A 286622-nucleotide genomic window follows, 5' to 3' on the forward strand; every position below is an offset into this window, starting at 1 on the left:
ATCTTTTTAAAAAAGTACTGCTAGACACATTTGTTGTGGACTCAGATGAGTTTAACCAGAGGCAGGTATGACCTTTTAGACTTAATACGAGATCTGAGAGTTTCTTCCTAATCTCTTTGGGAAGAAGGGGATCAGAAAAGATTCCCTGTCTGGATCTAGTCACTACTGTGAGAGATGATGACCTGCTCCCCGGGCTTCCTGACAACTGACCAGTCCTGCCCGGACACAGGAAGGCTATTTTAGCACAAGGGAACCCTGAGGCCGCCGCTACCCTCGTGCTGGCACCCAGCTCAGTGGGGCCTCTGCTCCATGCTCACTTCCGGCCACCTGTCTGACCCGGGGCTGAAGCCCGGAATCTCAACTACAGGACTGTGGTCTCCACAGCCTAGCCTTCATCTGGTAAGCTTCTTTGACTTGCTAGAAAGCAATTTTTATTTAACTTTTCAATTTTTTAAAAAATTTATCTTTTTATGCATACAAGAGCTGGGGTGTAGGCCAGAGGTGTGAGCGGGGGTGGGGGGGTGAGAAGATTCACCAGAGATAGAGTGGGGAACAGAACGGGTAGATCTACTGAAATACACTGCTGAGGGGAGCAGCAGGCAAGACAGGTAGAGGTGCTAGCATTGAGACTTTAACCCTGTGTCACCAGGGAGGCCCCTACATGTAATTTTTGGATGTTACTAAAAAATACCGTAACAAGGAAGTAAAATAAGAAAATGGATACAGGAAACAGTGGATTCAACTCGGGATAAAAGAAGATAAAAGGATTCAACTCAGATAAAAGAAGCCCCAGCATGCCAGGTGTGTCTCAGGTGTGTCCCCAGAACCCAGCCAGACTGTGCACAGTGTGGAGCTTTCCAAGGGGAGCCCCTGAGAAGAAAGGAGACACATTGACTTATGGTGCCACAGAGGGTGTTTTTTGTTTTTTGTTTTTTTAAGATAAGGATAAAGGCGTGGCACAGCGGTTGAGCGCTGGGTTGCGAAGCTGCCCGCAGCTTCTGCAGTGCCGGTTCGATCCCCGGCTGATCCCCAGCTGCTCCCCGGCCACCAGAGGAGGGTCCCACATGGCGCGCAGACCTCTCCTGCCGCCCGCTGCTCCCCTCAGCAGTGTGCTTCGGTCCTTCTGCCTGCTCTGCTCCCCGCTCTGGCTCTGGTGAATTCTCTCACCCTCCCGCGCTTCTGACTGTACCCGGTGCTTGTATAAATAAATAAATAAATAAATAAATCTTTAAAAAAAAATAAAAAAGATAAGGATAAAGGCAAGCAGTTCAGGGTTGGGGTGGGGGTTGGGATAAATGCAATTAGAAATTGCAGGAAAAACAATAGCTAAAAAAAAAAAAGTGCAGTATTGACTTTCCAGTTAATCATACTCTCATCACAGAAAGTGCAGCTCAGGAAATACTGTCTTTCGCTTATGAAATCACCGAGAAGTGGTCATAAGACCACAGGGAGGTAAGAGATGGTGCTGCACCACAGCACAGCAGAAGTCAACAGACACAGGCCCAAACCTGATAAAAATCAAGCAATACCAATAGAATTCACTATTTAGCTCTATGGGAGAATCCCCAGAAGAAGTTAAAGCTGTTTTCCCCTGGCTCTGGGCCAGACTGCAGGGCGCGCTCCCTGACTCTCCTCGCCCACCAGAGACACAAGCTTGGCGAGTTACCTCCTCGCGCCTGATTCACCATCTATACAATGAAGGTAAAGGCTATATTCTAAAGGTGCTGCCTTCAAACAACTCACATGAAACATGCAAAAGGATACCTGGCATATGAGATGGTTAATAAGTATGTTGAGCAAAATGAAAAATAAACTAAAAAATCCCCAAACAGCAAGCAGTGCTATCAAAACCACCTAGAAGGAAAAGATGACAAACCAAAGCTCATCCACACTGTGCCCAAGCACGGAGGCCAGGTGGGTGAGCCCCCCCATCTCACCCCACCCCATGAACCCCTTGACCATGCAGGAGTCTGCCTGTCTCTCCATGTGCCTTCCCCACCATCCCCATGGGGCAGTGATCCCCTCACTGCCAGCTCCGCCAGCTCTTACTATGCGGTGCTAGGAAGGAAGGGGTGCTGCACTGGGGTCATCCTCCTCCAGCTAAGTCTCCATTTTCATGTGAATTCTTTTAACTTAAACTATCTCCCCATCCATTCCAGATGGGCAGCCTCACACTCCTGACCCCATTCCCGCCTGCTGGTACATCTGCCTCCCGCTGTCATTGCCCCTCAGATGCCTGCAGGCGCGCCCCCACTCCCACCCCAGGCCGCTCTTCCATGGCCCACAGAGCACGGCCTGCATTCAGGGGACCGAAATGCCAGGACAAGACTGCTCCTCAACCAGTCTCAGTTCTCAACTGCTTATCTTCTGCCCCTGCGCCCCATGAGGCATTTCCTTTGGGACTGTTCCGGCCAAGCCGTGCTCTGATCAGGATGCTGCCCTGTGGCATTCTCCTGTGTCCCCTGTGATTCCATCCCATCCTCGGAGCCCACCAGCCCTTGCAGACCAAACTACAAAGCCAGCACTGAGCTTCTCTCCCTGTCCCCCAGCACCTGCCATTCAGCCTGTGAGGAGGCAGCTCTCGGGAGGTGCTTGTGGAGCGAGGGAGCATGAGTGAGGACGGAGGCTGCTGGGGCAGGCAGCAAGACCTGCCCCGGCCCTGTTTAGGATGCTGTTCTCACCAGCAGCCATGCCAGCAGGCAACGCCCCCTTGAGCCAGGTCTCTCCCGTTTCCTTGCCGCGTGTGGTTTTGCTCATGCTCACTGCAGGACTTCACACTGCACTCTCCCTAAAAGTGCTTGAAAGGGGGGCAGCAGCCACCCTCACCAGTATGCAAGTGTCTGATGGGAGAGTGTCAGAGCTCAAGGAGCAGGGGGGGCGTGGAACCCCCACTCTCCCACCTTCACGGGACCCTGCACTAGGGTCAGAATGACCCTGACAGGGGCTTCACCAACAGAGAAAGCGCTGGATGCCAGGGCCACCCACACCCACGTGGGACACGGTGGAGCAGCTTACTCCAGGAGCAGGGGCTCCCCATGGGGCCGCTCTCCAAAGTGGAGCCTTCTGTGTGAGCTCCCCATGTTGGAGGAACTTAAAGTCACTTGAGGTAGAGCATTTTAGTAGTAAGTCTTTTGTATTAAGTTAAATTTTGTCTTCCTGTTATGTCCAACTCACCGGTCCTGGAAACCACAAAATAAATGTCACCATTTAAATAGCTGAAAATAGCTATAGGGCTCAGTTTACAGCCCTCTTCCAGGCACAATAAAAGTGGGGCAAGAATCCCAGGTAAGATCACGTAAGGACAGGAAGGACACAACTCAAACTCTACCCGGAGATGATGACGAACTTAAGAATTAAAGAAAATGTCAGGACAACGCTCTGTGCTCTGACGGCATCTGTTATCAAGCTGCCTGGTGCCTCTGGTAAAGGCACCCTGTGGTGGAGGCGCGTGAGGTCTTGCCGAGTAGGTAGCCAGGAAGTGCCCACATGTGGACACAGGAAGGTGCAAGCCCGGGTCTGTGGCCTCCGCTGCACTGTGGACACGGGAAAGCAGTTTCAAAATGTCTCAACGAATATTAGCCTGGGGTCCACCATAAAACCGGAGGTCTTCTGATGGACGTGGGTCAACCGCTGACCTGTATCTTGACTCACCAGATCATCCCCAAGGACTCACCTGTCCTGAGGTGTGTATTGCCAAGTCCCCTGGAAGGCCAAGGAAAAGATAGTGCAGCAGAACTACAGACGTTCCTGCTCCTTCCACGCTGAGCTGCCGGCAGGTGACCCCTGTGTCATCACGGAGACTCCCGCCAGTCCTGCTCACCAGAACAGTGAGTGCTGAACACCTATGCTGGGCATCCTGCCCTTGGTCTGCTCATTGTCTCCATGCCCCTTGCTTTTGGGAAACACAAGCCTTTTTACTCTGGACAACTCTGGACAAGCGTTCCTTTGCCAGCTCTTACTAGGCGGTGCTAGGAAGGAAGGGGTGCTGCTCATAAGGCCCCACATCCTGCAAACCAGGCCAGACTCCTTCCTCAGGACTTTTCAAAATGCAGCTATAGATAACAGAGGAAGAGGAGGAAGGTGGCGGGTAAGGAGGGCCCCCTCTTGAGTTGGAAGGCTGTGGAATTGGACACCTGGGTACTCCTAATGGTGCGAGAGTGAAGCAGAGATTAGATGTCCTGGAGGCCCTCAGGACTGCAGCTCTCTAACTGCCTGAGTATTTACTGTTCAACTTTTCATTTGACTCAGGGACCCACCCCTGAAACCTCTTTTTTAGCTGATGCTAGTGAAAGACGGGCTTCTGGCAGTAAGGCACATCCTGGCAGCCAACACAAGAGCCAGCCTGGAAGGTGTGATTTCAAAGAGGCTGGACTGGCATTTCAGCTCTTTTAACCTTGGTCCAACCAATACCTGCTGAGTACCCGTCACGTGCGTGCCCGGTGTGGTTCCAGATGCTAGAAAATATGCAGATGAAAAAGACATGGTCTTTGGGCCTCCCTGGTGGCGCAGCAGTTGAGCGCTGGGTTGCGAGGCTGCCTGCAGCCTCTGCAGCGCTGGTTCGATCCCCGGCTGCCCCCTGGCCACCAGAGGAGGGTCCCACATGGCGCGCAGACCTCTCCTGCCGCCCGCTGCTCCCCTCAGCAGTGTACTTCAGTCCTTCTGCCTGCTCTGCTCCCCGCTCTGGCTCTGGTGAATTCTCTCACCCTCCCGCGCTTCTGACTGTACCCAGTGCTTGTATAAATAAATAAACAAATAAATCTTAAAGAAAAAAAAAGAAAAAGACATGGTCTTCGATCTCAAAATCTTCAATTTACTATCACCAGCGCCTTAGAGAACAGACTACAACACGCATCCACCAGGAGTGCTGACATGTTAGAACATCCACAGAAGACAAGGTCAAATTTTAAATGGTCTTAGTTGAAAAGAGGTTGTCAAAAGAATCTGAAAACCTGAGATTTTAGGTGCCCAACTAGGCACAAGTACAACAGAAAAAAAGGGAACAGAGAACACCTGTGACACCCTAGCCAAGCTACGTTATAACCATACAGGGGGGCTCCCTGGTGGCGCAGAGGTTAAAGTCTCAGCACTATGAACCTATCACCAGCCACTGCAGCATGAGTTTGATCCCCGGCCAGGGAGCAGACACACATGGTGCAGCAGACCTCTCCTGTCTCACCCGCTGCTCCCCTCAGCAGTGTATTTCAGTAGATCCACCTGTTCTGCTCCCCACTCTGTCTCTGGTTAATCCTTTCACCCTCGCATCTCTGGCCTATACCCCAGCTCTTGTATGCACAAATAAATAAAAATAAATCTAAAGAAACAGCAACAAAAAACCCTGTACAGCAGTGGGGACAGCACCATCATGGTCACTCTAGACCCAAATACAGTCGCTGCTGGTGAGAAGATGAACATGCAGGACCTGGGAGTACAGGGAAACCATCTTAAAATCATCAGGCTCCAGAACACATCACAGACCGAGGAAGCTAGAAGGCGAAGGCAGCGAAGGAGACCGCTGCCCCGCTGGGTGACACAACCTGTCTCCAGGGCAGACGCCGGAAGAGCCGGGTCTCCACTCAACAGCGGGACGGGCCAGGTAACAGCCCCAAGTGTCTGGCACAAGCCACCAGGCCTCCATTTCCATGGCCACAAACAGCAGCCAAAGAGAGAAGGCTTCTGGCTCACGTCTAATCAGAGGACCTGCATAGATGCCCAGGTCCCCAGGAGACCTGGAGGCCTGGGCCGTGGGGTTGGGGGCAGCCGTTTCTGACAGGCAGAGAGCAGCAGTTTGCAGCGGTCGTGTGAGCACTGCCGGGATGAATGGGCCTTTCACCGCCTTCTTCTCTCAAGCCCCTTTTGTAGAGAGATGTTGGTGGCAACAAAGGAGAGATTTATCACCATGAGCCCGTTCAGCAGCTGTTTTCTTGTTGTCCCTTGTTTAACTTCTCTCATGAGAGCAGAGTTATCTACCCAGCTAAGCAGGTGTTTAAGGCAGGTGATTTTGTTTCCATTAATTTTCTTAAGTAACAGTAAACCAGACGAGAGGGTTAGCTCATGCGCTCATGGGGAAACCTTAACCCTGTGCCTGCTAAATTCCCAGGGTTATGCCCGAGCAGGAAGTTCCCTTCTGCTCCTCAGGTCCAACACTTCCAGCTCTCTGATGCTCGTATTAGCAGAGTTGAAGTTGTGGGCTGCCTCCACCCTCAATATCTGGATTGTCTTCTTATGTGTCAGATGCAAAGCGAGGTTGGAGGTTTTCAGATTGTCAGGAAATACGTTAAATAAAGCATTATTCTTGGGCCTCCCCGGTGGCGCAGCGGTTGAGCGCTGGGTTGCAAAGCTGCCCGCGACCTCTGTGGCGCCAGTTCGATCCCCGGCTGCTCCCCGGCCACCAGAGGAGGGTCCCACATGGTGCGCAGACCTCTCCTGCCGCCCGCTGCTCCCCTCAGCAGTGTACTTCGGTCCTTCTGCCTGCTCTGCTCCCTGCTCTGGCTCTGGTGAATTCTCTCACCCTCCCGCACTTCTGACTGTACCCAGTGCTTGTATAAACAAAATAAATAAATAAATAAATAAAAACATGCCTCTATTAAAAAAAAAAAAAAAAGCATTATTCTTCATTTCAAAGCCCAGGTAAACCCTCCCATTTAATGACTACACTCCAAGTTTCATGTTCTAGGCTGCTGTGAGGGGCAGTCAATGGACTTTATTTTGTTCTTTTTGAACTTTAAAGCTCCGAGGCCTCCCAAACCTACACACTTAACCTCTAGCTCTGGCTGCACTCTCCGTCCTCCTCTGTGAGAAACCCACAATGCATGCACCCTGCACCACTGCTGTGTCGTTAGCTCAATAGGGAACGTTTCTGCGCCCCCCACCCGGCCCCCCACACACACTGGTCCTCAGTGATGCAGCTACAGTCACTGTGGGTCTGGGAATAGCCACATACACCCCTGCACGCAGGACAAAATCCTCATACCCTTTATGCCTCAGCCCTCTGTTACCTTCAGTTTTCTTCCCCTACAGAGTCACTGTCATAAGGAGCAAACATTCGGTGACACATTTCCTTCTCTTTATCCATGTAGTCCCTGTAGCAGCTGTAAAGAGAAATAAATATAGATTAGTTAGAGAAGGTCTGTGTTTGTAGCAAGTGACATCTAGTGGCTGGAATTCCCCGTGCAGATCAGGAACAAACATTCCAGGGCCTCCCTGGTGGCGCAAAGGGTTAAGATATAGCCTATGAAGCTATCCGCAGCCATTGCAGCACAAGTTCGATCCCCAGCCAGGGAGCTACCCACATGGCAAGGCAGACCTCTCCTGTCTCGTCCACTGCTCCCCTCAGCAGTGTGTTTCAGTAGATCCACCTGTTCTGTTCCCCACTCTGTCTCTGGTGAATCCTCTCACCCCCAGCATCTCTGACCTGCACCCCAGTTCTTGTATGCATAAACAAATCTTTATTAAAAATTCATTAAAAAAAAAAACTCCAGCAGCCATGAGGGGTGGGAAGCAATGCTGGAGGGGTAGGGGACCCAGGGAGGCTCCCCAGGGTGGTTCTAGAGCCCTTGGTCAAAAAGCCCACAGTCTGTGAAGATGGAAGCCTTGAAGGCTGCGGCCACTGTCGGTGAGGCTGCCAGGCCTGTTCTCACCAAGTGCCCCTTCACACCAACCTATAACTTATCTTGAGATTTTCTTGCCAAAGAATGATCAGATTCCCAAACTCCTACAAACAACCCAACAGGATACTTTTAAATAACAAAAAAATTTTGGAAAGTGCTTCAAGGTCTGAAATAATCAGTTCCAAATATAAGAGGTGCACACATCTCAGACATTTGAATGCCAAGAAAACTTTAAGTAGAACACGAATGAAATGATTAAAGTTAACAGGAGTAAAGCATCGCACCAATACATTAGAACAAGAAAACACCTGAAAAACCCAAACACACCAGTGAGTATATTCCAAGGTGATAGGGTTATGGGTGAGTCCTATTTACATGTGGATATTTTGAAAGTTTTCTACAATGAACATGTAACTTCTCTAACCAGAAAAAGTTCCGTTACTGAAAGATGTACAGATATCACTTGGGCAACAAGAAAGTCACCCCAAGCGTATGAATCAGACTTGAAGGGCCCATTTCAGATCAAACCAGAATCTAGAAAACAGCTTTCTATAGTTAGCTGAGCGCTGAGCATGGTGGTAAATTTCCTGAAGAACAAGACTTTTTTTTAACAAATTATGCTGCTCCACCTTTAAAAATTTTTTCTTAGTTTTAAATTAACTCATTAATTAAATACTCATTAATTAAAAATTTTTAATTAATGAATAAAATTTTTTTTCTTAGGCTTACCTTCTTGTGGGTGCTTATCTGTGGGGGCAGGAGTGAGGGGAAGCAGGGTGATGATAACAGATGATAAATGATCCAGACTTGTAGTTTGCAGCTACTTCCCACCTACCCCAGGGGCTGGTTCAGTGCATCAAGCACTTCGAGCTCTAGGGGGCGCTGCCTCATAACGCAAGCCAGGCATTATTCCCACAGGGCTCTTTACCGGCAGGGTTGCTGGACCAGCGGCTGCATCACACCTCTTTCTCTGCACTCCTGCAAACAGTGTCTCACCTGGCCAGTTTCTTCAGCTCATTATTGATGTCATGATTGAAGGGTTGTTCCTTCTGGGCTCGGACCAGAAAATCTCGGGCCTTCTGATACTCAGTCATGACAATACAGGCCTGCCAAAGGACAAAACTTTAAAAAAAACATACTTCTTTCGGGAAGACGGTATTTTGCAGTGCCCACGTTGAACACCACTGCTACCTTTCCCTGGGCATTCATTTCCAAGTCCTCGTCCTCCAACTCACCTGTCCACACCGGAAGAGCGCCTTGGCGTTCTTCTGGTCAATGAGCAGAGCCTGCTCTCCATAGCGCAGCGCTGCGATGGGGCGCTCCAGCTTCAGGTATGTAAAGGACAGGTTAAGGAGAACGAGAAGCTTGGCAGATGTCACCTGGTGCTGCTCTTCAGTGGGTGCTGATCGCCGACGGAGAAGCAATAATGCCTGTGGAGAGGGGAGACAGGCTCTTATTATAGAAAATCCTGAGAATCCACAAAAACAAAGTTAAGAAAACTCCATTTGTAATGGCATCAAAAAGAATAAGGAGCAATGTAAAGTGCAAGATTTGCAGACTGAGAACCACAAAACACTAAGGAGGGGAACTCACACTTTCTAATTTCAAAATTTATTACAAAGCTACAGTAGCCTAACCAGTGTGGTACTAGCATAAGGACAAACACATAGATGGGACAGAACTGACAATGCATAATATATAAAGAACTTTCACAACGCAACAAGAAGAGATCCTTAAGTTTCTACAGGGGAAAAGAAAACGTCATATAGAAAGGACGGCAGTAAATAGGCTTCTCAATAACAACTCTAAAAGCGAGGCTGTAACAATATTCCTTACAATCTGAGGGCTGGTGGCTGCATCCTAGAATATCACACTGCTACTCCACCTGTTAAGTATGAGGGAAGCATAAAATATATCTTTAGCTATTGGCCCTTTGGCAGTGGGTGTGATGTGTAACATGACTTTGAAGAGGTATAAGCCTGTGTTCTTAAAACACACAGCATTGTAAACCAGCCACCTCAAAATAAATTTAATTTTTAAATTAAAAAAATAAATAAAAATGTTAAACCCCCAGACACTCAGGGATAGACTCAATCAGAACAAGGGGGTAAAATGAGAGACAGGCTCAAGGCCCACATGTTCGGACAAGGGTGTTTTCAGGTTCTAAGCTTACACTTCAAAGCATTCTTACCCGCTTATATCTCACTTTGGCATCATAGAAACGACCCTGGCGGAAAAGGTAGTTGCCAAACTCCCTTTCGGTAGCTGCCACTTTTAGGACCTTCTCAAGTGGAAACTGATCTTGTTGCTCCTGAGACCAAAGACAAGGACACTCAGAGTCACAATGCCAGTGGATTACCAGAATCATTTGTTTTTTCCCTTGAGATTATGAACTTTTATTTATGGCTGTGTATGCCAAGCACCAGGCTAGGTGGCCCTGCACAGGGGTCTGTGAGCCGGCAGGTTGTCACCACTGTGGGAGAGACCAGAGCCCAAAAGTCTACTTCTTTAGTCCTCCCGGATATGGTCCTTAAGGAAGCAGTTTGCCATGACATCAGAAGCTGGTGGAACTTGCCAAGTAGGCATCAGGACTTAAAACCATTTATCGTAAGCGCTACCAAGGCCTTGGCCCGCTGCTGTTCCTTGGCCAAGCTGCTCTGGGTGCACACCAGAGCCACACACAGAACCTTTTTTTTTTTAATTTATATTTTTGAATTGAAGAATGGGGGTATAGGCCAGAGGTATGGGGGAGGGGAGAGGATTCCAGAGACAGAGCAGGGAGCAGAACAGGTAGATTGACTAAATACATGGCTAAGGCGGGCAGTGGGCAAGACAGGAGAGGTCTGCTGTGCCATGTGGGTAGCTCCGTGGCCGGGGATGGAACTCAGGTGGTAGAGGTGATAGCACTGAGACTTAACCCCTAGGCCACCAGGAAGGCCCCACACAGAGCTCTTCTAAAATGATGTCCTGCTTCTCCTCCCAGATGTCAAATCAGTGCACCAGAGGATGACCCAGGCATCTGAAAGAAGCTGTATTGTGGGAAGATGAGAAAAAGGTCAGATTCTCACTTGAGGTGCTGCCAGCTTAACTGGGAAGACACTGCGCAGATGTCAACCTGGACTGGACACCTACGCCCAGCTATGCTGTCAGCATCAGGCAGCACAGCAATGAGGACATGTGGTTGCTGCCACAAGTCTATGGAATGGCGAGGCCACAAGAGAAGGTAATGCTTAAGTTACAGGGACAGAGGCTAGAGGTCCCAGTTATCCTGCTATTCCATGCAGTCAACAGTTCCTTTAGCTCTCAAGTGTCCTGAGTTGGATGATAAATTACAAGGTCACCCTAGTTACAAGCTACCCAGGCTTGACTTGCTGAAAACCAACCTTAATGTTCAGAAGCAAATGTTCACTGCCTTGTGGGGAGAACCAGGCAAAAGGTGACTAAAAAATTAGCTGAAACTGCTGGTCTATGACAAATCCACACCTGATCCTGGCCTAGAATGCGCACCCAAGAGCCATTTCTAAGACAGACAGGTGCGAGGAGGCTCTACCTTCTGCTTCATCATCACACAGAAGCCTCGGGTGCTACCTGGGTAGCTCAAAGGAGCAAAACCACCAAACACACAACCCCACCTCAATCTATAAAGTGCCACCTGCGCCCCAGAACTTACAGCTGAGAGGGCACAAAACTTGTCTGACTCAGCAGAGTCCAGGAAGTCAAGCAGCTCGATCTCAAACAGGACAGTGGTATTTGGGGGGATCAAGGGAGGGCAGCCCAGCGTTCCATAGGCGTACGTCGGTGTGAACAGAAACCTGGCCAGCTCTCCCTTCCGCATGCTCAGGAGGCCCAACTCCATGCCCCAAAGGGTAATATCTGGAAGAAGGGACAAAGAACTTAGTTGAAGCTTGCCCAGGATCCTGTTTTAATGCTATGGATCTCTTGCTCCTTAAGTGCAAACCTCTCCCCAGAATGTTCAAAGTGCCTGCATTGTGGCCCCAACTCACTTTACAGCCTTGTTTACCACCACCACTCCCCCCCCCCAACCCAGATTCCAGCTTCTCTAGGCTCCCAGCATTCTGGCCGCCACATCTTTGTTCATGCTGTCTCTCCTTCCTGCCATGGCCTCCTCCTCACCCCACGCTCGGCTCTCACCCTGACTGAAATCTCATTCAAACTTCAGGGCTCATTTCACATGTCCCCTCTCTTCCATGCAGGCTTTCCCAATTATCCCAGCTGGAATTAATTGTGCCTTCATTAAGTAAATCCGCAACACAGTGAAGACACCCCTCGTCCCCCCCAGGAGCTCATCCAAGTCTGTCAGGTTTGTGGTCTGAACCAGGGTCAATGCCCCCCACCTCACTGACAGAGATTCTTCCTTGTGCAGTGTGGGTAGCAGCAGTCAAAAGAGGTCTACTTGATAAAGGAACTAAGGAAACTGCAGCGACTACGTCAGGGTGCAAAGATTACCCTGCCAGGTAGGCTAGCTCCCCAAAACCTAGGTCTGGGGTGCGGGGATGTGGGAGAGTGCCTTGATGGTTTAGCAAAAGCCAGCCTCAGGAAAACCACCTTGAAGAGCCAGTGCTCTGGACAGTTTTCCAATCCTGGGTCATTCTTCCTCATCGGTTCCCCAGAGGAGTCCTTCATAACCGGCTTCGAAACAGGCACGTACCCTCTCCGAGTTTCATGAGCCGGGGCGTTCTCCTGAAGCAGTTAGAGTCAAACGGCTTGTCCATGTGCTCCAGGTATCCCGAATACTTCACTAGGGCCGAGGCGAGAGACACGTGAAGAAAACAGACCCAACACACTCACCCCTCTCTCTCCAGTCTCTTCAGGCGCACACACAACAACACAAGCGGGCGTTCTTCAGTGGCCCCCACCCTGAAGTCAGACAGGTGGGCCCGGGAGCGCCCCTGGTTCACAGTGGCATCCCCAAAGGGGAGATGGGTCCCTGCTTTCCCTCACAATCCTCAATGGCAACAGTGAGTTCCCCCCTATAAAACGTTAATTTGGGGGAAACCATGGCCTCCCTCCCCCCAAAAGTGAAGCGTGGCGAGACCCTCGCCGCCCCGGGTCATCGCCAGGCCCGGCCGCCCGCGGCGCAGCCCTACCCAGCACGGAGGCGTCGGGGGCCACCAGCTCGCCGGCCCCCTCCCGGATGACGTCCTTCAGCACGCCCCGGTCCCCCGAGATGTCCAGCATCCTGCGACTTAACCTCTGGTACGGAGACTTGTAGGGAAGGAAACACAGGACCTCAGGGTCCTCCGACCGCACCCCGACTCCAGCGGCCTCGTCCCCGGCAGCCCCCCAGCTCCCCGTGCGCCCCCCTGCCCCGGCAGAGCAGCCCGCAGCCCCCGCCTTCGGCCTCGCGGGAGGTTCCAGAAGTCACGGGGGGGGGGAGGGGGGGGCGGGGCGCGTTATACCGTGCCGGCTCCCCGCGGCGGCGTTCCAGGTCGGGGCCACGAGGAGCCTCTCATTGCTTCACCACAACGGGCGCCAAACGGCCGGCCTGGGCCAGGCCGCAGCGGAGCACGTGGGAGGCGGGGCGAGGGGAAGGGGCGGAGCACGGGGCGTGAGGGGGCGGGGGGCGGGGGGGGCGGGGGGGCGGGGGGGCGGGGGGGCGGGGGGGGCGGGGGGCGGGGGGGTGGGGGGTGAGGAGGTGGGGGGTGGGGGGGTGAGGAGGTGGGGGGTGGGGGGGTGAGGAGGTGGGGGGTGGGGGGGTGGGGGGAGAGGAGGGTGCGCATGCGGAAACAGGAGGGGGTGCCTGGGGGTGCGGGGAGCATGTTGGGGCACGTGGTGTGGTGTGCGCTTGCACAAAACATAAGGGAACACATGATGGGCACAGGGGACCATGATGGGGGCACCTTGCAGGGGCCTGAGGGGGGGCACAGGAGGATGCGGGCTGGGAGTGGCAGGGGCTTGTGGGGCGGGTAGTGGGAGTGGGGAAGGTCCAGGGCACACTGTGCCCTGGCGTCGGGAACTGGCCATGGGGCGGCGATGGGCAGTGGGACAGGCCAGGGAAAGGACCCTGTTTTGAAATGGTCAGGCTGGGCACCTGTAGGGTGAGGAAAAATGTCAGGCTTTTCTGCCCTCCTGCCATCAGGATAGATGATGGATCCTTGAGGTCCTGAATGCATGCCTGATGGCGGGCACCTGGAGTAGGGTGTGGGCATAGGTAGATGGGATTCACCTGGGCTGAGGCTGGGCTTTTAAGGGCGGCGTCACGGGGATGCCAGCAGAAGCAGAGAGAGAAGCAAGAGAAGCAGAAGCTGAGAGAAGGCGGGAGAGCCCAGAGTGAAGACCTGCTGGGGGCTGGGAGCCCTGCCAGCCTCTCAGCCCCCCAGCACCCCTGCCTTGCTTGTACCTAGTAATCCCAGTGAAGACCTGCAAAACCCCTGAGGGCTCCAGAATTCCTCCTTTACCCAGTCTGCATGGGATCCTAGAAAACCTGCTCAGTGGCCATTCCTGACCCTACAGCACCAGGGGGTGATTAACTCTTAATTCTCTTTTCTTTCCTCCTTTATGCTGGGAGAAAGTTTGACCCACTTTATTTATTTATTTAAAAATATTTTCTTATTTATGCATACAAGAACTGGGGTACAGGCCAGAGGTGTGGGGGTGTGAGAGGATTCAGCAGAGACAGAGTGAGGAGCAGAACAGGCAGACTAACGAAATACACTGCTGAGGGGAGCAGCAGGTGAGACAGGAGAGGTCTGCTGTGCCATGTGGGTAGCTCCATAACTGGGGATCTAACTCGTGCTGCAGTGGCTGCAAATAGCTTCATAGTTTGCGTCTTAACCCCTTGCGCCACCAGGGAGGCCCCAATTTTGACCCACTTTACAGGCAAACAAGAGGTGATGTCCCTCACTCTCTCATCACCGAATACACAAAATCTGCTGCTCTGTCCCCTTCTGGGCCCAGAGGAAGATGGTCCTGGGTCCTGCCCCTGCCCCTTGGTCCTGGGCCCTTGTTCTTCTGGAGGACTAGATGCCTTTGGTAGCCTCTCCCCAGTGCCAGTCTTACCTTGACTATTGGACCATGTCTTCCAGCTTAGACATATCCTAAAATCTCCCACCTTGAAGCAAGCAAGCTTCCCTCTGTTCCACATCCCTCCTGCTGTAGGTGGCCCGGGCACTATTCTTCACAGAAAAACTCAAGAATGACTCCAATGGCTTTGCAACTCTCTCCACCTCCTTACTCTCCATTTTCTCTTCTACTCCCTTCAGTACCACTTTCCTGGGCTCACAGGCTGGCTGCTTTTGCCACATCCTCAGATACCTTTGTCCTCAGGAGACTGAACGCCAGTCAGCATGTGATGAAGTGGACCTCTCTGACATTTGAAATGCTTTTTTCTTCTGACTTCTTTATTTGTTATCACTATGGTAGGACTAGCACAAACCATCTGTTGAAGCACAACATCAGTCTCATGGGGCTAAAGGCCAGGGGTCAGTCAGCCTGACCGGAGGCTCTGGGAAGAATTCCCTTCCAAGCCCTTTTAGGTGGCAGACCCAGCTCCTTGCAGCTCTAGGCCCCAGTCTCCGGTCGCTGCTGGCTGTCAGCCAGGGACCACCCTTAGCTTTTAGGGGCCCCTCTGCAGTCCTTGCCCTCAGGCCCTCCCCTTCAGAGTCAGCAGCGATGTTCTGAATCACTGTGCTTGGGGTCTTCGTGCCCCCTTTTACCCCACAACTCTTTGACACCAGCCAGAGGAGGCTCTCTGCTTCAAGGACTTGGGTGCTTAGATGGATCCACCCAGATTATTCAAGTCCATGACCTTCAGTACACCTGCAAAATCCCCTTTGCCATGTTAAGCCCCATGTTCACAGATGCAGGTGTCAGGGTTGGATATCTTTGGGGGGGGCATTCTGCTGACCCCAGCTTCTTGGTCACCACACACTCCTGATTTTGCCCCTACCCCACAGGCTGTGCCTTCTCTTCCTCCTCCCCTGCCTAACCTCTAGGCATTAGCAGCCTCAGGGACCTCTGCTTTTCTATAGTCTTACTTACTGAGAGATGCGGAGCCATTCCTGTAGGTTTAACTATGTGATGTGCTTAAACAAGGGCATGTTAGCCTGGGCAGCCTGAAGCCTCCCCGCCTAGTGCCTTTCGTTGTGCTTCTCAAGGTGTGGTCCCCAGACCAGCAGCATCAGTGTTACCTGAAACTTGTTAGAAATGCAGCTTCTTGGGCCCACCCCTATACTCCTGAATCAGAGACTCTGGAGACAGGGCCCAGTCTGTTTTAACAAACTCTCCAAGTAATTCTATCATTTACTAATGTCAGCCGACCCCTGGCTACTCTGCGTCTCCACCTGGGTGTTTTTGGACTCTGGGTTCCCTCTTGAACTTCTTTTCGCCTCCATCCTCTTTCTAGCAGTCATTGGTTTCTACATCTTTCGTCCAGGGATTGAAGCCACAGTGATCGGTTAACTACATAGCAGCCAGAGTGACATTTTATATATATAAATTGGGCAATATTCCCCTGTCTTAAGGCCTTTCAACAGCTCCCACTGCCTTTGAGATTAAATTTGAAATCTTTGCTGTGGCCTAAGGGCCTCCCTATAGCCCCTCCGGCCTTCTGCTGGTCTCTCACGGCTGCCCACGTCTCCTCGGCTCTCCTCTGTGTCTCGCTCACACTGAGTTCTTTCCAGCCTCGTGCTCTTCACCCTTGCTGTCCCACCATGGGTCTTCCCTACTGCAGGTGTCCAGGGGCCTCTGTCTCCTACAGGCCTCAGCATCAAGCCTCCTGTGAGACACTGCCCTGGCCCCCTTTAAAAGGGCACCTCCAGCTCCCATCCCCCACACCATATGGTTTCCTTCCTGCACAGCACTTACTTCACTGCCATGTCACCATCTCACCCCGCTTCTAGCCACCCCCACCCCCACCCCCACCCCCGCCAGTCATGTGTTGCTTAATGATGGCGGTAGGTTCTGAGAAATGTCTCTCTAAGCCAGGTTGTGGGTGTGAATGTCACAGAAAGTACAGGCGGCCCTTAAACAACGTGGGTTTGACCAGCACAGGTCCACTTACGGGTGGGTATTCTGGCAAACAGAGGACGTAACCACCGGCATCAAGAAATACAGTACTAACCAAAACACGTTGTACTGCAAATGTAGTTTTTCTTTATGCTTTTCTTTTTCTTTTTTTTTTAAGATTTATTTATTTGTTTATACAAGCACTGGGCACAGTCAGAAGTGCAGGAGGGTGAGAGAATTCACCAGAGCCAGAGCAGGGAGCAGAGCAGGCAGAAGGACCGAAGTACACTGCTGAGGGGAGCAGCGGGCGGCAGGAGAGGTCTGCGCGCCATGTGGGACCCTCCTCCGGTGGCCGGGGAGCAGCCGGGGATCGAACCGGCGTCGCAGAGGCTGCGGGCAGCTTCGCAACCCAGCGCTCAACCGCTGCGCCACCGGGGAGGCCCCTCTTTATGCTTTTCTTAAGGACGTTTTCTTCGGCTGACTCTGTTATAAGAATTCAGTGAAAAACATACACAAAATATGTGTTGATTGACCTTGTGTTAGCAGCAAGGCTGTCAGTCACCAGCAGGCTGTGAGCAGTCACATTGGGGGACAGTCGTGTTGGACTTGGATCACTGACGCCCCTTTTTCAGGCCAACTGTACTTATGCCAGGCGACACAAAGGGACCACCATTGAATGTGTGGGCTGAAACTACATATGGGGCACTGGGTGTATTTCGAACTCCAAAAGAACAGAAACCTTGACTGTCTTGTTCTTTACTGTGACCCTTATAGACAGCTCAGTGCTTGACATATAACAGGTTCCCAGTAAGTATTTGTTGGTTTAACAACACTACCCGCCCCTGCCAGACCTTGGTCTGATCACTAGAAGACACCTCCGCTGCTGGCAGACACGGGTGTTAGGCCTTTGGGGACTGGGGGCTGCTGTTCTCACCCCTTTGTTTCTCATACTCCTTGAAAGCCTCTCCCACTCCAGTCTTTTCCATCAGTAACCAACACCCCCCCCCACACACACACACAACACGTATAGTAAATTATGGCAGCAAGATTAGCTGTATAAAAATTCTGAAAGCGAGTGTCCTCCCTGGAGGTGCAAGAGGTTAAGTCTCAGCATTATAAAGCTATCTGCAGCCACTGCAGCACGATTTGATCCCCGGCCAGGGAGGTGACCCACATGGTGCAGCAGACCCCTCCTGTCTCCTGCTGCTCCCCTCAGCAGTGTATTTCAGTCACTCCACCTGTTCTGCTCCCCACTCTGTCTCTGGTGAATTATCTCACACACACACACACACCCCCACACCCCCTGCACCTCTGGCCTAACTCCAGGTCTTGTATGCATAAATAAAATAAATCTTTTTAAAAAAATTCTGAAAGGGAGAGAGATTTGGAGAGAATTGTGTCAAAGCACCAGTCTGCTCCTGTTGGGGTCTGAGGTGTGGGTGCTGCCTCCTCCACATTCCCTGCCCCTCCCCCATGAGCGCCAAGGCTAGCACCTGAACGCTGCAGTTATCAGAGCCCGCCTAGTCTCATGATGTGGCCCAGCTTCCACCTGATTCTGGGCGACCTTGAGGACACAGGGGTATTGCTGGGAAAGGGGAGGAGCAGAAGGGGCAGGACCAGGTAGTGGAACAGGTGTCCAGCTGCCATCCCAGGTCTCCATGCCTCCTGTCCCATCCTGGGCAAAAGAAAAGGCCAAGCCGATCAGGTCAGTGGTGCTGGCGGGAGGCTTGGCGGGTGGTGAGAAGCCGGGTAGTCCAGCATGGAGGTTCTCCCTTCCGCCCTGGTGCTTTTGCTCTTCTGCGGCCTGTTTACCCAGGGGGTGGGGGTCAGCTGGGCTAAGGCTCCCCTAGGTCCCAGACACTCTGGAGCAGAGTTGTCCTGAGACTGAGCTCTGCTTTGGAATTACCCAGGGGTGTCTCGTTAACGCAGATTTCTGGAGCTGTGTGGAGGTCTGCCAACACTTTGAACAGTTGCTTTCCAGTTTAACTCATCTCCAAGGTGGCAAGGACCTTCGCTTCCCTTGAGGTGGGGCTAACTTGTTAGTGTGACTCCAAATGACCCCTTTGGGGCTTACCTCCAAAATCCTGAGTACAAAAATGTAGACTCATGTATCTCCTAGTGACCTCCCCCAACCCACTCCCACCCCAACATACACACTTAAGTCCTTTGTCATGAATATGGGAACACAGGCCCAAGGACATAAGGGGTCAGGAATGGAATCCAGGACTGGTGTTCTTACGCCCCTCTAACTTCCTCCAGCTGGCCTTGGGGGCTGCAGTAGAGGCTTGGAGGGGCGCAGACTGGAGGGAAGCAGCCCGAGTTCTAGCCTGCTCGGCGGCGGATGGCGTGGGAGCTGCAGGCCGCGCTTCAGTGCCCCATCTGCCTGGAGGTCTTCAAAGAGCCCCTGATGCTGCAGTGCGGCCACTCCTTCTGCCAGGGCTGCTTGGTGAACCTGTCCTGCCACCTGGACTCGGAGCTGCGCTGCCCCGTGTGCCGGCAGGTGGTGGACGGCAGCAGCTCCCCGCCCAACTTCTCCCTGGTGCGGGTGATCGAAGCCCTGCGGCGCTCCGGGGACCAGGAGCCCAAGGTCTGCGCGCACCACCGCAACCCGCTGAGCCTCTTCTGCGAGAAGGACCAGGAGCTCATCTGCGGGCTCTGCGGTGTCCTGGGCTCCCACAAGTACCACCAGGTCACGCCCGCCTCCACCGTCTACAGCCGCATGAAGGTGGGCAGCGAGGGCAGCTGCGGGGCGCAGGGGGGCGTGGGGGGGCTGTCCCGGGATCTCCCAGCCCCGCGCCTTGCTCCCTGGCGCCATCGCCTGGCACACAGGGTCACAGGCTTGAACTCGCGGGCAGGCGCGCAGGCACTCATCGCGCTCGGAGCCGCTGCTCCCATGCCCAGGAGTGCTGGGGTTTGCAACCCCGCTGGTGATGGGGAGCTCCTTGTGTCACGTGACAGCCCTTCCCCTGCTGTGTTTTTCTCTGTAGCGCTCATTCATTTTTCTAGGGTTCTTCTAACTGGCTCTCAGGCACGTGAGGGCAGGGGCTGTTTTATCCCCTGGGGTACTTCTGTGCCTGGCAACTAGTAAATATTCAGAATGTGTTTGTGGCATCAGTGAAGACTCTGCTTGTTTCTCCGACTCTGGCTGGCTTTACTCTACCTGGCTCCCTTCTGGAAGGCTCTTGAACTAACTTCTAACATGGAACTATCTAAGCCCAAGTCTGTGCACCCCATGCCACAGACTAGCAGGGTTACTGTCAAGGGGTGCAGCCAGATGGTGGCCTGGGAGTCCTGATTGGTACCTCTAAGGCTAGGTCAGATTTGGGCCTGTAGCTCAGGAAAAATAAGTTTTACTTCGCCTGGGAAGGCCCCAAATCCAGGCTGGGCCCAAGGGGAGGATTCTGTCTTCACAGGGAGCAGGGATACAGGAGAACCTGGGCCACCACATGCATCCTTGGCCTCACTTGGCGCCAACTTTTCAGGATGACTCTTGATCACATGCCCACTGGCTCTGGACCTGCTGGTGACTGGAGAGATTACCTGGTGGCCACCCAATGGGCAGCATTCCCAGCACCCCATGTGGGGAGCGTGGACTTCAAACTGGGGATTGCCCCAGCGGGTGTTATGTAGTGACCTCCGCGTGGCTGTAACAGTGCTTAGCATCTCTCTCCACGTCACGGAGAGGGTTAACATGACGCTTCTTCTCTGCCTGGTCAATTAGTGCTATCAGTGTGGACTATTCTTTTTTTTTTTTTTTTACATTTATTTATTTATTTATACAAGCACTGGGTACAGTCAGAAGCGCGGGAGGGTGAGAGACTTCACCAGAGCCAGAGCGGGGAGCAGAGCAGGCAGAAGGACCGAAGTACACTGCTGAGGGGAGCAGCGGGCGGCAGGAGAGGTCTGCGCGCCATGTGGGACCCTCCTCCGGTGGCCGGGGAGCAGCCGGGGATGGAACCGGCACTGCAGAGGCTGCAGGCAGCTTCGCAAGCAACCCAGCACTCAACCGCTGCGCCACCGGGGAGGCCCAGTGTGGACTATTCTTGAACAATTTTACCTCTTTTGGGGTCAAGGGCAGCTCTGGTTACTCCAGTCCCTGCCCTGGTGCCACCTGGAGTGCTGTGGTCTCTGGGTTGCTGCCTGGAAGGGGGAAGCCCAGGGCCACCAGGAGGGGTCCACTGCTCACAGCTGGTGCTGCCCTCAGGAGGAGCTGGCCGTCCTCATCTCTGACCTCAAGCGGGAGCAGGCGAAGGTGGATGAGCACATCGCCAAATTGGTCAACAACAGGACCCGGATTGTTGTGAGTCCCCTTTCCGCGGCCCCCTGCTCTGGGCCTGCCACCTGCTCTTTCCTGCAAGCCCAGTTCTAATTTGTCCTTTACAGAAATCCATGCCTTCCATATAAAGCCAGAACTCAAAGCATTCCAGGGTGGGGCGGGGAATGTGCAAATCCTCCTAGGGAATTCTACTCAGCGCTGTCTCCAAGTTGGCTCGTGTCCGCCATGTCCTTGGAACTGAGATAACCCAGAACCCGAGCCCCAGAGGTAAACAGCCCAAAGAGCCGGCAGGACTCACCCTCCCCTGCCACCTGTGTCTGCTTGACCTTGACAGCTCGTGGTGGTGCCCTCCCCATGCCTTAGTGGGTGGCAAGACCTGAAATGCTATGCTGTGTGCAATTCCTAAGTGAGGCACACGGGGCTGGGCGCGTGTGGAGTCCTGGCCTTGCAGGCAGTCAGGAAGCAGGGCCAGCATATGGGTATCCTGCAGCCACTTTAACCCTCCTCACCCTTGGGAGGGAGGTGACTTGACCCCCATGTGATGACAAAGGTAGAACTCAGGATCACATGGGAGCCCCAGGTTCTTTCACTCCAAAGCCTGCTCTTGTGGGGCCTTTCAGACTTTTTCAGTTGTGGGAACTTTATCCTGTGATAAGGCAAACTCTCAAGTACACACTGGATGAAAAAGGTGAGATTAGAGCCATTGTATTAGAGACCGGAACTGGGACCCAGCTGTCCTTTGCCTCTGTGCCCTGCCCCACGGCCACATCTGGGTCCCCAGGACACATCGCAACACCTGGCTGGACTTAGCCTTGGGACTCAGGTTCCAGGACCAGCCGGATTGGGAAGGCCCAACAAGGCCTGAGCTTCGAGGTTCTGTTGTGTGTGTCTGTGGCTGTGACTGGCCATCTTCCTGTCCCAGAATGAGTCTGACGTCTTCAGTTGGGTGATCCGCCGAGAGTTCCAGGAGCTGCACCATCTGGTGGATGAAGAGAAGGCCCGCTGCCTGGAGGGGGTAGAGGGCCACACCCGCGGCCTGGTGGCCTCTCTGGACATGCAGCTGGAACAGGCTCGGGGCACTCGGGAGCGGCTCGTGCAGGCTGAGTGTGTGCTGGAGCAGTTCAATAACGAGAGTCACCACGAGTTCATCCGGGTGAGTGGCCAAGAGAGTGTCCTCCATGCCAGCCCCCAGGGCCCCAAGAGCACCCCCCTTCCTAACAACCTTCCCTTCTGGTCCCTCTCTTGTTTTCCAGAAGTACCACTCCTTGGCCTCCAGGTAATATGCTCAGGGGACCCTCCAAGAAGGTCTGGCGGCACAAGCACGGCCTCTCATTCCATATTTCCTCCCTGAGTTTTCCCCGTGCCTCAGGAGCAGCTGCCCACATCTGGCTCTGCTGGGCCCAGGGAAATCAGATGCAAGTCCTGGCCCTGCCCTCAGCGGTCTGTGGGCTGGTGGGAGGTGGATGGTGAGCTATAGTCACATCACCGTGAGGACCTTGAATACTTGAAGTTCACACAAACTACAAAAATAACCCAAAGGAAGAGGCGACTGGGGGCTGGGGTGGGTGACAGAGATGGCAGGATAGCTGAGACGAGGCGAGGACAGTTCTGCAGGCAGGCAGAGTCCTGTGACATGGTGAATCGTGTCAGACTCTGAGTCCTGGGGGTTCAGCATAGGGAGGCTGGGAAGTCCCTGCAGGGTGGATGGGGCAGAGGGTTGAGGCCAGAAAGGTGGGGATGGCCAGAGGCCTCAAAACTCCCACCTCAGCTTGTGGGGAGGGGCTGGGGCATTTTCTAGATCAATTGGGTAGGTCCTGAACCTTCCTCAGAACCCGTTTACACAAATGTCCTGTTCCTCACACCTCCTTTAGTCCTGGGGACAATTTGGCTAGAGCACTGGTTTAAATAAATGGGCAGGGAATGTGACTCAATTTGGAGCCGGTGTCCACTCCAGCTGGGGCTAGGATGCCCCCATACAGAGAAGTGATCTTTAAACATCCGTCAGCCGCCTGAAGGGCCGACTGGAACACAGACCTTGGGCCACAACAATCCCTTCTGATTCAGGTGGTCTGGGGTGGGAGCCAAGAAGAGGTGCGTTTCTCACAGGCTCCAGGTGATGCTGTTGGTCCCGACATACTCTCAGCACCACAGGTGTTGAGTGTTTTCTCCTTCCAGGGAGGAGGGAAGTGGCAGGCAGGTCCTCTGGAGTGGAGGGAGGAAATGGCAGGTGCCTTGAGTCAGTTTTCTGAGCTGTGGTTGGCTGGTCGGGCTTTTGAGTGGAACCAGGGTGGGGCACAAGGTACTGTCACTCCATCACTGTGAACTGTCCCCCCAGAGCAGAGCTCCAGCAGGCGCGGCCCTTGGAGGGTGCGTTCAGCCCCATCTCCTTCAAGCCAGGCCTCCATCAGGCCGACATCAAGCTGACTGTGTGGAAAAGACTGTTCCACAAGGTTCTGCCAGGTGAGGTCCCATTCCTCTTTACTGAGGGCTGCACCCAGGGATGGCAGCGGCTGTCGATGGCATCCGAGTCTGAGGTACAGAGAACTGGAGGGGGGCTGGCACGGGGTGGTGATGAGGACACAGCAGGGTCTCCTCCAAACAGCGTGGGCTCCAGGGCAGCCAGGTGACAGAGTTGTATCATTTCTGAGCCTCAGTTTCCACCTGTAAAGAGGGACTATTCCTGTCTACCTTGCTGGGTGGTGGAGTTTAGATATACATATGTGTGTGTGAGCCTGTGTGTCTTCTCTGTGTGTGTGTCAAAAAATAACTCAGACATTTAATCGCTCCTTCACTATTAGCACATAAGGGCAATCAGCTGTAGGTTGACTTCATGCAACAAAGGCAAAAACAGGGTTTACATAAGAGAGAAAGGGGGGAGGGGAGAACAGTCTGCAGTCTGAACAGTGGAACTTGTTTGCACTTTTTTGGTGTAAGCTGATAGCTGGTAACTAGCAAAGAGGTCACTTCTGCTAGTTTGGCCTTGCATTGGCCGCTGGGTATCAGAGAAAAACAGTACCCTTGTCATGGAGTCTCCAGCCTGCTGGAGAGCTTAGCTGCGGGGCATATGCCACAGTCTGTCTTCTAGGCCCTTCCTTAGCCACTTCCACCTCATCATGCAGGTCAAGACCATTTCCCATTCCCCTGACCTTTGTTCCCTAGCTTTCGGCTGTCCGTTACCCCCCACACCCACCCTCCGGCATCATTCAGTCATTCAGCAAACATCCTGTGGGTGCCAACTCTGTGCCAGGTTCCACTAGGCCTGTGATACAGGGAGGAGGCAGACACAGTTCCTCTCCCACGGGGCTCGGGCCTTCATTGCTGCAGGGTGTTCGGCCTTCTGTGTGGCTTGAGGACATGCCTTGTCTGATCTTTCCTAGCCCCTGAGTCCCTCAAGCTGGACCCTGCCACTGCCCATCCCCTCCTGGAGCTGTCCAAGGGCAACACGGTGGTGCAGTGTGGGCTCCTGGCACAGCGGTGTGCCATCCAGCCCGAGCGCTTCGACTACAGTACCTGTGTCCTGGCCAGCCGGGGCTTCTCCTGCGGCCGCCACTACTGGGAAGTGGTGGTGGGCAGCAAGAGTGACTGGCGCCTGGGGGTCATCAAGGGCACAGCCAGTCGCAAGGGCAAGCTGAGCAAGTCCCCAGAGCATGGCGTGTGGCTTGTCGGCTTGAAGGAGGGCCGGGTGTATGAAGCCTTTGGCTGCCCGCGGGTGCCCCTGCCTGTGTCTGGCCACCCCCACCGCATCGGCATCTACTTGCACTATGAGCAGGGAGAGCTCACCTTCTTCGACGCCGACCGCCCTGATGACCTGCGGCCACTCTACACATTCCAGGCTGACTTCCAGGGCAAGCTCTACCCGATCCTGGACACGTGCTGGCACGAAAGGGGCAGCAACTGCCTGCCTATGGTGTTGCCCCCACCTGGCCGGCCCAGCCGCCTCGTCCCACCACAGTCCACCAAGCCATAGGCTGATCATGTGCTGCCGCCCACAGCCCTGCCCTGCAGGACAAAGGAAGGCGAGGCATCCACTGGCTCCAGTGCGCAGAGGCGGCATCTTCACTGGAAGGAGGCCCGTGTGTCCCTTGAAACATTTAGTGATAGGGAGAACATTTCCATAATCTCTTCCCTGTCAGTATGGGCGTGTTTGTTAGCCTTCTGCGGGAGTCAGTGGAGCCAGGCCTTGGTGTCCACAGGTCAAGCCAAGTCTCTCTTGAACCTAAAGATTGGAAGAGAGACAATGCTGGGGGCTGAGTTCACCGAGGACCTGGTGCTATTATGAGAGGCTCCCTGACTTTGTGCTACTGAGGTCTGCACAGCTACCTGAGTCTTTGGTATGGGGCAGCTCTACCCTGGCACCTGGCAAGGATCCACACTGGCCCTCAGGCAAGGCCTCATCCACAGCCTGAGTGACCCTCCAGGAACGAGAGGAGATGGGGCTGTGAGGGGCAACTTCCAGGCCATCCTCCATACAACCTCCGGATGCTCCTCAGCAACAGGCTATGCTGTGACTCACTGCAGTGGCAGGACTTGGTGTGTGCAACAAGGACGCTGTGAGCTGGCACCTTTGTTCGCCCTTTTGCCATCGATGCACGTAATAAACTGTCTGAACGAAAAGGTGCCTGTTTTTTCTTTCCTTAGGCAAGTCTGTCGGGACTTGGCCGTGGTTCCTGTGTGTTTGACAAATTCCAGGCCTGGGTTTTGGGTTTTGTCTTCCTTCAATTCCATGACTAGGCTAAAGTGTTGCTCCTCTGTATGCACCTGCCACCCTTCTCCACCCTGCACCATGTCCTGGGAGGCTGGGCCAGGCTTCCTGTAGGGTCCAGCCTATGGGAGGGTCGGGAAGAAACAGAGGACAGGACTGCGCATTTCAGGTACTTATTTTCCCAGTTTCCTGCCTGCTGGGCTGAGTTGGCAGCTTCTCCCCACTGGCAGGTGGCCCACTCACTCCCTCAAGTCTGGCACTATTGCTAACCCTGCCTACTGCACCTGCCCCTGTAGCTTCCTTAACTGACCATTCTTTTATTAATAATCCCTTCTTTAAACTCCCCTCAACTACTCTTTTGACCCAGTCAGAAAAGGCTAGGAAAGGCCACACCTGATTTCCTTTCGTGGTGGTGTAAAGGGGTCTCCAAGAAAGTCACTGTGGGATAAGGTAAAAGACATATCAGGCTTTTCTGCTCTCCCGCCATTAGGATTGAGGATGGATCCTTGCAGTCCTGAATGCATGCCTGATGGCAGACACCTGGAGTGGGGTGTGGGCATACTTAGATGTCTGGGCTGAGAGACTGGGCTTATAAGGGCAGCGTCATGGCAACGCCAGTAGAAGCCGGGAGCAGAAGAGAACGAAAGAGCCACAGGAGCAGAGAAGCAGAGACCCTCAGAGAATGCCAGAGGGCCCAGAATGAGTAGAGACTTGCTGGGGGCTGGGAGGCCTGCCAGCCTCACGGCCACTGGGCACCCCTGCCTGCCATGTACCTGGTAAAAATCCCAATAAAAGCCTGAAAAGCCACTGAGGGTTCCAGGATTCCTCCTTGACCCGTCTGCTGGAATCATACAGAACCTGCACTGTCCCTTCCCACCACTACAGTCACTAAGGGCAGAAACTATTTGTTAAAAAAAGATTTCAAAACTGAAAACACCGGGCCTCCCCGGAGGCACAAGGGGTTAAGCACAGCATTATGAAGCAGTAGCGGCCTCTGCAGCACAAGTTCGATGCCAGCCAGGGAGCAACCCACATGGCGAGGCAAACCTCTCCTGTCTCGCCCGCTGCTCCCCTCAGCGGTGTACTTCGGTCAATCGGCCTGTTTTGTTCCCCGATCTGTCTCTGGTGAATCCTCTCAACACCCCGCCCCTCATCTCTGGCCTGCACCCCAGTTCTTGTACGCATAAATGAATCTTTTAAAAAAAAACAACTGAAAACACCATGTTGACCAAAACAACCATAAACCCAAAGGGAAACAACTATCAGACAAGAGGCACATGTTCATAAGGCCACTAAGACAAACACAAGCGCGCGCAAACACTTGATCCGCACGCGGGGCTCTGCGCGTGCGCGAACAGGGCCCCCCCCCCTCCCCGAGGGGCTTCCGGGGCGGGACCTGGGTGCCCTTTGAACCGGAAGTCGAGGCGCGCGGCCGGGGCATGGCGGTGTACGCGGCGGCGGCGGCCGTGCTGGCGGGCGTGGAGAGCCGCCAGGGCTCCATCAAGGGGCTGGTGTACGCCAGCCGCTTCCAGGTAGCGGGGCTCAGGGTCCGGGCCTGGCGGGTGGGGGTGGCCGCGCCGGCCCCGGCCTCAGCGCGTGTCCTCTCGGCCGCAGAACGTGAAGCAGCTGTACGCGCTGGTGTGCGAGACGCAGCGCTACGCCGCCGTGCTGGACGCCGTCATCGCCGGCGCCGGCCTCCTCCGCGCCGAGAAGAAGCTGCGGCCGCACCTGGCCAAGGTGGGGCGCGGGCGGGGCGCGGGCGGGGGCCGGGCCTGTGCGAGAACCGCCCGGACCCCGGGACTAGCTAGTTCGCGTCCACGGTGTGACCCGAGCGAGCCGCTCCTTTGAGATGAGTCTGAGCAGCCCTGCGCCGGGTTGCGAATGGAAGGGGCGTGAGAAAGCTTTACTTTGCAGCCTGTGGGCAAAGCCGAACTAAGCAGGAGGGCAAAAGAGCGGCGGTGGGGACTCTTCAGGGAAAACAAAAGGGTGACGTTGTCAGGGAGGTGGGTTGCGATCCAGAGCCCGGCTGGTGAGGACCCCTGAGGAAAGAAAGGGTCCAGGATGGGCAGAAAGACGCGAGATTTAAGTCACGTATTGATCACTGCCTGCGTGATCGTGGGCAAATCACATCACTTTGATCAGTTAATGCCGGGACGGGTGATCTGTGTCACTTCTGCGGTTTCAGCTCTGTGGGGTCCCAAGGTATTAATACTCCGGGTTTTTTCTGTTTCCTGTTCTCAGGTGCTCGTGTATGAGCTGTTGCTGGGAAGAGGCTTCAGAGGGGGTGGGGGCAGATGGAAGCCTGTGCTGGACCGGCACCAGGCAAGACTGAAGGCCGAGTTGGCCCGGCTCAAGGTACAACGAGGTGTGAGCCGGAACGAGGACCTGTTGGAGGAGGGATCCAAGCCTGGCCCGGGTGAGCTGGAAGGAATTGTGGAGGAGGCTGAGCGCCATCCAGTCCTCAAAGGAGCAGGCCATGTTCATGCCCACTCACTGCTGATTGCTTCTTAGCCTCCCAGGTGCCTCGATTTGTGCGGGTGAACGCCCTCAAGACCTGCTCTGATGATGTAATTGATTATTTCAAGAGACAAGGTTTTTCCTACCAAGGTCGGGCTTCCAGGTGAGTTTAGAACGCTGCCTGGCGACTCTCATATGGGGGGGTGTCTGGGAGCACTGGGGAGATAAGGATGCATAGGAAGAAAGGTGTGGGGTGGTGTTGGCTACCTTTGGGTTTTCTTTTCTTCCTACTTTTCCAATAATTTCTTCATCTCCTTCCAAGACTTAGCTTCCTCCATCCTTTTTAAAAAAAGATTTATTTTATTTATTTATACATACAAGAGATGGGGTGTAGGCCAGAGGTGCAGGGGGATGGGCAGGGGTGAGAGGATTCACTAGAGACAGTGGGGAGCAGAACAGGCAGATCTACTGAAATACACTGCTGAGGGGAGCAGCGGGCGAGACAGGAGAGGTCTGCTGTGCCATGTGGGTCAGCTCCCTGGCTGGGGATTGAACTTGCCTGCAGTGGCTGCTGGTAGCTTTATAGGGATGAGCCCTAACCCCTTGCGCCACCAGAGAGGCCCCCTTCCTCCATCCTTTAAACATTAATTCTTCTAGGAATCCCATTCTGTAGTCTCCTAATGTATCCTTCAGTTTCTTCCCTATTTTAACTCCTACTTTTCACCTGATGATAGCTATCTTCCAGTCTAGACTTTCTTGCCTTCCTACTCTCAGGTTCACATCACAGCTTTCCAGACACCACAATTGTAGCATTTCTTGAACTGAATACATCTTCTCTCTGAACTTTGCACCCTTTTTAAAATTGTTAAAACACATTTTCAAAATTCAAGATTTAAGAAAAATGCTCCCAAAACAATATGCTTAAACTTCTCACTGGACTATTCTACAGCATTCCCTTTTTTTTTTTTAAATATTTATTTATTTATTTATACAAGCACTGGGTACAGTCAGAAGCGCGGGAGGGTGGGAGAATTCACCAGAGACAGACAGAGGACCAGAACAGGCAGACCGACGAAGTACACTGCTGAGGGGAGCAGGCGGCGGCAAGAGAGGTCTGCGCGCCATGTGGGACCCTCACCCGGCGGCCGGGGATCGAACCAGTGCTGCAGAGGCTGCAGGCAGCTTCGCAACCCAGTGCTCAACCGCTGCGCCACCGGGGAGGCCCTCCCTTTTTTTTTTTTTTTTTTTTAAAGATTTATTTATTTATGCATACAAGAACTGAGTACAGGACAGAGATGCGGGGGGTGAGAGGATTCACCAGAGACAGATTGACTGGGGAGCAGACTGACTGAAGTACACTGCTGAGGGGAGCAGCAGGCGAATCAGGAGAGGTCTGCTGCGCCATGTGGTTGCTCCCTGGCTGGCCAGGCATCGAACTCATGCTGCAGAGGCTGTGGATTGCTTCATAGTGCGGTGCTTAACCCCTTACACTACCAGGGAGGCCCCAGCATTCCCTTTTTTAAGTTGAGGTGTAATTGACATAGAACCTTACTAGTGTCAGATGCACAGTATAAGGATTCATGCTTTGTATATATTGCAAAATGAACAATACAATAAATCTAGCAGTTTCAAACATTTGTTGCATGAGTGAACAATTAAAGTGGTAATCTGTGAAATGTCCAGCCTGGTGCCTGGCATGGAGGAATTGAGAAAATGTTATTTCCTGGCAGCCTCGAGGACCTGAGGGTACTCAAAGGGAAGTGTTTTCTTCTGGATCCCTTGTTGTCTGAGCTGCTGGTGTTTCCTGCCCAGACAGATTTGCATGAACATCCATTATACCAAGCTGGCCACCTCATCCTACAAGATAAGGTATGTAGCAAGATGGGTCAAAAAGGGCAGGTGTGGGAGAGTGACCAGCCTGGGGTCGCTTCATGCAGCTGCTATGTCCTGCTAGGCCAGCTGTCTCCCAGCCATGCTGCTGGCTCCCCCACCGGGTTCTTATGTCATTGATGCCTGTGCTGCCCCCGGCAATAAGACTAGTCACTTGGCTGCTCTTCTGAAAAACCAAGGGTGAGTGCCATGGTCAGAGGATGGGGATGGGGTCTTACCTGGATTTACTAAGAAATAAGGAACTCTGTTCTGATATGTCTGAAAACTGGGAGGACTGTCCTTTAAATATTTCCTCCTGTGCCTCTCTGGTGGCACAGGGGTTAAGTCTCATGCCAGCCACTGCAGCATGAGTTTGATCCCCGGCCAGGGAGTTGACCCACGTGGCACAGCAGACCTCTCCTGTCTCGCCCACTGCTCCCCTCAGCAGTGTATTTCAGTTCATCTGCCTGTTCTGCTTCCCAATTTCTCCCCAATTTTTATTTTAAAAATAAATCTTTTTAGAAGCAAATGTGTCCTTGACCCAGGGCATTTCATGATGTAGCCCAAGCTAAGCTTCCCATTGGGTTGCAACTTGAGATTTGGATCCCTTAACCTTTTGGGCAAAGTCCCAGGCGAGTTCTCGCTGACCTCATTATTTTCTGGCTCTCAAATTAATGTACCTTATTGTCTGTAAGATACTCTATAAATTCTGCTTAACTCTTCTCTTCTTTAGGAAAATCTTTGCCTTTGACCTGGATGCCAAGAGGCTGTCATCTATGGCTACTCTACTGGCCCGGGCTGGAGTCTCTTGCTGTGAGCTGGCTGAGAAGGACTTCCTGGCAATCTCACCATCAGACCAGCGGTATTGCCAGGTCCAGTACATCTTGCTGGATCCTTCTTGTAGCGGCTCTGGTGAGTTGGAGAAGCAGCATGGGCCCCACGATCCAGAGCGACTTTAGAGTAGAAGGGGTGGAGTACGTCTGGCTGTCACCATTTTGTGGCCCTGGGCAAAACTTCTTTTCCGTGAAGAAAGGACATCAGTACCAAATAGGACAGTCTGCCATTAAAACTTTTCCTTAGGTATGTTGACCAGACAGCTGGAGGAACCTGGGGCAGGTGCACCTAGCAAGGAACGCTTGCAGGCTCTGGCAGGATTCCAGCTGCGAGCTCTCTGCCATGCGCTCACTTTCCCATCCCTGCAGCGCCTTGTCTACTCTACATGTTCCCTTTGCCAAGAGGAGAATGAAGATGTGGTGCGAGACGCCCTGCAGCAATGCCAGGGCACCTTCAGGTAGTGCAGTCCACCAGGCTCTTGGGGGGAGGGGGTGCTGCTCGCTGTTACTTGAAGTCTGTGCTGTTTATTCTCCAACAGAGTTGCTCCTGTTCTACCCTCCTGGCCCCACCGAGGCCTTAGCACTTTTCAGGGTGCCGAACACTGCCTCCGCGCCTCCCCTGAGACCACACTCACTGGTGGCTTCTTCATTGCTGTACTCGAACGGGTAGAGGCACCAAGGTGAGTGAATGGGGGCCTGCTTGGAAGATACTGGAAGATTGCGACACATCTAATTTACTTTTCTCGTAGCTCAGTATTGGCCGAAGCATCGCCACTACCAGAACTTAGTCCTAGCCCCACCCCAAAGAGGAGGAAGAGGCGGCGAAAAGCAGCAGCTGCTCCTAGCACACCGCCTTGCACGTAGCAGGTACTCAGCTGTGATTTGTGGGGTGGGAGAAATGTAGACATCAGCCGCTCCCTACCCCTCCCCGCTTAGCTTGGGCCCTCACACCCAGGCAGCAGTTTTGAAAAGTTCTTTTTATTGCCATAGGACGGGAGCTGGTCGTCTTGTCTCTCCAGCCGGAAAGACAGTGTGGATTGCTTTGCCTCCCTTCCCTGGGCTGTGTTCTCGCTGGTGAGAGAAGTGCTGACCTCAAGAATAAAAGACAACAGGTCTACGATAGATCACAGTTTCTTTATTCTTAATGACATAGCAGGAGAAATCTCACATTCATACTAAAAATTCCAACTAGACTCAACAGGAATTAAGTATTTGTATGGAAAGTCCCAGCCTCCCGTTCCTGTCCAGTGCACATACAGGTACACATACACACTCACACTCAGGCCATGCCAGGACACCCTCTTCAAGGGGGTTCCTGGACCAAGTGTCCTGCCTGTGGAACTGAGGTAAACTAGCTCAGTGTACTAAAACTAAGAGGATCTACCTTACATAAGGTATAGGTAGAAGCTTGATTTCTAGACCCGTGCCCTACCCCCCCACCCCTCCAATCCTACCAGGTATTTGGGACTTGAGGTGCAGGCCCCTCCTCAGCTCCACACACAGTTTGGTAGTAACAGAGCTCTTCTTGGGGACGGGGAGGAGCAGTCCCCGGTCACAACACATTCAACCTCAGTCACAAAGGGGGAGGGGACTAGTTACATCTACATCACATTATTTATAAAATAAGAATTACATTTTATATAATGTGTCCAGAAGGAGCTCTAGTCCCTCAGGAAAGCTGCCTGGGACAGCATTTGAGCCTCCTCTTCACACAGGCATAACTTAACTCTACAGCTAATTCCTAGTCAATAGCATTTATACTTAACCACCTCAATGAACCAAGCTTGAAGGAATTTAAAAGGCAATTTAGCTTAAATACAAAAATAAATTTTTATTTTGTTAAAAAATGTTTAAATATTTTTTTCTTTTAATTTAGACACACGCATTCATACTTCTCCCAAAGAGGATGGGCATGGCAGCAAGGCTCTTGGGCCTGGGCATGAGGTTTTGGAACAAAGGATGGAAAGGGGGAGGGTGGAGGCCGGGGTGGGGGGCGGGGGGCGGGAGGGAAGGGGCGGGAACAGAATAACTAAGAATTTTAAAGTGTGGTTCATTAACATATATATAACTTTCTAATATATACTAGGGGTGATCTGGCCTCCAATTAGGTGAGGAACGAGGTCTCTGCTCCCCCCTCAGCCCTGTCCTCCTGGGCTGCCAGCCCTTAAAGTCAAAACACCATTTGAAAATCCAGGAGTCCGCCCTTGTGGCCGTGAAGTGGTGCTACTTTCCACGTTCAATTAGCTGGGCCCCAGAAACTTGAAACAGTTAAGTCCGGCACTACCAACATGCCGCCACTCATACAATTCAATTCTTCCTCCAAACTCGATTCAAAGAGCAATAGACATGAGCATCAGACAGAGTAACACAGGACAAGGCTTTAAACATACAATCCCGGAGAGGCAGACGAGCCCAGTGAGGAAGGTGGGCGAGGAGGCAGCTGAAAGAAAGCAGCAGCGGGCATCCTGCTTGCTCCAAGAGCTTCCCTCTCCTGGAGCAAGGTGTCACCCCAGGATCTGCCAGGCTAACAGTCTTGAGCCACCAAGCTTTTGGGGGCCAAACTGGCAGAGGCTTGGGGACGAAACTTTGACTCAGACTTGGCAGGAGGGAGGGGACAGCAGGAGCAGCACCCGCTGGGGTCTCCAAGCCAAAGCTAGATTCAAGGTCAGTTGAAAAGGAGTAAATCCTACAGAACCAGTGAGGGGACAAAGCAGCAAGAAATGGGGAAACAGTCCTCTAAGGGGACCAAAGGGGAGAACTTTATAGCCAAGCGAAGCAAGGTAAAGCTTTAGGGCTAATCTATCCCCCCAAACCCATCGAGCGCACACCAGAGGGTCAAGTGAGCAAAGGCTGTACCTGCTACTGTCTAGCGAGGGGGAGGGAGGAGAGGAGGCGGCAGCGAGGGAGGCCACCTGACTAAGCTTTTAGGCTAAATAAGAGTCAGGGGAGTAAGTGGACGCTATGTACAGATGTTTCTTTAGTTTTCTCCAGCCTCACCAATGGAACTGTTCAAGTAAGGTATCAGGCTCTGGCCCTGCCATGTCTTGCCTCCCCCTCCCCTCACGAGGCCTTGAGGCTTCTCCCTAGAGGGGCAGGAAAGGCCCCAATGGCTGCCACCACCTCCCAGGTGGCTGAAGCCAGCGGCCTGGGGTAGGTTGGCCTTACAGAACTAGAAAGGTCAGAGGCTCTTCCTAGCAGGTGCTGAGGTCCAGTTCTGGGGGGGGGGGGGGGGGAGCGGGGCGGGGGGGGGTAGGGGACAAAGGCTATTTCTTGCGAGTGTGCTGCCTTCGGGCCTGCAGTCGCTGTCGAGCCCCTGGGGTCTTGGATCCTGCACCAATGGAAAATGAAGGGGTCGCTGATCCTGCAAAGAGACAAGATCGCATCAAGGCAGCTGCTACCTGGTAACTTCTGTGGGTGCCCTAATCTCTGGAAAGTTAGGCCAATAGAACCCCAAGGCTTCCCTAGCGGCCTAGGGACTACCTGAGATGGCTCCTCTGATCTGACTCCAAGCCTGGGCTGTGCTGACTTCAGCACTCTCTGCTCAACAGAATCTTTCTCATGCGGTAAGCCTGCTCTTTCCCCGAGGGCCTCAGAGAGCCAGGAACTTGCCCCCGCCCCAACCTCTCAGAGCGGTGATGAACGGCCACCCCCCAGCAACAAAAGGATACTGCTTACCGAAAGGCCCAACTCCAACAAAACCTTGGGTGGGTGTTGAGGATGCCCCAAAGGAGAGGTTGCCGCCTGATGTGCCCACCCCAGGAGCAGAGCTGTTCTGACCAAAGGTGGGTGTGGAGGTGCCTATAATAGAGCAGAGGGCATCAGAGCAGAAGGCATCAGGTGTCCCCACATGATACCTGAGCCCTGGACCATTTTTTTCTGAAGGACCCGCCATAAGGAAGCACATGCCTAACACCTGAGGCTCCAGGGGCACCTGCCTGTCTCCCAGCCTGCCACCCACTGTGCTGCAGCAGAAAACAGCCCTTTCCTGCTGTCTTTTGTCCACGTAAGGAGTAGGATCATCCTATTTCCTTGGCCACCAAATCCCAGCAGAGGGGAAACTCGGTGGACCCTGCCTTACAGCTTGGCCAGGTTACCTCTCCCAGCAAGATAACAACACTGCCTCTCTGCCTGCTTACCAGTCTCATCCCCTCTAGAAACCCAAGCCTTCCACAGAACCCCACCACTCCATTCCACCCGGTGAGGTCCCCTACTCTTCCCGTGGGGGCCACTGGAACTGCCTTGCCCCTCCGTGAATCCCGCTCTCCAGTACTGGCGCTGTCCCTACAGTCCCTCTCGAGGAAAGCTGTGATCTCTCGCGCGCACTTGTCTCGCCTGAGGTATGGCAAGTGTCTTTACTGCTCCTTAAGGCCCGACCTTGCCACCCCAAGGCCTTTCTCTACCCCTCCTCTCCACCCCCTCTTCTGGTCACGCCTCGTCATCACCAGGAAGTGCTAGAGCTCCCAAATTCAAGCAAACTGTGCTTTCTTCCAGCTCCTGTTTCTAGTCTGCTCCTCCACCTCCTCAATTGCACAGGGGCCGCCAGTCCACTGCCCCTCCTGCTGCACTTGCTCAAGTTTAGACAAGTTTTTACCAGGTGGCCACTTATCTTAGGTCTACATTATAACACCTCGGTGTTGTCAGGGAAACACACAACAGTGCCGACTGCTCTCACTTTAAATTCACAATCACAGTTTTCCAGCCTTCAAAACATCCAGCAATTCTTAACACCGCCTTCTCTCTCCCCCAAAACAACTGTTTCCAGAGGTACCCTGTACGCGTATCACTTCAGTCCATTTCCCAATCTCTCTCTCATACTTCATGAGAAAAGTAGAAGCTGCCAGGATCAAAACTCCTTATACCTCCTCTTCCACGTGGCAAATGAGATCGTTTCATTCTTACTCTGGAAAGTCTGCAGTGATTTCCCTTCAGACTTAACCTGCAAACATTGAAGCCTGGCCATGATCTTCAGCCTCTGCCCATCTCTCAACTGCATTTTACATCTTTCCCCCCATGTTTAAACTTCTAGTTACACCTCGCTTTTCTCTGTTCACAAACCTACCAAGCTTACCTCAGTCTTCGCACCTCTGCTCAACTACTGGGCCTGCCACGCTCTCACACTTCCCCACCAACTCCTGATCCCCTTATTTCACAAATACAGTCTTGGCTTACAAGTGTTTTCCCTCAGAAAGGTATTCCCGAACGCCTGACAGTCATTAATTACGTTTTATCAAGATATTTGCCACAACATCCTATTTCTATATTTACCGTCTCTCTTCACTACCATAAACAAGCGCCATTACGCATGGAAACTGCTAGCACTTAGGGCAGGGCTGGCAAGCCAACTCTTACCTCCAAACACAGGTTTGCTCTCAGGTGTGCTGGCCACATTGAAGGTAAAGGGTGTGCTCTGGCTGGGGGCACCCAAGGTGCTCTGATTCAAGCCTCCCCCAAATGGGGTGGCGTTGCCAGTGGTCCCACTCTGTCCCGTTCCAAAGCTGAAAGCCCCAGAAGTGGAGCTGGTGCCTGGGGTAGCCACATTGATCCCAAAACCCCCGCCGGCAGCTGGGGCAGTCGAGCCCCCAAACGTGAAGGGTGATGGCGTCGTGCTACCAAATAGTGAGCTAGTACTGGTCCCACTGCTGGTAGTTTGGGTTGTAGCTCCAAAGCCAGAGGTGGTGGCTGCACCAAAGGAGAAAACAGCTGTAGTGCTGCCAAAGGCAGGCTGGGTGTTGGCAGAGGTACCGAAGGCAGAGGCTGTGGGTTTCAAACCACCAAAAGCTGACTGCGTAGTGCTGCCAAAGGTGGGCTGGGCTGGGGCTGGGGCTGGAGCGGCACTTGGGGCCGGGGCTGCAGAGTTTCCAAAAGCAAAAGAGCTGCCAAAACTTGGGGCCAGGGCTGGCTTGGCTGCCCCCTGCTGCTGCTGCCCATCAGTGGCCCCAAATGTGGGCTGGGGGCTGGCTCCCGAATATGATGGGAGGGAGGGCTTAGTGCTGGAGCCAAAGGGAATGTTGAATGCAGGGGTGGTGGTGCTACTGAATGTCAGTGTAGGCTGGCTAGTGGTGACAGGGGCTGAGGTGGTCAGGGTGCTGCCAAAGCCACTGAAGCCTGCAGTGCCGCTGCTGGTGGCTGTCTGAACGGCATTGGGAAGGGACTGACCGAAGGTGGTAACTGTTGTGGAAGCAGGTATGGCAGGCGGCTTGCCGAACTGGAATATGGAGCTTAGGGCGGGGGTAAAGCTGGCACCAGAGACGGGGGGAGTCCCAAAGAGGAAAGGCTGGGAAGTGGAAGTAGTGGTGCTGGTTGCACTGCTCATGGTGTTTGTCACGGTGCTCACGCTAAAGCCAAACACAGGCTTTGGAGCAGAGTCTGCAGCTGTGCTGGCTGTGGTCATGGAAGCCACTGTAGAGGTGGCACTGGCTTGGCCAGAAAAGAGAGGGGCGCTTGTGGTAGTGGCTGGAGTAGTTGTTTGACTGAAGAAGGGAGTTGACAAGGGAGTTGACAAGGGCACAGATGTAGGTGGCCCCATGCTGTCAAAGATGGGCTTGAAAGTGAGGGGTGAGGTGCTGGGAGTCATGGGGAGGGCAGAGTTGGAAGATGCTGCAGCTGTGACCTTGGAAGGGCTAGATGGCAAGGGGCCTTCATTCTCACTTTTAGGGGGAGTCTCAAAAATGGGCTTGAACATGGGAGATGCTGAAGATACATCAGGAGCTGCAGAGGCAGGAGGGTTGGAAGGTGGGGTACTCAGCATTCCAAACAGAATACTTGGCTTGGGGGTGGGGGATGGCGCAGCTGGGGTTTGGGATTTGGCAGGTATCTCAGCCTGAGGGACCAGAGGTGACTTGGTGGTGTCAGTGACTGGTATTGTGGAAGATGCAGGGGTGAGTCCCAAGAAAGTGACTGTAGACTTGGAGTCTGAGGAGGTGCTTGGAAGGGGCCCTGACTGTGAAGAGCCAAGAGGCACTGGGAGGCCAGAAGTCTTAGGAGGTGAATGGGTCTCGGTGGTGGTTGCTGCTCCAGAAGGTTCTGCAAAGAAGAGAGAAAGTGAATGCGGAAAACCTCGAACAAGAGGGTAGTCAATGTTTCAGTTTCTTCCCTGTGCCTAGCACAGTGAGTGCTAGGGCGTCAAGAGCCAGTCCACAAATACAACTCAATCTGTACCACAGGCCTTTAAAGTGTTCATTCCTTAAATTAGGGAAGTGTCTGTTAACTTCTGTTGTGCACAGATCTTAAGAAATAGAGAAGCAGATAAAGCTTGGTCTAAACATGAGGATTAATTTGTGGAAACTAAGAACAACCCATTATCTGAGTTCAAATCTAGTTAGTTGCCTAGATGTACCTTATTCTTCCAAGAAAGATATATCTGTTACCACATGTAAAGTGCAGAACATATGATAACATGAATGACAGCCTTGCCCTTGAGCCCTGGGAGAGGCTGACACCTAGCACATGCTGCTATGCATGATAAAGGGCCACAGGATGTGCACACATGCAGTGTTGTGAAGGCGTGGGAGTGGGACAGGTCTTCTAGGTCTTCAACAGACCTTTGGAAACGTACAAGGAAAAATAATTCATATTATTTTGTGCTGACACTAATATAGGAGTGACAAGACATCTTAACCAAGTAACCACATTTACACTTCAGAGATACCACATGAAGCAAGCATTAGTCTCAATTCATAGATGTTGACAGGAAGGTTCAGAGCAGCTAAGGAACTGGATTTCAAATCAAGAGCCATCTGTCTCCCATAACTAAGCTGCCTTCCCTAGCTGTCCGTGCTCTTTCCCCAAACTTTCCCGATTAGAGAATTCTGATGCTCTTAAGCTCGCAGCAGTTCAGGTCTGGTAAGCCAGAGCAGGGTGAACTTTTCCATCAAGTTCTATCAGATAGAAGCCAATGATGCTTTTAATTCAACCTGGACAAAGGCTGATGTCATTATGTGCTCCAAAGAAAGCTCTCCCACTCACCTGGGAAGGATGGGAGGCTTGGGGAATTGTGCATCTTCTTCAAGCTCTCCAACAGTGGGTTAGTGCTTGGGGCTGGGAGGGTGGCTGGGGAGGAAGCAGTCCCAACAGGAGACAGAGTAAAAGTAAAAGGCTGGGTGGTAGGTGGGTTCTCAGTGACAGTGCTTGAGGCAGCATCTGAGGAAGAAAGAAAAGGCTGAATTGTCCTTTCTTGTTTACGAATTCTTTCCAGATGGTTTATCCTGGAGCACAGGATGCTTAGGGTCTCAGTGTAACTCAGAAGTGCTTCACCTCAATCTCAATGCTCACCGTTCCCCAGATTCTACTGAAGACCCTGGTGGAATTCTCAAATGAGAAAGGGGAATCCAAAGAACACATACCCTCTTCTCTGGAGTGTGAAAATAATTTCTATTTCTTACCAGTTTTCTCCTCCAAGACTTTGTTAAACCATTGCAACGAAGCTTTCTTTTCCAAGTCTAGGTCTTCAGCAGTGATCGAATAACCAAGCTGGGGGGGTGGAGGCTACCCAAGAGAAAAAGAAAGCAGGTCAATCAGAAGAAATCTGTATTTAGTCTTTCTAAGACAGGACAGCTAAGATGGGGTAAGCAGGATGGATAGACTATAGGTCATACCAAGGTCAGCTGGTCTCCTCGCCTGGAGGGCAGCAGCTGGATCTTCCTTTTGCGTTGCCCAGAGCTACCAGGTGTAGTTGGGGAATTCCATGAGTTCTGTTTCTTCCATGTCGTTGTATCTGAAACTAAAGAAAGAGACCCTTTTTTCCTTCTTCCCCTCCTCTAGAAATGGATAAAGGAAAATCTATCTTGTTATTAACATGCAATTTTCCCTAGGTGTCCCTAAGAGATTTTATCTTCCATGGTTTGGGTCCTTGGGTGTTGTTTCTGAGATGACTTCCAATTGAAAAAAGGATATAGAGAGAATTGTTCCAAATGCATGTATACAGCTGCTGAATGGATAGCAATTACCTGGATTGCTCAGAGGCTGTAACCTCAGTTTTATCCCTGTCCTACAGTTACCATGAGTTATATTGCATTTGTCTGTGTCACCTTTCTCCCTTGTTAGACTATCAATCTCTGAAGAAGTAAATTCTATCTCTGTATCTACTACTTCCTACATATAGCTCAATGTGTGTTTTCAAAGAGAGAGTAATCTATACATCCTCCACAAACACTTCTACCTCAAGTCACTCTTGCTCATTCATCAACTTACCTTTTTCTCCCTGGGATTCCTTCTCTGTTACCAATGGAGTTGAAGAATTAGAAGGGTGAGAAAGCTCCTCTTCTCTATAGGAGGAAAAGGCAGAATTAAGTTTATGAGAAACACTGGAACTCTTATACCCTTCTAAAGATCAACTGGTAATAAAGCAGTTCACAGAACTGTGATTTAAAAATCTCAGTATTTATCATTATGTATTTTTTATCAGGACAAAAAAATCATAAAGTCAAAAGAAAAGTCCTATAGCAACAAAGGAAGACAGTTCATGGAAGCCACTGTTTTAAACACTGTCCAAAAACAATAATCGTTAAGACCTTGCTTACAACCTGCCAAGTTCCTTAGAGTTCTAAATGCAGACTTGGTTCCTAAGAGAGTGATGTTCGAATCAACCATAGGTACATAGAACAACAGGGGTAGTCCAGAACATGACTGCCCTGTCTAGTCTATGCGGCCTCCACTTACACTGCAGTCTGAGGAAGAGTCAGCACACAGGAGCTGTATGAGGTGAGAGCAGTGCAGGGGGCATTTCACTCTTTCTAGATGTTAATCTCTTGGATTCTTTAGTCAGAGTTGCAGAAAACCTAGAGCCAAGTAGATTTCCCTGCCTTTTTAACCTCTCCTTAGTCCACAACAAATAATAAATGATTACCTTATTTTCTTTGCTGGTCTCTCTGGTGTCTGGGAGCGGGATGAAGCTGGGCTAGAGAAGGGTGATGAACTGAGACCACTCCTCTTCCAATGCTTAAGTCAAACAAAAAGCAACATGATTGACTCTGGTTGATAATTTAGCATCTGACCTTCAATATGATTTTATGTTTCTTGTCATCAATGCATGCAAAGTCTCTCTTTTTTTTTTTTAAAAAGAGTTTTATTTATTTATTTTTGCATAGAAGAGCTGGGGTGTAGGCCAGAGGTGCAGGGGGTGATTCACCAGAGACAGAGTGGGGAGCAGAGCAGGGCCTGCATTCTTTTTTTTTAATGATTTAGTTATTAATTTATTTATATATACATACATATATACATACATACAAACAAGCACTGGGTACAATCAGAAGCGCGGGAGGGTGAGAGAATTCACCAGAGCCAGAGCAGGGAGCAGAGCAAGCAGAAGGACCGAAGTACACTGCTGAGGGGAGAAGCGGGCAGCAGGAGAGGTCTGCGCGCCATGTGGGACCCTCCTCCGGTGGCCAGGGAGCAGCCAGGAATTGAACTGGCACTGCAGAGGCTTCGGGCAGCTTAGCAACCCAGCACTCAACCACTGCGCCACTGGGGAGGCCCTGCAAAGTCTCTTTTGAAGTGACTAAAAAATACTTCTCTGTGAAGAAAGACTTGTAATAAGAAAGCCAACTGTCAATATTAACTATGGGGAGAAAAAAGTAATGAAATGCTAAGTAATAATGTAGAAGGAATGAATGTACTTTCAGAAGATCTATGATGCATACAAGTCTATATTGTCTATGGAAGTGATAATAATAAAAACTCAGCAAACTAATTTTAGTCTTGCTTTCATTAAATTCTTAGTTTTACTTTTTTTTATTTTTCATTTTTATTTATGCCTACAAGAACTGTGGTGTAGGCCAGAGGTGAGAGGATTCACCAGAGACAGAGTGGGGAACAGAACAGGTAGATTGACGGAAATACACTGCTGCAGGGAGCAGCGAGCCAGACAGGAGAGGACTGCTGCACCATGTGGGTCAGCTCCCTGGTCAGGGATCGAATTCATGCTGTAGTGGCTGCTAATAGCTTGTTAACACTGACTTTAACTCCTGCGCCACCAGGGAGGCCCAATTCTCAGTTTTACTGTATGACATAACAGTACAACAGTAAATGTTATTCTGACATAACATTTATGATTTTTGCAACATGTTATTTATCATTATGTAATAATTATAAGTCTGTCTCTTCTACAAGTTGGAGTCTTGATAAAGTGATCTTTTGTTTTCATCTTTGCATCCTTCAAAGTGGCCTAGCAACAAAGTAACTGACAAAGAGTAAGTACTATGCAAATAATTTCACAAGTCTTTAGTCTAATTACTAGTATACTGAATTATACTACAATTTTCCTGCTGTGCAGTTTCTAGTGATTTCTAGCTAAGAATTGTTAACATATAAACACAAATATACATCAAGTAAACAAAACACATATTACAGTAGTTCAAAACAAGAGATTTAAAATAAAAGGTTGTAAAACAGGGGAATAGTCCATTCACTAACATCCAAAAACCCAAGTCTGAAAATGAGCTTGAGAAAAATGCTCAAATACATAAGATTTTTATGGTATGCTTAGGCAAAGAACAAGAAAGGACAGTCATTTGAAAAAGAAAAACAAGCAAACTTGAGACTTAATACCTTGGGGTGGCGGGGGGTATGGTGTGGTGTGGTGTGGTGTGGTGTGGTGTGGTGTGGTGTGGTGTGTGTGTGTGTTTTCAACAAAGTACCAAAAGGTTGAAGACAAGTAGGTTTTAACAATTGGGGGAACAATGTTTTATCTTCACATCATATACTACATAGACATACAATGCAGAAGTAATATTTACATATATGAAATATAACAGACAAAAGAACTGTAAGAGTTTCTAAATAAGCTGGGATAAGAAGACATTTTATGCCAGAAACAAAGGAAAGAAAACTGACAGAAAGAAAACTGTTACATAAAAATTAAGAACTTGTCTCTATAAAAATACTGACATGTAAAAGACTTTATTGCACACCCTTTGTACCATTTGAATTTCACTCATCGTAATGTTTACATAAAATGGAAATAAAACTGATGTGGGTAGGAAACAAAAACACCCCAAACCAAAAATTATAAACAAAATTTAAGACAGTTTCAATTAATCTGATGAGTTAATTTCTTAATATGTAAGTCTTGCAATTCCATATAAATATAATGAATGTATCAAATAAAAATTGGGCAAAGGAATAACAAGGCAAGTCATAAAAAGAAATCTGGCAGTCAATTTAGTTCTGCTCTGTAATTCAGGTTTTATTTGATGATGTCCTATTTCAAAAAGGTACTACTCCTTTATACCTTTTTAGGAATACAAGTACAAGACTGTTCTCATCAAAAATTTACAATCTGGAAAAGAGACAGGACAAGAAATACAGGGCCACCCTGGTGGCACAAGGGGTTAAGTCTCAGCACTATGAAGCTATCGGCAGCCACTGTAGCACAGGTTCGATCCCCGGCCAGGGAGCTGACCCATGTGACGCAGCAGACCTCTCCTGTCTCGCCAGCTGCTCCCCTCAGTAGCGTATTTCAGTCAATCTGCCTGTTTTGCTTCCCATTCTGTCTCTGGTGAATCCTCTCACTGCGTCCCCCACCCCCTAGCACCTATGGCCTACACCCCAGCTCTTGTATGCACAAATAAATAAAATCTTTAAAAAAATAAGAAATACATTTGTTTCAAGGTTCAGAAGATACAGTGGTACAGAAGATCCATCAGTGAGACATGGTGCAGACGGGAGAGAGAAGAGGAGCCACACACAGACCTACTACTTCCTTCGCAGTGACTGTCAATTTAAAAAATTAAAGCTGCAACTGAAAAGCTGAGAAAAGGTTTAGGGTTTGATAGATTTGGTAGGCAGGGTTGGAAGACAAAAAGTGGAATTCAAGGTTTTCCAAAGCAGAGGGGCCCCACAAACATCTCAGGAGTTTGGCTGGAGTCTCTAAAGCTACATGCTAGGGAATAGGGCAAATCAGAAGTAAAACCACCCTCACAAGAACTGACAACCAATCCAGAATCAAGTCTATTCCAATTGGACAGAAGTAATCTGCCCCTCTCCTAGCTGCTTAAGAGGAGCAAATTAAAATCTCTCTGGAGAAAGATACCATGATTCAGCTACAAGCCATCATTACACACTCCCAACCCCCAATACCTGACAGGGAAACAAAAAAAGCAAGTTCATTAGAAGATAATATTTAACCAATAACCAAGAGGGGGAAAAAAGCAGACATAAGAAACACAAGATTCAATTATTGGCGTTATTAAATAAGACTTAAAAGTAACTGTTTATTACAAGAATTTAAATGAAAACTCAGAGACTCTTGGCAGACCATTGTTAACTATGAAAAATAACACAATAACTAAAATTTAGGATGCAATGGGTGGGTTATTTAAATAAATTCCACAAAGTTAAAGAAAATTAGTAAATTAGAAAACAGTAATTAAGATGGGGGAAGCAAAATGATGGGAAACACAGAGGAAAAGACCTAACATGGAACACAATGAACAGGCCTAACATGTCTGGAGTACTATGGAGAGGCGATGAAAAGGGAAGGAAATGTCTGAAGAGATAATAGCTAAGGAAAGTCATCAAGCTATACAATGAACTCCAAGAAAGCTAAACCACAACTGAGCACTTCATAATAAAATTTCTTTTAGAAATGCAAAAAAGGCCAAGATCCAAGATAATTCTGAAGAGGAATGAAAGAAATGAGAAAGTCAAATGTCTTATTTCAGCAGATAATCAAGACTTAAAAGACTGAGTGGCACAGGGGTAGACAAGCTCTCCAATGGAACACAACAGAACCTAGAAAGGGACCCCCGTATATAAGAACACGTAAAGGATGACAAAGGCTGCCACAGAGCAACAAGGAAACAATGGTCCCGCCAATAAATGTTCTGAGACAAGTAAATATTTTAAAAGAAAAACACTAATTGATCCCTACCTCATACCATACCCAAAAATCAATTTCAGCTGGATTAAAGATCTAAATATAAAAGGTAAAATACAAAAGCTTCTAGAAGGCAGCATAAGAGAGCATCATCACGACCTTAGATAGGCAGAGATATCCCAAACAGTATACAAACTACAGTAGCCATAGTGAAAAGATTGTAAGAGAGTGAAAAAAGGCAAGCCACAGCATAGAAAACACTTGTTGCAACACATGAGCTCTGCAGAGAGCTTGCATAAAAAGACCTTATATAAATTATAAGAAAGACAACCTAATAGGAAAGGGCCAAGAACTTGAAAAAGCACTTGATAAAAGAGAATATACAAATGGTCAAACGACAGTTCATATTTCAATCTCATTAGTAAAGAGGGAAACAAATTAAAACAAAGCAAATTAAAACCACAATAAATGCTATCTCAGACCCCCTGGAATGGGTAAAGATACTGGCACCAAGTGTTAGTGAGAATATGTGTAACCACAGGAACAAATTCTCATACCGTGCTGAGTTTCCAAGGTGTACCAATGGAAACACTTAACGCATATCGGCAGCAGCACTGTGCTTGACAGCACCAAACTGGAAACTTAATGTCCAGTGGTAGAATGGATAGATATAATTTCATTATACTCGCAGAGTAGAATAGTATGCAGAGGTGAAAATGAAAGACATTCCCACATGCAACAATATGGATGAATCACACAAGTACTATGTTGAATGAAAGCCAAACACAAACAAAAACATATTTATGCTTCCATTTATATAAAGTTGGAAAACCATACATGGTGCTACTATTCAGGAAGAAAGGGAGGGAAGGAAAGAGGGAGGGAAGAAGTCGTCAGGGAATGGGTATAGGGGATACTGGGTGTTGAAAATTATTTATAATTTGACTTGGGTGGTGATTACACGGAGCAGCACAATTACAGTATTTGTTTTTCTGCACCATATACTCTATTTTTTTAAAAAGTTATTAAAAAATATAGATGACATGGAATGCTATGCAAAATATATGACAAAAGAAGATGCAAAAAAGTCCAAAAAGGATTATATGTGTTTGCACTCACAGTGGTAATATTAATAGGTTCTTATGGGAGTGAGCCTGGGATAACCAAGACAGGGAACTTTTACTTAGACTTAATAGTTATCTATTCTTAAAAAAAAAAAAAAACCCAGGGCCTCCCCGGTGGCGCAGCGGTTGAGCGCTGGGTTGCGAAACTGCGCGCGGCCTCTGCGGCGCCGGTTCGATCCCCGGCTGCTCCCCGGCCACCAGAGGAGGGTCCCACATGGCGTGCAGACCTCTCCTGCCGCCCGCTGCTCCCCTCAGCAGTGTACTTCGGTCCTTCTGCCTGCTCTGCTCCCTGCTCTGGCTCTGGTGAATTCTCTCACCCTCCCGCGCTTCTGACTGTACCCAGTGCATGTATAAACAAAACAAACAAACAAACCAGCAAACAAATAAATAAAGCATGCCTCTATAAAAAAAAAAAAAAAACCCAAAATCAAAAAGTAATATTTGCATATTACAAACTCCTGCAAGTATACAATAAAAAGTTCCCAGACTATTTCAAGAGTTATCACCAGTTTCTAATATATCTTGTCAGAACTCCATGTACATTAGAAGATTAAAGAAACCAGCAGCATAAATAATAGAAGACATTATTCACACAGTCCTGCACGTGGCTTTTTTAAATATATTTTTGAGATCATTCACTTCAGTACCTATTAAGCCATCCCATTCCTTTTATTTTTTTTTTATTTTTTTTTTTATAGAGGCATGCTTTTTTTATTTTATTTTATTTATTTGTTTGTTTTGTTTATACAAGCACTGGGTACAGTCAGAAGCACGTGGGAGGGTGAGAGAATTCACCAGAGCCAGAGCGGGGAGCAGAGCAGGCAGAAGGACCGCAGTGCGGGCGGCAGGAGAGGTTTGCGCGCCATGTGGGACCCTCCTCCAGTGGCAGGGGAGCAGCTGGGGATTGAACCGGCACTGCAGAGGCTGCGGGGAGCTTCGCAACCCAGCGCTCAACCGCTGCGCCACCGGGGAGGCCCCATCCCATTCCTTTTAATAGTTACGAAGTATTTCAACTTATGGAAATATTATAAGTTATTCACCCAGCCCTCTAAAAAGGTACATTTACACTGTTTCCAAATTTCTGCATTAAAATATTACAGTCAGCTCTGTGCATAGGTATAAGATTAATTCCTAAACCGGCTGGGTCAAAGGGCAAGTGCCTCTCTAACGTGGGTAATTCCTGCCACGATGTCCTCTATAAGGAACCTCAGCAAATGAGACAGCCACCAGCAATGCATGAGCGGTCTTTTTTCTTGAATTTGGAGGGTGCTTTCTATTTTATACATTTAAATCTTTAGTTCATTTGGAATGTTTCTCTAATAAACGTAAGGCTGCTCAAACTCACTTATAGAGACATGAGATACTATTCCTCACTTGTCAATGGTAAAAATCTAAAGCTGGACAACCTAATCTGCTGGTGAGGCTGTGAAGAAATGATCACTCTTCTACAGTGCTGCTGGGAATACTAAATGGCATATGCTCTAAGGAGGGGAATTTAACAATAGCTAGCAAAATCACAGATACACTGAACCTTTGGCCTAGGAATCTGTTTTCCAGGAATCTATCTCAGAAATATAAAGGCCAAGGAATGACATGATGTATGAACTATGTTAATAGCAGCATTATTTGTAATAGCAGAAGACTGAAACAAACCAATGTTTACCAACGGAGGATGAAAGTCACTATTTAGCTGAAAAAAAGAAAGATACATTGCTATATACTGCTATAGACCTCTAGTATATAGTAAGTATAAAAAAGCCAAGTTTTTATACTTTATATATATAAACTTGTATATATACACGTTAAGCGTTAGAGGGTGGTGATGGGGGTGGTGGTTTATAGAGACATTGTCTCACAGTTTTTTAAAAAATGAAGTATTAAAAAGAAATAAAAATGGAGAAGGGGACAAACAATGTAGAATGGAAAAAAATGGAAATATAACATTTTTCAATGTACCTTGTTCTATTATATGTTCTTTGGGATAAATTAAATTTTTGGGGCCTCCCCGGTGGCACAGTGGGTTGAGCACAGTGCTGTGAAGCTGTCTGCAACCTCTGCAGCATGGGTTCGATCCCTGGCCGGCCAGGGAGCATCCCACATGGCGCGGCAGACCTCTCCTGCCTCGCCCACTCTTCCCCTCAGTGGTGTATTTCGTCAGTCTGCCTGTTTCGTTCCCTGTTCTGTCTCTAGTGAATCCTCTCACCCTCCCACACATCTGGCCGGTACCCTGGTTCTTAAATAAATAAATAAATAAATAAATAAATCTTTTATATATATATATTTTTTTTTTCATTGTACATTCTTAGTATTCATAGAGGGTCTATACTAATGACAAAATGAATCCAAATAATTCTTAAACTGATTTCAGAGTCTTACTGTTAAGGACACTGATTTTGAAATTGTGTGTACGAGGAAGAATCAACTAAGTAATTATGAAACATCACTTTTTGGTGTAAGAATACATAAAAATAAAAGATCAAAGAAATTATGTATAAAATTCTGTAATCCAAAATCTGAATTTGAAATGGCAATGTGAATTAATAATTGAGATTCCTCTTTCTACAGAATATGTATATCTTAATTCTCCTAGAATTTCAGCCTCTAAATATCTGAATAATAACTAAGGCTACTGGAAGAAACAGTCAACTTCAGTCTGGATGGGAGATATACAAGATGAATTTTTTTTTTGTCTAAATGCAATGAAACTATAAAGATTACTGGGGTGAAAACAAAAGGATGAAAGCGCCAATTTAAAAGGGATCCCAACTGGCAAAAGTTGAACATCTTTGCACATGAAAAAGAATAACTACTACAAAAATTCAGACACTCACGAAGATAATATATACCAACAAAATCTGGTGACTCTGGAGCTGGCTATGGTATTAATGCCTTCCTATCCTGTCATCCCTACAGGCAGGGCATGCTCCGTCGACACAGAATTCCAGTTAATAAATGCAAAGTGAGCAAGAGTATTTGCAACTTAGTAAAACGAAGGATCTAGGCAAAGATGGTAACTGGCAACTAAAATCATCAGATGAAAAGTTCACAGGATAATTAAAACAAAAGGATTAGACTGACAACACCTGAACCCAGTGATTAATAGTAACATCACAAAGGGAGCCACCATGCATCTTGTGCTCCTGATGTAAGCCAACATCACCATCACCAAAATATCACCAATTAAGTATTTTGCCAAAATAACTGAACTTGAATGTAACTGAGCCACAGGATCCAATTACCCATTAACAGGGAAAACGGGATAGATACATGTTAAAATAACACCAGGATGTGGGACATTTCACAGAGTGAATGATCCAGTTTTTCAAAGGCATGAAAAAAATAGAAATACAAGAAGAGCCTAAGAAACATAGCAACCATATATAATAAATTTATTTTGGTTCCTGATTCAAAGTTAAATGTAATAAGATAATCTGGATATTAAGGATAATTAGAATACAGAGTGATATTAAAACAATTTTAAAGAATTATTAAAAAAGTTGAAAATAGGGCCTCCCCTGGTGGCGCAGGCAGTTAAGTGCCGTGCTGTGAAGCTGTCCGCTGGCCAGCCAGCAAGGGTCTCATATGGCGCAACACACCTCTCCTGTCTCGCCCGCTGCCCGCCTCAGCAGTGTATTTCGTCAGTCTGCCTGTTCTGTTCCCCGCTGTCTCTGGTGAATTCTCTCACCCTTCTGTGCATCTGGCCTGTACCCCAGTTCTTGTATAAATAAATAAATAAATCTTTAAAAAAAAAAAAGTTGAAAATACACTGAATTACCTGTTTCCAATTTGCTTTAAAACACAAGAGCAAAATTAGAGAACTGATTTAACACAACTGACAAAATGCTCTAACCTACTAAGTTATGTGCAATTTCACTGTATTTTCTCTCCTTTTTGGGTACATGTAAAATCTGACCAAATAAAATCATAAAAACAGAGAAAACAGGAGCCTCCCTGGTCAGGTAGGGGTTAAGTCTCAGCGCTATAAAGCTATCATCAGCCACTGTGGCATAAGTTTGATCCCCAGCCAGGGAGCTGACCCACATGGTACAGCAGACCTCTCCTGTCTCACCCGCTGCTCCCCTCAGCAGCGTACTTCACTCAATCTGCCTGTTCTGCTCCCTACTCTGTCTCTGGTGAATCCTCTCACCTTCTGCACCTTTGGTGTACAAGTTCTTATATGCATAAATAAATAAAATAAATTTTTTTTAAAAATAGAAAAAAGTATTTAATTGTTGTGATGTTGAACGAGGAAATGCTTGTAAGGTGCTTATCGGAGGACCTAGCATAGAATAAGTGCTCTAAGATTATTATCTTTATTCCCATAATTGCACTGACTTAGGTCATCTTTCATTTACATTCTGTAAATATTCGGATAGGGTGTCTTGTCTCAAGTGTACTCCCCATCAAAAATCTTCCTCCAGGACCTTCCTGGTGATGCAAGGGGTTAGGCACCGCACTATGAAGCAAGTCACAGCCTCTGCAACACGAGTTCGATCCCAGGCCGGCCAGAGAGAAACCCACATGGCGCAGCAGACCTCTCCTTCTTGCCTGCTGCTCCCCTCAGCAATGTATTTCGATCAGTCTGCCTGTTCTGTTCCCCATTCTGTCTCTGGTGAATCCTCTCACCCCCTGCATCTCTGGCCGGTAGCCAGCTCTTGTATGCATAAAATAAATAAATCTTAAAAAAAAAAAACAAAAAAAAAAACAAACCTTCCTCCACACAAGCTTCATGTTTTTTCTACCTATTGTATGTATATCAAGTACCTAAAGGTACTGCAATGGGAACTTTTCAACCATTTCCTTCAGTCTTTACAGACTGAAGAGATAAGAGATGAGATGAGAAAAACAGTTTAGAGATGAGAAAAAGAGTTTGACTTATCTGTGCACAGGCCTACAGTTACTAAGTGTGAGAGTCAAGATTTGGACCTGCATGTGTCTGGATAAACACTTCTTGTTTAAAAAGCTTCCACTAAATTCTCAATACCTATAGACTGAATTTCATTTATGACCCAAAGCAATTCAGACTCATTTTACTTTTTCAATCAAATTAATGCCACTCACTGAATCGTTCTTTTTTCTGTCTTAGATTAGCACTTATGCACTAGGTCACTTTCTGGGTTTTCCAGTCTGTGCCATTGGTCTATATACATACATACATACATACATACATACGAAAGAGTCTATACCTTTTCTGCTAGTTGAGAGGTAATTTCAGTATCTGACAGATAAAAGGTGGTCATTGAAACACTGGCTAATCAATCAATGTTAGGAACTCGTTTCTCCCATACCACCTCCCATACCACAAGATGAATGTACCTGAGAGAAACCTCGAGTGGAGCTGTAAGAGCTGGTAATGGCATTGCGGCTGGAGCTTGGGATACCGCCTGTATAAGTGCTCGTCAAGGAACTCAGAGAAGAGGTGCGGGATCTCTTATTCAAGTGGTCATCTGAGCTCTGAGAATTGAGGCCTCTCTTCAGAGAGCCAGGCCTAACAAACAGGAAAAAGAAAAGAGATATGCCGTAGAAGGCAAGATTCTTTTAAGGTTTCCTCCCTGGTCACGGCATCTTTCTTAAATAAATTTGAAAGGATAATATTCTAAATTTGAACTAACAATTCAGCAAATTATATCTGACAAAGCCAGGATGAGAAAACAAGTATTTAAAAATCAAACAAATGATTCTATTTCATAATATTCTAGAAATTGACAGAAAGCAAATCAGTAGCTTCCTTGGGGATGGGAGGAGGCATTACTAATAAGGAACATGGGGAAACCTTCGGTGGCAATGGGTATGTTAATTATACTGACTGTGGTAATGTTTTCACAGGTGTACACGTTAAAATTTATCAAATTGTACAATTAAACGGCCATTTTATGTCAATTATAGCTGAATAAAGACGCTTTTAAAAAATCAGAAGAACCAAGCATTTCTTCTAAGTCTCCAATTGAAACAGAAACTTCCTACCCTATCTTTTCTGAAGAATAGTCATGTATTACAACGTAGACAACTATCTCCTAAAGTGATGGACATCAGTCATGGGCCAGTTTATTCTTATTCTGGATGACATGGATTTCCTTCACCTTTTACCCATGAACCCTATTTGTAGTCAAATTGACCAAGTTGTTTTCCCTCTTTCATGTGACAGTCCTTCAATTCTTTTGAAACCTTTATCCTTTCCTCCCTCATTTCCTTATTCCCTTGAGATTTTTTCTCTATGGGGTTATACTTTTAGACCTTCAACTATCTTGCATCTACCAACATTCACCACCCCCAGCCACCCCTAAACATCTTAGTTCCTTCACTCCAAATAAATTTCACTTTGTATCTTTTCTTATAGAGCAGTGGAGTCCACTCCATGGACAGTCTGAGCAGAACTAAGGGAAGGACTACTACCAACCTGCCACATCCCAGTCTTTGTTCGCTCTCAATACAAACTAGGAGCACATTAATTTTTTGGCAGTCACATCATACTACTGACTTAAACACTTCAGTCACCCTGTATCTTTCAAATATATCTGAGCCACTTTCTATCTAATTCTTCCTCAAATGTATTTAAACTCAAATGCAGAAATTTATCTTAAAGTTCACATTGTTGCATATTATCCATTACACAACCTTTATCTTTCCATTCATATAATTGGTTATCAAACAGTACTTACAAACCCTCTGAACACTACCATGTTTTACTTATATTAATGAAAAAATACAAGGAATCAGACAGAACATAGTCATTATGGCAAGTTACTCAAAATGTACCTTCCTGACTTCAAAGATTTAAATCTGAACTATTAAAACAATACAAAAAGCAAGAGGAAAATCTAAGGACAACAATTCACATAAAGGCCTTTTCCCAAACAGTCTATATCTTATCTAGATGGAGTTTCACTTACTTAGGCACAAAAGAGGCAGGGACTCCATTGGCCACCAGGGGCTCAAATGCTGAATGTCCACTCCCACTGCTATCATGGCGCCTGTGACAAATCAAAAAAATTCCTCAATGAAATAAAATGACTTGTTTTACACTTAAAACATTCTCATATTTCTGGATCCTAATACTACTTCTATAGAAAATAGGTAATGCGAGAAAATAAAAGGTTTTGTCAAATCGCAAAGATAGTGAAATGTAACTGTATTCTAAGACTGTCTTGGAAATAAGCATGAAAATATTTCAAAACCTGTTCAGGAATATCAATTATTGCTTATTTCATTCTAAAGTATTACAACCATAAATAGAGCATCCCATCACATACAAATTAGAAAACAAAAACTTGGGGTGGGGGAAAGAAACCAAAACATTTTAGGGACCAGCCCACACATCTGTAGTGCTCTAGAGGTTAACATACCAAGTCTGTTAAGAAAAAAACTTTACAGATCATAGTAAGAGTGGTCCATGTATGGTGCCCATAATCACCATTTATTCTAATTATGGAAAAGAGAATACAGGCTCACTAAGCTAGACTCACTAAGGTCGAGAAAAATTACCATTGTGGAACACATGAGAAACCTCTTTGGACCATAAGAATAACTGTTATTCTCTCTCCACTTCCACAGCCCCCACCCACTGCTACTCCTGCTTAAGTGGCTGACATTAGCTTAAATTGCTTACTTGCAAATCCAAATCTGTAGTCATCATAACCTGATATTTCTGTCATATAATTGTACTTGCATTTACTGATATTTCTCTAATTTTGTCATCTGTCAAAGATGGTCAACTCTGAACCTGATGGAAATGAACAAGTCTGGTCGAGGTAATAATGACAATGATTGTTTTCCAAATACGGTGTCCACTGTCTCATTAAGCAGTCCACTTATTATGTAATTATGTTATATTGTTATAACATTATTATGTTATAATATTGTTATATTATGTTTTATCACCCTGTTTTTTAAATCTCTATACACTTACAAGGTATAGTTACCTTGCTTACTTTATTATTCTTTTTTTTCTTTTTGGTCACTCTCCCTCAAACAAGTTCCTTAAGAGCTCTGTCTTGTTCACCATTCTTACCAGCTGCAATTAAGTTTTGGAACATAGTTGAGTGCTCAATGTTGAATTAAAAAATAAGTGGAATCTTTAACTGGTTCCTTGCAAAGTCACAATCAGTTCAGCATCCTAACTAGTGACTTTAATCTCCTATCTTTCCAAACTAAGGAAACAGTTTATTCCATTTTCACTGTTATTAAAAAACAAATAGTGAAATTGTTCTTAATCCTTTTTTTAAATAGATTTATTTATTTATGCAAACAAGAGTTGGGGTACAGGCCAGAGATGCAGGAGGTGAGAGGATTCACCAGAAACAGAGTGGGGAACAGAACAGGCAGAATGACTGAAATATACTGCTGAGGAGAGCAGCGGGCGAGACAGGGGAGGTCTGCTTCGCCATGTGGGTTGTTCTCTGGCCTGCTGGGGATCAAACTCGTGCTACTGAGGCTGCAGAATGCTTCATAGTGCGGTGCTTAACCCCTTGCGCCACCAGGGAGACCCTTCATCCCTTTATTGATAAATCTATCATACTCTAGTCTTCACCATTCTTTGCCAAGCATTTCCTTCAACACACTTATAACATTTCAACTGATGGTTATCCAAATAACTACACAACATTGTGAGGGGAAGACTTTGAGCATTCTCTCTCAAAAAATAAAACTGAACATATTTGTATCAAAACGAAAAAGGTTAATAACAATGGCTAATATTTGTTACTCTATATCTACCTAGGGAAAAATTAAAATGACTAAATTTATCAAACCTGTGCCTTAGGAAATGAACAGCCTAAAGTCCTCGTTACCAAGTTCTTCCATGAAAGCTAAAGAAAGGGACCTACTAAGGCTCATAAACTGGAGTTGGCATCTGTATCTTTTGGGGCGTGATCTAGATTTCAATAAATCTCAGAACTCTGCTGGACCCATTACCTTCTTTTATTTTCCTGGCCATCATCAAATATTTGGTCCTCTTCCTCCACGGTCCTTTTCTTCCTTTCTTTGAGGGCACTCAGTACAGTCTCTTTTGCACATGGATCAGGGGTGTTACTTGACGGTGAGGACAGTGGTGAATTGATTATCTGCTCTGGTCTGCAGGGAAAGACAAGATTCTAGTATTAAGATATTTAATTACCAAGCCATATACAGTACAGACTTCAGTCAGTGGGAATCAGAAGTTAACCAACAAATAAAAGTATAACTTGCACACTCAATTAGCAATTAAAGCTATACTTAGGCAAAAAACCCAAAAAATAAAAGATGATTCAATGACTAGAATATGGGATTTCTCATTCAAATAATCTGGTGCTTTATTTATTTATTTATTTATTTATTTTGCTGTATAGGTGTTTTGTCAAAGGAACAACTCTTGAAAAATAAAATGGATACAAACAGGAGTTTATTTTTCCAACAATAATACTTACAGTAGAGGACGAGTCAATCTGCTATCAGGAGGTGCAATCCTCACTGTGACTGGGCTGCACACCATTCTGGAATTACGAGCAGATAGCACAGTCTTCTTGTGATAACCATTCCAGCACACTGTGGGAAGCACCCCCAGCAAGGAATATTGGGCCTGCTGGATTGGATAGCGTCTTCGAGGTGTTATTACAAACCGATTTGATAGAGTCCCACAATCCCTACAGAGAACAGGAGACATATTATGGAACTAAAGAAACATTAAACATTAAAGAATGTCAGAAAATTAAAATGACTAAAGAACCCATTTTTTAACCCATTTTACCCATTTTAAGGGAGCTTATGTCTCTTTCTAAACAACACAGAACACGGTATTTTTATGGCGACTTTCCCTTATTCCATCCCAGGGCAGAAAGTAGCAGCTGCGAAACAGTTGTCCCTACAATGGTTGTCAACAATTTGAGAGGGAAAATGAAAACCCTGCCCACACAAGTAAAATCACAATGGAAGAAACTGTGTTAGAACATGTAGGGAGGAACTTTTCAAGAATCCCTCAATTTTCTCAATTTGTTAAGTCATCACTCATAAATCCAGAGCAAACATTTTCAACACCTACTGGTCATTTTCTCAACTAAACACACAGTTGTCCCTTGGGATCATGAGGGACTGGTTCCAGGATCCTAATACTCATCTCCCTTGAATGAAATGGTGTGGTATTTGCATATAACTTTCACATATACTTTAAATCATCTCTAGATAATACCTAGTTTAATAAAATTGTTACTTAAAGAGATGTGATACTGTATTGTTTAGGGAGTCTGTAAATGTTTAGTACAGACGCAATACATGGTAATCTGAGTCTGGACAGCTGAACCAAGGGATGTGGATTCAAATTTGGATGTTCAGGGCTAATTGTACATACCAAGATCCTACTATTTTCATCAATCACTCAGCTACTAGAATGACATTAAGAATGTCTCTTTAATTTGGTCACTTTAATCAATCAAAGAGGTGATTTCTGGGAACACCTCTTGGAGCTCTGCTCACTGACATGCTTTCTCTGAAGGTTCAAAGAAAAAAAAAAAAAAACAAACAAAAAATATTAAACGACTACCCTGAAAGGAGAAAGATATTTTTCATTCGAAGTAGGTATACTTCAGTGGCTCAGCAAGTAGTCGTCTAAATTTACACTATATTAAAATTCAGACAGTTCTAAGAACTCTAAGGAAGGAACAGTTAATGGTCTCACATCTCATTCCAAAGGTTAATGGGGGGAAGGAGACAGCTGAAACACACCAAAGAATTAAAAGAGGATAAAACGACACAGAACCTACTGTGGATTTACTGAAAAAGAAATTCGGATGTAAAAGTCCTCAATTCAAAGCCAGTCAATAGGGGTGGCTGGGGGAGAGCAGCGTTTCTTACCGGTGAGAAGGCCTCCGAGAGGGTCGAAGAGGAGAGGGGAGGGAGGGGTGAGCGTGGTGAAGGCGATGCACCGAGTGTGCAGGCTGCGCGGGGCGGGCGGGTGGGCGGCGGCCAGGCCGCTCCCTCAGGTCCCGGGCCTCCAGAGCGGGGGCAGGCGGCGGGGGGCCGGGCTTCCCGAGGTAACTGCCCATGAGGAGCAGTTCAGCAGGGTCGGGTCCTTCGAGGGGGCTCCGCGGTTCTAGGAGATTTCCGTTTACCGCCGACTTGGCCGGCGGCGAGGCCAGCAGCGTCCGCTGACGCCGCGCGTTTCGAACCAGCGAGAAGGCGCGCGAACCGCGGGGCTCGCGGCTCAGTCCCCACCAGGCCGCGGTAGCCCCCACAGCCAGCCAGGCCAGCGCGGCCACCGCCGGCACCAGGTACAGCACGAGCCCGAGCAGCGACAGGCCGAGAAACGCCGCCCCGGCCGGCCCGATGCAGCCCCAGCCCCGGCCCCGGCCGTCCCTGACACTCGCTATCGGCCGCCGCCGGTCGCCTCCTCCAGCCGCCGCAGCCGCCGGAGACATCGCGGCTCCGCGCCGCGGAGAAGACTTAAATATCCCAGCGTGCACCGCGCCGCGCACTCCGTCGCCGCGCTCCAGACACGTCACTGCGTACGCGACTCGGATGCACGGGCGCGAGGGCAACGCGGCTGCCTGGCAAACGCTAGACTCGACCCAATTGGGGGGACGCGCCTCGCTGAAACTCCGAGTTCTGGTTCTTGCTGTTTCTCGCGTGTCCCGCCCAGCAGCAGCCCTCCAGAGGTGAGCCTGCGGAAGAATCCTCTTAAAAATAAAAGTTCCGGAAAGAACTCCTCGCGTAATGCTCAGTTCATGGTATGTTCGAAGGGACTAAACTCCTCCACAGAACTGGTTGTTACCACGCACTTTTCGCAGTAGTTGCCAGAGGTTGAGTGTTCAGTTACTTTTTTTTTTCTGCTAAAGTATATACAGGCAGAGCGGGTGTGCTACGGTGGAAAAGCAAGACCAACCCACACCAGCCATCCTTAGTAAATGTGGATCTAGCGCTACTAAATTCTCCATCAGTCTAATAAATCGCGGATCACACCGGAAGCTGCAATGTAAGTTGAGTGCCAGTTGGTAAAGTAGGACAATCAGCTATCAGATTTCACACCATGGTCCAGAAACAGATTGATTTTGAGTCTTTACCTATGTAGTTTGAGTGGTCTGCGAAAGTAGATCACAGGTTATCCAGGGCTGGGGAATTTGTTGGCGATTAGGTAATAGAGGAAATGGAGTTTCTTTTTAGAACGACAAGAACGTTTTGGAATTTTGTGATTATTGCACAACCCTGTCAATTCTATGGTGTTAAAACAACAAAATTTAGAAATCTCATTGGCTTTGTTCAGAGATTCATGTATGCTTTCTAAAGTACTGCCAGGGCTTACACAAGATGGAGGGTATTTGTAGACAGAAAGTGGGGGCCGGGGTGGGGAGGGCAAGATAATTAGGGGAAAAAAACAACTTTCAGATAAAATAATCTTTCCTTGGAGGGGATGTCTTAGACATATCTCCTCATTGATGGTGATATGGAAATTACAGATTGGTTAGGAGAGATTGACTCTGCAAAGAAATTAGGTATTAAGTTGGGGTGAGGGGGCAACATGAACAATTCCATTTTGGGCCTGTTATCCTTTTTTTTTTTCCAAAGATTTTATACAAGCACTGGGTACAGTCAGAAGCACGGGAGGGTGAGAGAATTCACCAAAGCCAGAGCGGGTTGCAGAACAGGCAGAAGGACCGAAGTACACTGTTTAGGGGAGCAGCAGGCGGCAGGAGAGGTCTGCGGGCCATGTGGGATCCTTGGATCGAACCGGTGCTGCAGAGGCTGTGGGCAGCTTCGCAGCCCAGGGCTCAAACCGCTGCGCCACCAGGGGAGGCCCTGTTTTCCCTATTTTTAATAGTGGTATATGAATTATCAATAGAATTGTTGGGAAAAATGATGGTCTGCTAATTCAGATTTTGGCTTAGCTCAGCTTCCTTGGCCATCATTGGTTTATTCATCCCAATATTAATATAATGAGATTAGTAAGAAGAGAGGGTCTATGATCTCTACAAATCCTCAGTTTAATAGGAAGAACTATGTGTAAATAGAAAGTTAAAATTCAGTGTGAATTTAAACAGAAAGAATTATACATGAAAGATGAATGCATGGCAGATAGCAAACCCATTGCTTGGTAACAGTATTGAAAAGGAATAAAGTTGTGGACTCTTGCATCCTGACTTCAAAACTTAACACAAAGTGAGAGTAATTAAAACAGTGTGATGGCTGGCATAAACTAGATATATATAGACCAATGGGGAAAATTGAGAGTCCAGATATAAGTCCATACATTTATGGCCAATTGATTTTTTTGACAAGGGTGACAAATTCATTTTATGGAGAAGTGGTGCTGGGAAAACTTATTTCCACATGAAAAAGAATGAATTGGAACCCTACTTCACACAAAAAGCAAACATTAATTCAAAGTGAATCAATAACCTAATTATTAGCATTAAGACATTAACAATTTAGGAGGGAACAAGGACAAATCTTCATGACCTTGAATTTTATGACAAAAGCTTTAACAACAGAAGAAAAAGTAAATTTGGCTTCAAAAAATAAATTTATGTGCATTAAAGGACATTATCAAGAAGGTGCAAAGAGAATCCACGGGATGGGAGAAAATATTTGTAGATCATGTATTTAGCCATATAGTTGAAGAGCTTAATATCCAGAATATGTAGTAAACCTCTATGACTCAACAACACAAAGAGAAACAGTCTTATTAAAAAATGGGCAAAGGACCAATAGAATTCTCCAGAGTTACAACTGACCAACTAGCACTTTTCCAAAAATACACAAATGAAAGCATGAAAAATTGCTTAATATGACTAGTTATTAGGAAAATGCAAAACCACAATGAGATGCTATTTCATATCCACTAGGATAGCTGTAATTTTTTTAAAAAGGAATATAAATGTTGGTTGTAGAGAAATTAGAAAAGTTTGACAGTTCCTCAAAAGTTAAAGATAGTATGCTATATAACCCACAATTTCACTCCTCAGTAAAATCCCCCAAAATGGAGGGCCTCCCCTGGTGGCACAGCAGTTGAGCTCTGGGCTGCAAGGCTGCCCACAGCCTCTGCAGCGCCGGTTCGTTACCCGGGCGCGGTGAGGGTCTCACCAAAAAAAAAAAAAAAAAAAGAAAATATCCCAAAATGGAAACCAGGAATTTGAAATGGACAAAGGACTTGAATAGACATTTCTGCAAAGATGATATACAAATGGCCAACAAATATATGAAGAGATGCTCAACATTACTAGTCATTAGAGAAATGGGAATCAAAGTGACATGAGCTGTCACCTCAAAGCATTAGGACAGTACTATGGAAAACCCCTAGAAAATAACAAGTGTTAGGATGTGGAGAAATTCCAATCCTTGTGTACAAATGGTAGGATTTGTACTGCTGTGGAAAACACTATGACATCTCAAAAAATTAAAAATAGAACTACTATATATCCAACAATCTCACTTCTGGGTTTATATATCCAAAGGAAATATGATCACTATCTTGAAGAGATGGCTGTATCTCCATGTTCATTGCAGCATTATTCACAATCACCTAAGACAAGGAAGCAACCTAAGTGTCCATCAACAGGAATGGATCAAGAAAATGCAACATGTATACACAATAGAATATTATTCAGCCATAAAAAGAAGAACTGCTTTTTGCAACAACATGCGTGGACTTAGAGCGAATTATGCTAAGTGAAATAAGTCAAACAGACAAATACTGTATGTTCTCACATTTGGAATCTATAAAAGCTGAACTCACAAAATGTAAGTTGCCAGGAGCTGGGGTAGGGGAAATGTGAAGATGTTTTGGTAGAAACTGACAAGTTGAGGGCCTCCCCTGGTGGCACAGCGGTTGAGCGCTGGGCTGCAAAGCTTCCCACAGCCTCTGCAGTGCCAGTTTGATTCCCGGCCACCGGCGAGGGTCCCACATGGTGCAACAGACCTCTCCTGCCGTCCCTGCTGCTCCCTTCAGCAGTGTATTTCGTCAGTCTGCCTGTTCTGTTCCCTGCTCTGGCTCTGGTGAATTCTCTCACCCTCCCGCGCTTCTGACTGTACCCAGTGCTTGTATAAATAAATCTTTTTTTTAAAAAAATTGACAAGTTGATATAAAACTTACATGAATATGCAAAGAACCTGAATAGCCAAATCAATTTTGACAAAATAATGACCATAACAAAGTTGGAGGACTAGCTGACTTCAATACTATAAGAAAAGATAAAGTAATCAAGACAGTATGTTGTTGGCATAAGCACAAAATTAGTTCAATGAAACAGAATAGAGTTCAGAAAAACACTGATGTTTTTGTTTTTGTTTTTTTTTTTATAGAGGCATGTTTTTATTTATTTATTTATTTTATTTGTTTATACATGCACTGGGTACAGTCAGAAGCGCGGGAGGGTGAGAGAATTCACCAGAGCCAGAGGGGAGAGCAGAGCAGGCAGAAGGACCGAAGTACACTGCTGAGGGGAGCAGTGGGCGGCAGGAGAGGTCTGCGCGTCATGCGGGACCCTCCTCCGGTGGCCGGGGAGCAGCCGGGGATCGAACCGGCACCGCTGAGGCCGCGGGCAGCTTCGCAACCCAGCGCTCAACTGCTGCGCCACCGGGGAGGCCCAACACTGATGTTTTTGATCAATGATGTTAGAAGATGCTGGAACACTGGCTGTATTAGTTACCTATTACTGCATAAAAATTACCCCACAACTTAGTGACTTATCAGTGATGTCAGCAAATATTTTTTAGTTTTGTAGTCAGGAATTTGGGAGTGGCTTAGCTGGGTGGTGCTGGCTCAGGATCTTTCTTGAGTTGCAGTCAATACACCACTGAGGGCTACAGCCAGATGAAGGCTCAACTAGAGCTATAGGGTCTCCTTCCAGGATGTTCACTGGGAGGTCTCAGCTTGTTGACAGAAAGCTGCTGTTCCTCAGTGGGTGGACCTGTACAGAAGACTGCTTACGTGTCCTCACCACTTGGCAGCTGGCTTCCTGCACAGTAATTCAAGGGGGACAGAGCAAGGGGCAAGCCCCAGTGACTGAATACCTTAATCTGGGTCACACACCAATATTTCTGCCACATTCTGTTCATTAAAATCAAGTCAGAAAAAAAAATCAAGTCATTAAGTACAGACAGCCCTCATCTAAGAGGAGAGGAATTGGACTCTTTTGAAAGAAGAGTATCAAAGACATTATATGGACATATTATAAAATGCCCAAACTAGATAACCATATGGAACACAATCTGAACCCTTCACACCATACACAAAAATTCAAAATAGATCATATAATGAGATAAAAGGTATAAAGGAAGAAATATAGAGGAGATAATCTTTGTGATCTGTGGATCACAGAACACTTCTTAGATAATACAAAGAAATACCATTTAAAAAATTAAATGTGTACACAGCAATATGGACAAAATGTCAAAAACAATGTTGAGTGGGGGGAAAATGGTGGCATAATGATGCCTGCACAAGTGAAGAATACTAAGCAACAGGGTACCTGTTGTATACCTATGTATGTATAGGTATGTATGTACTAAGAGTAAAATTGCACATGTGGGAAGAAAATACACAACTTCAATACTGTTTTCCTCCAGAGAGTAAGAGAAAGAGGAGAATGGCATTCAGGTAACATACATAAAGCAATTTTAATCTCAATCTATAGTTATAGTTATTTTCAAAGATCTGAAATATGGCAAAATATAAATATTTGTACATCTGGGTGATAAATACATGGGATGTTCATTATGTTGCTCTGTATATTCCTGAGGGTTGAAATACTTAATAAAAAACATTTTTAAAGGCTCCAGTGGATTTGGCAATTGGAGGTTATTGAAGAGCCTGACTAGAAAAGCCCCCATTAACATTATTAAATACTGGGGTTGGCAAACTATGTCTGTAAGTGAGATACCTGTTTCTGGAAATAAAGATTAACTGAACAGAGACACACTCATTAGATGATGTATTGTCTGTGGATGATTTCCAAATACAATAGCAGAGTTGGTTAGTTTGACAGACAGAGACCATATGACCTCTCAGCCTAAAATCTTTACTCTGGTCCTGGTTTATGTCACCTACAGTGCTTGGCGTAATGTCTTAAACATACGCCAAGGCTCTCAAGAAATATGCTAGTGTTAATGAACAGAGCATGCTCATAAACAGAGCTAAAGTTAAGGTTGTATTAAATAGCAGGTAATGTGGATGGCGCTGATTATGTATAGGAAAGACAGTTGGTCTCTGCACTCTAATTTTCTTTGTTCCAGGGTGTAACAGAGTTGGACTTTGTGCTTCTTCCCACTAGAGGGCAGCATGAAGCTTGTCCATAACCGCATAGTAATAGTTGTTCTGCAATCTAATGACTGCCACCAGTGAACTATTGTGAAAGACAGGTTTTTGGTCACAGGTTGTTTAAATGAAAAAGTACTGATTTTAAAGGCTAATAATTTAAAACTGCCGCATGCACATAAAAACAAATGGTCCACAAAATAGTCTTCTGAAGGTTTGTCAGTGCATTGTTATCATGAAGCAGTCTTTTACTATTAAACTTAAACGGGCAATTGATAAACAGTTCTGAGACCTTTCTTCACCCCTGATAAGACTGGGGTGGCAGGTAATGGAGATAATACTCATTTAGCCTTCTGAGCTTCCTGAGCAGGCTTGGGAACCACAAAAGCTCCAGCTGCCTTCTTGGCCGCTGCTTTGATGACACCCACAGCAATGGACCAGAGGAGGCTGGTCAGAGACGCTCTCAGCACACACGGGCTTGCCAGCAACCATATCAACTATGGCAGCATCACCAGGGTTCCAAGAATTTGGGACTGTCTTCCAGCTTTTTGCCAGAATGATGATCAGCCTCCTAGCGCTCAGCAAACTTGCAAACAGCGTGAGTTGTGTGACCACAGATGCTCATCCAGCCCTAACTTGGCCAGGATGGTTCAGAATAATCACCTGAGTGTGAAGCCAGCTGCTTCCTTTGCTGGGTCATTTTTGCTGTCATCAGCCACACTGCCACGACGAACATCATTGACAGACACATTCTGGACACTGAAGCCCACACTGTCCCCATGAAGAGCTTCACTTAAAAGTTTCATGGTGAATTTCAACAGACTTTAGTTCAGCTGTAACACTGACTAGAGCAAAGGTTGCCAGGTTTAAGGACTAGCCTCAGCATTCAGCGGGGGAAGGCAGGGAGGGGTCAAAACAAGAAGGAAGAGCACAAAAGTCCATGGGGACAGTTCACAGGTGACTTGGTGATGGTAATTTTATGGAGACAACACTGTACAAAAATGAACAATGATGTAAAAATATATAAATAAAAATGAAAAAAGAGAGAACCAGTCTCAGCTGGGCCCAGTGGTTCAATCCCAATACCAGAGGCAGGCACGGGGCTTGTCAGTTGGATGAGCTGGCGGCAGGATGCAATTCAGAGCTTCAAGCAGCAGGTTCCACTGGCATTGCCATCTTTACAAGTGACTTTCCATCTCTAAACCAAGTTATGTTAGCACTTGGTTCTAGCAGGTGGTCACTATTACAAACAGAAATTGGCACAAAGTCTTTTGTATCAGAGTTGTAGCCAATTTTCATAACGTAAGTACTGACTTCCTTAATGATTTCCTGGTATCTCTTCTGCCTATAGGGTGGCTCAGTGGAACCCATTTTGTTAACACCAACAATTAGTTGTTTAACACTCAGTATGTAAGCCAGAAGGACATGTTCACACGTCTGCCCATTCTTGGAGATACCAGCTTTGAATTCACCAACACCAGCAGCAACAATCAGGACAGCACAGTCAGCCTGAGATATACCTGTAGTCATGTTTTTTGATTAAAGTCTCTGTCCTGGGGCATCCATGATTGTCACACAATACTTGCTGGTCTTGAATTTCCACAGGGAGATATCGATGGTGATACCACACTCATGTTCAGCTTTCAGTTTACGCAAGGTACAGGATGATGTGGCAGGCAGTGGAATCCTTGTCCTCTAAAAATTTGGGATTATGCATTTTAGTTAGTCTGAGGACAAGCACAGATGCTTGTATGGGGTTTTACTGACATCAGTTCTGTGTATTTCCTTAGGGGAGTAGCTATCAGATTTAGAGCAAGAAAGTCCCTCTCCCCTGACTCACTAGTGTCAGACATCTAAGGAAATCTATGTCAGGTCACAGACCAACTCCAAAGAAGATGGAACACAAAACAAGAAATTACACATTTTCCAAAAATAGCCTGGAAAGTAAAAGACAGCTCTAGATCTCAACAAACAAAAATTAGCAATCCCTGATGACTGGGAATTAGTTACCATATTATAACACTTAGAATGTGCAGTCTCAACAAAAAAAATTATAAAACATACGAAGAGAGGGCTCCCTGGTGGTGCAAGGGGTTAAGATGCAACCTATGAAGTTAACTGCAACCACTGCAGCATAAGTTCGATCCCCAGCCAGGGGACAACACACATGGTGCAGCAGACCTCTCCTGACTCACCTGCTGCTCCCCTCAGTAGTGTATTTCAGTACATCTGCCTGTTCTGCTCCCCACTCTGTCTCTGGTGAATCCTCTCACCCTCCCTACCCCCGCACCTCTGGCCTGTACCCCAGCTCTTGTATGCATAAAAATAAAATAAATCTTGGGCTTCCCCTGGTGGCACAGCGGTTGAGCACTGGGCTGCGAGGCTGCCCACAGCCTCTGCGGCACCGGTTCGGTCCTTGGCCGCCGGCGAGGGTCCCACAGGGTGCAAGAGACCTCTCCTGCTGCGCCTGCTGCTCCCCTCAGCAGTGTATTTCATCAGTCTGCCTGTTCTGTTCCCCACTCTGGCTCTGATGAGTTTTCTCACCCTCCTGTGCTTCTGACTGTACCCAGTGCTTGTATAAATAAATGAATAAATCTTTGAAAATAAAATAAATCTTAAAAAAAATACAAAGAAACAGGAAAGTATGGATCATTCACAGAAACCATCCCTGAAGAAGCCCAGACATTGGACCTAACCAAAACTTTATTTTTTAAATACGGTTTTATTAATTTACCATTGGTTTATAATGCCATATAAATTTCAGGGGTACAGCTTCACACCTCAACATGTGTGAATACCTCACCATACCCACCACTAAAGTTGTAGTTACTCACACTATCAAATTGACCCCCTCTAACCATTCTTCCCACTCCCTCCCTTTTCCTCCTGGGTAATCACCATATTTTTCAATCTAAGAGTTACTTTTGTTGTGTTTTATCAGGCTCAACTGATATGGTTACCTATAGTCCACTTATGAATGAAACCCTCTAAACACAACCTTTACCAACAAAACCTTTAAATCAAAGAGCTCGGGAAACCATGGACAAAGAACCAAAGGAAAACAGGGAAACTGAATGAAATGAGAGAAGCAGTAAAAAGAATTATAGAAAAGAATCGGTCAGACATTCTGGACTGAAAAGTACTTTAACTGAATGAAAGAAAAAAAATCACTAGAGGGGTCCAGTAGCAGATTTGAGAAGTAAAAGGAAAGGCCAGCAAACTTGAAGATAGTGCTTTTGAAATGACCCAGTATGAGGAACAGAAGGAAAAGGAAATGAAGAAACCAGACAGCGCCGGAGGCACGTGTGGGGGAGCAGCAGGAACCCTAAGAGCTGAAAGATGGCGACAGGAGGGCAGGGCCCAGCAACAATGCGGCTGAAGCGGTGGCGATGCGTCAGTCTGGCAGTTTGTGCCCTACTGACTGTGGGGAAGTCAGTTAATGTCACATGGGGGTACGAGGCTGCGGGGAGAAGCGAGTAGCACGCACAGCCTGCGGGGCGGGAAACAGGCACATAAAGCACATAGCGCAGATGCAGTCCTGGGCTTTAGAAGACCCATCCTGAGAGACCTAGCAGCCTTCTGAACAGGGTGGCACCAGAGCTGCGTGCGCACCAAATTCTGTTCAGACCCCTGGGGAGCAGTCGCGGTGCTGAGGGAAGTGGGGACCCGAAGGCGCTGCGGGGGAGCCGGGGATAATGCCACCGAGGAGCGGCATCAGGGGCCCGCAGGAGCAGGGGCCACAAGGGCCACGAGCGAATTGCTGGAGAGACTGCTGAGCAACAAACGCTGCGCACCTACTATGCGCTGACCTGCCTTTAAATTATGACGCGCTCGACGAGCCCAGGCGACCCGTGTCCGGCGCCTCCATCGAAGCGAAGCCGCTGGCGACCAGCCTAGAGGGAAGCCTGGGGCCTAGTCAGCGGGGGGCGACTGGAGCTTACCGGACCTCGCACTCCAGGCGGGGGCCCAGCCGGCTGCGGGCTGCGAGGCCCCAGTCCCGCTCCAGGCCCGGCTGGCGCCCCCAGCCCCCGCCCCGTGCCTCTGAGCCCCGCCGGTGAAGTCCGCGTGGTCCCGACGTGCACCGCGAGCACCGCCCATCACTACCGGAAGTGTCCGGAGAGAGGGAGCGTCGCTGGTTGCTGGGCAACGAGGCCAGGCTGCTGTCTGCCCCTAAAGTGGGCAGAACCGTGGATTCAACCCCAGGAGTGTGTGGCGAGAGTGGGTGATTCCAATTTGGTGGCTCTTTTCTCCAGAAAAGGGGGTTATCAGCCCCAGTAACTCACACTCCTTAGGGTAGTGAGTTCCTCCAAGGTCATGGCTCTCTTGGAGACCCCCAAACCCACTTTAGACCTGCTCCTTGCAGGTGCAAAGTTTTTCTGGGATCCAGAACAGCAAGCGCACATAGCTGGCGATTCCCAGCTCGTGGGGTTTGGTTTGTGTTATTTGGGTTTTTTTTCACATGTAAATAGCACGTGGTAACAGAAGTGAAACCTAATGGGCACCTTTTTTACATTTGCTAAGGTGTTCCCCACCCCCACAATCAGCTGCCACAAGGTCTGACCAAGACTGAACAGCTAACACCTGTACTACCAGGTGTCTGAGCAGTAAAGTCAAGTCCTTTCAGATTTCAAACTCTGGAATCCCGCTCTCCTACCACAAACTCTGCTTCCGTCACCTCTCTTGCACCTTAATTTTATTGGGAATAGTTCGCACCCCTCCAGTTCTACTTCAGGTACAATTTTCATTCTGTTCCAGAATGTAGGTCCCTCTTGCCCTAACCAGCAGCTGCCCTGGGCTTCGCTTCTGTTCACAAATAGCTTGGATATCAGGACCCGTCATTGTGGCTTCCACCTCAGTGATTTCTCCTCTCTCCCCTATTTGCTAATCTCCATCCACTTTTACTAAATCAGACTGTGGGTTTTCTCCAGTCCAGCTGCAGGGATTCCAACCATTGCTGGTAAAAAGCAGAGAACAGTGCTGTCACTCTCCTAAAAGCATGCTTTCTGATGACATTGTGCTTCTGTCACACACTGGACATTCTATCTTTCTTGTTACATTAATTACAACATTCCCCTCAATTTCTATGGTCTGTCACAAACTCTCAGTTCAATCCTGTTCTAATTTTGGTGCATGCTCTCATCTATGTCTACTTTACATCTGTATTTGTATATAGACTCATTTAAAGAAGAATGTGAAATATGAAAAACAAGAAAGTAACCCAGATATAAAAAACAAGAAAGTAACCCAGAATGTGAAATATAAAAAACAAGAAAGTAACATACTACCTGGAATAAACAAATGTTGTCATATCTCTTTCAGACCTTTTTCTCCCCCCAATTTTTTTTAAGATTGATTTATTTATGCACACAAGAGCTGGGGTCTAGGGCAGAGCTGTGGGGGAGGGGGAGAGGATTCACCAAAGACAGAATTCCCCCAAATGTTTTTTTTTAATTTATTCATTTAATTATTTAAAAGATTTATTTATTATGCATACAAGAACTGGGTTACAGGCCAGAGATTCAGGGGGATGAGAGGATTCACCAGAGACAGAGTGGAGAACAGAACAGGCAGATCCACAGAAACACACTGCTGAGGGGAGCAGCGGGCGAGACAGGAGAGGTCTGCTGCGCCATGTGGGTTGCTCCCTGGCCAGGGATAGAACTTGTGCTGCAGAGGCTGCGGATTGCTTCATATTGCGGTGCTTAATCCTTTGTGCCACCAGGGAGGCCCAAGATTTATTTATTTACGCATATAAGAACTGGGGTACAGGCCAGAGGTGTGAGGGGTGAGAGGATTCACCAGAGACAGAGTGGGGAACAGAACAGGCAGACTGACTGAAGTACACTGCTGAGGGGAGCAGCTGGCAAGTCAGGAGAGGTCTGCTGCACCATGTGGGTCATCTCCCTTGCCAGAGATTGAACTAGTGCTGCAGAGGCTGTGGATAGCTTCATAGTGCTGTGTCTTAACCCCTTGCGCCACCAGGGAGGGCCCTCCCCCAAATATTTTTAAATGGAAAAAAAGGTCCCCCAAATATTTTTAAATGAAAAAAATGTAGAGGAAGAAAACTGTCTTTTTCTCTACCCTTCTAAATTCGTGGCAGGGAATTCTGTAACAAAAGACAGATGAACACCTATGTTTATTGCAGCACTATTTACAATAGGTAAAATCTGGAAACAACCCAAATGCCCAAAAATAGATGACTGGATCAAGAAGACGTGGTATTTATACACAATAGAATATTATTTAGCAATCAAAAAAGATAAACTCATGCTATTTGCAGCAACATGGATGGAGCTAGAAGGAATTATGTTCAGTGAAATAACCAGAAGGAAAAAGAAAAATATTGGATGGGTTCACTTATAACAGGAATATAGGGGAACCAAATAAGACATCAGTGTAAAAAAAGTAACAGTACAAAACACAACAAAGCAAAAACAGACAATTACAAATCAGAGACATCCTGCAGGGAGGTAGGAGGGAGAAGGATCAGAGGGGGGGGAGGGAGGAAAACAGGAGACTGTGGTGATGATGCACAGGTGCCTTGGGGAAGGAAATTCTATAGGGACTACACCTGAGGGGGTGGGGGAAAGAAATATTGTTAAAAAAAATTAAAAATTAAAAAATTAAAAAAAAATGAATTTTTGCAGGATTAAAAAAAGACATGAAAAAGAGAAAAAACATACAAATTTATTAAATGTAAGTTTTGCAACATTGGGAGCCTTCATAGGTAAATAAAGATCTGAAGAAGTGGTTCACCTCTGTTTTTATGCCAAGGGTGATGAATAGTAAAGAGTCATAAAAAATGCTGATGGGACAAAAAAGCGTATGGATTGGAAGTGATAAACTGGGGAGAACAGCAAGGAAATCCTGTTTATTCAAATTCCTCTCAGCATCCCTCTCCAGATATTGAGAGGTCATGTCTCACATGAAGGGTTTATTTTATTTTTTTTTTTTATAGAGGCATGTTTTATTTTATTTATTTATTTGTTTGTTTTGTTTATACATGCACTGGGTACAGTCAGAAGCGCGGGAGGGTGAGAGAATTCACCAGAGCCAGAGCGGGGAGCAGAGCAGGCAGAAGGACCGAAGTACAGTGCTGAGGGGAGCAGCGGGGCGGCAGGAGAGGTCTGCGCGCCATGTGGGACCCTCCTCAGGTGGCCGGGGAGCAGCCGGGGATCGAACCGGCGCTGCAGAGGCTGCGGGCAGCTTCGCAACCCAGCGCTCAACCGCTGCGCCACCGGGGAGGCCCTCACATGAAGGGTTTATAACCTACTTTAGGGAAAGTTCAGGAAGTACTTCCTGCACATAGTGTTTCTCAAATTCCTTCATCTTAAAATATTTAATATGTCAAATTACCATATTTGGGGGTTGCATGTCTTGAACCTTGTCAACAGACAGTCCACTGTCTTTCCTTTCTGCCCCATCCCTATGGCATCTGCCCTCTTGGATTTCCTAGTAGCCGTTAACATAAATTTTTTGTTTTTGTACTTAACTATGTATGTATCCATAAACATTTAATGTTTTGACTGTTCCTATATTCCATAATTTCCTCACAAGTATATAACACCATCTGTGATACACTTTTTTTTTTTTTAAAGATTTATTTATTTATTTATACATACAAGCACTGGGTACAGTCAGAAGCGCGGGAGGGTGAGAGAACTCACCGAGCCAGAGCGGGGAGCAGAGCAGGCAGAAGGACCCAAGTACAGTGCTGAGGGGAGCAGCGGGCGGCAGGAGAGGTCTGCGCGCCATGCGGGACCCTCCTCAGGTGGCCAGGGAGCAGCTGGGGATCGAACCAGCGGTGCAGAGGCTGCGGGCAGCTTCGCAACCCAGCGCTCAACCACTGCGCCACCGGGGAGGTCCTGTGATACACTGTTGCACAGAGGTAGAAAACAATCGGTGTTCAGGGGCTCTGGAGAGGGGTGAAAGGGGATGATGACTTAACTTTTTTTCGGGGATGATGAAAATGTTTTGAAAGTACATAAGGTGGTGGTGGCAGGATAATGTGAATGCACTAAATGTACTAACTGGTTGATTGTATGTTATGTACATTTCACCTCATTTTAAATAAAAACAAGTCACTGCAAGGTGTTAGGAAAGGGAGGGAGGGTGACAAGACAGATTTAACTTGGGGAATAGTGGTTACTCTAGCTGCAGAATGAGAGTGGCTTGGCTGGGGACAGAATTGCTGCAGGTGGAAGATTCAAGAGGCTCTTTATTTAGATGAGGTGATTTTTGGTGTCACATCGCACCCTTAGTTGGAATCCAGAGCATAAATCCCTAGTCCTCAAATGTATCCAAGGCCTTCTGCAATTTGGCCCTTCGTTTGCTCCTCTCAGCTGTGTGGGCTTGTGTTATTCTTCAATGTGCCAAATTGTCTCATTGCTGTTCACTTTGCCTGGAATGTTATTCCCCTCACTCTTGCCCTGCCAACTTTTACTTATTCTTCAGTTTTCTGTTTAAAGGTCATCTCCTGGATGTTCCTCCAACCTCCCTGAATGTGTTAGTTCTGTGCATCCTTGGGCCTTGAGTGGTACTTTTTCAGTTGCAATGAGAGGGTCCACCTGACTGCAAGTTCTAGAAGGGTGGATGCATCCCTGGCACTGAACCCCTTGTGCCTTAAACATGTGAACATTGAGGAAGAACTATGAATGAATCTACCTCTCAAGAAAATTTCTTCATCATTCTCTTCTCTCATACTTCGATCTCTACCTCCTTTGACATCTTTTTAGCTTCGAAGCATGTTTAAGTTTTTCTCCTTAAAATCATTTCTATTGATGCTGCTACATTCTAAAGTTATCACTTCAGTTCTCTTTCCTTTGAATACTGATAGATTTCTTGAAATAATTGATGAAATAGTATTTCATCTTTCACATATTTCATTTTCTAATGAATATGTTAGCTTCCTTTCAAGTTTGGCAGGTCCTTAGAGAAGGCGCCATATCTGCTTTATTTTTCGGACAGTCTTCTGTGTGCAATAAGAGATATGATCCCAGAGGACATAACCGTTGTAATGTTAGGCATCTATTACAGGAATCAATGAAATAGTATTTTCAAAATTTATTTTGAATTTTGTACCACAGGAATAAAATGCACTTAACTAAAGGGGATGAGGAGAGTTCAGTAGGGATTCTGAAGATAGTCTGGACTTAGCCTTTCTCTAGAAACAGAATTGCTGTGCTATCAGCCGGTGTTAGGCGCAGTTTTGGCTGTAAGAGGGAACAGGTATACGCAGAATGATGAAGGTTGCTTTGTGAGAGGGACTGAAGCCGAGGGAAAAGGCAAAGTAAAAGGGGCACTTAAGAGGGAGTGTTTTCAGTGGGTCAGCCTGACCGGTGCACGCAGGGAGAGAGGACAAGACCCCCAACAGCCTGCTGCTCTTAGCCTGGACTCTATAGCTTGACCACAACTTACCTTTTCAGCTTTATCTCCCATTTCTCTCCTCACGAACTCTACACTTTAACCAGAGAATAGGCCTTTTCCTAACCTTGCTGGCTCATTTTTATATCTTTTGTAGCATTCCCCTCTTCCTTCATTTTTACCTGTTGTAATCAGATTTATTCTTTAACGATCAGTTACAGCTCAAATACAGCTTTACTTTCCACTTGGAAGTGATCTGAGCTCCTTCGGTGCTTTCTTGTCACGTGCATTCAGAACACCAGTACATGAGACTATCCCATTTTTCTTCTTGAAATACTGTCTTCCCTTAATTTTCAGTGCTGCATCCCAGCCCCCCCCCCCCTCAGGTGGTTATGGGCCTCTCAGAAAGGGATTTAGAAAATTTTGACGAAGGCCCTTAAAAGCCTGGCGCCTTGAGGCTGAGCAGTGATCCTGTCTGGCTTTCCCGCCTCTTCATACTTGAGCTGTAGGAGGGCCTGCAAGTGCTGTGACCAAGAGCTGTCCATTCTATCTGTGGTGCTTCACAGGCTCAACTTTGTGTTCCGCATGGGGGCGCGGAAAACCCAGTGGCAGGCAAGGGTATTCATCTGGATCATCTCCTGGCTAGGCAGTTTCTATGCCATTTTTCTTCTCCTGCTTTCCCAGCTCTCTGACCTATTTAGCTATAAATTCTAGCTTCTGAGGACTTGCCTCTTTCTCTCCTTACTTGAGTCATTTGGGCAATTCTGCTTACCAACCCCAGGCCTACCTCGCTTCTCTCCTTTCCTCATAGGTGCCCTGTGCTTAGCACACCAAGGGCATCAGGTAGCAGACAACCCTGCTGGAGAAAGGTCTCTGCTCAACAAGCCCCCTTCTGTCAGTTCCTTCCGCAGACCCTCTGGTAGCTGTGACAGTTTGGCTATGACTCCCCTATGATTGGCAGCTTGTTTCTGAATTTGTCTCACCCTATCTTAAGGTGTCAGATTATATTTGCCTGAGTAGAGAGGGCATATTCACAGCCTGAGAACCCAGATTTTATGCAGACCTGACCTTGTAGGTAAATTGGTATTGACCATGGCGGCACTTTGATGGGTTGCACAGAGAGAGAGAGAGAGAGAGAGAGAGTAGATGGAGGACGGGAGGTGTGTGAAGGGTGCACATGAATGGCTCTTTCTCTAACACAGCCAAGGAAAGGCCAGAGTAGTTGTGGCTCTCTGAAAATTTCCCCTTCAAGATATATAACTAAAGATGCAGAACTTAAGTGGATTCAAGGAACCTTGGGATGTAAATGAAGAATTTCACTGGAGGGCCTTCCCGGTGGCGCAGCGGTTGAGCGCTGGGTTGCAAAGCTGCCTGCGGCCTCTGCAGCGCCGGTTCGATCCCCGGCTGCTCCCCGGCCACCTGAGGAGGGTCCCACATGGCGCGCAGACCTCTCCTGCCGCCCGCTGCTCCCCTCAGCAGTGTACTTGGGTCCTTCTGCCTGCTCTGCTCCCCGCTCTGGCTCTGGTGAATTCTCACCCTCCTGTGCTTCTGATTGTACCCAGTGCTTGTATAAATAAATAAATCTTAAAAAAAAAAAAAAAGAATTTCACTGGAACCCTAGGCCTCAAAGCCACCTCGGTCGGTCAGTTATCACCACTACTCTCCATTGCCAGGTTGAAGTTTTTATTTGAAAAATTGAAAACACAGATGCAGTGTAGTATACAAAGAAGGGCCTTAATACCATAATAAAAGTACTGTTGGGAGGGAACAAAAGCCAGTGGCTACCTGCCCTGGGAAGGTAGGCACTCAGTGAAAAATGAAATTCATTTTATAGGAACTATTCTAATGGAACATTTGGGGAAAATGTTAAAAACAGAAGAGAAAAACAAACCCAACCCGTCTCTGCAAACCTAAACGTGAGTTTGTTGTAAGTTTGAGACAATTTGTGTTATCACCAAGATTGATCTGAACCACCTCGGTTTGTCCCTATGAGTAGTAATCAGCTTAATTTAGGGCCTTCAAACCTGAGGTAGCTGAGGATCACCTGAAAGACATGTCTGGAAATTTCCTACTCTCAGAATTGGACCCAGTGGCATCTAGCCAATTGTTTCATGTCACCTGGGTTCCCGGGCTGAGCGGCTGTGCCACTGCTGTTGGTTGCTGATCGAATATTTGTCTGGACCTGGGAGACAGAGGACTTGAGCAGCAGATGGCTGGCCCAGCTTGCTATGTGGACAGCTGGCAGGCCTGTGGTGGTGGCTTTCTGTGCTACAAGCAGTGCGGTCCCTGGAGTGTTAAGGATGGCAGAGCAATGGCAAAGCCAGGCTGGTTAGAAGGCCAATGCTGGGCTGAAGACTGTCATTGGTAGGAAGGATTTCTAGAGATGTGGCAAGGTGGTAGAAGTAGCAAGAAATCGGCCAGTTACTCAAGACCAGCGTTAAGTGGAGCCAGTAGACCCCCCTAAACTAAGGAAATGGCCTTGAAGTGAGCACTTCCCAGGTGCAAATTCTGAACCAGCCCCTTCTGGGGAGAAGCTAAAGCAAATCAATCTAATCAATCCCATGGTAGCTGGTGTAACCGGGGTGCTTGATCTGGTAGTCTAAACAACTCCAAAAAAGGATGCTCTGAATAACATTTGGTTCCAACTACTGGGTTAGCGACTCAGATTCCAGGGATCCTGCTATGGGCAAGAGGATCAGCAAACAATCTAAATTAATGTCTAATTTAAACTCTTTGCTCAGATATAAAATAACCCCAGAAAGGGAGGTTCTGTTTTCTAGTTTTTTTTTTCCTTATTATGTACACATAAATCCTTGTTTTAGAGATATGAGAGCACTGTGTTACAGAATTAAATAGCGGGTGCTGAATTCAACATCTCATCAATCCTAAGCCACTATTTTTTTGCTGTCCTCTCTTGCTATGACACATTTACACCCACGAGACTTTGGTCACTAGTGATGCTCAGTGACTAATTTAAAAGGCTGTGAAGTTCATTTTGAGCCTTAAGATGCGATCCCTGTTTTAATCTGTTTCATACCAAGTATAACATTCACTTTCACAAGAGCCAAGATAGGACAACTTGATTTTGGCTAGAAAATGGGTAGCTCCTGTTTGAGTGATGGTGAAAGTCATTATATTACATCCAACGGTACTTCTGGTTAAGTGCTTTCTCAAATGTTTTATTTCTCATGCTAAGTCCATGAAGGTTTTAATAATTACCATGGCTTCTTATTAGGGGAGAAACTGAATGTGGTACAATACACTGGACACCTAACACCTCCCCCTCCCACAGTAACTTGGAGCCAAATGTTTAAATGGTCCAGATTCTGGAAGTGAGGGACGGCCACCATTGGAAATGCTGACCCACACTGAGAACACACTGTTCGGCTTAATTGGCACATCACTGCCAGGGCAGCCACACACCACTCCTTCTGAGCCGTGGGTGGAAACTGCCAGTACAAGAAGCATTACACATAAGACAGCACAATCTCTATTGCCGGCCCCCCCTTCAGCCCAGTCTCGTAATCCAAGCTGCTGGGAGACAGTGTTTTGAGTGCCCTGCTTTAGAAAATGCACAGAGAGGGAGTTGGGGAGCGAGGAAGGAGGGAGGGTTGATTCACAGTGATCAAACAGGAGTCCTACAACCTGTCATGCAGCAAAACCTAGCAACGTTCCGTGGGGACAGATCCTGGGAAGTGCTTGTTGGTTACTACCTGTGAGTTGCTACAGATAAGAAAGGAAGACACTTTGTCCAAGACTGGAAGGTCACTTAAATGTTGGGGTCCACCTGGAGGGGGAAGCACTGTCAGGCTGCCTTTCTCTAGGAGGCTGCTCATGCCCCTCTGTCCTCATCCCGTCCACAGGGCAGTGAGGCCGGGAGCATGAGGCTGGAGGTCAGACCAGTGGACCCTTTCACGCTGTCCCTGACCCAGATGCTCTGAGGGCCTGCTTGCTTCAGGATCCAAGCCAGTAAGAAGTCAAGACGGCATCTTGGACTTGGTTGTAGTTCTTGAAGACGGTTGTTCCAGGGTAGCCATGCCAGCCATGCCAACGTCACATCTGAAACCCTGATTGCTTCAAGTGTCTTTCTGCAGGCGGCTGCTGCTGCTGAATAGAGTAATAAATAGTAAAGGTGCCAAACCAGGCACAGGGCTCTTTCCTGCAGTCTGTCTAGTCTTCTGGGTCTGTCAATTAGGTAGAACATGGAACTGTCTTCTTCAGATTCAAGAGGATGCCAAAGCAGGTATCTGGAGAAAGGAACTGGAAACCCCTCGCATTCTGCCTCTTAGGGCCCTGCCCGGGTCTGAAGGGAGGTGGCCAACTTGAGGTGGGCGGGCAACTTGTTCCAGGGGAAGAAGTCAGTGTGGCTGCTCTCACCAGCTCCATTCAAGCATGAGATAAGGTTTTTCAACCTGGTCACCAGGAGCTCCCGGGAAATGCATCTTGGGAAGAGCCAGGCCATGAGCACCCCTCCTCTCTCTCCTTCTGTAGCCCTCTCGCTTGTGAAGGTGGGCAGAGGCTTCCAGCGGGGCTCCAGTTTCAGGAAGGAAAGGCACTCGCTCTGCTCCTGCCTCTTGAGGAAAGTGTGGCTCAGCAGTGTGCCCGGCAGGGGAGGCCCCGGCTGACCCACGCGCTTGGCGGGCCGTGCGGTGAGGAGGCTGATGTGGAGCACCAAGGTGAGGCCCGGCAGCACCATCGCTGTGAACTGCTGTGGTGAGGGGACCCTGACGGCGCAGCGCCCCAGGGCGTTCGCGGTGCGAGAGAGTTGGCTATAAGAGTAAAACTTGAAAAAAGAAAACGAAAAAACCCAACCAACCACTGCAAGAAGCAGTGGGAATCCATGAACAGCCAAAAGAGGGGGAGAACTGCCTGGGCATTCTCAGCCAGGACACTCCTGCTGTTCCTCCGACTCGGTGCACAGATTCAGGGTAGTGTCCTGGGTTGGAATCCACCAGCCCTCTGAGGCTCGCAAGTTTGTGCAAATGATGAAACTGAAAAGACTGAGAAGAAAACAGAAAAGAAAATGTGTAAGATCTTCCCTCTCCAGGCACTCAACAGAGCAACAAGCCCCTCTCATAAGGACACCGATTCGGGGTGAATCAGCAGGCAGGACTGGGAGGGAGGTCCTCTCTGTGGAGATGGCCCTGGTCCCCTTCTTCTCCGGGCCAGTCTGGACACTGGGGAGGCGGAGAAAGAACAGAGATCACGGGTTTGAAAGGAACGGGTGTGAGTGTGAAGGGAGTTTCGGGAAGGGCCATCAGGTCCTCAGAACTGGACAATGGGGGTGGTGTGACTGCCCTTGAGGCTCCAAGGGTTTCGGCTGTGGCTGGGAGGATAACAAACACACAGATGGGCAACAAGGGTTTATACTCTGATGTGTGGGGCTTCAGTGTGGCTCTATTCTTTTTCGGTTACCGCTTCTTGCAGTGTAGGTGGAGATGCTTCTGTTCCTAAAAGACAATAATAACGTATGTTTCATTCTACTTCATGTACACACGCATTCGTTCAACCAACAAAAACTGCCACCATGTTGGGTTCTAAACAACATCATAGTCACAACCGTGATGTAATCTTCTAGTCCAGCAATGACTAGGTATGTCTGTAGTGGGTTCCCAGAGTCAACCAAGTCCCAGGAGAATCAACAATCTTGGCTGTGATCAAACTAGCCACTTTGAGCATGAAGTGACATTCATGGAGTTTCTGGGCTTGTTGGCCAAGTTCACTCTAGTCCATTTATCTCAGCTCCTGACCCTCTATCTTTTGACCAATGTTTCCCATCGCTGGCGCTAGCCCCTGTCTGCCAGATCCCCACTGACCACTCTTCATTCATTCATATTCAATTTTATACTGACCCACAAACTAAACTAAACTGGGGAGCACTGCAGGGCCCAAAAGGCAATGGTGCCAAGTGAGCACACAGTCTACTGGTCAATGAAAGGTGGTCAACTATAGGTTGTTAAAGTGACAACGAAAGCTTTTAATTCACCACACTTTACCCTGCTGTGGGCTTAAAGGTTAGTTATAACTGCAGAGCAGACATGCCTGTGAGTGGAGGAGGAGGAGGAAGTCAGTGACCCAAGGGGCAGGCCCCATCACACAGCGCCGTCCCCTCACTGTGGCTGGCTCTGTTCCTCAGAGAGTCTTACCTTCTTCCCAGCCCTCAGCAACACCAGCAAGCTCATAGTGCTTTTTTCGAAGCTCTCCCAGCTTTTGACGCTCCTTCTGCAAATCATTTTCCAGCTCTAGTACCCTAACCTGTGGGAAAGTAGAAATTTCTTTTCAGGAGTTATCCGAGAACTGTCTTAGGCTGACTTAATCCATTTCCTCTCTGTGTTCTAGTTTTCTACACCCTCGTTATTCACCCCCATTTCCAAAGCTTACCCATCTTTAATTTTGGCCCTTGTCCCTGCTATAATTTCTCGATCCTCTCATCACCCATTCTTCCCAGTGGCTCTTATGTTTTCTCGCTGTGACCCTTTACTGGAAATGGTGTTTTACAGCCCAAGTGCCTGAATGGAACTCGGGCTTATCTTGGTGTCTCTCTGATGGATCACTATCTAAAACCAGCTTGGGTGTTCAGCCCATCTATATGGTGTGTTCCAATCCCATTTTAGCCCTTCTCCTTCAATCTCAGTTCACTGGAAGCCCACGAAGAAAACAAATGTGATGGTTCTGGCATCTGAGGGCTGTTACAACTTCGGATTATTATTGCTATAGGAAAAGGCACAGACAGGCTTACAAATGGTTCTTGGCTATCGCTTTTTCTCTTTAATTTTACTTATCTTTTTTATTAATTCAGAAAATATTTGCTGAGCATCCATCATGTACCCTAAGCTCTATTACAGGAGCTGCAGACACTGGTACACAGACAAGGTCCCTGCTTACCTTGTAGGGGGAAGAGATAAACTAATGATTAAGAAAAGATCAAGTCATGAAGAAACTGACACAGAATGATGTGATAAAGACTAAGGGTGGTCAGTAGAGGCTGCTGCAAAGGGCCACCAAAGACCAGCTGTTTAGAGAACCGGTGAAGAATGTTCTAGGCACAGGCAGCAGCGGGACAAAGACTATAAGGCAGGAGTGAACTTGAGGTATTCGGAGAATAGAATACAGCCTTAATGAAGGGTGAAATGTAGCTAGTTTGAACAAAAAGGAGGGAATTTGAGGGAATTATGTGCAAAAAAGTAAGTCAGAATGAGTGAATATTAATAAACACCCTGAGGGCTGAGATTTAAGAGGGGAAGGCAGAAAGGGACATGGGGACACAAGGATGATGGTGGGGGAAAAAAACAAAAACAAAGATGACTCCTAGGCTTGCTTTCAACACCCAGGCATGTGGTGGTGCCACCTGCTGAGATGGAGAAAAGCAGGAGAGGCAGATTTGGGTGAAAGGGCAACCTAGAGACCTGTTTTGGACATATTAAGTTTGAGATAGTCTTTGGGCATCACTTGGCCATACCAAGCAGGTAGCTGGACGAGCACTGAACTCAAGGAGAAGATCCCAGCCAGGGAGGAGAATTCGAGTCAAGAGGGACTGGACCAGACCACCAAGCAAGACACAGAGGCCGCTCAAGTGTAAGCTCAGTTCTTTCGGTATTTACAAAGAAATTGGGTCACGTAACTTTCCCCAAAGACGCAGAGTGACCCATCTGTAGCCCTTTAACAACTGCCATCTGCACTGGACCCGATGGTTGATGACCAGGAGTGTCAGTCTTTTTTTTTTTTTCAGGATCCCACTGACTCCTATTTTGTAAGTCTTACCTTTACAGAACTGAGAGAAATGGCTTTTGATGGGTTAACATTAAATCAATTTTTTAAAAAACTAAAGGTAATTACACATAATTTATATCAGAAACTTTTAAGAACTTATCAATACTAAGACTATTAATACCAGTTTGTGCGAGGAGACTCCTGATAACAGGATCACCAGCCCAAGGCTAATGGGCAAGAGATTAGCTTCTTTTTTTTTTTTTAAAGATTTATTTATACAAGAACTGGGGTACAGGCCAGAGGCACGGGAGGGTGAGAGGATTCACCAGAGACAGAGTGGGGAGCAAAACAGGCAGACAACCAAAATACACTGCTAAGGGGAGCAGCGGGCGACACAGGAGGGGTCTGCCGCTCCATGTGGGTATCTCCCTGGCTGGCCGGGAATTTAACCCGCGCTGCAGAGGCTGTGGACAGCTTCACAGCACGGCCCTCAACCTGCTGCACCACTGGGGAGGCCCAAGAGGTTAGCTTCTGATCTTCACTCATCACCTCTCTCCACCACCACCACTTACATTCCTTCTTGAACTGACAGGTACATCTGTGATCATTTGCGCCCAGGTCTCTGTCATCGGCTTCTCTCGGGGGGTTGACATTTGGGGCCTATACCACAGGCAACAGAGATGAGACTAAGAAGTGAAGCTCCTACCTGGGAATCCATCTCCTGGCGTTTGATCTGGGTCAGCGTCATGCTTGAGAAGTCCATATTGTCTGCAAAGATGGATATTCTCTTGTCAAATAATATCCATTATTTGTCAAATAAAGTAAAAAAAAAAGGTCAAATAATATTCTTTCCTGGCTGACTCATGCCTGAGAGGCTGGCAATGCCAGTGCTCAGCTGAAAGCTCCATTTGCCATTTATCAACATGAGGGAAGGAAGTAAAGGAAGATGCAGTGGCAGGATAACCAGGGTCAGATTCCACCCCCAGGAAATGACTCTGTAGAATCATTTCTTTTGATATCAGAAAAATAGCTAATTGCAAAACCCACATAAAAGCCTGTCACCACGGCAATAGGGCCACAAGTCACTTAATGATGGGGACAACATACTATTTTATCAGTGTGCAGACATCACAGAGTATAATGACACTACACAGACATAGATGGTCCAGCTTGGCCACAGCTCGCCTAGATGCTATAGCCTACTGGGGCCACCATGGAATAGGGGGCCTACTGGTGACCAAAACATTAAGTGACACACAACCGTATAAACCTAGCCTATGTGTATGGGGCCTCAACTACTGAGACAACGAGTGTATGAAAGTAAAGAGATGAAAAATAAGACTGGAAATTGGGATGATGCAGAAGAACATAAAGAACAGCTAAAAGGGGCGGGCAGGGGGTAAGAGAAGTGCAGCATTGGGAGGGTTACCTGTCTCCTCAATTTGGGATTTGCCAGAAATGGTGGATGCCACAACCGCGGCTGTGGCCTGGTTCACCCCCCGGGAGGCCTGCTGCAGCTGGGTCAGGTTCACGCTGTCCTTATCAGCTTTCACCTGCCAGGACAAGTAGATTCATGTTCACGCAACACAGAGGGCGATGACATTGTCAAACTGGTCTGATGACTCGAGGCGACAGTCAATCAACTTCTCAAAATTGCTGCTTAGAGAATCAACTTCTGGCTTATCTCTAATATAAAAAACCATTCCAGGCTTATTTGCTTGGTGGCCTCAAACTCTTGCTTCATCATACATTTTGATAAAGTATTGCAGCTGGGGAAACCAATTTGGGGCAGTAAATAAGGATGATAAAAGAACACTCCCTGGGTACTATGAAACTCAAAGAAGGATTAGTGACAAGTCTTGCAGAATGACCAGTTGGGACAATGTTTCAAATCTGGAGCTCTGTGATGGGGAATCAGAGGTCAGTGTGCTTGCGTGGAGTGGGGGCCTAGGGATGAAGGGAGCTGAAACCAGGGCGGGAGACAAAGGCGACTCCAAAGGTATTAATAATGTTTCTTAAGTTTCAAATAGTCCTCAAAGACCATTTGTAACAAAAGCGAGATGAGCTGCAGAGGCGCACATGTGGGGAGCTGGGAAGAGGGGCTCCTCGCTGACTGAGGAAAGGCTTTTTAGGAGAGTAGTGTAGAACCCTAGAGAGGCCAACTTTAAATTTGGGACCCAGCTCACCCAGGCCCTGGGTTAATCATCTGTTCTTGGTGCGAGCTCCATGGTCCAAGTCTTCTCTAACCTAGCCAGGTCTTAGTGTCCGAGGAGTCCAACACGGGCCCTACCTTGGAGGCAGCCACAAGCTGTGCTGTGCTTGCGGCAATTTCGTGGGAACACACCATTAGCTCCTCGAATTTCCCTTTGCCTTGTACCACCAGATCAGCTGCATCCCTGGGAGGAAAGGACAAGATGGATGGGGTCATGGACAGATGTCACCTTGAGACTCCACACCACCTTGCTGGACAGGGAGGACAGCCTCTTGCCCCAACGCCCCACGTTGCCCAGGAGATTCAACTGTTAGTTCTGCCGACTTTCTATCAAACACTTTATTGTAAGGGCATGTGTTTTCCCTTCAGTTGTTGTTTGGGGTGATCAACAGAACACGGGGTGGGGTGAGGAGCCTCGGGACCCACAGACACTTACACCATCACAGTGGCTCCCCAGCCCACAGCTTTGGAGGCTGAGATGAGTCCTTCCGTCCACCGAGAATTCTTGGCATAGAACTCTTTAGGGGATGCTGTCCCCTAGGGGAAGGAGAAATAATAACAGCCACTTTCAGGGAGTGCCTACTATGTGCCAGGGACTTTCATAGCTGTTAGTTCACACAGTGCTCACAGTAATCCTGAGAGGTAAACATTATCCTTCCCAGCCTACAGGTGACAATACCGAGGTTCTGAGGCAAAAAAATAGGTTTTCTAAAGTCATGCAGGAAATAAAGAGAAGTAAATCTTAGGCTTTTTCCACATAAAGCCGGTGGCATGTCTATCACATCATGATATTTCTACTATAATGCACATGCGAATAACTCAGGATCCAAGGGTAGTCTTGCCACTCTAAGATTTGCTAAAAAAAGGAAAGTATGTAGTAATTTTAAAAATTATTTCTATGTGGGTTTCAAATGCTTTTATGCACATGGACTGAGAAGCGACATCTACTTGCTCTGTGCCTCTTTCTGTTCTGGGGACACAAAAGAGCGCCTCTCAGGCTGCTAGAAAGCACCGCCAGAGCATATGTGGTTTTGTTCTTTACTGGACTGTTCTCAGGCTCATAACCACCCCCCCGACTCCTGTCTCCTGGGCACAGTTCACACGAAGATGTGAGGAAAGAGATGGCAGTAATGCCAGCAAAGGTGTGAGAAAACCAGTGATGATGCTCACGAACCACCAAGCCAGTATGGATAACTGTGAGCTGCCTGCGGGTGACAGATGCGCGGAGCCATGGTCAGCTCCAGCTGTGCGCTCCTGATTTTGTCAGCCCTCGCTTCCTACTCCAGGAGCCCAGCTGTGCAGAGCACACTGCGTTCCACAGTAGCTTCAACTATGCGGCCTGGGTTAGTGAGCCTGCAGCTGGAAGCCCTGGCTGACTGCTCTCTGGGGACCCGGCAGTGCCCCCCACTTCTTCCCATGGTGTCTGCTCAAGTCCACAGAGTGGCAGCTGCGTCCTCAGGTGGATGCACCGGTGAGGCAGCATCAGGTACAGATTTCACTGAATGTGGGTGAGTTAAGAAGCAGACTTAGCCTTCCAGGGAGCTAAGTCCCCTGGGACTCTCTGTTCATGGGCCCTCACCCACACCTACCCGGCCACTCTCCACAATCTCTCTCTGGAGGTCCTTGGAGGCCACAATCAGCACCTGAATAGCTTGCATTAGGCTAGTACAGGAACCAAGGATCCTGCAAGAAACAAAACAAAACAAAAACCTTAGGGACACAAAATAGAGGCTGCGCACAATAGTGAATGAAGATTTCTCTTTTACTACTAAATATACACAAACTGGGAACAGGAAGGAAGGCAGGGATCCTCTCTCTGGGGTACAGCCCTTAAAGAAAGGTGGTGAGTGAGGAGACAGGACTGGGGGCTCTTCTTCATAAAGAATATTTAAGTGGTGATTCTCAGGGTTTCCTTTTCCCTGTAATACAACAGTGGTGTTATCTTCATCATTAGTACTGTTATGGACAACTGCACACTCAGCCCTGCCCCATGGCTGCTCGGCTTCTATCCCACTGGCATAACCTAGAGCAGGGAAGACCAACCCAGTCACCATGGCGCCACCATGCTGCTCAGACTGACCTTTCATTCACCTCCAGTTTGACTCCTGTGTCTCCTGCTCGAGATTTGCTGAGCATCTCCTGTTACAAAGAAGGAGGGTCTATCACCATGTGATGGGTAATGAGAACCCACTGGCATTCCACTATACTTTTGAGTCTAGCATCCCTAAGCAGCTGAGAAACCCAAATCTAGAAGAGCCCGCCTGCATCCGCGTGAGAGTCAGGGAAGGAACCCAACCTCCATCTGACTCAGGACGAGGCTGTAGCAGGCTCTGCAGCGAGGGCCTGGCTCTCTGGGACCCACACTCACTGGTATATGCAGACTTCGAGAGCTATGGCCCTATGTCCACAGGCTGTAGGGCACACACAGGAAGGCAGCGGCCTGAGTCTTTCACCAAAGGCGCAACAAGTGACTTTCCAATGGTGCCCACACTGGTTTCCCTGAGACTTTATTTACTGAGATCCTGGTCCTGTGACAAATCTGCAATATCTCATTTAATGCTTACAACATCCCTCTGAAGTGGGGACTATTATCATCATCATCATCATCATCACATAGCAATGGAATCTGAATCCTAGCTGATGTAACAAAGCTCAGAAGTCATACAAATGGTCAAGCTGAAACCAGAACATGCTGGTCTGACACCAAAGTATGATCCTTGCGGAAGGTGCTCTCTTCCAGCAGCGAGGACCTTCTCATGCTTTGGCCCTCAGAAGTCCCAGTGGGCCTGTGTTCTGGCTTGTTTATGATACCACTTTAGCACGTAAGTGAGAGATGCCCAGTGGGTAACGCTGCCGAAGGGTGACTACAAGAGCATCCTTAGGTCTTGCCGCGGTGCCCATACCTCTATTCTGGCCGTTGCAGTTTCAATGGCCGCTGAGGTAGCAGCCATCTCCTTGTCCACCAGGTCCCCCAGCTCCTCCTGTTTGATGTCTAGGCCCCTGGGCAGGAGCTCCTGTGAACAGCATCATAAAGGCTGAAGTGACTCCTGAACACATTTCTATTCCCAATTCCCTTCCACCTGGCAGAAGGCAGGAAGGCGCCGCCATATAACACACGTCTGTAAACCACGAAGGGGCATCCATCACAGCCCTTGTCTAGAACTCTCTACACTGTGAAACCAGAATGTGCTAGCCTGACACCAAAGAATCTGATCCTGCGGAAGCTGGATCTTCCAGAAGGCCTCCCCTTCCCAACTCCTGCAACCCTCTCTACACCCACGAAGCCAAGGTGCAGAGGCCCAGTGCCTCGACCGCAGTTGCATTGCTAATAAGTGGCAGAGCAGAAATCTGAACTCAGGGCTGATGGCAAAGCCCATGATGTGGCTTAAAGAATAAGAGTAATGACCCATGTTATCTACCAAGCAACTTAAAGAACAACTTAAGAAACACTATTAATACCTTTGGAGTCCTCTTTGACTCCTGCCCTGATTTCCTCTCTCTCCCTCCCTGGGCCCCACTCCACTATAAACAGAGTGCTTACTGGGTCTTTTTTTTTTTTTTAAAGCTCTACAGAAATACATCCTTCAACAATATATTACGTGTGCATGTTTTGGTCTTTACTTAAAAGGAATCAGACTGTACTGCACATTTTAGGAATTAGCTAAATGCTGCTTTACACTGTCGACTTTATTACAGCTCTCATCAAACTATAGAAATGGTTGATTTTATTTTTCTTTCTCACAGAGCCCATGTCTTACTTGTCTCTATACATCTCCACCCAGCACAATACCAGCATACAGGACTCATTCACTACATGTTTACTGAATGAATAAGTCTGCCTTTAACTCCAGATAAAAGTCCTTGAAGATGGAAATGACTTATTTTTTTATCTTGCCTAGTATTGTGATGATCACAGTCAATCCTCAGTCAACAGCCAGTGAATTAAATATAACCAGAAAGTCATTGAAGGTCAGATTTTTCAGCCTTAACTCTTACTTTTTACAATCAAGTTGTAAGTGTAGAAAGAGCCGGCTTGAACCTCACCGATTCCCTGGCGAATCACCAGCACTCACACCCGAGAACAGTAACTTCCCCAGTAATCACGTCGTACTACCTCGCCGATGGCTGTGATCTTGCTGAGGCAGCTCCTCATGGCTGTGCTGTCTGCATTCTCCAGGGCGCCTTCTTCCAGGAAAGTCAGGTAGGTGAGGGTTTCCCTGGCATACTGCTTGCAGGCCTCGGTCAGCACTGGAGATACAGGCGACAGACACTTCTAAAGGTCCTCTGCACCCTGCCCCTGCCCAGACTTTCACAGCAGCCTCCAACCCTGGTACTCACAGTCGCCAGGCTCTGGTGGGGCTCTGAGGCAGGTAGTGCTGCCCTGAACAATGGTGTCGCTGGTCAATTGTGCAAGGAGGGTCACTGAGTGGAGAAGCCCACTGATATCTGCTGGGGAGTCAGAGGGAAGTCTCTCAGTCCTGCTTGAGGGTGGCTCCTCCTCCACCATTTTTGGAGTCATACACACTCCTTTCTTGGGGCACAGGAGCCTGTCACTATTTGCACATTGTAGTGTCTCCGAGTCCTGCCCAGAGTTACTGTCCTTGGCCTTTCTTACCTTCTGGGTAGAGCAGATACTGACTTCGTTTTTTTTCCAGTTGCTCGATGCAACTGGAAACAGACTTGACCTTGGCAAGAAGGTGATCTGTGAGAGGGAAGACAGGGCAGTCAGAGCTGGAGCTGAAAAGCATGCTTCACCCGCCTTACTTACACCCCCGATGGACGGGCCTGCCCAGTGAGTGGCCCCAGGCCTGCAGGAGCTGCCCTAAGACCAGGAGACCACCCTGGACATGATTCCCTTACTTCCAAAGCTGTGTTTCTGAGTCTGTTTCTTAGCCGAGAACTGGCGCAATCACCTCGCCAGCGTAATCCAGCCCCTCATTTCTCATTACTGCCCACTGCCTGAAACTCAGGTTATCCTGGTCTTTCAAGACCCTTGAAGCCTCATTTCTCCTGGGCCTGGACCTTGGCTCTACCGTAGTCCTTGGTTTCACTTTCCATTGAGTCACTCACAGTCAACCGTAGTCTGCAAATGTTATGCAGAATGAGACATTTGAGAGTGAGGCCACATTCACATAATTTTTATTACAGTATAGTATTAGAATTGTTCTATCGTTTTTTATGTTTCTATTGCTGATCTCTTACTGTGCCTAACTTGTAAGTTAAACCTGGTCATAGGTGTGTATGTATTTATCTATTTATTTTTATTTATTTATTTATTTATCTTTTATAGAGGCATGTTTTGTTTGTTTGTTTGTCTGTTTTGTTTATACAAGCACTGGGTACAGTCAGAAGCGCGGGAGGGTGAGAGAATTCACCAGAGCCAGAGCAGGGAAGCAGAGCAGACAGAAGGACCGTAGTACACTGCTGAGGGGAGCAGCGGGCGGCAGGAGAGGTCTGCGCGCCATTGGGACCCTCCTCAGGTGGCCGGTGGCCGGGGAGCAGCCAGGGATCGAACCGGCGCCACAGAGGCCGTGGGCAGCTTCGCAACCCAGTGCTCAACCGCTGCACCACCAGGGAGGCCCAGGTGTGTATGCAGAAGAAAAAACAGTACATGTAGGTTCAGGGGTATCCCTGCTTTCAGGCATTCACTGGGGGTCTTGGAACATGTCCTCCATGGCAGGGGAGGTGGATGCTTTCACCCACTGGGTGCCAAGGCCCTCTCTTGTTCAGAGGACTTCTCTGACTCAGTTCCCTCTCTTGTGTACCCTTAGGACCCTGGCTCACGCACAAGGCCCCTGTGCAGACCTGTAACAAGGTGGGGTCTGTATTTGTGTATTTGCAGAATAGCACCTGGCACCAGCACACAATAAATGCCAGCAATTATTGTTATTTATCTCACTTCTCTTCCTCTCCATTGGTTCATGTCCCTCTTCCTCCTTCAAAACCCAGCTCATGACATCTTAGATCCGCCCACCACTGTACATCCTGGCCTCCCCTCAGTAAATCAGGTGCTCAGTGTGCTTCACTGGCAGCTGTTTCTTTAGAGATGGGTTCCCTGCTGAATAAGATATCAAATAAAGACCTTTCTATTGGATAATAAAAATCGACTGTCAGCTGTTTCCTCCCATCTGCCTGTCCCTCAGTGGGACCTCTGTTACTTTGCCAACATGTCCCCTCTGCTTGAGAAGGAGCCGTGACGACATCTGTCAGCACCATGTCCACGATCTCACAAACTGCAGGGCCTGGATGCGCTCCCATCCACCGCGCCAAGGCCCTCCCTTGTTCTCCGCCCCAGATCCCTTTCCCGCATGCCTGAGGAGCACACCCAAGGCCCATGTGTGGACGTGTGCCAAGGTGTGGTTGTGACTGTATTGCCTCTGCTGTTCTACGCTTTATGATACTCCCTTGTCTAGACAGGACGCTCACAAGCAACCGTCTTGATTCAGATTACGTTTTTCTCCTTATACACGGTCTGCTCCTCTTCCCTCCGGCCTTCAGAGCTGTACCAGGGCTCTGCTCGGTTAGGTAGTGTCCTGCTGACTAAAGCAGTAGCCACCCCACCCGGGACATCAGGAAATCCTCTGCCCGGGAGCTTCTAACTGAACAGCTCTCAGGATGGGGCCCGGCATCCCCTGGTGATTCTGACAGGCAGCCAGGATGAGGACCCTAGGCCAGTGTCACCTGGGGTTCAAAGCCACAGCAAACAGCATCAGGCTGAAAGGCCGCAGCCAGGCGGGTGTGGGAGCGCACCTGCAGATCCAGCACAGCTGATGAGCGTGGGCTCCTCCAGCTGCCGCAGGGCCTCCTGGATCATCTGCTCTGCAGCTTTCCTCGACTCTGCCAGAAGCTTTTTCCGTTGATCCTTCATGAGCTGGTGCACGGATTCCTAGAAATGGCCCAGGAGGTGAGTCTGCCACGGACCTCAGCAGCGGTCGAGCAACAGCCCTCCAGGCTCGCTGGAATTCCTGGCAGCTTAGCTCAAACTGTGAGGCCTGAGTCAATTTGCTTGACACAGGGACAAAACGACCTTTGTCGACAGGTAAGTGCCATGAGCCATGAGGGCTGTGGGGTGGAACCCTCTCCACTCTTGGAGGGAGAGAGCAACAAGTGCATCCTTTCTCAGATGAGAGAGCACCCTGCTTGGCCTTGTTTCATGAATGACCCAGGCACACTGGCATCAGGAGCCTACAGAATGCCAGTCAGGTCAAAGGCTCGAACCCCCTCCCCAGCCCCCTTGCCTCCATGGATACACGAGTGTGAGCGCGAGCAGCATCGCATGGTGTCTGAGCCTCGCCTGCGTGGAAGACAGTGTGAGCTGGGTCTGTGCCAGCTGTTCCTGAAGAGCAGACAGTTCCTCCTCTCGGCGAGCAGCAGCCTTCAGCAAGCTTTCCTGCTCCTTCTCCAGATCAGCAATCTGGGCCTCCCGCTTTGACTCTGCCTGCAATGGCAGAAATGTGGGGAGGAGGAGAATCAAGCTGTCCCCTTTCTGGAAGTCCATACCCACCACCTGGCCACAAGAACAGCGGGTCGTATCTCTTTAATCTGTCATTTTCACTTCCAGAGCACTTTCTGGTAACATGTGGGACAGCGTGGCCCTACCTAGATGGTGACCAGTGCTGGAAAGCAGCGATCCCATAGCCAGAGGGGCAAGGGATGAGGACGGTGCTGGGGGGGCTCACCCGGGCAGAAGTTTCCAGGTTGCCCTGGACAAGTTGGAGTTCCTGTTTGCTGGAGGCAAGTTCTTGCTTCAAGTTCTCTAGAATTTCTGTTTGCTCCTGAGTCTGAAAGAGAAGAGAAGCAGGGGCACTCTGAACTGGGTGGTGGCTACAAATTTTTACGAATGTAAAAATCCCTGAACTATATGAGGTTTGTATACTCTTTCCCATGTAAATTTTGTCTCAACAAAAAGTTGAGGGGAGAGAAGGTGAAGACGCAGGGTGTACCAAAGAAGGGAAGGGATTTTAAGGCTATTTCCCATATGTCAAGCTTGAGCCCATAGTGCTGGTTATAGCAGAAATAGACTTTCATTCCTATACCCTGACACCAGTGTCCTGCTGAACTACACCATTGTACTGTCTTAAATAGATTCTCCTTTTATTTCTTTTCTAAATGGCATTTTCCAAAGAGCAGTTGCAACCTACTAATAAGAATTTACAGCTAACATTAAAAAAAATGAAATAAACAGAGCAAAAAAAAAAAAAAAAAAAAAAGGCAACCGAATGCACTCACATAGTAAGCGCTGCTTTGTGAAACGTTATTTCCATTAGATGGATGTATTTTCCAGCATGGGTCACAGAAAAGTGTAGAAGGCATTGCTCTAAGTGTAAGGTGTTCAGTTCTATCCCTCTGACACCTTACTTCCACCCGAGGCTGCCTGCTTGCCAACCCTCTCCCCACGACACCTGCCATCTCCGCTTTGTTCCCTTCTCTACTACTGTGCCAGGGAAGCCTTTACTGATAAACCCACACAACTTCATTACTTCCTGCCCTAATGCCTCATGTGTTGGTACCATGTCCTGGTGTCTTATGTGGCCTCTTGTAGGATCTCATCGGTCTCTAACCCACAGAACTGCCCACGGAGCAACGTTTCCATCTGTGCAGTCCAGCTCAGACTGACCATTTACTTCTTTCCCACATACTTCTTCCCCTCACCTTCCGCTGGGCCTGGTCACTTAGGTGCTGAAAGGAATCCTCCAGTTCTTTTCTCTCTCGTTCTAGATCCACCTGAGCTTGTCTGGCCACAGACACCTGTTTGGTCACCTCTGCATTCTGTAAGGGAAGAACAGTGTCTTGAACTGGCTTATCTCAGGTTTAAAGGACATCTTCTTCTAGAACAAACTATCACAGATGCTCTAGAGTGGGACAAAAAATCACCTTTCAGAGGGATGCCAGAATAAAGTAGTCATCTTCAGGTATTTGACTCTCTAGCATTTACAAAAATAATGAACATGGTGGGTCATGGAAGCTGGCGTCTATGGTGGAGTCCAAAATGTGGGAGGCAAGGGAGCCTGAAAAGCTGTGGTTCTCAGAAATGGTGATATCCCCTAGAAGCTGTTGAGCACGCTGGGCCCGGCTGCAGTTGCCGGCTGCCGCAATGCTGGCACGTGACAAGGCAGGGGCTGAGGGCTTACCTTCCGCAGCAGGTCAGCATGGTTCTGCACCAGCTCGCTGTACTTCTCCTTCAGCTTGCTGTACCGCTGCTCGTTGGCCTGGGCTTTCCCTGTAATGTTGAGGAACACGGTGAGGACTCAACCGCGGGGGGACCTCTGCCCTCCTTCCAATAAGCCAGGGTCCCTAGAAGACCCTATCTTTTCACAAATGCCATGGACCTTCTTTGCCCTCAAAAAATCCTGCTTGAGTAATTCCTGGGATGACAAGTTTAAAAAAAGAATTCATCTGATTCAAATCACTCCACTGACTCACACCTCCTGAGCATTTACACGCAGTTTTTTGACTTTTATGTCATGTTTTTCTTAGGCTATTTATCCTTTGCATATGCACTCCCCGGGGCGGCACTCTGTGTCACCTTCTGTCCTCCACTCCCTCTTCCCAGCAGTGCCCTCCATGGGGCTCTCCACCTGCTGGATCCAGTCTGCCCTTCATGGTAACAGCAGTTGACACTCCTGAAACCTCTCTGGGGCAGACACAAGCCCAGCTCTGCCCCAGCCTCCCCCTTCATCCTGAGTCCAGCAGACAGTGCTCCTGCCTCACCCTCGCCCATAGACCAACCCTCACCCACAGCCCCACTCTGGCCCACAGTCTCTCACGTTCTATCTCTGTCAGGCTCCGCTGGGCCTTCTCTGTGTCTTCTCGCTGCTTCTTGAGCTCGTCCAGCTCGGCCCGGAGGAACTCGCTGTCGTCAGCTGCCTGCTGCCGCAGGTGCTGCTGCTCGGCCAGCTCGGCCTCCAGCTCGCTGATGCGGCCCTTCAGCTGCAGTGCTGTGCGCTGGCTCTGTGAGAGGGGCCCGGAGGTGTCCAGTCACGGGCCGCCCTGGGGTGGAGCGCTGGGTCCTGCTGTGTTTCCAGCAGTGACCGAATAGATACCTAGGCTTTCCTAAAAGGCCAGCTCCCCAGGCCTCATGAGAACTGAGTCTATTGGTCATTACCAGCCACTCGCCCAAACACAGGGGCTGAGGGCCAGGTCCTGTTAGGGTGGGCTGGCAGGAGCCACAGAGGAGCCAGCAGCGGGAGGGATAGGGCGCTTCGCCTGTACCTGTGAGTGAGCCTAAGCCCAGCCAAGGGCCGAGCAGCGGGCATGATTACAGTGCCAGACTCTGCAAACAGCCATCAGGGCTGCCATCAAGCCCTTCTCATCACCCCATGAGAAAAGTAGATCTTTTTTCTATAGGTCACAGCCAGGCGGTGATCAGCATCACCTTAACACAGAGACCCAGGGGTTGGGTTCAGTGGACGCTCTTAGGGTGAGAAGCATGGAATGTGTTACAACCAAGACCACAGGAAAACCAGCTCCTTTTGGCTCTGGCATTTCTACTAATTAACATCCCCTGCCCTGGCCCCCACACCCCCCTTAAGATGTGGTCCAATCAGAATCTATGTGAAAGGAATTTAGTATACAAGTGTGCAGTGAGAGGCAGAGTCCCGAGGCAGAGCAGGGCCCTCGTACCTCTGTCTTCAAGTTCTCCAGCTGCACCTTCAGCCCGTTGACCTCCCGGTACAGCCGATCAATTAAGTGATCCCTGGGGACAGAAGAGCAAGCTTTTTTCCCCTGGGCTCCTACCCCTTTCCTTCTAAGTATGTGAGGAGAGAGACTGTGTAAGAGCTGGTGTTAATTTGGGGTGATTCTTTGAAATTCCATAAATTACATATCGGGATCACCATGTATGAATCTCACCCCCCATGGGTCCACAGTTATTTCAGCCTCAGCAGACTTTCCTCAGGGATTAAAGGGACTATATTTTAGGGTCAAGACATTTGTCGGAGACGCCGAGTGCCACGAGGGATTGCACTGTTAGGGTTGCCGGTCAGACTGTTCGGCTTCTGTACCCTCTGCCTGAACCCAGCTTGGACTTACTTTTCATCCTTGTTCACACCGTTCTGACTGTTGAAATTAAAGGGATCACTGCTGAACGAGCTGCCAAAGATGTCATCGAACTTGTTGTCAAATAAATTCTGTGGTGACCAAAAATGGAGAACAAAATTAGAGATCCAGAGACTTCTGTGTGTGGGTCAAATGCGTGACAAATAAGAATGGAGCCTTCTCTGATTTTGTTCACATCTATTTCTGGTCCCTCCTAGGGGCCAAAGGCAGGATGCTCAGTGTAGGTTGAGAGCTTGGGTTAGAAGAACCTGGTAGATCCAAAAAGTCTTGCCCAGGCTTCTCTGCTCCCCTACCTACACTCATTTAGAGGTAGGGGAAGAGGCACGTTTCTCTCCTTAGCTGTCCTCACCTGCTGGGAGGCATCCATGTCCATGAGGTCATCTTTCTCCAAGACCGGCTCGCTGTCAGGGGATGAGGCCTCGGCTGGAATTACCACCACAGGGCTGATGTGTTCTGACAGGGCAGAGGCCCGTAGGAAGTTGGGTGGGTTCTGAAGAGGAAGACACATCCTCAACCCATGGTCACCCACCGGGCCCTACTGGCCTCTTTAGAGAGGACCCTGGGGCTCAGAAGCTCCCAGAGAGTGACTGGGCACCTTACCTCAGGCAGCTGAGGGATCTGAATGAGCCGCTTGAAGTACTGTAGGTTGCTTGAGCGGTAGAACAGATCTTTCAGCCTGGAGGTGGACACAGGCGTGAGGGGTGCTGGGTGCCTCACCAGCCCCGGGAAGGGGACATGAGACTACCCAGCCTTTCTACCGCTGCCCATCCCAAAGGCACGGGTCGGCTGTCCAGGAGATGGCCTCTATGGCACCAGGACTCAATTGTGATGCCACAGGGAAAGATTATTATTAGCCAGTCCTCACTTAGCTGGTGGTGAGAGGACAGTTCAAACCACAATCTTCTGGAAGAGCAGATCATCCAAGAACTAATTTCTGCAGCACTGTGGAATGTATGATGTAGTCTGGTAGGTAGGGGATGTCTGGCTTAGGTGATATCCAAATCAATTTACTTTTGCTGAGGCTAAACCAACTGACCAGAGGAAAAGGGAAGGGAACTTAAGGACTCAGATCTCATTCTCTCTCTTTTAAATTAATTCACCTAGTTTGAGAACCATTTGTTATCTCCCCAAGTGGATCACCAGAGGGCAGAAACTAGGGCTTGCTGGGCTAAGTTTACTCCAGTGCCAGGCACAGAGGAAGTTCACACCTATCTGTCTACCTCTTGGATGAAGATGAATAGGAATAAAGCAAAATTTTTCTTTTCTCCATTTGTCAATCTAAATTCTGAAGGCTAAGAAAGCAGAGAGCAGCCAATTTCAATATTCTGAGATGAAAGAGGATCATGGGTCTCTCACCCTTTCCCTGCAATACAGAATTTTCTCCAGCTCAGCCCAAAGAGCTATACCCTCATAACCTCCTGACAGCCTTTCAGACCCTGGGTCAGGTCTGCCCTGGGATGTCATTGCTGTTTTTCCCAAATTCAAAGACCATGGGGCCTCAGAGAGCTGCTGGGGCTGTGAGGAAGAGAAAGAGAGGTGACTGCTCATGGGAGATGTGCTCTTGAGCTAGGAAAAAGGGAAAAGAAGGGAAGTCACCTGACCACCACCCCCTTCTCCTGAGCTGGAGCCAACAGTAACAGGCCCTACTGCTCTCACATAGCTCCCTGAATTTAACGTTCCAGGAAATCAGCCCCAGGGTTTTAATAAGTCATTTATTACAGAATATGCACAGAGATTTTCAAACAGAAGAAGGAAACAAGGAGGTTAGTACAGCCCTGAGCTTGCCCTCTGATGGTGGCAAAGGAAGCAGCAAGAGAAGCGGGAGCTTGGGCCTGGGGAGCTGCGCTTTCCTGTTGTCAAGGATGACGAAATGGACAGGAAGAACACGGAGGTCTAAGTAGACAGTGCTGAGCCATGAAGCCCTGCTCAACACCTCGGTACTACTCTCTTCCATCCCCTCCTGTCCCGACCCGTCTAGTCACCAGTGTTCTTTCCCAAACACACCAGAATTATTGATCCATTATCCAGACAAACTACTTCTCCTGGACCAGAGCTGGCTAAGTAGCTCATTAATCCATTCAGATCATTTCTGGAGCACTTCAGCAGACAAGAGAGTCAAACGAACGCAGGAAATAAGCAGGGTGTCGAGATAGAGGTACAGGGTGGGGTGAGCATGGAGGAACGGGAGATGGGGTGAAGGCCCGACTGAAATGAGGTACTGACACAGCCTGTGTGAGGACCGGTGACCAAAGACGACCTGGAGCTGGCCAGGCTGGGAGCCGGGGGAGGGAAGGCCCTGAAGGAGGGCCTTTTTGAATAGGTGATATATTCACCACCCACACCAGATTCATCTGGGATGTGCCTTCAACAATGCAGACCTTAGCTCACAGGACCTACAGCAAGCGGGGAGGCCCTTAAGGTGGGGTGCACCAGTGGGCTCCAGGAACTGGAAGAGGAGTCTGAAATACGGTGGGCTGGAGACGAGGTCAGAGAGGACAGGTGGGGCCAGACCATGCAGGGCCTTGTGGGTCATGGACAAGAGCTTGCATTTCATTCTCAGTTTAAGTAAGAGCCATCAAGAACTTTCAAACAAGGGATTGGCATTTTCACAAGGCTGTTTAACTGCTGGGTGTTTCCCAGCTGTTAGATTCCAGGGGCCAGGGGTGGACGTCCTGGAGTCCCATCAGTATTGGAGGGTCCTAGAAAGTAGCAGTGGTAGAGAAGAGATGGAGATACGGATGGAACCAAGACAGAGTTGTACTGGACATGGGAAGAGAAAAATGGTGGACTCCAGATCTCTGGCCTAAGCAGATGGTAGCAGTATTTACTGAGATAGAAAAGATGAGAGAGAAAAAAGAATTCTGGAGGAAAAGCTATTGTTCAGTTTGAGTTTCAGTCTTGGTGTCTTATTGTCAAACAGCAACTGGGTACGGGAGATGGGAATTCAGTAAGGTTTGAGTAGAGACACGTATGTGGGAGCTGACAGCATGTACATGATATGAGACCATGAAAAACTAGGGGGAGAAAGAAGAGGATGAAGTGCTGAGTATATAAAGCAGGTGATGAATGAATGATATCTTCCAGGTGCTTCTGTGGGGTTATTTGAGAATCCATAGCTTCCCTAGTCATTGATAAATAAACTGCTTTATTGCCTTAGAATGCAGATATCCCTACCCTTCAATTATTGTAAAGCAAATACTCTCTCACGGAGGAACTGACCTTACAGCACTTTTTGATTTGCCCTCACTCCTGTCACTTAAGCCCCTTACTTTGTGAATTGCTCCATGAAGCGGTCCCGGTGTCCTTGCAGGGTGTCAGCTGGGAGACCTGGAAGGAACGGGGGAGAATGAGAGAGGAAAAGGACCAGAACAGGCAAATCCAGCAGGCTCCAGAGAGAGGGACCACCCCTCCTAGAGCTGGGGGCCAGTCCTGTTAGGGGACATTCCTGGTCTAGAGCATCCCCAGGACTGGTAATCATGGGGGCCTAGTGGGACCAGCAGGGAGTCTGGGGGTGCTTGTCCTCCAAAGCCTTCCTTCTGTTTGTTCCTGGAGTGTGACCACAGCGGCCTGACCACGGGAGCAGCAGTGTTGACCTGACCAAGCAGCAGGGTAAGTGACACAGGCCCTGCGGGGCAGTTCCTTCCAGGGGCTTGTGCGCTAGGTGTCCTGACTGGGCCCTGGGTGGATGTTGGTCTGGTAGAGATTCACCGAGTCTACTTGGGCGACTGCCTGTCAGAAGGCAAAGGCCACAGGACTGATACTTGGTTCAGTGCCCGCTTAGTCACTGCTAACTTGATGCTGCTGGATGGGTAGCAACTGCTTCGGGCGGGCCTCCTTGCCACAGACTGGGCTCTCTAAGGCCCTTTCCCCTCCCTGACTGTGATTCTGTGAACCGTATTTACAGATCACAACTCAGTAGTTCTATTCTTACTTTTTAATTTTAGCAATTTTTGAATAGGTGATATATTCACCACCCACACCAGATTCAACAATGCAGACCTTAGCCCATTGGACCTACAGTAGCACTGTTTTAAACAAGCACATGAAAGGGCAAGAACTTCTGTAAGACCAGTAATTTCTAAGATATATTCTATGGGGGCCTCCCTGGTGTCTCAAGGGGTTAAGTCTCAGCACAATGAAGCTGCCCGCAGCCACTGCAGCACGAGTTCAATCCCCAGCCAAAGAGCTGACCCACATAGCGCAGCAGACCTCTCCTGTCTCACCCACTGCTCCCTTCAGCAGTGTTTTTCAGAATGTCCACCTGTTCTGCTCCCCACTTTGTCTCTGGTGAGTGACACTGTAGGGCCTGTGTCACTCACCCTGCTGCTTGGTCAGGTCACCACTGCTGCTACCGTGGTCAGGCCATTGCGGTCTGACCCCACCCCCCTATCTCTGGCTTACACTCCGCTCTTGTATGCATAAATAAATAAAATAAATCTTAAAAAAATAAAATACATTCCATGGAAGTACCCCAGAAATCTGTGGCCAGATGGGGATGGCCCTCTATTTGAGCAGCTCTATCTTCTGTTTTCCCACATAGTACCATTTGTACAAAGAGATTGAGACGATGAACATTTTGGAACCACTGACTTTGCTCCTGTGAAACCAGTCCAGTTATCTTTTGTGTGATTCTTAGAACACAGGATGGGTATGGAGCTGTGGAGGGTGAGAGCCATCCTGGGAAGCCACTGTGGCAAGCCAGGTGCTTCCTTGGCCTGCTCCTCTAGTCTCAAGAGAGCAGAATAGGGCAGAAAGCCCAGGGCCTTGAGAGGATCTGCCAGGGGCTCCCAGAGCTGGTCTGCCCAGTGTACTCACAGGAGTGGAGCTTGAAGAGAAGCTTGACAGTGTAATCATAGAGGTGGCTGCAGTCCAGGATGACCTGGATCAGCGGGGCGAGGCGGCACTGCCCAGCTGTGGTCACTGACACGGAGCGGGACATGTCCAGGGAGTTGAAGACTGGGGAGTAAACAAGGAGAGAGGAAGGAGAGCGAGGAGTTACAGTGACCTCCCCAGCGGGGCAGAAGGCAGAAGGTCCAGCCTGTTCCCTACATGCGCTCTCTCTTGTAATGCATTTCACTTGCACGGGATAGGAAAAGGTTCCCCATCACACGGGCGAGAAAATGAAGGTAAATGACTTGAGGGGGATCACAGAGCCAGAAAGTGGTCCTAGAGGTGGTGTGTTAAGACAGAGCCCAAGTGGCCAGCAGAATAGACCAGGAGCCTGGTTCCAAGCGATGTGGATGGGAGACCTCAGCTCTACTCTGCACAGTCAGGAGGAAGCTGGGAAAGAGCTTTTCTGATGACCGGGGTTGTACCTACAATGGAGAATTCCTTCCTGCCTGTCTTGAGGATCTGGGGCCCCCACCTGCAGTCTGATCAGAGAAGCAGAGCACATCATCTTGCAGAGGTTCTGATATGGCAAATGGGCTGCTGTTCAAGGGAAGCCCCGTCTCACTGGGAATCAGAATCTCAGGACAGGAAGGGGCTGTTGAGACAGCCCTTGGGGTCCCCCTTACAAGAAGCCCCCAGTCTGCTGGTGGCTTCCGGCTAACATGTTGCGACCGGAACACAGAGAAGGAATGGTCAGCCTGGGCTTCCTGGTGGTTTGCCAGAGGGTTCGTGGGGCACCAGAGGGGATGTGCAGGCGTCCTGGGTGGACAACTGAGAGGGCTACCAGGGCTGAGGCCGCGGCCTGGGAGGAAGAACCATTAGGATGAAAAGCCGATGGAGATCCTCAGGGGATCCAGGGAGCGGAAGTACAGATCTCCATGCTGCTGAGCTCCCGAGAGCAAGTCGCTCTCCCCGGGTCTTGCCCCACAAATGCTCCACATTAACTTCCCCCTGTCCCTTACTCCTAACCCAAGCAACGAGATGCCTGGCCATAACCTTCAGTGCCCAGCACTGGCCAGGGCCAATTTCCTCCTTGCAAGTGGCTGGTTCTCGTTTCCAGACTCAGTGCCCGCGGCCTGCGAGGAAACCTTCCCTGCAGTCCTTCGGGGAGCGGGGCTGCCCGAGGCAAGCCCAGAGCTGCTGTGTTCCGCCTTCCCCGACTGCACTAATCCCTGTTAACTGGGTTAGTCTGGCAACTGGAAAAAAAAAAAAAATCCCAAACTGTTCTAATTAAAAGGCAGCTTTTCTTCTTGACACAAATTAAAAGCAGCTGTCACTGCAAGGCGGCCATCCCCACGTCTACTGGCTTCCTCAGGCTGCACTCTGGCAAGGAATCACACGCTGCTCCGCACCCGCCTGCCCGGTGCTTTCCAGGAATGCCCCTTGGCATCTGACAGTGTGGAGAGCAGTGTGACCGTGGACAAGTTACTCGACCTCTCTGTGCTTCCAGAGCTTTCCTGTCAAATGCAGATGGTTACAATAGCATGTACCACCTAAGGGTCTCACAAGAATGAAATGAGCATGTCAAGGGCATTGTGTTGTGCAGGGCTTCTCAACTTTGACATTGATGAGAATCACCTGGGGACTTTTAAAAACTATGAATGTCTGCCTGCAACTTCCCCCATCTACTATTCTGTTTTAGTTGGCCTGGAGTAGGTTTGGGACAACTGTAGGTTTCAAAAGCAACCTCCCGCCACCCCGCCATGATTCTAAGATGGAGCCGGGGTTGAAAACCATAGTCCCTAGTTCACTATTTTCAAACTTGAGCATGCGTCAGGATCGCCTGAGTAGTGTTGTCCAACAGAACTCTGTGATAATGGAAATGTTCTCGATATGCTAGCTGTGTGTGTCCACTCAGTGCAACCAAGGGCTGACTGCTAGATGTTATTTAATTTATAATTTAAATAGCCATGTGTGATTAGTAGATACAATATTGGTCAATGCATACAAGGACTTGTTAAAACAGAGGCTGTTGGGATATTCTCTTCCCCACCCTGAGATTCTGATTCAGTAGATCTGGGGCTGAACCTGAGAAGCTGCATTTCTAACAAGTTCTCAGGGGATGCTGACGCTGCTGGTCCAGGGAGTACATCTTAAGAACCAGTGCACATGTCCTCCCAAATGTTAATTATAAAGGCTTGCTGCTTCCGGGCCTCCCCGGTGGCGCAGCGGTTGAGCGCTGGGTTGCGAAGCTGCCGGCGACCTCTGCGGCGCTGGTTCGATCCCCGGCTGCTCCCCGGCCACCAGAGGAGGGTCCCACATGGCGCGCAGACCCCTCCTGCCGCCCGCTGCTCCCCTCAGCAGTGTACTTCGGTCCTTCTGCCTGCTCTGCTCTCCCCTCTGGCTCTGGTGAATTCTCTCACCCTCCCGCGCTTCTGACTGTACCCAGTGCTTGTATAAAACAAAGAAACAAACAAATAAATAAAACATGCCTCTATAAAAAAAATAAAAAAAAAAAAAAAAAAAAAAAGACTTGCTGCTTCCTACAGCTGAAGAAACTGTGGTGCCCTCCCAAGGGAATTGGTGGGGATCTCGCAGGGCCACAGACTAGAGCTCGGTCGCTGCAGAGCATTCTCCCACCACCAGTGCTCTTCATTGCTGCAGCTCACAGTGGGTGCCTGGGGATGCGGAGGGGTGCAGGAGACATGTGGTAGAGGGCTCTTGAGTCCAAGTCAATGCTAGCTCATGGCGGGGTTTGTGCCATGACTCGAGTCATTTGCTCTAGAAAATTGTTAAGTGGCTAATTCACCCCAGACATCCTGCAGCATTCAGCTGCATGTTGAGACTTCTCTGAGAGAGCTCTGTTCACTTGTTATTTGTTGCTGTTTATCTAGAGCAACCATTCTTGATTTCTGCTGAGCACCTGCCATAGAAGAGGCATGGGGCTAGAGTAGAGATGAGTAGAGCATGGTTCTTGACTTGGAAGAGGAGCTCAGCAGCGAGGATAATGATATCAGTGGTCAGTGCACTTGAAAACAGAGCCAGGTACCATGGATGCAGGAGCAGAAGGGTTGGCTGAGCTGGCCACTGGGGACTTGCCGGCATTGCATCCTTGTCCTCCCAGCTACTCAAACCTTATTGATGTTATCACCATCCCTGCTCACTCTTACTCCAGCAGTCTGCAGGGGCTAAGAGGACCATGGCAAAGGTTGCCTCTACAGCAGAGGCAGGCAGGCAGGCAGGATCTGGGAAGGTGGCTAGGCCTGAGAACTTGGGTCAACTAGACTCTCCCCAGGATGATGACCCAAGACCATCACTCAAAACTGCCTTTAAGCAAAGCACATTCCAAAGCCCATGTCAAAGAATTCTTATATATTCCCATGTGCATGTCCCACCTGAAGCTAAATGCATTCTTTTGTCTTTATGCAAGCATTTCCAAATGCTTTTTTAAAAAGTGCCTAAACCACTTTTCTCCTGCCTGGCTGGGGATGCCTGAGGGCAAGGACTACATTTTTATCTCTCTATTGACTTTTGTAAGGTGGTGTGCTTAGCAGGCAGAGTATCTTATTTCTACCACAAATCATGGTTTCTAAATTTTCTGGAGCTTCTCTGAGCACATCCTGCATGGGATGGATTAGCCACAGTATTCAGGATTTTGTACGCTGTGGTGTGAAGGACTTGGCCGACTAGTTCAGTGCTGGGACCTAACAGGCCAGTTGTAACTACAGGTGAACAAGTGCACAGGTGAGCTAGCCCAAGAAATTGGAATTTAGGGGCGAGTATTCCGTGAGAGAAGCCGAACCCCAAGAGTGGGCCCTCCGTGTCCCAGTGCTGAGAAGGGGCCACGCTGGGCAGACACTGAAGTGTGGGACTCCCTTCCACAGAATTGGATGCTTGTCATGGAACACCCTGAATCTCAGAAAACTGACTTGGTCCCCGAAGGAAGAAGGGGGAGCCCGGCTGGAAGGTGTGGGGATAGAGGACATTGGAGAGAAGGAAACAGTTTCCTGAGTCTTGGCAGGGATGGGTTACGGGCTGACAGCCTACAGACACTAGGGAACCCCGAGGGGTGGCCAACCCCCAGCTAGTGGGACGGGACTTTTGGGGCTTCTCACATGGCTGTGGGCAACTATCCAACTCGGCTACTCCTCTGCTATCTGCCAACCAAACAGCAGACAGGAGCTCTTCCTCCTGAGCAGAAAGCCCTCCAAGTGCGAGCCCTGCTCTGAGTAGTAGGCAGGGTTGGGGCAAAAGACCAGCTATTGCTGGGGTCAGAGTTCCAGGGCTGTCAAAGAGGCGGGATCAGTCTTGGGCTCTTGGTGCTCTGGGCTTGGGGGAGGTTGGCAGGATGGGGAGCATTGTCTTTCTGCTCAGGTATGAAATCACCAACTCTGAAAATATCCCAGAGCTTCAGGTCCTCTCTGCTGGAGGGGCGCAGAGAGCAGGACTAGGGTGTGATCAGCCCCTTTCCCCTGGCCCCATGCTGCACGACTTGTAGGGAGAGTGTGGCCAGGCTGCTCCGTCCAAGCAGGAAGCGAGGCTGGGAATGAGGCCATCCCCACGAGTGCCTGGGCCAGATGGGAGGGCGAGACTCACCAGTTTGGAAGAGGTTAAGTTCACATTCCAAGTAGTCAAACATCTCCACTGTTAACTGGAAGCTGGACCAAAGAGGAAAGAGAGCTTACACCCCACAGCCTGAGGTCAGCACATCACTCATCTCTTCTCCCACGCTCTCTACTGCTGTTTCTGTCCCCAGTGTGCACGTGCATGTATGCACCTAGCATCACACCCTCACACAAGCGCATGCGCACACACACACACAGACATGCATGCACACACGCCAGCTCTAATTCTTAGCCCCTCCTAAGTGGGTATTAAGCCATTTGAAGATCAAGCAGGGCAAATTCAACAGCTGCAGTAGCAGAGGGAGAAGACAGGCGCCATGCTGGGCAGCCAGAGCAGGTGACAGAGAAGAGAGCCCTGCCATAAGAGAGCCTTGAGGGAGGCACCAGCAGTAGGGGCCCAGAGGCCAACTCACCCCAAGGCTGTAGTCCCCACCCCAGCCCCATCCCCTGCCATCAGGCCCTCTGAGACCCTAAAGGGAAGAGACAGCTTCCCCACTGGTTCAGAGCACGAGGACAGCCACTTACAAGTTGTTAACATCACTTTCTCCAGCTTCGTCCAGCTGCCGGTCACTCATCTGAAGGTTGCCTGGGAACCTGGGATTCTGGAAGGGAGGCAGAGGAAGGGCTCAGAGGAGGGTAGCTCAAGAACTCTCCAATCAGCCCAATTAAGTTGATATCAATCAAGCTATTTGCACTAGGCTCAGGCAACAGCAGGAATCTGGGGAGATGGTATCAGCATGTACCCTGCCCCCCAGTCCTGACGGGCACCTCAATTTGCTCACAGCAACAAGCATCCACTAACCATCATCAGAAGTGAAGCCTCCATTTCATTGCTGGGAGCCAGGAGAGGGTCCTCTCTGACCATCTGTGGCCTGGACATTCTAATGTTGCTCTCCAGAGGGGTGATGACCCCCTCTATGTGAGAGGAACAGGCCCTTAGCCACCTACAAGACTCATACCCTCTGAATCCTGTCCAGGCCTTCTGCTGTCCTTTCCTGAAGCTGCTGTTTTGAGAAAGGGCAAACCCATTCTACCAGTTTAAGCAAAACAATTAGTAAAACAAACTCAGAGGTAGGGAATATTGCATCATGTGCCCCCAAATGAGAGAAATTCCGTGTACCAGCAATCATTGTGCAGTATCTGTATCATTGTCTCTGCCATAGCATGGTTTGTCCCGAGTGGGTGGGACACCGTGGCAAGGGGTGGGCAGGGATGGGTGACCCATCAAGGGCATTTCTAAATTCCGATGTGAGCATTTCAGGCCCTGAAGACAGAACTCCCGTGCCGCCGCCCTCTGCCCTCCTGGTCCTCCCTCCTGGCCCATCACTCCTGCTGTTCCATCTCGGCCATGCCCAGCTCCTTATCAACCTCTTTTCTGGTCTGTTGGCCTCCTCTTGCCATATTTACTTCCTCGCTCAGTCTGGACGCTATGATGGTGACTGGTGCCCTTCCCCCACGCCTTTCTCAGTGCCTCTGCTCCCACCACGCTGCTGTTAAAGCCTGGTGAGCCTAGCTCTTGGTCACGTGCTCTGTGCTGGGACCAGCTGCCAAGTGTCCCTGGAGACAGGCTCACAGCTGGTGTCAAGACTAGATCATTCCCTCTGGCATCAGCGTCCTCAGCCCCATGTCCCTCATGGCTTCCCCTTTCCACTCAGTCCCAGTGTCACCCTCAGCACATGCCTGCCTTCTCACATCACTGGAACTACCTACCTCAGCAGCCTGCTTCCCAATCCCTTCCTCCTACAAAATGCACCCAGCTGTCCTTCCGGTCCTCTGGTTTCAAAAAAGGAAGGGCTGGACTCATTCCTGACTCTTGGTCAAGCAGCCTTCTGTGCTATTCAATCTGCTCTAGGTTCTGGTTCATTCTATCACTCATTCAACGAATCCCGCTGGCGCACAGAGGTGTTGTGGGGCTTGGGTGGGGGGGAAGCTGATGCTGGAGGCAGAGACTCACTTTGGTGTGGTATTCCATCTTCGTTCTCAGCAGTTTGAGGTAGATGCTGCAAAGCTGTCCGTACCCCTCACTCAGGTGACCCTTTTGGAAAGAGGAAAGAAAGTATGGTGTCAGCATTAAGTGTCTGGGGTGAGAGGCCTATAGTCAGGACTTCTGTTTTGAAGAATTTTTATCCTGACTATGGAAATAACACACATCTACTGTTGAAAATTTGCAAAATATAAAAAATACACATATACAAATAAATCACCCTTAATTTAAGCACCAGATATAATCATGGCCAATATTTTCAGGTACAAAACGATATTTGATTTTTTTCAATTTAAATAGACTTTATTTTTTAGAGCAGTTTTAGGTTCACAACACAACAAAATTCAACAGAAAGCAGTGATTTCCTATATACCTGTGCCCTACCACAGATCCCCCCAATATCAACATCCTGCACTAGAGTGACACCTTTGTTACAATCAATGAGCCTATTGATGTATCGTTACCCAAAGTAAAGTTTCCATCAGAGTTCACTCTCGATGTACATTCTGTGAGTTTGATAAATATATATGACATGTAACAGCATTACAGTATCATACAGAGTAGTTTCATTGCCTTAAAAATTCTCTGTGCTCCACCTTTATTCTAAAACAGAATCTTTTTTTTTTCATTTAATACACTGCAATTTTTCCCATCTACTTAATATTTCTTCTGTGTCGTTATTTTTAGTGACTGCCCAGTACTTCGTATTATGTACAGTAATTTATCAAACCAATTCCCTACTGCCATACATTTTAGCTGTAGGCACATTGTTTTTATTATAATTTATGTTTAAATGAATGTTCTCCAGTACAATCTTAGGTACAAACAAGAGAACTTCTTTCAGATAAATTCAAGAGAAAGCTTATCGTTTAAGGATTTTAAGTGCCCCACTCCTGGTAATCACAGTCTCTATAGGCTAATTCCTTCCTTCTGTCTCTAAGCAAAGGAGAGGAAATACCTCCTCCAGAGAGACTCCAACAGATTAAGAGCTCTACGTGTGTTATATACATGGGCTGGGGATTTGAAATGGGATCAATCCTAGCTGGCAAAGAATAAACCTTCCCATGGAATTTGCCCACACAGTCATGTCCTGAGCGCCTAGACAGAGCTAGGATTAGAGTAATGCTGGCAATTTCCAGTTAGATGCAAAAAAGGTTGGAAATGGGGCGCAAAGAACACTTAACTGAAAGGCTGTGCTTCCCACATGAGTTTGACATCTATGTTTTCTTTTAATTGTATCTATATTCTCTACAGCATTGAAATATACCTCAAAGGGCACCAAAGGGAGGTGAGTAATCAAGTATGTTATAGAATATATCAATGCCAGAGGTGACAGGATTTAATAATGTATTCATTTTCTATGAAAATGCATTTTAGTAATTTTTACATTATACTTAATTCATAGAAAAATTAGAAAGCAAAAAATAGAAAAAGAGAAAATAAGCTCATCCTCAAAGACAACTACATTTCACAAAAAAATGCACAAGGATCAAGAAGTAAAAGATGAATGGATCAGACTTAAAGTGCCAAAAGCCAAACTCCTGATAATAACTCAGGAGAAAACCGAGATGACCTTGGATGTGGTGATGACATCTTAGATACACTCTAAAGACACAACCCATGAAAGAAATAACTGATAAGTTGAACTTCGTTAAAAAGAAAAACTGTTCTCAAAGACAATATCAAGAGATTGAGAAGAGAGGCCATAGCCTGGGAGGAAAAATTTGCAACAGACATATCTGATAAAGGATTCATCCCAAATATACAGAAAACTTTTTTTTTAAAGATTTTTTTATTTATTCATACAAAGAGCTGAAGTGTAGGCCAGAGGAGTGGGAAGGTGAGAGGACTCACCAGAGACAGGGTGGGGAGCAGAACAGGTGGATCTACTGAAATACACTGCTGAGGGGAGCAGTGGGCGAGACAGGTGAGATCTGCTGCTCCATGTGGGTAGCTAGCTCCCTGGCCGGGGATTGAACTCCTGCCACAGTTGCCGGCAATAGCTTTATAGAACTGAGACTTAACCCCTTGAGCTACCAGGGACGCCCACAAGGAACTCTTACTAGTCAACAATAAGAAAAAAACGGATTTAAAAAATGGGTCAGAGTCCTTAATGGACACTTCATCAAAGAAAACGTAGATAGCAATAAGCCTGAGGAATGAGGCTCCACATCACATGTCACCAGGGAAACACAAATTAAAACAATGAGATACACCACACATCTATCAGGATGGCTGAAATCCAGAACACTAACAATACCAAATGCCGGTGAGGAGGTGGATCACCAGGAACTCTCATTCATTGTTGGTGGGAGTGCAAAATGGTGCAAACAAGTAAAAATGATTGTTTGCTACCAGCAGAACTCTCCCCAAGGGAAATTCTGAAGGAAATAATTCTGAAGGCAATTTCTTCTGCCTAGAAGAAAGTGACCCTAGATGGAAGAACTGAGATACAAGGAGAAATGGAGAGATCAAGAGGACAGGAAAAAATAATTAAAATAAAATAGAGAGTCTGAAAAGAAAACCAACCAAAATTAAAACATGTGGCAACAATAGCATACAAGAGGGAGTAAATAGAGTCACAATATTCTAAGATCTTTGTGTTACACAGGAAACGGATAAAGATATAAATTTTAGACCTTGATAAACTACACATGCATTTTAACATTAGGTAGCATCCATAATACAAAACATAAAAGCAGATTTTTATAAAAAAAAAATCTCCCAACCTGTAATGGAATGAAAAAACAATCAGCCCCAAAGAAGGCAAGGAACTAGAGGAAAAAAACACTGAATGGAGGGGGCAAATAGAAAGCACAAAATAAGATGGGAGATATAAATCTAAGCATAACATGTATTATGACAAATGTGAATGGCGTTAAATGCGCAGTTAAAAGACAACAACAAAATTCAATTAATTGCTATTTACAAGTGATAGTTCTAAGATAGAAGGATATAGAAAAGTTGAAAGTAAAAGATATAGAGGGAAATTCTAACAAAAAAGGGCACAAGATCTAAGCTTTCTAAGTTATAGGGATGTGACAGAAAGCTCTCTGGGGAGTAGCTAAGGGATCTGGGGACAGCTTTCAGCCCTGTTCAGGTTACCAGCTTTGGGACGAAGGAAGAGCTGCTTCCTTCCATGGGCCCCTCCTACCTCATCGTTGGTGAGGACATAACTGTGACATTTTGGGAGCTCAGACAGACACAGGTATGAACTGGGAGGAAAGGGCTAGAGTAGCTGTTCTCCACCAGTGGGGGCCAAGGCGCATGTCAGAATCAATCAATCAAGGAGATTCACCAAAATGCGGATCACCCCTCACTACACACATATTCTTGGACTCTAGGGAACGCTAGCATGGGTGTAAAGACACTCTTTTCCACTGATTCTGATGTCACCACCTAAAGTGCTAGGAAAGAGAAGGCACTGGCATAAGAATAGGGGTTGCTAGTTCTTAATTACTGTGACCCCAATGGTAGCAGTGGAAGGGAAAAAAGGTGGAAACTGTGGTAAGGTCACTACTGAGGAGGTCCCAAACCTGGGGAGCATTGTGACATGGGGTTCCATTGGCAGACGACATTCCCAGGCACAGAGAATTTCTCTGCAGTTTCCAGGGACTCCAGGTAAGAATGGGGACAATGTGGTACTACTTGGAGGCTCCCTGACTTCTCCCAGATGCCCAGGAGAGGAACCCTGTACAAGTCAAGAGACGTGACTTTGTTCTATTCCGCAGTCCTTGCTCTGTGGCCCCTGTGTTGGGGTGCAGAGGGGCAGCGGGCTGCAGGCGCAACTCCAAACTCACCCACATCCTGCTCATGTCACTCAGCTCGGTTTTGTATCTCAGAGAGTCCTTCAGCACCTGGAGAGGGAAGAGGGCAGAATATGAGAGGAAAAGAGGGTGCAGATTATAAAAGTTGGGTCTGGGAGGGAAAAGAGGCTGATAGGTACAGACCAACCCTGCCCTAGTCCTTGACCAAGAGGCCAGGAGAAGGGGGCAGCTGAGTCCTCAGTGTGGGCATGGATGGTTGCCACATGCCCCACCATGGGCCCCCACTTCCTGCCTGTCCCCTGCAGCCCGGGACTCACATTCGGGTGGCCATCTCGGAGGAGTTTGTGGAACACGTGGCAGAACTTCCAGCAGAGCACAGCATTGCTGGAGAGAGGCAGGCGGTTGACAACAGACCAAAAGGTCTGCGCCCCTTTCTCATGGTGGGTGCCCAGTATGCATGGTGAGGGAAGGTCATGGAAAACAAGGGCACAGGCACAGCTCCCGCAGACAGCCCCTGGGCTGGAGCCCATACCAGGACTGCGAAGATGTTCAAGAGGACAATGCTCGGAGTGGAGACACCTCATATCTGCAAGCTCAGCCTGGCAATTCTTGGGCACGTGGAAATACAGTATCTTCCTTGAGTAACATCCATTTTATTACACACTTTCCTGAGAGGGCAGTGTCTTTTGGAGGGGCCTTTGCCAAGCAAGCCCTCCAGCTCTTGGATGCCACGCCTCAAGGGCAGACCCCAAGGGACCCATTCCCTTCTTGTCAAAGCCCCAGAGCCAGGAGGGTGGTCGCCCACAGATGGGCAGCCTCCCAGGCCAGGTGGCCCAGCTGTCTCAGGGCACCCTAATACAACGTGGTAGGCTGGGGGAAGACCTTCCAGTCACCAGATCCTAGTCCATTTTGAGGTTCTCCGCTTCTCCCCTTCTGGCTCAGGGTAAACCTGCTCACACAGGTGGCTCTAGGTGCATGATTGAGCCCCTACATCGACACAAGGCCAACCACTGCAGTGGGGGCCCTCTGCTTTGGGGCTCAGAAAAGGGGAGGTGATCATTTCCCCAAGGCGGGAGTAGTATCATGCTAGGGCAAAGGGTGGGGCCTGGAGCACTTTGATAACCCAGTGAAAACCCCTCTGTGCCCCAAGAAACATCTCTAAGGGGGGTAACTTCAAATGACTCAGTTTTAAAAAGCTGCAGTCCCAGGAGCGGAGCAGCAGGACCTTTGGTAAGTAGGAAAGGCCTGCTGGAAGCCCTCAGCGGGTGATGGTCTGCCTCTGAGGGCAGCTGCTGCCAACCCAATGCGGCTCACACCCTAAGGGAGCCTGGCCTATGTGGGGGGTCCCCCTCCTGCGGCTGAGCAAGGATGCCTCGCCCTGACCTTAGTCCCCATAATTTGACCCCCCTTCCCCCAGGGTCAGTCTTCTAAGCAACATCCAAAAGGATATTTCTGGCGTGTTTTTCCTTTACAGCCACTTCCTGCGTATTAATGGCCTTATTGATGCTGACAGTCTGAAAAACAAGAGGGAGGGGGAGGGGAGGGAGGATGAGATGAATACGCTTCTGAGAGTGGCTAGACCCTCCCAGAAGCCCCACCCCTTTCTCTCCATCCAATGACTCCTCTCTTGCTCTCCCAAGACCCTGGGGGCCCAGTGTTCCAGTGCAGGACCCCCAGCTGGGGGCAGAGGTAGGCAGGGCTCCCAGGCCAGCTGGCCCCGGCTCTGCTAAGGCAGCGGGCTTTGCTGCCTGGCATTGGCTGTGCCCAGCTGCTGTGCTCATCTGCCACTCATTCACTTGGCTCAACAACATGGCAATTAAAGCCTACACAAAGGGATGCTTTTCATCCCCGGGGAAACATTATTTCTCTGGAAGCAGGAGGAAGAGGCCCTGAGATCAGGGAGCCACTGTGGCCCAAGACCATCCAGCCACCCCTCTCCACCACGGAGCCTTCCCTGGCTGGCCCAGGCCAGCAGTGGTCACTCTCTTCTCTTGCTGTCTCACTGCTGGGCATTTTCTAATTCCTAACCAGATTTCTTCACTTACAACAAATAGCATTAAAAATACTGTCTCCATTCAGGTCACTTAAAAACCATAGCTTTTTATTTTATTTTTTTTAAAGAAAAACAGAAAACACTGTTTTTTATTATTATTATTTTTTTAAGATTTACTTATTTATGCATACAAGAGCTGGGGTGCAGGCCAGAGGTGAGAGGATTCACCAGAGACAAAGTGAGGAGCAGAACAGGCAGATTGACTGAAATACACTGCTGAGGGGAGCAGCGGGCGAGACAGGAGAGGTCTGCCGGGCCATATGGGTCAGCTCCCTGAGAGAGGATCGAACTCCAGCTGCAGTGGCTTCAGATAGCTTCATAGTGACTTAACCCCTTGCACCACCAGGGAGACCCAAAAAACATAGCTTCCTAAATTAGCAAAGCCAACATACATATGAATATAACTACACAAACACCGAGATGGGATCACAGCATGTAGGGGTTTTTAAGTACAGGTTTTCCCTTTTTCTATTTTGCTTTACATCCTTTCTATCCCTAATGCAGTTTGACAATCTGTTAGGTGTCTCCCCACTCTCCCCCCACCCCACACAGAAGGGATTCATTTTACCTCTGTTCTATAAAAACAGATCGTTACACAGACATTTCCCTACATCTTGTCTTCTTCACTTGAAACGATCTCATGAAAAATTCTCTAAGTAGACTGAAGAAACTAGCTTATTCTTTAAAAAGATGTGCTATTGCATGGTGTGGGTGGATGTGATTTATTCAAGCACTCCCGTGCTGGTAGACAATCAATTTATTTCCAGTTTTTTTAAACCATGGGGAAAAAATTTAGTGAGCATTCTTATACATACAGCTTTATTAATTAATGCTTCCCCACTATTGTTCCCTCCCCCCACCTCCAAGGGATAGAGTCCTAGAAGGGGGGTTACTGGGTCAGGATTAATTTTTTTAAACTTTTTATTATGGAAAAGCCCAAACACATACAAAGATAAAGACCAGTGGAGTAGGCCCTCACATAGTCGGTCCCTGCATCGACCTCTATGAACACGTAGTCAAGAGTGGGGAACAGAACAGGCAAATCTACTGAAGTACACTGCTGAGGGGAGCAGCGGGCAAGTCAGGAGAGGTCTGCTGCGCCATGTGGGTCAGCTCCCTGGCCAGAGATCGAACATGTGCTGCAGTGTTGCTCTGTCAGAACATCCTTCCTGACAGAGGAGAAGTCATAAACACTTTCAGTAAGTCTTAGGCTCAGCAGGCCACACTGTCTCCACTGCAAGTCAAGGAGCCTCAGTGGATACTTAAAGCAACACATATGGGATAAGAGTGGCTGGACCGGTAAGACTTCCTTTACAAAGCCAGGGGGGTCTGGATGTGGCCTGTAGTTGGCTGACCCTTGCTCTTGACCATCAACCACAAATCCCGTTGCTCCCTGGTTTTTTCTGAGCTAAATCCCCGGTATTCAATCAATTTTACCAGTAAATAGTTACGTATGAACCTCTAAGGAAAAAGGGACTCTCCTAAAAAGTTAACCATAATACTATGATTGCTAAAATTCCTTAATATCAAAAGGTTAGTGTTCACATTTCCCTGTTGTGTCAAGACACAAAAACTTTCTTGTACTTGTTTTGATCAGAACCAAATAAGGTCGCCAGTTTGTTTTCTTAAAAGGCACTAATGATTCACATTTCCACTGACAACGTACAAAAGTATCTCCACCAGCAACAGGGGTCATCACTTCTTTTCATTTTGCTGGTCTTATGGGTGTAGAGACATTTCGTCATTAATTGACATTTTCCTCGCTGCTAGTGTGTTTTGAGTCTGGCCTCACAGAGGTAAGTATGTCCATCTTATCTGAAGGTGTCTCCTGGAGGATGACTCTTACATTTTCTATTGTTTTGTTGTTCAATTTTGACATTTACATTTTTCACATTTTTCTGGAAAAATATTTATCTATGTATTTGTATGTACATGCATATGGCTATTATAAACTCAAGGTTATTTTCCCAAGGTCATACTATTAGATCCTAACTCTGGTCTGCTGGATCCTCAGTTCATAGGCCCAACCCTGAAACACAGTGACAAGCTCTGAACTGCACTGGGGCTGGCAGGGGTGGGTCTAGGTGAGGGACGTGTCGGAAAGGTCATCCCAAGGAAAGGCCTGGGCCTGGAGCTTGCAGGCTGGTGTGTGGAGGGCAGCATGCACGCAAAGGAGGAAGTGGGTGAAGCCAGAAAGGGGGTGGTGCTGTGTGTGGAAGGCAGTGAGTGGGCTTCTAGGCAGTGGGAAGGGACAGCAGCTGGAAGACCGGCCGGCAGCATTGCAGGTGCTACAGGAGAGGTGGAGAGATTCTGCAGGTAGGGGTTGGAGGGAGCTTATTAATAGTCCAGAAGTGAAGGGACAGAGGCCTCCACTGACATGATGGAGTAAAAATGGAAAGAAGCCTGACATAAGGCGGGCTACAGAACTAATTTCAGTAGGATACAGAATATATACAGCATGGAAGATTCGCGAGTAGGTGCTCCCAGCACAGGGGATGCAGCAGTGAAGATGCTGCAAGGTTTTGAAGCCAGGCTGGTGAAGAACAGAGGCAAGACCCCTGGGCCCTCCAGGCCTAGAGGACACCAAGCAAAGGGCACACTGAGGCCGGGTAAGAGAGAGCCAATTTTAAAAGAATGAAGGAGTGAACTAGTAGTAGCTAATCATCAAGATAACGATAGCTAATGAATGTTTCTCAGGTCCTGTGCTAATAAGCAATCTCATTAAAGCCTTAAAATTTCACATTCTACAAGGAGGGATCAGTATTAATCATCCCTAGTTTATAGACAAGGAAACTAAGACTTAGAAAGATTGAGTAAATTGCCCAAGGTCATTCCACCAGCAAATCTAGAACTGGGCCTTGACCTGGCGGTGTGGCCCTACTGTGTCAAGACACACAAGAGACACAGTTCTCCAATCCCCACACTGCAGACAGAGGACACAGAATCAAATTCAAGTGATTTCCACAGGCTGAAAAAATGGGCTAAACTTCACAAGATGCAATTCAGTATAAAGAAAAATTCTTATATTTATATCTAACCTCACTGCACAGTGAGATATCACAAAGCAGCACTGGTGGAAATGATCTAGCTTTCATGTATTTTTCATTAAGTTGCTAACTTAAGCAACATTTTGATGTTGCTTAAGTCTGATCAAAATGCAAGTCTGATCTCAAAATGCAGTGTGCAGAGTGATGGAGGGGATGGTTTCAATTCTCCGCAGATCAATTCACATATAAAGCACTATCCAACTTAAAATTTTATACATTATGCAGAAATTGACAATCTAGATCACTTCTAAAATAGAATGACCTCGATTAGAATGAACTCAGGATCTGAAGAAAACCTAGAGGAGTATAAGTATTCTATGGAAGGAGGAATAACTCCAGGAATCAAACCTAGACCGATGGCAGAAGTACAGGGAAGCAATTTCTGGGTAAATTTAAAGTTGTCTCATGGAAGACAGAAGTCCCCATTATTAGAAGCCTGCAGGCAGAGGTGTGGCAGCTTCTCCTCAGGGTGACTGTGAATGACACCGACAGGCTCAGGCTGTATTAGAAGATGACTTCTAGGCCCCTTCCCCTTTTTGACTCTGTAAAGGCCCTTGAGATGAGGTCCTCTTTGACCTCGTGAATACTGGGGATCCACAGAAGGCGCCTGAGCCTGGGAAGGTCCTGATGCTACAAAGGCCCCTCCATCCCCGAGTTTGAGAGATTACCTCTTCCATGCCCTAAGGAAAGGGTGGAACACTTCCACGTGGACATCGGTGTTGTAGCCCCTAGTAGGACCGCAGCTCACGGACAGAGGGCCTAGCCGTTCTCTAACCAACAGCTACAAGATCCAGGCAAGCCCTGCCTGCCCTAGTGAGGGCGGCCCCCACTCTCCTCTTGAAGCTCTGGCAGGGTCCTCGGTGTGCCCACAGATTAGAGCCAACATGCCCAAAGTTCTCCCACCACTTCCCGCTGTAGAAGTGCCCAAGAGGCAGGGACCAGCTGTAGCTACAGGCCCACTGCCCAGTTTCTGTGGCAAGGCTTTTGGGGCTCCGAGAGCATTCTGGGGTCTTTAAGGCTGGTTGTGGGTCCGCAGAACAAGAGACACAGGGACGGTTGCAGGGCAGAAGTTTCCTCTGCAGCAGCTCCCTGTGGCTGATGCACGCCTTGTGCCTCACACACTCCTCCGTCCCGCCTGACTTCCCCGCACACACCAACCTGCCTTCCTCCAGACTGGCCAGGGCACTCTGGCCAATAATTTCATCTTCCCTTCTTTCTTTTTGAATTCCTATTTCCTATATTGTTTTACCTCCCTCATGAGCTTAAAATCCCGAGGGCAGGACCCTGCCTTTTTCCTTGTGAGCCCACACTAGCTTAGGCAGGGTGTAGAGTCTTAATAAACCATTAAATTATTAAGAATTGATTGCTTCCTGCTCAAAAGAGTACCAGGCATATGATTCTTGGTCCCCTGAGAAAGTCAGCTCCCTTTCCTTCTCCTCCCCAGACTTTCTCTGAAGGAAATAATGGGTTCTGAGCTGGGCAACGCCTGGGGACCCTCCACGGGCAGAGAGTGGGAAGTCTGGGCGTCAGTCTCTCACCTCCGGTCTAGGTTGGAGAACAGCCTCTAAGAACGGGCTGTTCTCCAGACTTCCCTGGAGTCACACGGGACCTGAGACCATGCAGTGTCCCCCTGAAAGAGCAGCATTGTACACCACTTCCTGACCCAGCCGGCCCTTGAGTCCCAAGCTGGTTCCGGAGAGCCAATTATCAGCGGGCACCGCGGAGTGGCCGGGCGGCTTTCCCTCGGTCTCCCTCCCCTTTTCCCATCCTCCACTCCCTGGGGCAGCCTGGGCCAGGCTGCAGCCAATGAGAAGCCCTCGGCCTGGCTTCTGCGGGGAGCAGGGCCTGCGGGGGCCAGCTGGGCACTGTCAGGTCACGCACACAGCTCTTGGCCCGGGCCAGCGCTTGGGCTGCCAAGGCCCAGCTGGCTCGCAAAGGTTCCATGGCAGGGGCAGCACAGAAGACGTGCCAGGCTGTGGGTGGCGGGTCCTGAAGCAAGGGACTGGAGGGCTCACCTCCCCGGCTAAGTGAAGGAAAATCAGAGCAGGCAGGGCTGAGGGGAAAGGAGAAAGGCAGCTAGAAGGGGGGCAGAGGAAAGAAACAAAGAAGGCATGTGGGGGTAGGGGAGGGAGGTGTCTGCTCAGCAAAGGTGGGTGGCCACTACCAATGGCCTCTGCAGTGACCACCCACCTCAGGGGCCGAGGACTGGGCACTGGTGACACAGCATCCTCGCCTCAGGTTTTGGAAGCTTGAGGTAAGCAGATGAGGGGGTGGTTCTGCTAACACCTGGGATTGGTCTAAGCTCTTGCCTTCTCCCCGCGCCCGCATCCCCGCCATGGCTTCCACGGCCCATGAGCCAGGCTCACCGACACAGGGTGGGGACCATTCTTCCCGAGTGCCTGATCATGAGGCACAGGGCAGAAAGGGATCCTCGGGGTCATCAGCCAGTTCACTTGGGGAGGAATAAGACTGGTGATGGGGAGAGGGGGTGAGAAACCAGAGAGAGGGGAATGGACCCAAAGGGCTGCCAAAGCAGGTCACGGTGAAGGTGGAGACAGCCTAGGTCAGCCGTCAGGACCACAAGCCTGACCGTGAGGTCACACAACAAGCAAGGCCCAGGAGACGGAACAGAACTTCAGCACTGAGAGGGACTGCTCTGGTCTTCGCTGTGATACTCAGAAGCTGAAGCCCAAAGCCAAGTCTTTTAATTCATCTCTTGATCAGAAATAATAGTAACAGAGTAGCATCGTCACTGATTAGTGGCAGCAGCAGGGGCTCTGCCTCTTGACTAGTTACAGTACTGAGGGATTTGCTTCTGATGCTCCCTTTGACCTGGAGGGCAGAGAATCCCACCAACCTGCCCAAAGTAGCACAGGCAGCCAGTGGAGTCAGGTCCTCCTCGCCATGCTCTGCCGCCTTCAGACACTCCCAGCAGTACAACCCAAGGCGTCCACCTGTCTCCCTCACTTTCTACCCTGGCTTCCTTAGTTTACAGGTGTTTGTCCCAGGATCTCTATCTATTTAACTTTACTCCATAGCAAACTCAATCAGGCCCACGGCTTTGAACTCTTAGCTTCTGCCAGTCCCCTGACCCGACTGTTCCTCTCTCAGCTCCCCTAGAAGTCATCCATAGCTGTCTTTGCCTCAATGCTCCCATCCACTCATCAGTAATGCTGTCCTACCTTCCAAATCCCTCTGTTTCTCTCCACCTCTTCTATCTCCACCCAACCCCAAGCCCAAGCCACTAGCATGTGCCCCTGGACCGCTGGAAGAGTCTCCCAGTGGATCCTGCTGCTCACCCAGCACGAGACCATGGTGCCCTGCTCAGAGGCCCCCATACCCATGAAGTCCATACTCCCACTCAGCCAATGAGACATTGATTCCTGTCCTCCCTCCCATTCATTCTGCCCACCCACAATAGCTTGTCTGGGTCTGCTCCTCAGGCACATCTAATTCTTTCTGCGGCTCCTCATGCCTGGAGTGATCTTCTCCCCATTGCTTCAAGGCTGGAGTTGCCTCTTTCTTCAGGTGGCCTCTCTCACCTAAAGCATCTCCCCACCCCTTGCCCTGCAATATCTGTTCATCCCAACTCACCGCCACGCTGCTTGTTTCCTGCAGGTTCCTTATCACAACCTGTAATTCCCTGCCTGTTCACCTGCATATCTTCACTGGGCTTCACACAGCTAAATACTTTGACTCTGAGTTTATATAAACGGTATTTGGATGGACTGAATTGTGTCCCCCACTCCTACATTTACACGTTGAAGCCTTAATCCCCCAATGAGGTGGTATCTGGGGACAGGGCCTTTGGGAGGTGATTAGGTTTAGATGAAGTTGTGAGGGTAGGGCCTCCATGTCTATGTCCTTCTACCTGTCTGTCTCCTTCTCTCCTCCCTTTCTCCACCCCACCCCCAAACCAATTTGATTGGCACCTTGGTCTTGGACTTCCCACTCTCCAGAACTATAAGGAATAAATTCCTATTGTTGAAGCCACACTGAAAGGCCACGTGTTGTGAGTCCATTTACACTAACTGTCCAGAACTGGCAAAGCCACAGAGACAGAGAGTGACCCACTGGCTGCCAGGTTCTAGTGGAAGTGGGAAGTGGCCGTTTAATGGGTCTGGGGCTTCCTTTGGGATGATGAAAATGTTCCGAAACCAGATCGTTGTGTTGGTTGCACAACACGGTGAATGCACCGAATGCTACAGAATTACATGCTTCCTACTGGCTGAGACGGCAAATGTTATGTAACATCTAACAATTTTCTCTCAAAGGTGGAAAGCCCTGTGGGATTGAGATGGGCTGAGAACCTGCTATGAGCAGGACAGGGCTGCCTGCAGGCTGCAGGACTCGAGGTCATGAAGCTCCAGTGGTGCCCACCGCATAGCCTGTGGGGACCATCTCCCCACAAAGTGCCACTGGGGTAGCACAGCAAGAAAGGGGCCTCGTCAAGGGCCCATGTTGTTTATGGGGAGATAAAGACCATCCTCCTTCCTCTTCCTGTTCTTTCCTTCCTTGTCCTCTGACTATGCAATTTCAGAAGTGCTTTATGAAAAAACAAACCGGTGTGGGCGCCCAAGTTACTTATGTCTATGAGTGGCTCGGGCGATGAGCAGTCTGAGAAAGCTTAAGCCAAAATGAGATGAGGTTTCCAGAAAATGTGTGGGAGACCCAAAGCAGCTACCTTATTACATGAACAGCAAAAATACCCCAGGAAGGCATACGCAGGCCGCCTTCAGCCAGAGGTGCAACGTGGAAGATCAATTCCTATTTTGCTTCTAAGTCTTTTCTGTCTGGAATGATCTTTGAACTGAAAAAGGTAGAAAGAGCAAACCTAATGTGAGCTAGGAGACTGTCAGAGAGTCCCCAGTGTTGGGCGAGTTCAAGGCTTCTGACTTGGATAAGTAACACACTGGGAATCACGAGAACCCACGTGGGTGACACACATACACACTTTCGGGGTTTGGGGAGAAGGAGAGCAACTTAAAGACCAGGCACGGGTGAGGATCATATTCACGATTCCCTAGGAGAGAAGGTAAAGCCCCCCCCCACACTCCCAGTCACCAGGAGCCAACCTGTATTCACAGATGAAATCAGGGGAGACTGACCTGTCTCTCTGCTAGGCTCCAGACCAACGTCTCAGGAAAGCTAAACAGAAGTGGCTTGGGACTGAATTTCATCATGGAGGCATTTAACAAAGCCTTCCGTAACAGCCTCACCAGGGTGAGAAACAAGGGTCTGAGACAAAGGTCTGAGATGTGGCCCGCAGACTGTGAGTGTGCTCAGACTTTGTTTTACATTTTTAAAGGGAAGAAGAGGCGCAGGGAGCAGCACAGCAGCAGCAGCTGGCTACAAGGCCAAAACCATTCCCTGTCTGGTCCTTTGCAGGACAAGCTTGCTGACCCGTGGGCTAGACAGAGGGTTCTCGAGGGTAGAGGTCTACACTCACAGATGCTGATTATTGGCTACCATGATCGTGGGTGATGCCTCAGCCTGTGTCCTCCTCCGAGCTTACCAGTGAGTGTATACAAAAGACAACAATGGATCTAAGTGATGCTGGAAACAACAGCAAATGCATCTGGAAGATATTGGTGTAGCAGGACCATGGTGGACACAATAAGACAGAATAACTTGGGCCCAGGATCCAAGTGCATATGGTCCAACAGCAGGCCAGGTGGAAAGGGCTGCACTTATTCCCACTAAGTTCGTTAACAGTAAGATGTGGCCACTATAATAAAATGTAAGATGCTAATTTCATTTTGAGCTTTATCAATAGAATTATAAGATCTAGAATAAGAGCCCATTCTTGGTTACAGCTTTCAGCCACACCTGGAGTTCTGGCTCATCTACCACATGCCAGAGGCCCCTGAATAACATGCTCAGCCCTGGGCACCCCCATTCTGAGAGGAATACAGATCATGTTGGGGTGTGCAAAGGAAACCGAACAGGACGGTGAACCACAGAAGGTGAGATATGAGAACAGGGAAGTAGAAGTGGGGTGAACCCCAGGGAAGAAAGGACACAGAGGTCTTAAGTCTCTTGGGTCTAGAATCTGTGAGTTAGAAGGCCGCAGGGTTAGAATCACAAGATGCCAAGTTCCATATTCACTGTGTGCCCAGACTGGAAATGATTCCAGTGTACTTCATCCTGGGGACAGATGAACTACCGTACAGCCGTCCCACAGAAAGCTACTGATTCACACCAACGACGTGGACACAGAAGCCCACACACTATCTGATCCCATGTATTCTGGAGAAGTCAGAACTACAGGAATAAAAAACCACTTCCATGGTTGTCTGGGGTGGGTTTGGTGAAAGCATGACTAGAATGGGAAATGAGGGAATAGGGTGCTGATGGAGCTGTTCTAAATCCTGCTTGTGTGGTGGTCAGCAATGGTGTGAGACCGGCCAACTCATAGTGCACTAAGGATGGTGAAATTTACTGTATGTAAATGACCTCAATAAACATGGCTCTGAAAATAAAGAAGCCAGGATTAGTGAGGGGGGATAGGGAGATTTTGGAAGGTGGTGCTCAGCCATTGGAGGGGAGTTTATACAAGTGGTTTTGGTTTTCTTTTTAGATTTATTTACTTTAAGTGAAGTACCATTGTTCCGCATCCTTGTCAGTGTTTTGGCAGTGTAGGATTATCCCCCTCAAGTGTAGACAAGATGGTTTTTAAGCCCTGCTGGACTCTTTGATCCCATGATTCTGGGATCTCTCAACTTGCCTCTCCTCTCTTAAACTTCATTCATTCAATCAATATTTCATGAGGACCTACTGTGCGCTAAACACTGTGTTAGACACTGGGCACACAGTTGTGAACAAAGCAAAGATTTTGTGGGACTTATATTTTAGTGGAGAAAGGTAGACAGTAAGCAGAACAAGTGAATCCACTATGAAAGTGGTTATAAGTGCTGATAGAGAAAAATGAAGCAAAAAAAGGAACCTGGAAAGTGGGGGCAGGGCATTTGCTGATTTCATGTGGGGGAGGGGAATCAGGGAAGGCCTTCCCAGTGAAGTCACATCTGAGCAGAGCCCTGAAGGAAGTGAGGAAGGGAACCACCTGGATATTAGGGAACAGCCTTTCAGCCAGAGGGAACAGCAAGTCGAAGTCTTAAGGGAAGAGTGTGCTTAGTGTGCTTGAGGAATAGCAAAACAGCTGGTGTGACTGCAGTGGTGTGAGCAGAGGACACAAAGCTGCAGGACCTGGATGCCACCCTAACTTAAACAGAGAAGTAACAGGATCTAACTTTTCTTTCTTCTGGATAACTCTGGCCGCCATATTGAGAAGGGACAGTAGGATGAAGGAAAGGTGACAATTAGACTATTCCAGTAATCCGGGCCGCATGCGCGGGGGTCTTGAGTAGAGTGGCACTGGAAGCATGAGGAGTGAGAGGGCCTGCATGGATCCTGAAGTTCTGACTTGCTGCCGCTGGGGAGAGTGTGAGAATGGAGGCCTGGGGGGTGGACTCCAGGAACCTAAGGGTTTCGCCTTAGCAGCTGCAGGATGAAACTGCCATTTATTGAGCAGGGGAAAGAGGAGAGGAGGCTGGCTGGGGGGGCGGGAGGAGCAGGAATGTGATTCGGGATGTGATTACGTGTGATGTCTGCTGGGCATCTACTAGATGGACAGCTGGAAGCAGGGATAAGGCCTATGGCAGGCAGAGATTTGGAGTTATCAGTTAGAGGAGGCATTCGGAGCCAGAGGCGGAATGAGATCACCTGGCCGGTGAGTGCTGCTGAGAAGGAGAGGAGGCCATGGGGGCCTGGGGCCTGCCAGCCCAGGGGAAGTAGGAGGAAAGGTGCGGAGAGCAGACTCCCAGGCAGGAGCGGGCCCATGGGTGGGGGCTACTGCTCGGTAAAGTATTTCAATTTTGAGGGGGGCTGACAACTGTGGTGAACATGCTGAAGGGGTGGGGAGACAGGATGAGAATGAGCCCCCTGCCTATGACAAAGACATGACAAGGGCACTGCTGATGACCTGGGTGAGACCCTGCAGTGAGGACAGAAAGCCTGAGCCGGTGGAGCAAGAGGGAAAGGGAGGAGGAGTGGGCGGCAGTCTGGTGGAAATGGACGCCCCCCACGCCAGGGACTGGGCCCAGAAGGCACCTCATCCCCGCCTTTCCCTCTAGGACAGCATGGCCCCAGCTAAAATGGCGCCTCCACGGCTGATTCAGACAGATGGGGATCAGGCCCGGAGTCTTTCCAGATTGGGGTTCGAGGGACAACTAGGACAAATAGCTATTTTTCCTTCTCTGAAATGCTCATGACCCCTTTACACAAGATCCCTCTCCTGTCTGCCTCTCCTTTCCAGTCCCAGCACCACTATTCTGTGAGGGCCAAAGCAAGAAGCCGGGAGGAACAGCCCCGCGTGGGAGGCCCCTCAGCCACACTCCCTTCAGGAGAGGCCTCCTGGGTCCCTCCCTCACCATCCTCACCCCCTTATGCTTGTCTTTCCCACCACCACGCTGGGGGATCCCAGCTCTGTATCCAGAGCTTCTCAGAACTTTCACCACAGGCTCCGAATAGGACTATTTGGCATGGGGATGGGGAGGGGAAACCAGTTTCAGAAAGGGGGGCCCATCCCATCCCTCTCGACCTAGAGAAGCAAGCAAGTCCAGGTTTTCTGCCATCTCCCTGGCTCTAGCTTCTAAGGCCCTTGCTACCTACGAGTCCCCTTCAGCCTGTCATCCTGTTAGGCCCTTAGGCAGACCCAAACTACCTGCACCTTTGTCCCCGACCTAAAAACCCATGCCCTTGGCTCCTACTCCCACTCACGTAGCCCAATTTCTCAAGTGGACCTTGGATCTACCCTTTCCCCCACACACCAGATACCTCTCCTTATAAGAGGATGTTACCACACCCATCAGTGAATCCAATTATGCTTTCAGAAGGCCCCAGTATACAGGGCATAAGGGTCAGATATTTAGACTGGTGGTGGTGGAGGGAGGAGGGAAGCCAGCTCATGTCCCTTCTTCCCCATCTGCACCCACGCTGTGGCTTGGGAAAGGCAACCCTCCCCGCAGTTCCTCTTTCTCATCTTAGAGGAAGCCTGGGTTCTGTGACCTAGCAGCTGGAAGGGCAATGCCAAGGCCATAGGTATTTCATCGGGGAGCTCATCAGGGTGGCTTGCTGGGAAAGTAACTGCCCCAGAGCAGGCCCATGGACTGTCCTGGTTCATTCAGTGTTCACTGAGCCAGGCTGCAGTGGCCTTTCGCAACACCCCTGCCTTCCATGGAGACCACCCAGGCTGCAAGTGCTGGAGCCCAGGCCTGAGTCTCTCCCCAAACCACCAGCATTGCCAACTTCCTCTCCTGCCCTCCACCGAGCCCTCCATCTCCCCAGATTTCTAACTGCAGTTAGTTTTTCCCTTCTTCTTCAGCCCCACAGGGCGACTTTTCTCTCTCTCAAGACACAAGGGGCAGGTGGTGCCCGAGCATAGGCGCCAACCGTCCCCCAGGGCCCTATTGAGGAGAGTGCCTCCATCTGTCAAATGAAAGAGTCAGAGGCAAGCGCCATGCCTGGGCAATGCCAGGCCTGCTCGTCTCCTTCCCAGACATCCTTCACATCTCTATTTTTAGAAGTTCTGTTTCTACACTCAACACCCCCAATCTCACACCCATATTATATCCTACAGCAGATTCTCGAATGACGTCATTTCATTTGACGTTATTTTGCTATAACGTTGATGGAAAAGGAGTCCTGGCCATCCCGAGAGAAACACTGGAGGACCTGGTTTTGTTGCACATTGTTTTGTTTAAAGTCAAAGGCTCCAACAACCTACTAACGACCTTATGTCAGGACTTACTGTAATGTAATCCACTGTACAAGTAGCCCCCTACCTCTAGTCTCCACCACAGCTGACCCCAAATAAAGCAGTAGGAAAACCTTCCTCGAGACTTCGCCTGGTTTAGAAACCTAGAGTGGCTCCCCATGTGCTGAGACCCGCGCTCTCCATGTGACTTCACTTAGTGAAGTCATATCCCTTGATGCCCCCTAGTTCAGCTTTGTTTCTTGCTGCAGATGGTAGCCTGCCCAAAACTGCGACCCAGTTTTCATGAACTTTAGTTTATAAATAAGTTGAATCCATTGTGCACAAGGGCTGCCTACATGACGATGTCTTATTTGACGCTAGCAAATAATTCTGTCATGTTAATGTTCCCCATTTACCAGTTTGGCTCACCCAAATGTGTAAATGCAAGGTCTGCTTGAATAATCATGACAACGATTCTAGGTATTGTTTAGTACCTCACAATCGTCAAAGAGCTCTCCTGAGCACTGATGCTGAAAGTCTCTCAAGGAAGGCAGGGCGCATTTTATAACCAAGTGGGCTCAGAGAGGTGGAGTCGCAGAGCGGGGCAACGACCACTCTACTCAGATACACGCTCTACAAGCTACTCTTTTCAATGGTGACAGCTGAACACTAAGCCAAAGCCAACTTGCTGACTAAGCCTCTGCTCCGATCTCAACACATTTGTTATCTTTAAAGCAGAATTCTCTTGTCTTCCATAAAGTCCAACCTGCCCAATGAAGTCCAAGTTCATCGCACTGGAGAGCACCTGAACAAGCTCCATCCATCAGGCAGTGGCCACAGGACCTTGCTCTCATCTGAGATCTCAGCAGGGCAGTGATGTATTGACAGGGAGTAGTCCCAAGCCCTGAGCACTTGCCCGCATACAAATTAGGCAGCCCTGTTAGTCTACAGCCAAATTTATAGCAGCCATCTTCCGCCAAGCCGGAGGGATGTTTGTCCAGCCTTGTCAGTTCTGCATAGTGTAAGCTCGGGTGTGGGAAGGGGACACAGTCATCTATTTGGTCAGTGACTATCACTTGTGAACTTAACCCCGTCACCCCCAGAGTGTACTCACACCTGGAGGATGTTTTTGCTCTGCCTCCAGATGGGACTCTTTTGGCCTGGGAAGAGGTCACTCGCTATTCATCATACTTTAGACCCGGTTATGTTACTGAAGAACACTCTATATCAACGTTCAAGGGAAAAACTCAGCTAAAGGAAAAGCAGGCATGGAAAGAAGGAAGAAGGAGAGCAAAGAGAAGGAATAACAAAAACAGTGGGAAAATGGAGTTTTCCTTAGTTCACGCAGCATACCTGACTTAAGTAAATATAAAATTGGGGGGAGGGAAATACGAAATGACACTAGGGGCAAGTTAGGTGATTATTATTCATTTTACAAAAGACTCTGGCATCAGATTCCTTTAAATAGCAATCTCCGCTAGTACATTTAAAATAGGATTCCGTTTACAGAAGTGTGACTTATACAGAATCACATCTGTTACATAAGGCTCAGAGAAGCAGCTCTCCTCCCAAGTAGTCTGGCTAACTACAGGGCTGGCCCAGTACAAATGGCCTGCTTTCTCACAGAAGACACCAGCCTTGCCCACCATCACCTGTGTCTATGTTTTACCTGGTTCTTAGGGGCCACCCAAATCTTGCTGGTCTTCCCTACACTGGAGGCACAACTGCTTCGAATTCTTTTCCTATTAACTCATTCATTCAACATATATTTTTTGAAGTCATGCAGGCATTCCCCTAGGAATACAATTGTAACAAAGAGTGACATCTCTGGCCCTGGATAATAGGGTTGGGGCTCACTAGGCTTGGGGGCAGTCCTGTCCAGGGTCTTCAGGGGAGACTGCACTGGTAGGTGACAGAAGGACACATTTGAAAGTGATGAGGAGGCAAGACTGGCAGACGCCTGGGTGGAGAGTTGCAGGTAGAGGAGCAGAAAGAGCCTACTTGGCAGGTCCAAGGAGCAGCTAGAGGTTAGGTATGGCTGGGCTGAGAGGGCAGGGTGGGAGGGGCCTTTGTTCTGAGTGAGACAGACTGGGTTGGGAGTTTGAGCAAAGGGCTGACACCATCTGATTCACTTTTTAAAAAAAAAATGAGGTATAACAATGGTTTACAACACTATATGACCCAGAGGTATAGGATCACACCTCTTCAGATGTATGCTACCACACCACACCCACCACCAAGCACCCACAGTCCTCCGCCATGGTCCACTGGGCCCCTCCACATCCTGTTTTCCACTTCTCTCTCCTCCTTGGGTAGCCTCAGTTCTACAGTGAGACTTGTAGGGTTTCTCACTGGTTTGGTTCTGCCCACCCTTTATTTTCCTATACTTTGCATTTAAATGAAACGATCTGATATTTGTTTTTCTCTAACTTATTTCACTAAGCAGTGTCCCTCTAGTTCTATCCATGTTGTCACAAATGGCAAAAGCTCGCCTTTTTTACAGCTGAGTAATATTCCATCATGTGTATATACCAGATCTTCCTAACCCACTTATCTGTCCATGAGCACTTAGATTGTTCCCAACTTTTAAAAACTGTATCATGTTTTCACTGAGGTAACGTTGGCTTATAATTCTGTATGTCATTTAGGAGAACAGGCTTGGCATCTTGAGATGTAGGTTACCACACCACACCCATGACCAAAGTATCAATAACCCTCCACCAAAGACCATTCAGGCCCTGCCCCCTTTGCTCTCCATCCTCACTCTCTCCACTAGCCTTAGTCCTGCGGTCATATTTCTATGCTTTGTTTTGGTTTAATTGTGTCTGTTCCTTTGCTTTATTTCTTTAGATTCCACATATGAGATCATATACTATTTGTCTTTCTCCTTCTGACTGATTTCACTTAGCATAACCTCCATCCAGTTTCATCCACGTTCCAACTCACTTTTTTTAGAGGCTCCTGTGGCTGCTGCGCTTAGACTACAAGAAAGCGCGTGGAAGCAAAGAGGACAATGAAGACACAGCTGCAATAATTGAGGTCAGAGGTGACAGTGGCCCCAACAAGGCTGGCCGCAGCAGAGGTGCTGAGGGGAAGTTGGATTTGGACGTTTTCAAGGTGACAGGATTTGCTGATGTTTGCATGTGGGGTGTGAAGAAAGGGTAAGGAGGGCACCATGATTATTTGCTGAAGCTGCTGAGTTGCCATCAGCAATGGCAGAGGACCCACAGAGAGGACCATGGAGGAGGTGGTTTGGGGCAGGGGAAACAGGCACTTGCTTTGGGACACGCGCAACATGAGATGCCTATTAGACAGCCCACTGGAGCCATCGATGAATGGGAGAGGTGCGAGTCTGGAATTCGGAAGTGGCTCCAGTTAGCTGTAGGCGTCAGCATGTAGATGGATTTAAGGATGGATAGTATCATCCTGGAGTAAGTATAGGTGAGAAGTCTGAAGACAGCATCAGGACATCCAACATGCAAGAAAGGGAGGAGGCACTGAGTAGTGGGACAGAAAGGAAGCAACCAACGAGGCAGGGGGAGCCAGGAGTCACATGAAGTAACCTGGCGGCCACTGCTTGTATTCAGTGCTGCCCGTAATCAAGCAGGAGAGCAGGGAGTGGACCGCCGGGCTGGCTATAACCACTGGCAGGGCTTTTTGGTGGAGTGGGAGCCTGATGGAGCCTTCGTGAGAAAACAGAAGGAAGGGAACTGGGGCAGCATGAGCTGTGAGGGGCAGAAAAAGAAGGTGGCAGGGCCCAGGCATCCTGGTGTTAAATAGGAGAGCATTCTGTGTGTTGAGATGTGAGGGGAGAGAGGGGGGACTTGCTGGAATGGAGAAGGGATCCAGCGCGCAGAAGGGGGTGGCCATCCAGCGACAGGAACCATGGCTAGGGACCAACTCTTCTCATTGTCTTTCTAACTTTAAGACTATTTGGGGGGCCTCCTGGTGGCGCAGCGGTTGAGCACCATGCTGCAAAGCTGTCCGCAGCCTCTGTAGTGCGGGTTCGATTACCCGCCAGCCAGGGAGAACCCCACATGGTGCAGCAGACCTCTCCTGCCTCGCCCGCTGCTCCCCTCAGCAGTGCCTTCGGTCCATCTGCCTGTTCTGCTCCCCGCTCTGTCTCTGGTGAATTCTCTCACCCTCCCGCGCTTCTGACCTGCTCCCCAGTTCTTGGATAATTAAAGAACTAAAAAACTATTTGGGGGCCTCCCTAGTGGTGCAAGGGGTTAAGCACAGCACTATGAAGTTATCCACTGCCACTGCAGCATGAGTTCCATCCCCTGCCAGCCATGCTGAGCCACATGGCGCAGCAGACCTCTCCTGCCTCACCTGCTGCTCCCCTCAGCAGTGTATTTCAGTCAATCTGCCTGTTCTGCTCCCCACTCTGTCTCTGAAGAATCCTCTCACTGCCCCCACCTCTGGCCTGTACCCCAGTTCTTGTGTGCATAAATAAATAAATCTTTTTTTTAAAAAAAAAAAAGACAAAAAACTATTTGGACCTGGATAAGTCACTATTCAGACATACTTGGTCACTTGAATGCCCTTCTTCCTCAATGAGATCTTTCAGGAAGATCTCACACTTTGGGAAGACGGGCACCAGGGACGGGCACCAGGGACAGGCACCAGGACATGGCAATGTACCAAGAGGAATGGGGTGAGGATGGGAGTCGGTGCAAAGCGGTAGAGATATAAGAGCTAATCATCTACTCCCTCTCAGTTCTTTTCTTAACCTCCTACCCACCTCTCCCCTCTACTATCGGGTCCATTTCCTTATCTAAATAAAACTCAGACTGAAGAGTTTCAACATCACTGTGGCTCGGGTTCTAACTCTCTAACTCAATTAACCTCTATGGCCTTAACAGATCCAGATTCACACACACACACATTATTGCATTTAACACTAACAGCGACACTGGCCTGCTAATTCCATTGACTAGGAAGGAAAATTGAGATGCAGAACGGTCGGGTGACTTGCTCAGCTAGTTATGGGCCAGGGGTGGCTGGGTAGATGGCTCAGCTAGTAAGAGCGGAGCCACGACCTGAATCCACTTCCCCGCTCTAGTTTCAGGTCCATCCATCCATGCCAGCTACATCCTTCTGGTCTGGGAAGGCTGATTCAGACTCATTTCCACCAAGAGAACATGTGGGTTAACGGGAGCTCCAGGCTGCAGGAACTGAAGTCCGTATTAATACACCACCAAAGTGCAGGCCTCTGCTCTCATGTCAGAGCAAGGAGAGAGTACAATGGGCAGTGGGGGTGGGGTCCTCCTTGGGAGGCCTTGGCATGTCCCAGCTGGCAGGCAGGAGCCTGAAGGATATTTTCAGCCCTGAACCCAGGGAGTAAGAATAAGCTGGGGAGGATTTGTTAAAGAGTTTTTTTAAAGAGGAGAGAGGGGTTGTTGCTAACTCTGGGGGTGGATTTCCTCATCAGCTGTAGGCCTGTGATGCCACTTCCTCAGATAGCAGGGCAGCCAGAAACTCTCACTTCTGCTTCTTGAGGGATGAAGGAGAGTCCCTCCTTAGGGGGGCAGACGGGAAGCACCACAAAGAGGAGTGGAGGGGAATGGAGGGAAGCAAAGACCCCAAGCAGGGGGAATCCCCATTCCCTTCTCCCCCCCCCACCCCATTTTCCAGATATGACAGCTCACTGGTCTCTAGGTTACCAGCTCCTAGTCACCTCAACATGGCCAGGCCCCTCTCTCTAATGCACCTCTCCAGCCGGGCCAGACATGCCCCAGGACTCAGGGTGCATCGGGGAAACTGCTCCACTCCTGGGCCTGACACTCAAGGCTTTGGAGATTTGGACTTTGCTGGTCTTTCCAGTCTCAGCACTGGTTTCCGCGCCTCAGGTACCATTTCCCAAACATGTCCTGTGAGCCATCCAACTTTCATGTCTTTTTTTTTTTTTAGAGGCATGTTTTATTTATTTATTTCTTTGTTTGTTTTGTTTATACAAGCACTGGGTACAGTCAGAAGCTCAGGAGGGTGAGAGAATTCACCAGGGCCAGAGCTGGGAGCAGAGCAAGCAGAAGGACCGAAGTACACTGCTGAGGGGAGCAGCGGGCGAGGCAGGAGAGGTCTGCGCACCATGTGGGACCCTCCTCTGGTGGCCGGGGAGCAGCCAGGGATCGAACCGGCGCCGCAGAGGCGGCAGGCAGCTTCGCAACCCAGCGCTCAACCGCTGCGCTACCGGGGAGGCCCCAACTTTCATGTCTTTACCTCATGCCACCCCATCACCTAGATTTATCACTTTCCCAAACCATCTCCATTCATTTGAATCCTGCCATTAATTTAGTCAGTTATGATTTTATTTATTCACTCAATTCACCTACCAAACATAAATTGAGCACCTAGGTGCCAAGCGCTGTACTAAGTTAACATAAAGATGAGTAAGGAGTAAGTCCTGGCTTCTAGGAGTGGGGTCCAGAGGGAGAGAAAGACGGCGGCACTGTGAACGTAGTCAGTTACTGGTGAGTGCTGAGTGCAGGCTGGCCGGGGGGAGGGCATCTTACCAAGACTCAAGAGTCGGGTAAGGTCACCCTTCCTGGAAGAAGAACCATCCAACGAGAAGAGCCAGCCTGGAGAAGGGACCTGCAGGGACATTTAGTGAAGAGGCCAGCAGCAAGGCACAGAAGTGGGAGCGAGAGCCCACTGTGGGGACTGGCAAGCTGTCAGTATTGCTGGAGCAACGGGGCAAGGCGAGGACAGTCCAAGCACCCTTCCCCTGCAGACGCCACTCGACTCACAACGCATCAATAAAAACCTCTATCATTACAATGGCCGCCCCATTACAGTATATAAAAACATATATATAGCTATATATATAAAGATACAATATATAAATTTACACAATGTTATATGTCAAATATATTTTAATTAAAAAGAACTCAAAAAGCAAAAAACTGTAAAGCCCAAGTCCTTACAGCATAAATAAGTGAATGAATAAATACTCCTAAGTGTGCCTGCAAGGGTGTCACCTCAACAGTGCAAAGCAGACATGGCTAAAGGGGCAGTTAATAGACCAGTGATGATGAAACCTATGTCATCTCTACTCATCCTGTTATCTTCAACATCTTAACAACTGCTAACAGTACTGGAGGCTGCCATGCCCAGGCCTGGGCCTCTGCATCTGACATACATACTAACTCCTTGACCCTCCCAACAATCCTATTCAGAGGGTACCATGGATACCCCCACTATCCAACGGAGAAACCATGGCACAGGAGTTTCAGAAACCTGCCCAGGGGAGTCAGTGGTGGGGACAGAATTTGAACCACAGGTCCCCGTGCCCTTGACCATCCTGACACCCAGTTTCTAGATGTAAGGCATAATGAATGCTAAAGGAAAATAAAAGCTTACCATCCTGTATTATACCATGGCCACATGTTGTGCAAATGTGTGCATCAGTCTACATGTACGTGCTTGTATTAGGTTAAGTCGGAGGAAAGTTTGGCCATTTTTCATTTTTGTGGGACCCTCGCCGGTGGCCGGGGATAGAACTGGCGCTGCAGAGGCTATAGGTAGCCTCGCAACCCAGTGCTCAACTGCTGCGCCACCAGGGGAGGCCCTTGTTTGGCCATTTTTGACTCATAAAACAGCCCTTTCCTATGGCTCAGCCTGAGCACACATATACATGTGCACACACACGCACAGACACCAGCAGAAGCACCTACACCGCGTGGTTAGCAGTGGTTTGGGTCTTTATTTCTTTATACCTTCTCATATATTCTGCAAAAACGGCATAAATCCTATGCTTCCCTGTGGATTCTCTGCTTCCTCAAAACAGGTGCTAATGACCACAGATACATGATAGTAAAATGTACCCCAAGTGTAGGAGCCCCAATCCCTGCAAAACTACAGTGTCAGAGGTCAGGGCACTCATGGCCATCTCCCCTCGGGAGCTGCAAGGTCAAAGTGTGGACTGAGAAAGCTGCCATGGAAAGAGCCCAGCATGGGAGCAAGGAGTCTGGCCAGTCACGTGACCTGACTGCTCTGCAGCTGACTCTCTCCCCTTTGAACAAGCGAGCAGGACTCTCCCTTCTCTGAGAACCAAGCCAGACATGAACCAAAGTGCTTCTGTCACACCTCATTCTGGCTGATGCCACTGGGTAACTGTCCATGGCACCACATTCACTCCCAGGACCATGGCCAGGGAACAACTCATTGGACCCCGGGCTCCGTTCGTCATCCCTCCAAGATGGATGAAATCGGGGAGTAAGTGATGAGTTCCTAGTGTTCTCTAGAAAATCTGGCTGATTCCTGAATCCAAAGCTGATGGACAGAAGGAAGACAGCACTGCAGGAAAAAGGCGTCAGGGAGGAGGGGACAGGAAGAGTGCCTGGGGTCCAGATTCAGGCAGCTGTCAGCAAAGAGCCAGGAACTGCAGTTTCAGCCAGATGATGTGATAAGAACATACCATGACCAGGGATCCCAGGCAGCCAAGGAATCCCCTGCTGGAAACGATCAGCCCAGAGCCTTTAACAGTTTTTATCCAGGTATCCTCAGGGCAACTGCAGCCACTTCTGAACTCTCCATATCCATCCCTTACCTGAACCACTCTCCACTTTCCAACCAAACAGCCTTCCAATGCCCTGCCCAGTATGATAATTTACATTTAATGTCACTGAAACACATGCGTGCACACACACACAAACACACACACACAGGTCAATTCAGGTCCAGAAGGCATGGATCCAGGTTTGGTTCACTGAAGTATCCCAAGTGTTTAGAACAGGACTTGGCACACAGAGGGCTCTTTGTATTTTCTGAATAAATGAATGAACGAAAGCCTAATAGAATGTCACCTTCTCTAACCCTCCTTCTAGTCCACGTGGCAGAATTTATTATTCTACCTCTGAGTTTCTCTAGGACTTTCCTCTAGTCCCTAACACAGGCACACCGTGTTTCACTGTGCTTCATTCACTTTGCTCTTCACACATATTGTACCGTTCACAAGACCATCAGCAAAAAGATTAGAATTTGCTGAATTCTAGATTAGATTAAAATTTGCTCAGATGATGGCTAACCTACTTTAGCAATAAAAAAAAAATGTTTAATTAAGGTATGTAATTTTTTACACATTTACTAGAACAGTATGGTGCAAACAACTTTTATATGTACTGGGAAACAAAAATATCATGTGACTTGCTTTACAGCAATAGCTGCTTTATTGTGGTATCTGGAACCAAATCTACACTGTCTCTGGGGTGTGCCTGTATTGTACTAATCACACTTATAATTATTTATCTCCTGTACCTCCTTGAAGACAGGAGCCTTCAAACTATGACTTTCTCTTATGTTCTCAGTGCTGGCAGGGGGCTGCATTGTTTGCTGACTCAGGGGACAACGTTGACCTAAGCATAGAACAAAAAGCATGAGGGCAAAAGGACCCTGGAGGAAAAAGCACCGTGTGGTACCAACACCGCTGCAGGGCCCGGGCTAGGGGGGCTGGAAGACAGTGCCGTGCTAAGAAGGCTTTCCAAAGAATCTGCCCAAGGGAAACTCACCAAGAGTAGCTCTTTTACGTCTCAGAAAATGAGATTGAACAGAGTTGGCCAAAGAGAGGTCATGAAAGAAAGTTCACAAAACACTCATTTCAAAAGGACTTTCATAGTTTGCGGCTCCCACACTTCTCCTGGCACCAGAGAGGCCACCTCGGGGCCCTGAGAGCAGCGGTGGGGGAGCTAGGGGCAGAAAAACACATCCAAGTCTGCCGACTTTTTAGCTTTTTTGAACTCATGCCCTTCCTCTCTCCTCTCCTTGCTCGGCTCCTAGCAGACCCCCTCGACACCCGCTCTCTCAACTGGAATGTCTTCTGTCACTGCTGCATCATTCATTCAGAGTTCATTCATTCAACGTTCATTTCACACCCACTGTGCAGCCTGTGTTTTCATCCATGAAGTCACTGAACCTCTTCTTCAAAAACACAGCTTCAATGCCACCTGTTCCAGGAAGCACTGCGGTGGAAAAAGATCTGGAACCCTGGGAGCTCTGCTGGTCCATGGAGATGGGGCTGCACCTGCTCACCCAGGTAAGCCGCGGTGGTTCTGTGCTGTGAGCTGCTGGCCCTGGTCTCCGGGCTTGGGCTTCAGCACACACGCAACTCTCCACTTGCAGTGGCCTTCCTTTCATTGTCCGCTGGGGGACTTCCTCCCCTTCTCCAGCTTTCCCAGTAAGACCTCCCTCAAGCACCTGGCAGCGGTTAACCCCACCCTCTCCATGACAGCACAGCCCTCACGTGTAGTCTGTGCATTCATCACACGTATAGTCATGGCTCACAAATGTGTCATGCTGCCCTACAAGGCTGAGCTAGGCCAGCAGAGACGTGACTCTGAAAGAAAGAATGAATGCTTCACCCCTTCACCTGAAGCTTTAATGGCTCAAGTCTTGCCTAAATGAACGAGCAAACATATTAATAATCATAGCTGTTGCGTACTAAGCCTCTTCCATGCCCCAAGGACGTTAAACGAAGACCACCTCAACCCTTGTAAGTGGGTGGACACCAATTCATCTGAAAGACGAGGAGGTGATCGCCAGGTCCTAGGGCAGCAAAGGGCATGCGTTCAGAGCATCTAGCCTCTGGCCTTCATGTCTCCTGAGCCCCTGGTGGCCCCAGGTGGAGTCTTAGACACAGAAGAAGCTCCCTGATTGCTGAGTAACAAGGGGGGGTGGGAATTGTATGGGGACTATAACCAAGATGAAAATGCGTACATTGTGCAAAAATGAAAAGTGATGTAAAAAATGCATACATATAAAATGAAAAAAAAGAAAAAAAAAGAAGCTCCCTGATCCCCAAGTGCAGGGAACGGGGCTGTGGACTCCTGCTGCCTCCCACTGACACTCCCCAGCACCTTGCGTGCTGGCATTCCTCCCCTTGCGTCCCTGGCATCCCTTCCTACTTGCCTCTTAGGATTTCAGGGAATCTAAAGGAGACAAGGAATTTTTTCTTCTTCATAGAAGCCTTGTAGGTTAATTTCTCTGGGGCCCAAGGCAGGATTAATTTGGTCTGGCTGCTGGGTCGGCTCAGGGGCAGCTGCCAGACCATGAGCTAGTCTGGCTTTGGAGTAGGACTTTCTGGGCAAGAAAAGAAACAAAGGTGGCATGGAAATAGCCCCTGGACGTGCTCTCCAAGGAAATCACCCAGCTCTGTGTGTGTGTTTTGGAAAGACAGCATGGAGGGAGTGTTGTGGGGGTGACAGAGTACTATCTCAGAATCAGTCTACACGTTTACATCTAAACTGAGCCCCTGGCCAGCAGAGTGACACGGAGCAACCTCTGACAACACTAAATCCCACTTCCCAAGGTTGTTTTGAGGGAGAAAATAATCCAGGTGACAGTATTCTGTCAACTGCAAGTGTGTCTGTGTTGTCGCATCCAACACATGTCTCTCTCGACTCTAAGCCTTTCACTCTGGACCTTTTCTTCCCTAACATCTTAACAGCCAGACCCAGGAGGCTGGCACATAGAGGGGGTATTTGACGTGTGTGTGCATTGAATGGGACCTCAGCTTGGTAGCATAAAATCTTAGAGATCACTGACAATAAAAGGCAGCAGTCAGATGGTAAATCAGAAACTTTGTTCCCTTAGTACATTCAAAGGAGACAAATTACAGATTTCCTTTCCCACCGGCACTTGGCCCAGGCCAATGTCACCCATGATCCCTGTCTTACTGCAGGAGCTGTTTGGAGAAGGCAGCAGGTCCATGTGCTCTGCTGAGGTTTAGAAACCACGGTGGGTGATGCACAAAGCCAGGATATACCTACTCACTTCTCAGAATGGCTCTGCATGCTAAAAATGAGCTGCCTTTGCACTCGAGCACTAAGTCACCTTTGCCAGCCACTGGAGCCCTCAGTCACACAGCCCACAGGTCTCTGGGGCTGTTCCTGAAGTCTGTGTGCTGAGCCAGAGCCTCCCAGGTTGGCGAGGACTCAACAGCTTTGCTCCTCCCGGATCCCCAAGCAGCTCCAGCGGGGGACAGAACTGAATTCCTGCCTGGGGTGGCTCTCCAATGGGCAAGTCCTGGTCAACCAAAACCTGCTGCCTCTTGAAAACAAATCCCACCTTCCAGGGTCACATGGCACACATGAACTACTTCCTCCTCCTGACAGTCTTCCAGGAATTCAAGATGATAAGTGGCCCCTCTCCAGTCTCCTCCATGGACTGAACTACTCATTTTACCAGGCTCACCCTCTGGATATTCTTTATTTTTTTTTTTAATTTTTTTTTTAATAGAGGCATGTTTTTATTTATTTATTTATTATGTTTGTTTGTTTTGTTTATACATGCACTGGGTACAGTCAGAAGCGCGGGAGGGTGAGAGAATTCACCAGAGCCAGAGTGGGGAGCAGAGCAGGCAGAAGGACCGAAGTACACTGCTGAGGGGAGCAGCGGGCGAGGCAGGAGAGGTCTGCGCACCATGTGGGACCCTCCTCCGGTGGCCGGGGAGCAGCCGGGGATCGAACCGGCGCCGCAGAGGCCGCGGGCAGCTTCGCAACCCAGCGCTCAACCGCTGCGCCACCGGGGAGGCCCTCTGGATATTCTTTAGATCAGAGGCCTCAAAACCCTTTTCCCTTTCTTACTTTACATTTCACAGGCCCATCCACACTTGTGTGCACGTGTGTATGCAATCAAAATCAGTTTTATGAACTAATGCTTACCGTCTTATTGATCTACTTTTAAGAGATTTTAACATACATATTAGAATTAGAATCTCTAGACTCTAGAATTAGAATCAATCTCTCTCTCAATGTTTATATATAAACACGTGTGTGTGTGTGTGTGTGTATGTGCACATGCGCACGCAATGCTGGCTGCAACCCACTGAATCGATTTTGTGACCCAGAGCTGAAAACACCACTCTGATTTCACGGAGCTGGTCACCCATGTCAATTCCTAACTGGTTACTTAGCTCAGACTCTAGATGGGAGGATGCCCGCCTTTCTCACGTGGGTGGTGAGCAGGGCCCTTGGCATCACTCTACAAAGGGATCTCCCATGCCCCTTCTCCACCTGCTACACACCTGCACACCAGTGTCAACCACAGGTTGACCTGAAGCTTCTTCCTGCCCACCCCCACTATCATTTTCCCGGAACACCTGAAACACCTTTTCTTCACTCCTCACTTTCTAGCTCTATAAGCTGGAGGATCTGAGGAGACAGGGTTTGCAAATTGAGGGGGGGCTGCCAGGATTCATGAGTTCAAAAAGAGCTGTAGGTAACTGATGAGGTTCCCAGGCCCCGTAGACCCACAGGACCCGGGCGCTAATCCCTGCATCATCCCCCGTTAGGCACCCAGTGGCCAAAACCTAGCACCCCAGTGGTCTTTTATATTTACTCGTGTCCATTCTAGAACTTGCTGCTGAACCTTTATTTTATTTACTCTGTCACCAAAGCGCACCTGTTGGTGATCAGGAGAACTGGCTTTTACCATCTGTGCAGGATCCAAGATTTCACTTTGCACTCCAGTTTTCTTATCTTAAAATGTAACTCCCTTCCTCACGGGGTTGTGGTACACAGGAACAAGGGTGAGGGTGCACTATGCAAAACTAAAACATTATATAAACTACACGTTCTTTTGTCAGAATTGACAACATTGTCTTTGCTCTTCAAATTACAGCCCTGTGCATTCGGTGTCCAGTAAAGCGCAGACTACATCATCAGCCCCTAAAAGGCACCTGCACTGTACACTCAAGTGTGGAATTAAACCAGTCCTCTCCCAGGTGGCAAATGTCTAATGTCATAAAAAATTCATTGGGTAAGCAGCTGGTGCATCCACTGTCCACCAGCCATTTGTACTTTCATTCAGAAAGATAACCAACCAATCTTAGGAGCACTGGCCCCCAAAATAGCCAGCTGAAATACACCCTACAAATCAGCAATTTGGATCAATCAAGTAAATAAAGGGAGGGGAGGGGGAAATCAGTCATCTCTCCTTAGGATCAGATAAGATTTCGGGGACCATCATTACAACAGCCACCATGGACGGAGGACTCCCTACGCCAGTTCCTGTGCCTTCCCACCTGCTCCAGAATGTTCCAGGCAGGTATTACTGTTCTCATTTGACAGAAGAGAAGAGGATAAGAGGTTAAGAAACTGGCTCAAAAGCATTCAGGGAGCTAGGTGAATTACCCATATAATCTGCCTTTTCTCATTCAACATCAGCAAGAGAAACCCCTCAAGAAATCCCAAGGGGATTCTTGGTGGGTGCAGCCAAGAATGTGGCTGAAAGGTTGGGTCTGAGGTTAACCCTGGAACCAAGGGCCCCCAGAGTGAGCATTTCAAACCAGAGAAGAGGCTTTAATGGCCAGAAGAGAAAGTAACTTTGGCCTCCTGCAGAAATGGAGGCAGGTACCAATTCCCTGGGGTGGGTAAGGTTCTTACACAGCCCAGAGTCTGTGCTTTTACAAAGAGCTGAGGACAATGGTTTCTAGGCTGGGTGTTGGGCTGCTCAATGATTAATGAGAATCTAATATCACTTTTGTTTGCACCCCAAGCTAAAAGAGGAAAGAGGCAAATTTCTGTGCCCAAAATTCTCCAGAGGCAACCCAGTGCCTTGGTACCATCAAAATATCTTGGCTGGCATTTAAGGCCTTTCTGATCTGGCTCCAACCAACAATCTCATTTCCTGAGCTCAACCCTCTGTTCCCAGCTAAAAGGCCTCATCCTCACCCAGTGGGCTCTCCATTCCTCTTCCCTTGTCTCTCCCAACAAGAAATGCCCCTCACAGCTCTCAGCAGAGCCCATTCCACCAGCCTTGACGAGCCTGTCTAGGGCTTTAGCCTCCATCTGAGCTCTGAAGCCCAGTCACGCTGCAGACCTCCAAGGTTCTGGGAGCTGTGGCCTTCTCACCAAGGTCTGCATGGGTGGCTGGGTGGCCCGCACCTCTATGCACTCCTCACCTAGGACCCTGAGGAGCAGGGTCCTATTTATTTCTCTGAATCTTTCCCACAGCTCTTGCTACAGAAATGATAGTAAGTTGGCATAAAGAGGGGATAGATGCAGGGAGCCAGTAAGTGTTAGAAGTGACTCAGATCTCCAAAGACAGAGGTCCCTGGACCTGGCAATCTGGTCCTTTGGAAGGAATGTGAGCTCCATGCCAGAAACTCATGGGTGATATTGCTTGGATGTCATTGGATTAGAGCTGGAGGCCCCCATATGTCCCCTCTGCCCCCACCATAACCCAGACAGTGATCGCTGTTCTTGCTAAGACCTCTAGCATAAGGCCTGGCCGGAATACATCTCCACAGCTGCATAGAGAAATTTTTTTGAGGGGCAGTTCTAATAGCAACCCAAAGAAAACAAGCTTTCATGGTACCCAAATAAGGAATGGGGTCCAGCCTCCTGGCACTGCCCAATCATGGACAGGTATGTGTCCTCACATGAAGATGGAGCCAACGAGGGCCCTCATCTGGGATGGGTGATTTTCAGAGTCTGATTTTCAGAGTTTCAGAGCCTGTTACTCGAAGTCCCCTCTTTCTTCACCCTCCTCCCACCTTTGAACTTCATACCAATTAAAGGTCTTTGAGCACACAAATAGCCTGTTTTATTTTTTTGAACTTTGTGCATCTATAGCCAGACCCTCTTAGAACAGGCAAAATGGGTTTTTCTAACCGCCTTAACAGCTTGGGGATCCCTGGGCCCCCCTTGGGTATGAGGTTTCAACCTCAGTACCAGAGGCAGCAGTCAGCTTGCAACGACTCTCACCCATCGCCTTTCATCTGCACCCCTTCTTGCTATCCCCTACTATTCAGCATGCCCAAGGTCTGGCAGGGCCAGGAACTCATCTGCCTTTTCTATGGAGATGGTGACTAAAGGGTACTTTCCAGGGAAACGCCTGATTTTGTATAAGGTGATCACAAATTCCAGTATCTTCTCTAAGGCACAAATAACCCTAGACCCCCACTCACTACAGATACATCTCAGCACAGCTCTTTCCTCTGAAGCCCTGAGGCCCCCACGAAGCCCAGACCCTCCAGACACACAGGCTGAACCAGCTGTAAGGCTGGTGGTTGGGGTGTGTGCAGAGGGGGTGCTCACGGTGGCAGTGATCTTAAGGACACCATTAAATTTTCCTACAGAGTGGGGGCCAATGGGGATTCCTGAGAAGACCTGCAGTTTTCAGGCCTCCAAGAGCTCCAGGAGACCAGCTTCCTTCTGAGTATCCCCCAAATCACATGCCACTTCCCTAGGGCTGCTCCTCAATGAATGAATAACAATATAACAATGAATTCGGTTCCAAAGGAGTTCCTGGTGGGGGCGGGGGGAGCAGAGGGTTGCTCTAGGGGGTGGGGAGGGATCAGGTGTTTGCTGCTCTCCAGACTGAGGCAGCTGGGGTGGACATGTGGGCTATCTAGACCATCCCCCATCTGTGTCCAGGATTTCATTCCTGCCCCTCACCTTCGAGATGGTGAGAGCCCTTGCGCCTCACAGCCCTCCCAGGCTACCCACCTGCGCTCCCCCGTGCACTGGCTCAGTCCAAAGATCTTCCCAAGCATCTCAAATAGGTGTGCGAGCGGGGCTTGTGGCGAGGGCAGGACCAGGAGCCCCTTCCCGCAGCCCTGCGTTCTCTCCTCCGCCAGGCGGGGATCCCAATTTGGGAGGCGCGCCCGGCAGCCCCCTCCGGAGTCTAGCGCGCTCCCAGGCAGCCCTGCTGGCACCGCGGCGGGAAACTGGGAGCCCCATCCCTGTCGCCACCCGCCTCCAGAATCCTGGCCCGGCTCCCTCCTCAGCGCGCCTGGAGTTGGGGCCAACAGGCGGATCAACAATCCAGAAACTTTCAATGGATCACGCCGGCTGGGGAGAGGGAGGGGAGGGGACACGCGGGGGGGGGGTGCTGGGACTGGGGGTGGGGGAGGCTCGGGGCAGAGCCCCGGCTCTTCACTCACCATCTTGCTCACATCCATGACCGAGGCTGGGGGCACCCCCCCTGCAATCCCGCTTCTCCGAGGCGCTCCTCCCGGCTAATTCCGCCTCGACCGGGCCATGCCGCGGGGAGGGCGAGCGGCGCGCCCCGCGGACCCGGGCAGCAGCGGCGGCGGCAGGACGGAGGCTGGCCCGGAGCGGGAGGGGGAGGGGAGCGAGGGGAGGGGGGCGGAGGGGAGGGGAGGGGAGGGGAAGGGAGGGGAGGGGGGAGGGGGGCGGCGCGGAGCCGCAGCGCGCACCGGGGCGGGGGCCCGCGGGCTCAGGGGCGCGGCGGAGCCCCAGCGCGCCGGGAAACCCCGAAACCGGCGGGAGGCCCCCGGGCGTCGGCGGCCGGTGGGGGGGCCGGGGGCGATGTGGGGGGCCAAGGGACGGATTCCCGGGGCCCGCAGCCCGGGCGCGCGGCGAGGCGTGATTTGAATAACAAAAGGTCGGTTCCCCGAGCCGGGCGGGGGGCGCGGGCGCGCGAGTGTGGGGGCGCGGGCGCGTGCTTTGGCGCCGGGGTCGGGGGGCTCAGGAAGTGCGCGGGGGAGGCGGCTGGAAAGGACCCAGAGCTGGGGGGCGCCGCGAGCCGACATTCCAGTGGGGGCAGGGGGTCCGCTCGGCCCCTCCCCACTTGGCTTCACCGGACAAAGGCGGAATTCACAGCCAGTTGTTTGCCTCCTGCGGCTAATTTGGAGGGGACGCCGGGATGAGTCTGGGGTCTCCAAACAGATGGGCAAACAGAAGGAAGTGGAACAGGTATCCCCGGAAGGCCCCCGGGCCCACGAGGGAGGCAGAGCCGGTCCCCTGGAGCGCGGGGGCTGGCTTCTCAGTGCTCTGTCCGGAGCGCGGAGCTCCTTGCTCTCGAGCCAGAACCTGCAACGATTTTCCATTCTGTACTCAGTGGCCCTCCGCCCTTGGAGACGTGGGCACTCCTCGCTGCTGGAGACTCAGCTGGGGGCTGAGCAGGGGTCCGGGCAAACGTGCTTTAGGGACAAAGTCTCCAGCAAACGCCTGGATGCCCGAGCCCAGGGCTTCAGCACAGGCGGCCTCAATCCCTCAGATGAGCTGGACGGGTGGGCACTGCTGAGTGAGCAGGCACCTGAGGGACCTACACCGACCCAACAGAAGGCCCCCAGGTCACTCATCAGGCAGGGAATGGGGGCTGGAGACACCCCCATAGACACTGCAGCCCAAAGGGAGAGGAGCTCCCCTTGGTACATGGGGGTGTCCAGTAGGGGGAGCACGGAGCTTCTAAAGTCCTTGCTGATGAACAGGTGATGGGACCATCCACAGCCCTGGGCCCTCTGGACTCACGCCAAGGGCACTACTGGCACGTGCCACTTACTAGGCTGACCAGACCAGCCCCTCCCCTTCACATCTGAGTGCTCAATCTGTGACACAGGGATCTGTCTGCAATCTCCTGGGGGGTGGGATGTGTGTGTGTGCGCGCGCACGTGTGTGTGTGTGTGTGTGTGTGTGTGTGTGAACACCATGATATGAAAGATGATTTAAAAAAAGGCATAAAGGCAGAAGAGCAGGAGTGTAAGGGGCTTTTGTTGTGGCAATTTTCATTTATGGCTGCAGAGTGCAACCAAGGTCCTCAACTTCAGGTAAGGGATCTCTGGGCTCAGGTCTCTCTGTTTACCACTAAATCTGGGCTGCAGACTGACATACCCTCCTCATCCCAGGGCTGCCCCTGGCAAGCCCAGCTCTTCCTTTGCTTCCCAGCCAGGGAAGTCATGTGGGCAGCCCAGGCCTGTTCTGGCAGGCTGGCTCCCCATAGTCCCTTCTAGCTACTTGTGTCCACAGAGTGAACCCAAATGCAGTGGGAAGTTGCAGGGAAGCATGTCACTGCTTCCTCGCCCTCCAGAACCCAAGGGAGATCAGGGCCCAGGGAAGCAACAGGAGTCACCCAATGCAGAGATGAGTTTGGGATTATCTGCTGCTTGATTAAATGTACCACCATCTGTTTTCTTAAAAGAAAGGGGGAAAGATTTTGTATGTTTTATATGTTTGAAAAAGATCCCTCATTCCTGTGGTTGATTAATAGATCAAGGTCTCTCAGTAGATCTCAGCACCTTAGCTGGCAAAGCCCATCTTCCCTTTGCTAAAATGGAAATAATGATATCCACTTGGTATCAGATGGTGATGGCCAAATAAAAGAACTTCCCCAAAGCTTACTAGTGGTAGGCTGAATACTGCCTCCCAAAGATAGCATGTCCTGATCCTTGGGGCCTACATACACAAACTTACGTGGCAAAGACTGTGCACATATAATTAAATCAAAGATTCTGAGATGAGAACATGATCCTAGGTCTCAGGACCTGAGCTGGGTAGACGCAGGTGCAATCACATGTGTCCCTGTAAGTGGGGGGGTGCACACAGAGGCAAGGCAGCGCACACTGAGGCACCAAGGAGGTGATGTGTCCACAAGGATGCGGGCAGCCACCAGAAGCTCTGACAGGCCATCAGCAGTTTCTCCCCTAGAGTCTCTAGGCATGTAGCCCTGTCATGCCTTGACTTTAGCTCTGTGAGGGCTGGTGTCACAACTCCAGACAGGTGCCCGCCTCAGGGCTGACCTCGTCGTTGGATTTCCTTGCCAGGGAGCTGCTCATGTGCTAGCAGAAGGGGCCAACCAGGAGCAGCCTGCTCTCCTGCCTCATTTAGAGGGTGCCCTGGCCAATAAACAAGTACCCACACGCAGGCATGCGTGGGCAAGGAGGCACACATGCGTGCGCGCGTGCACACACACACGCGCACACACACACGCGCGCACACACACATATAAACACAGGGAAGGAGCAAATAGCTTTTTTAAAGAGCTTGGGCTTCTCTGTCTTGGCTAACCCATTGCCCCTAGGCCCACCCAGAACACAAAAACCTTCGGGTGCCTGCTTTTCCTCCCACTCCTCTTGGGTAGACAGGTTCAGACTTCTAAGAGTTGATGAAGGGGTCCTGCTTAGGAGTCACCATTCCAAACGCGTGTGCCTTGATGCTTCCTGTGGTCTCAGGTCACTAAGTACGACATTTCTAAAGCCTACCTGATGCAGAGAGAGGAAATTTAAAACTTGCATGATCATGAGACTGTAGCCATTGGCTCAGGCTAGGGGAGACTTTTGAATTAATTGGACAGAAAGCGAAACAGAAATAAGTGGGTTCAGAAATAAGAATGCTGTGGCCCTAGGCTACTTCTCTGTCCTTCCTTCAACAGCTCCACGCCACCACACCCAACGTGCCCGCCAGTATCTTGGGTACCTCATGGAGTCGAAAGACATGCTTTCCCCTCTGTTTTCACAAACTGCACCCTCTCCTGTGTTTTCTGTCTCAGCTGACGGTGCCACCTCCACTTAGCTGCTCAAGCTGGAAACTTCAAAATCAGCCAAAATCCCTTCATTGAAACCCTCCCTCTTCCCCCCAACACCAACCATTTCTAGGCCCTGTGCCTGTGCATTTCTTTCTGGCAAATAGCTTCCAATCTATGTGAACCCTCCAAATACTGATAACTACTGTGCTGGCTAAGCTTTCAACAACAGCCTCCTAACTGGCCTCACTTTCTTCAATCTCTTCCTGTCAATTATTCTTCTACTCTTCTGATTGCAGTTTCCCACCAGCCCACTCCAAGTGGAAAAACAACAGCTTCCATAGTTCATTTTGCTCTCAGGTTATTACTACTCTGGCCTCATCTTCCTCCATTCTAGTCTGCCTTTTCTCCCATCCTTCTCCTTCCACGCCATGAGGTCCTAGCCCATCAAATTGATCACAAGAGCTCTGGATGCTTCTACCTCAGCTTGGAAGTTTTTTTTCCCCCTCATCCTTTCAGGACCCTTCTCAGGGGTCACCTTCTCCATGAAGAAGCTATGTCTGACCTATCCAGACATAGCTGGTCTCTTGGGGGGCCAGTTTTACAATGGACAGCCCTTGGGTACAGCCTGTATCACCACTCTGGGATGGGATGGTCCATGTCCTGGGCTCTCCCTGCTTGCCTATGAGTTTCCTCAGGCAGAATTTTGGCCTTACTGGCCTTGCACCCTGAGTGTTTGGCCCTTTACTTACCTGCGCCAGGTAACACCACACCCACATCACTGTTTCCACCTTTACTGTCAACTAAAACTAATAGAATGATCCAGGAGACTTGCACAGGAGCAGTTAATGTGTCCTGGTAGAGAGTGACACCTACTGGAAAACTGTGATTCTGCAGCCTAGCCCTATAAATGGCACATGGATGGTCCCAGCTGACCTGATCAGGGCTGGGCAGCATAGAATACTTCAGAAGGGTGAGGTTCCACAGCAGGGGAACCAGATTTATCCATGGTCTACTTTCCCAGGATAAACCTGAGCATGGAAAGGGTTTGGATCACCTTCCATTGACAGTCGGAATTCCCAGGAAGGTTTAAACTAAACAACACTCCCTACAAAAGGGCCTTTTGTGATGTATGTTGCTATGCTACCACTAACAATGAGCATGTGCAGATAGCTGTAAAGTTTACAAAATGCCTTGTTAGTTATCTCACTTGATCCTTAAAAAAGCCAGTGAGTCAAATAGAACAGGTATTATTATAACACTGATTTTGCAGGAGAGATTGAAGAACAGTGTACAAATGAAATCTGGGGAAGGCACTGAGATGGGAAGGGGAGATCCAAACTTCTTTAGCTTTGCCCATGGTGTTTTTAGTTAAGTTTACCTTTTTACAAGAAGAATAAAATAAAACATTATCACTTGACAATAACAATAATAAAGAAGAAAGAACTTGTAGGCTATACAGTGAGGCAAGCTTTAAGTTGAATTCTGACTCCATTATTTCCAGATAGGGGAAAATTTCTTAACTTCTCTGAATCTCAGTTTTCTTACCTGAAAATTAAGTAGGACTATTAAGTAAAGTACTTCCCAGGGTTGATGTGAAAATTAAGCAAGCCAATGCATATAAAGCATATGACATGTGGAGGATGGCCCTGAGCTTGTCAACACACTTCTCTCTCCATTTACTTGGTGTCTAGTTCCTGAAAAGTTCTAGATAATGTTTTAAAAGCTTACATTACCAAAAAAAAAAAAAAAAAGGCTAGAAAGCAAGGATATACCCTTATTAAAATAATGGCAAGTAAATAGGTTTGTGGTTAGAAAAAATAAGGAACTAAGGCCACTGACTATACCTAACTGAGCAGCAATGGACATTAGCTGACAACCACTGGCTGGCAGCTCCCAGTCCTCCCCCAGGGTGTGCCTGCAGACAGACCCTGCCAGGGCAGCTGGCCAACACGGTGGCTCAGTGGAGGTGTATTCCTGCAGCCCCTTCCTTGGGCAGAAAGAAGGCTGATTATCAGCTTTTAGGAGCAAGTCCTCTGAATAGCAGTGACATATCTTCCCCAGCACATGCTCTAAGTACCAGCCAGAGATGTCCAAGCTGCCCCTGGAGACCCCTGGGAGCTGAAGCATAAATGAGTCATGAGATGAGACCTAAAGTACCACTTAGATCAGAGAAAGGTCGGGTACTCTGCTCTCACCAAGGCTGGCCCAAGGGACAGAACCAGGGGCCTTGGAGCAAGGCTGTCTATAGAAGGTACCCAGAAATGTACACTTTTTTGTCAGATTAAGGGCCAGAGATCTCTGAGGAGAAAGAACTGGAGGTCCAGGCTGTCCCTTTCATCCTGGCACTAAGTGTGTCTGTGTCTGTGTCTTCACCTCAGTTCTATCATCTATAGATTTCCAAATCCAGTATTATGTCCCTAGTCCTGTCTACTAGTGTCTCCTTTTGGGATTTCAGTTGCTGCAGCTACTACTAAGCCGTCTAATGGATGGGGACTCCCCGGGACTCCATTTAGGGAGCATCATGGGCTTGTTAGCTCTGTGCAGTCCTAAGTCCTAGGAGAGCAGCCTGTGGATGGAGCTGGGCAGGGAGGTAGGGGGCGAGGGAGGACCAGGGCCCAGTGAGTGCAGAAGTCCAGGCAGCAGGGCTGACCACAGGTGGCACCTTGACTGCGTGTGGTGAGTGGAATAGGCCACATGTGTTCTCTGCCAGAAGTAGAGCTGTCTCATGAGCAGAAAGCTGGGAGGGGAGGGTTCCAGCTGGAACACTTGGGCTCTGCTTGTAGGCAAGAGAAAGCCGGGCAGGCTGCTGTGTGGGAAAGGCCAAGCCCGGGCTCCAGAGGGAAAGTGGGACTGAGTGCCTCTGGGCTTCTGGAGCTCTGGCTGGGGCTGGCTGGACCACCTGGTGAGGGCCAAGGGCAGGGAAGCCAAGCAGCTCCCCTTAGTTTCTGTAGTTCTTCCAGCCTCTAGACTCGTCTCCAGCTTGCTTGAGTCCAGCAGCTCCTGAGGGGAGCATGGCCGGAAGCTGCAGGCCATCAGGGGTTGCAGTGGTGAGCCAGGAAAACAGGCACCTGGGGCCACAGCTTCAAGAAGGGAACAGGGGGAAGAAGGAGACCTGTTACAGGAATGAAGGCCAGGCAGTCACCTGATGGAAGATCTGAGCCTGGAAGTGGTGCTGTGAGGAGCGATCAGGGAATCAGGACCAGGACCATGTTTTCCAGGGCAGTGTGGGGAGGAACATGGTCTTCCGGGCATTAAGTCTGCCCTGCTGGTTGGCAGACACAGAGAGAGGTGCAATGGACACACTACGGCTTGGCCTGATTCTCGAGTCATTTGTGTGTCAAGGAAGCTGAGAAGGCCATTTGGGAGGCTCACTGGACCCAAGCTGCTCCCCAGCTCAGGCCAGACCCAGGTGATGGCAGCAGAGCTCTGAGGATGGGCCATTTATTCCTAACATCTTTTGGACCGTGAATACAACTTTTGAATTGATCCTTCCCCTTCAATGTTTACAAGGAACACTTTCTAATGAAGTTTAGAAAAGCACTTTTTGAATTCTTCTAGCTCTTGGAATGTGGCCTAAATCACCATCATTCCTCTCACTGACCAACCCCTTTGTTACGCAGGACATGGTGCCGTGCCCAGGGCGTCAATGCCCACCTGTGAAGTTGAGAATCAGAAGCAACAAGACAGAGGGCGCATAAAGTGACGGTGGTTATTGCCCGGGTGGCCCTCCACCCTTGCTGCGCCCTGCAGGCACCCGTAGCCTAGCCCCACCCTGGGGACACTCATGTAACTGGTCTGGGCCCTGCCTGGCACACACATTTTAAAGCTCCCCCAGGAGGTGCTGATGTGCAGCCAAGATTGGAAACAGCCAGAGCTAGGGCTCGGGAACCCCGCCCCAGGGTTGGCTGAAGCCCAGGTGTGCAGGAGACCAGGAAGTGCGGCACTTCCCTTACCGCTTCTACATTGGGAATTTCCCAGCCTCCACCTAGAATTTTCCATCCCTTGGCCCAAGGTTCACCTTAAGCAGGGACTTCTGAACCCTATGTTCTTGGTTGATTTCTCTTCCCTCTTTACATCGCCATCCTCCCCTCCTCCCATATAAAACACGTGTCCATGAGCCTTTCTGCACCTTTGACATCACAAGGGAAAGACTCCAAGCAGGGCTGAGGGTTCTTCGTATGCTGAGCCACGCTTAGCATCCCCCAGAGTTGACATCCATTCTGTAAAGAGACACTGCTGTGGAGAAGTGCCTGCTCTTACAAGGCTGCTTTGAGCTGGTGGGTTCTGGGCAGCAAAGAGCTGCTGGATTTCTAAAGCCTCTCCAGGCAGGTTGTGGGTGGCTGGCAGGGGTGTGGGGGCCTGTTAGAGGCACTGAGACAGATGGGGGTATATTAGCCAAGTCCCTGAGTCAGCAGACAGCCTGGAATCCTCAACTCAGGGAGCTGGGGCTGCCAAAGCTCCCTGCCCATCTTGCTTTTCTCAGAGGCATGAATTTTGGGGACCCTCAAATGGCCCAAAGGTTGGTTGCTAGCTCCTTCCCAGGAGGACAAGCCCAGGTATCTGCCCAGCTATCTAATATGCTAAGACCTATCCCCAGAGCATGGACCAGGGCAGAGGTACCAACTTAGAGAGACGTCTGAAGTGCCCAAGCGTTGGCATTTCCGCCTTGGAGAGGGCGGCAGCCAGGCTAATTCCATGTTATTACAGCCTCACAGGAAGCCAGCCTTGCCCGGCTATCAAACAGCAGCAATTTATGGACCTCGGGGGCAGAGGAGGGAAGAGAAAGGAAAACACAACCCTTCCCCCGCCGCCCCCCCCCCCAAAATTGATCCTGAGTTATTTTTAGGTGCTTAGTCGTCCCACACAATTCTTTTGAAGAGCAATGACATGGGTTCTATACAAAAACCATTTAGCAGGAGGTGGTTGCTCACACAGGTTGACGGGGCGGGGGCATCCATGAGCACAGAGCCTGGGTGAGGAGGGAGACGCAGAGGACCTTTAAGGCCCCTCCTCACAGCAAAAGTACCCCAGGATTCATAAGGCAGCGTAGGGAAGCTGAATGAAGAGAGGCTTTTAAATCAGAATCCCCAAATTCAAGTTCTCCTTCCAGCTATCTCTTGCTGGAATGGCCTTGGGCAGGTCACCCAGAATGTCAGATGAGACCCTAGAGCCCTGTGGCCTTAGGCAAGTGACCCAACCTGTCTGTGCCTCAGTTTACCCAGCTACAAAACAAAGCTAGTTTAGGTAAAACACTCAAAAGATTGCCTGGTGGAATGCTGCAGGGGAGGCAGAAGAGGCACTGGGATTTCCATGGCCCTCGCTGCCTGTCACCCTCACACCGCTGACCCTGGTCACAGCGGCTGACGTCTGCCCTTCCTGGGCCTGTCCACTTCCCTCAGGGATGCCCCTCTCCCCCATTAATCCTCCTAGGTTGAGCACCCAGCAGTTCTCAGCAGAGACTCTAAGGCCAGGGTCCACCTCTGTCACAGTCTCCCTGTCTTAGGTGGCAAGATACTAGGGACAGTGGTCCTCTTACCTCTAGACCCCAAGCTGCCACCTCAGGGATCATTCACAAACAAAGGCAGTCCCCCCCCCCCCCCACACACACACACAAATTCCAAGAACTTTCCACCAACAGCTGGTAAGGGTGAACTCCCGAGAACCTTCATCTGGCTTGCCACTCCTCCATTCTTGCCCCACATCATCCTACCACAGCACCTTTGCATGAGCTGGCTTCTCTCCCTGTAAGGTTGCCTTGGCAGAGAAACACACACACACCGGTCACCTCTCCTGTCTTCCCAGTCAGGGCTGATCTCCCCAAAGCACTTTTTGCGCTTCCCTGGCTCTGGCAGGATTACTCAGGGCTGGTTGACCCTTTGAGGCAGGAACCTGGTCTCATTCCAAGTCCAGGCCAGGGCATACCCCTGCAAGGCCCTTGAAGCATATACCCAGGAAAAAAATTCCACCCTTAGTAGATATACTGGCATCACTAGAGATGGCAATCCCTCTAATAAATGGTGATGCTATGGGACACAGCTTACTTCGTGTTCTAAAGAAGTAAATAGCATAGATGTGTCAGTTGCATTCATTAGAATACATGATTTGGGTAACAGAAGTTTGGGAAAAAACAAATGGTGACTTGATTAAGCTTAGGCATTCCTGCCCCTCCCCGGAGCTGGGGTCACCTCTGTTCTGAGAGTCCCTCTGGCAAGGAAGTCCTTGATAGAGCTGTTGCCCACAACTGTCAGGCGCCCCACCCCCCACCACCATCACAATCTCACACGTAGTGTGCAATCGAGGCATTTACATCTTACACTCAGTTTTTCCTGTCCGTATAATGGGTATAAAGGACACTGTTCTCACAAGAGGTTGTTACAGGGGTCAAATGAAAAATACCCTATGTAAAAGTACTTAGGAAACTATTAGTATTCATAACATTTTCTGAAAGCCCAAAAGATCTCTTTATTGCAAAGTTTATTAATAAATAATAAAATCTGCCCCTGGGGGTGTAACAGGTTTGATTATAGAGTCTTGCCAGTTCTTGCCCCATCAGCCTCACTGCTCCTTCCCTTGCCCAGCTCCTAGGATGGGCCCAGCTAGTGTCCTGGTAAGAGCAGGGATTCTAGCTGTACCATGCCTGTGCTAGTAGGTGCCTGGCCTAGACCCAGGTCCTGACCCTCCTGAACCTGTTTTCCGGAGACAATGAAGCCCATGAAGAGGACTGAGTGAGGGGGATGAATCTAGTCTGTGGCATGTTAAAAGCAGCCATGACTTCTGGGCTACCCGGGTTAGCACTGACGCTGCAGAGAGCTGATGACAGTCCCCTCCCCTGGGCTCCTGCAAATGAGTGTGCAGGCCAGGGAGCTCTTAGTTTTCCTGGGGGTGGAAGTGGCTGTGGTGGTGGGCAGGGGGTGGCGAGTAGTGGCAGTGTCTGGGATCTTTTTTCCCTCTTACCTTTACACAGAAGCTCCCCTCAAAAGTTCCCCCCATGGAATTTCAAGCCGTTTACTTACTAAGTACCTGGGTCTATTTGTTCATTTTAAAATCCATTTAAAGCTAGAGTCACTTTCCTAAAACACACATCAGAATTTCTTGCTGTGTTTTTGCAAAGCCTAGTGTTGATGTCAAAAGAATGGGAGGTGAGTTAGGACTCTGGGACGTGTTCTCAGATCAAGGAGTACCTGATGAAGACAGGGCCCTCTTCCCCTCGATCATGGCCGAGCCTCACCTCCAGCGTGGTGCCTAGCATGGAGCAGGCCCGCAATCAATAGTGGCTGATGCATGAATAAATGTGTGTGGCCCTGTTTGCGTGCTAGGACACCCATGGGACTCTGATGTCTGTGCTAGTAGGTGCCTTTGGCTTTAGCAAACCATCTAGACAGCATGTCTCCACACCTGTGAAGCAGGAGCATGACCACCTTTTACAGATGAACTAGATGAGACACAGAACCTGAAAGGACTTGTCTGGGAAACAGAAGCTATGGCTCTCATTGGACTCATTTACCAAATATTGGGACTGCAGGCTCTTTCCACAGCGCCATATTCTTCTTGCCGTTTTATACAGTCAGGGAAAATCCCAACCTTCCAGTGGTCTGGAGTCCATCTGTCCATCCAGCCAACCTTCACTCGCTGCCACCACGTGCCAGATTCCATGCTGGGCCCCAGGGGAAGGAAGGGCTGTGGGGCGGTGAATGCAAAACTGAAGTAGAAACTGGTTTGAGGCACAGCACGTCCTACTCACGATGGAGGAAATAATACATCTCCTCTGCGCCCATGTGAAAAAGGGTTTGGTGGTTCCTCAAAAAGTTAAATGCCGAATTATCAGACAACCTTGTAGCTGTAGGTCTATATCCAAGAGAAATGAAAATAAAGACTGAAGCAGGCATTGGCATGATACAGTTCATAGTGGCATTATTCACAACAGCCAAAAAGGTGAAAACAACTCAACTGTCCATGAAGAGATGAATGAGCAAAATGCAGAGGATGCTCAGTGTAAAAAGGCATGAGGTTCTGACAAATGCCACGACATGGATAAACTTGCAACATTAGACTAAGTAACATTAGACATACAAGGACAAACACTGTATGATTCCACTTACATGAGACATCCAGAATACACAAATTTGCAGAAACAGAAAATAGATTAGTAATCTATTAGTAAATAGATTAGTAAATCTATTAGTAAATAGATTAGTAATCATGGGACAGAGTTAAAGGGGCTAGGGAACTGTTGCTTAATGAGTGCAGAGTTTCTGTTTAGCTGATGAAAAACTTTGGAAACAGTGGTGATGGTTGCACAATACTAATGATTAAAATGGAAAATTTTGTCATTTACTATACCACGATTTTTTTTTAAAGTAACACATACACTGAAAAACCCCACAATAGCAGGAGTATAGAAGTAGATATATGGATCAGTGAAATAGAACAATAAGACCAAGAGCAAATCTATGCATTATTTATGGGAATTAGTTTGTGACAAAGGTGGTTTTTTAAGTTAGCAGGGAAAGGGCAGATTATTCATGTGGTGTTAATACAATGGAAAAAGTTTTTACAGAGAGGGGGTAGGATGGGGTGATGAGGGTAGCTTTTACGGCTAGCTTAAGGAGCCAAGTTGAAAAAAAGCAGAACTACAAACTAAGAAGAAAATCTAGGACACCTGTTTATGACTTTAGCATTAGGAAGGCCTTCTTTTTTTTTTTTTATAGAGGCATGTTTTTATTTATTTATTTGTTTGTTTGTTTGTTTTGTTTTGTTTTGTTTTACATGCACTGGGTACAGTCAGAAGCACGGGAGGGTGAGAGAATTCACCAGAGCCAGAGCGGGGAGCAGAGCAGGCAGAAGGACCGAAGTACACTGCTGAGGGGAGCAGCGGGCGAGGCAGGAGAGGTCTGCACACCATGTGGGACACTCCTCCGGTGGCTGGGGAGCAGCCAGGGATCGAACTGGCGCCGCAGAGGCCACGGGCAGCTTCGCAACCCAACGCTCAACCGCTGCGCCACCGGGGAGGCCCAGGAAGGCCTTCTTATGTGAGATATAAAATGACATCCGAAAAGAAAATTTTCCTGTGGTATAATCTTTGAGCTGAAGAACATGGTCAGATCTAATACAATTTCAAATCCATATAAATGCACAAATCTTCTAGCCCTCGGGCATCTATCCTAGAGAAAAATGCTCCCAAGGGCCATGTTCAAGGGCGTTCCCTGGAGTTCTGTTTTTCTGAGGAAAAACAAAAGCAACTCAAAGCAAAAGCTGCAGCCATAACAGAAAGTTGAAACAAACTAGGGCACTTGAATTCTATGAAATACTATGTGGTAGTTAAAAAGAATGAAGTAGATTTAAAATACTAGTTGAGAAAAGTCCAAGAAAAAGGGTGTGGGGGGAGAAGGGGAAGAAAACCTGACAGCCTGGATCTGGATTATCCAGATGGATCTGCTCCTGGCTTGCTGACTGAGCTGCTCCATACTTTCTAAGGTTTCTGCAGGTGGAGTGCACATCTGCCCACTGTGGGTGATGTCATCTGAAGCGCTGCCAGAACTGTGATAAGGCCTCGGAATGTTCTACCCTGGCAGCTAAACTGCCAGGGAGGGAGTCAGGAAGGGGGCAGCTGGGGTGCAGTACTAGAATTCCAGTAGGTCGAGGGGGCCAAGTGACAGAAGAAGGTGGAAAAACAAAGTCTATAAAAAGCAGTAGGAAAGCAAGGTCAAAGGGGCCGTAGCAAGTGTAGTCAAGTTTCAGTGACTGACCAATCACTTTCGGGTGGAGACATGTCAAGTGAAATCAACATGTTCTTAGATGCTGCTGTAGGTCATTCTGTTGCTTCCTAATTTTGGTCAGTCCCAGGGTTGAAACTAGATCATTTTGGTGAATCTATGCGAAAGCCTGCAAAACCATGTGGTTTTGGTCTCACTGAGTATCCAAGTGTCCCCCCTCTACTTCTCCCAGCTCTTTCCCATCTCAGGAAAGGGAGGGGACCCACACCTCCTGAGCTTCTATTATCGAATTTCATCCTCACAATTACTGTAATTAGGAAGGTAAGCAATGTGCCCAAGGTCACACAACTTACAGGGATCAAGGTGAGGGTCAGGATCAGAACCTGGGCCTGTTTACATCTAAAAATCAGGTTGCTCCCATTAGCTGACGTTGCTGTGGAAGCTCTTATTAAGTACCACTGTACGCAAGAATCTCTGGTAAGTGACCCAGAGGATGTAAAATAAGTCCTGATTTCAGACAGCCTAAGTATACTGGTAGCGAATACACAAGCTACAGTAGGTAGTAAAAGGACATCAGTGTCATCCTTGATAGGTAGGGAAGTGTTGCCAGAACACTACAGAGGTCAAGAAGATGGGCTACAAGATGGGCCACATCTGGAAAAATGGCAAAACCACATGTGGTTTGTGGGTCTCCTTCCAACCCTTTCTGTTTTGCCCTGAGGAATAGCCCTTATGCCACTACAAAAACAAGATAAATAAGACAACATCAAACGAGAAACCCAACAATGCTACCAAGCCAACACAAAGGATCCCCCCTCCTTAAAGTCTCTCAGCACTCTCAGTCCACTTGCTCGTTATTACAAATAATGGGGGTAGTGTGAAGAGACAGAGGACAATGCAGAGGAAAGTCCATGTCTCCGTGGGAGGAGCGGCACTGCAGGAGCCCGAGAAAGTGCAGACAACGCGGTAGGAGAGTAGGACCGTGGACTCCCTAAGGACTTGACCAGATCCTGGAGGAAGACCCCTGAGGATGAGGAGGGGGGAAAGACACTATGGTGCTGATTCGGGGAGCGGCTGCGGCAGAGTGAACTCAGGCCCAAATCCGCCTGTGCGCATGAGCTCTGGTGGAGAGGAAAGAGGAGGCCAGGAGGTGGACTCTCCTTTTGAAGAAGCTGGTTGTGAAGGGCGATAAACACAGGAAATTCCTAAGGGGATGGAAAGATTCCGAGAAGTCTTAGGGTTTTTGAGACTGGGGAGGATGGACGTATGCTGTATGCTCGGAGGCCAAGAGATGGAATGAGCGGGAACCGAACGGGAGAAAGGTGGGTGGCTGAGCAAGGTCACAGGAGCAGCTGGGCGCCAGGGAACAAGTGGCAGGTGAGCCAGTCAGGGCAGAGGGGAGAGGGGAGAGTGTGCCCAATGATGTCACAGTGCATGGACCAAGGAGCACAGAGGAGGGTCACTCTGAAGGGTCTTCACCTTTTAAGTAAGCCCGGGTCAAGGAGGAGAGAAAGGAGAAAGAAAGGAAGAGAAAGGAGTGTCCTAGATGCTAGGTTGGGAAATAGAGGTTGGGATGATGGGAGCGGATGGTAAGGAGTGGGAGGCCATGAGCACCGACTCGTTCAAGAGTTTAAAAGGAAAGGCCAGCGGGAGGCACCAGGAGAATGGCTGGGTAGCAGAGAGGATTTTAAAGGCTGGGGTGGGGGCACTCAGGGGCATGTCTGCAGGCTGGCAGCATGAATGGAAAGGGGAATTACTGAAGACATGGGAGTGACAGATGAGAAGGGGACAGAATAATGGCTTGGGCTGGGGGTGGGGGGCACCAGCATACAGGCCAAGATCCCAGCAGCGTCCTCAGCCTGCCCACGCTGGTGACCCATGCCAAGCTTTCATGGGTGAAAACTTCCACCTTTTTTTGTTTTTTTTTTTTTTTTAAATAAACTGCTGCAAAGCATGGTTACCAACTGATATTTGTTGTCTGTTATTTTTGGATATAACTATAGGGATTTACACTTACCGTAATCACATTTTGTAAACTGTCTTCATGATCATCTGTTCTGGTACAGTGACCAAGAAAACATTAAACTCGGTCTGTGGCTTGCCAAGTTCCTTTTCGGTTCAGCCCCAGGTATGCGCCAGGCTGCGAGAGCAAGACATAGGCCCTGCTCTCAAGGTGTTCATAAAGCAGTGGGGGCAAGACACAGTACAGACCATTTTAATTTGGTTTCAATTTTGTGGCAAGTGCAATGAAGGAAGGAAGTGGAATGCTTCCCATTGCCCTAGAATTAGCCACTGCGACCAAGATCATGTTCCACATTCTAGAATCAGACAGGTCCCAAGCAGCTGTCTGGTTGGAGACCACTAGACTGTTTAACAAATCACTTAGGTAAGTGTGGGGTGCTGGGGCTGCCCAATAGAGGGGGAAATAGTCACTGTTGAGAAAGGGGTGAGTCCCAAAAGAGACCACCAGTCAAGCCACCTGGAGGCCCAGCTGAACGTGGGGGCCATGCTGGTCTTCTGTCTTTGTTGATAGTGTCTTTTCGTGTACAAAAGCTTTGAAATTTTCCAAATCGATCAACGTGCCTTTATAGTGTTTAGATTGCATGGCATATTTTAAAAAGCCTTTTCTCTCTGAGGCAGTTTAAAACAAAACAGAACATCACAAAAGAAAACAAGGCAGGGTCACATACTGACAACATCCAAACACAGCTAACCCTCGAACAGCGCAGGTTGAGCCACTCAGGTCCACTAGACGCAGAGGAGTTAGTATCAATAAATACAGCACAATCCTATAAATGTGGCTTTTCCTCCATGTGATTTTCTTTTTCTTTTTTTTTTTTAAAGATTTATTTATTTATTTATACAAGCACTGGGTACAGTCAGAAGTGCGGGAGGGTGAGAGAATTCACCAGAGCCAGAGAGGGGAACAGAACAGACAGACTGACGAAACACACTGCTGAGGGGAACAGGGGGCGGCAGGAGAGGTCTGCATGCCATGTGGCACTCACCGGGCTGGGGATCAAACTGGCGCTGCAGAGGCTGTGGGCAGCTTCACAGCCCAGCGCTCAACCGCTGCGCCACTGGGGAGGCCCACAAGCTGCACTTTCATCGGCTGGTTATGCTATTGGTAAGGCTCAACAGCCAGCTATCAGTAGTTAAGTTTTGGGGGGCAGTCAAAAGTTATATGTGGGTTTTAAACCGTGTGTGTACAGGGGGAGACTCAGCAGTAAATCGTTCAGCGAGTCAATGTGAGGGCCAGTTGCAAGGCATATTGTTAAGTGAAACAGTTGGGCAAGTCGCTGGCCACAAAGCAACCATGTTTCAGGCACAGGGGACAGCGCTTCCTGACCTCCAGAGTAGAGAGCACCTGGGATCAGAGAAGAGGACATAGTTAAGACCGTATTTTGTGCTAGATTTGTAATAAACCTATTTTGTATTAAGGTACAAAAAGGTTAAGCAGTATGCACAGGGTATATGGCTAACAGGGCGTTGCTTTTTGGCCCCAGGGCCTAATTAACCTTCATCATTATGCTATGTCACATCCCATAATATCAGACTAAGTGAAAAAGTAGAACACAAACTGTTTATAGCATGAGCACAATTTATAAAAATATATGTGTGTAGATATGTGTGTGTATGTGTGTGTGTGTGTATTTGGGCACTATATTTTTAGACAGACGCTAGAAGAAAAACACTGAAATATTAAAAGTGATTATCTAAGTGCAAATTTAAAACGTTTTTCTCGCTTTTCTGTAATTGTTTTAAAGATTTATATTTTATTTATTTATGCATACAAGAACTGGGGTCTAGGCCAGAGGTGTGTGCGTGTGTGTGTGTGTGTGTGTGAGAGAGAGAGAGAGAGAGAGAGAGAGAGAGAGAGAGAGAGAGAGAGAGAGGATTCACCAGAGACAGAGTGAGGAGCAGAACAGGCAGATTGACTGAAATACACTGCTGAGGGGAGCAGTCAGGAGAGGTCTGCTGTGCTAGGTGGGTCAACTCCCTGACCGGGGATGGAACTCAGGCCACAGTGGTTGGCGATAGCTTGATCGCGCTGAGACTTTAACCCCACATCACCAGGGAGGCCCTCTAGCTTTTCTATAATTAACATTATTATTATTGACAGAAAAAAAGTGATTTAAAATAATCACTGGAATGGGCACGCACCAAAGACATTCTATAAAAATAGACTTTCTGGAAAAAGATACCTTGGCAACATACTCTGGGAATTTGAATAAACAAAAAAGCACTCGGCTTGATTCATGGGATAATAATGGAAAGAACGTGAGAGTTAGAAGATCTGGATTTAGGCTACTTAGAAGAGCTTTAACTCCCTAAGCTTCAATTTCCACATACAAAGTGAGACCAAGTGAAACATCGAGGATGAAAAAAAAATTCTGTAAGTCAATTAAACCACATTGGGGCCTCCCTGGTGGCGCAGGCGGTTGAAAATCAACTAATCCATAGATGTAAACCATAGATTATTTCTGAACAGTCATTTCTACTCCACCTGTATGCCAGAATCACAATGTCTTGATTACTGTAGCTTTGTAATAGGTTTTGAAATTGGGACATGTGTGACTATCCACTTGGTTCTTTTCAAGATTGTTTTGCGTATTTGGGGTTCTTTGAACGGCTGTATTAGTTTTAGTATCACTTTGTCTATTTCTGCAAAACAGAAGTTGGAATTTTCATAAGGATGACACTGAATCTGTAGATCACTTAGGGAAGTGCAGCCATGTTATCAATATTAAGTCTTCTGATCCACAAGCATGAGATGTCTTTCCTTTATTTAGATGGTCTTTCATTTCTTCAACAACGTTTTATCGCTTTCGGCTTATTTAATCTTTGGCTAAATTTATTCATAAGTATTTTGTTCTCTTTATGTTATTATAAATGGAATAATTTTCTTCATTTCTATTTTGGGTTTTTTCCAGTTAGAGTTTAGAAATACAACGGACTTAAAAAACTGAGCTTGTAGCCTGCAATCTTGCTTGACTTAATTATTAACTCTAATAATGGTGGGTGTTTGGGGAGTGGGGGCTGTTGTTGGATGCTAAGCTTTTCTATATAAATAAGATATAATGAACCAAAAGAGATGGTTTCAGTTCTTTGCAAACTGGATAGTTTTTATTTCTTTGTCTTGCCTAAGTGACCTCATTAGAACCTCCAGTACAATCCTGTATAGAAGTGATGAGAGCTGACATCTTTGTCTAGTTTCTGACCTCAAGGGGAAACTTGCAGTTGTTCACTATTTAGTATGTTAGCCATAGGTTTTTGTGGATTACCAGGATGAGGAATGTCTTAATTTATCCTTCATTTCAAAAGGACAGTTTTACCAAATACAGAATTCTTGGTTATCAGTTATTTTTCTTCTTTCCTAACTTTGAATATGTCATCCCATTGCCTCTGGCCTCCATATTTGTTTGTTTTATTGATGAGAAATCAGCTATAAATATTGAGGATCCCCTATACATGGTGAGTCACTTTTGCTGCTTTCTGTCTGTGGTTTTGATAGTGTGATTATGATGTGCCTAGGCAGAGATTTCTTTGATTTATCCAACTTGGATTTGAGTTTCTTGAATGTATGTTTTTTTCATCAAAATTGGCATGTTTTGGGGCCATTATCTCTTCAAATATTTTTCTTCCCCTTCTCTCTGCTTTCAGGGACTTTTATTATGCATAGGCTAGTTGACTTGATGATATCCCACAGGTCTCTATACCAAAGATACCTTTCTCTTTATTTTCTTGTTTTTCTGTTCCTCAGATGGGATAATCAAAGTTCTTTCTTTCTTCTACCTGCTCAAATCTGCTGTTGAGCTCTTCCAGTAGATTTTTGTTTGAAATATACAGTTCTACAATTGTCAATTCTATAATTTTCTTTTTGGCTTTTAAAACTATAATTTCTATCAATTGTCTCTACTTGAGATTCTACTTTCATATTTTCCTTTCTTTCTTTCAGTGTGGTTTTTTTTAGTTCTCTGAACATCGTAAAACAGCTAATTTAAAGTATTTATCAAGTAATTGCAAATTCTGGGCTTCCTTGGGTACAGTTTCTACTAATTGCTGATTTCCCCTGAGGATGGGTCATATTTTCTTATTGTTTCTTTGCATGTTTCATCATTTTTACTGAAAATTTCAAGTAACCTAATGTGGCAATTCTGGAAATGAGATTTTACCCTCACTATGGGGTTTGTTGCTATTGCTTATTGTAGTTGTTCAGTGACTTTCTAAACTAATTCTGCAAAGTCTATATTCTGTATCATGAGTGGTCAGTGAAATCTTTGCTCAGTTAACTCAGTGGCCAGCTAATGATTAGACAGAGATTTTCTTAACCTCCTGAAACCAGTAAATTCCCCATTTTTTCAGAGGGCTCTGAATGTGTATGGGGGTCGTGCCTTCAACACTCAGCTAGGTGGTTTGCAACTCTGCCTCAGCTATCATGTCCTGCTTGCACAGAGCTTTGAGGTCAAAAAGAGATAAGAGATCATTGCCTTTTCAAGTCTTTTCTAAACATGCACACAGCCAACACACATGCATGGCCTTCTGGACTCCAGATCATGTCAGAACTTTTAAAAACCTCCTACGGACATTTCATTTCTCAGCATTTCCTGTTAAGCTTTATATTCTATTGTTTAACCAAGTTATCCATTGCTTCAGGCAGCTGTGATGTTAAAATACTGGATGAAAGTCCCTGGTGAAAGACTTTTAGCACCAGGACAATTTTAAGTGAGGTGAAAAAAGGACAAGCTTTCCAAGTGAGGTGTTCCGGGGAACCATTAGATAAGACAAATAATGACTATTCTTCCTAGTCTGGCAGCTGCCTAGCTCTCCAACCTCATCTCCTACCCCACCCTGCCTCACTTGCTCTGTTCCAGCTCTCTGCTTTCTTGTAGTTTCCTGAACAAGCTTGTTCCTGCCTCAGGGCCTTTGCATATATTATGTCCTTAGCCTGAAAAGTTCATTCTAGTGATCCCTACTTGGCTGGTTCCATCATTTCATGACAGACCATCAAAGAGGTTTTCCAACTGTCCTCTATAACAGACCCTCCTCGCCCAACCCCTAGCTCCATTATTCTCTATGCTCTTGCTCCCCCCACCCCCATCACAATCTGGCATCATGTCATATAAACACTTACTATCTGATTCTCCTGTTAGAATCTGAATTCTACAGACTCAGACTTAAATTATATCTCCAGTTCCTAAAATAGTGCTTAGATCAGCTAATAAATATTTGCTTAAAAATGAAGTCACCTCCTATGATGGATTTGTATTGCCTGCTTAGCTAAATTGGACCATACTTCCAAGAATTCCCTTCCTGCTATAGTTTCAAATTAGCAAGAGACATTTTGTCCAAGAATTGGAAGGTAGCCATGAAGAAGCGGTTATGTTCCTTTATGCTCAGAATGTCAGCGCAGGGCACCAGGTGCATTTACAGCTTGTGCACATTGTCCCATGTCTGCTGGGTCATTTGGTTGGCATGGAGCTGCAGCCAGGCCCAAGGAAACTACAGTTCTAACTTCCCCAGATTCTGAGCCTGGTGAATGTTTAGCTCTGTGACAAACAACATCACTACTCTGCTTGACACCCTTGTTACAGAGTTGGAGAAAGGCAGGCAGTGAGACATTGACAAGGGTTCCAGTCCATCCTTGTGAAGTCTGCTCCGTGCCCAAGGTTCCAATTAATTTTTTTGGTTTCCCCTCATTTGTAAAAGTCCAGCACCAGAAACACTGATAGTGTAATGGGCAACAGCTACTCAAGGTCACATTTTTATAGATTTTTTAATTACATAGATTACCAAGTGATCCTGCTTCTCTGGTTGAAGCTAACATACACCCGCCTCTGTCCTGTAATTTCCACCATTCCCCATTACTTTATCTTCATCTGTTTCTGAACAAAGTTCCCCAACTTAAAAAAAATCTCTCCTCGACCTCCATATATATGGCCCCCTTCACCTTTCCCTAGTCAAACTTCTTGAGAGACTTGTATTGACTCAAGGTCTTCATTTCACAAAGTCCCCTAGCTCTTGCTAGGTTAACAATAACCTCTATCTGCAAATTTCAAAGAGGACTTTTTTGTTATTCCCATCAAACTAGAGCTGTGTTTCGCACAGCTCACCCCTCTGACTGCTATCAAGCTCTCTTCCCTTGAGGAAGTTCCTCCGGGGAGCAGGCTTGTCTGCTTCCCCTCCTTTCTCTCGTTTTTTGTTTCCTTGGCTGGCTTCCTTCCAACCTGAGTTTTGTCAGGGTCCCCATGTAGACCCAGACCTTGCCGGCCCTCTTATGCTCTCCTTCGGTGATCTCCACCCCGTGCCTCCAATTACCGTTCGCCAATATAGCCCCTTTGACCTGCAGGCATGCTTAGCGATGCCCAGAGTGATCTCACACTTAACATGTCCCAAATCCACCCTTGGCTCTCCCTGCAAAGATGATGACACCATCATGCTTTCAGTTGCGGCGTGGTCAAAGCCAGAATCCTGAGGATAACCTTTGACTGTGCTCCCTCTCCCTCTAGGCAATGACCACGTCTTGGCAACTGTCTTTTAAAAGTTTCCATCCACTTCTTCCCATCTCCATAGGTCACCACCCTCATCCTCCTAATCGAGCCCTGGTCCCCCATCCCATTGTCACAGTAAGACCTCCCTTTCATCTGACCCTACTACCTCATTCAAATATTTATGGGGTTCGACTATATGCCAGAAGGCTTTTTTAAAGGTGCAGCCACAAGCATGACATTCCTCTGTTTCAAACCCTTTGAAGGGTTTCATTGTCCCAAGGATAGAACATAACTCTCAACAGGGCCTCAAGGTCTTGTGAATCTGCCCCATCTCTTCTCACCTTAAGTCCCTTTTCCCCTCTGTGTGCCCTGCAGGCACCCATTCCAGTCCTGGAATGAGAAGCATCTTCTGGTCTTGGCACCTCTTCCTGGAATGTTCTTCTGTCCCTCTCCTTCTAGCTAATTCCTGTTTTCCTTCAGATCCTGGCCTGATTTGATATCCCTAAGCCAGGGCGGTTCTCCTGTTATTCACCCACAGCACCTGCTCTTCTTCAGGGCCTCATAGGGCCTATTGTCACATGTTGAACATCTGTCCACCCATCAGGCTCATGAAGGGGGTATCTGGTCCTGTGCTGCCCACCTACCAGGGCTGGCACAAAGCTGCTCATGGCCAGTGATCAATAAATGCCTATTAAGTAAATTTAACACATTTTAAATCTACTTATCTAGGCCAAAGTCCTCATTTCACAAAGAATAAGACGGACAGACAGTGCAACTGTAGCCCAGAGGGAGTTAGTATTCCTATTTTGCAAGAGTCAAGAGTGGTGGTTGTTTATGCAGGCCTTTGGCCCAGGAATGCTTAAGGAGGCACTGACACAGAGACAGATAAACACACACACACACACAAAGCTGCCACCAACAATTCTGATCATGGCCCCACCGCCTCCAGATTGCTGCCCTCCAGGGATTTTGCTGCTAATCCATCCCCACTCAGCAGGTCCAGCAAGGGCATAGGACAAGGGGATGGGACATTCTATGCAAGGATTCTGGGAGCAAACTGGAGGATTTAAATTAGCTCTGAGAAGCAAACATCAGTGTTCATTATTCAGTTGAGATTGGGCGGTGGCCTGGGGGGTGCTGAGGCCACAGAAGGGGGCACTGCAGAGGGTCAAAGCATACAGAACTGGGCTTATCTGACCAAATGAACTGTAAAGATTCCTTTCGACCCCAAAGGCTGTTGCCGGGCAGTGACTGAGCTGAGTGCAAAGGTGAGGAAGGCGGTTTTGGAAGCTGGTACACCCACTTCCCAGAAGCTGCTGGGGAGCAAGGGATTTCACTCCAGCTTGTGGGGCAGATGCAGGCAACAGGGGGGTGCGCGTGGGCACGTGTGGATGCACCTGGGGGAAGGTGAGGGGCGGGAAGGAAACCAGTCTAGCAGAGGAAGTAAGACCACTGGGCCTCTACCACTGGGGCATTGAGGAGAGGGGTGTCTTGAGGTGAGGCTTCTGAAGTGTGGGGGTCATGGGCTTCTTCATGTCTTTAACATACTCCCCCTCTTTACCACCTGGTGTTGTGGAAAAGACAGCAGCTCCTCCCCATGTGTCAATGGGTCTATCCTAGTCTGTGAAGTTCATCAGGAAGGGAGGGGCAGAGGCAAACACATTTATACAGCACCTGGCAGTTTGGGGAACGCTGCAGTGCACCGCTCCACACAGGAGGCGTGTAACTTGCGCCAAGTCCCAGCTCTGCAGCCAACCAGCTACAGGAACTTGAACAAATATGATTCGCTGAGCCTGTTTGCTCATCTCGGGAGATGGTCTCTGCCTGCCTGGTGGGTCGGGGTTAAATGCTTCACTGCTGGCACCATGGCGGGCATGCTGCAAGGTTGCCAATACGTGTTATTGTTTAGCCCTCATAACAACTTTGCAAACAGGTACTATCCCCACATTCCACTTGAGGAAACTGAGGCTGAGAAAGGTCAGGGGACTCCCTGGGTGTCCACAGCTGTGATGCTGCTCCTTCTAAGAGGTTACGCTGCTGCTGTGTGGTTTCAAGGACCTTCACTGCTTCTCAGTGCCGGGCAGTCAAAGGTGCAAGACCAGGTGCGACACGCTTCCAGGGGCCACCAGGCTGGAGTTGGACAGCAGATGCCAAGCTGGCGTCCCAACACTGTCTGAGCCCTTCCAACAGGGCTGCGGCCCCAGGGGTGGGGCTCTACTCCCCCTACCTAAGGAAGTAGGAGAGGTGACCTCCCCAGCAGTGTGTCCAGGACAGAGTGACCACAGGAGTCCTAGTCCTCCAGCCAGCACTGGTCTCTGGGCAGGGATGTAGTTGGAGGCTCGACTTGGGTTTTGAGAAGTGGCCTGAGCTGGCCCACTCAGTGTCTTTGGGTCTGCACGACTAGGGTTATGGACTCCAGCTTTGCCCTCAGTTGCGCTCCTCCTGACTGCTGCTTTCCTTCCCTTCCTTTAAGTATGGTTTCCCAAGAAGCTTCTGCTCAGGCCCACTACCATCTGCTCTGAACCCTCTGCACCTGCTTGTGGCTCTCTCCACCCACCCAAGCTGCCTGTTTGGTTGCCAAAACTCACTGCCAACATCAAAGGCCTCCTCTCAGGATTCTCACTCCACCCGAAGTTCTCTCCTTCCTCTGTCCCGCCCCTCCTATCTCCTCACTGACACCTCTTTATCTATAGACCCCCTCAAAGGTGGGTGTTCCTCAGAGATCTGGTCTTGGTCCTGCCTGCAGGTCATCCTTCAAGACCTCATTCCCACTGTTGCTTCTCCTTTTTGATTCAAGTCTATTTTCCTTTCTCTTTTCCCTTTAATTTCAATCACACAGAAAGGCAAAGAATAATCCAATATCATCCCTGACCTCATTACTCAGCGTTATCAAGCTCACCTTTCTGCCACATCTGGCGTCCTTCTCCGGCTCTGTTCCCTTCCACCCCCAAAGCCTAACTACTATCCTGAAGTTAGTATTTGTGGTCCTCCTGCAAGTTCTCGTAACATTTCCACATATGTGCACAAGCAATATGCAGTGGGCTTTTTCAAGCTGTATATAAATGGTAATTCCATTTCTAACACTTGTTTTTTTTTTCCTTTCATTCGAGCCAGAAGTTTAACTCCCATATGCTTTCTCTTTGTCCACTAGTTTAAGTTTTTCAGAGCTGCCCAGGTTGGTAGGACATAACCACTGATTAAACGCCACTCTACCAACTTATTTGACAGACACAGGCCATTCTCAACTTCTCAAAACACAGATGGATTATTCGGGCTTCAGGGAACCTTTACATGTCCTTCGACACAGGTGACATTGTTGGACTCAGGTATGCACACTTCAAACTATTTCCAAGCTCATCCCCAGAATGGTGACAATGTATACCCCAGACCAGGAAACCAGCGCCCCAGGGCCTCCTCCATGGGCCAACATTAATTTTTTCAGCCTTGAACGTTTTTGCCACTCTAATGGGTGTAAATGAGAGTCGGCTGTTCGCATTTCCCTTATGTAGGCCTCACGTCTGGGCCCACTTTCCCACCAGGAGGCCTGTCTCCTTTTTTTTTTTTTTTTTAACTTATTAGATCACCAATTTATTTAACATATATGAGTCAACAGTCAGATGGAAGCAATGCATAGGACAAGGTATAGGGGACAGCACAGCACTCCACACCATCCCTAAGTGTGCCATTCTCCCCCCAAATCTTCATGTGTTCACCAACCCAGCTGTCTCCTTTTTTATAAATTTGCACCGGTTCTTTGTAGATTCCGATGACTATCTGTCCGTTTCCTGTATCACAAAAACCTGCTTCAATTATTTATAATAGCATCTTTTGTTGACAAAGTTGATGATTTTGTTGCTTTTTTCCTTAATTTTTGTGCTTTTGGTGTCATATTTAAGAATTTCCCCCCTACTCTAAGATCCTTCAGATATTCTCTCATATTTTCCTCTAAAACTTTTATAGCTTTAGCTTTCACACTTAGATTTTTAATAAGCTTGAAATTTTTTTAAGGTATAAAGTAAGATTCTAATTTTATTTTATTTTTCCCTATGGAAAACCAGTTGCTTCAGCATTGTTTATTGAAGAGTCCATCTTGGCTTGCATCCCCACAGAAGCAGACTCTGAGGCAAGGATTCAAGAGCAAATAGTTTATTTGGGAGGGACCCCAGGCAACCCTGGAGGGGGATCAGGAAGGGAACAGGGGAATTTCTCTTACTATCAGACAAGCGTTTCTGTGCATCTGAAAGGACATTTGTTCTCTTTATCTAGCACTGCAAGTGTTGGTGGCTATAGGACCATCAGGTTGTCTGGTCCACCATGAGGCTGTAACCAAAAGACACCACTGGCCCAGTGACCTCCCCCCACCGCCAGGAGTCCAGCTGAAACTTCACAGACAAAGAAGCCAACTTGCTGTGCCGCTCATCTGTTCCCTGCACAGGATGCCTTTAAAACCTCAGACGACAGACACAATCTGGACCCAACCTTGCTTCCCAGCTTCCCAGTGCTCACTCCCTTCCCGACCTATATCCCCAAATTCCTCCTTCCCAGAACCCAGGTCTCTTCCAAGTTTCTCTGGACTTCCTTAACACCATAGTTTCATCACGGAAGTTTTTCTCTCGTGCTTTTGTCTGTAAGACTCCTTCAAGGCCTGGCCCAAGCACGACCTCCTCCGGAAGCTTGTCCTCCCCATTTAGGAAGAACCCTTCACTTCCTTCCCAGCATCCCTCAGCAGTGTACTCACTCACTGTAACAGTGATCAAGTCTCTCTGCTACACTAGGGCAAAGCTGGGGCCTTGCCCGCATCCTGGCCCAGCATGGGCTAGCAGGGTACCACACTGCTAGTACCCTGGAGTGTGTGCTCCCATCCAGGGAGATGGTGTCTGTGAACCCACCAGGTTTCCTTCCTTGGGCAGGGCAGGAACTTTCTGTGGTGTGAAAGTGAGACTCCCCAGCACATAAACATAACGAGCGGCCAAGGTTGTCAGACCCTGGGAATGTGGAGTCCAACTCCAAGGGGGAGCCCACCGTGCTGTGCCTGTAGGAGTGGGGCAGAGAAATTCTTGGCAGAGACGTTTGAGAAGTGAGTGCCTGGAAGGCAGCCAGCTGTGGCCCGGATGAGAAGGAACTGGGTTTAGGAAAGATCTGCCCGGCGGCCCCTCCGGATGAGGGGACCCGGGACACAAAGCCCCACCTGCCAGGCGCTCCACGCAAATTCCCCACTCAGTTCTCCCAGGCCTGGCCCTGTGCCCACTGCCAGCAGCTGCCTCCCTCCCTCGGCAGCCTTTGGTCCTCTCCTGGGGACAGCTGCACCATGCCACAGAGGTGGTTCATCACAGGCCACCCAGCTCTGGCTCCTAATAGCAACTTTCAAGTTGTGGGAGCCCCTGCCCTGGAATCCAGCAGCAAACAGTGGCCCCCTGTGGCACTCAGGTTTCCCCTACTTGAGTGACAAGCAAATGACAAGTGCTTTGAGCTGACCAGCTGATTAGGAGTTTTCTTCAAGGCCCCCCTTCATCCTCTCCTGAGGATGGCTCAGTTCCAAACTGTGGCCATTGCCCAGGACCCCTGTCCTCCCTCTGCAGAGCCTTCTGGACAGCTTGCAGGCAACCCAGACAGCAAGACAATAAAGCAAACAAACAGTGAATGCCTAAAGAGAAACACAAAGAAAACTTTTATTTTTCATAAAGGCAATATCCACTCGTTGTGGGAACTTCTTTATACATGTATACATGCCTCTATGTGTATATACATACATGAATGCATAATATAAACCAATTCTTGGCAATGCCCTGCACTTGGGCAGTCAGTGTCCTTGCAGTACAGCCAGTGACTGCATCTGTGTTTCCATGAGGAGCCCATGCCACAAACCACAAGAACAAACAGGGTGAGGCTTGTCGACAAAACAAGCACCCAGGGTATCCCAGGACTGATTTGTCAGTAGAGAGATGCCAACTGAGTGGGTTGTGACAGGTGCAGAAAGAGCCATGAGGAAACTTGAAAACAGCATCATCCTTTGCCATGCATGCACTGAGATGGTCTGGAGCCAGGTCATTTTATTTGCTTTTGTTAGAGAAAAAGAACCAGGCAAACAAAAGTACTGTGCCTCTTGGATGGGACCAGGGAGAGCAGCACCCACTGTATTGTTAGCTCTGGTTAATAATCATGTGTGTGAACTCCCTGAGGTGAGGGGCTCCTTAAACTGTATGTCCTTGCTCCCTGGTGCAAAATGAGTGCTTGTGGGTATTTGAGAGCAAATTTCGTACATTTTGCACATCCCAGCATGCTCAGCAGAAATAGGTGCCCCAGCCCTAATAGAGACAGAAGCCTTTGCTTAAAAAATCCCATGGGAAAGCCAGGGCCCAGTAGGCAGAGGCTTCTCTGTTCTGATCAAGCTTCCCACTTAGATGATGAAATCCTGAGAAAACCATCTTAGTTGAGACATGCTAGATACTTGTATAGTGCAGAGGAGATGATGTATTTTTGATTATTTAATATTCTACCACGCAGATGTAACATTTTTATTTATTTCCTTCTTTTTCCTATGTTTTCTTTTCATCTATTTTTTTTAATTATTCTTTTTTTTTAAATTTTATTTATTTATTTATACAAGTACTGGGTATAGTCAGAAGCACGGGAGGGTGAGAGAATTCACCAGAGCCAGAGCAGGGAGCAGAACAGGCAGAAGGACTGAAGTACACTGCTGAGGGGTGCAGTGGGCGGCAGGAGAGGTCTGCGCACCATGTGGGACCCTCGCCTGGCAGCCGGGGATCGAACCGGCGCTGCAGAGGCTGCGGGCAGCTTCACAACCCAGCGCTCAACTGCTGCGCCACCGGGGAGGCCCTTTATCTTTATTTTTAACCAATAAAGAAAATCATTTTTAAAAAAAGGTTGTTAGACCATATTCCAGACAAACATTTTTACCTCATTTCCTCTGAGGCTAAAGAATTCTACATTATAAAAAATAATATGAATGGAATTTTAAATGATTGCTTAATACTCCATCCTATGGATCCATTCATTCATTCATTTATTCAATAACTTTTATACCTTTTCTGTGCTATTTTTCAAGCACTAGGTGTATCAGAAATTACTCAATTACCTTTTGTTGAATGCTTAGGGTTGTTGACAATTTTTAGGTAAAAAGATATAGAGGGTTTTGTGTATTTCAAATTATTTTCTTAGGAAAAAATTCTTAGAAGTTGCCTCACTGGGTCACTGTGTTTTTAAGATTCTTGACACATTGTGCCAAACTACTTATGAAAAATCACATCAGCTGGTACATTTTTTTTTATCAGAAGTGTGGCTATTCTGTACTTCCTCTCATTGTTCAAGTTTTTCACTAAAAAAGTATAAATATCTTATTAGGTTAACTTGTATTTTTTCACTTATTCATTTTCTTGTGCTATGAATTTTTCTTCCTTTGCGAGTTTCTTTTATATACTAAGATAATACTCTACTGCTTAAAAAAACTTTTTAAATAATATCTACAATATTTATTCTTTTACTAATAAAAATTATCAAAATCATACATGAAAATAGTTTAAAAATCAGTGGTAACACTATCAAGAAAATGAAAAGATACTAACAGAATGAAAAAAAATTGTACAATTGTACATCATCTACTTGATTGGTGTCTAGTACTCAGAATATATAAAGGATTCTTACAATTCAGCAACAAAAAGAAAACCAACTCAATGTAAAAGTAAGTAAAGAACATGAACAACCACTTATCGAGGCCTCCCTGGTGGCCTAGGGGTTTAGTCTCAGTGCTATCACCGCTGCCACCTGAGTTCAATCCTGGCCAGGGAGCTGACCCACATGGCGCAGCAGACTTCTGTCTCACCCACTGCTCCTGCCTGCCTGTTCTGTTCCCCACTCTGTCTCTGGTGAATACTCTCACCTACCCCCCCTGCACTTCTGGCCTGCACCCTAGTTTTTGTATGTGTAAGTAAATAAAAATAAATCTTAAAAAAAAGAAAAAGAAAACATGGGGAGGGGGAACACAATGGACTGTAGCCAAGGACCATGGGTATTCTGGTGTTGGGAGTGCTACAGTGACCACACCTCAGGGGAGAAATCCTATATTGCCAAAATATTAACAAAGATATAAATCAATGGTAGCTCATTAATTTAAAATATTAACAAAAATAAATAAGACATAGAAATGAATATTAAGTACATGAAAAAATATTCAACATCATTTAGTCTTTAGGGAAATGCAAATCAAAGCCACAGAAGATACCATCACACCAACTGGGATGGCTATAATAAAAAATACACAGGAAGTAATAGGTGCTGACAAGGTTGTGGAGAAACCATGAACCCTTCTACATCATTGGTGGGAGTGTAAAATAGTGCAACCACAGGTGAAAACAGTTTGGTTATTCTTCAAAAGTTCAACGAAGAATTATTATATGGCCCAGCAAGTCCACTCGTAGGCATTTATCCAAAGGAACTAAAAACGGTATTTGAACAAATACTCGAACATGAATATTCAATGTATCACTATTCACAAGAGCGCCAAAGTAGAAATAACCCAAAGGGCCTACAGTTAATGAATGGCTAGTCAAAGGGGGTATTACATGCTATGGAATATTATTCAGCCATAAAAAGGAATGAAGTTCTTGTCTGTCCAACAATGTGGATGTACCTTGAACACATTATGTTGAGTTAAAGAAGCTGTTAAGTTAAAAGGTCACACAGTTTGCGATCTCACTTATACAAAACTTCCAGAAGAAGTGAGTCCACAGAGCTAGAAAAGCAGACTGGTGGTTGCCAGGAGCTGGTGGGTGGGGAGAAGAAGGAGGAATGGGGAGTGACTGCATAATGGGCATGTGGTTTCCTTTGGGTGGGGTGAGGGTTGGAAATGTCTGGGAACTACACAGAGGTAGTGGTTGCACAATACTGTGAATGCACTAAATGCCACTGAATTGGTCGCTTACAAGGGTGGATGGTTAATTTTATGTTATGTGAATTTTACCTAAATTAAAAAAAAAGCATCAAGAGGTAAGGACAGCTTCCAATTAGCAACTAATAGTCATTTTCCCCCCTTCTGCCCTCCCAGTTCTACTTCCCAAAGGGCAGTCTTGTTGTTTACCTATTTTCCCCTCCAGTAGGTAGTTCTGATATCTCTAATTAATATATTTATACTCCCATTTCCTCATTTAATAATTTTTTTTAAGATTTATTTTTATTTATTTATACATGCACTGGGTACAGTCAGAGGCGTGGGAGGGTGAGAGAATTCACCAGAGCCAGAGTGGGGAGCAGAGCAGGCAGAAGGACCGAAGTACACTGCTGAGGGGAGCAGCGGGCGGCAGGAGAGGTCTGCGCGCCATGTGGGACCCTCCTCTGGTGGCCGGGGAGCAGCCGGGGATCGAACCGGCGCCGCAGAGGCTGCGGGCAGCTTCGCAACCCAGCGCTCAACCGCTGCGCCACCAGGGAGGCCCTCATTTAATAATTTTAAATGTTACCTAATGATTCCCTACTGTAACCAGGAAGATACAATTTTCTTAGCTACCCAACCAGCTATCCTGTCTCACTTTCCAAACAGTTATGCAAATATTTTAGTTAAATAATTAGTGTTTAAATTATGACTATATAAATGTCATTCAGGACACAGTCAAGTGGAAAACTATGATTACATTTCCATTCTTCTTCATTTTTTTTGCCTTAAAGGAGTTAATAATTCCTTTGTTATTCTATTTGCATAATTTTCTACATACACTTTCTGAACAAATACTCCATTGTATGAGACGCTCTGTAGGACGCCTTGTTTCAGCAGGCCTCCCTCAGCGCTCCTTGCGGCTGCCTGCCCCAATCTACTTTCCTGGATCCCATGTCCTCCTCCTCTTCTTGTCTTACTGACGTGCATCCACCAGTAAAAGCATTCACAGAGATCATTTTTTTCACCCAAGATTATCTGAAAATATCTTTGTTTTGCCTTCATACTTTAATAGTCTTTGGCTGAGTACAAAAACATAGACTGGAAAATAATTCTCCCCCAGAATGCCGAAGGCAGGCAGCACCTAGCATCCAGTGCCGCTCCCGACTGACTAGCTCAGCGTCATCCAGTCTTCATTCCTTTGCCTGATGCCCGTTTTTCCTCTCTGGAAGCCTACAGAAGTCCCTGGCAAACCATGGCATTCCAGCACTCTGGGGTGCGGTTCCTGGTGTGTCTTCCGTCACTTATGCCGGGCACTGGCGTCTGCAGACATGCCCCTGGCACTGCTTCTCGGGTTTCCTCCCCTCAGCTGCATCTACTTCTGTTCCCGAAACTCTAAACATTTTGAACACGAACCTCTGCCTATCTGTGTCTCATCTGAATTCTCTGTCCTTTTTGCTACTTTGAGAAATTTCTTTGACTTCATCTTTTCTACTTTCTCATGAAGTTTTGAGTTCACTGCGCTGGGGAGCTCTAAGAGAATATTATATGGATGTTTTGAATTTTTCTTTTGAATTTCCATTGTTTATTTTGGTTCATTTGTTCATGCAGGGGCCTGACTTTGCTTAAATGTCAGTTGATCCTTGGTCAGCTGTTTATGTTAGCAGTGAGGCAGTGAAAAGTTAACTGGAAGCTCCATGTGGAGGCGTCTTCTCACTGTGGATGGTCCCGGCTCACCGGGATGGAGTCAAAGGCTGCAGACAAATCAGTCTCCTGTACCTGCAGTGTTCTCCCCTCCCCACCACCTTGGAGTTTCTGAGTCAGGAGTGCCTCCTCCAGGCCTTCTCCAACCTGGTGCACAAATGACGGTGAGTGCCTGTTTGACAGAATGGGGTGGGGTAAGTGTGGGGAGGGCTAGTTCTTATAGACACTCAGCCTGATTTCAGTCCTGCTTCCCCACCTGCATCCTCACCATGATGCCACCAAGTTCTGTGCATCTGGGCCCAGCAGAACACATGTGGTCTCCTCTTGTCAGGGTCTCTTCAACGCCTTCCAGAGTGTATTAAAATATCTCATCTGGTAATGATCCTTCTCCCATTCTTTGTCTGGTGAGTCTTTATCATTCTCACTTCTTGATTATTTTGGTCACCTATCTTGGGAAATGAAGATGTGTGGCCAATCTACTACTTTAATTGAAGTGGTTTGTTGTGTTAACCTTTGAAGAGCTGAATTATGTCCCCCACCAAAACAGATATATTGATGTTCTAACCCCCAGTACCTAGAAAGGACCTTATTTGGGGATAGGGTTGTTACAGATGCACTTGTGGGTTAGCTTGGGGAGAGTGGACCCTTGATCCAATATGACAGGTGTCCTTACAAGAAAAGAGAGATGCAGACATGCAGGGAGAACCCCGAGTGAAGACAGACACTGTAGTGATGTGCCCGTAATCCCAGGAACACCGGAGAGCTCCAAGGATGCCAGCAAACACGGAGAACTAGAAGGGGCGAGGAAGGATTATTTCCTGTAGGTATCAGAGTTGGGCCCTGCTGACAACTTGATTTTGGACTTCCAGTCTCCAGAATCTGAGAATAAATTCCCGCAGTTTCCAGCTGTCTAGCATGTGGTGCTTTACCACAGCAGTCCTAGCGAGCTCCTACAGGCCCTTTTTGTGATCACATAAATCACTGTTGTTTTTCCACTGTGATGGTTCTGACTGCTTTAGAACTCAGAGGTTCTCCTCTATCCCAAAATATTTCCTTTCTAGTTTCTGTAGGTTTTTTGATGGTTGATTTTTTTCTTCCCTCAAATTTAACTTTTTCAACTATCAGGATTTCATCTAGGCATGCAGCCTGAGGTGAGAATCTAAAACATCCTCTTCTCATAAATGAGCCTCACCTAATTTCCCAAACATTCTTTCCATTCCTATTGACTTGTGAGGTCACCTCTGAACATATCATTAATTTACATGCATATAAAGGCATGTTTCTGCCTTATTTATTCCATTCTACTGATCTGTTTATTCTGAGGCCATTAAGTCAGTGTTTTAATCATTAAAATGTGTTTTGCTCTTTAGTTTCTCCTTGCTGTAATCTTTTTCAAAGTTTTTAAGTTATTCTTATTTGTTCTTCCAGATACAGTTTAGAAAAACTTAAGTTCCAAAATAAATACTATTGGGGTCTTAGTTACAAATGGGACACATATAAATAACACAAGGACAAACTGACATTTCTACAAATGCCATAGTTTCTCCATTTGGAAACAATGTACCTCTCTCCATTAATTCATTCCATTAATTCATCTGCTTTTTATCTCTCAGTAAAGTTCCATAATTTTCATCAGGACCCCTCTATGTAAACCCCCCCCAGTCACTCCGTACCCCTTTACATTTATAATATAGATTATCACAATTTAAAAAAGCAGCCAGCACTTAGAGGGCACAGTGGGTGCCAGGCACTATTGGAAGCATGCTTTTAAACCTCATCTCACTAAATGCTTGCAACAATGAATCAGTGACTATTAGCTCTACTTATACCCGGAAAACCTGAGGCAGAGAGATAATTAGTTGAAGGTCATAGCAGTAGAGTCCAGTTTCAATTGCAATTTGACTCAGAAGCCATTGTTTTATCTAAAATCAGCATTTTACTATTCAGCTGTAAAAAGGAATGAGGAAACTTTTTCTATGCTGATATGAAAAGATTGCCAAGATATCTGATAAAGCAAAAGGGAAAGATCACTGACCTTTGATTAAAGTGTGGAAGAGGATAATCCCATATATTCACTTGTATATGAAAATAAAATATTTGGATGGACAAAGCAATAAATCAGAAAATGAATGGTTCTTGATCTTGCAGTTGAGTAGGAACCAGGAGACAAGAGAAGGGGGCCTTTTCACTTAAAAAAAAATATATATATATAATATATATATATATATAGGAATCAAGTGAATGTATTACATATTTTAAAATAAATAAATAAAAATTTTCATTTGAAATAAAATCCATTGGGAGTGAGTGAATGGAGACTTCACGGAGTCTTATAAAGATATTTTGTGGTCTTGCTGTTCTGGCAATTAGGAGCTGTTTTCCATTATACTTTCAAGATGGTTCTGACCCCTAGGAAAATATATGATTGATTTTATTTATCTTGCTTCCAGGACTTGTATTCCTTATACTGACTTGCTTATTAATTCTAACACTTTTCCCATTGATTCTCCCAGATTTTCAGTGACTAGAGACGGGGCCCCAGGGTTCCATAAATGTGTCTAGGCAGATCAGGGATGCAAGTGGGAATGATGAAAACTGTGGTGAAGGAAAGAGTGTGTTCTCCATATAAAGACATTAAGTTCCAATTTTTAAAAAACACTGTGTGGGCCAAACAAAACAAGCCCACAAAAGAATCCAGCCCTTGGGACGCCAGTCTGCGGCCTCTGCTTACATCTTCCCTGTTGCACTACTAGTCACACTTTGCCCCCCTCTGTCCCTCAGTTGCACCCCTTGCCCTCCACACCTTCCTCCAGGCCCACCTGCCCCTGGAAGCTGTCTGGGCTTCTCCAGCCTGCACTGAGCTATTCTTTTCTCCACGGCTGTCAGGTTTAGAATCACTGCAAGCCACAGTGGGGCCCTGAGCCCTTTAATATGCAACTTGAGACAGTTAATCCTCCTTCTCAGGCTCCTCCTACCCTTTTTGGCATCCTCCTCTTCTATGGTTAACGGATTGCAGTGACTGGTCAGCCCACCCATTCTTCTGTGGGTCTAGGAGCTACGTGAACTCAGCAATCAAGTCTGATTCATTCCTGAATCCTGGCGCCTGGCACTGCGGAAGCTTGAGAAACCTTATCTGTTGAATGATGACTGCTGTGGGGGCAGACATTCCAGCTAGCCCACTTATCCAGAACCATGACAAACCTTTGCAGAGCAAGCCAAAGAAGACAGCAGGACCCTTGCCCTCGAGGGACCAGCAGAGGCTCCATGAGGGTCTGTCACTTAGAACAAGCCCTCAAAGATACATTTGTTGGTGGACCAACATGGAGTTTAACATCCACACAGCCATCCAAAATATAGCCTCTGCAGAAATTAAAGACAAATAGGAGGAAAACTAAGAAGGTGCTTGGGATGGGTGTGAAAAAAATCCCACAGGGCTTTGTGCTCCTGGTAGGGAGCACCTTTGTAGCCCCTCACTGATGTGAATATCCTACATTTTACCTATTTACCCCTATATTTTCCTGTCCTGAAGAATTATATAAAACTTGACCTGGAACTAGTGATCCCTGTAGGGCCTGGCACAGACAACTATATAAGCGCCCTAAGGGTTACCTCTACAACATATGCCTTTTACAGGAGGCACCAAATATAATCTCCACCAAAGCTGACCAAGATGGCAAAAGATACCGGGAAAACCAGCGGCTATGCAAAGAGCAGATTCAACAAAGAGAACACAATACTCCAGGAATTTAAAAAGGACTTTAAAATAAAAATATTTAAAACATTCAATAAGACGAAGGAAGAATAGAAACCACATGGCAAAAATAAGATGCTGTAGTTTGAAAAAAGCAAATGAGTTTTAATAAGAACCAAAGAGAAATCCTAGAAATCTAAGAGTAAGTTTAGACACAACTAATAGGACAAATCTGAGGAAATGGGTGACTCTGAGAAGAACGAATGAAAATTCATTCTAAATTCACTTAGAATGAAAACAGAAAGAAAAGTAGACAGGAAATATAAAAGAGAAATTTTTAAAATGGAGAACAGAACAAGACATTCCACAATGAATTGCAAAAGGGAGAATAAAGAAAAAAATCAAAAACAACCATCAAAGAGATAATTGCTGAGAATTTTCCAGAATTAGAGTAAAAGCTGGGCCTCCCTTGTGGCGCAAGGGGTTAAAACGCAATCTACGGAGCTGTCCACAGCCACTGCAGCATGAGTTCGATCCCCTGACCAGTCAGGGAGCGACCCACAAGGCGCAGCAGACCTCTCCTGACTCGCCCGCTGCTCCCCTCAGCAGTGTGCTTCAGTTTGCCTGTTCTGTTCCCCGCTCTGTCTCTGGTGAATTCTCTCACCCCCCACACCTTTGGCCTGTTCTCCAGCTCTTCTATTGCATAAATAAATAAATCTTAAAAAAAAGAAAGCTAAAAGAGGTCCCAAGAACAATAAACTAAAACATCCAGTGAGTACAGTATACCACATTAAAAGAAAAGAAAGAATTGTAAATGTCATCAGAGAGAAAGGTAGATTATCCAGAGAGGATTGACAAGTTAGACTATTTAGGTACATGAAGACAATAGAATAATAGCTTCAAATTGCTAAAGAAAAAGAGGTGTTGTCAGAAGGCAGCAGAACCCTTATCCTGTCCCATTTACTATTCTACCTCCATCTTATATCCTAGCTGTGAATGTCCAGGCTGCCAGCTTTGGGGCCCACAGGGCAGCTTTGGGGCCCACAGGCTGCCAGCTTTGGGGCCCACAGGCTGCCAGCTTTGGGGCCCAGCACACACACTGTGTCCCAGCCACTATCTGCATCTAGAAAGGAAAGAAGGAAAGTCAATTCTGCTAAATAGACACCAATGAGAACTCCCTTCGCCCACTCAAGCGCAGCAAGTAGCCAGCTAATGAAAATCTGAACAAAAATTCTTCACAAAAGGGGAAAAGGAAGCAAGAGAAAGTGGCGAGGAGGGCCACCAAGAAGACATATGCATGTGGCCACTTCACCCATCTGTTGCCGTGTCAATAAATTAAGGGTATTTCAGGCCCAAATGCAGTGGGAAACAAAGACGTCCCAGACCCGTCCTTACAGTGGTTCTCATATATCCTTCTATGATTCTGCCAACTGTCTAGAGTTCTGGAAACATTTTTTTAAAGCAAGGAATCCAACTTTATCTCATGTTTTCACACATTTTAAAATAAGTTCAAATGCCTTTTTAAGAGGTAAAATCATGTACTGGTTAATTTCAGTTTAAGCAGAAACTAGTGGAACCCTGGACTAAGGGATGCTGTTTGATGTAAAGGAAACTTTCCACAGACTATGAAGGACATTATAAAAACTCCTCTAATACAACCTGAACAAGAGTCATTTGGATGACCCACCTTTCACATTGTAGTTTTCCTCTACTACAGTTGTCTGTGTGTCTTCTACGTGGTCTTTTGTCTCCATATCAGAATTACACTCTATCTGTGGCAATATATCCTGCAAAGGATGTTCTGGATTTCCCAAAACCTGTTAAGATGCTGTGGCTACAACGTGTTAACCATCACATCCTGTGTCACCAGGGTGTTCCTCACAAAGGGTTTAAGAGTTAGTTATACTGGAAGATTCTGAGCTCTGGCGTCCTCTGCCTGTGGACAGAATGTTCCAATTTTCAAGCTGGAACATGGGTTGAGAAACTCTTCAACAAAGTGTGGCAACTACATTGCAAAGGGTTTTCAGTACTAGCATTCATTGATGTTTGTGTACTGGTCACCAAACAAGAGGGTAAAATGAAGACATCTTCACACATCACACAGAGACTAAGGTTCACAGCACACAGTTTCTTACAGAAAGAGCTACTAAGTCTCTCTTTAAAAGAGATTTGAGTTCATCCCCAGAGGAAGTTTAAAAGAATTCCTAGAGTAGTTCTCTCTCTCTCTCTCTCTCTCTCTCTCTCTCTCTATATATATATATATATATATATATATATTTTTTTTTTTTTTTTTCTAGGAGCATTTGAGAAACAAAAATATCATCGCACCAACTTTCTCTCTCTCGACATGATCCTGACTGCCAACGAAGCTCAAGATGGAGGCCAGAGGAAAGTAAGCCCCCTGCCTCCATCAAAGCCCCCTCCAAAAAGTGCCATCCCATAAAGCCTTTCACCCCAAAGCCCTGCCCCTGAGCATGTCATCAGAGCAGGGGGAAGCATAACTGACCCCCCACCAACTGTGTCCTGGCCTCTGCACCCTTTGCTGCTGACTTTTCACCAGCAACGACCCCAGGGCTTCCTCCCACTCTTTCGCCTGTGTCACCTGCGGCTCATTAGTCAGCAATCGGGAGACAAAGATGCCACCCGAAAGTAAGGGGTGGGTGAGACTCCTGGAGGTGGGCTGGCCCCTGGGGGTGAGGCAGGCCCAGGCCCCTCCCTGAGCACTGCTCTCTGGGCTGGTGGGAAGGACACCACTCGTCCAAGGCCACTACTTGGGGTGGGAGGTATTTTTAAAGAGAGACAAGAAGGAATTGTCAAGAAATAACTGCCTGGCAACAGGAATCGAAGCCCACACTGGTGACAAACATCCTGTGAGTCCCTAATTGAGACATGACGCCACACCGTTGCTCCGTGCCCGGCAGACCCACAGAAAACTGGTGTGACTTCACTCTTCTTTCCGGAAAAAGAGTTATTTTCTTTCCCTTCTTCTGTGTTCAGACGTAACATCATCAACGTAGCTCTTTAAATATCTGTGCTGGAAGGCTATATTTAGTGACTATTTGGCCCTTAAAATGAGCCTGATTTCCTGTGGCAAAAAATTCTCAGCAACAGGAGAGAGGCCCAGAGAAGTCTGAGGTGATGACAAACAGCTTTAAAGCTTGAGATGTTCAGATGGTGAAAGAAAAGGAGCTATTTGCCTTTTCTGATGGGTGACTGGCACCCAAAATAGAGGGATGGAAATCACAATAAAAAGGGTACCGTTGGCCTGAACACTTGTAAAGTCATTCTGGAGAGCAGCTTGCCCGGGATAGCCATTTGGGGAAAAAATCATATGTGGTACACAGTCCTCTTTCCGAGAGGAAACCCCAGCATCTATTCATTCATTCATTCATTCCCTCCCTCTCTCTCTCCCCCCCTCCCTCCCTCAAGCACCCACCACAGGAGCACTGCTCCCTGTGTGCAAAGCCCAGTGGTCTACAGGAGCTCTCAGTTACGGGACACACAGACTTGTGGCATGCAGGCCATCCTAGGGGGACCTGCAGGGTGGGGGCACTCCCACTGGGGTCATGGGGACGACATCGGGAGAAGGGACACACCACCTATACCAGGCAGTGCCCTGGATCTTTTCATTCAACCCACTCAGTGGACCCAGATGTCAGCACATGATCCCATACTACAAATGAGTAACTTTCCCAAGGTCCCCACAAGATAGTAAGTAACAAAACTGGAACTGGAACTAAGATTGTCTGACTGCAAAGTGCTTAACTTTGTGGCCCACTACACAGGTGGAGGCTGGAGGAAATTCAGAGGGACCTGGGGGAAAGGTTCCACACCACATCCACCTCCAAGGCCCAGGCCCGGGAGCAGCTCCTCTCTGGAGTGGGCTGCAGACCTTTTCCCTCCTTGGAGACAGCCTGGACTGTTTCCCTCCTGTCTGGTCCTTCTGCGTGGGGGTTCTGCAGTGTCCCCAGGATGACCCAAGGGAGCAAGGGAAGGCACGTTCACTTGCCCTGACTCAGGTTTGCCAAGCTACATGCCATCCTTTTTTTTTAAAAAAAAAGTTTCAGTTAGATAATTTTAGACTTTCAGAAGAACTGCAAAAATAGTACAGAGTTCCTGTACCTCTTTGCCCAGCTTCCCCTTATATTAACTAACATTTTATGTAACCACAGGAAAAACAACCCAACTAAGAGAGACGCCCCTCGGGACCCTACCATTAACTCCAGCACAGTGTTCGCTCTCCTTTCACGGTCTTCCCACTACTGTCCTCTTCCTGTGCCAGGCTCCAAGGAGGGACTCCACTGGGCCTTTAGCTGTCACCTCTCCCTAGTCTCCTCCTGTCTGTGACAAAGGCTTAGCCTTTCCTGGTCTTATGAGACCTTGACATTTTTGACAAGTTCAAATTGATTATTTTATAGAATATCCCTCAGTTTGTGTTTGTCTGATGGATTCTAGTGATTACATTAAGGTGATGGGCAAAAACAGTCACAGATTTGACTTTATAATAAGCCATGGCTACATCATTTATGAGTTGATCCAGATTTCTTATGGCCCTATAAACATGTTTGTAAGGCGCTATTTAGCCTGGGTTAGATTTGCCTCACTCCCTGCTGTGTATAGCAAAGTGTCCTATCATGTGCCCCAGAAGTACTTTCCAGTTTGGAGGTCAAGGAAGAAAGCTCCAGACAGCAACTGTCATCACGAGTCTTCATCATCCTTGAGTCCTCACTTATTTAGTCCCTGCCCGTCCATATTCTCATTTGACCCCAGGATGACAAGAGGGACACACACCTACTGTGTTAAGTGGTGATGGCACGTTGGAGAGAGAGGGGCAGATAAATCAGTGACAAGTACACAGAACCAAGCAAACAAAGACCATGAACTGCTCCAGGAGTAACCCAAGTGTAAGCAGGGGAGAAGGCATGGCAGTACACTGAGGGCAGGCGCCCCAGCAGTTACAGCTCCTGGTAAAGCTGACACCAAATTCAGAGTTAGAAGTGTCTAGATGGCCAGGAGGGAAAGTGTTGGTCATGGGGGTGGAGGGAGCGGATGTGTCAATGAAAGCTCCATCTCTATTGTCCCTAATGGCAGGTTCATAAGAAAGGTTATAAGAAAGCAGTTTAAAGACTTGAAACTGTTTGTTTCTGGGAAGCAGGAAACAGCTGGGGAAGGGGAAACAGCTGGGGGCTGCTAGCTTTGAGTTACCAGTCTGTAACTATCCAACTCTTGTAATTGTGTGCATGTCTACCTTTTTTTTTAAAAAAAAAAAAAAAAAATTATTTATTTATTTATTTATTTATTTATTTAAGAACCGGGGTACAGGCCAGATGCCCAGGAGGGTGAGAGGATTCACCAGAGACAGAGTAAGGAACAGAATAGGCAAGCTGATGAAATACACTACTGAGGGGAGCAGCGGGCGTGACAGGAGAGGTCTGCTACACCATGTGGGACCCTCGGCAGCCAGTCGGGATCGAACTGGCGCTGCAGAGGCTGCGGACAGCTTCACAGCGCTGCACTCAACTGCCTGCGCCACCAGGGGAAGCCCCATGTCTACCTTTAATAAAAACAAAATCCCACAATTTGTAATGAGCAGATCCTGGACCTACCCTCAGTGTTCTGACTCAAGGGCCAGTGCTCTCCCCTCCCATTGCTTTAGGCCTAGCCATTCCAGTTTGGACAATGCTCGCTGCATGCCCTCCGTCATCTGAGCAGTCATATCTGAGCCAATCTTGTGTCACAAGTTCTTTCCTGAGGGGCCTTAGAACCAGAAATGCCGACTCCTCCAAGCAGACAGTCCACCAAGGCGCTATGCAGAGGCAGGCCAGTACGTTCGGGTTGCAGCCCAGGGAACACCCCCTGGCCTCACGGTAATTCCTCCTTCAGCTCCGCACACTGTCCTCTCAAACAGGTACCTGAAGTCGGGGGGCAGTGGGGAAGGTGGGGGAGACCACCCAGTGTATGTCCTCAGTTAGATGATCCTCAACTCAGGCTTCAGGGTACAGACAAACCAGGACAGCAGGACCCTTTCATTTACTGATCCAACGGCCCTGTGCCTGCTCTGTGCCAAATAGTACTCTAGCCCCTAAAACCTAGGTGTTAGCAAGTACTAGGAAGAGAATAACAATTAGCTGCTATTTTTGAGTGCTCACTACATGGCAGGCAATGTGGTAAGAGCTTTTCATACATTTTGTCATTTAATCCTTTCAACAGGTAGGTATTTTTATGACTGTAAATACTCTTTCAATAGATCTCTACTTCACTGATGCAGATTAACTTATGGCCCCCAGTATCTCTGTTAAGCAGTCTGCCTGAGACCAATAGCTGGTAAGCTGCCTGGCTTTAAAGTCCCTGCTCACAAACTCTATAGACTGGAGCACAACCTGGGCCCAGACACGGCTATGTCTGCCTCAAATTCAGGCATCAACTTTCAGTAGGGACCCTGGGTAAGCAGTTTTTCTTTTCTAATCCTCACTTTCCTCTAAGAAACTAGGTTGCAGCAGAGGCGACACCTCAGATAACAAGAACTAGGGAGGTCAGGTCAATGCATGAAGCAGGCCAGTGAGAGACAACAGGGAGTGGTGAAGACTGTGGAAAACCTAACCAGTGTTTACATCCTGGCTATTATTTTGAAAATTATTTTAAGAATTGAAAATAAGGGCCTCCCCTAGTGGCGCAGTGGTTGAGCGCTGGCCTGCGGGGCTGCCCGCAGCCTCTGCAGCGCCGGTTCGTTCCCCGGCCACCGGCGAGGGTCCCAAAAAAAAAAAAGAATTGAAAATAATATCTGCCGCTGCCAGTTTGAATCTCTCCTATCTCTTCTAGTGCTAACATTCTCTAAGTCGTGTAAGATTCAGTAGATTGGGTCACAGACTTACTGCAACAGTATCATTTCAGACTTCCATAGGGCCTTTGATTTAATGTCAAAGAGTTTTTCTGGTAAACTATCTTTGTTATATGTTACAACCAAGGCCTAATGCGCTAATACCAAAAAGATCAGGATCAGATGATAGCCCCCGCACCCCCCCCCCCACCCCCGAGTCGTGCAGTGCTCAGCCTGTGCAGAAGCACCTGGCCAAACTACAAAGAAGGCAGGAAACGGTGCCTGGGCAGAATTGACCAACTGTGAAGGCTTCTCGGTGGGTAAGTTTTCTGAGTAAGTGACTTTGGGAGGTCATTTTTTTTGGGAGGGGGGCATAGGCCCATCTGACAAACACCAAAAAAGTTGCCCACAGAAACTGAGGAGGAAAGGTCTCATAGAGAGCATAGAGAGGGGAAAGCCAAACAGAATTCATCATCCAAAGCTAAGAATCAGGACGGCAAACCTGGCATAACCAGGATCAGGTGTTGTCACAAGGCTGTCAGCAACTGTTCCCTCAGGAACTGCCCTTTCATGGAATCTTGGATTCTCTAATCCTTTGTGCAATCTCATCCAATCCCTCATTTTATAAACCCTGACTAAAAGTCTGTAGAGACCAGGACCATCGCAGAACAGAGAGACCCATGGAGAAGCAAGGTTTCCCAATTCTTAATCCCAAGCTCCTGGCTGCTCTGCAGCTAAGCCCAGGAATACCAGGCCATTCCAGACCACCACTGTGAGGATCAGGACACAGCAGGCCCACCCTGAAGGAAGCCACCGGTTTAGTCCCACCTCTGCTTCCTGACTTTAAATCAGCTCTCTCTGCATCAGAGACACTTCCATGATCCCACAGTAACACTGGGATTTCCCACCCACCTTTCTTAATAGACAGCACAGCACTTGATCAAAAAGATTCTTTTAAGGTTAAGTAAATTATATCTGTGATCCTCAAACTTGGAACTGCACCAAAGAACTCCATGGCCCAGCAGGAAAGAATGTTTTGAACAGGCTGCGGAATTGTTTTTCCAGGATAAAACGTGTGTGAATAAGTGCCAAGTGTGGAAATCCAGTGTGTTCTTTATGGTGATGACAGGCATGAGTGAAATAACAGTGTTGTCCCCCTAGGTCTGAAAGGGTGGCCTGTCTGTGCAGCCAGGCCTGGGCTCCATCAGGCCTCCTGCCCTGGAGCACGAGTTACCTGTTATCATCTTGTATTAGCTTTTATTGCTGCCGAAGCAAATTATCACAAACTTAGCAGCTTAAGACAACACCCACTGATCATCTACCCGTTCTGTAGGTCAGAAGGCCAACACCGTCTCACTGGGCTAAAATCAAGGTATCAATGGGCTGCCTTCCTTACTAGAAGCTCTGGGCAAATATTGCTTCCAGGTTCATTCCAGTGCTAGTAGAATCCTTTCCCTGCAATTAGAGAAGGGAGGTGCCCATGCCCTTGCTAGTGGCCAGCCAGGTGCCACCCTTAGCTCCTAGAGGCCTCCCTTGAGTCTGTGCATGTGGGTCTCTAGTCTCAGAGCCAGCAATGTTCAAACCTTTCTCATGCTTGGAATTTCTCTGACTTCCCCTCTGCCACATCTCTCTTCTGCTTGCAGGCAAAGGAGCTTCTGTGATTAGATTCCAGGTTCCTCCTTCTACCTTAAGGTTCTTAATTTCATCTGCAAAGGTCCTTTAACCATGTTATAACACATGCACAGGTGGGTATGTTGAGGAGGGAAGAGGGTATTATTCTGTCTACTGCATTCCATTTCACCCTCTGAGTCACAGAAAGAACATCCATCAGCCCATTGGTGGAACATGAATGGCAATTACTGGCTCCCAGTTCATTGGCTCTGGGAGTACCAGGACTGGCCATGGGAGCCTTTCTCTGTAAATATGTCCCTCCCATGGAGTTCTCCACTGCTAAAACATGTTCACCATTATTGTACCAATATTGCCAAATCTTTTAATTCATTCCAATATATTTCAAGTCAAATATACTGACCTCTGGGCTGGGCACCTATTGTAAAGTGAGAATTGGACCTATTCCAGTCTTTGTTATAGCAATGATTAAATAAAGTGATCAGATTCTTAGCATGCATCATTAGTTCATTCAATGAACATTTACAGAGGTCCAGTGGGGAGGCCCACCAAGAAGGCTAGGCTCCAGGGACGTTGACACTCCAGTGTGGAACAGAGACCCAGATAAGCATAGTATGACACACGGCATGACAAAACCATGGGACATAGAAATACCATCAAATATATCTGCTTGGAAGAGTGGTGGAAACTTTCCAGAGGAGGGGCCATCAGAGGAGGGATGTCAAGGATGAAGAAGAGTTTGGCAGTTGGGCAAAGTGGGGGAAGGCATTCTAGGCAGAAAAGAATGGCAGACCCTGGAAAAAGAGTGAAGCACTGGGCCGCATCGGGCGAACCTTAAGAGGACTGGTGGGCTGCACTGCAGGAAGACAGGCAGGACGTTAGGGCTGGCAAGGTTTGGCTCTGTGCTATCCATGTCAATGAGCTTGGGTTTCAGCTGAGAGTTATACAAAACAGAGGTTTTTAAAACATAGAGTGATATAAGCAGTTGTACCTTTTGAACCTGAGCTCTGACAGCCAAGAAGAAATTAGATTTCATATGGGTAGAGAAGCAGGGCAGGAAGGCCACTTGGGCACTGCAATAAGTAGAAGTGGGAATGATATGGAGAGCAATCAAGGGGACAGAGAGTAGGTCCTCATAACTAGCTTCAGGGCTGCAGAGAGCTGTGCCAAGAAGACTCGTTGGAATGGCCATCCACTGAGATTCTCTGACACTAAGAACATGGAAGAGTGACCAGGTTTGTGGAAGCAGGTGAAGTTCAGGTTTAGGCATGCTGGGATTTTCTTCGCAGCACATGAGCCTAGACTATACAGGGAGGTCCCCTCAAGGGACAGGAGATCTCAAGTTGCTTTCAGGCATGAGTCAGGAAGCTGACTCAAGTCGCCTGAGAACTGCCCACAGTTAGGGCAGAGAGCTGGTTTCCTGAGGGGCCCACTTGGTGATTCCAATCCTGCTCTCTCACTTCCAGATTCAGGGCCAGTGCGTTGGGGCTCAGAGTTTAGAAGCAGGATCCCACGTGGCTGGTGCTCCTTCAGTCCTTCACCCTTGACAGTTGACCCCTTATTCCACAAACCCTTTTCCAGAGGTACTCAGGGCCAGGAAACTGAGGTTACAAAGAAGAATAAGGAAGCCCACAAATATTGTTTTGAATGCCTACTATGTGCCAAGTCCAGAGAGGGAGAGCCCAGGGCTGACCGGTCACTAAGAGGAGTTGGCTGGGTCTTGCTCAGAGTAGAAACTGTGCAGCTTATGCCTGTGTGTCTCCTGAAGGGTTATGGAAAGTAGGAGAGAAGAATGTAGCAGCCAACAAGACAGAACCAAGCCTCCCTGATGGCTCAAGGGGTTAAGATGCAACCTATGAAGTTGTCCGCAGCCACTGCAGCATGAGTTCCATTCCCCGGCTGGCCAGGGAGCAACCCACATGACACAGAAGACCTCTCCTGGCTCGCCCGCTGCTCCCCTCAGCAGTGTACTTTGGTCAATGTGCTTGTTCTGTTCCCCACTCTGTCTCTGGTGAATCCTCTCACCTCCCACACCTCTAGCCTGTACCCCAGCTCTTGCATGCATGCATAAATAAAACTTTAAAAAAAAAAAAAAGACAGACCCAAGGAAAACCAGAGAAGCCATCTGCTTCTAGTTCAGTAAGGGAGGGGGGAACCAACAGAGGAGTCAGGCAGAGTACACAGCACCGCCCTACCTAAGAAGTATCACTGTGGGCTGACCTTAGGGACACGCAGGCAGAGACTGCAAAAACCACTGTGGGAATGATCCCAGGTAACAGTCCCTAAGCTTCCGGAATCCATAGTGCTTTATTGTGGCCCCATTATGCATAACTTAATCTAAATCTCTGGAACATAGTCAAGCCTGAGGTTACGTGTTCCAGAGCTCCACCATCTAGGTCTTTGGTTTTATTCAAAAACAAAACCTGGAGACACACTTTCTTCTCTACTCTCTTTGAGGGCTTTTAATTACCTAATTTATGTTGTAATCAACACATACCCTGAGCCCTACTGGTGTAAAGTCCTCTGCTAGATGCTGGAGCTGAGGGAGGCACAGGGACCGGTCTGCCACCAAGGGAGGTAGACACAAGACAGAGATGAATGGAAGCCAAAGGCAACATGCTAAGTGTGGGCTAATGATAGGTCTCAGCCTCACAGTTACATGTCACAGCAGTGCTTGGAATATGCTGCTTGCATATGCATGATTCATAAATCAAAAGCTTCCCAGTTCCAGGGCAGCATTAGAAGTGCTACCACGGGGGAGGCTGCATTTGAGAGCAGCCTCAAAGGGTGGGTGGATACATAAGTGGCAGGTTCTTAGCCTCCTCAAGACACTCTCCTACTCCCTGGGAGGAGTTTTTTTTAAACCTTTTGTATTCTGAAATAGAATGTAAATATAGAAAGCTGCACAAAATAAAAATGCACTGCTTAATGAATGATCATAAGCCACCAGCCAGGTCAATAAGCAGAATGACAGCAGGAACTCAGGTATCCCCTTGCAGCCCAAGTGGCCCAACAACCTAGGGTAAAGGGCTCTGTCACTTTGATGGTGGAGGTGGTGTGGTAACACATCTTGGGGAGGGTTGAACCTATTCCCCTAAATCATATGTGAACCAATCAATGTTACTTCAATAAAGGAAGAAGGAAAAAAAAAAATCCCCCTTGCGTACACTCCCAATCACTAACCTCTGTACCCAAGGATAACCTCAGTCTGAATTTTATGGTAACCAATCCCTTCCGTCTTTACAGTTTTACAGCTGAACAGCATCTCCAAATACTAGTTTGCTTTGCCTGTTTTTTGAACCTAATATAAATGGATGCATACAGAAAGAGTCCTTTTGGATCTACCTTTACTTCACTCAACACTATGTTTGTAAAATTCATCCATGCTGCTGAATATATCAAATATATACATCTTCATTGGTGTGTAGTATTCCAGTGAAAGCCTATCTTGCAATTTATTAATCCACCTACAGCTGATGGATCTGGGCATTGTTTCCAGTTTGGGTCTACTACAAAACATGATTATGAATATCCTCTTTGCACATGTTGGACAGCTAGCTAGCAGAGGAGTTGCTGGTTATTGAGTGTCCAAATCTGCAATTTTAGCATTATGCCAGACTGTTTTCCATTGTGGTTGGACCAGTGCACAGCCCCATCAGCAGTGCATGAACATCTTCATTGATCCACATCCTTGTCAACACTTGGCACTGTCGGGTTTTGTTTTGTTTTTTATTTCAGCCATCCTGATGGATATATAGTAGTATCTCATTTTAATTTGCATTTCCTTGACTACTAATGAAGTGGGAAACATTTCATATGTTTTTTGGCCATTTGTCTACCCTCCTGTGAAGTTATACTTCTTGTTTTTATTCTTATCTGCATATGTTTTTTACATACTCTAGATACAGGTCCTTTGGTGGTTACATGTGTTGCAAAAGTCTTCTGTGAGGAATCACAAATGTCCAAGTAAGTCAATTGGAAAAGATTTAGAAAAATCAAATTTTTGTAACTTTTGTAACTTTCTAAGACCAAGTTTCAACTCTGAAGGCAGGTGTGAGAAGTACAACATTTGAGAACAGATCCCTTGGGTTCAAGTCTCAGCTGGTCCCTTCCTGAATTCTCCCAGGCAAGTCACCTGAGCTCTCTGGGACTCAGCATCCATACCAAGGCCTGACTGCGATCACTTACTGCCTGGTTGTTCATGGCCGAAAAGAGGTGAAGTGTAAAAGTACTTTATAAACTGCGCACAGTGTTCACTGTTGTTAAGCTAGAGGCAGTCAACCAGGCCGGCTTCCTGAGCCGTCCCACTGTGCTAATAGCAGAGGTAGCAGCAGTAACCTTTCAGATCCAAGAAAATTCTGCTCCCTCTTCCAACTGTCTGGCTCAGAGGACACCTCAAATCCCCATCCTGCTCCCCACACAGTGTCAAACTGTACTAGCCCACAAGCTGGGAACAGGACTCCTCCCTGCCTGTGCAGGCAGGAAAACAGGAAGCAGCCCCCACCCTGTCAGGGGGTGGGGCTGACAAGCTCACTTTCCTAGGTGGGCATCTCTCCAGGCCATCAATCCTCTGAGGCAAGAGAAGCACTGGCTGCCAGCCTGCCCTGCCACTACCCCAGGCTGTGCCCTGCAACCCACCCAGATCTCCTCCGCACTTTGTCCTGAGGTAGTAAGTGGGCCAGTGGATGGGGGCGTGAAACAGTCCGCATAGGTGCTCCCACAAGTGCCAGGCAAGGAATCCCTCCAGTGCCCCAGTGGGGCTAGAAATCTAGTCTCCTTGCCCACGGGGACATTGCCCATCTCTTCCTAAGGTATACACCATCCTCTCGTGAGCCCCGCCTCACTGCTACCCGGACCTCAGCCCACACAGAGGGGCATTTGGAAACACTTTTTCAGAGAGCAGCTGAGAGCTCAGAAGAAACACATCCTTTTTCATGTCCTTAGTCCAAGTGGAAAACCTGCTATATTATAGGGATTTTATAAGCTAAAGTATTTGAGACCTAGAGGATCTGCAGAAACATTTTCCAGCCCCTTCATCTCAAATGAGAAATCAGTAGCAGAGCTAGATTTCTTCATTCTCCAGGGAGAGCTTTCCTGCGATAGTATCTTCACTTTACCATCCCCATGCCCTGCTGCGCCCGGCCCGGCCACTGCCATCACCACATCCAGGTGCCTGGAACACTTACTCTCTTTGCTAGTAAGATCTTTGAGCTTGGAAAGGTTGCACTTGTGCCGGAAAGATGCCCTGGGAAGGCCCAGACCATGGTTTAGGAATGTTTATACAATGTTCTGAACCTGGGCCTCCCCTGGTGGTGCAGGCAGTTGAGAACCGCGCTGTGAAGCTGTCCACAGCCTCTACAGCGTGGGTTCGATCCCCACCGGCCGGCGACACTCCCACATGGCGCAGCAGACCTCTCCTGCTTCACCCGCTGCTCCCTTCAGCACTGTATTTTGTCAGTGTGCCTGTTCTTTGCCTGCTCTGTCTCTGGTGAATCCTCTCACCCTCACATGCATCTGGCCTGTACCCTGGTTCTTGTATAAATAAATAAATCTTTAAAAAAAATGTTCTGAACTTCACAGAAATGCAAATTATTGACTTTGAGCCCTAATTCTGTTTCTAGACTCTGCAGGCTCTCTCTTCAGGGAGTTGGGCAGGGATTCCCTGGCATCCTGGGTGCACCGGCCTGGCACACAGAGCAGGCACATAGCAAGAATTAATCACTAGAGAAATCAAAGGAGACAGAGGGAGAATCTCCAAAAGGTGCAAAGGAAAAGTACTTTGCAAGCAGGGACTTGCCTGCAGCACCCAGGCCCCCTGTAGATCATCCAACTGTTTGACACTCACACATTTGGCAAACAGGCCCCAGCGTCTGCCTCACGCAAGGGCCTACTAGGCACTGAGGCCCAGATCCTGCCTCCCAGAGCTGACAGTCTGGAAGGGAAGCCAAGAAGTGGGCTTGGCTGAATGAAAGAGACATACAGTAGCTAAGGGCCCCTGCTCACTTGAAGACATGATCCAGCAGGGGCCAGGCTGTGGGGGCTGTCGGGCGGTGGGGCGCAGCGTAAGTTCAGGCCTGAACAGGAAAGGGACCCTGAGAGTGTCACATCACACACGGTCTGTGGAGAGCCAGCAGAGCTTCTTGATAAAAGGGAGTTACAGAAGCAGCACTGAGCCTGGGGATAATCCGTCTGGCACCAGGCTATTTGAGGGGCAGATGAGATTACAACAATGAAGGCAGGAGGTATAAAGGCAGGAGCAAAGCAAGGAGGGATAGATACGAAACACGTCACAGAACAGAGTGCGGCTGCAAGGACAAGTGGGGGGCAGGCTTCAGCACCACACCAGGGAGATGATGGGGACCAATGGCTAGACATGGGCCTTTAGAGGCTGGGATGCCCAAGTTTGGGGGATGGCTTGGGGGATGGGGCAGAAGTCCAATGGGAAGTGGGCACACAACTGGGAAGTCAGGAGGGAGATGTGGGTATTTGGCATCATGGAGTTGAGAACAGAAACCATCAGATGGAAGGGAGGACAGGGGAAGTAGACAGGAGATAAAGGAGAAGTGGGGTGAGGACAGTGCCCTGGGAACCCCAACTGTCAGGAAGAAGGAAGAGAGTGGGAAGGGCCAGGTAGTGCCATAGAGATGGCAAGTGTGGAAAGCCAGGCTCTGCGGGGAGATCCCCAGGCTGAAGTCCTGGCCGTCACTCACTTCAGAATCTTGAGCTTAAGAATAACCCACTAATTTCAACCTCCTCATCTGTAAAACAGCTTAGAATCCCTAAATATGAGGCTAGAATTGAAAGGAGTGGCTCCAGAAGACCATCACCTCTGGCACAAGGAACGTGCACTTAAAGCAGCCTATTGTCATGAGCACAGTGGGAGGACACTAGAAGAGAACAGCCCGAACACACAGAAAGCTCTGCACACCCTTCGAGGTAGTGGACACCAACTAAGGGAGCAAGGAGGGGACAGGAGGACACCTTTTATCTAAGAAACCATCCTGAGCAGCCACGATGTTGTTACCTTTTAGTGCAACCCCCAAGTCTTCCAGCTGGTGAATCGAAGGCCGAGCATGTGCTGAAGATCATCAGCAAGATGGGAGAAACACCCTCCCAACTTAAATATGGAGAACAGGACTCGGTCAGCTGACTTGGAAGCCCTGGCTTCAATGTTTACTCACTGTGTGACTTTGGACAAGTCACTTAGCCTCTCTGAGCGTGAACTATTAAATAACATAATGGTTATAAATCGCCTAGCATGTTGTCATACCCAGAAGACCCTCACACAGTATCTGTTTCCATCTCTTTCTCTCCAGAACCCAAGTCTCCAGGCTCTTCCTAGTGCATGATTTCCTAGGATCCTACACTCTGTGGGGTTCACCATTCAAGAGCATGGGACTCTGGAAGGGTTCATCTTTGTTTCTATAGCCCTGTCCTCCCCTCGATCCCAGCCCTCACGGAGCAGAGCTGCAAAACCGCAGTGTGCACAGGACTAGGGGCTCTGGCTGAGATGCAGGCCCAGACTCTAGCTATGTGGCTAACAGCGCCTGCAGCCCTGGCATTGAGGGTCCTCTGCCCACCAGGTAAAGAAGCCCCTGCAGCAGCAGCAGCAGCAGCAGCAGCCGTTCCTCCTCCCTGCTGACCTACGAGCTCCTCTGGGTGGGTCTCTCTATCGTACTCAGCTCTGTGTCCCCTCCTTGGTATATGCTCCCTGAAAGGATGTCAAGAAAAGAAACAAGACTTAGAGAGAACCATTTTCCAGCTAAGTAAATGCCAACAGGGTATTTTATCTGTTTGGAGCAGGAGCCCTTCTGGGTCATTCCAGAATCACCCAATGTGATAGAAGGAGCCTGAGAGTTGCAGCCTGGAGCCCTGGGTTTGAACCCTGACCCTTTCACTCACTGCCCTTTCACTGGTGACCCTGGACAAGTTACCAAGCTCACATCTGTACAGTGAGGACAAGAGTACCTGGCCCCCGTTTCACTCAATGATGGCACCACATGCTTTATAAGCTCTAAAGTGCTCCAGGGCAAGGTGTCATTATCTGAGCAGGTTTTTTTTTGAGGGTATGAACTACTTTTCATTTCCCTAAAGCCTGCAAGTGGTCTGCGATGGGTTGGGTGGGGGACACACCAAAGGTCTGGCTGGAGATGGGGATGGTGACAGGTGGGCCCTGAGACAGAGCCAGGTGAAGTGCCAGGGTGCCAAGAGAGATGGCAAGGGAAAGCTTCCAGGAAGAGGCCAGCAGGAGAGCAGAGACAAGGCAGGTCTGAGGATAGAGGCAGCTAAGACGCTAACCTGGCCAGGAGGAAGGAAGGGAAATCAGGGTCCTCTGATGAACCTGGGGCAGAGCTCAGACAGAGGCTAGACCAGGAGCAAACTTGACATGATTAGGAAAAATATCACTTACAGGTGTCCCCTCTAGACCAGAGCTGAGGTACTCACACACCCAGAAGGCCAGGGCTCCGCTACAGCAGCTAATCAGTTATTTCCTACCCTCCCTGAAGCAGCGCATGCCTCACAATCTCAGGCATCTTAAGGACACAGGCAAGAGCAAGGCACAGCCTTGCCCTCATGAAGCACAGAGTTTACCAAGCACAGCACAGAGAAATGGCAACCGTACAAGGGAGAGGCAATTTAAGGGAGCGAGCGGCCAATTCTGCTCCTATCACCACCTCCACCAATGGGTCTCATCCTCGCCCATCTCCTGACGTTTCTTCTTCGTGCCATTACCCATTCCTGGAATGCCCCATTCCCTCTATCCCATGCAGCAAGTACTAACTCAAGCTGAAAGGCAGTTAGGTCACTGGTGAGGGCCCCCAACCTCTTCCTGTTCCTGCAGCCTGTACTTTAGCAGGAGCTCCTGGTAATTATTGTATTACCTAGTTACTCTTCTGTTCCTCTACTGAAGAGTTAATCACAGCTTGTGCTATTACACTTCTGCTCTCTTATGTCTCATCTCCCCAGTCAGATTATAGCAATAATCATTGAAATAGTGTTCCAGTTTATAAAGTGCCTTCATGCATATCATTCAATTTAAACCTCACAATAAACCTGTGATAGAACTATTATCTTTATTTTACAAAAAGGAAACCAAGGCTTAGAAAAGTTCATTTAGCAGAGGTCGCACAACCTGTCCACGTACCTGGATATAAAACTCAAACCTCTTCTAGTTCCAGTGCCAGGGCTCTGCCCAATACTCAGAGGCAATTCAAGGCAGAGCTTAAAGTTAGGACCAGCTGTGTGTCCTTGGGCAGGTTACTTAACCTCTCTGTGTCTCAGTTTCTTCAAGGTAAAATGTGACTGATATCCACCTCACGGGTCTCTTAAGATTAAAAAGGTAATACAATAGAATACTGAGAACAATATCAAACACAGTAATTAGTTATAGTTATTATTGGCTGATTCTCATGGTCTCTTAACTCATTAAACTTTTTTCCTAACACACTTTTATATCTCATAATACACTTGACAGATAAATTTTCGGAGACAGACTAATAGTAAGTTGTAGGATTGCTCCTTTTTCTTTTTCTTCAACTCCTAGCACCCTGAGAGGTTGAACAATAGGAAAACTCTTTTTCTGCTCTGGTCCACCCCACATCACTCCCCCCTCACACCCCCAACAACCACTAGATAAAATTTGGTCAATTACAAGTGTTTCACAGAATGTAAAATGTTGGAAAACTCTGACCTAGACTGTCCTTCTTGGGCTGTCTCTGGATAGCTAGGGGAGTCAGTCATGGGTGGAAACTTTCACAAACCTAATTTCTATCACTCTAATGGGTCAAAGTCTTAGGCGTATTTCTCTTTTGCTCCAGTTTTCATTTATTTGAGACTAGATGGAATGGGTTACCATAAAAATAACACCAATTTATTTTCCTTTTCCATTGGAAAAAAACGGAAATTCACACTGTTTCCTGGAGTAAGAAGTCTCATGTGATTAGGCAGCTTAGTTGAGGCAGTACCACTCAGGGCAGATGGACAGAAAGTTTCCTCCTTTTCAGCCATCCTGTCCGCAAAGCCAGAGGATAAGCCTCAAACCACCTGGACCTTAGGAGGGAGGAGTGGCCATCTCTTCCGTCCTGCCTGGGTCAGGATGACGCAGGAGGGGACCTCCCTACTTACATCACACAGACACACCTGCCACAGGCCAGGAAAGAGGCAGATGAAGTCCCCAGGGGTGATTCTTTGCAAGATTCCAAATAAAGAACACTGAGTCAGGTCCTCACAGGATTTTCTAAAAACCCAAGCTCTTCCCTCACATGATACTGTGTTGGGAGACATGGCAGAACACAGCAGGGTGACCAGACTGGCAGGGAGGCCCTGCTGGATTGTCAAAGGCTCCACTCTGAGAATAGGTGTGAAGAACAAATCTGCCCTTACAACTTTGGCACCGGGATTAAAAGAAGCGCTGCATCCTTTGAAATGGATTTTGCATACAAACGAGCTGAGGAACACCATAAACATGTCAGCTTTATTCAGTCAAATCAATACAGCAGGCATTAAGACTCTTGAGGTAAAAATGGATTGTGGCTTTTTGTTGATGACACTGAGGAATTTTGGCCCCCAGCCCTGGTCAGGCTGCACAAATAGGGCAGGCTGCTTGTTAGCTGTCAGGCACATCTTGGGGGTTGAAACCAAAACCCCAAGTCAGGGTCTGGGCACCCATCACTGGGCAGCTTGTCCAGACCAGCAGTGGGGCTATCTGACCAGGAGCCTCAAGTCCTGCCCTTGGCCAGCCCCCTCTTCCAGCCCCCCACCCCCTAGTCATTTTCCAAGCTAGTCACACTTCGCATTTCCTACATTCCTTCTCACAGCTCAGACCTCTTCGGCCGGGCCTCAGAGGGGCCGACAGCTGGGGGTAGTATGAGCCAAGCAAGAGGCACCAGGAAGGGGGTATTAGGGATGGGGGGACAGGAGGGGTTGTCAATGCAATCGGAAGCAATCTCCAAGGGAGGAAAGGGTTCCCCGCTCTTCACATCCCAAATTGAGCACCCCACTTTCCGCCCCGCACTTTCCTCTCCAAGTGCCCAGCCAGTGCGCCTTCCTGGCCTAGGGGCACCCTTTCCACTCGTCTCCTTTTCGGTTCCTTCCTCCCTTACCTCCCTTGTCCCCTGCCTAGCTTTCGCCGGGACCAGCTCCCCTCCGGCCTCGCCGCACGGATCTTGCCAGCTCCCCGGGGCGCCCTCGCCTCTCCCCCAGGCGGGCGAGGATGCCGGTCCCCGACCTTCCCGGGACCGCCCGCACAGCGCCCCGGACGCCCTCTCTCGCTGCCCCCCTGCGGGATCCTTCCCCGGGCCGCCGGACTCCGCCTCCCTTCCCGTCCCCGGACACCGCGCCTCTCGGGTGCCCCAGCCTCGCACGCCCGGGGTCCCCCGGCTCTCACCTGAGTCCGCTCGAAGCTCTCCCGCTCGGCCGCCTCCACCCCCGCGCCGACCGCGCGCCGGCTCAGCACCTTGGGCAGGGGGTTGGGCACCTGCTTCATGGAGCTGGCCATCCGGTCCATGTCGCCTCGCTGACCAGAGTCAGGGGCCCTCGGCCGCCCCGGGATCCCCACGGCGCCGCCCGCCCCGCCCTGCCCGCTGGGATCCGGCGCTCCAGGGGTAGCTTCAGCCCCATTGGCTGGGAGAGCTGCTACTCTCCCGAGGCCCCGCCCAGAGGCTTCCCCGCCCGCCCCCGCCCCGCCCCGCCCCCTCCGGAGACCCCCGGCTCGCCCCGCCCCCTGGGCCCTCGGGATCGCGAGGCGCGCGGTGACCGGCCCGCAGGCCTGTCCGTTACCGGGTTCCACCACCCCGGCGGGGGCGGGCCCCGCCGCTGCCCCGAGCTGCCCCCGCACGCCCCTCCCCCGACGCCCGGCGCGCCGCCCCCCGCGCCCGCCCGCCCGCCCGCCCGCGGGGCCCTCCCGCCGGGGGCGCGGCCAGTCCCGGCGGGGTGCGGGGTCGCGCGGTCCCGGCGCCGGGCCTCTCGCGGGGAGTCCGGCCCCCCTGGGAATATCCTGTTGCCGCCTTTCGGACCGGGGGCGAGAGAGCGCGGCCGCCCCCGGAGAGGCGCTGCCCAGGCCCCCCGGGGAAGGGTCAGGTCGGCGGGATCTGGCCCTCGCGGGTGCGGCCCCGCCCGGCCGTGGCTTCCTCCCCCCGCCCGCGCCCCCCGCGCGCCCCCGTCCCCCGCCCGCGCCCCCCCTCCCCCCGCGCCCCCCCTCCCCCCGCGCGCCCCCGTCCCCCGCCCGCGCCCCCCTCCCCCCGCGCCCCCCCTCCCCCCGCGCCCGCCCCCCTCGCCGCCCCGCCCGCGCCCCTCCCCGTCCTCCCGCAAAGATCGCAGACTTGGGAGCGCCGGGCTGGGCCGGTGGGAGCCACCGGCACCTTCTTTCCGACCCGCTCATCGTCTGGCCGGGCCCGACGTGTTCCCGGCTGGAACCCCAGTCTCTCCGCCCGCGACCCCGCCCCGCCCGGACGCCGCCTGGGAGCGGGATGGCCCAGGGCCGGGTGCGCCTCAGCGGAGATGCTGAGTTTTCCGTTAATCGCCAATTTCGGAGTGTGTTTAAATAGTTATGAAAGTCAAAGTAAAGACATTTTAAAAACTTCGAGGGATTGTGATAAAATTCTCACATTCAAGAGGAATAAAGATGGGGTGGCCTTGGCAGGCGGAGGGAGGCGCTGAAGGCTTTGCTGGAACCTGTGCTGGGCTGGCCGTATGTGGACAGGATGCAGGCGGGCCCAGCAGCAGGTGAGGGACGTGAGTGCGGGCACGGCAATGAAGAGGAGGAAAGTCCTGTGGGCGCCGCCAGCCCTCGGAGAGGTTGTGTGATTAGGCTCATGGGACTAGGGAGGGGGCAGCTGTGGGGTCAGTTTAGGGAGGGTGTCAGATGAAAGGGGGGAACTGTCTTGAGGCTACATTTGCAGAGGAGCACACTGGTCTCACCTTTGTTTAAATCGTGTTTACATGGGACGCTTTGGGAGTGGCCCCCTTTGGGGTCCTCTGGGAAGAGGTTAGCTGTCACCTTGTTTTCCAGACTTTGAGGGAAGGTGGAAATGACATTAACTGAGGAGGGAGTGAGGCAGAGAGCTGGTAGAGGAGCTAATTTCTGTCTTAGACAGCAATGCCCAACATAGTCATGGCCACTGGGTGGGTGGGTGGGTGGTGACAGAGAAGCCAGGGGAGGAGGGACAGGAGACAGAAGACAGGTCAAGAGGGGAGAACCCCACGGAGGGGTATCCATAAACTCTGGGGTCTATTGGGAGATAAATAGATGAGGGCTGTGTTGGGCAGTGTTTGGGGCTGTCAAGGGATTGCATACTGGAAGGGCTGAGAGTTGAACAAGGAACTAGGTACAATGATGTGGCCTGGTTTAAGGGGATCAACAGGGACAGTGAAGCACCTAGGAATTAGAACAATGGGAGACTGTACCAGCCCTAGACCAGAAGAGACAAGGAGAGGGGGCTGTACTGGGCCCATTTGCGCTCTAGTTATGGGATAGGAGACACCTGACCAGACCGGTGGCCGTAGGCAGAAAACCAGTCCCTGGCACTGGCCCCAATTTCTCTTTCTCTTCAGTGGTTTCCCACTAGTGTGTCCCATTGAACAAACCAAAGGAAGCTTTAGGGTAAAGGTGATGCTTCAGTACTGCCGCTCCCATTAAGACCTAGCAGACTGCAGGTTTGATCCAGACTGCAGGTCTTGGGAGGCTCCCAGCACAAGGGGCTCCTTGGTGTATACCTACAAGGAAAAGAGACGAGCTTCAGATTATTACCTCCATGTGCCCATTCTTAATCCTGCACTCTCCTCATGCTCTACCCAGCTAAAGAGTGATTTATGACCTTTTGCCAAGAGTTTATGGCTTTAATAAACATGGGCCCTTTAAACAGGGATTAAGGGATCAGCCTACTTATTATAATAAACCAGAGTAGGAATCAGGAATTTGTGGTTTGGAGGCTCCCTGTGGAGAAAGACTCCAGCAAGTTACCTTTTTCTGAAACTCAGTGACTTCCAAACAAGGCTTTCCTACCTGCTACAGCAACAAAACCCTTGGAGAGCAGAGGGAAGCCCCCCACCCCCACCACCACACACACATAGACTAAAGGACCCTACTGGTTTCCTTACTACCTCTCTCAGCAATGTGGGAACACCTGTCTTATGCCTTCTAGAGTCAACATATAAAAATTCAGCTGTTTTTTAATTACATTAATAATTAACAAAGACATTGAAATTTGAAAAGCAATATCATATGCAATAGCATCAAAAATGTGAAGTACTTAGGGTCAATCTTACAAAAGATGGAAAGACTATTAAACATTGCTGGAAGAAAATGAAGGCAAATAATGGAGACAGAGGTGAGACACAATTTTGTTAAGATGCTACTTGTGGGCCTCCCCGGTGGCGCAGCGGTTGAGCTCTGGGTTGCGAAGCTGCCTGCAGCCTCTGCAGCCGGTTCGATCCCCGGCTGCTCCCCGGCCACCGGAGGAGGGTCCCACGTGGCGCGCAGACCTCTCCTGCCGCCCGCTGCTCCCCTCAGCAGTGTACTTCGGTCCTTCTGCCTGCTCTGCTCCCCACTCTGGCTCTGGTGAATTCTCTCACCCTCCCGCGCTTGGGTACTGACTGTACCCAGTGCATGTATAAACCAAACAAACAAACAAATAACAAATAAATAAATAAAATAAATAAATAAATAAGGCATGCCTCTAGAAAATTAAAAAAAATAAAATAAAATAAAATAGAAAACACAGTTTAAAAAAAAAAAAAAAAAAAGATGCTACTTGTCCCCAAATAGACCTTCAGATTCCTTGCAGTTCTGATAAAAATTCCAGCAAACTTTCTTCAGAAACTAAGCTAATTATAAAATTTGTATGGGAAGGTAAAGGATCTAGAATATCCAGAACACCTTTGAAAAAGAATGCATTTCAAGTATTCATATTACAATATCAAGATTTGTTATAAAACTATAGTGATCAAAATAGTGTGGTACTGATGAAAAAATATATAGAACAGATTAGAGAGTCCAGAAATAGATTGTGGATTGTCCACAATGATACAAGGCAATTCAATGGAAGAAAGACAACTTTTTTTTTTTTTGCGTGGAAGAACTGGGGTGCAGGCCAGAGGTGGGAGTGGAGGTGAGACAATTCATCAGAGACAGAGTGGGGGACAGAGCAGGCAGGTTGACTGGAATACACTGCTGAGGGGAGCAGCAGGTGAGATAGGAGAGGTCTGTTGCGCCATGGGGTCAACTCCCTGGCCAGGAATAGAACTCATGCTGGGGCAGTTATAGAGCTGAGACGTAACCCCTAGGGCACCAGGGAGGCCCCCTTCAACAAATTGAATAACCGTATGCAAGAAACAATAGGATAACCACATGCAAAAATCCCAATCAAACAAAGAGACCCAACTTTCGATACTATTCTCACTCCATATACAAAAATCAACTCATGATGAAACAGACTTAAATTAAAAAATGAAGACCATAAAATTTAGAAAATAGGATGAAACCTTAGTGACTTTGGGTTTGGCACTGGTTTTTAAAAATACATGAAAAGCATCAAGTAAAAGGAAACAAAAATCAATAAACAACACTTCATCAAAAATTTAAAACTTTTGCTCTTCAAAAGACTGTTATGAAAAAGAAAGACGGAGGACCAGACTGGGGAAAGGTATTTGTAAAACATTCATTCAGCAAAGGACCTGCATCCAGAATATAGCCAATATACATTTTTAAAGTTGACCTGGTTTGGGTTTTAGATTGTTTCCACAGATCAGGATGACTCAGGAAGAATCAGGGCACAAGACAGGGAGCACCAGGGGATGTCAGGGACAGGATCCCATTGTAGCCTCTCTCCCACCACATTTTAGTTGTGGGTTTGTGGACAAATTACTTAGGGCTCTGAGTCTCTTCCCCAATTGCAAAGCAGAAAGAGTGATAATATAAACTCTCATTCATTCAGCAGATACTGGTTGAGCTCTTACTCTGGAGGAGACACAGTACTAATCAGGTTCTAACTTTACTGTTTGGTCCTGGATACATGCATTAAAAAAACAAACCACATACTACACAAGGAGGCGGGTGCTGGCATAGAAGTCTGAGAGTACCACCTTTCTCCAGACATCTGGGGTATTAAACAAGAAAAATATCCTATTTTATGCCTATTTATCTCCATATGTGTATATCTGTATGTTTGAATAGGTAAGAAAAAAGGGTAGCATTAGATCTGTACTTAATGAATTGTAGGGATGTCATGATAAGTTGTTAGGTGAAGAGGCAAATTGCTAAGTAGTGTGTATAGACTGATTCTACTTTAGTGAAAACAAGTAAGTGAAATTTCCGTGTGTGTGTGTGTGTGTATATATGTTTTTGTATGTGAATGAACACAGAATAGGGTGTGAAAGGATAGGGAAAAAAGGGTGTGAAAGGATAGAATACAGTGAGCTAGTCCTTATTGGGGGGTGAAGATAGGTTTATACATAGAAATTAGTGCTTTGATCTATCTTTGATTGAAAAAAATAAAAGTAAGAAAGGTTAAACATGATAGTTGATAAACACAGAAACAATACACACTGACCCCAAGAAGTGCTTTGCATATTGATTAAAGCATATTCTCAGCTTATGACTAGGCTGTTCAGCATGAGCCCCAAGACTAGAAGCTTCCCTTTAGTCATGTACTCAAAGTATGTGCGTGTGTATAAAGGGGTCATGGTAGATTGGAGAACCCCATTACTGGTTATCAGCAATGGAGCAGCAGAGACCTACCAGGAGTGGTTTGTGGTGCCCCCACCTAACCATGGCAGGTAACCTATCCTGGTAGAATCAGGAGCTAAGGCACAACCTGAAACTGGAGCCAGGGGACATGTCAAGTCAGGAACCAAGCCAAAATGGGAACCCAAGCCAAAGCCAGACAGGCAACCCGCAGGCCAGGAGCCACAGACAGCTCTGAATTGCCCCAGGTGAGGGCTTAGGGTCAAATGTCTGAAAGGCAAGCCCATCTTACCCTGAGATAAAGCAATTGACCAGGATGAGGACTACTTTGAGGGAAAGATAAGGCATTCATCTGTGGACATGCCAAGGTTCAAATGCCACACAGAGGCCATCAGGCTCCTGGGCCCAAAGACGCGCTGTGGAAGCTATAGATCTAAGTAGAGGTGATAGGGGAAACTGTGGCCCTAGGTGAGAGAAGAATGGAGGACCCAAAGAGAATCTTGGGGTGAGCCATACACTGGGAGAAAATACTTGCAAAGTTATCCCACAGACAACTTGCATCTAGAATATGCCAAGTGTACATTTGGAAGACTACCTGGTTTTAAATTCTTCACACATTAAGGAGCAAGAGGACCATGTAAGGAATCATGTTGGGATTTGCAGTGATAAAATCTGATTCTGAGCCTGTATTCGACCATGTTGTCATCACCCAGGAAAATGATAAGAAGCATCCACAAAAAATGTCGAGGCCAAGAAACTAAAGGAGACCAAGGACATAAAGTCAGAGACTGAGAATGAAGACAGAAGTAGAAGAGAGGCCAGCAGATTTCAGTGTGGCTGGAGGCCAGGCAGGAGACCATGGCAAGAAGAAAGGGGACTGATATAATTACCAAAGGTTGCAAAGAGGTCGGGGAGGACCTCTTCTACCTAGAAGATGGAAATGTCTGCCTTTGGGAGAGCAGTTAGTAAATATATGAATGCTGCAGAGTTCAGGGCTCCCCAAGGTTTGATAATTCACTAAAAGGACTTATAGAACTCCCCGAAGACTGTTCTGCTCAGCTATAGTTTATTTAGCAAAAGGAAACAAATTGAAATCTGCCAAAGAAGGAGATGTATGGGATAGGATTGAGAGGGTTCCCTACTCAGAGCTTCCAGTTGGAGTAATGGACACCACTAACTTCTCTCAGAGTGTTGTCAACCAGCGTAGCTCACCCACATCATGCATGCAACTTTATTGGGGCTCAATCCCATAGACCTGTGTGGCTAACTTTAGCCTTCAATTTCTCCAAAGTCAAGTGGTCCTGTGTGACCCAACGCCCCCCTGACAAATCACGTATTAGACCATGCAGTGTGGTTGAAGGCCGCCAGGTCAGCAGACATGATTATCAGGACTTTGCAAGGGCTTTGTGATCACCTCCCAGGAATTGAAGGCAGAGACTGACCTCTCTTTGGGTAAGGTCGTTTCTTTACAACACAGATGCTAAATTGCAGTTAGTTGAGAAGCTAATTGGCTCTGAGCAGGGAAGTAGTCACAAGGCACTACTCCAAAGAGCATCTCAGGAAAATGAAGGTAAATGGTGATACACAAGGGGAGCAGATAAGAGAGAAGTCCAGGGGGGCTTCAGACGTGCAGACTGCAGAGCAGGTCCAGGACTGTGAGGCTGAAGACAGGGTGGCAGAAACTTAGGTTGTGTCCAGAAAGGAATGAGTTTGGGAGAGGAATTCTGTAGTTGAGATTCTGAAGTTTGATGGAGTATTGTTCCCCAGAAAGGAAAGTAAGGAGCTGGGTAGTAAGAGCTGAAGGGACCCTCTAAACTGGATTTGCAGGCCAGGGTGAGGGAGCACCCCGGGACCTCCAAGCCTAAATGTGTTCTGCCATCCCATTTCATGTGTGTAAGACCGTCAGTAGAAAATAACTTTAATATAATTCATGTGCAATAAAGAGAAGAGCAAGAATATAGTTAAAGCACCCAAATCAAGTACCCAAAGTTTCCCATCCCTTCATGGGTAAATGCCCAGCCATGCAGGGTTGGCCCAAAGCAAGGCCACTGTGGCCCAAAAGCTTGCCACAAATCTAAGGCACCTTCTGTTGGGGACCCATAAAAAGGGGGCAGAAGGGGCCAGGCAAGTCTGGAAGGAAAGGAGCAAAATCAAAACCTAAGTCAAGATAAAGGCTGTCATTGCCAGCCTCCCCATGGGTCTCTCACCCACGTCTCTGTCTCAAGTGTCTCTTTCCATGTTTCCCAAGTCCCTGGTACAAGTCCAAGGCCAAGAAGCCAGCGCAGCTTCTTCAATGTCTCTCTGCTCTATGTGCACCTCCAGGTCCCCTTCTTGATCTCTTTTCTTTTTTTTTTTCATACAAGAGCCAGGGTACAGTAGGACAGATGTGCGGGAGGGTGAGAGGATTCACCAGAGACAGAGCGGGGAACAGAACAGGCAGACTGATGAAACACACTGCTGAGGGGAGCAGCGGGCACGACAGGAGAGGTCACTCACCATGTGGGTTGCTCTGAGGCTGGCGGGATCGAACCGGCACTGCAGAGGCTGTGGTCAGCTTCACAGCGCTGCGCTCAACTGCCTGCGCCACCAGGGAGGCCCCTTGATCTCTTTTCCTTCCTTCTCCCTGTCTTCTCCAGCTTCTCCCAGCTCAGTTCCATCCTTCTTTAGGGTGGCGCCTCCCCTTTCCCTGTGAATTACGCTATTACAGGGTTGCCCAGAGCAGAATTAGAAGTCAAATTCCGGGACGGGAGAGCTCTGTCAATAGGGGCATGGCAGGATAACATTTTGAGATTTGTCACTGAGGTGGCCCCAACCCCTTTCTTCCCTGTTCCCTCCCAAACACACGCAATTTCTTTTCCCTTTGTCCTTTACCCTTGGCTTTTACTGCCTCAGGGGATGTAGCAGAAAAGCTTTGCGGTTACTACAGTCTAGGGTTTGAGTTTTTGCCTGGGAGGGCAAGATTATGCCACAAACAATAGACTGGGAACAACAGAAGAAGGAATCAGCTACCCCATGCTCAGACCAGATAAAATTTTCTAACCAGATTTGGGGAGAGCCAGGCATGCTGAGCACTTAGACACAGATCTGGTTCTTGCCGTTTCTTTCTCCTGGCTCCTGGGCCGACTCCCAGGGAAGGAGAGAGCACTGACACAAACTAGAGCTTGAGCCTCTTGGGCAGAGGGATCCACATTCTTCTTTCCCTGGGTAGGTCCCAGTGCACTGTGATGCCCCCAGAGAGCTTGCCAGAGACCCAGGAGAGCCCCCAGAGCACCCCAGAGCATTCAGAGAGCAGCAACATTCCCCGTGAACCCTGGAACCACGGGCTGTGATCCAGGGAGATGGCAGATCCCAAAGGTGGACGTGCTGATTAAAAAAAAAAACCCTTTTTTTGGAATGATGAGATTATGAAAAATGGTTTTAAAAGTGCTTCATATGGGTCTCCCCAGCGGCGCAGCGGTTGAGCGCTGGGTTGCGAGCTGCCCGCAGCCTCTGCAGTGCTGGTTCGATCCCCGGCTGCTCCCCGGCCACCAGAGGAGGGTCCCACATGGCGCGCAGACCTCTCCTGCTGCCCACTGCTCCCCTCAGCAGTGTACTTCGGTCCTTCTGCCTGTTCTGCTCCCCGCTCTGGCTCTGGTGAATTCTCTCACCCTCCCTCGCTTCTGACTGTACCCAGTGCTTGTATAAATAAATAAATAAATAAATCTTAAAAAAAAAAAAAAAAAGTGCTTCGTATGCTAGAGGCTCAGGAGAACACTCCTGGTCTTCAAACAGCCGATGACATCCTGAAGGGCAGCTGGGGTGGTGACTGAGAGGGCTGGCTCAAATCTCCTTACCTGGGGAACCTCTGTCCAATACTACCTAGAAGCCCCAATGCTAGAAGCTAGAATCAGGTGCCCCCAAATCCTGCATACAAGATCCCCCATTCCAGGACGTTTCCTTCCCATTAACAGGGGCCAAGAGGAATCCTACTGTCTCTGAGTCCATTTTGCCTTCTCTGGGTGTCAGTGCCCTCCAGGGCCTGCAGGCCATGCTGCCCGCTAGAACCAAATCTGCCTCACCTGACCTCACCATATCAGGAGGGGCCTAGAGAGGGCCTTGCCCTGCGGGAGCAAATCCACCTGCCCTGGCAGAGGTCAAGAGCGAGACCCACATAGAGAACCAGACCACAGCTCCCACCGCTGCCCGCCCCCTCTATCTCTTTGCTGTCTCCTCATCATCTCATTCACTTCCCCTATCTCCACTACCAAAGCCAGGTACACTTCTGCCCCAGGCCCTTTGCACTGGCTATTGCCTTAGCCTAGAACTTGCCCCGAGAGGACACAAGATCTTGTCCTACGCTCTCATTGTAGTAATAACAAAGAGAGTAGCAACTGCAACAAGCAATATTCCTTCCTCACTGTGTACCAGGCACTGTGCTATCAGCCATGGATGCCTTATCTCACTAGTCTTCAGAGCAACCTCATGAACTCAGAATCACTCTCATCCCCATTTTACTGGTAAGGAAGCTCTGCTTAATAGAGGGTTCAAGGGCCTCCCCGGTGGCGCAGCGGTTGAGCGCTGGGTTGCGAAGCTGCCCGCGGCCTCTACAGTGCCGGTTCGATCCCCGGCTGTTCCCCGGCCACCGGAGGAGGGTCCCGCATGGCGCGCAGACCTCTCCTGCCGCCCGCTGCTCCCCTCAGCAGTGTACTTCGGTCCTTCTGCCTGCTCTGCTCCCCGCTCTGGCTCTGGTGAATTCTCTCACCCTCCCACGCTTCTGACTGTACCCAGTGCTTGTATGTATCAATCAATCAATCAATCAATAAATAAATCTTAAAAAAAAAAATAGAGGGTTCAAGTTCAGGAACTTAGATGCCCAAATTGAAAAAGCAGACCCATGAAGCCTGGGTCCAAGCCAGAGCTCCCAGCCACCTGCTGTGCTGGCTGTGCTGTGTGAGCCCTCTGGGCAGAGCCCTCTGCCTGAGAAAACCTCTTCACATGTGGGTGGGCTGATCTCTGAGGACACAGGAGCCCAGGAAACTGCAGGGATTCCCTTCATCAAGCACCATGAATTTGCTGGTTGGGAGGAGGAAGGGGAAGTGGATGAGGCAGCACCCCAGCTCCTCCCTGGTAGCTCAGCCAGCTCCCGGTGCCTCCCTGTCTGTCCTCTAATGCACTCAGCTCTAATGCACTCAGTGGAAGGCTGACAGCCCCAGGAGAGACTTAATGGACCCATAGAGTCATGGCTTCAGCTGAAACAGTGGATTAATAATGGAGGAGGCAAGGTCATTAACATCCAGAGCAGGGAAGTAGAAAACAGAAAAGGAGAGACTGGCTTCAAAGGAACTGAGCCTGTTCTGTCAACCCCTGGCTGCCCCTGCCCAGCTCCAGCTTCTCTTCTCTCTGTTCCAGATGACCCAATGTCTGCCCAGGCCCCGATCCATCTATGTGTCTGGGTGCCTGCCTGCCAGGAATCAGAGCCCATTTGGGGGTGGAGGTTGGAAAGGATTCTTTGAAGTGCAGAATTATTTAGAAAAAGCTTCCCAGTGGTTCTAAGACTCTGTTCCCTTCCCCTTGGGGCTACTGAGAGTCACTGCTCGGAGTTCTGTTTCCCTTCCTTCCTTCCTTCTTGCCTTCCTTCCTGCAATACATTGATATTAAGAATTTACTCTGCGTCAAACATTGGCCCAGGCACTATATCAAAGATGTACTAGGTGATTCATTGGGGTAGCATAACAGAAGCAGATAATTTGGGAATAGAATCGAAGCAAGGAGCCCTGGAGAGGAGCCTGGTGGGAACAGCGGCCTCTGGGTCCTGAGAGACCCAGAATTCATCTTTCCTCATCCCTTGGGTCCTACCTGCTGGGGCCTCTTAGCAGTTGTCTCAGGGACTGTATAGCAGTTTACCTGCCTTTAAAAAATGTTTTAAAATATCTATTTTTTATCGTGGTAAAAGATACATAACATAAAATTTACTATTTTAACCATTTCTTAAATGTACATCTCAATGGCATTAAATACAATCATCACTACTGTCCTTTCCAAAAATTGTCCCATCAAATCAAACAGAAATTCTATACCCATTAAATAATAACTTCACTTCTCCCTCCATCCAAGCACCACTCCTGCAACCTCCCTGCTCCTCCCTGTCTCTAGAAATTCACCTATTTAGGGATCTTATATAAGTGGAATCGTATTCTAATTGAGGCTCTCAAAGCTCAGCCGTGTTGTAATGTGTGTCAACAGCATCTCTTTTCAGGCTGAGGAACATTCCACTGTGTCTATAGATATTTCAGTGGCCCAGTCACTGGTTGATGCACCTTTGGGTTGTTTCTGGCTATGGTGAAAAAGGCTGCTGGGAACATGAGTGCACCCTGTTTTCGGCTGTGTGCCTCTTCTCCACCTAAATGTCAGACGTTTGATTATTTACTCTCCTGCTTAAAATACACAAAAGACTCCCTGTTGCTCACACAGCTGAGTCCAGGTCAGACTCTGAGACTTCACAATTCCAGCTCTCTCTGTTATGTCTAGTAGCATCTGTCCCCTGCTGTGCTCCTCCCCTCCTCCTGATGCCCTCTGCCTGGCTCCCCACTCTCCCACACCTGCTCCAGCTCAGCTTAGAGAAGTGGCACTACTCATTTCCTGAGACCCAACTTAAACACCCAACCTTCTTGGAGTCTGAAAGTGTCCCTCCCCTCTGCCACATGTGTGGGTCTGCAAACCTGGCACGAGAATAGGGGCTCTGAGGTCTACAGAAGGGGTTGGAATTCCCAAGGCCATCACTCATCAGCTGGATGACTCTGGACATTTCTTAACCTCTTAACCTCTCTGAATCTCTTTGTTCATCTCTAAAATAAGTGAAGGAAAGAGAATTTTCAGAAAAAGGCAAAATCATAGTTCTTTATAAGACAGCTTAAAGATTTTCTTTTACTCCTAATGAAGGAACCAAGTAGATGTCATAATTGGTCTAAACAAGAATCTTAAAAACAGATACCCTTATAGATCAGGAATATTGAAGTGAATATGCAAATAGAACAAACTGGATTTTCCACAAAGGTGGAGTGTTCCACTGAACCTCTATCGGAGACAATGCAATTCATTTGCCTATCAGCTACCCACATCTTACAGAGCTGAAAGATTCTTCCCAGAGCATCGGAATCAGATAAAGGGAATGGCCCACTATCCATGAAATTACATCACTTTCTCTACTTGCCATTAGTCTCTACCTAGATGTTTTTCCTTTCAAGGCCTAAGAAGGACTGAGCTTTCAGGACCCCTTGTGGCTGATGGAGGTCTTGCAGTTGCATCTATACAAGAATTGTGAGTGAATTGACAAATGTCGCTAGGGGCTGCAACATTTAGGTGCTGGTTCAACCTACTACTGCAACCAGTACAGTGTGGTTGGAGATGGAACCACTGTCAGCTTGGATCTCTGAGTGCCAGTGACAACAAAAGCTTCCTGTTGCATGTATATTACAAGTGGAACAAATTGAAATCGGGTTACTTGCTCTGCAGCATAATTTAACTTATCCTGACTATCTCAGAAAATTGTGACAACAGCTCACAATATGCTATGTAGGACATTGCAAAAGCCACTTACCCACTTTCCTCCCTGCGCATTCTACTGTAGCACTTACTATCTTGCATCATAATAGTGTGTTACTATGTCTCTATTTCTTGCTAGAAAGCCAGCACTTCAAGGCCAGGGGCCATCAACTGGCATCTGATCAGCCAGCGATTCATAGTAAGTATTTCTTGAGTGAATAAATCAAATACTTAATGAATTTGAACTCTCCAACTTGGGCTAAATAGTTTAGAATCTTACAATTTTTAGCTCTAAATTGGAAGGGAAAAATTCCTAATGGAGTTGTGAGGAATGGAAAAAATCACAAGGATGTGGGAGAACTTCATTACTTTTATTTATTTATTTATTTATAGATTTATTTATAGATTTATTTATTTATTTATTTGATTTTATTTATACAAGCACTGGGTACAGTCAGAAGCGCGGGAGGGTGAGAGAATTCACCAGAGCCAGAGCGGGGAGCAGAGCAGGCAGAAGGACTGAAGTACACTGCTGAGGGGAGCAGCGGGCGCAGCAGGAGAGGTCTGCGCGCCATGTGGGACCCTCGACCGGTGGCCGGGGCTTGAACCGGCGCTGCAGAGGCTGCGGGCATCTTTGCAACCCAGCGCTCAACCCCTGCGCCACCGGGGAGGCCCGAACTTCGTTACTCTTAAATTTATTTACAAATGACAGAGATTGATAGAGATCAAAGAAACTAAGGCCCCCAAATTGGTATGACTGAACTCAAACCAGAACTAAAATTGGAAATTTTGAGATTTACAGGTCCAGGGCTTGAAGTGGCTCTGAGGGGCCCTTCGAGATGTCTCCTTGGTGGCGGCCATCACATGGGTGTCCAGAGCCCTGCACATGTCTATGCTGTTTGGAACTGGAAGTCCCTGGAAAGTGACTTACACTCATGTCAGTGACTCAGCAGGGAGTAACAAGTGTCTCATGAGATTCACAAAAAGCTGGGATGAGTCTGAGCAGTCCTAAAGTGAGTAACCGGGGTGGGGGGGTGGAGTGGGGCAAAGGCTGCAGTCCCCGACAGGCACCTTGGGACGTCTGCTACCTGAGTTGCCCAGGAGGTCCCTCATGAGAGCAACTGATGTATTTGTTTCCTAATCAGTAAAGAGTAACAGGGAATTTTTCTGGTGTTCTGATCTTGGGGCTAGGATTTTCAATTTTGTAGCTGACCAGTGGGGTCATGTTGTAAGTGGCATGAGGAAGTGGACAAAACCACAGGATGTGGACAAAGAGAAACTGATTATAGCCACATTCCAGATGCTTGACCTCAGACCTACTACTTCTTATCTCTTAACCATTTCCTTGAAATTGGGAATCATTAAGACTTACCTCACAAGATCCAGGAATACTCTAGATGTTTTATAAATGATATGGCAGCAGGCACATGTTAGTTTGACATTCTTTATCTTATTGCACGGTATAATTTGTACTGCAATTACATGTTGGCATGTCAGCTGTCCATTAGATCATGCACTCCTAGGAGTCAGGGAATGTCTTTGCCACTTTGATACCTGCCCTATCCCCCCCAGAACCTAGCAGCGAGACTAGCTGAAGTAGGTGAAAATGAGAAGTTGTTCAATGGAAGGAAAAAATGAATGGGAAGAACCAGGCACAGTGCAGATAAGGATATTTATACCACAATTGCCTTTCTCTCCCCAAAATCTGCTTATCTTTCTGGGACCAGCCCCAGTCTCCAGAAAGCCTTGCAGGGCTAGGTCTGCACGTGCACCCTGTATCGAGGGAGTTCAGGAGCGCTAAGGATCCCTGACCATCTATTCCAACCTCCTTGTTTTATGAATAACGACACTGGAGCCCAAAGAGAAGAAATTTCCATCAAACTAACACAGATATTTATCTCATAGGGGATATTAGTTTCTTTGGGTGTATTTCATTGCTTCCCTCTCTTCACCCTTGGCCCCAGTCCTTCCCAGCTCCAGAATTGTACCCTCTGAAGATTGAACTAAGTCTTCCACATTTCATATTTTTCCCATGGCCACCTGTCTCAGTGCCTGTAAGTGACCCTGGGTCATGTTCTCAGATTCTCAGTGAAGACAGAATTGAAGTCTCAAAATGGGCCAGTTGTGAGGGGAGAGGTTGCAGGAATCCTTAAATGATAATAGTAGACTGTTGCCATCTGCTGGTAATCATGTGGAACTACAGAGAAAAGTCTATCTTGCTGATGGGTAACTCATATGTGATCTTGCAGGTTTGCTTGCCTTACTCTCTTGCCATGCACAAACTGCTCTGCCCCTCCCAGAGCAAAAGCAAAAACTTTGAAGGGCAAGAAAGTGATGCTGAAAATTACCTACAGTCACACACAAAAGAGAAAAGATTTGCACATCACCCTCCTTATAACAACCCAAAATACTGCAACTCTGAAGGCAACATAAATGCCCTTGACAAGCACCCTCAGGAGATGTGATCTTGACCACTCTGCCATCATCAATTCCCTCTGACCACTGAGTCAGTCATAAAGAAGACAGATGACACACAAGCACCAGATCAAACAGATTGTGAAGATCTTTGACATTGACAGGGCCAAGGTCAACAGCTTGATCAGACCTGATGGGGAGAAAGCACATGTTTGCCTGGAACCTGACTGCAATGCTTTGGATGTTGCCAACAAAACTGGGATCACATAAACCAGTGTACCTGGCTAACTCTAAATATAAATTTTTCTCTATTTAAAAAAAAAAACCCCAATGAGATACCACTTTACATCTTACTGGATGAGTGTCATCAAAAAGACAGACAAAAATATGTGTTGGCAAGGATATAGAGAAAATGGAATCCTTACATGTTGCTGATGAAATGTAAACTGTTGTAGCTGCTGTGAAAATAATCTGGCAGTTTCTCAAAAAAAGTTAAAAATAGGAGTTACCATATACCCAACAATTTATTCCTATATATAGACTCAAGAGAAATAAAAATGTTTATACAAAAACTTGCACACCGAAGTACAACTTCATTCACAATAGCCAAAGAGTGGAAACAGCTCAAATATCTTTCAGCTATGAATGGATAAACCAAAGGTGGTCTATCCATGCAGTGGAATATTATTCTACCCTCAAAATGAGTGAGGTACTGGATACTTGCTACAACATAAATGAAACTTCACTACAATATGAATGAAACTTGAAAATATTAAACCAAGTGAAATAAGTCAGATGCAAAAAGTTCATATCGTACAGTTCTATTTATCTGAAAATAGAAATCCATAGACACAGAAGTAGATTATTGGTTATGCCAGGAAGGAGGGGAGAATAGGAGTGACTAGTAACAGAGATGGGTTTTCTTTCTTTTTTTTTTTTTTTAAAGATTATTTATTTATACAAGCACTGGGTACAGTCAGATGCGCGGGAGGGTGAGAGAATTCACCAGAGCCAGAGGGGAGAGCAGAGCAGGCAGAGTGACGAAATACACTGCTGAGGGGACTGGCGGACGGCAGGAGAGGTCTGCATGCCATGTGGGACCCTCGCCCGGTGGCCGGGGATCGAACCGGCGCTGGAGAGGCTGCGGGCAGCTTCGCAACCCAGCACTCAACCGCTGCGCCACCGGGGAGGCCCGAGATGGGTTTTCTTTTGGGGATGATGGAAATGTTCTGGAATTCATAGTGATTATGGCTGTACAGCCCTGTGAATGTACTAGAAATCACAGAATTGCACACTTTGAAATAGAAATTTTTATGGTGTATGAATTATAACTCAATGAAAAATAAAATTAAATTTATATTGTATTTAGGAACAGAAGGGACAGGATTTAGGGCCTAGCAATAGTGCCACACAAGAAATGAAGCATGAAAGCAATTCAACAGAGGGAGAATAATCTTTTCAATAAATGGTGCTGAAGCAATTATCCATGGGTAAATAAAGTGAACAAACCTAACTTAAATCTCACACCTCTAACAAAAAATACACCATAGATTTAAACCTAGCTAAAAAGCTTTTAGGAGAAAACAAAGAAAAAATTCTTTGGGACCTTGTGTTTGGTGAAGAGTTCTTAGAGATGACACCAAAAGCAGGACCCATACAAAAAGAAAATCAATAAATTAGACTTAATTAAAATGATATCTTGTTCTGTGAAAGATTCAGCTAAGAAGGTGAGAAAACAAGTCTTAGATTGGCAAGAGACATTTACAAACCACATCTTTGATAAAGGACTCCTAGCTGATGAGAAAATATATTATTGAGCAAATGAATATAATAAAGATTCCAGAAGAACTTCCAGCCCAGGTGCAATGAACATTCCAATGCAGGCATAATCAATAAGTTTGCTTACTTACAGCTCCTTGCCTTTCAAGATTCATGGCCAGGGCCTCAGCACTCTTATCTATAAGGTTGCGTAGCCCACCAAGCTGGTCTCTCTCTCCAAGGCCATCCCCGAATGCCTGCATTTTTTCCCCCTTGCCTTATCCCCCCCTTATCTGGAGACTTTGCCACAAGTGGTTGTGTCTGCTGAAAAATGATGTTATCAATGTAACAGATATGGACACAGTTGTGTATAAAAGGAACCCTTGGTCTTTAAATGGTTGCTCAGACCTTATGGGGCTACCCAGGTCTGGGATCTCATGCACGAGTAATAAATCTTCTCCTGACCTCACCATTCCTGATGTACCTCTGCCTGGGTAAAGGGCTAGAATTTATTTCTATAACAAGCTAGCTAGCATTTATCTGAGAAAGGACTCATATCAAAACTCAACAATGAAAACAAGCTAATTAGAAAGTGGACAAAAACAGACATTTCACCAAAAAGGACACATGGATGGTAAATTAGGGGGATGGATTGAGGACCACCATAAGCTGTCACTACACACCTATGGAGAGGAGCTCAGTCAGTGCTAGCGGGGGCAAGAGAAACTGGGTCTTTCTTCCTGTCACTGGAAACGGAAAGTGACACCGTGGCTCTGGGAAAGACATGACAGCGTGACTGAACACACATTTACACACTGACCCAGCAACCTCAGAGAAACAAAAACTTCTATATCCACACAAAAACCTGTATGAACATGATTGTCCCTAGTAGTTTAATTTTTAATAGCTTCAAGCTGCAAACCTACAACAGGACAATGGTTAAATCCACCACGGAGGATCACATGGGATGATATCCTTCAGTGAAAAAAAGAATGAATCCTTGAGACGGTGGATGTGTCTCAAGGGCATTATGCGAAGTTAAAATAAAACAATCTCAGAAGGCCTGTTTATATTATTCTTTGAAATGACGGTTATAAAGATAGAGGACAGATTAGTGGCTGCCAAGTATTCAGGATGATGGGGAGGGGAGGAGAGCCTGCCAAAGGGGTAATGCTGGGAGATCGTGGTTGGAAAAGGGGTTCCGAGGAGCTGGGGGAGTTCCTTGGGTTTACTCTTAGCTCTATGTGCTGGGGAAACTGAGTAAAGCATACACCCAAGCACTGCGTTATTTTCACAATGTCCTGTGACTCTATAATGATTTTTAAAAACATCTTCAAGATCTATGGACAGAGGCATCCTGGGGGGTGGTGGGGAGCAGGTAGGTGATCTCCACATGTATGAATTAACACCTGAGGGGAACACACTGCCCCAAATGGAGGCACCTGATGTACTCAGCACCTGCAGGCTATGAGCTGTGGCCGAGGACTTAACTGTCCACATAACATGAACTTCCCCTCTAAATAACAGGAGGACATTTAATGGTCACTTTCCCAAAAATATATTAAAATTGTCTTTGTTTTTTGGCACAAACAAAATCATAAAGCAGAATTCAACGCCAGGTTGGTTCAGAGCTTGGAGATCTGCGGGGCGATCAGTTGCAAATATGACTTAGTTTCTTTGAAGAAAACGCAGGTTTTATTGATGAAGCATGATTATGAGCAAGTCAAATTTTTACAAAAAATATTTATTAAAAAAAATCCTGATAGAAAACACCCTCTCCCTCCCACCAGATCCATGAAGCTTTCTGTTGAACAAGTTCTCTGGGGACATGAGGGCAGCAGAGCCCCTTGCGGGGTGGGCAGGGCGGGGCCGTGTCCTCAGGCTGAAAATGCTACTGTCCCAGCTGCTGCCGAGCCTTCAGCAAAGAAATGTATTTTTGCACCCATTTTTCCTCTGGCTGTGCACAGACTTTCTGGCCTCTTTTGGTGGTGAATCTGTGGAAAAGAGACAATCAGTATAGTAGCCCCCACCACCACCGCTTAGCTGCAGTTTTGCTGTTTGTAGTTTCAGTTACCTGTGGTCAAATGAGAGAGCGCGCATGTGAGCACATTCATTATGGTTATGACTGCTCTGCTTCACTATTAGTTATTAATTTAGCCGTTCATTAGCTGTTAATCTCATACTGTGCCTAACTCATGAATTAAACCTCACCGTAGGTATGGTATATATGAAAAAACAGTAGAGTCATAGCTTTAGGCATCCACTGGGGTCTGCAAATGGATCCCCCATGGATAAGGGAACTACTGTACTGAGACCTTTTGCCTCCTGGAAAGGGACAGAAAGGGAGGGACAATCCCCGACTTGTCCTTTCATCCTGCCACCACCACCACCCCCGCCACACAGTCCCTACTTCTCTTCTGGCCCTGTCCCCCGCTCATGACTACCTGCCCCCCACTGGAAACCACTCTCCCAGCTCCACCTCCAGGAGGAGACATTTTCCGGCTCGTGGGGATATAGTTTGCAGCAGGAACATACATCGCACCTGTTAATGCTTTTGTTTTAATAAGACAGATTTATTGAGATGTAATTTCCACACCATAGAGCTCACCCATTTAGGGTGTGTGATTATCACTCAATGGGTGTTAGAATGTCCATGGATGATGCAACCACCTCTACTCTCAATTTCCAGACATTTCATCAGCCCCCAAAGGCCCACCATGCAGTTTGTCTTAACCCCACCATCCCCGGCTGTATAGTCCCCACTGTCCTTCCACCCCTGTGAGCTCGTTAAGGGTAGGGTCATGCCTGATGTCCTGAATCTGCTCCAGCCTCAGTCACCCTGAGAGCCCTCACAAGAAGAAGGTTCATGTCACAATTGTTAGCGGCAGAGGCAGGGTGACAGCCAAGTGACCAGGTCCCCACTGAGGCTCATCCTGAATGAGAAATACTCACATCACAGCCTGCCGCGAGCAGCTGATCTTGGTGAATTCATAGGTTTGCACCCACTTCCAGGGAATGCTCCTGGGACTGAACTGGAAGCAGCAGAACTTGGCTACCTCACTGCCACCTGAGAAACAGAGAGGAAGGCGAGTGGAGATGCCTCTGCTTCCATGGCCAGTCGCCCTGGAGGGAAGGGAGCAGAGTAGCTACTTACGTGTGGAGGCTCCAACGTGGACACTCAGGATGAGAGCCAGGAGAACAAGGAGGGCCTTAGGGGAGCTCTTCATGGTGCTGCAAACCCTTCACAGCCTTCTCCCAAGCTCCTCCGGTCTGAACCAGACCCCCCTTTATAAGGCTGAGTGGTCCCTGAAGAGAATTCCAGAGAATTTTGTGGTAACAATGAAAGAGTCACCTGATAACTACGGGGCTGGGAAGGGAGGTAAGGTCGGCGAGGGGGGGTAGTGGGCGGGATAGTTCACACACCAGTGGGAGTCTAGCCCAGAGCTATCATCTCAGTCAGCACTTTCTTGATTGAAAATCAAAAGCAGGAGAAATGAAATAATAGTTCCAGTGAAATGACCTAAGTAGTGAGCGGCTTCTAACATGATTGTTGCAGATAGATTATTGGCCCTGGACCAAAGCTTTCTCTGTTTTTCTGATAGTGGGACCTGGAACCTGGCCACAGAGCTGCCTGGGCACAGCAGTGGCCAGTGAGGGCATGTCCTGGGGGATGTTCCCATCCCACCTCCTTAGTGCCACATGGGTGTCTCATCTGGTTTAGAGGGTCTGAAACCAAACCCAGCGTCACAATGCCCTGGAGCTTTGGGGGAAAGGTTACAACATACCCTATCTCTGCTTTGCACAGCTGGTGAGGCTCTTGGGGAAGAAGACCCAGGAATCTATATTTTAATCAGATTTGGCTAAAACAGGGAAAGCAGATTCTAGAATGGAGCAACGACTTCTGCCAGGAGAGTCACATAGGCAGGCTAGGTGGGGCTTTCGGGACTGTTTTCATGACTTGTGATCCCTCCTTCCCATCCTGATATGCATCTAGGCTTTAAAATTTTGTGTTTAAAGTTAAAAGCAAAGAGGTCATTAGTCATCTAGAATCACAAAATTTTTCAGGGCAAGCGAGGGCCATAAATTTCATCTAAAACAAGACTTTTACCACCCATGCCCCCACCTCATCACCTAGACTGGTCTGGGTGCCATGAAACTCCCAACTGAACACTGCTCACCCTAAGACAGCGCAAATGGTACCGAGTTCTTTCTAAAATTTGAGTGAATTCCCATTGCTTCTACCTCCTGACCCAGTTCTATATAAAAGTGTCTGATTTCTCTTCATTTGGAAGGTGAGATGTTTTCAGCAGATTTGAAGACCTTTGCTTTAGTCTGGGTTCCCCTAGAAGATATCCTGAGACCAGGATCCTGGTGCATGTAATTCACGAGAGGACAATTAGCGAAGACCCGGGTCAGGAGGGAAGCAGTGCAGGAAGGGAAGGCAGCAATAAGGGGTGGGAGTGATCATTGAGCAGACAAAGCTCATTTCCACTAGAGGCTTCTGGGAGTTGGTGCAGTTGACCTAATTGAGGGGTGAGAAAACAGGGGGAGTTCCTTCTTCTCAACCCCCACTGCTTGTCCCTGGATCAGAGAAAAGGCCCCCAGGCAGAGTGTCCCCACTGTGAGACTTTGGCTCACAGAGTGAAGGATGAGGAGTGATAGGAGGGGTTCCAACGCTCCTGCACAAACATTGTCATACTTGCCCCCAAGTAGGCAACAGGCCAAACTCCCCTATGTCCCCAGTGTGCCCCACACCATCCTTCTGCTGACTCCCTGACATGCCAGTCTCTAATAAGCAGCTGAAGTCTGTTGGGAACCCACACATTTCATAAGTGGAACACAAAAACCACTAACCAGAAGGAGCTGATAAATAGTCGATAAATAGGATTTTATTAAAAATACGAACTTTTATTCATTAGAAGACAACAAGAGAGTGAAAAGACGATCTTCAAAGGGGGCGTATTTTGCACTGGGTTAATAGGGTCACCAGCCCTGATTCACGACAACCCAGAACTTCAGAATGTGACCTCACCTGGAAAATAGAATCTTTGCAGCTATAATTAATTAAATTAAGAGAAAGTCATATTGGATGAGGGAGGGTTCTGCAATGTTGTGACAACAAATATGTATTTGTTTTCATCCTCTGATTTATAACCCATAACATCCTTGTAATCTCAGCAATAAAAACAATAAAAGCATCTTTTTTTCATTTTTTTAATTTTAACATTTATCATTTTTTTACATTTTTTAAACCATATTTTCTTCCCCCGACCCCCTCAGCTTGAGTCCCCATAGAATCACCTTCCCCAAGGCATCCAAGCACCATCACCACAGTCCCGTGTTCCTCCCTCCATCCCTCGCATCCCCTCTCCCTCCTCCTCCCCTGCAGTATGTCTCTGGTTTATAATTGTATAAAAGCATCTTTTGTTGTAATATTTCTTCTTTTGCCCTCAGTTTTTGAAATAACTCCAAAGCAATAATATTAAAAGGAGTATCTTCTTAGTCGCAGCTAACACCACCACCCCTCTTTTTTCTTTTTCTTTTTTCCTTTTATTTTCAGAGAGCAGCTCAGTGGTGTTGGAGGTTGGCTGGTACAACACAGAGAACTCGGGGAGAGTAAGTGACACTTCACACCAGTGCCAGCCTCATCCCAGGCTGGCTGTGACCGAGGATATTACTAGTTTTTGTGTTACTCACTTTCTTTAACATAAATGAAAGTCATGAATGAACTTGAGGCATCTCTGCAGTACACACACACCTTCAGGCAAAACACTTTTCATAAGTAACATCACATTAGAAAACACTGGAAGCTGCGTCTCTGTGCTGATGTGTATTTTGACTTAACGGAACAGGAAGAGAGCAACATTCAATTGGGGGGTAATACTGATAATAAAGCTCTTCAAGTTACATGTTTGCATGTAGTACTTGTGTTAGGGGGAAGTGATGTCCTGAGCTAATCCCATACAGGCTTTGTGGACACCACCCCCACTCCAGACTAAAGCCATCAGGACATTGGGAAAGACAAATCCCGTCACCACCAAAGGGAAGGTGGCTGGGACCTGAGGGTGGAGTTAAGCAGCCAGGTTGGGTATAAAAAACCAAACACGTGGGTCTTGGTGGGGGCTCGCTCTGTCACTCACCTCCTGGCTTCACGGCTCCTGGCTCGCGGCCAGCTCTCAGAGTGCCATTTGGGATTCCTGATCGGCGGATTGGGTAGGACTCATTTAAAACTTTGTCTCCCACTTTTCTCCCTGAGCTGTACATTTCCTCATTTCCCCTTCCCTTGTAAATAAACCTTTTATGAACCTTTCGCGTGTGCCTGCAGTAGAGCACTGATAAGTCCTTTTAAGCGTGGGTGAGGACCCACAGTCAGGCTCCCTGTTTTGTATCAGGGCTGCCCTTTAACACTTCCTATATGTCACGCCCCTTCCAAGCACACCTGAGTCTGGTGAGATGATGTTTGGGTAACCAGATGGTGGGACTGGCAGCGGGGAAATCACCTTGTATCAGAGGCCTCACCCCAGTCTCTGCCGAGGGGAGAAGGACTGGAGGTCTAATTCATCTCCAATGGCCACTGGTTGAATCTATCGTGCCTCTGGAGTGGAACCTCCCTCAGGTCCCTAAAGCACAAGATTTGGAGAGTCTCTGGGTTGGTGAACATGGGGACATGCCAGGGGTGTGGGTGGCATCTCAGAAAGAGCCTGGGAGCTCTGTGCCCCTTCCCAAGCCTTGCCCCAGCTCTTCCGTAGGGCAGCTTCCTTTTGTCATGAATCAGTAATCTAATAAATAAATCTAGTTTTATTTATGAGTTCTGTGAGCTACTCTAATCGCAAGGAGGGGTCATGGCAACCTCTGGTCTACAGCCAGTCCGTCAGAGCACAGATAACGACCTGGACTTGTACTTGGCAGCTGAAGCGACGCCACGGGCAGCCTTAGGGGGCTGAGCCCCCGCCCGTGGGGTCTGACACTACTGCCCCCAGATATCTGGGCCAAACTGAGTTAAGATGTTGGGTACTCAGCTGATATTTGGAGGATTGCTTATCTGAGGAAAACCCTCCCATATCTGGTATCAGAAGCGAAATACTGAGATAAGGTGTTGTCCTAAGTAGAGATAAACAGAAGAGCTTTTTTCCCCTCATTTAGCTCTAAACCCAGTGACTGGTGTCCTTATAAGAAGGTCTTGTGAAGAGACAGAGATGGGGGTGGGGGGTGTGGTGGGGGGAGAAGGCCATGTGAGGGTGGGGGCAGAGATGGGGGGGACGGGCTGCCAGCCCAGGACTGCCAAGTTGAGCTGGCAGCCACCAGACAGGAAAAAGAAGGAATCTTCCCTAGAGTACAGAGGGAGCCTGGTCCTTCCCACACCTTGACTTTGGACTTCTAGCCCTCAGACCTAGACAGAATGAATTTCTGTCTCTCATGTTCATCTGCTACAGAAATAGAAACGAATATACTATGTATCTGAAAATTGGCTAGACTTCCCACGCTGTAAAGAGCTCTGTAAATCAAGAAGAAACAGGCAATGGAAAAATGACGAAAACGTAATGACTTTATGAAAGAGTAATGATGAATGATGACTAGTAAGTGAAAGGGACTTGATTCTCTTGGTCATCAGAGAAACCCAAACCTAAACTACAATGTGCTCCAAGCCCACCAGAATGACTAGGGTGAGGGGGATGGCAGGCACCAGGCCGCAGTGAGGATCTGGTACACTGGAGACGGGGCCGGCGGGGGTGGAAACGCTGGAAGGTATTTACGGGAGCAGAATGGGTGCTCCATAACCCAGCAACCCCTCCCGCTATAGCTACCAAGCGTGTGACCTGTGTTCACCCAAAGGAACTATAGGTAATAGCCCCAAACCAGAAACTTCCCCAAATATCCATCAACAGTGAACCTGGAAATAGTTGTGGCTGATTAACATCATACACCACCACACAACAAGGAGCATAAACTGTAATTCCATGTGACTCTGTGACTGTATCTCATGATCCAAAGTTGAGGGAACCAAGTCAGATATGAAAGAGGACTGTCCTAGTTGTCCATGTGCAAAGCAGGGATGTGAGTCAAAACGGTGCCTGCCCTTCTGGACAAGGACTGGAAGAGAGGCCGAGGGGGGCTCTGGGTGGGGGGGAGGTGCTGATCCTTGAATGGGTGTTAGAGCCCCCTTATCCTTGTGAAAATTCACTGAACTGTATTCTTAGGATTTGTGTGCTTTATTATTTGAGTGTATATATTTTTTAAAAGATTTATTTATTTATGCATACTAGAGCTGGTGTACAGGCCAGATGCGGGGGGTGAGAGGATTCACCAGAGACAGAGTGGGGAGCAGAACAGGCAGATTGACTGAAATACACTGCTGAGAGGAGCAGCCGGTGAGCCAGGAGAGGTCTGCTGCGCCATGCAGAGCCTGTGGATTGCGTCATAGTGCCGTGCTTAACCCCTTGTGCCACCAGGGAGGCCCTATTTGAGAGTATATTTCAATAAATTAGTGAAGGGGAAGGAGAGGATACAGAGGATTAAGCAGAACAAATAACAGCGGTTCGGGACATGTTTTGTCAGAGCCATGACCTTCCTGCTCCTTCCTTCCTCCTCCCTCCTTTGTACGCAGAATCTTCTCATTTCAAGAGAGCATGTCGAGGGCTTTCACAGGGCAGCCCTCCATCTGCTTTGCAATGTTTGCTCCCGCCTTTCAAACCCTGCCCAGTCTCCCCACCCCCTGCCCCCCACCCCAGCCTTGCAGAGCCAATATCAACTGTCAATACCAACCTAGCTCAGTTTCAACTCCCAGATTCCCTACTGGCGTAACGAATAACATCTGTAAAAACCCTATTTCCAGATAAGGCCCCATTCCCAGGCTCTGAGTGGACCCGAAATATAGATCATTGCAGAAATCTCCCTCCCTGAAGATTGCAGTTCCCTTGTATTCTAGTGAAAGAAAGTTCCAAATTTTAATGGAGCCCAATTGATCACCTTGCCCCTTTGTGGTTAGTGTTCATTGTGTCCACGAGACATTTGGGTCCTTCAGCCAAATCTATAAACAGATTTTATTTGAAACCCCTCATCCCTGAGCACTCAGCCAGGGCCCTGACCATATTGTCCTTGATGCCAACCTCTGCCAGCTGGCCCTGGGCCCTGCTTTGCTCCCACGAGCCCCTTCCTTGTGACTGAAGCCCCTGCCCCCTACCCTCCAACCTGTAGGCTGGATTGCCACCAACATGTGGCAGAACTCTCAGCCCATGTGGTTCTCAGGGGCCAGCCTCCTGCCTGCACTTCCTGCCACGATGCTACTCCCAGGATCGGGCCCACTGTTCGCCCTGGGGCACTGGGCTCAGACAACCTGGCTTGTCTCTCAAGGCCCACCTTAAGGAACACTTAGCTGGATGCTCCTCTCCAGTTCCCTTTATTATGGGTTGGCTTGTGTCCCCCAGGTTCATTTGTGGAAGCCCTAACCCCCAATGTGACTGTACTTGGAGATGGAGCCTTTGAAGAGTTAATAAAATTAAATGAGTCATAAAGGTGGATCCTGATCCAGTAGGACCACCATCCTCTTAAGAAAAGGGAGTGAAACCAGGAGTGTGAACTCAGATAAAAGAGGTGGTGAGAAGGGGCCACCCAGAGCCCAGGAGAGAGGCTCAGGAGAAGCAGCCCTGCCCATGCTTTGATCTCGAATTTCCAGGCACCAAAACTGTGAGAAAATAAATGACTATTGTTGGAGTTCTCCATCCGTGGTGTTTCCTTATGGCAGGCTGAGCTGACTAATGCAACCTACTCCTTCCTGAGTGGGTTTCTCTTTCCTTCTTTGTGGATTGGGTTGGATTCTCCCAGTAGTAAATCCTAAAATGGATTTGAGTGGGAGGAGATGGCAGGAAATGCCAGAGAGGGGCAGGGAAGGGAAAGAGAAAGAACGTCTTATCAAGCAGGCAGCCCCTGGCGACCTTGCCATGGGAACCAGTCATCACAGCCGAGGTCAGGGGGTGGGTGTCCATCCTCCACGTCAGTCACCACGGGACCTGCCCTGTGCATGGGCCAAGGAGTCCTTAGGCGGAGGACCTCTGGGGCCTGGGCATGGAGGATGGAGGAGCCAGTGAGCAGAGAGGGGTGAGGGCTAGGGGTGGGGGTACTACAGTGTCTGCCACAGTATCTCTCCCAGGTTGGGAGACAAAGTCTTTCTGCTGAGGGCAGAAGGTCCCAGTCTGTCTGCAGATGCCACCATGTACTGCTCGGGTCGCTGCCTTTCCTCCATTCTCCCTCCCAAGCAGGACTGGGTGGCCCTTCTCTGACCCCTGCGGAACACCATGCATGTTAAACCACAGGCAGTGCCATCATCCCCAATTTTGACACTCACTGCTTATCCATCTGCTTTCCTTTCTGGGTGATGAGTTCTTTCTATTTATTCCTTCATTGGCTCATTCATTTATTTTTTTTTTAACTTTTATTTTTTTAAGATATATTTATTTATACAAGCACTGGGTACAGTCAGAAGCGCGGGAGGGTGAGAGAATTCACCAGAGCCAGAGCGGGGAGCAGAGCAGGCAGAAGGACCGAAGTACACTGCTGAGGGGAGCAGCGGGCGGCAGGAGAGGTCTGTGCGCCATGTGGGACCCTCCTCCGGTGGCCGGGGAGCAGCCGGGGATCGAACCAGCGCTGCAGAGGCTGCGGGCAGCTTCGCAACCCAGAGCTCAACCACTGTGCCACCGGGGAGGCCCGGCTCATTCATTTAACAAAACTTTTTAATGTCCTCTGCACCGTGCCAGATGCTGAGATCCAGAGGGAACAGACAGATGTGGTCTTGCCATCAGAGCGTAGGTTTGAGTGGAGAGGGTAGACATCAAGCAGAAAATGATTACCTGTAAATTATTAATTATACCTTCCTTTAAAGAAAGTGACCCTTGGGCCTCCCTGGTGGCGCAGCAGTTGAGCGCTGGGCTGCAAAGCTGCCCGCAGCCTCTGCAGTGCCAGTTCGATCCCCAGCCGCCGGCAAGGGTCCCACATGGCACGCAGACCTCTCCTGCCGCCCGCTGCTCCCCTCAGCAGTGTACTTCGTCAGTCTGCCTGCTCTGCTCTGGCTCTGGTGAATTCTCTCACGCTCCCGTGCTTCTGACTGTACCCAGTGCTTGTATAAATAAATAAATAAATCTTTAAAAAAGAGAGAGAGAGAGCGGCCCTTGTGTTAGGGCTGAAGGACAACCTACTGGTTATTCTCTCCTTTCCCATTCATGCCTGCAATTCGTCATTTTCCATCCTCCTCCGCCCTGCTCAGACCTCCAGGGACCGCATTTTCAATCCTCCTGATCCTCTGGCTGCCCTCCCCAGATGCTGACTTCTGCTTCCTCCTACCTGGCTACCTGGCTATACATTTCTCCTCCAGCGCCATGGGGTCTCGCAGCTGCCTGGGCTCTTAGTGTTGTTCTTGCCCAGTCCTTCAGGTCTAAAGCTAGAAGCAGCTCCCTACCATTGCTGGCGTTGGGTGCCTCACCACACCTTGCTTGCCCCTGCACCCTGCCCCACATCTCTCTACACACTATTTTCATTCAAGTGTTTTCCTTGACTCCTGTGCATCCGCCATGTGTTTCCTACTGGGATCCTGACAGGAGGGGAGAAAAAAAAGACAATTAGACTAACAGGATAGAAAAGGCATTCCAGGAAGAGTGCATGGCATATGCCCTGGCAAGAGGCAGCAGGGATAGTCAAGGGCTGGAAGGAAGCCAGCAAGGCGGGGGCAGAGAGCTGGAGAGGTAGGAGGAACGTGATGTTGCTGGGGAGGCCGGCCAGGGCTGGATTGTGTGGGACCACGTTCAGCAGCTAACACTGGGGCTGACAGCACACCAGGAACTGTTCTGTAGTGTTTCGCCGGCATGAGCGCTTAACAAAGCCCTTTTATGGCAGGTCTATTACTAGTCCCTTTTTATAGATGGGGAAACTGAGGTGCGCTCATGAGTGGTGAGGACAGGGTCTGAGCAGGTCCGACTCCCAAGCTCATCCTCTTTATCCCTAGACTTGGGGGGTAGATCTGGCTTTTTGCAGGTTGATGCTTGCATAACTGGGGGGAAACTCTTAAAAGAAAAGAACACAAAGCTCCCAAATGAAGCACAGAGCTCTAGAAGGGCAGTGCACAGGCGGGGGCCTGAGGTTGGGGTTCCCTAACCCTCGTGGTGAATCCCCTCGACTGCTGTGTAGTGCACATGACAAGCATCTTCTTTATCCTAAACACAATGGACAGGCATTAGGAATTATGGGAGTGATGATATTAGAGAAGGAATTTATTAATTTATACCCCCCATGGAACAGGGAGGGACAAGGGTGTGGAAAACCAGTAAGAAATTTCCTGCTTGCTTTTGACATCTTTGTACAGTGTCTGCAGTCCTTTCGTTCCACATATGTCTCTGGAGTTCTAGCCAGGAATCCAGTCCTTCAGTCCTTCTGTCCAATACTCTGGACATGCAGGGTGGACAGAACCCAGCCCTGCCTTTACCAAAGCTGAGTGAATGGAATTGACCCCCCTGTGTGTTTTCCAGGAGAACCTAAGCAGGGAAGTCGGGGGAGAGGCCAGAGGAAGTCTGGGGTAAGTTAGAGGATTTCCCCACCCCTGGGCAGCAACCCCAAGAAGTAGGCAGTGTCCTGGTTTGGGTCTGGTAGAAGCAGAGGGGGATCAGGAAAAGAATAACACATTTTCTGGGGCCTCCCTGGTGGCGCAAGCAGTTGAACGCAGCGTTGTGAAGCTGTCCGCAGCCTCTTCAGTGCCTGTTCGATCCCCGCTGACCTCAGAGCAACCCACATGGTAAGCAGACCTCTCCTGTCTTGCCCGCTGCTCCCCTCAAGCAGTGTATTTCATCAGTCTGCCTGTTCTGTTCCCCCTCTGTCTCTGGTGAATCTTCTCACCCTCCTGCACATCTGGCCTGTACCCCTGCCCTTGCTAATTTGGCCTTATTGTCTAAAAGTTTCTTTTCATTTTATTTAAATCATTTGTTTGATTTTTCCTGTATAACACATAGGAGTAAACTCAAATAGTATTTGTCTTTCTCCATCTGATTTATTTCACTAAGCTTGATACCTTCTAAACCCTCCCAGATTGTTGCAAATGACAGGATTTCATCTTTTTTCGTTTGTTTATTTGGGAACAAGACATAAAAAGGAATCCTTTATTCCTCTTCTCTCCCTGGCGGGAGAGCAACTCACAAGAATCCCTTGCAGGGCCTCCCCGATGGCGCAGCAGTTGAACGCTGGTTGTGAAGCTGTCCGCAGCCTCTGCAGCGCTGGTTTGATTCCCGGCTGCTCCCCGGCCATCGGAGGAGGGTCCCACATGGCGCACAGACCTCTCCTGCCGCCCGCTGCTCCCCTCAGCAGTGTACTTCGGTCCTTCTGCCTGCTCTGCTCCCCGCTCTGCCTCTGGTGAATTCTCTCACCCTCCTGCGCTTCTGACTGTACCCAGTGCTTGTATAAATAAATAAATAAATAAATCTTTAAAAAAAACAAACAAACAAGAATCCCTTGCAGGCCTTGAGCTTCAACAGAAATGCAAAGGTGCCTGAGTTTTACAACTTGCAATTGTGATTTTTCTAGACAGATGTGCCAGAGGTGGTACTTTCAGATCAATCGGTAGCTGCTACGTTCTCCTTCTTGTTTCATGGCAGGAGACAGAAGTACTTCTTTTATGTTATTTGAGTCTGTGAGAAACATGGTGAGGCGGTCGATGCCCATGCCCCAGCCACTTGTAGCGGGCAGCCTGTATTTCAGGGCAGTACAAAAGTTTTCATCTGCGAACATGGCCTCATCATCGCCAGCGTCCTTGGCCTTGACTTGTTCTTCAAAAAGCTGGTGCTGCCGCACTGGATCATTCAGCTCGGTGTAGGCATTGAATATTTCCTTCTTCATGACAAACAGCTCAAACCTCTCAGTCGAACCCTCTTTAAAACGTTGCCATTGGTCAACAGGCTCGTTATCTGCGGGTGATCACAGATAAACATAGGATTGATGCAATTCACTTCCAGTAACTCCCCAAAGAGCTTACCAAGGATTCTGGCTGTGGTGTGAGGTGATGGACATGCAATAGCTTTTGCAACACAGATATCAAGAACTTTCTGAGTTTCTTCAGTTTCAAAAAGGCATGTTTCCAGCAGTTTCACACCCAGGGCTTTCTCAAGCTCTTCTACCATGTTTGTTCTCTGGAAGGGTGGGGTGAAATTAATCTCAATGGCTGGGCCTTCTGGGCCATCTGAGTGGTAGGTGGCCTTGTAACAACCTGTAATGTGCTTCACCATACCTGAGATCATCTTCTCTGTGAATTCCACGAGGTCGTGATAGTCTGCATAGGCCATGTAAAATTCATAGGTGGTGAACTCAGGATTGTGAGGCAAATCAATTCCTTCATTCCGGAACTGGTGTCCAATTTCATAAATCTGGTCGATGCCACCAATCATCTGGCATCTGGTCGATGCTTCTAGCATCTTATGATAGAGTTCTGGGGCAATTCTCATGTACAAATTCATATCCAGCTCATTGTGGTAGGTGATAAAAGGATTGGCCATGGCTCCTCCTGGGATGACGTTCATCATGGGAGTTTCAATCTCTAGGAAGCCCAACTCATCCAAGAAACTTCTTATAAATGTGATGATCTTAGAGCAGATGATAAATTTCTGCCTCACAAAGTCTGACGATACCGTGTCTCTGACGATACCGTGTCTCCTTATCTTTGAGGCCAAAGTGAAGATGACGTAATATATGCAAGCAAGGAGACAGCAGCAGGATCTCATAGGGAATGATGCTCAGCTTACCCTTCTTCGTTTTCCCAGGATTCCCCTGACTCCAATTATGTCTCCTCGCTGCCACAGTTTGTTATTGATATGAATAAATTCTTCCTCTGATTTATAATTCCTGGAATTGGCCATGACTTGCAACTTGACCCCCCTCTCCTCGAAGGTCATAGAAGACGAGCTTTCATCCAGAAGCTCTTTTGGCATGGATTCTACCTGGCACTTTTAAGGTGATGTCAGTCAGGTGATCTCCAGGTTGCAGGTGATTGTATTCCTGGAGGAACTGAGTGAGCGAGATATCTACATGGAATTTGTGTGGGTACAGGTCTTCCCCTTTGACTTTCAGTTGGTGGACTGCTCGACTGCGGATCTTGTAGTATTGATTTGGTTCCAGGCTCTCTTCCTCAGCAGCCACTCCATTGTCAGAGGTGTGGTTGGTGGCAGCGGTTGCAGCCTGACTTAGTTTCTTCTCACTGAGCTCCTTCTGCTTGGCTTCTTTCTTCTCAGCTTTCAAGCGTCTCTTTACCTCATTTTTGCTCAGTTTCGCCTCACCGCCATCCACTTTCTCCTCGGCCCCGTGCACCGTGGCCATCTTCCCCGCCTGCCAGACCAGAAAGGGATGAAGTTCACAGCGCGAATTCCAGATCACCGTCGGAGGCCCCAACCCTTCTGGGGGGAGAGTCATCTTTTTTATTTAATAGCTGAATAACTTACATTGCGTGTATCTACTGCACCTTCCTGCTGTGTCTATCTGTGCATTGACAGGCACATAGATTGTTCCCAGCTCTTGGCTGCTGCAAATAATTCTGCAATAAACATGAGGGCACATCAGTGGGGGGAAAATTGCCCAGAACTGAGACACAGGGATTTTATAGAATTTCTATTTTTAACATGTGAAGACTCCACATTGCTTTCTACAGCGGCTGCACCAATTTACGTGCCTGCCCACCATGCATAAGGACCCTGCTCCCCAGTACTCTCCAACATTTGTTGAAGAATGGCCTTCTCACAGGTGAGAGGCAATCAATCAATCACTCATTGGGGTTTTTCTTCTTCCCCTTTCATCCTCAAAAACAGGTTCAGTGGGGGAGGTGACTTTTTCAAGGTCACATAGCCAGTAGGTGGTGGAGACAAGGTTCAGAGCCTGGTGGGATTCCTGCTGGGCCTGTCCTGTCTCTGGGCCTCTTAGTGTCTTGCCCTGCCTGCTACCCTGCAGAAGGACTCAAACCTGGCTTGCTGCAGGCTCCGTCCTGGAGCCAAAACAACTGGGCGATTTGGGTAGGCTATCAAAGCGGAGAGCAAACACTGACCTGGTATATAAGATGGGGTGCCTATCGAGGCTTCAAGGGCTGGCAAAATTTCAAAGCAGCAATTCCAGAAGGGAGTTGCAATCACTTCCATATAAACACAAGAACAAACCACTGATTGCTTTTCCCGTTCTCAGGAAACCTCCTGAGAGGTTTCCCGTTTCTCAGGAAACCTCCTGAGAGGTTACCTCGGGTGACTGTCAGATAGGGGTCCCTGGGTGACAGTGTGACCAGGTCACACTCACAGCATGCTGATGGGAGGCATGTGATGTAGAAGTTAGGGAGTCAGGAGGAAAATTATGAGGATTCCAGAGAAAGGTAGTGGCAAAAGTCTTCTCTAAAATTGGTTATATGTATTGGCAGATCTGTTTTGGCCACTCAAAAATGAAGTGGAGGTGGAATTGCATAGGAGCCCAGGCAGGAGGGGTGGGTGGGTGAGCCTGGGTCTCCACATTGTCCTGTTTGGCCTGAGCATTCCAGGAAAGAGACTACATACGCTTGTGTGGTCAATAACAGAATAATCTCCCCAGAGATTGGCGTGTGTCTCTGGCAGAATGCAGGGTTGAGAGACTTGGGCACACAGCTTTCAGGGAGACCTTCAAACTTCATGACTTCTGAAGGGGTTTTCTGGAAATGGGCACGCCTGCAATTCTGGGAAGCTAGTTCATTACCGTTTAATAAAGAGGTCAAGTTGGAGAAAGAGCTCTTGGAATTCTTTGCAATAAATAGCTTTGCAAGGCTAAGACCTAGAACTAAACTAGGACCATTCTGGAAACAAAACCAGCCCCTCCCAGCAGGTCTTCTGAGAAAGAAGCAAGGATGGAGAAGAGAGGAGCGGTGGCCTTTCTGAAAGAACTGATCTGCTGAAGGGGACACCTGGATAGCGACTCCCCTGGACACTGTCTGCTGAGAGCCCTGGATAGAGACTTGTTGAACCCAGTAGGAGAGCTGGCTGGGGAGGCAGTGCAGAAGTGAAAAAGTCCAGAGGAGCAGAAAAAGAGATTTCCAAGAGGAGGGGAAAGAAAAAGATAAAGTTCTGAGAAGTTTGAAAGCCTTGAACAAGTATAAAACTTTATGATGTCCCGTCTTTATCTTGCCACAGCTATCTGGAATCAGAACTGTGCTCACTAGTGGACTCTGCCCCTGGGCAAGGAGTCTGGAGGCAGAAGTCTCCATCTGGATGCCCTCAAAGTCTATCCATGTTATCATAAATGGAAGATTTTATTCCTTTTTATGCTGAGTAATATTCCATTCCATTCCATACAGGCACAAACACACACACACACACACACCCCCCACATTTCTTTATCCACTTGTCCATTGATGGCTGCTTGGTTTGTTTCCATGTCTTTAGCTATAAGGAACTTGGGAGTGTAGATACCTCTGAGGTGGTATTTTCATTTCCTTTAGGTAAATACCCAGAAGTGGGATTGCAGGGTAGCTATTAATTTTTTAAAAAGATTTGTTTTATTTATTTATGCATACAAGAACTGGGGTACAGGCCAGAGGTGTGGGGAGCGAGAGAATTCACTAGAGACAGAGTGGAGACAGAACAGGCAGACTGACTAAAGTACACTGCTGAGGGGAGCAGTGGGTGAGATAGGAGAGGTCTGCTGCGCTATGTGGGTAGCTCCCTGGCTGGGATGGAACTCAGGCCACAGTGGCTGGCGATAGCTTGACAGCACTGAGACTTTAACCTCTGTGTCACTACGGAGGTCTTAGTTTTTAATTTTTTGAGGACTCTCCATATTATTTTCATAGTGGCTGCACCAATTTAGGCAGTTTTTTCAAGAATGCAGATTTCTGGGCCCCTTCCCAGCAGGGTAGACATTCCATATAGGGCGGGGAGCCAGAATCTGCATTTAAAAGCAGATGCTGATTCTGAAGCTCAGGTAAGACTGAGAACTGCTTTTCTGGGTCTTTTTTTTCCTTTTCTCATCCCTGGGACTCAAGAACTCTCTGTGCTCTCTTCCTCGCCCACTCTTGGATTATAATTGTACTTCTTGATATACCATCCAGTTGCTTACGATAGAGCTTTTTTTTTTTTTTTTTTTATAGAGGCATGCTTTATTTATTTGTTTTGCTGGTTTGTTTGTTTGTTTTGTTTATACATGCACTGGGTACAGTCAGAAGCGCGGGAGGGTGAGAGAATTCACCAGAGCCAGAGCGGGGAGCAGAGCAGGCAGAAGGACCGAAGTACAGTGCTGAGGGGAGCAGCGGGCGGCAGGAGAGGTCTGCGCGCCATGTGGGACCCTCCTCTGGTGGCCGGGGAGCAGCCGGGGATCGAACCGGCGCCGCAGAGGCCGCGGGCAGCTTCGCAACCCAGCGCTCAACCGCTGCGCCACCGGGGAGGCCCACGATAGAGCTTTAAACTCAGTTTTAATAAATCACAGGACAGGCTTTGTTGGAGGCAGGGTATCTCCAAATGAGGATCAACTTTGGCTTAACTTGGTCACAAAATGAACCCAGTCCTTCCCTGACCACAGCCAACTCCTGATGCCCCCTTCTCTGGAATGACTCCTTCCCAAGGTAATTTGAGAAAGGGAGCTTGTGGCTCAGTGCATGTGTTGGTGTCCTGCCCAGGCAAGAGGGTGTCACCTCCCAACACTGCCTGGATATCTATGGCCAGGACTCACGTTCCAGAGCAAGATCTGGTAGAAACAAGCCAGGATTTCTAGTAGATTACTCAGATGACCCAAAGTCATCTCTCCCATCAGTGCTTTCTTCTCTAGAGGCATTTAATGACCATGGGAGAAATGACACAGGAGAAAGCAGTGGACACAATCTGAAGAAATGTCCACAGAAGCATCAGTGGGACTATTATGGCCAAAAGACCACCTTCCTCTTCTCTGCCTCCCAGCCAAGCCACCAGCTTTTGGTATGGACCAGGCATGGAGAAAATTGCCACCCAAGCACCAATTGCCTTATTTGTCCTCATGACTAACCCATGAAATAGATACTTCTTTTCTTTTTAAGACAATCTTTTCAGTGCTTTTTTTTTTTAAAAAAAAAGATTTATTTATTTGGGGCCTCCCTAATGGCTCAGGCGGATGAGCGCCCTGCTGTGAAGCTGTCCGCAGGCTCTGCAGTGCGGGTTCGATCCTGGCCGGCCAGCGAGAATCCCACATGGCACAGTAGACCCTTCCTGTCAGGCCCGCTGCTCCCCTCAGCAGTGTATCTCGGCAGTCTGCCTGTTCTGCTCATCACTTTGTCTCTGGTGAATCCTCTCACCCTCCCGCGCATATGGCCTATACCCCAGTTCTTGTATAAAAGTAAATTAAAAAAAAAAAGTTAAAGATTTATTTATGCTTACAAGAACTGGGCTACAGGGAAGAGGTGTGGGAGGTGAGAGAATTCACCAGAGACAGAGTGGGGAGCAGAACAGGCAGACTGACTGAAGTACACTGCTGAGGGGAGCAGCAGGTGAGACAGGAAAGGTCTGCTGCGCCATGTGGGTCAGCTCCCTGGCCGGGATTGAACTCATGCTGCAGAGGCTGTGGACAGCTTCATAGGTTGCGTCTTAACCCCTTGTACCACCAGGGAGGCCCAAAAGAGATACTTCTTTGAAGCCCATTTTACAGATGTGGAAACTGAGGCCAGCAGACAGTTGGATTCCTTCAGTTTCACACAGACAAAAACTAAGGATACTGGGGTCAAACCTAAGTCCAAGTTCATTCTCTCTCTCTCTCTCTCTCTCTCTCTCTCTCTCTCTCTCTCTCTCTCTCTCTCTCTCTCTCTCTCGTCTTTTAAACTATTTTGGCTTAGATTCCCCCAAGAGCAGACCCCAAGCCATGCATTCACGTAATTTATGTAATTGCTGCAGAGACACTGACAAGGAGGATAGACAGTAACCAGGCACGTGTTGCCAGCTGCTGATTGGGAAACTACAGGCAGAATGTCTAGAGTAGAACTCGTGAACTCACGGCCCGAGTTGCAGCCAAGAGTGAGGGGCCCGCTCTCACTGGCCAGTGATGGGGGGCTGCCTAGGGGCTGCACATTCCCTGCCACTCTCTGGTCTGCCACAGAGTGACCTTTGGGAGGAAGTGTCTGGCCCAGGTGAGACACTGCTGGCTTTGGGAGAAGTCAGGAGCACAGTGAAGTGGTATGGCCGTAGAAAAGGCGGTGGGCAGCACATTGACAGCTTTTATTATACTCATTTTTATTACAAAAAGGATAAATACACAGTTAAAAAGTTCAAAAACATAGAAAAGTACTGACGAAGTTGTGTGTCCTCTACCCAGGACTCTAGTCCTGACTTGCCATAGGCAACTGCTCTGGAGAGTCTGTGTGCTCATCGGGTTGCAAATCATGTGTGCAGCTGCCTCTCAGACAACATGGGTTTGAACTGTGGGGGTCCCCACATAGTGGATCTTTTTCGGTAGATACAACTGACCCTCCATATCTGTGAGTTCCCACAGAGTCAACCAAGCTTGCATGTCTATTGGTGAACCTGAGCATTCAAGCCTCTCAGATTTGGAGAGGCAAATTTTGGGGAGAGAAGGTCCAGAAACCAACCGTTATACCCCACCACCCATGCCCACCAAATGACAACTTTGTTAGGTTTTGGGGGAATCAAAAATCACATGAGGATTTTCAATCCCCTAACCTTCCCATTGTACAAGAGTCAGCTCTGCATTTGGCAGGGCAGGGGTGGGGGCAGAAATAGGATCACACAGCACTATCCCTTATGTACCTTGCTTCTTTTTTTGCTTAAAAATATATCTTGGTATAGCAGGATTGGTATTAAACTCATTCAACTCTTGACGTGTGTGTGTGTGTGTGTGTCTGAGGGGTGTATTTTTCTCTATAATTCTTTGAAGCCAGAGACCATTTTTTAAAATCTTATGACCCCCTATACATGTAACAACTTCCTATGCAACAAGGTGATCTATTGAAAATTTTGAAAACATTAACTGAATCCAGGAGTGCATGTGAGTTTTTCAAAGTTAATAACAGTTTCCCCAAGAACAGACTAGACCACTCCTGGATGCCCTAGGCTCAGACTTCACCCCTCCCGGTCTCAGCTAGATTACTCAGGGTGCTCTTGGGGACAAGCACTCCAATGCTCACAACCCTAACATCCAGGGGAGACAAGGAAGGCAAGACACAACACCCTCAAAGGGGGAATCACATTTTACTCAGATTGTCATTTGAGGAAAGCAAGTATGTCTGCATTCTTTACAACAAACCACACAGATTCTCACGCATAGGGGGAAGAAAGCTCGGGTCCTATCTCCTCAAAATGTGGGGAAAGACCAACCTTAAAGGCAGAGCAAATCGTTGTCCCCCAAACAGCATGGAACAAGTCATATCACAAAGTGGAACATCTTGTAGAAGCCGTAGCTTCACAAAAGAATTAAACTACTCAGACTGGCCCCTCATCCTGATCTTCCATGTCCCTTGCTTTACAAAAAGCAATGACTCCTGACAACTTTGTTAATCATAGCCCATGAGAAGCAAGCACTTGGAGCGCTAGAAACGGGGCAAGCCTGGAGCATCTCCAACATGCCAGATGGGTCTCCAGCCTTACATGGACAGACAGACTAAGGAGTAAACAGGGTCTCTCATGTGCACCTGCACTCAGAGGGAGACTGGAAGTCAGAGAAGGGGCAGCTCCAGTTCAGGAAGACACAGAGCTGCCACCACCCTCCTTCTGGAACCTTCTCCCCCCACTCAGGGAAGGCCAGAGCCACGCTCCAAGCAGCAGGCCTCCGCTGCCTGGGGACTTTTATGGACTAGACATATCCCTTGAGAGTGATGCTAAGAAACAGGAACATTAGTTCTTCCCCTAAATGTGCTGGCTCACCAGACCCCAAGTGGCCTGGCAAGGAGCGAGGCCTGGGCTGGAGCTCAGGGCGGAGGGCCAGGGACTTAGATGGAGGGGCTGTTGCAAGGGCGTCTCAGAGCACTGACTGTGGCAGCCATCGGCGCAGTCCCAGCGGAGGTCTTTCTCCTCTTGGCATCCAGATTCTTCATGTACCTCTGGACCCAATGGTCCTCAGGGTTGCCACAGAACTTCTTGCCCTTCTTGGTGGTGAAGCTGTGGGAAGAATGACAGGGCACACTGAGACCTGGCTGGGACATGAGGCCACTTTATGAGGAGGTGGGCGCGGAGGCCCAAGGAGGAAGACTTATTGCCTGGCCTCCTCGCGAGCGCTGCTGTGACGTCTGTCTGAGCATCTGTCTCTGCTCCAAGCTCGCGTTCAGCAGCCTACCTGTCTGACAGGGAGGGACAGATGGATGCAGGGAGAGACACAATCTTTATCCACAGAGAAGGGGGGAGAATAGAAAATGCATTGAATATCCTTAAGACAAAAGTGGGGGGGGGGGCTCCCTACTGGCGCAGGCGGTTGAGCGCAGCACTGCGAAGCTGTCCACAACCTCTGGTACCAGTTCGATCCCCACCGGCCACGGAGCAGCGCACATGGTGCAGCAGACCTCTCCTGTCGTGCCCACTGCTCCCCTCAGCAGTGTATTTCGTCAGTCTGCCTGTTCTGTTGCTGCTCTGTCTCTGGTGAATCCTCTCACCCCCGCACATCTGGCCTGTGTCCCGGTTCTTGCGTAAATAAATAATAAATTTAAAAAATCTTTAAAAAGAAAAAAGAGAGAGAGAGAGAGAAGTGGGGAGCCTCCTTCCAGGTGCAACCAGGACCTGGCCCATCAGGAAGCCAGAGCCAGGAGGGTGCAGTGAGGTGCTATCTCCCAAGCTGGCTCTGAGCTTGGGGTGCCAGGCCACGGACATGGGTCTGGTGCCGTTGGGGAAAATTTTCTAATATCACGTTCCTCTGACATGTCACTGTTTGTAAAGTGTGTTCACACCCACTGCCTTTTGTAAAGGCAGCACTGAACTTATGTGACATCCTGGGTGACTTTGAGCAGGTGACTTCTCTGAACTTCAGCTGCTTTCTCTAAAATGGCGATAGCCATCTCTAGCCATGGACTGTTTGAGAGGCTTAGTGAAGATAATGCTGTGGGCCTCCCCGGTAGCACAGTGGGTTGAGCGCAGCACTGTGGAGCTGTCTGCAGCCTCTGCAGCACAGGTTCGATTCCTGACCACCCAGGGAGAAACCCACATGGTGCCGCAGATCTCTCCTGCCTCACCCGCTGCTCCCTCAGCAGTGTCCTTGGTCCATCTGCCTGTTCTGCTCCCTGCTCTGTCTCTGGCGAATTCTCTCACCCTCCTGCACCTCTGACCTGTACCCCGGTACTTGTGTAAATAAATGAATCTTGAAAATAAAAACATAATGCTGTTTGCCCCAACATGCCTAGTGTACACTTAGGGCTCAGTGGGCAACGGCTGACTCTAAATCTCCCTCCTAGTGTTATGGCTGAGTAAACTGAGGCCCAGAGCGGTGACATGACTTCCCCAGGGTCACAGGGCTGGGCTCTCTGACTTTCTGCCTCAGTGACATTGTAAACCCAAGTCTCCCAGACCCCTCCCATCAGGGACTCAGAGGGGAGGTACTTACATCACCCCCGCCTTGGGGCAGACACTCTTGCTGGAGAACTGGTAGCTGACTACTCGGCTCTCAGGAATTCTCTTGGAAATGAAGCTCATGCAGCAGGTAGAGGGGATGACCACGGAGTCTGTGGGGGGTGAGAGGAGGAAGAAAAGGGTCATTTTCCTTCTCAGGCTTCCCTAAACTCTGGGCTTCGGATATGAGCCCAGCCCAACACTAAGCACCTCCACACCAGCCACTGAGCGGTTCCCTTCTCTGTCTGGTTCCCTTCCAGTAGCAGGTCGGTCAGTCTTCATCCTCCACTATATCATCCCAGCCACACTCTTGCCCTCAGACAACTGTCCTTCTGAGAGATCCCCTATCCTGCCTGGGAGATCCCAGAAGTCTTACCTGCAGGGGCAAGGCAGTGGGCACACAGGGCCAGGAGCAGGAGGATGGAGACAAGGGTTGTGGTACCTGCCATGACCTGGAGAGCAGAGAAGGCAGCGCTGAGCTCAAAACTGGGGTGCAGGAGGGCCTCCTTGTTGGCACAAGGGGTTAAGACACAACCTCTGAATCTATCTGCTCCCCTCAGCAGTGTATTTCAGTCAGTCTGCCTGTTCTGCTCCCCACTCTATCTCTGCTGAATCCTCTCACCCCCACACCTCTGGCCTGTAGCCCAGTTCTTGTATGCATAAATAAACAAATCTTTAGAAATCTGGGGTGCAGGAGAAGAGGGACTGGGGACAAGGGGCCTGGTTCCCTGTGGAACACCCTAATGTCTTTCTGCCCTTTATAGGGGCAGCTAGGAAGAAACACTCACCCCCTCTCCCAGACTTCCTTGAAAGCCTTGATCCCTCTGAGGTTGAAAGGGGAAGTTGGTGCCCAGCTGAGTCAGGGATATTTGGGGTGTTCTGAGAAAGGGCTGGGGGAGGGGAGCATTGCCTGTGCCGTGCAAAGTGCAAAAGTGCCAGATACAGAGTCAGAGGCCTGCTGAGGATCCTGGCCGGGCTGCTCACTCCCTGTGGGGTCCTGTGTAAGCCACTTGCCCTCTGAGCCTCAGCTTCTTCAGTTGAAAAGGAGGACAGTCATCCCATCGCCATTCATTCATTCATTCATCATGTTCCAACTCTTCATTAGCATGTGCTGCTTATCAGACTTCTGGTGGGGGGAGAGATCTGCGGTCAAGTGTAGGAACAAAAGCCATTGCGAATGTTGACCAAGGAGTGGGGCGTACACCTGTGTCTCCTTGGGCCCCCTCACCTGTTTGTGCACACCAGCTCTTGGTGACCTGGCATTCCCGGCCTCAGGCTTCGGGCCACCCAGCCCACGGACGCTAGGAAAGCGAGCAGTGCCCAGAAATGCACATCCTCCACAGCAGCCCTGGCAAGTGTCTGCTGGAAGGATGCAGGCTCCAGGGCCAGCCCGACCCTCCTGCCCACGAGTCCCGAGGTTGAGTCTGTTACCCTCCGTGAGGTGAGACTTTGTGAGTCTCCTTGTCTTCCACGTCCACTTCCCCCATCCTTGTTGGTTCCCCTGGGAACACTTCCTAGTGAATCGTTTGCCTAATAAATCAAATCCCCTTCTCAGGATCTTCCTGAGACAAGGGGTTTGCGTGGGACACTGAGGAACATAGGAAGAACCGCCGCTTCTGCTGGGATGAAATTGGAAGGCACATTTAACGTGGGCAGCTGTGCTAAGGGTGGGTGGGAGGCAGCATAAGCACTCCGGACTTCCCAGATCATAACCATCAGTTCAATTGTTTGGGATTGAAGTGACTTGTCAGACTGAGTGTGATGGTACCCACTTGATTCAGACCCCTATTCTGGGATCCAGGGCAAAACCCCATGTTTTGAGACTCATGTCACTGCTGCCTTCAGTCCCCAAGCCCTCCCTCCCCTCTACTCCCTGTCTTCTTCATGCACCTCTCTGGGAATGCTCTGTCTTCTCTGCTCACTTAGGGGAGTGGACACGCACCTGTCACCCTGGTGACTGCGGGTTCTGTATTAGTGTCTCCCACTTGAACATGAGCATCCTGAGGTCATTGCCTCATTTCCATATGCACCAAGTCTGGAGAAGCTCACCTGTCCCAGGGCCAGTGTTTATAGGACGATGGAGAAAATCTGAGTCACGGCCTCTGGACCAGGGAGTCCCGGGCCACCCAGGGACTCCACCCGGGTGACTGGGGTCAGCCTATGGCCAAGGGGCAGGCCACCTGGTCCTCTGCCGGGGCAGACCCATGTCAGGAGGCCAGCGACACTAGCCTTCTCTACAGAGTGGAAAATGCTGGAGCCCTACTCATGAGCTCATGATATCGCACCTTTGTCTCATCAGCAACATCACTGCTCACTGGGCAGAGCACGGGGAGAACTGAAAGAGAAGCCCTTTACTCATTAGGGATTTGCATGATTCTATTTTGACACCCCGTTCTATATTTACTCCTCAGCAACTCAGAGGGGATAGCCTGTCTTCTGTCTGGGTTTTCTGACTCGGTGCAGCCTGGGAGTGGGGTGCGTCAGAGAAGGGAGAAGTGCAGGCATGACAGCATGCAGGAGACAGAGCTGAGCCGACGGGTGGCACAAGGAGAAGCCATTGCTGCCCCATGTTGCAACCAGAGTGGGAAGGCGGGAGGTCACTGAGTGGGAGGACTTGCGGTGAAGAGTTCTCCCCACCCTGAGTAAAAAATGCCCTTTAGATGCTTTTCTGAGGCCTCCAAAAAAAAAAAAAAACAATCTTCATGCTCTGCCCAGGGAAGTAGGCAGGGCAGGTTTTACCAGCCCTATTTCGCAAAGGGAGACAATGAAATCTACAAAGCCTAAGTGACTAACACCACTGCAGAACTATGTATCCTGGTTCCCAGGGGGAATGGGCACTCTCACTTGCCTGAGCCAATAGCCAGAGTGATTGTCAAGGAAGAGTAGGTGGAGGATTTCTAGGAAAGCAGATTAGAAAGGGATGGTGGGGGTAAGGAGCAGAAGGAACAAAAAGGAATGGGAGGACCAGGAAGTTGGGGGGGCGGTGTGCAGAACAGCAGGTACAGAGGGCAGATGGGAGGGGAATGAGGGGCTGGAGGGAGAGAGAGAGGGAAGTGAGACTGGCCCTACCCCCAAGCCTGGCTCTTGAGCAGAGCTGCCCCTGCCAGTGGTGGCTCCTCCTCTGCCCACAAGTGAGGCGGTGGCCAGAGCTGCTCCCCCCTAGTGCAGGGATTGCACCCTCAGGGGGGACACACGCGTGGCCATTGTTCATTTTCATCTAAACATGTCTTGTTATGGTTGCCCTCTCTGATAGGGGGTTTCCTATTTCTGGTAGTAATTTTCTCAGAGTCAAAAATATGAGTTGACCAAAAAGAAAAATTGCAGAATAAATGCTATGCGTGGGACCGAAGTGGTGACGGTGCCTCAAGAATATCCGAAGTCTGGGAAACCTGTCCCGTCAAGGTGATCTCTGAGGGCCTTTCTTCCTCACATGGACCTTGAAGCAGACACTGGAGAGGAGGCAGCAGAGGGCTGGGAGAAGAATAAGCACCTGGGAAAAGAGGAGAAGGTACAGGAAGCAGAGAGGAGGGAGCCCTCGCCCTGCCCCACACAAGGGCAGCAGGGGCCGCTGTCCTGGGCCCCTCCCGGCTGAGCCACGCTGTGAACAATGATGTAGCAAAGGACCTAAAGCTGTGAAGCTGGACCACTAAACTTGGGGTGAGCCAAAGGGGGGCGAAGGGCAAAAAGGCACATTCCAATGAGAAGAATTGGAAGGAGTGGACTGTTAGCTTGCAAAAGAAATGACTTCAAATATTTGAAGAGCTGAAAGGGAGCATTGGATGGTGGCTCTAAACAGTGCAAAAGGAGACCACAGGCAAAGGCTGGTGCTGTCAGGACAGGAGGAGGGGCAGCAGGCAGGCAGAGCCCAACTTGCCTCGAAATTGGTATCTTAAGCCCCTCAGCTCCATGAATTCTCTACATTTTATATGCAAGAAAACTGAAGTTTAGGGGTCAGAAAAGGATGGTGCTGACATTTGAACTAAGTTCTATCTAAATTCAAGCTCACTGGTGTTTCTCATCCTTGGAGTTCAGCCTTGATCTTGAGGTGGTGGCACGACCCACAGCTTTGTGGTGCATTTCACAAGGTCAAATCTGTGGCCTGGTTTTGTAACTGGATGCACTGGCAGGAGAGGTAGGAAAGGGGTAGAACTAGGGAAGCTGCCTGGAGTAGCCGTCCAGAGGAGGAACAGTGAAGGGCTGGGGCAGGGGCCCTGGGAAGATGCAGTTTGACTCTACTTGGAACATTAAATCCACCTTACAAGGCTAAAGAGAGAAAGTGCAGAATCTGAGCACTCCCCATTGAGATGCCATTCCTCTACCCCAGTGCATGCCAGGTCGTGGGTAAGAACACCTGAAGGTTTCCTAAGACCTACTTCTTGGAAATCAGCCCAGAACCCACTTTTTTAAAGCCTCTCCTTAAATCCTTAGAAGACTGGCTAGTAGCCATCACCATGTAGGGCCACCTTCTGGACCTGACAGTCACCAGCCAGGACTGAAATCTTAGCTCAGCTCTTTAGCTGTGTGACCAGCCTAACTTGACTCCTCCAGCCCTCACTGAATATCCTCATCTAAAGGAAATAATACCTACCTCTTTGGTTATTATAAGGATTGAATAGGATGATTGGTATCAAGTGCTTGGCTCCCTGTCTAGCCCGGATCAAGTCCCTCATAAATGGTGGCCAAATTCTTATTTTTGTTGTTTTGTTACAAGTTGCTAATAAGCTCATGAACTGATTAAACAATCCATAGGCTCTTTGGTGAGCTTTACTGTATTATAACATTGAATCTCATCTTTGCAATATGACCCTGTGGAGCAGATATTATTAATTTCATTGCACTGAGAGGTAAAGTACCTGGCTTATGGTCACACAGTCCCTGCCTCCCTCTCCAAACCCAAACCACCCAGGCAGTGTGTTAGAAATATGAGGAGAGAAAAACTAAGCGAGAGGGAAAGATGGACCAGCTGGTGCTAAAATTCATATGAAATTGCATGAAACCCCAGAATGCCAAAACAATTTTGAAAACAAAGGACAAATTTGGAAGAATAACACTCCTGAATTTCAAAACTTATTTCCAAACTAAAGTAATGGAGAAAAAAAATAAATAAATAGAATTAAGTAATGGAGACAGTGTCATTAAGAGTGCCATGTAGATCAGTGGTATAGAACTGAGAGACCAGAAATAAACCCTCACATTTATAGCAAATTAGTTTTTGACAGGAGTGCCAAGGCCAAGGTCCTTAAATAGTTCCTTGAAACTGGAGATGCCAGTAAATGAAGTTGGACCTCTGTCTTGCACGGTATACAAAAATCAACTCAACATGGATCAAAACGCTAAGTGTAAGAGCTAGAACTATAAAACTGTTGGAAGAAAACAAGTGTAAATCTTAATGAGCTTAGATTTAGTAATAGTTTCTTTAATACACACCAACAGCAAAAACAAGCAAAGAAAAATAGATAAATTGAACTTCATTAAAAATAAAACCTGGGCCTCCCCGGTGGCCGCAGCAGTTGAGTGCTGGGTTGTGAAGCTGCCCGCAGCCTCTGCATCGCCTGTTCGATCCCCAGCAGCTACCCAGCCACTGGAGGATGGTCCCACATGGCGCGCAGGCCTCTCCTGCCGCCCACTGCTCCCCTCAGCAGTGTACTTCGGTCCTTCTGCCTGCTCTGCCTCCCGCTCTGGCTCTGGTGAATTCTCTCACTCTCCCTCACTTCTGACTGTACCCAGTGCTTGTATAAAAAAAAAAAAAAATTAAAAACTGTTACAATTGAAAGGACCCTGTCAAGAAAGTGAAAGCCAGCCACATAGTGGGAGAAAATATTTGAAAAATCATCCAATAACTCTAGTATCCAGAATATATTCTTTAAAAATTAATGTATCTCCACAGTTAAATGAAGAGTAATCCAATTTTTTTAAAGATATATTTATTTTTATACAAGAACCGGGGTACAGGTCAGATGCGCGGGAGTGTGAGAGGATTCGCCGGAGACAGAGCGGGGAACAGAACAGGCAGACTGATAAATACACTGCTGAGGGGAGCGGCAGGCGCAACAGGAGCGGTCTGCTGCACCATATGGGATTCTCGCTGGCGGGTCGGGATCGAACCCACGCTGCAGAAGCTGCGGACAGCCTCACAGTGCGGTGCTCAACTGTCTGCACCACCAGGGAGGCCTGACGAGTAACCCAATTTTAAAATAAGTAAAGAATTTAACTAGTTGTTTCTTCAAATGGCCAATAAACCCATGAGAAGATGTTCAACATCATTAATCATCAGGGAAATTCATATCAAAACCACAATGAGATAGCACTTCACACCTACCAGCTTGGCTATAAAGAATGACAATGGAAAATAACCAATGTTGACAAGGAAGTGGAAATCCTTGTACATTGTGGTGGGAGTGTAAGGTGGCGTAACCAATGTGGACAAGTTAGTATTTCCTCAGAAAGTTGAACTTTGACAGGAACATGACCCAACAATTCCACTCCGAGATACATCCCTTAGAGAACAGAAAACATGTTCACACAGAAACTGGTATAAGAATGTTCACAGCAGTTAGGGGCCTCCCCGGTGGCACAGCGGTTGAGCGCTGGGTTGCGAAGCTGTTCGCAGTCTCTGCAGCGTCTGTTCGATCCCCGGCTGCTCCCCGGCCACCGGAGGAGGGTCCCACATGGCGCACAGACCTCTCCTGCCGCCCGCTGCTCCTCTCAGCAGTGTACTTCGGTCCTTCTGCCTGTTCTGCTCCCCGCTCTGGCTCTGGTGAATTCTCTCACCCTCCCATGCTTCTGACTGTACCCAGTGCTTGTATAAAGAAAACAATCAAAGAAATAAATAAATACATGAATAAAACATGCCCCTATTAAAAAAAAAAGGGACTATTTAAAAATATATATTAAAAAAAAAAAAGAATGTTCACAGCAGCATTAATCATAACAGCCAGAGAGCGGAAGCACCCGTCATTGGATGTACAATGGAATTGTGTTCCACCATGAAGAGAAATGAAGTATACCCCCAAAAAAGGATGAAGTACTGATACATGGAATATGTTAGGTGACAGATGTAGCATTCCATTTACAAAAAATGTCCAGACTAGGTAAATCCGTAGAGACTTTAAAGTAGATTCCTGGTTGCCTGGGACGGGGGGAGGAGGGAGTTGGGAGTAGTGGAAAGATTCTAGAATTAGATCGTAGTAAGGGTTATACAATTTGTGAAAATATCTCTCAACTGTACACTTTGAAGGGGCTAAAATGATGAACTTATTGTTATGTGGATTTTATCTCAATTAAAGATTAAAGAAAGGGTCTCCCTGGTGGCACAAGGGATTAAATCACAGCACCATGAAGCTGTCCTCAGCCTCTGCAGCACGAGTTCGATCCCCAGCTGGCCAGGGAGCAACCCACATGGTGCAGCAGACCTCTCCTGCCTGACCCGCTGCTCCCCTCAGCAGTGTATTTCAATAGATCAGCCCTCTCTCTTCCCCACTCTGTCTCTGTTGAATCCTCTCAGCCCCACCCCTCTGGCCTATACCCCAGTTCTTGTATGCATAAATATATAAAAATAAAATCTTTTTTTTTAATATAGACGCATGTTTTATTTATTTATTTATTTGTTTGTTTGTTTGTTTATACATGCACTGGGTACAGTCAGAAGCGCGGGAGGGTGAGAGAATTCACCAGAGCCAGAGCGGGAGCAGAGCAGGCAGAAGGACCGAAGTACACTGCTGAGGGGAGCAGCGGGCGGCAGGAGAGATCTGAGCCCATGTGAGACCCTCTTCCGGTGGCCGGGGAGCAGCCGGGATCGAACCGGCGCCATAGAGGCCGCGGGTAGCTTCGCAACCCAGCGCTCAACCGCTGCGCCACCGAGGAGGCCCCAAAATAAAATCTTAAAAAATGAAAGAAGAGAAATCGAGGAAACTTTCAAAATGTTTATTCATTTGGTGGCACCTTAATGGCTTTATTAAGGCCACTCCCAGTCTCAAAGACCTCACCTGCCTCCTTTATGCAGCCAACGGTCTGACTTATCAGACTGGCCCCTGATAGGGCCCAGGAAAGTGGGGAGCAGTGGGTTTTCCCCCAGTGCTCCCCTACGCCGGCACACCTTCTGACAAGCCAGAAAAGGAAACTCCCTGCAAAGAGTCCCCTGGCGGAGTTCTTAGACTGCTGAAGATTCAGACCCCCCTTCTTTCTTGATCTTTCTCCCCTGGAGACAGACCCCCCTTAGACCAAGTGTCTCCTTGCTCCCTCTATCCTACCTCATATGCATGTGACTTTCTACTCTAAAGAAAGTCAGTAAAAGATGTTCACTCTACACATAAGTGACTGATAACTACTTAAAATAAGAGGCTTCTTGTATTCTAGGCTTCTGCAAATGAGGACAATTAGAGCCATTTTCTCACATTTGGAGAAAGCATTGAGCATGTGCAAAGAGGGAAGGAATGGATGAACAAAAGGACTTCAGAAGCAGGGATACCTATGCCTCACATGCACATACACGCACAGATCATTGTGTGCACGTGTGGGGGTGGGGCCACTCATGAAAGAGAAGATTCCATACACAGAAGCAAGTCTGGTGCAAAGCTCCTTGAGGCTGTTGGTTTGGGGTATCAGAAGTTCTAAAGGCCTCCTCATGCAGAGCCAGCAAGGCCGTGGGGGGAGGTCTGGGCATCCTGTAGATGACCAGAACAGGAAGACCCTTAGGAAATGTCTGTCCCAATGTTTTCCATGGAAACTGGAGGCCAAGAGACACGGCACACATCCAAATGCCCCACCCTGCTCACGTCCCAGATGAGACAGCCTGGCTGGGTGCTGTGGGAAGGGTGCAACACTGGGGGCCAACTGTCTTGGGGGTGAGGCCTGGCTCCTGGCCCACTGACTGGAAGATGGGCTTTTGAAAGCCACCTTTCCTCTTTTTGGAGTCTCAGTGCGGGGCTGCATTCCAGGCCCCCCTTTCATGACTTGATGACCAGGTCAGACCCCATCAGCACCCCTTCAGGTATTTCCTTAAAGCCCCAATTGGTTTTTTGGAACTCATTTGATTCTCTTATTATCCTCCTTTCACAGGTGAGGGAAACCAAGGTTCAGAGAGATTAAATGACCCAAAACCATGATGCAGCAAGGCCAGTCTGGCATCTTTCTGGTAGAGAACCTCTGCCCTTACCACGGAGCCGGGCAAGTCTACACTGTCGTGTTGGTGCCCATGCCAACGCCTTGTGCCCCTTCCTCATTAGCTCTCAGACCATCCCTTCCTTCTGACCCTCACTGCCAGCACCTCCACCCAGGCTCCATCAGGGCCCTCCTGCATCCTGCTCCAGCCTCCTAATTCAAGGCAGCTGAAGACAACAAGGTCTGGGGACATGGCAGGAAGGCACCAGAAGGATGTGTGGCCCTTACAATGGAGCACAGAGGACTCAGGAGAGCAGGTTAGGAGTGACACTGCCACCTGTGGCACCTTCCTCACATGCTATCCCTCATCAGCTAAACCTAGCCCCAACATACACAGACCTAGAGGACTAGGAACAGGAGGTGGTTCTGGGAGCCACTTACTTGGAGGTGACATGCTCAGTGCCAAGTGCAGAAGTCTGGGGTGGCAGGGGCAAAGGGAGGAGTGGAGGGGTCTCCCAGCCAGGGAAGGGGAGCTCCTGCACATCTCACCTTTGCTTGACTGGGAAATTCAGGAGCCCAAGTTTCATGGGGACTTCTGAGACGTTGGCTTCATGCAATATGCAGACCTTCACAGGTGCAGATGCTCAAGGTGTAGGATTGTGCCTGTGGGCAGGCTGGACTTCTCCCACACACGCCCCAAGTCATCTCCCGGAAAGGGTGTGCCTGAGCTGGGCAGGTAGAGATGGATGGGATAGGTGGCAGCTTTGGAGTGCCTTGCCCTTTGTCTCCTGACGGGAGGGCTGCCCACATCTCATCTTAAACAGGAACAGGAGGGCACAGGTATTGACTGAAGCTGAGGACACTGCTAACCAGCCAGCCAGTCAGGATGGTGAACTGGGGCCACCACAGCCCAAGGGGACCTAACAAACTCCCTTCTATGTCTCTGAATTATTGCTGCTTTGAAGATGTTGGAGCACCAAAGGGAACATAAATGGGGACAAGAGGCAAAGCTCAAAGGAGGAAGACATTAGAGGCGTGCAAAGCCGGAGACAGACTGACCACCTTCGGTGACAGTGAGATTCCTTACCAAGGGGGAAATGCACACAGCTCTTGGCGGACCTCTAAGTAGGAAAGTCAAACTTCAAATGAGGGTGTCCCATCCAGCCCAGGGAAGGACCCATGTCAGAATCGACGTATAAGAAAGACTGGCAAGACAAAAACATGAACTAATAATTACAACTTAGCATGGCAAGGCATCAGGCCAAGAACTTGAGAGGTAGTTAGGTCTGTGTTCAGATCCTCGGTTTTGTCATCTGAGATATGGGGATGAAACGTTCTGCTTCCAGTGCATTTTAAAGAGAGAGTGGGCCACTGTACATAATGTTCCTGGCCCAGTGCCTGACTGGCAATAAATGTTAACAAGGGGCAGTGATTGCCCCAGGAACCTGCAGGTACAAAGTGTTCTGGGAAGGCAAAGCTAGATGTGGCTTGGTGCAGGGGATCACACAAGCTTCAGAGAACTCCTAGGGGTCAAGGGCATCCTGGGTGAGGGGGAAGAGCATGGGCAGGGGAATGTGACTGAGTTCCAAAAGGGAGGTGGTGAGGTTGGGAGATTGGGGATGGGGATGGCACCGGATGTCTCACGTGTCCCAAAAGCAACTAGTGTGTCCTTCCTTACTATCTGGAGAAGGCACTATTGTCCCCGCCCCAAGTTTAATAATGTCTCTAGCTTTGTTGATGCTTCCTATTTAACAACTCCCTGACCCATCCATTCCATCTCAACTCCATTCTGCTGCCTCTCATTTTACCTCCCCCCAAAGAAACCTCCTTCTAAAATGTAAACCGGTCCAGGTCACTCCCCTCCCTGTCTTCAACAACAACCAAACTCCATTTACTGTCTCTTTATCACCATAAATTTTACCATTTTTTTATTTAAATTTTATTTTTATATTCCCCATACAATTACAACCCCCTTATTTTGACCCCAAGCCCTCCTTTCCCCACCCCCCACCCCCCATAGAGTGTCTCTGGTTCATAGTTGTTTGTTGATTTTGGTATTTTCTTTCTTATAGTTATTCATTTTCCTGGTCCCTTATTTAAGTTTTCCAGATTCCTGCTATGAGCGAGACCATCCGGTATTTTTCTTTTTCTTTCTGGCTTATTTCGCTGAGCATGATCCCTTCCAGCGCCATCCATGTTGCTGCAAATTGCATGTGTTTATTTTATTTGAATTCTGAGTAATATTCCATGGTGTATATGTACCACATCTTCTTGATCCAGTCATCTATTTTTGGGCGTTTGGGTTATTTCCAAAGTTTAGCTATTGTAAACAGTGCTGCTATAAACATAGGGGTACAGGTGCTCTTTGGAATTGATGTTTCTGTGTCCTTTGGGTAAATACCTAGGAGTGGAATTGCTGGATCATATGGAAGCTCTATGTTTAGTAGGTCCAGAAATCTCCACACAGCTCTCCATAGTGGTTGGACCAGTTTGCACTCCCACCAACAGTGCAGGAGAGTTCCTTTTTCTCCACAACCTCGCCAACATTTGTTGTTGCTAGTTTTTTTAATATGTGCCATTCTCACTGGTGTGAGATGGTATCTCATTGTAGTTTTGATTTGCATTTCCCTGATTACAAGTGATGTTGAACATTTTTTCATATGCCTGTTGGCCATTTGCATTTCCTCTTCAGAGAAGTTTCTTTTTAGCTCTTCTGCCCATTTTTTGACTGGATTATTTTCTTTGTTTTTGTTGAGTTTCATCAGTTCTTTGTAGATTTTTATGATCAGTCCTTTATCATTAGTGTTGTGTGCAAAAATGTTCTCCCAGTTGGTGTGGTTTCTCTTTGTTTTTGTTATTGTCTCTTTTGCTGTGCAGAAGCTCTTTAATTTGATGTAGTCCCAGCTGTTTATCTTTGCCTTCACTATCACTGCTTTGGGTGATGTGTCTGTAAAGATGGCTTTGATGTGCATATCATGTAGTGTTTCACCTATATTTCCTTCTATGTATTTTATGGTTTCAGGTCTTATGTCTAGTTCTTTTATCCATTTTGAGTTGGTTTTTGTAGTAGTCAAGCTTCATTCTTTTGCATGTAGCAACCCAGTTTTCCCAGCACCATTTATTGAACAAACTTTCTTTGCTCTAATGCATTTCTTTGCTCCTTTGTCAAAGATTAGTTGACCATAAATCTGTGGGTTTATTTCTGGATTTTCTATTCGATTCCATTGGTCTGTGTGTCTGTTCTTGTTCCAATACCATGCAGTTTTGATGATTATGGCTTTGTAGTATAGTTTGAAGTCTGGGAGTGTGATGCCTCCATTCCCTTTTTTTTCAGGAGAGCTTTGGCTATTCCGGGTTTTTGGTGATTCCATATGAATTTCATCAATAATTGTTCTATTTCTTTGAAGAATGACATTGAAATTTTTATTGGAATAGCATTGAATCTGTATATTGCTTTTGGTAGGATGGTCATTTTAATAATGTTTATTTTTCCAATCCATGAGCAGGAGATGTCTTTCCATTTCTTTGTGTCTTCTTCTATTTCTTTTAACAATGTTTTATAGTTTTCTAAATTTTACCATTTCTATCTGCCACCCAAACTATTATACACTTAATTTTTTTAAATTAATTTCATCCAAAAAAAAATCAATCCATGAATTCCCAGGTTTAGTGTGCTAGCTGTATTTTCTCCAATACACATTGAAATGAATCTATAAGTGTGATTATGTATCAATCTGCAGCAATTACTCATGCCTATTTAACTCATTATCTCTACCTTCATCCTTGCTAATTCAAGACAAACTGGCCTGAATTCCAACTTCCACCCCATGACTGCTTCTGCCCCCTAGGGCTGGCCAACCTGCTGAAGAGGGGAACTCAGGAACTCCACATGGAAGTAACTGATACCAACAACCCTGATTGCTGGCAAATGGGTGGGCATGTCACAGTTAACAGATAGGCATGATGGGATCGATGATGTACTGGTAAAACTTTAGCAACTGGCTCTGTTGGGAAAGCTGATTTGTAGTTTTGCTGATTCCTGTGATATAAATATTCCCAAAATGACTGATTTGCAACTTTGGGCCAGAAACCACTGACAGTAGGGTTGGGAAGATGCTCACAGTCAGCTCTCCTGGGTCCGTGGGAACTCACTTTAGCATGCTGCTAAGTGGATAAGGTGTGTACGTTGGGGTGTGGGCAGTGCTTATGGTCCTCAAGTTCTGGGAGCTGCAAGAGTGGTGTAAAGAGGGAAGTTGGAAGGTATTTATTTACCTGAAGCTCCCCAAAAGTCGGTGGGAGCAAGAGGAAGGAAGGCATGTGAACATGTGCAGAACTGTCCTTCCGATGGGTCACAAGAGGGGAGGCTGAGCCCTAAAAAGCCAGGCAGACCCGGGACAGAGGTGACACGAAGCCAGACCAAGCAGTTTTCCTGTCTTGTCCTGAGGATTGGTCCTGTTCTTAGAGAAATAGCTCCCACTTGAAGCCCAAATAAGGATCAGATTCTGCTGATGCACAAATTCTGGTGGCTGAGGGCATTGTCAAAAAGAGAAGTGAAAGGGTCCTCTTCCTGAAGTGCTGGCACGGCTGAATTTCTTCCCTACGACAGAAAAACCTGGGGCTGGACCCAGGCTCAGGCTCCATCTCTCCTGAGCTGCCCAAAAGTAAGACACACTCAGCCTATTTCTTTTTTTTTTTTTTAATAGAGGCATGTTTTATTTGTTTGTTTGTTTGTTTGTTTATACATGCACTGGGTACAGTCAGAGGCGCGGGAGGGTGAGAGATTTCACCAGAGCCAGAGCTGGGAACAGAGCAGGCAGAAGGACCAAAGTACACTGCTGAGGGGAGCAGCAGGCGGCAGGAGAGGTCTGAGCACCATGTGGGACCCTCCTCCGGTGGCCAGGAAGCAACCGGGGATCGAACCGGTGCCACAGAGGCTGTGGGCAGCTTCGCAACCCAGCGCTCAACCGCTGCGCCACCAGGGAGGCCCTCAGCCTATTTCTTGACCTCCAAACTCATAGGGTTGGTTGGAAGAGCTGAGAATCTAGGTTTCTGGGATCCTGAGAGACAGTGTGTAGCAGGGGAGCCCCGAGAAATGCACTGGAGAGCTGCTTGGAGCTGGAGCCAGCACCTTCACACTGCCCTCTAGAAGGATGTGAACTTGGAGGCAGGTTTCTCAGCCCAGGCACCAGCACTATGGCTGCTTGCTTCCCCAGTTCCTGAGGTTGTTGGGAAGCTTGAATGTATGGCACAGAAGTGAATGATGGAATGATTGTGGCGAGCCATCCACCCATGTTCCCTGGGAAACAGCTCCTGCTCATGAGCTCAGTGGCGAAAGAGTTCTTAGAATTCATGCCAAATGGCACAGTGTCAGTTCTAAGTAGACTGTGAACAGTTAATGATGCCTGTTGCATTCCTTAGAGTGACCTCTAAGAAGACAATGTGAAGAGATATAGAAAAAGAAACAACAGATAAATTAAAAAGAAATTCCAAAATTAATGTCATTAACCCAAAAATAGGCTAAAACTAGAAAGAGAGAAATATAAATCAAAAAGAAGCAAACAGAGTAGGACAAACAGAAACCAAATAAAAGAATAGACATAAACGATTATATGATTAAACTGAACGTATAATAATTGTATAACAATTATACTAAATATAAATGAATTTGTGTCAATGTCCCCAAGATTATCTTAGTATTCAAAACTCGGTAGGACTCAGGACTTAGTAAATGGTTATGTTCATAGCCAAGATTTATTACACTGATAGATTAAGGCTGCACAGCTGCATTGTAAGGTTGAAAGACTCAGGTTGCTTCTAGAGAAATCTATTTGTGAGTTTTCTTATGTTCTCTGCCTCCCATGAAGGATCACAAAGAGCACACTCTTCCTCCAGCCATGGAAATGCAGCAGCAGGTGTAGTTCCTGCCCAGGGAAGCCCAGCAAGACTCCGTGCCCAAGATTTTTAGTTAATTTTCAGGTCTTAAACCTTTAATTTCATTTGATGTATTTATATATACTGCAGGATATAAGCTGCTAATTTTTTATTAAGCATTTTTATACCCGCACTTCATTGATTTATAATTTTCTTTCTTTCTTTGTCATAGTTTGTCATCAGAGTATTTGGGTTATCCAGGTAGATGCTCTCTGCCTAATATAAAATTCCAGATTGCCAGAAGGAAAGCAGGTGTCAGCATAAACCTTATTGTTTGTATAAATGATCTGGGTGTAATAAACCATTATCAACTAGCTATAGTCTGAGTTCCAAGAATCAAGTTCCCAGATTCCGCAGAACAGCCTGATGTAAACAGACCTTCTAAGGCTAGGTTTTAGGTCTGCTATGTCAACTCTTTTCTTCACAAGACTAAACACTCCAATTAAAAGGCAGATCTTGTGAGTCTGGATAAGAGAGCAAAGCGCGACTACATGTTATCTATAAAAGATGCATTTTAAATATAAAGACACAGGCTGAAAATAAGTCTATGGGAAAAGGTATATTATATACATACTCCATTCTATGAATATGCTACATTTTATTTGTTCATTTCACCAGTTGATGGATAGTTGGGCTATTTCCACATCCTCACAATACTTGTTATTATGAGTCATTTTTATTATAGCCATTATGGTGGGTATAAAGTACTGTCTTGGGTTTTTTAATTGCATTGCCCCATGACTAATGATGTTGACTATTTTTCACGTGTCTATTGGTCATGTGTCATATCTTCTTTGGAGAACATTTATATTCAGATCCTTTACCTGAAATGTTCATGAAAAAAACTCCAGGTCTAGACGGTTTCACTGGAGCATTCTAGCCAGTACTTAAGGAAGAAAAAAAAAATATCAGACTCACATGAATTCACTTAGAAAATAAAAGAGGAAAGAATAGTTCCCAACTCATTTTATGAGTATGGGATAACCCAAATACTCTGATAACAAACTGACAAAGAAAGAAAGAAAATTATAAATCAATAAAGTGCGGGTGTAAAAATGCTTAATAAAAGATCAGCAGCTTATATCCTGCAGTATATATAAATACATCAAATGAAATTAAAGGTTTAAGACCTGAAAATTAACTGTTATTTATCACATTAATAGAAAAAAGAAAGATTATATGATCAGCTGAATAGAGAGAAAAATGCATTGGACAAAATTTTATTTACTATCCATCATAGGAACACTCAGCAGGGGCCTCCCCAGTGGCGCAGCGGTTGAGCGCTGGGTTGTGAAGCTGCCCACAGCCTCTGCTGTGCCGGTTCGATCCCCGGCTGCTGGCGAGGGTCCCACATGGCGCTCAGACCTCTCCTGACGCCTGCTGCTCCCCTCAGCAGTGTATTTCGTCGCTCTGCCTGTTCTGCTCTCCCCTCTGGCTCTGGTGAATTCTCTCACCCTCCTGCGCTTCTGACTGTACCCAGTGCTTATAAAAATAAATAAATAAATAAATCTTAAAAAATAAAAGAAGAAGAACACTCAGCAAATCAGGAATAGAACTTCCTCAATCCGATAAATGACATTTTCAAAAAACCTACAGCTAACATCATCTTGATGGTGAAAGACTGGGTGCTTTCCCCATAAGATTAGTAATGAGACAAGATTTCCATTCTCTTTATTCCTAATAATATTGTTCTACAGTTCTTAGCCAGTACAATAGGATAATAGAAAGAAATAAAAAGTCTACTGATCAGAAATAAATAAATGAAATTATCTTTATTTATATATGTTTCTGTAGAAAATCCCAAGCATTTATAAAATAACTACTAGAATATGTGAATTTAGCAGTATGATAGAATATGGGATCAGCATATCAAAATCAATGTGTTTTCTACATCCTAGAAAAGAACAATTTGAAAATAAATTTAAATTCCTCCAATAATATCAAAATAAAATGATTTGGATATATTTGACCAAAGATATGTAAGAACTGAACATTGAAAACTATAGAACATTACTGAATGAAATTAAAGAAGCCCTAAATAAATGACTCAATATCTCTAAGAGGTCAGTTCTTCCCAAATTGATCAAAGTATTAAAATAGTAAAACAATCTTGAAAAAGAACAAGTTTAAGGACTTTTTCTGACTTCAAAGTTTACTAAAGAACTATGGGAAGCAAGGATTTTCATTAATAATAATGTATTGGTACTGTTTCATCACTTGTAATAACCATGCCACACTAATACAAGACATAAATAAAAGGGAAACTGTGTTGTTGGGGGAGAGGAAGTGTGTTAAAACTCTCCATAGCTTTTCCTCATTTTTCTAAAAATCTAAAACTGCTCTTTTAAAAAGTTCATTTTGTTTTTAAAATATCAAGACAGAGTGATGTGGTGGGATGAGGGGAGACAGCAGATGGTATGGGAGGAGTGAAAACCCAGGTCGAAAGGTTCTGGCAATGCTCTAGTTTTTAAAGATAGATAGAAGGTTCCCAGGTGTTTACTTTATTAGTTTACGTTCACATGAGCAGGAGTTTGACCTTGCCGTCTGTTAGTCTCACTCACAGGTTCAACAGCAAGAATAAGCAGGAACAATAAAAGAGGATGTTGAACATGAGTAATCACAGTCAGTTTTCTCACCCTACAATAATGAGTGATGAAGGTCAGGCATCTAGCAAAAAGTCCAAGTTCTGGAGCACCAATGTTTGCTTTTAAAAAGGTTTTTTTTTTTTTTTTTAAGAGGGGTTTTATTTTACTTTATTTTTTTAAAAAGATGTATTTATTTATTTATACAAGAACCAGGGTACAGGCCAGATGCACAGGAGGGTGAGAGGATTCACCAGAGACAGAGCGGGGAACAGGCAGACTGACTAAATACACTGCTGAGGGGAGCAGCGGGCATGACAGGAGATTTGCCGCGCCATGTGGGACCCTCGCCGGCCTGCTGGAATCGAATCGGCGCTGCTGCGGACTGCTTCACTCAACCGCCTGCACCACCAGAGGAGGCCCAAAAGAGGGGTTTTAAATTCACAGCAAAATTTAGCAGAAGATACAGAGATTTCCCATATCACCCCTCCCTCCACACATGCACAGTCACCCTATTATCACCCTCCCTCGCCAGAGTGGTGCATTTGTTACAGCTGATGAAAGTCAGCAACATCCTCGACAGTCCACAGTTATATTAGGTGTCACTTTTGATGTACCAGCCTATTATAAGAGTCTTGATGCTTTCAAGTCCCCGTATCATGTTGATGGCAAGGCAAAGAGCAGTAGAGTGCGGCTTTCCATATTCTCAACCCTTCCAAGGACTCACAAACCTGTAATTGTGGGATTTTATGATTCTTTATACTCCCCTTGTGCCAAAATATAAATAAGAAAAACAACTATATTTTAGAAATTGTTTCAGCTTTTAAACGTTTTTAATGTTTTAGAAAATCTTTGATACATTCAAGAGAAACTAAGTAATGTGTAACTTATAAAGCAGATAACAAACATAGCTGCATCCATTTTTGGAAATGTATATTATGCCCAGGGAACACCATAGAACAAACTGCTTTATCAAAACATTTTTATTCTTTGACAGAAATTTTTACTCTCTGCCTATTGAAAAGGCCTGGAAAAGGTGACCAGTACGGTGGAAAATGAGCTCCCCAATGCCCAGTGTGCTCTATAAAAACTATTTACCACTAAGAGAACTTTTCAGGAAATGGCTTATTTCAATTCTGGGGTAGGAAATGTCCAAGACATGCAAGGAGGCAATGAGGTAACTGAATGAGTAGTGTCAAAAGGACTTGGGGGGGGGGCAATTTGGAGGGGACCCCACTCTCCAAACACTGGGCATTTTGCAACTCAATAAAAATTAATAAAAGCAAACAGTATGTTAAAATGTCTGAGTCCATGGTGCTACTTAAAAAAATAAAACTTCAGGGGTCTCTGTGGTGGTGCAGGGGTTAAGTCTCAGTGCTATCAAGCTATCACTAGCCACTGTGGCCTGAGTTCCATCCCTGGCCAGGGAGCTGACCTCCATGGCGCAGCAGACCTCTCCTGTCTCACCTCACAGCTCCCCTCAGCAGTGTATTTCAGTAGATCTGCCTAGTCTGTTCCCCACTCTGTCTCTGGTGAATCCTCTCACCCTCCCACCCCACACACCTCTGGCCTAGACCCCAGTTCTTATATGCATAAATAAAACAAATCTTTTTAAAAAAAAAAAAAAAAGTCATCGGTTATTGTGTGAGTTTCCTAGGCCTGTGGTGACAAAGGCCTACAGCTGGGTGCTCCAAACAACGGGAAGCCTTTGTCACAGTGCTGGAGGCCAGAGGCGCAGATTAGGGTTTCGGGGCCCCCCCTGCCACCCACAAAGAAGGGCCTCGCTCGATTCCGGGTTTGCTGGCCATCCCTGGCTCCCTGGCTGTGGGCCCCTGCTGGGCCTGCCCTCTCACATCTGCCTCCTGCTGCCACAGTGAAGGTGTTATGTCCATTCTCCCGGGGGCTCTGACACACACACTGACATTTGTAAATTATCTGATGCCTCCAATTTGCCTTGAAGTAATATGGGATGTTATGAATAAAGGGAAAAAGCAAGGGTTGGTGAGGATGTGGAAAAGCTGGAACTCACGCTGCCAGTGGGAGTGAGAAGGGTACAGCCACAATGGACAGCAGTTTGGCAGTTCCTCAAAACATTAAACATAGAATTTCCACATAATCCAGTGCATTAATCATGACTTTTCATTTTCTGTATTTGATGCTTTGCTATCCGGGCCTTTGCTGAAACTGGAAAGACTGGCCTCTCAGAGTTGCCAGATCCCAGAGACAACACGCACTGCCCAGGCCCACAAGTGGGTCTTTCACAGGCAAACCAGCCTATCCAGAGCCCACACTTGCTCTCCCCCTGCCTTAATCACCTGGCTGTGGTGACACACAACCAGGGGCACCCCCAAGCCCCAGAGACAGTCATTCCAAGTCAATCCTAATCTCGTTCACCCTGCCTCATACAGGCCTTACCACAGAAACCATAAAACTTCTCTTGCCCGTGCCCAACTGCTCTGCAGCTTCCTTGTGTGACCAGGCGTGACCCAGCTGACGTGCAGTGCCGCTTCTAGGTATCTGTGAGTCTGAACTTCCTTCACATGGTTTCCATGTCTGCATGTCTTACCATACCTGATTAAAACAAAGTCCAGTTACACTTACAACACCCACAACATACTAGTAGATATAAGCCCCAAAAGAATGAAAAGCTGGTTAGGATTTGTAAACAAATGTTAAAAACTATTCACAATAATCAAAAGATGGGAAAAACAAATATTCATCCAGGGAGAAACAGATAAACAAATTGGCATGTACATAAATCAGAGAGGCAAGGTGGGTGAGGGAAACAAGACAAGCCAGTAACTGATGATTACTGAGTTGGCTGTGGGTAGCCAGGGCCTGACTATCCTCTTTTCTAAACTCGTATATGCTCAAAACGCCCCGTAATAGATGCTCCAACAAGGAGCATGTGTTCACGCGTGTGCGCGTGTGCTCGTTTAAGAGGTGGTTTCTAGCGATAATAAAGACACCAAGGTTGAAGATTGAGGGGAAGATTTGAAAAAAAATTCCCATGAAATCAGAAAGTAGTAAATGTAATATTTCTAAGCTAGAAGATTGCTATATATGTAACATGTGATATTAAATGAACATAAAATAATATTCATATTATTATAAATAGTTACCTGCACTCCGAACAGTTTTTATATTCAAGTTGTCAAAAAGCCTTTATTTTAGACTTCTTCAAAGGAAGCGTTCACGCTGTGGCCCTCTGATGTTCTAGCATTTAGGGTATATTTCTGTACTGACAAGAGGATTCCACATTACAGTGACACCCTCCTTCCTGGAGCTTCAGCAGAGCCTGTGGGACACTCAGCACCTCATGAGACTGGCCAAGCTGTTGGCTCCCAGTCCTCACCCACCAGCTACCTCACTTTGCAACTTGGTTTCCATATTGAAAACTTCTGATCTTTTGTTTTTTTTTTTTAAGATTTTTTTTTTTATAGAGGCATGTTTTTATTTATTTATTTGTTTGTTTGTTTGTTTGTTTTGTTTATACATGCACTGGGTACAGGCAGAAGCGCGGGAGGGTGAGAGAATTCACCAGAGCCAGAGTGGGGAGCAGAGCAGGCAGAAGGACTGAAGTACACTGCTGAGGGGAGCAGCGGGCGGCAGGAGAGGTCTGCGCGCCATGTGGGATCCTCCTCCGGTGGCCGGGAAGCAGCCGGGGATCGAACCGGCGCCGCAGAGGCCGCGGGCAGCTTCGCAACCCAGCGCTCAACCGCTGCGCCACCGGGGAGGCCCGAAAACTTCTGATCTTTTGTTCATAAAAACGGTAAGGTCAGATCCTTCCAAAGAAGGTCATTATTGGGCTTCCCTGGTGGTGCAAGGGGTTAAGCGCAGCTCTATGAAGCTGTCCACAGCCTCTGCAGCACAAGTTCATCCCCAGATGGCCAGGGAGCTACGCATATGGCGCAGCAGACCTCTCCTGACTCGCCCACTGCTCCCCTTAGCAGTGTATTTCAGTCTATCTGCCTGTTCTGTTCTCTGCTCTGTCTCTGGTGAATCCTCTCACCTCCCACACCTCTGGCCTGTACCCCAGTTCTTGTATGCATAAATAAATAAATCTTAAAAAAAAAAAAAAAGAAAAGAAAGTCATTATTTTTCTTTAAACCCCAAATGAGATTTACTTAGAACCTGCTCTACCTGTACTCAGGGCCCAGGTCCCCTTGCATTATTCAGCTGTTATTGCTGCATGTCCCCCAAGGAGCTGCTTCTAGTGACTCCAGGTTAATATCTTAGTTTCTTCCACTCTGGCCTTCCGAGCTCACCAGTCTCCTGTGAGCTGCCGGGGCTCTGGGCACGCCCCTCTTCTGAAGGGGGTCTCCACTGCTCCACTGCTCTACCTCCTCTGACACTAGACACTTGGAATCCCTTCATTCCCTACAGCACAGCAGAGGTCAGGCTATCACATACATGGAGAACATTTGGAATGGAAAGGGCTAGCAATTCATAATACAGGCAGAAACTTGTTTTTGTGAAGTCAAATAATAAATATTTTAGGGGTTATGGGCCACACCTGGTCTCTGCCACATATTCACCTGTGTATATTTGCTTTTTTTTTTTTTTTTTTGCATAGAAGAACTGGGGTATAGACCAGAGGTGTGGGGGTGAGAGGATTCACCCCAGAGACAGAGCGGGGAGCAGGACAGGTAGATTTACTGAAATACACTGCTGAGGGGAGCAGCGGGCAAAACAGGAGAGGTCTGCTTCTCCATGTGAGTTAGCCTCCTGGCAGGGGATGGAACTCAGGCTATAGCGGTGATAGTGCTGAAACTTAACGTCTGTGCCACCAAAAAGGCCCTATTTGCCTGTTTTAATAACTTGTAAAACATGCAAAACCCAATATTAACTCCAAGGGCTGTACACCTTGGGGGTGGGTTTGGCTCCAGACCTTAGTCCAATACCCTGACCAGCGGTCCTAGCAGCAGGACCCCACCAACTCAGTTCTTACCCTGACAGCAGGGGCCTGTTTCTGAAGAAACTGCTTGTATTAGTCATTGTTCTCAGAGAGACAAAAACAATAGGGTATAGAGATAAGTTAGAGAAAAAGATTGAATTAAAGAGAGAGATTTATTTCTAGGAATTGGCTTACTTGTTGTGGTTGTTAGCAAGAGGGGAAACACAGTAGTCTTTCCTCCCATGCCCCCTTTACTTTCACAAAGAACACTCTGGTCACCAAACTGTTCAGCCCCGAGACAAAACGGGGTGCCTGACTGTGGGTTCTCACCCATGTACTTAAAAGGACTTATCAATACTCCACTGCAGGCACACGCGAAAGGTTAATAAAAGGTTTATTGACAAGGGAAGGGGAAATGAGGAAATGTACAGCTCAGGGAGAAAAGTGGGAGACAAAGTTTTAAATGCGTCCTACCGGATCCGCAGATCAGGAATCCCAAATGGCACTCTGAGAGCTGGCCGCGAGCCAGGAGCCGTGAAGCTGAGGCGAGCAACAGCGAGCCCCCCCCAAGGCCCACGTGTTTGGTTTTTATACCCAACCTGGCTGCTTAACTCCACCCTCAGGTCCCAGGCACCTTCCCTTTGGTGGTGACTGGATTTGTCTTTCCCAATGTCCTGATGGCTTTGGTCTGGAGTGGGGGTGGAGTCCACAAAGCCTGTATGGAATTAGCTCAGGACATCCGTTGCCCCTAACAAAACATGTGGAGGTCTTCTCCTACCAACCAATTTTCTCCGCAACACCAACTGGGTGTCCTACAATTTAATTTAGTTCTACTTAGATCCCATTAGTTAAGGGTTCAGTCCTATGAGACTGCCCCCCTCTTCAGAAGCCAATTGCAAGTCATAGGTCCCTCCCTAGGTTACCAACAACCTTTGTCTGACTTGGCTATGAATCAGAGGTTCTCAGGACCCTGTCCTCCTTTGGAGTCAATTAATTTGAACTCAGGGTGACACTCATATTCACCAGTGAACTGTAGGGTAAAGGGTATGATAAGGAATACTAATAGCAGTCAGATGAAAATAGACTCAGGGCAAAGTGTAGGAGGGACCTAAACGAGTCACCCTGCCAGTATGAATTCATTCACCAACATGGAAACTCTCGGAAATCCACACTTTGGGAATTTTATGGAGACTTTCTCCCATAGGTATGATCAATTACTAACTCCATTTCCAGCCCTTCTTTTCTCAAAAGACTGGGAGGTGGGACGTAAATTCCGAGCTTCTAATCACGGGCTGGTCTTTCCAGTGAGCAGCCCCCATGTAAAAGCCCAGCCAGAGTGATCTCATTAGAACAAAAGTTATGTCAAAAAACAAAATTTTATAAATTTAGAGATCTAGTTGGCTTTGTTAAATGATTCATAAAGCAGGTAGCACCCCTTAGGTGCTACAGGGGCTCACCCACAATGGTGTGTAGGACAGCTACACTACTCTTCTTAGCAAACGAAGAGATTTTTCCTGAATGGCCACCTTGCCTCAGGGAGGAGAAGGGGTCTTATCATGCAGATTGCCTCCCAGGAACTGATTAGGAAACTCCAGATGGATTGATTAAGGATTACAGTTTTGGGAGAGGATGAAGCACTAACCCTCTGTGGAGCCCACATGGTTTCTCACCAGCTCTAGACCTGCTAATGCTGGACCCGACACTCACAAGTACACCCCAACAAAGTAGGTGTTCAACAGATACTTGTCAGATCGTCTTAACTTTAGGAATACTTTCTTCCATAGGTATCTTGGATACCAACAAGTATTGAGTTTGGTTGGGGATCAGGCATGAAGGACTCCATCTTGGCCTGTCTTCTATTTTTATTGGTTTTTTTTGTTTGTTTGTTTTTAAGATTTATTTATTTAGTTAGTTAGTTAGTTATACAAGAATGAGGTATAGGCCAGAGGTGTAGGGGGTGAGAGGATTCACCAGAGACAGAGTGTGGAACAGAACAGGCGGATCGAGTGAAATACACTACTGAGGAGAGCAGTGGGCGAGTCACGAGAGGTCTGCTGCACCATGTGCATATCTCCCTGGCCGGGGATCGAACTCGTGCTGTAGTGGCTGTGGATAGCTTCATAGGTTGTGTCTTAACCCCTTGCACCACCAAAGAGGCCCTGTTTTCTATTTTTAATAAACACCACCACCCAGGAAATCACAAGGGTTTCAGAAGCCCTGTGTCAGGACACAGGGGCAGAGACCAATATAGGTTTTCTGTCATCTCACATAAATACAGAGGCCTCATGGATCCTCTGATATGAGGAACTAAAGAGGACATAACTTCACTACTAGGGTATTCTTGGCAAAAATGTGTAACCTCAGTCTAATCATGAGGCAGCCATATTGATAGACATTTTACAAAATAACTGGTGTGCTTTTCAAAAATTTCAAGGTCATGAAAGATAAGGAAGAGCTGAGGGGTTGTCATAGGAGACCTGACAGATGCAAAGTGGGATCCTGGGACAGCAAAAGGGCAATAGCAGAGAAAATTGAATAAGGCCTGTCACCCAGTTAACAGTCTTGCAACCTGATGGCAGCCATTTGAAAGGGAAGAGACTAATTTCCTCTAGTTCCTAATAACAGCCTCTGCTCATTCTTGGCCAAGCGCATGGGGCTGATGTGCTCACCCAGCCCCCCCTATTACAGAGCAGTCTCTGCATATCTTGGCTTCTGTAACCAGAAGACTAGAGCTCGGGCCACATGCTAATAAAATAAAACAGGAATTAAATCTGGAAAATGGAGGGTTAACACCCTAAAGAAACCACCTTCACATTTCATCTCTAGCTCATTTTTCATAATGAGCTAAACACAGACAGTGGTTCAGCAGGCCTTCACCACTGCCAGGAGCCCCCACCCAGCCCCGAGTTCCTTATGGCCTTCCTGGTCTGCCGTGCATCCCAGTGTGCCAAGGCTAGTCTTCAGCACTGCTCCTGGCACGCCTCCAGATGTGTCCTTGAGCTACAAAATGAACTCAGAGCAGACAGGCCATAAGTGATGTGTGTGTGCAGATTTCTTACTATACCATGCAGTGTCCTCCTGGGCCCCCTCCCGTCTCACTCCTATCATTTCTGTTAATGATTCAGAGTGGGGCTCAGGGGCTCATTGTGAAATGAAGATGGTTCAGTCATGAAGAGGAATTCTCAACTCTTTAGCAAGAAAGAGATCAACATAAAGTGAGGTTGTCAGCAGCGTTGAGGTTTGTTACCCAGCTGACCTCCAGCAAAAGGGAACACTTGGGTCCAGGAGTCATCAAGGGATTGAGGGTGTGTGTGTGGGGGGGGGTGTGGGTGTGGGTATGGGTGTGTGTGCATGTAGAAATCTGGCAACAGATGGATGGAGTTTGAGAGAGGAAGTTGGGTTAATACATGTAGAAGTTGTGGTTGTGGGGACAGACTGAGGGTCTGTTTCTTTGCGAGGCAGTGACCTGGGGTGTTGTATCTCCTGAAGTGACTCTCCACATCAGTGCCTGCTCACCACTGCTGGAGACCAGTCCGCTGCTCTTGTCAGCACCGGGCCTCAAGAATGGAAGAACACTTGCCTTAAATTCCCTAATGCTTGCCCAAAGAACTTGCTTTTTACATTTTTATCATAAATTATAGTATGCCGTTCTAATACCCCCCTGGGCATACCTTGCAAAAGTTCCTTACCAGGGATCTGGGGAAATACCTTGACTTGTAGATATCCCACCTCCACCACTAATACATATCTACACGCAAAGGTGGGACAGGAAAGGTTAACCAGAGTTTCCACGTCTACTTGGGATCGGGGAAAATCCCTTGAGGGGGCACCAGATTTCTCCTTCTAAATTTTTCAGGCAAATAAATTGTCCTAACTTCCCTGAGGGTAAATGAACAAATGGGGAAGCCATTTGTGTAAAGCTAAGGGGTGTAACACTAAGAAGCTCCCCGCACATGGATGGAAACCTCCAGGAGGACGCTTGTTACCTGCTATCTTTCAGATGCAGAAACTAAGGTGGGGGAAGAACAAAAACCAGCACAAGCCCCAAGTGAGCAGAGTGAGCAGCGAGTGCTATGAAATCCCAGGGGAGGGAAGGATCTCTATCTGCTTGAGAGATATCAAGGTGCCTCCTGGAGAGGCATCTTGTTTACCTGCGATCTGGGAGGACAGGTTCAGATTTGAGGAACATTTTCTGTGTTCCCTTATGTAACCAAATTTGGATCTGCTGATTTTATATCAATCTCCTCTTTGTGTTTAATAAGCACGTATGGTTGTGGCCCTGCTCCTAAATTGGTTGACTCTGAGTAAGAACAGCCTGATGGACTTACTAGTTCTATTTTACAGGCCAGAGCTGCTGAAATGGTGCTTGAAATCGACATCACAGGCAGCTCAGCTAAGATCTGAATCTTCTCTTTCTCACGCATTATTCCTTCCCGGCCTCACCCTGCCAGACTCTAGCACAACAGTCTCAACACACTGGTCTCACTCCCAACCCCCCCAGGAAGGGGATGGCTGCAGGGATGATGCAACCGCAGGATCCAGGGTCCATGTCAAGCCCACCCATGCACAACTGGCAAATGGGGGCTCTGCCTTTCCCCAGGCTGTTGCCCTCCAGGCGGCAATGCAGCACAGCAGACAGGAGAGGCTTGAAGTCACCCACATGCAATCCCAGGATTTATTGTCCCCAAGAGCAGGTTGGCGCCACAATTCCCTCCTTAAATCTGCCCCAAGAAGTAGCTAAGGAGCTGCAACCACAAGTGAATCGCCATCACCCCACCACCCCCACTCACCACCCTGAGACTCCTTTTCCCTGCCCGTGTTTTCTCTTGATCACCAGGAGTTGCCAAGGCAACCCTTTGTGGAAAATTCCCCTGGGTTGATTTGTTTGCAGCTTCCCTCTGTGTGCTTTGCACACCATGCCACCTTGCTTCCTTTTCTCTCCTTATTTTGCTTCCTTCCCCAAGGTCCTAAAGATCCATGTTGAGCTTTATCACTTCCCCCAACCTACTCAAGGTCTTTTTATTCGTCCTGCCAATTTGGGTGCTTTTGCCTGCTTCTATAGAACAGGATCTCAGGTTTTCCCTTTTGATCCACACTTCCCAGCTGTGAGTTTGCACTTCACTTCCAGCCTGGGAGCAGTCACACGCGGGTTGTGAGCCCATCTGTTCTTTGGGAAGATTGATCTGGCACCAGAGTGTGTATGAGGGGAGGGAGAGTCAATAATAATGGCTGTAATTCATCAACCACTTGCTTTGCCAGATTTATATATAGATGAATGGACTTCGGGCCGTGGTGTAATTTAGGGTATGTAGCAATGGAAGCTCTGACTAGGTTGGGGAGAACATTTTTCATCCTCCAGTCACCCCCTCCACCTTCTCCGTCCTTCTCTTTGGAGGTCAACTTTCACAAACTGCCTCAGGACACGCCCTGGCCCTCTGATTTCCTGGGTATTTGATGAGAGAGAGGCACCAGGAAGCTGGTTTAACCCTCTCAACAATACTAAGAATGGAGACTCAGCTTGCCCCCCAGGCTTAGGCGATGTAATGACCCTTATCAGTGGTACTGGTTTAATTATTTCCATCCAAAGAGATTATGTTGAAGTTCCAATTCCTGGAACTTATGAACATGAATTCACTTGGAAATAGGATCTTTTAAAGATGTAATGTACCCTGGGGGTACTGCACCATCCAGGCCTCTACCCACACCTTTGTAAACAGGCGCCCTAAGCTCCCCTCAAGGACTCCATCTGGATATGTGTGTACCCTCTGTTTGTTCCAGGGCCTTGAGGAGAAGACAAACCCACAAATCTCAGTGGCTTGACCCAGGGCAAAGTTATTTGTTTTTAAGATTTATTTATTTATGCATATAAGAACTGGGGTATAGGCCAGAGGTGCAGGGGGTCAGAGGATTCACCAGAGACAGAGCAGGGAGCACAACAGACATATTGAAATACACTGCTGAGGGGAACAGCAGGCACAACAGGAGAGGTCTGCTATGCCATGTGGGTAGCTCCCTGTCTGGGGATCAAACTTGTGCTGCAGTGGCTGCGGACTGCTTCAAAGTGCTGACACTTAACTCCTTGCACCACTAGGGAGGCCCGGGTAAAGTTATTTTTTAGTCATGTCCCAGTGTAAACCTCACACACACACACACTCACACAGAGACACTGGGAAAGGAGCAGAAGACATTGGGTCAGAATGTAGAAGAAAAGTAGTGTGGGCAGAGGATGGTCTGTCCTGTGAGACTGAGGGCATGTTTTCTGGAAGACACAGGACATGATGATCTTGGTTGGAGGTTAACAACACCTTGGAAAGTGATTGTAGGTCAGCGTGTGCTCATTGTCACCGAAAGCCTGTTAATCACAGAGAAATGGAAATCTCTTGTCAGCAATGGCTTATGGGAATGAAAGAGCAATTTCCCTAAAGATGCAATGCTTGCCAAAAAACCGAATTTAACTGTCCTTTATTTTAATACACAACTACTGAGCATAAAGTAACATTCTTATGCTTACATACAGCTACAGTTTTGACTCAAATACAGGGTCTATCCTCAAGAAGCTTGAAATTTCTTCATTTTTTAAATTTACACACAGTAAAATTCATTTTTCAGTCAATAATTCTAAAAGGTTTTTAGTTTTTTAATGTTTATTTCCTTGCACATATTTCTTTCTTTTTTAAAAAAGATTTAATTTATTTATTTTTGCATAGAGGAACTGGGGTGCAGACCAGAGGTGCTGGGGGGTGGGCGGTGGGAGGATTCACCAGAGTGGGGAGCAGAACAGGCAGATCTACTGAAATACACTGCTCAGGGAAACGGTGGGCGAGACAGGAGACGTCTGCTGTGCCATATGGGTCACCTCCCTGGCCAGGTATCGAACTCAGGCCATAGCGATGGTCCTTCAGGGTTGTAGAGGTGAGACTTAACCCCAAGGCCACCAGGGAGGCCCTCTTTGTATATATTTCTTATTGAGAAATTCACATGCCATAAAATTGATCATTTAAAAGTAGTTTTTAATTCTAGAACATGTTATTGCCCCCAAACCCATTAGCACTCACGCCCCATTCCCTTTCCCCCACTGTTTGGCAACCACTGATAGAGACTTTTTGTCTCCTTTTATTTGCCTATGCTGGACATTTCCTATACATGGAATCCTACCCTACCCTACCTGCCTTCAGACTTGTTTCTTTCACTTAGCACAATGTAGTCGAGATTCCTCCAGGTTATAACATGTTTCAATACTTCATTCTTTATTAAGGTTGAACATTTTATTTATTCATTCGTCAATTGATGAACATTTGGGTTGCTTCCACTTCCTGGCTACAGACATTCTAGCACAAGTTTTTGTTTGCACAGCCTTATCCATTCTCTTTGGGTAAGTACCTCGGATTAGAGTTGGGGAGTCATATGGTAATTGTTTGGATAACTTCTGAAGCTAATTCTTCTTAACTTTAGAAGAGCTGCAACTGTTTCAGAATGGCTTCACCATTTTACATTCTCCCCAGCAGTAGAGAGGAAAGTAACATCCCCACACCCTTGCTATCACTTATAATTTCCTTTTAATCATAGCCACTGAGGGTAGAGTAGATAGCTGTCTCATTTCACTTGCCTTGCTTAAGTAGTTACTGAAGCTGAACATGTGCTTATTGATCATTAGGCTATCTCTGGAGAAATGTCCCTTCAATCCTTTGCCCGGTTTTTCAATTGGATTGTCTTTTTACTGTTGATTTAAAAGAGTTCTCGATATAGTTTGGACACTAGACCATTATCAAATCAGTGATTTGCAAAATATTTCTCCCATTCTGTGAGTTGCCGTTTCATGTACTTGATAGTATTCTTTGACATATAAAAAGTCTTACCTTTGGTGAATCAAATTTATCTATACTTTGTTTGCTTGTACCACTTTTGGTGTAAAAATTAAGGAACTATTGCCAAATCAAATATTTATACGTATATTTTCTTTAAATAGTTTTCTATGTTAGCTCTTCTACTTCGATCTTTGCTCCATTTAGAATTAATATTGTATATGGCATGAAGTAGAATCCAACTTCCGTCTTTTGTAAGAGGTTATCCAGTTATCCCGGCACCATCTGTTGAGATTATTCTCTCCCCATTGAACGGTCTTGGCACTATTATCAAAATCAGTTCACCAGTGAAACCAGCTGGTCCTGGAATGTTCCTTGTTGGAGATTTTTTGATTATTGACTCATTTTACTTGTTCAAAATTTCCATTTATTCAGTTTTGGTCATTTTTATCTCTAGGAATGTGTCCATTTCCTCTGGATTTTCTGAATTGTTAAGTAATTGTTCATCGTATGCCCTTTGAATACCTTTTATTTCTATAAGTAGGTAGTAATGTCTCCTTTTTATTCTTGATTTTACTAATTTGAAACTTCTTTTTTTTGGTCAGTTCAGCTAAAATTATGTTGATCTTTTCAAAGAATCAGTGGTACTGGTTTAATTATTTCCATCCAAAGAGATTATGTTGAAGTTCCAATTCCTGGAACTTATGAACATGAATTCACTTGGAAATAGGATCTTTTAAAGATGTAATCAGGAAGGAACCAAACTTGCTGATACATAGATTTCAGAGCTAGAATTTCCAGAACTCTAAGGGAACATATTTCTGTAGTTTTAGGTTGCCGAATTTGTGATAATTTATTACAGCAACTCTAGAAAACTAATACATTCATCTTTTGGTTTCATTGCTCTTGTCCATTGTTTTTCTATTTCCTAATTCATTTCCACTCTAATCTTTATCATTCCCTTCTGCAATCCCTGGGTTTAGTTTGCTCTTTTCCTCCCAGTTCCTTAGGGTGGAAGTTTATAAGTTGGTTTGAGATCTTTCTTCTTTAACATATACATTTCCCTCTGCACACTATTTATGCTGCATTCCTTAACTCTTGATATATAGTGGGTTTTTTTTTTTTCCCCCAGGCATCTTGAAGTATTTTCTAATTTCCATTGTGATCTCTCATTTGGCTCACTGGATATTGAGAAGTGTGTGTTTAATTTTAACTTCAGCCCACTGTGATTAGAAAATATAATGTTTGGTTTCAGTTCTTTTTACATTCATTAAGATTTGTCTTATGCCTTAATGTACGTTCTATCCACTCTGAAGAATGTTCCATGAACACTTGAGAAGAAAATATTTTCTACTGGGGAGTGTTCTATATGTGTGGTGAAAGACTTAGTTGGTTAATTATTGTTCAAGCCTTTCATTTCCTTACTTATCTTCTGTCTAGTTGTTCAATCCATGATTAAATGTGAGGAGTATATAACCTAGAAGTGCAATTGCTGGATCATATGATACTTCTGTTTAACTTTGTGGGGAACTGTCAAAATATTTGCCAGAGCAGCTGCAAAATTTCACATTTCCTTCAGCAGTGCACAAAGGTTTACATTTGTTTTGATTTATAATAGTCTTTCTAATGGGTGAGAATGAGTATCTCATTGTGGTTTTGATTTGAATTTCCTAATGACTAATGATATTGAACATCTTTTCATGTGCATATTGGACATCTGTCTGTCTTCTTTGCAGAAATGTCTAATACAAGTCCTTTGCCCATTTATAAATGTAAAAAGCAGTAGAGAGGAAAGTAACATCCCCACACCCTTGCTATCACTTATAATTTCCTGTTTTACTGTTCTGAGTTGTAGGCATTCTCCATGTAGCCTATATATTTACCCCATACCAGATATATGATTTGAAACATTTTCTCCCACTCTGTAAGTTGTCTTTTTACTCTCTAGCTAATGTCCTTTAATGTACAAAAGCTCTTAATTGTGATGAAGTTCGATGTATCTATTTTTTCTTTCATTCCCTGTGCTTTGATGTCATACTGACAAAATTATTGTCAAATTCAATGTCAAAACCCTCCTATTTTCTTCAAGAATCCTATATTTTTAGGTCTTTGATCCAGTTTGAGTAATTATTACATATGGTATAAAGATACGACTCCTTCATGTGCATGTAGGATATTCTGTTTACTTAGTATCTTTGGTTGAAAAGATTATCCTCAAAGGAGAAATTTGAAAGAGAGATATGTAGAGACTCTTGGGAGAGAGACCTAGAGAAGAGACATGCAGGTGAGAGGCACATGGGGAGGCTGCTTGTAGTCTTTGTCAGAGACAATGGCAGTTGTTATCTTAACCTTATTGTGGATTATGAATTTTGAGTCTCGCCTCTGTCCCAGCTCTCTGGAACCCCTTTCTTGTAGCCCCCTGCCAGAAGGTACCTTAGACTTGTGGCAAATTTTGGGGCCTCAGTCACTCCACTTTGGGCTGAGTTGGGCATGTGCACATGAGGATATGGGTAATTTTATGTTTTCTTGGGAAACTATTATTTGAAACTCTTTCTCTCCCCTCTCTCCCTCTCTTAAAAATCAATTCTATTAAAAATCTTCCACACTAAGAAAACCAAAGATTATTCTCTCCCCAGTGAATGGTCTTGGCACCCTTATAAAAAAATCTATATGGGCCTCCCTGGTGGCTCAAGGGGTTAAGCACCACACTATGAAGCAATCCACAGCCACTGCAGCACAAGTTCGATCCCTGGCCGGCCAGGGAGCAACCCACCTGGCGCAGCAGATCTCTCCTGACTTGCCTGCTGCTCAGCAGTGTATTTCAGTCAGTCTGCCTGTTCTGTTCCCCATTCTGTCTCTGGTGAATCCTCTCACCCCCCGCATCTCTGGCCTGTACTCCATCTCTTGATTGCATAAATAAATCTTTTTTAAAAATCTATTAACCATAAATGTGAAGGTTTATTTCTGGCCTCTCTGTTCTATTCCATCAGACCATATTCCTGTGTTATGCCAGTACCACACCATTTTGATACTATAGTTTTGTTTATTCTTTGATTTATCTTGCTCCCCTAATCCAGTCTTCCATCATCTTTCAGGCTCTCACAACCCTTCCTCTCCTTCAAAATTTTTTCTATCCCTACCTCAAACTTGTTCTACCCCTGCTTTCCCCCATATCTTCAAGTGGCACCACAATACAGGTATGAGTTCCCTATGATTTCTCCCTCTTACTCAGCATAATCACCTTCTCAGACATCTCATGGGTTCTACCTCCCTCTCTCTAGGACCCTGTACTAACTCTGGATGGGACTTCCTGTTTTCATACTTGCTCCTCCACACAGCAGCCAGAGTCATCTTTTTTGTTTCATTTTTTAATGTTCTATTTGTAGTCAAGCATTTCACAAAATGGTCAACAAGCACTTGGGAAGATGCTCACTATCATTAGTCACCATGGAAATGCAAATTAAAATCAATATGAATACACATCCATATTGACAAAAGATGGGAAGCAACTGGGACTCTTATTTTTGCTGGTGGGAGTATAAAATAGCACAACCACTTAGAAACTGTTTGCAAGCTTCTACTAAAATGTATGCAGTTCCAGGAGCAGGAATCACACTCTGAAATAAAGATAAGCATTTCTTACAGGGGAACACATTGGGATCAGCACTTATAGAAGAAGAGAAGGCAGGAATAGAGAAATGGGGTGTCATTCAGTCTCAAGAGAAGCCTCAGGCAATCCCAAGGGAATTTGAAGCTGTGATGCCTCTCCAAAGCTGTCACAATTCGGGGTGAGTCAAAGTTTATCAAGCACTGAGTGTGGGCCACCCAGGGAAGGACTGTGAGCTTGGGTGAGTTAGCACTCTCTAGTGGAAGTAATCTCAATAGGGTGTCAGGAGTTGAGGGCTTTCTGCTGGCAGAGTGCCCCTAGACATATGCCTACAAATACCAGGTGCATACACACACACACACACACACATACACACACACACACGCATACACATACACCATGTACAAGAACATTCATAGATACTTCATTTATAATAACCAAAAAAAGAGAGAGAGAGACATAAAAAGCAAACAACCCAAATATTTACTAAAAGGAAAATGGATAAATTGTGATACGTTCACATCACACAATACTACGCAGAGCAGTGAAAAAAACAGAACGAACTACTGCTACTTGGAAGAGCATAGATGAATCTCCTACTTTGAGAGAAGCCAAACATAAAAGAATACTATGTGATTCTGTTTGTATAATATTCAAGATCAGGTGAAATGAATCTATGATAACTGCAGTTAGAATACTAGCAAGTGGGGGTGGGTGAGCAAAAGGTGTAAACCAAGAAGGGCAGAAGGAGACTTCACAGGATGCTAGAAATTCTCTTCATCTGGTTTGAAGTCACATGGAGATATAAATACTTGCCATGTTCCATAGAAGCCGAATGGTGGGGGAGATCCAAGAGGATCACTGTAGAGACCGTGATGCCAGTTAGAAGGGATGGGGCAAGAGGCGTTCCTTCCCCCTGGGGGAATGTGCGTTCAGGCAATAGGTTTGTAGTTCTGTGTCCCACCCAAAAGTGTAGGAAAAAATAACTAGGGAGATGGCTTAGCAAAGGAATGCCAGGGAAGGCCGCAGTTTCAGGGTTTGGAGAGGGGGGTGGGAGGCTTGTCATCCAGAAATGTGGTAGCTGCTCCGCTGTGGCCAGATTAAAGCAAGCCACTCTCTGGAAGAACCAGCAGGGGGCCGTATTCCCCATCAGACTGAAGGACCCCCCTGCGCAGAGCGGCCCGCCAGGGGGCAGTCAGCACGTGGCTTAGCAGCTGGGGATCCCTTAATGGAAGCTTGAGTAGGGCACTGGGAACTACGTCATTCTGCTCTGTTGCTGCCCTGGTGGCACTGAGCAGGAAAGGAGGTGCAGAACAATATGGAGCTGCACTGCTCAATGAGGTTTTGACTGGAGAGTCTGGGGCCCTTGGGGGTAGGTGGGGAGTAGGTGGGGGCATGAGGTAGTTGAGGGGGAGGGTAGGGACTCCTGATGTCCTGCACCCATGGAAAGCTAAGGGTGTGAGCAAGGACCCATCTACCTCTTAGCCTCAGCCCCTTGGAAGCCCTGCAGTCCTTCTGTGCTGTCTGCACATGTGCACTGGCAGTGGGGAGGCAAATCCAGAAACACCCCACTGGCCAGGGTGGGCAGCAGCCTGGGTCCAGGCTGTGACTCTGGTACGAAGTGGGACATTGGTGCTTCTTCTTCTTCTTTTTTTTTTTTTTAAGATTTATTTATACAAGCACTGGATACAGTCAGAAGCGCGGGAGGGTGAGAGAATTCACCAGAGCCAGAGCGGGGAGCAGAGCAGGCAGAAGGACCGAAGTACACTGCTGAGGGGAGCAGCGGGCGGCAGGAGAGGTCTGCGTGCCATGTGGGACCCTCGCCCAGCAGCCAGGGATAGTACTGGCGCTGAAGAGGCTACGGGCAGCTTCGCAACCCAGAGCTCAACCACTGAGCCACCGGAGAGGCCCCATTGGTGCTTCTTTATCAGCTCCTCAAACCCTCCCACTACTTCAGTCTCACCCCCTCCCCCACTGCACTACACTACCATAGTCACACTGCACCAGGTGTGTAGAGGAGGGACCAATATCTCCCACCACCTGCCATGTGCCAAGCTCTAGTCCAGGTGCTGAGGGGTATAGCAGTATCTGACACAGGTGCTTGTAGACTAGTAAAAGTGACAGTCAGGTAAATAAGACACAAATAGGATAGTTCTTTGGAGATGTAAATGCACTGAAGATGTAACAGGAAGAGGTGACCTGGGAAGCTTCTGAGGCAGCAGCATCCAAGCTGGACACCTGCTGGCTACAGAGGCCATCACACTGAAAGCCAGGAGAAGATTTCAGCAGAGGGAAGAACACATATGAAGGCTTTAAGGTGAGGAGGACTTTGTATTGCTTGAAAATAGGAGATGAGTGAAGTGAATGAGGGAACACAATCGTTTCCTTTCACTGATGTAACAAATTACCACAAACTTAATGATTGTAAACAATGCAAATTTACCACCTCACATCCATTAGCATGGCTACTATCAAAAAATCAAAACCAAAAGATAATCAGTGTTGGTGAGGCCATGGGGAGGCTGGAACCATATAATTATTGCTGGGAATTAAAATGGTGCAGCACTGTGAGAAATGGTATGGCAGTTCCTCAAAAAAAATAAAAATAGAATTATCACATGATCCAGCAATTCCACTTCTGGATAGATATCCAAAAACTCAAAAGCTAAGTCTCTAACAGATATTTGTACACCTGTGTTCATAGCAGTATTATTAATAACAGCCAAAAGATGTCCATTGAGGGCCTCCCTGGTGGCACAGGGGTTAAAAACAGCGCTATCAAGCTATCGCCAACCACTGCAGCACAAGTTCGATTCCCAGCCAGGGAGAAACCCACATGGCACAGCAGACCTCTCCTGTCCTACCCGCTGCTCCCCTCAGCAGTGTATTTCAGTAGATCTGCCTGTTCTGCTCCCTACTCTCTCTGGTGAATCCTCTCACCTCCCATACCTCTGGCTTACACCCCAGTTCTTGTATGCATAAATAGATAAAACTTTTTTAAAAAGTCCATTGATAGATGAATAGATAAACAAAGTGTGGTCTATCAATGTGATGGAATATTATACAGTCTTAAAAAGGAAAGAAATTCTGACATATGTTATGAAATGGATGAACTCTAAGGACCATGCTCAGTGAAATAAGTAAAAAAAATAAAAGACAATTACTGTATGGTTTTGAATTGGAAAATGTCAAGCTGACCTGTTGATTAGCTGAAATTGGGACACAGCCTGTAAACTGAAAGTTTCAGGGAACAGTTGATAAGCACCCTCAAGGCCACACACACCTTGATTCATGCATTCCCAGCTGACTGTACCCTTTGCTTTAGTCAGTAAATACTCTGTAACCTAGTTGCTCAAGGCTCAGACTTTGGAGAGAGATCTCTGGGCCCACAAGTGCAAAACCTGCCAGAGTAAAAAGAGCTTCCTTCCTCCTCCTCTCTGAGTGCTGCCTGGTTCACTAATGAAAATCTGCCATAACAGTTCTACTTTTACAAGCTACCTAGAGTAGTCAAATTCATAGAGACAGAAAATAGAATGGTAGTTTTTGGAGTCTGAGAAATGAGGATCCAAAAAGACTTAAAAAGGCATCTATACCTCGGCTCTTGTATAAATAAAATAAATCTTTAAAAAAAAAAAAGGTATCTAGTTCCACCTCCAATCTGATGTTTGAATATTTCCTCAATATTCTCATGAAGTCACCATACCGCTTCTGTTTGCATACTTTTAGTTACAGGAAGTACACTACCCACCAAAGCAGCTGATTCCAAGGATGGACAATGCAAAGTCAAGTGTGTCTCCCTGTCATTTCCATACTCCTGCCTCAGTTCTTGCCTTTGAAGTAATATGGAATAAATCCACCCTTTTCTTTTAGCAAAAGAATAAAACTAGACCACTACCTCATACCATGCACAAAAATCAACTCAAAATGGATAAAAGATCTGTACATAAGACCTAAAACCATAAAATACATAGAAGAAAATATAAATAAAACACTGCAAGACATATATCTCAGTAACATCTTTAAAGACTCATCCCCCAAAGCAAAGAAAGTGAAGGCAAAGATAAACAGCTGGGAATACATCAGACTAAAGAGCTTCTACACAGCAAAAGAGACATTAACCAAAACAGACACCCCACTGATTGGGAGAAAATTTTTGCACTCCATACAACTGATAAGGGACTGATCACAACGATATACAAAGAACTCACAGGACTCAACAAAAACAAAGTAAACAATCCACTCAAAAAATGGGCAGAAGAACTTAAAAGACGCTTCTCCAAAGAGGAAATGCAAATGGCCAACAGGCGTATGAAAAAATGTTCAACATCCCTCATTATCAGGGAAATGCAAATTAAAACCACCATGAGATACCAACTTACACCAGTAAGAATGGCACATATTAAAAAAAACTAGCAACAACAAATGTTGGTGAGGATGTAGTAAAAAAGGAACTCTCCTACATTGCTGGTGGGAGTGCAAACTGGTCCAACTGTAACAGGGTGGTCCCCAGGAAAGGGGGAGTTTCCCTGCCCCACCCAAGGGAGGGTGGAGCTGAGCAGGAAGAGGAGAAGCAGAAAAAGAGACTGAGGAAGGAAGGAGCAGGATGGAGCCAGAAGGAGACCTGGAGGAGGCGCATGGAGCCTAGAGACACGTAAAGAAACTGTGCTTGTCTTTTGGTCGTGGACTGGGTGACATAGATGTGGGTGAGACCCGTGGGGAGGTGACAATGGCAGCTTTTATCTTGATGTTGATTTTGCTCTTTTCCTTCCGGGCTTGTCCGGTTGTTTGTGACCCTTTTCTGTGGGTCCCCACTGGAAGATGCTTTAGACTTGTAGCAGGCTTTGGGGCCTTGCTCTGGCCCAATCCCATTTGGATGGACTTTTACCCACGAGGGAACGGGTAACTTTTGGTGCTTTACTTAGAAACTAGACTCTTTGCCTTACCTGTATTGTTTCCTAGTTGTATTAAAGTTCCTTCCCATTAAAGTCTCCTATGTTTTGTGTTGATGCGGCGGATGGCAGAACCCATTTAGAATAGGCAGGTTTGCGGGGTTTGTGCTGCCCCTCTCCCTGTCCTATAACACAACCACTATGGAAAGCTGCATGGAGATTCCTCAGACTACTAAAAATGGAGCTACCCTATGACCCAGCAATTCCACTCCTAGGAATTTACCCAAGGGACACAAAAACATTAATTCAAAAGAATACCTGCACCCCTATGTTTATCACAGCACGATTTATAATAGGTAAGTTTTGGAATCAACCTAAATGCCCAAAAATAAATGACTGGATCAAGAAGATGTGGTATATACACACAATGGAATACTATTCAGCAATCAAAAAAGATAAACTAATGCCATTCACAGCAACATGGATGGAGCTAGAAGAGATTATGCTCAGTGAAATAAGTCAGAAGGAAAAAGAAAAATAGCGGATGGTTTCACTTATAGGAGGATTATAGGGGAACCATACAAGGGCTCAAGGGGAAAAAAATAACAATAAAAAACACAACAAAACAAAAATAAACAGACAACTATAAATCAGAGCTATTCTGCAGGGGAGGGGGAGGGAGAGGGATCAAAACAGGAGAGGGAAGAGCAGAAGAGCACAAGGGTCTGTGGTGATGGTGCACGGGTAAATTGGTGGTGGAAATTCTATGGGAACTACACCTGAGAAAAGAAAGCAGACATTGTGGAAAAAAAAAAAAACAATGATATAAAATATATAGATAAATAAATAAAATTAAAAAATAAATCTACTCTCTTCAGGAAAGTCCTTCAGATAGTTGCAACCAGGACCCCTGAGACTTCTCTAGGACGTCTCCCTGACCCCTTTCATTGGTTCTCATAAAATTACTTGAAGAGCCCCCTCCCCTCCCAACTCTGTCACTTCTTGTTGGACAAGTTCCAATTTTTTTAGATCCGTTTTCAGAGTATGTGTCTGGAAGTAGATCCAGAACTCCATGAGAGAACCGACTGGCACAGAGGAGATGGGGCCTCCACTCCCTTCCTCTTTCCTCAGTGTAGATTTAGGAAGTTCCAGAAGTTCCCACTTGCTTTGTTTAGTATTTCCATCATACTCCTGCTTCCTATTTTGCTTCTTTTTATTTATTTAATTTTTTAAAGATTTATTTATTTTTATACAAGAGCGGGGCACAGGCCAGAGGTGCCGGTGGGTGAGAGGATTCACCAGAGAAAGAGCGGGGAGCAGAACAGGCAGACTGACCGAAATACACCGCTGAGGGGAGCAGCGGGCGCAACAGGAGAGGTGTGCTGCACCATGTGGGTATCTCGCTGGGCAGCCAGGATCGAACCCACCCCACAGAGGCTGCGGACAGCTTCATAGCGCTGCACTCAACCCACTGTGCCACTGGGGAGGCCCCTATTTTGCTTCTTGTAGAGTAAAACCTTTAGTAATTTTCATGCCTTCTACTGCGTCATGAACAGTATTAGCCTAAATACCTGCACCATTCATTGAAATATGTCCCAATGTTTTATGTCTATATCTGAGAAATTATATGGTTATAATTTAATACTAAACATGAAGGAAAAAAACAGCAAGTTCTCTCCCGAGCTTTGGGATAGCACAGACACTGCCAGCACTACAGAGAGGTGCAGAGCAGGCCCCCAGAATAGATCTCTATCGACCACTGAGAAGCATTTACTTCTCAGTGGTCTCTGCGGCCTCAAGCGAAATGTCCACAGAGTCGAAGTAAGCAGGATATTAGAGGGCAATTGTGAAAGGGGCAGAAAATTGAGCCCTACCAGCTGGGATCCAAACCCTAGCCTGAACATTTCTCACTTGTAATCTTGTTGCCATAATTTCTCTGTAATAAGTGTCACCTTCTGGAGTATCTGCAATCAGAGAAATAATATTTCAGTTGTCTACCTTAAAAGCTGTTCTCTGGCAAAGAGACCATCAAGTGCTTTTGTAACAGGGTGGTCCCCAGGAAAGGGGGAAGTTCCAGGTTCCCTGCCCCACCTAAGGGAGGGTAGAGCTGAGCAGGGAGAGGAGAAGCTGCAGAAGAGACTGAGGAAGGAAGCAGGATGGAGCCAGGAGACACGTGAAGAAACTGCGCTTGTCTTTTGCTCGTGGACTGGGTGACACAGGTGTGGGTGAGACCCGTGGGGAGGTGACAATGGCAGCTTTTATCTTGATGTTGATTTTGCTCTTTTCCTTCCGGGCTTGTCTGGTTGTTTCTGACCCTTTTCTGTGGGTCCCCACTGGAAGATGCTTTAGACTTGTGGCTGGCTTTGGGGCCTTGCTCTGGGCCAATCCCATATAGATGGACTTTTACCCACAAGGGGACGGGTAACTTTGGGTGCTTCATTTAGAAACTAGATTCTTTGCCTTACCTCTATTGTTTCCTAGTTTTATTAAAGTTCCTTCCCATTAAAGTCTCCTATGTTTTGTGTTGATGCGGCGGATGGCAGAACCCATTTAGAATAGGCAGGTTTGCGGGGTTTTGGGCTGCCCCTCTCCCTGTCCTATAACACTTTGAAAGAGACCTTGCCTGTTAAGGTGCCTTGAATCTCTCCAATCTTCCCTTTCCAATCCGGGATCAAGGCTGCCCAGGTGGTTCTCCTGGCCAATTCCAGGCAGTAGCTTCAGGGGGGCTGAGAGCTAATTCCATCACAGACATCGAACTTACCCAGCGACCTGCCCGGGCCTCAGTTTCCTCATCCGTGTAATGGAGATGTGTGAGAGGGGGAGAGGGAGGAGAGGGAGAAGAGAAAGGGGGGAAAGAGAGTGGGGGGCTAGAGACAGACAGACAGACAGAGAGACAGAGAGAGAGACAGAGAGACAGAGAGAGAGAGAGAGAGAGAGAGAGAGACTGGGTGTGTAGCCGCCCCCACGCCACACTACAGGGGCCTACTGGGGGTGCGGGCTGGACTTGGGCTGCTGCAGCCCCAGGGCGCTGGCCGACACCCCCTTCCGGCGCGCGGGGGCTGGCTGGTCGGAGCCACCGGATTGGACAACTCCGCTCGGGGCGGGGCCTGGGGCGGGGCTTCCGGCCGCCGCCCCCGCGGTTGCCAGGGGAGACAGCCGCAGGGAGGCGGAAGCAGCCGAGGACCTGCCAGAGCCGAGCCGGACGCGGGAGGGCTGGCGGCCATGGCGGTCTCGGAGCCCGGCTACCGGAGCTGGTCCTTCTTTCCCGAGGTGCCATCCGCCACCTTCTTCACCGCGCTGCTCTCGCTGCTGGTGTCTGGACCCCGCCTGTTCCTGCTGCAGCAGCCCCTGGCGCCCTCCGGCCTCTCGCTGAAGGCCGACGCCCTGCGCGACTGGCAAGGTGAGCTGGGCGGGACCCCGGTGCCCTCCCTTTTCCTCGGACTGCGCCACGCCGTGGGGCCCCGGCCTCCCAGCACCCGCGCCATCGGGGCTCACCTCCTGCCACCCCGTCTCGGTCTGCATCATCATTCCCCCCAACCCGGGGGAGCAGCCCCATAGTGCACGTCTTTGTGTCTCCACAGCCCCATCTTCTTCATCTCTATAATCCTCCCCGACACGAATTTTCCCCTTTCCCTGTCGCCACCGGGACTGGGCAAGGGCCCCAAATTCATCGCTAGCAAACCTGTTCCATTCATTCATCCTTGCTCGCTCTCCGGGAGGATTTTCCCCCGCCCCCTCCCTGTCACAGACACACCTACGTCTGCTCTAGGGCCCAGCTCCCGCTGAAGGTTTTTTTTCTCACCTTCATCAAGACATTTGAGCGTTATTTGTGACAACCCCTTTAAGCCTCCAGTCCTGCTGGGATGTGGCATTTATTTCTTACGCATCTTCGTTTGTAGCATAATCCTGACTCTGGTTCCCAGTTTAAGGAGGGGGAGGGCCATCTACTCCCTTTGGAGAGGGTTTGCTTTCTCTGGAGGAGTGAAATATTGCAGACCAATAAAACATAAACTTTGGCTCGTAAAAGACATTTCTAGTAACCCGTTTTGTTCTCCATTCTTTTCTGGGAAGGAAAATGGGGAATTTGTATAGCTCTTGTTTTGCGAAGCACACTCACCTGCATTAATCCTCGTGATCTCATGACGTAGGTTTTATTATTGCCTATTATTTAGATGAAACTGAGGCTCAATGCGGAGAATCGCAGGGCTATTAAGTCATACGATTGAGACAGGAATCCAAATTTTTCTTTTTCTTGTGTGATGTATGCATCCATACATACGGATATATTTGTAATCCCCAAATCATATAGAGTTGCTTCTAGAATCTTCACATTTGTATGTGGAATTTCAATTTTGGAGGTATTCAACAAATGATGACGTACTCTCAGATAATGAAGCCTTAAAAGAGATGACCTGACTGAATGGTTCATTGCCTCCATTATGCTCAAATCTAAAACTGTTTACCATACCTGAGATACACACAGCACCGTCATCATAGACAGATACAGCGTGCCAGCCAAAACAGCTCCCTTTTTTTTTTTCTTTCCTTTAGTTTCTGTGAGGGTGGGGTTCAGGGGCATGTGAGTAATGGACACATAAGAAACCTTTGAAGATCTCACGTGTATTCCTGTTACTTTGCAATGAGGAAACTAAAGCCCAGAGGGCCGGTGACTTGAGGTGAGCTCAACCAGCAGTCATGATAGAGCTGATTCCACTCCAAGTCTTTAGCTCCCAACTTCAATATTCCTGCCACTACATTCCCTTTTTCAGTGTAGCATTTTGGCCTGCAGGGACGTAAAAGTATGTAAGAGATGATTGCTTTTAGAAACATATAAGTAAGATTCTTTGCTGTCTTATTGCATGTAAAGCATGGCTCTAGCTATAAGATTAGATACATTTTTCAAGGAAGACTTCTGAATTCTATATCTACACTGACAGTTTTATGATCTTTATAGGTGCAAAATAATTCATGGTCCCTTTTTTCTTCTTCTGAACAGCCACTATGGAAGGAGAGGTCAGGATTACAGCCGAGGAGACTGGCACACAGAGTGTTAAGTGACACCCACTCAGTGAACCCTGAAGCTGTTACAATTAATTAACCCTCAAACTGCCCGGTGAGATAGGTCAGTATTAAAACCTGAAAAAGGATGATAAAGCACATTACAAATTCAAAGATCATCCCACGCTAAAAAGTGATTTTTCCCCACATGGAAGTCAGTCACTGATGAGACTTGCTCCAGGTCTGGGAAAGAGATGGGCTTAGATATTCACGCCTCTCCTTTGAGTCTGGGGTCTTACATGGCTGCCTCCCACTGCTTGTCTTGGTTCCTGCTGATTTTCACTGGCTCTCAGTGATCTACCATGGGGGCTACTCCCCCTTTCCTACGTGGGTTGTAACCAGGCTATCACTCCTTGGAGCAACCCACTGGGAGGACTCTAACTCAGTTCCCTCTGCAGTTTACAGGCTGGTGACCTACATCTTTGTCTATGAGAATCCAATCTCCCTATTCTGCGGTGCTATCGTCATCTGGCGCTTTGCTGGCAACTTTGAGAGAACCGTGGGCACCGTCCGCCACTGCTTCTTCACCGTGATCTTCGCCCTCTTCTCTGCTATCATCTTCCTGTCATTTGAGGCTGTGACAACACTGTCAAGGCTGGGGGAGGTGGAGGATGCCAGAGGTTTCACTCCAGTGGCTTTTGCCATGCTGGGAGTCAACTCTGTCCGCTCTCGGATGAGGAGGGCCCTGGTGTTTGGGGTGGTCGTGCCCACAATGGTGGTGCCATGGCTACTGCTGTGTGCTTCCTGGCTCATTCCCCAGACCTCTTTCCTCAGTAATGTCTGTGGACTTGGGATTGGGCTAGCATGTATCCTTCCTAAAAGATAACCTGCCTAAGGGTAAACCAAGATGGAGGGTCTGGGGGCTCAAGTAGATAGGTCCATGGGCTCAGATGCAACTAATCTGAGTCCTAGCTTCACCCTTGAAAACCATGTAACCTGGGCAGTTTAAATTCTTTCTCTAGGCCAAAATTTCCTTATCTGGAAAAAACAACATAACTACTCCCTCATGTCACATGCCTCCTTAGCACTATCAATGAAATATTCTGATTTTTTTCCCTTGTGAACAGGGGTGTAAACCTATATTTGAATCACTGTGAGAGTTTGTTGGAAGAATCTGAAATACCATGAGCTGGAGATGAAAGGAATAGGAAACAGATTTGTTTTGTTATTGTTTTTATTTGGTTTGATCTTTTATTCAGGAAAAAGAAATGTTCTAAGACAGACTTTTACCATTGGTAAAAGAATATAGTTAAATATCATTAAATATAGTTAAATATGGTTAAAAAATTAGGTCAGTCCTTACATGCCTTGTATATATATTTTGGCAATTAGGAAAAACAATTTAAAATACAGAATGAGCCACATTTTTAAATATCAGAATTGATGATATTGGGGGTTTTACTCAGTGCATCCTTAAAATCTTTATAAGTTTGTAGAGTAGGCAGTGTATAAATATACATAACATAGCTCTTTTTATCTTATTTTAAATTTTATTGTAATTTCATTTCTTTTAAACTTTTTCCTAATATCAAAATTTAAAGCTATAAACTCTCCTGTAAGCACTACTTTAGCTGCATCCCACAAATTATGATATACTGTGTTTTTATTGTCAGTTAAAAAAATATTTTCTAATTTTCCTTGGGTTAGAAGGGTTATTTATAAGTGAGTTGCTTAACTTCTACATAGTTGGTGATCTTCTAGATTTCTTTTTTGCTGTTGACTTTTTATTTCTTTCATGTAGTCCTTTTAAATTTTTTTCTGGGCCTGCGTTGCTCTATCTTGGTGAATATTCTTTGTATACTTGAAAAGAACATATTCTGTGATTGGTGGGTATTGTGTTCAATATATATATGTCAGTTAAGTCAAGGTATTGATATTCAACTCTTCTATATTCTTATACTTCTCTCACTGAGAGAAGACCATTGAATTCTGCAACTAAAATTGTGGATTTGTCTATTTTTTTCTTCCAATTCTTATGATTTTTCCCTTTGTTTATTTTGAAGCTGTGTTTTTGGATGCATACACATATAGGTTCAGTATGTCATCTTAATGAATTCACCTTTTATCATCATGAAATTTACCCTGTTCATCTAAGAATTGTTTTTGCCCCAGAGTCTTTGTCATTTGGTATATTATAGTTATTCTAACTTTCTGCTTTTTAAAAATAGAATTCAAATGGTATGTATTTTCCATCCTTAGATTTTTGACATGTTTGTGTCTTTAAAGCATGTTTCATATAGATAGCATATAGTTGGTTCTCTAGTCTGACAGTTTTAAATTGTATGTTTAACCCATTTACATTTAGAGTAATTGCTGATATGGTTGGGTTTAACTCTGTCAGATTGTTTTTTGTTTTCTCTTTGCCCCAGATGTTCTTTATTCCTTATTTCTCTTCCTGCCTTTAATTGTATATTTTTTAGTATTTCATTTTATCTTCTCTGTTTGCTTATCATACCTCTTTGTCTTATTTTTAGTGATTGCTCTAGTATGTACAATATACATTTTTAGTTCATCACAGACTTCTTTTAGATAACAACACTTCACAGATAATGAAGAATTTTATAACATTGTATTTCTCTTTTTCATCTTTTCATTCTTTGTGTTATGTCATTATTTACTTCTACATATATTATAAATCACAGAATATGTTGCTATTACTTTTATATTAGACAATTATTTTTAATTTAAAAAGGAACATTTACCATTTCTACTTCTTTTCATCCTTTTGTGCATCCATGTTTCCATGTGGTATCATTTTCCTTTAGCCTGAAATTTTTTCTTTAACATATATTGAAAAACAGGTGTGTTGATAATAAGTTCTTGATTTTCAAAAGCTCTCGGTTCTCAAAAAGTGTCTTTAGTTTACTAACTATAGAATTATTGCCTCTGATATCCTTTATTCTCAAAGATGTCATTACTTTACTTCTGGTTTGTATCTTTTCTAATGAGAAGTCAGTAATCTTTTTTTTTAAACAGGCTTAATTCACTTTATTGTTCTTGCATAAAGCAATGCGGTAGCCATACCTGGAGCTTAGGTCCTCAGTGATCATTTTTATTGTTACCCTGTATAATTCATTGTTTGTCTCTGACTTGTTTCATGATTTTTCCTTTATCACAGATTTTCAGCTACTTAGTTATCATGATGTGTCTTAGGGTGATTTTCTTTGTGTACCTTACTTGAAGCTTACTGATCTTGTATCTAGAGTTTAGAGTTTTCATCAACTCTAAAAAATTATTGTAATTATTTCTTTGAGTATATATTTCTCTCCTATTTTCTTCTCTCATTCTAGGGTATCAGTTACACATATGTTAGACTACTTGATGTTGTTCAATGATGGGGTAACTGATCTTTTTTTTTTGCAGTGTCTACCATGTAGTTAAACCCATCCAGTTAGGTTTTTTTGCCCTCAAGTTATATATTATAGTTCAAGAAGTTCCCTTTAATCTCTTTTTACTTTTCATTTCTGTATTGACATTCTTTTTTTTGTGTTCCATTACTATGGTTGTGTTTTCCTTTAAATGCTTTTATACTTACATATGTATAGTAGTTGTTTCTTCCTGATAGGTGCTTAATTTACTTGTTAAGTCATTGCCTTTTTGGAATTTTCTTCTGAATGCCCTGAGTGTTCACAATGATGTGTCCTTACTCTGTCTGGTTATAACTTCAGCATTTCTTGGGGACTTGGGGACAGGTGTAGTTCTACCAGCTCCCTGGTAGTTGTTTCCTCAGTAGCTGTTCTTTGCATAGCCACATTCACCTCGCCCTGTGTATGTACACCCTGGAGAGTATTAGGACAGCCTCATTCCACTGCAAGGACAGCGATGTATACTCACGACTGCAGGGGTTAGAGGGACTCAAGAGATGGCAGTTGGGTTGGTTTAGGGGAAGGGAAAGTGTTAGCATCTATGTACCCTCCCCTTTTACTGGCCATGTTCCTTCTGAGGTACAGTGAGTAGAAGCTCAACTTGTGATTTCCTCTGGGCTTGAAACTCTTGTAAGATAATGGTGGGAATGAGCACTAATATCCCTGTAGAATAAATGTGGGAACCTGTATTCTTCCATGGGAAGTATTTAGCCCTTTAGCTACCTCCAATTTTACTTAATATACTGACCTCAGATGGCATCACATACTGCTATTCCATCGACCTCTCAGAGCGTGTAGCACTGAAGCTTGACCAGAAGTTCCCCTTCAGCCTGATGAGGAGGATTTCAATGTTCAAGTACATCTCAGGCTCTTCAGCTGAAAGAAGAGCAGCCCATAGCCGGAAGTAAGTTACAGAACTCTTAAATCTTACTTTAAAGGCAATTCATGGCTTGTGGAGAATATGACTGGTTCAGTGTCATAAGGGAAAAGGAACAGGGTTTGGGTAGCCCTGGGCCCAGAAAATCCACACACAAGTGTTCTGAATACTTTTGTCTGCCCAACTACATCAAAAGTAGTGCCAAGCAGAGATGGGAAAGGGAGAGCACTGGAGCACGGCATTAATCCTCCATGGCACATGGCAGAGGGGCGGGGAGGAAGGGAGGTATGTAGGGGAGGGGGAGCTCCTTGCTTCCAAGCCCCTACTCACTCTCTTTCTACGGTTCCACTCTGCTGGTCTCTTGAATGCGTCACTGGCCCAGTGTCCCTTCATACCACTGGCTTGCGCAGGATCCTGAGTGGGCCCTTCTCTCTCTGGACATCTGTTTTCTGTTGAAATGAAACTTTTCCCCAACTTAGTACTTAGAGCTAGTGAACAGGAAACGTCTGCAGCCCATTGTAGTGTGACAGTTCCTGGGTCTCGAGCATTTCTCCTGTGGGTGCCGCATGCCTTGGTATTACTAGCCGGATGACCATTTTGTCTCTTGTTCATTCCAGAATGAACCCTGTGCCTGGCTCCTACCCGACGCAGAGTGGCCATCCTCACCTGACCCCCAACCACCCTGTCGCCCAGATGCAGCACGCTAGTGGCCAAAAGTTAGCCTCTTGGCCCCCCAGTGCTCCGGGGCACATGCCCAGCCTGCCTCCATACCAGCCTGCCTCCGGCCTGTGTTATGTACAGAACCATTTTGGCACAACCCCTAACTCCTCTGGTGTCTACCCAGCTTCGGCGGGTGCCTCCATGGGGGTTCAGCCTCCTGCCCCCCTCAACTGCCCCGGCACAGTGTATTCTGGAGCCCTGGCCACTCCGAAGGCTGCAGGCTCCAAGGAGTGCTCACGGGTTCTGATCCCCTGAGAGAGATTTTCCAGGGGAGTTATCTCACCTCATGGCCTTCTGAAGAAGGTCCTCTCTGAGATTTTCTTTACAAAAAATTATTTATTGAACACCTCTGTGTGCCAGGCTCTGTGTTGAGTACTTTGATATTCCTATTTCAAGCTCATTCATTTTCACGACAACTTTGTGAAGTGCAGTTTTTTGTCCCCAGTTTACAGGTGCAGAAAGAGAGACACTTTGTGATGCTATAAGGTTGCGTAGCACTGTAGCGCCATGGCTGGGGCGCTTGGCATCAGGCCCGGGCTCCTCCCATTCACAGTCCTGCCTCCCGGAGAACACCTGGGAGAAGAAGGCCCAGGTCGTCGTTGGAAATTCCAGCTCTGCATTTCCTTCCTGTCCTGTGTGTTGTGCTCTTGGTTATAGTGTGTCTGTGTATCTTGTGTCTGCCTTTTGGAAGCTCCCTGCTGATGTGCTTGGCAGTCCCCAGGCCTGTGTAGTGTTTCTCCCTGCAGTGACGCCCCCACCCAGACTTCTGCCCCAGAAGTGGTGAGACGGACCTGTGTGAACTGCAGTGGCCTGTGTAGTGTTAACTGCCTTTGTATAAAGAAACAGCCTTCAACCTGCCTGTGGTGTGTGGTCTCTCTGTGGTCTGGACAGGGGATAGGGAGAGCATTGAGATCTGGGCCGTGGAGTGATGAAGAAGACAACTGTTTGGAGGGTCATCGAGTCAGGACAACAACCTCCACTCCACTTGGGCATTGGGGGGTGAATTGCAGCAGTGCTGGGATAGCTGAAATGGCAACCCTGAGATTGGCAACTCCTGCCCTAAATAGGGGAGCATGTTCCCAAAGTTCCATCTTGGGCCACTGTGAAAAGGGCTGCCTTACAGGACCTTGTACCAAGGGGTAACATGGGTATGGGCAGCAATGACTGCTGTAGCCTGAAGCAGGGACAAGAGCCCGGGTGTCTTTCCTGCCCCATCTCCCGTCAGCATCTCCCTCTGGGCCACATTCACCAGGAATGCATTAGCAGGAGAATCCAAGAAATGTAGTTTGTGGGGTTCGGCCTCATGGAGGCAGGACAGGGCAAGGGCAGCGATGTAACTGAGCCAACAGGTACCTGATGAGCCCGAGGAGAGCGCAGGGCTACTAATGAGCATCAGCTGCGGCTCCTTCCCGTGTGCTCCCATCAGGAAATGTCTCAACGTGTATGTGCTTCCATGGATGTCATCATACTTGGCCATCAGGAGCTGGATGG

At 47.7% G+C, this 286622-nt stretch overlaps 8 protein-coding genes and 3 pseudogenes across 16 annotated transcripts; 3 read left to right on the forward strand and 8 right to left on the reverse strand.

The window, feature by feature from the left end:
* Positions 1–6997: 6997 nt before the first annotated feature.
* FKBP6 (FKBP prolyl isomerase family member 6 (inactive)) lies at positions 6998–13081 on the reverse strand (the record flags this gene model as incomplete). Its single annotated transcript, XM_084250147.1, has 8 exons — positions 6998–7088; positions 8604–8713; positions 8843–9037; positions 9799–9918; positions 11278–11480; positions 12277–12366; positions 12716–12833; positions 13028–13081. The coding sequence occupies 8 exons, from the start codon at positions 13079–13081 to the stop codon at positions 6998–7000; spliced, it is 981 nt and encodes a 326-aa protein (XP_084106273.1).
* A 5832-nt stretch (positions 13082–18913) lies between these two features.
* TRIM50 (tripartite motif containing 50) lies at positions 18914–24817 on the forward strand (the record flags this gene model as incomplete). The annotated part of the gene is made up of 6 exons (XM_084250148.1): positions 18914–19299; positions 20779–20874; positions 21773–22003; positions 22104–22126; positions 23186–23310; positions 24228–24817. Exons 1-6 carry the CDS (start codon positions 18916–18918, stop codon positions 24815–24817), a joined length of 1449 nt encoding a protein of 482 aa, XP_084106274.1. The 5' UTR covers positions 18914–18915.
* A 2174-nt stretch (positions 24818–26991) lies between these two features.
* Positions 26992–31575, forward strand: NSUN5 (NOP2/Sun RNA methyltransferase 5; the record flags this gene model as incomplete). Of its 2 annotated transcripts, XM_084251320.1 has the most annotated exons (10): positions 26992–27084; positions 27167–27289; positions 27794–27968; positions 28064–28172; positions 29740–29878; positions 29964–30079; positions 30612–30790; positions 30959–31169; positions 31251–31391; positions 31461–31575. In XM_084251320.1, 10 exons carry the CDS (start codon positions 26992–26994, stop codon positions 31573–31575), a joined length of 1401 nt encoding a protein of 466 aa, XP_084107446.1. The 2 variants fall into 2 exon arrangements, with proteins under 2 accessions (XP_084107446.1, XP_084107447.1); XM_084251321.1 differs by lacking the exon at positions 31461–31575 and having other exon boundaries at positions 27908–27968; positions 31251–31395.
* Positions 31576–33974: 2399 nt separating this feature from the next.
* On the reverse strand, positions 33975–57032 carry LOC311180877 (nuclear envelope pore membrane protein POM 121C-like; the record flags this gene model as incomplete). 3 transcript variants are annotated; one of them, XM_084248888.1, is made up of 13 exons in its annotated part: positions 33975–34072; positions 34387–34509; positions 36061–37734; positions 38677–38850; positions 39093–39195; positions 39306–39430; positions 39901–39974; positions 40556–40647; positions 50965–51136; positions 52539–52619; positions 54559–54717; positions 55050–55265; positions 56470–57032. In XM_084248888.1, 13 exons carry the CDS (start codon positions 57030–57032, stop codon positions 33975–33977), a joined length of 3654 nt encoding a protein of 1217 aa, XP_084105014.1. The 3 variants fall into 3 exon arrangements, with proteins under 3 accessions (XP_084105014.1, XP_084105015.1, XP_084105016.1); XM_084248889.1 differs by lacking the exon at positions 38677–38850; XM_084248890.1 differs by lacking the exons at positions 39306–39430; positions 39901–39974; positions 40556–40647.
* A 5942-nt stretch (positions 57033–62974) lies between these two features.
* Positions 62975–63805, reverse strand: LOC311181710 (elongation factor 1-alpha 1-like; annotated as a pseudogene). Its single transcript has 2 exons — positions 63794–63805; positions 62975–63736 (listed from the first exon to the last, which is right to left on the reverse strand). The product of its transcript is annotated as an elongation factor 1-alpha 1-like (transcript).
* Positions 63806–63936: 131 nt separating this feature from the next.
* On the reverse strand, positions 63937–66961 carry LOC311181711 (putative elongation factor 1-alpha-like 3; annotated as a pseudogene). The gene is made up of 3 exons: positions 66805–66961; positions 66286–66353; positions 63937–64558 (listed from the first exon to the last, which is right to left on the reverse strand). The product of its transcript is annotated as a putative elongation factor 1-alpha-like 3 (transcript).
* Positions 66962–77623: 10662 nt separating this feature from the next.
* On the reverse strand, positions 77624–195907 carry HIP1 (huntingtin interacting protein 1; the record flags this gene model as incomplete). Its single annotated transcript, XM_084251034.1, has 31 exons — positions 77624–77676; positions 78373–78481; positions 80643–80704; positions 81366–81489; positions 82227–82332; positions 82585–82685; positions 83738–83831; positions 84229–84287; positions 85052–85162; positions 86263–86396; positions 86487–86594; positions 86764–86850; positions 88899–89034; positions 89443–89586; positions 89828–89929; positions 90801–90917; positions 91280–91368; positions 91916–92099; positions 92772–92844; positions 93180–93277; positions 93556–93696; positions 93807–93882; positions 96476–96533; positions 98022–98162; positions 102633–102694; positions 103187–103263; positions 104616–104696; positions 108446–108502; positions 108730–108872; positions 109863–109926; positions 195788–195907. The coding sequence occupies 31 exons, from the start codon at positions 195905–195907 to the stop codon at positions 77624–77626; spliced, it is 3111 nt and encodes a 1036-aa protein (XP_084107160.1).
* An 18760-nt stretch (positions 195908–214667) lies between these two features.
* Positions 214668–216003, reverse strand: CCL26 (C-C motif chemokine ligand 26; the record flags this gene model as incomplete). Its single annotated transcript, XM_084250150.1, has 3 exons — positions 214668–214770; positions 215729–215843; positions 215931–216003. 3 exons carry the CDS (start codon positions 216001–216003, stop codon positions 214668–214670), a joined length of 291 nt encoding a protein of 96 aa, XP_084106276.1.
* A 10326-nt stretch (positions 216004–226329) lies between these two features.
* Positions 226330–228115, reverse strand: LOC311180803 (lysine--tRNA ligase-like; annotated as a pseudogene). Its single transcript has one exon. The product of its transcript is annotated as a lysine--tRNA ligase-like (transcript).
* Positions 228116–234701: 6586 nt separating this feature from the next.
* CCL24 (C-C motif chemokine ligand 24) lies at positions 234702–236753 on the reverse strand (the record flags this gene model as incomplete). Its single annotated transcript, XM_084250151.1, has 3 exons — positions 234702–234870; positions 236300–236417; positions 236681–236753. 3 exons carry the CDS (start codon positions 236751–236753, stop codon positions 234702–234704), a joined length of 360 nt encoding a protein of 119 aa, XP_084106277.1.
* Positions 236754–278318: 41565 nt separating this feature from the next.
* On the forward strand, positions 278319–285386 carry RHBDD2 (rhomboid domain containing 2; the record flags this gene model as incomplete). Of its 3 annotated transcripts, XM_084249124.1 has the most annotated exons (4): positions 278319–278511; positions 280568–280975; positions 284288–284438; positions 285029–285386. In XM_084249124.1, 4 exons carry the CDS (start codon positions 278334–278336, stop codon positions 285384–285386), a joined length of 1095 nt encoding a protein of 364 aa, XP_084105250.1. The 3 variants fall into 3 exon arrangements, with proteins under 3 accessions (XP_084105250.1, XP_084105248.1, XP_084105249.1); XM_084249122.1 differs by lacking the exon at positions 280568–280975 and having other exon boundaries at positions 278334–278511; XM_084249123.1 differs by lacking the exon at positions 280568–280975 and having other exon boundaries at positions 278334–278511; positions 284324–284438.
* Between the last annotated feature and the right edge of the window lie 1236 nt (positions 285387–286622).

Source organism: Talpa europaea, assembly GCF_964194135.1.
Source record: "Talpa europaea genome assembly, chromosome: 12".
Classification (NCBI taxonomy): domain Eukaryota; kingdom Metazoa; phylum Chordata; class Mammalia; order Eulipotyphla; family Talpidae; genus Talpa; species Talpa europaea.